Source organism: Carya illinoinensis, chromosome 9, assembly GCF_018687715.1.
Source record: "Carya illinoinensis cultivar Pawnee chromosome 9, C.illinoinensisPawnee_v1, whole genome shotgun sequence".
Lineage (NCBI taxonomy): Eukaryota > Viridiplantae > Streptophyta > Magnoliopsida > Fagales > Juglandaceae > Carya > Carya illinoinensis.
In genome coordinates, this window is record NC_056760.1 from 9,404,959 (window position 1) to 9,693,316 (window position 288,358).

At 36.3% G+C, this 288,358-nt stretch overlaps 17 protein-coding genes, 3 long non-coding RNA genes, 1 other non-coding gene and 3 pseudogenes across 30 annotated transcripts; 5 read left to right on the plus strand and 19 right to left on the minus strand.

The window, feature by feature from the left end:
• Positions 1–11,949: 11,949 nt before the first annotated feature.
• On the minus strand, positions 11,950–33,997 carry LOC122276571 (cysteine-rich receptor-like protein kinase 15). Its single transcript, XM_043086399.1, has 8 exons — positions 33,037–33,997; positions 32,553–32,663; positions 17,597–17,611; positions 13,253–13,443; positions 12,959–13,169; positions 12,644–12,878; positions 12,395–12,545; positions 11,950–12,249 (listed from the first exon to the last, which is right to left on the minus strand). The coding sequence occupies exons 1-8, from the start codon at positions 33,821–33,823 to the stop codon at positions 11,950–11,952; spliced, it is 2,001 nt and encodes a 666-aa protein (XP_042942333.1). The 5' UTR covers positions 33,824–33,997.
• Positions 33,998–40,815: 6,818 nt separating this feature from the next.
• Positions 40,816–47,736, minus strand: LOC122276764 (annotated as a pseudogene).
• An 8,142-nt stretch (positions 47,737–55,878) lies between these two features.
• On the minus strand, positions 55,879–95,449 carry LOC122276765 (G-type lectin S-receptor-like serine/threonine-protein kinase B120). Its single transcript, XM_043086670.1, has 7 exons — positions 95,441–95,449; positions 95,141–95,358; positions 94,141–94,147; positions 84,359–84,588; positions 84,114–84,264; positions 75,624–75,845; positions 55,879–55,968 (listed from the first exon to the last, which is right to left on the minus strand). Exons 1-7 carry the CDS (start codon positions 95,447–95,449, stop codon positions 55,879–55,881), a joined length of 927 nt encoding a protein of 308 aa, XP_042942604.1.
• Positions 95,023–96,986, minus strand: LOC122276578 (putative cysteine-rich receptor-like protein kinase 35). Of its 3 annotated transcripts, none has more exons than XM_043086408.1 (6): positions 96,847–96,986; positions 96,616–96,726; positions 96,208–96,407; positions 95,811–96,021; positions 95,467–95,721; positions 95,023–95,358 (listed from the first exon to the last, which is right to left on the minus strand). In XM_043086408.1, exons 1-5 carry the CDS (start codon positions 96,866–96,868, stop codon positions 95,525–95,527), a joined length of 741 nt encoding a protein of 246 aa, XP_042942342.1. In that variant the 5' UTR covers positions 96,869–96,986; the 3' UTR covers positions 95,023–95,358; positions 95,467–95,524. The 3 variants fall into 3 exon arrangements, with proteins under 3 accessions (XP_042942342.1, XP_042942344.1, XP_042942343.1); XM_043086409.1 differs by lacking the exon at positions 95,023–95,358 and adding an exon at positions 95,359–95,382; XM_043086410.1 differs by lacking the exon at positions 96,616–96,726 and having other exon boundaries at positions 96,847–96,970.
• Positions 96,930–97,697, minus strand: LOC122276576 (cysteine-rich repeat secretory protein 38-like). The gene has a single exon (XM_043086406.1). It carries the CDS (start codon positions 97,644–97,646, stop codon positions 96,930–96,932), a length of 717 nt encoding a protein of 238 aa, XP_042942340.1. The 5' UTR covers positions 97,647–97,697.
• A 687-nt stretch (positions 97,698–98,384) lies between these two features.
• On the plus strand, positions 98,385–105,525 carry LOC122276575 (probable UDP-3-O-acylglucosamine N-acyltransferase 2, mitochondrial). Of its 5 annotated transcripts, XR_006228895.1 has the most exons (11): positions 98,410–98,742; positions 99,235–99,442; positions 100,210–100,286; positions 100,682–100,731; positions 100,857–100,921; positions 101,056–101,107; positions 101,184–101,254; positions 101,397–101,463; positions 102,343–102,414; positions 102,581–102,767; positions 105,468–105,525. XR_006228895.1 is itself a non-coding variant. In XM_043086403.1 (10 exons), exons 1-10 carry the CDS (start codon positions 98,400–98,402, stop codon positions 102,641–102,643), a joined length of 780 nt encoding a protein of 259 aa, XP_042942337.1. In that variant the 5' UTR covers positions 98,385–98,399; the 3' UTR covers positions 102,644–105,088. The 5 variants fall into 5 exon arrangements, 4 of the variants coding, with proteins under 4 accessions (XP_042942337.1, XP_042942336.1, XP_042942339.1 ...); XM_043086403.1 differs by lacking the exon at positions 105,468–105,525 and having other exon boundaries at positions 98,385–98,449; positions 99,230–99,442; positions 102,581–105,088; XM_043086402.1 differs by lacking the exon at positions 105,468–105,525 and having other exon boundaries at positions 102,581–105,088.
• A 373-nt stretch (positions 105,526–105,898) lies between these two features.
• Positions 105,899–107,535, minus strand: LOC122276580 (protein NDR1-like). Its single transcript, XM_043086411.1, has 2 exons — positions 107,385–107,535; positions 105,899–107,309 (listed from the first exon to the last, which is right to left on the minus strand). Exon 2 carries the CDS (start codon positions 106,661–106,663, stop codon positions 106,052–106,054), a length of 612 nt encoding a protein of 203 aa, XP_042942345.1. The 5' UTR covers positions 106,664–107,309; positions 107,385–107,535; the 3' UTR covers positions 105,899–106,051.
• A 14,600-nt stretch (positions 107,536–122,135) lies between these two features.
• Positions 122,136–123,945, plus strand: LOC122276583. The gene is made up of 2 exons (XR_006228896.1): positions 122,136–122,707; positions 123,579–123,945. It is a non-coding gene; the product is annotated as an uncharacterized LOC122276583 (long non-coding RNA).
• Positions 123,946–124,631: 686 nt separating this feature from the next.
• On the minus strand, positions 124,632–136,128 carry LOC122276766 (annotated as a pseudogene).
• A 1,367-nt stretch (positions 136,129–137,495) lies between these two features.
• On the minus strand, positions 137,496–141,137 carry LOC122276570 (cysteine-rich receptor-like protein kinase 10). Its single transcript, XM_043086398.1, has 7 exons — positions 140,322–141,137; positions 139,941–140,054; positions 139,709–139,854; positions 139,327–139,537; positions 138,949–139,186; positions 138,200–138,350; positions 137,496–138,085 (listed from the first exon to the last, which is right to left on the minus strand). Exons 1-7 carry the CDS (start codon positions 141,109–141,111, stop codon positions 137,771–137,773), a joined length of 1,965 nt encoding a protein of 654 aa, XP_042942332.1. The 5' UTR covers positions 141,112–141,137; the 3' UTR covers positions 137,496–137,770.
• Positions 141,138–145,089: 3,952 nt separating this feature from the next.
• Positions 145,090–145,706, minus strand: LOC122276767 (cysteine-rich receptor-like protein kinase 10; the record flags this gene model as incomplete). The annotated part of the gene is made up of 2 exons (XM_043086672.1): positions 145,090–145,371; positions 145,542–145,706. Coding segments are annotated over 2 exons (447 nt in total), but the record flags the coding sequence as incomplete, so codon positions are not given.
• Positions 145,707–151,626: 5,920 nt separating this feature from the next.
• On the minus strand, positions 151,627–160,542 carry LOC122276574 (cysteine-rich receptor-like protein kinase 10). Its single transcript, XM_043086401.1, has 7 exons — positions 160,403–160,542; positions 159,925–160,040; positions 159,651–159,841; positions 159,357–159,567; positions 159,039–159,276; positions 158,793–158,943; positions 151,627–152,104 (listed from the first exon to the last, which is right to left on the minus strand). The coding sequence occupies exons 2-7, from the start codon at positions 160,031–160,033 to the stop codon at positions 151,805–151,807; spliced, it is 1,200 nt and encodes a 399-aa protein (XP_042942335.1). The 5' UTR covers positions 160,034–160,040; positions 160,403–160,542; the 3' UTR covers positions 151,627–151,804.
• Positions 160,543–164,864: 4,322 nt separating this feature from the next.
• On the minus strand, positions 164,865–165,326 carry LOC122276768 (cysteine-rich repeat secretory protein 57-like). The gene has a single exon (XM_043086673.1). It carries the CDS (start codon positions 165,324–165,326, stop codon positions 164,865–164,867), a length of 462 nt encoding a protein of 153 aa, XP_042942607.1.
• An 8,603-nt stretch (positions 165,327–173,929) lies between these two features.
• On the plus strand, positions 173,930–175,352 carry LOC122276584. The gene is made up of 2 exons (XR_006228897.1): positions 173,930–174,264; positions 174,851–175,352. It is a non-coding gene; the product is annotated as an uncharacterized LOC122276584 (long non-coding RNA).
• Positions 175,353–199,988: 24,636 nt separating this feature from the next.
• On the minus strand, positions 199,989–200,139 carry LOC122277840. Its single transcript, XR_006229148.1, has one exon. It is a non-coding gene; the product is annotated as a U4 spliceosomal RNA (small nuclear RNA).
• A 1,430-nt stretch (positions 200,140–201,569) lies between these two features.
• Positions 201,570–215,475, minus strand: LOC122276769 (annotated as a pseudogene).
• On the minus strand, positions 207,682–208,338 carry LOC122276585. The gene is made up of 2 exons (XR_006228898.1): positions 208,112–208,338; positions 207,682–207,963 (listed from the first exon to the last, which is right to left on the minus strand). It is a non-coding gene; the product is annotated as an uncharacterized LOC122276585 (long non-coding RNA).
• A 6,097-nt stretch (positions 215,476–221,572) lies between the features above and the next one.
• LOC122276770 (cysteine-rich receptor-like protein kinase 25) lies at positions 221,573–222,152 on the minus strand. Its single transcript, XM_043086674.1, has one exon. The coding sequence runs from the start codon at positions 222,092–222,094 to the stop codon at positions 221,573–221,575; it is 522 nt and encodes a 173-aa protein (XP_042942608.1). The 5' UTR covers positions 222,095–222,152.
• Positions 222,153–238,986: 16,834 nt separating this feature from the next.
• Positions 238,987–240,173, plus strand: LOC122276577 (cysteine-rich receptor-like protein kinase 25). The gene has a single exon (XM_043086407.1). The coding sequence runs from the start codon at positions 239,250–239,252 to the stop codon at positions 240,117–240,119; it is 870 nt and encodes a 289-aa protein (XP_042942341.1). The 5' UTR covers positions 238,987–239,249; the 3' UTR covers positions 240,120–240,173.
• Positions 239,971–256,486, minus strand: LOC122276772. Its single transcript, XM_043086675.1, has 14 exons — positions 255,643–256,486; positions 255,262–255,375; positions 255,031–255,176; positions 254,649–254,859; positions 254,283–254,520; positions 253,452–253,602; positions 253,019–253,325; positions 248,620–249,543; positions 243,276–243,395; positions 242,965–243,155; positions 242,646–242,856; positions 241,320–241,557; positions 241,075–241,225; positions 239,971–240,611 (listed from the first exon to the last, which is right to left on the minus strand). Exons 1-14 carry the CDS (start codon positions 256,439–256,441, stop codon positions 240,300–240,302), a joined length of 4,113 nt encoding a protein of 1,370 aa, XP_042942609.1. The 5' UTR covers positions 256,442–256,486; the 3' UTR covers positions 239,971–240,299.
• A 702-nt stretch (positions 256,487–257,188) lies between these two features.
• Positions 257,189–261,829, plus strand: LOC122276621 (probable UDP-3-O-acylglucosamine N-acyltransferase 2, mitochondrial). 4 transcript variants are annotated; one of them, XM_043086492.1, is made up of 11 exons: positions 257,189–257,289; positions 257,407–257,652; positions 258,073–258,285; positions 259,048–259,124; positions 259,521–259,570; positions 259,696–259,760; positions 259,895–259,946; positions 260,023–260,093; positions 260,233–260,299; positions 261,179–261,250; positions 261,416–261,829. In XM_043086492.1, the coding sequence occupies exons 2-11, from the start codon at positions 257,645–257,647 to the stop codon at positions 261,476–261,478; spliced, it is 738 nt and encodes a 245-aa protein (XP_042942426.1). In that variant the 5' UTR covers positions 257,189–257,289; positions 257,407–257,644; the 3' UTR covers positions 261,479–261,829. The 4 variants fall into 4 exon arrangements, 3 of the variants coding, with proteins under 3 accessions (XP_042942426.1, XP_042942425.1, XP_042942424.1); XM_043086491.1 differs by having other exon boundaries at positions 258,078–258,285; XR_006228913.1 differs by lacking the exon at positions 257,189–257,289 and having other exon boundaries at positions 257,296–257,586; positions 258,078–258,285; positions 261,184–261,250.
• A 184-nt stretch (positions 261,830–262,013) lies between these two features.
• LOC122276623 (protein NDR1-like) lies at positions 262,014–263,136 on the minus strand. Its single transcript, XM_043086493.1, has one exon. The coding sequence runs from the start codon at positions 262,776–262,778 to the stop codon at positions 262,167–262,169; it is 612 nt and encodes a 203-aa protein (XP_042942427.1). The 5' UTR covers positions 262,779–263,136; the 3' UTR covers positions 262,014–262,166.
• A 371-nt stretch (positions 263,137–263,507) lies between these two features.
• LOC122276773 (protein NDR1-like) lies at positions 263,508–264,119 on the minus strand. The gene has a single exon (XM_043086676.1). The coding sequence runs from the start codon at positions 264,117–264,119 to the stop codon at positions 263,508–263,510; it is 612 nt and encodes a 203-aa protein (XP_042942610.1).
• A 9,728-nt stretch (positions 264,120–273,847) lies between these two features.
• Positions 273,848–274,788, minus strand: LOC122277173 (NDR1/HIN1-like protein 26). Its single transcript, XM_043087070.1, has one exon. It carries the CDS (start codon positions 274,638–274,640, stop codon positions 273,987–273,989), a length of 654 nt encoding a protein of 217 aa, XP_042943004.1. The 5' UTR covers positions 274,641–274,788; the 3' UTR covers positions 273,848–273,986.
• Positions 274,789–288,358: the final 13,570 nt, after the last annotated feature.

The following is a 288,358-nucleotide window of genomic DNA, read 5'->3' on the forward strand; positions in this document are numbered from 1 at the left end:
TCACTCAGAGATCATTGCAATTCATGAAGCAAGTCGAGAATGTATTTGGGTAAGATCAATGATCCAACATATTCAAGAAAAGTGTGGCCTTCCATTGATTAATGATAGTCCAACAACTTTATACGAAGATAATGCTGCTTGTATTACTCAAATTAGAGGAGGATATATGAAAGGTGATAGAACCAAACATATTTCACCTAAATTCTTTTATACTCATGAACTTCAAGAGAAAGGTGAAATTAAAATCAAGCAGATACGATCAAGTGATAATCTGGCAGATTTATTCACAAAAGCATTACCAATTGCAAAATTTAAGAAGATTGTGCAGAACATTGGAATGTGGAGACTTGAAGACCTTTTATCATGCACTTTTCAGGGGGAGTAATGTCTTGAAGACTTATACTGATTGTACTCTTTTTCCTTCGCTAAGGTTTTATCCCACTGGGTTTTCCTTTGCAAGGTTTTAATGAGGCAATCTTAAAGCATTTTACGGTACACATGAATATTGTACTCTTTTTCCTTCGCCATTGATTTTTTTCCCACAGGGTTTTTCCTTGGCAAGGTTTTAACGAGGCATATTCATTATATATGGTCATCTAAAGGGGGAGTGTTGTAAAATAACATTATTGCAAAATAAATTGTATGACCACCTTGAGCTAGCCGTCAAATGCATAGTGCATAGTGCTAGCATAGTACTAGCATAGTGAGTTAGCCGACATATGCATAGTGCATAGTGCTAGCATAGTACTAGCATAGTGAGTTGGCCGACATATGCATAGTGCATAGTGCTAGCATAGTACTAGCATAGTGAATTGGCCGACATATGCATAGTGCATAGTGCTAGCATAGTGCAGCATAGTAAGCTAGCATAGTTCCCTTTGTACGCCTATATATATCGTTGAATTCTTTAAGAAATTCATAAGTTTCATAACTTCTCTGAACTCTATCTCTCTCTCTCTCTCTCTCATTTTGATAGTTTTATAATATTATTAAAATTATTATATAAAATAAAATAAAATAATAGGATGCATCCACCGACACTTTATTACTCAGTATGGAGAGAAGGGCCGTAAATATAGAATTCAGGCCGCCCAGCTTCACAATCACAACTCAGATTAGGCCCAATACAATTTTATATATTATTCCATATGTGATGATAATACCCTTAGATATATGTGATAATAACTGGAGTGTCCCTTTATAGCCAACCCGGGATCTATTTTAGACAGCTTCAGAAGCAGGCATCCGAGGTAAGCTTCACTCCCACTGCTCAAAGTGAAACCTTTTCCTACTCTTCTGAAGCCTAATGTCGCAATCATTCTTCTCTCTCTCTCTCTCTCTCTCTCTCTCTCTCTCTCTCACCATGGCACAGGTTGTTCAAAAACTATACAACTTGGGCTCCTCCTCCTCTCCAATATCTCACCGCATTTACAACAAGCACAAGGCGAATAGTCAAGGCCTATATACGTTATCTCTATGTGGAAAAAGTATACGTTAGCTCCATCATGGTGTGCACCCTTACACCCCTACCAACACAGTAGGATGACCTGTCTACATAGACCTGCCAAGACTTTCCCAAGGGTGCGATCAAAACTTCCTCCAAGAAGCTAGTGATTTCCATGACGAAGTCTGCCAATACTTGTCCTTTGATTGCGACATGAGGGCAGTATTCAATATCAAACTCGCTGAGTTCAATTGCCCACTTAGCAAGCCGGCCTAAGGTGTCTGGCTTCTGCAAAATTTTCTTGAGGAGGAGCTTGGTGAGTACCTTTAAGGGGTGGGCTTGGACTGAGGGGCCATAGCCTTCTTGCCGCGACAACCAGTGCGAACACCAACATTTCCATCTGTGGATACCTTGCTTCGGCTCCCTAGAAGGCCCAGCTCATATAGTAGATGGGTCTTTGCCCTTCCTCCCCGTCCTGGACCAGTACTATCGATACTAGTCTATGAACTCAGGAGCGAGGGATGGGCCAGGTACTTCTTGAGTTAGGAGAAGGCTTCTTCTTAGGTCGCATACCAGTCCTAGGCCTTCCTTAAGACTTTGAAGCACAGGTGGCATTGGTTAGTTGATCAAGTGGTTGCCACCCTGCCCGCCAGCCTCTAGACCTTGTGGTGGTTACAAGGGGAGAGCATCCCTCTAGACTTCTCCATCCCACTCGATCAGGTTCGGAGGTGATGGTGGTTTGGTGGCCTCTTCAACATTCGCAACTACCTTGACCTCGTGCCGCAATTCCCGAGCGTCGCACTCCCAGGCTAGAATCTGCTCGCCATAGACTTCCCCCCACACTCGAGTCGATGGGAAACTTCATTTTAAGGTGGTAGGTAGAGGTCACAGCCCTCAGACTGTTTAGGATCAGGCACCCGAGTATCGCATTGTATGAGGAAGGAGCTTTGACCACCAAGAAATCAGCCATGGTGGCCGCAGTCTTGGGCGCCCTCCTCGCTAGAATGGACAAGGTGATGACTCCCATTGGTTGCACATTGTCTCCCATGAAGACCTTGAGCGGCATGAGAGCCGGGTGTAACTGATTCAAGTCTGATCCCTAGTTGGACAAAGGCTTCCTAGAACAAGATGTTTGCCAAACTTCTGTTGTAGATTAGGATCCTTTGGGTAATGAAGTTCGCCACCTACATCGTTACCACCAATGCATCTTCATATGGGTGGAGAATTCCTTCTTCCACTGAAAGTTATCGCACCCCTCCAGCTAGGTGTCTGGTCCAAATAGATGCTCTTCCTGTGTTGAACACTTCTTCATAATGCGCCCTTCGCACATGTGCTCTCCTAGCTAACGAAGTAGTCTCTCCTTTGGTGTATCCTCCCGTAATCGTGCGGATCTCACCTACTGGGGGTCTCGACAAATGGGGCTCATCCTCCAGTCTTCTCCCCTCATCTTGTACCCTCTCAGGCTTATTTCTCGCCTAGGACCTTGATGCCCTTTCTCATGCCGCTCTTGCTGGTCCTTTGACAGATGCCCCTGGCCGCGCAATTCCTCATCTTGTCTTCTTTTCAATGTGTAGTAGTCAGCAGTGTTGTGCCAATCGGTCATCTGGTACTCACGATATTGGCGACTGGTGGTGCCTTGACCTACTTCCTTCTGTGGGCCTGGCCCTCTTTCCCCTTCAACAGCTAGATTGGAGTGAGCCCAAGGCCTGACGCACGGCCAGGTCAAGGCTTCTCTTTTCTTCTTTGTCTTCAGCGTTCCTTTCTTTTCTTCCTCACGCCTGTGGCTTCCTTTCTTTTTTCGGCCACTTTCATATATGCCTGCTCTATTTCTGTCCACTGCGGGGTGGTCAGGGCCTCAAGAGTGTCTTCCGCGTTAATCAACCCGTTTGCTCGATCCATGAACTCCCTCAAGGTGGTGGGGGTTCGGCATGCTATCTCTGCCATGAATGGATTCCTTGGCCAGACCCCTCGCAACAGGGCTATTAGTGTGATCTTCTCATCTTGACTGTCCGTGTACATGCGTTTCCTGTTGAAGCATGCCAGGTACAACTTCAGGCTTTTGCCGTCATTCTACTTCACTATCAGGAGGTACGCAGTCGGCCGCCTACTCTTCTAACTTGCCATGAACTATGTCATGAAAAGCCACGCTAGGTCGTCGAAACTCCCCATTGTCCTGAGCGACAGCGCCCCAAATTAGGTTCAAGCAGCTCCCTTCAGGGCCAAGGGGAAAGCTCGGTAAGCAACCTCCCTGGGGAAGCCATGTAAGGTCATGTGGGCCTTAAATGTGTCCAGGTGTTCCAAGGGATCTTTAAAACATTGTACACCTCCATCTGAGGCACTTTAAATTTTGGTGGGAAGGGCATTGCCATGACTCCGGCACTGTAGCTGGGTGCTGACGAGCAGTTGGTCCACCGTGGATGGCGCGCCTACTTGCTTGGCTATCTCTACGACTTATCTCCCTACTCTCGGAGCTCATTGTGCATCCTTCATCGCTCCTCGTCCACTGCGGCGCTAGTAGGGTCATGTCGCGAGTCAACGTGCTCATTGCTGCTAGGCTCGCCTCTTCCAACCAATTTTTCGTTGGTTCTCCATAGCGCCGCATTCTCTTGGTGTAGCCCTCCCATCTTTTCTGAGAGCCTCTTTATCGTCTCCTCCATCTCCTCAAATCTTTCCTTGATCGCTTCATTCCGATTCTCCTCCTGCCATGTATTTTGGGACCACGTTGCTGTTGGCATACGAAGTACAAACTTCTATAGAAAAGAAAATCTCACAGATGATGTCACTGTTGATGTCATGTTTCACGGCCTAAGCAGTTTCGAGGTGGCCCAAGCTATCACCTACAAGAGGAAGAGAAATGTGGGCTCCTGAGGAGTCCGTGAATCCTTCTATGTCTAAGTCAGTTGGGAACTCTCTTGATGAAGCAAGTAAATATGGGAGAAATAAAAGATCAGACCTCTCTCCATGGACAAGATCGGGGTATTTATACCCGGCTTGGGCTCAGCTAGTGAGGGTGTCAAGTCGTACCATGGGTCAGACCTGCTGCACTCTTGCTGCCGCGACGAAGTGTTAGGCCGAGATCGTGTCGTCCCCTGAGTGCACTGTTGCGCCTTTGTGCCCCTGCCCTGTCAGGCATTAAATGTCGCATGTCTATGGCCTGGTGTGCCCGCAACTGAGCATGCCCCACTGCTTGGGCCCTGCGGTAGTTACCTATCAGTGTACTCCCATGGCAAGATTCGATTCCTTCCCAAGCTCTTCAGGGAACTCCTTGCGTGCCACGAGCTTCTCAACCACCCTAGGCTCCTTTAGAAGGGCAGGTGTGCTTCAGTGGCCCTAGTCCTTTCCCACTTTGGGGCACCCACCTTCCATCTGTGGGTCTTGATCTCGGGCCGTGGGTCCCTTAGCGTCCTTGGCTCTGGAGTTCTTGGATCCTGGGTTCGGGCCACTGGGCTCGGGCTTTTTTCCCGTAACATATCTCATTTTATTTAATTATTATAACTTTTTAAAATTTTCATATAAAATATAATAGACAATTCAATTTTTTTAAATTTTAAAATAAAAATTTAAAAAAAGATATTCTAATAATATTTCATTCAATTTTTAACTTTAATCTCAACTCAATTTATCTCATCTGCAAAAACAAACTAAGCTAATTGTTTGAGAGTTTCAAATCACCTAACGGAGCTTACTTGTTTGACAATTCTACTTGAAGATACATATACTTCATCGAAAGATTCGAAGAAAACTAGCATTGCAAACCAATGTTAAATAAATGGGCGTGAACTAATGTTATATGTCATATTTGTTTTATAGTCAAGTGTATGAAACTAGAATTTGTCGGTATGTAAGTTCTTTTGTGTTAAATATATTAATGGATGAAGCAGTTCTTAAGTTTTTTATATAGATGTGGAAGACACGTTATCTACACTATTTACGAGATTTAAATTTGAGTGATTTTACTTGCAACCAAGTTAACCATTTGGATGGCGTGTCTATGGTACATCTCAAACTTTGACAATTTCCAAACTTTTTTGTGCAGTCTTTTTTGTAGACTAAAATTTATCAAGATTTTTATATTAGTGTGGAGAATATACTATCCATGCCGTCACACCTTTTACACTATTTACATAGGATATTTAATTTGTTATTTTTTTAAAATTAAATTATATCATATTAGTGGCGTGAAAGACTTCTATACTTATTAGAAAATAACATTTTAAAAAAAGCTTACAAATCAAATTATACTATATTAATAATAAAAAAGTATATCATCCGTATATAAATAAAACTTTTTTTAATAATATTTTTTAATATTGAAATAGATAGACCCATCCAAATCCAAGTGAAACCAACCAATAGGAAAGATTTTGAGAGGAAGGTCAACCAAACCGGCCGTTGGGTAGGAGGAATACCAGTGATGCATCGCCAGAGAGAGAGAGAGAGAGAGAGAGAGAGAGAGAGAGAGAGAGAGAGAAGAAGATGGGAGAGGGAAGAAGATGGGCTCAAATCGAAATTCACCTATGTTTTTTTAATATGTTACGTATAAAATAAACCTTTTGATTTAATGTTTAGCTTATATTCTTTTATATACATTAGGTCTGAAATGACGTCGTTTCATTTAAATTTAAGTAAAACAATATCGTTTTATTTAAGATATATAAAAAATATATATATTTATTTAATTGGCCAATTCAATGGTTTGAACCAAGTTCAAAAAACCGGTACTAAATCTGTCGATATCAATTTTAAGAAATTTTTATTGCTGTCTAACTGGTTCTCTATCAATTTCGACCAATTTTGTGCTCCGACAACCTATTCATGTCAATGCCGGCCAATTTCGCCGGTTGATGTTGTACAGCCATAAAGAAAACGATGATTCATTCATTAAGAATGAATGAAATGGCAATATTTCTTTGTTCATTTTTGCCGAGATGGAATGTTGCACCTTGTGAACGACCTGGATCACATGTATATTTTATTTCCCAAAACCAGCCCAACGAAGCATGAAGGAATTAACAACATTAGTACTAAGCCCAGAGGTATTATTTCTAAATTATCATAATCAGTACTTATCTGGGAATTAAGAGGATAAATCTAGTACGCAAATTATTCTTTTTTTTACTTAATAATTAGAATTTTCTTATTGGTCATCACTCGGTCAATTTCAATGGATTAAATTTCAAAGTTATCAGTTAACACTACCTAACCACTAGTTCCCTTCTGACATATTTTTCTTAGATCATACGTATCAAAATGCAAGAGGATTATATTTTAATTATTCATTAAACTAATAATGAAGTAGCTGTCATGACTGATGCCGATAGTGATAAATAAAACAATGCTATTCAATGAACATGATTAGTTGACTTCTTTCTTGTTTTACATGATGACCAAATCTTCTTCTTTTTTCTATTTGTGAAATTCTTTTTTATTGATTTTCGTACTGATTTGCGCTCCCTGGTTATGATTTTGGAAAACGATATGCATCCTATAAAAGCTGCTTATTCTTATTTTATTTTATTTAATTTTTTCAAAAAAAAAAATTTAAAATACAAAATAAAAAAATAATTTTTATACTTTTCCATAGAAATTATCATATCACTGTAGTCCTAGTAGGAGCCTGATTTTTATACAGAGTGATGTTTTACAGCACTTTGTTTCTGACGGATCAGATTTTATTTTCACCTAACTTCTACTATTTTCCCATTTCCTTAGATTCTCATTTCTTTATTTTTGAAGCTCTCCATGTCTCTCTCTCTCGAATTGCACATGGTGGGAGTGGAAAATGGAGGAAAGCAACCGGCGGGATAGTGCAAAAGAGTTTTGTTGCATATAAATACAGTTGTATATTAATCTATGTATCAATATTGATTTATTCATATTTAAAATTTAAATTAATACTGTTTTTAATAAAATCTACTTTTTAACCAATCATATCATATTTGTGAATTATGCTTGTAACTATATTTTTTCTAGTGCAGAATTAACTGATTGAGAGAACTTATCTTCAGACCGGTTTTGCCACATCAGTAGGTGTGCGGCTCGAGACTGGAGTAGGTGAAAAAGCATTGGTTCTACCCAACACTACACCTAGAGGGGGGTGAATAGGTGTAATTCAATTTTTATAGCCTTTTGAAAATTAGACAAACAAGCAGTTAATAAATGAATCAAATAACACAAATAATCAACACATGATTTTGATCACGGAGTGGAAACTCATTTGAAGAATATCTTCAAAATCTAAAACCACTCCGGGTGTAAGACACCACCTCAAATCCACTATAGAAATTTTAGTTTATTACAATCAATTTAGAGACACTCACAAAACCTTTGTAGTAGCTTAACTTGGCTTGCAACACCACGAGTGACCCACTCGATCTCTACACGCATGTAGTGTCGAAACTCCGACCTTCGTATAGTTTCCCACGAGAACCTCTCGATCTCTGCATCAACGGCAGCTCCAGACTCTCCTGGCCAACAAAAATGTCCACTTCAATGGACTCAATTAAGAGTTGATTTTGAATGTGTTGTGGTGGAGAAATGTTTATCCAAGAGAGAATCAACCAAATGGGGGAGAGTTTGATCTAAGAAGTTCTTGGAGGCCCTTAGGGTTTTCGCTCTGATTCTCCACACCAAAAACAGAAGTTAAGTTGTTCTATTTATAGTTCCCATCAAATGAGGCACTTCAAAACCCTACATTGTAAGTGATCTGGAACATTGGCTCGAGCGAAGTATCGAGCGAAGGTCGAGCGCCACAATCTGCCTAAGTTCGCTCGAGCGCCCTGTCGAGCAAGTATCGAACGGTTGACTCTGTTTGAGTTCGCTTGAGCTTACTGTCGAGCGAGGGTCGAGCGACACACTCTGCCTGGGTTCGCTCGAGCTCAGTGTCAAGCGTTGAATCTGCCTGAGTTTGCTCGAGCTGTATGTCGAGCGAGGGTCGAGCGGTGCAATCTGCCCAAGTTCGCTCGAGTGCCCTGTTAAGCGAGTATCGAGCGGTTCAATCTGCCTGAGTTCGCTCGAGCGCTCTGTCGAGCGAGGATTGAGCGAAGTCACATTCTTTTGACCAATAATGAGCACACTTCAAGCCTTTCCGCAACAACACTATTTTACACAGATTTTCATAAGAATATGTCAATACGCTCATTTTTCCCTCAACACTAGGAATACAATTTTCCTTTTACCTAGATAGCTGGAGTGGTTTCTCAACTTTGCCATTTCAATTAACAGTTGCTTTCATATTTTCTATCATTTGAAATTTCTTAAAAACAATAAGGGATTAATTAAGTCTATGATCACCTGTTCTAATTAGGACCTAGGATATTCTTTTCCTGTGTACTTGGTCTTCAATCGGAGTTACTTAATTACTGAAATGGACAGTTAAAAATGGATATATAGAGAATCTTCTTATGCAATTCGAGGTGAATATAAAATCATAAATATTTAAGAATAGGGCATGGCAAATGAAACATTTGCCACATTTTACATTGAAGAGTCAATTAGAAGAAGCTATACTATTATTATGATCCCTAACTATATAAATATTAAATAACAGTATACATTTTTAGTGGTTTATTAAAATAGGAGAACACAATGTTTAATTTATTGCCATGCACTACACAATGTACACTCTTATTTGGAAATAGTTTTCAACCAGCAATAGACACAATAAACATGCCGCTAATATTATAGAAGAGTTTTGCTATAAACAAGCACAGTCGTGCACTAATCTGTGTACCAATACTGATTTATTTATACTTAAAATTTAAATTAATACTGTTTTCAATAAAATCTATTTTTTGACCAATCACATCACATTGGTGCACAGATTAGTACACAATTGTGCTTGCAACTATATTTTTCCATTATAGAAACCTGCCGCATAATAATATTTATATTTCAGCTTTTTCTATACGTGTAAGTGATGGATTCGCACATTAATATTTCAAGTAGAAGAAATGTCCTTTGGACGTTTGCCTAGTGGGGGCATAATATCAATATATATATGTATTATTTTTTATATTTTTATTATATACAAAACAAAATATAATATGAATATTTATTATATATAAAAATGGAAATATTGGAGAATTAAATAAGATTGTAAATTTTAGAATAAAACAAATGTATTAAAAGAAATTAATATAATGAGAAAAACAAATATTCACACAACAAAAATATAATATTAACAATTAATCTTAATTACAAGTGCATTTATATGAATATGGAAAAATTGAAAAATATTTTTTCAAATAAGATAGAAAAGAACATATCAGGAAGTAGAAGAGAAACAGAAGAATAGTGCAAATATGGGAAATGGATAACAACCAGATTGATTAACAGTAAAGTAAAAGCAAAAGTGACAAATCTATTAAAAAAATTACATAAGAAATATTTTTTTAACAATAATAAGAAATGATATAAATAAATTAAGTATTTATAAAAAAAATTATTAATTAGTTTCTTTAATCTCAGTAAATACGATTGATTAGTTTCTTTGCTCTCAATGAAAGAGTGATTGATAGAGTGCATGAGACTTATGACATTAAGTTAGCAGGTGAAAAACCTATGATGCAAAAAAGAATTAATTAACTGCCCGACAACATACTTGAATTTACTATTGTACTTCAGCATATTTAATCAAACAAATTTGTAATAATTATTAAATTTTTTATAAACATTATTATTAAATTTGCAATAATTATTAATGAATAAATTAAAACAAAGAAAATTTTACAACATTTCAAATTTTATCTTTTTATATTTTAAATTCTTAATAAAATTTTATTTACAATTTATATGTTAAGTGAACAAATTTAAATAAACTTCGTGCTAATATCTAACTAAACAAACACGTAACAATGTTTGTTTTTTCTTATTTGGAGAAAAGGAAGGCCCATTAGTGATTTTTTCCCCCCTTTCGTCTTATCTCACGCCTAACCCTGGCTGATGTATCATTTTTTATATTTCTCCATAGAACATTAACAAATTCAAATTTTTTTTAAACATTATTAGTAATTTTGGTATAAATATTAGGGCATAAATTAAAAAATAATAATCAAGTTTTAGAATAATGTAAATTTTATTTTTTCAATATTTTAAATTCTTAATATAACTTTATGTAAAATTCAAATGCTAACTAAAAAGATTTAAAGAAACCATATGTTATGTAAAATTCAAATACTAAGTAACACAATTTAAAAAAAGTATATGTTAGTAGTTAAATTTACAAACATGTAACATTTGATCTTTTTCTTATTCGAAAAAAAACCCGGCCCAACTCTAGACCCGAAATCAGAAACAAAAACCAACCCAGCCAGCAACCCAAAACACCAAAACGGTGCCATTTTTAGCATAGAAACCCTCAACCACCCAATCCCAATCCGAAAACAGCGTCGTTTTCACACCCAAAAAACCCTAACCCTACCCCCATCGATATAAAACCATCCATATGCCTTAAGCACTCCATTCGGCCTCCTTCTGCATTTTGCATCTCAGCCTCTCTCTCTCTCATCCTTACGGCTTCAGACTTCATCTCCACATTCCGCCTGCCACTTTCTTCTCCTCTCTCTCTCTCTCTCACTCTCTCTGTTCGGTTTTTTTTTTTTTGTTGCATCTATATGCGCATGATGTGATTATAGTGTAAGAAATTCACTCATGCAACACTGAGAGAATGGAGGAAGAAGAAACATACCAAGACTGCCGAGATTCACGAGGAGATTCAGGAGGAGGAACAATTCGAAAACACTTTTTTTTTTTTTTGCAAGCAAGTGAGAGTACACAGAAATAGAAAACAAACGAAAGGAAAATATTAAGAGATTGACAGAGAAAGTGATAAGATTCAATTGTAAAATGACAATGATGGGAAGGCGGTGAAGGAAAACAAGAAATAAAAGTGACCGAATTTGGATGCAAAATCAGGATAAAAGTGGAAAGAGATCAGCAATTCAGAAATGTAAAATCACGGAATAACAATTTCGCAAAAAGACAAAATTAATAATTAGCCAAAGAAGAATAGAAACACTGAAGACGTAATTTAAGAATATAACGAAAGATAAAATGGTAAATGAAAAAGTTATACGAAAATATTATAGATAGTGGATTCGCACTTTATGTATAAGTATAGATAGCTTAGATTTCGAAGTCTAGGAATCAAATTCTTGAAAGTCGACATAGGCTCAAAAAATACAGTGGGCTGTTGTTATTGGGCCCGTGTCCTTGTTCTTTTGTTAAAAGGTGTCACAGTTCATCAATGGGCTCTATATGTTTGAACGAACAGCCCAGCTTCAAAGGGGAACGGGCCTACAGAAAACTAATAAAATAAATAGCAGCAGAATTGAGCCCTATAATGTGGATTTTCATTCATCGTTCAATTACAGCTCGTTGTAATTTCCTCCTTGTGGAGTAGAAAGCATAAGATGTCCCACTTCCTATGATATAAAAATTATAACATATTTTCAGCTTGCAAACGTGTTAATAGCAGGGAATGTTACAAGAAACGCTGCCAGTATTCATCTTGGTGAAAGAATGGAACAAGTAAGATCATTTACAGAAGGATTTGTTATGAGAAAACGATCAGTCTGAATGACTCTACCCACAGAAAGTGGAGATTGTTTTGGATTAGGAAGAGGTATTGATTCCTTCCCCAATAGAACTACCACCTTTGATATGGTGGGTCTATCTGCGGGATCCTCCTGCACACACAAAAGCCCGATATGCATGCATTTCAATATTTGTGTAATCATGCAGGACTCCATCAACAAAGGGTCCACAAATTCCATTTCTTTCCCTTCATTCCAAAGTTTCCAGGCCTGTCAATACAGACATAAACTTGATTATGTGCATAATTACTATCTCCAATCAATCCTAACAAAATGATAATGATGAAGCATCCATTTTTAACTAACTAAACTAAACTATATTCTGTTTTAGTAGACAAAAAAAAAAAAAACATACGTGTGGAAGGAGTGTCTGGGCCTGCCCTGTCAGGTAGAAGCCGCTATTTTTCCTCCCGCTAATAATCTCAAGCAAGATGACGCCGAAACTGAAAACATCAGATTTTACAGAAAACAGCCCCTCCATTGCATACTCAAGAGCCATGTATCCGCTGTGTTCAAGCATATCATTACCGTGTTTTCTTCTCAATTGAATACTAGAAAGAACTAGGGAAATATATTGCAGAAGAAAGAAAAGAAGTACACTCACTATGTTCCAACGACTCTCCTAGTGTTAGCAGTGTTTTGATCCTCACCAAAGATCCTCGCGCCAAAATCTGATATTTTAACAACCATTTCATGGTCCAATAATACGTTGTTGGGCTTTAGATCCCTGTGAATGATTTTAAGCCGGGAGTCCTCGTGAAGATAAAGAAGTCCTCTCGCAATACCAACAATAATATCGTAGCATGTCTTCCAGTCAAGCTGACTGTGTTTTTTCGAATCTGAAAACACGTTTGAAGGCCATTTGTTCATATATCTTAGATGAATTCGGAATATAACCATGAAGTTTGAAGGAAAAAACCAAATATAAATAAATCAAGGCTTCTATTGGGCATGAATTCATAAACAAGCAGCTTTTCATGGCCCTCTATTGCACATCCCAAGAGCTTCACCAGGTTTCTGTACTGAAGTTTTGCAATAACTATGATCTCATTTTTAAATTCCTCCAAGCCTTGCCATGACTTCCCTGACAACCTTTTAACTGCTACTGTCTTACCATCTGCAAGCACACCCTAAGAAGTTATCCAGAACCAGGCATAAATTCGGGACGGTGAAGCAACACTGGAGCCACTTTGAACAGAGAAGTTGATGTTACCTTGTATACAGTCCCAAATCCACCAATTCCCAGCTTATTTGAATCTGAAAAGTTATCTGTAGCTGCCATTAGTGTCGATAGTTTCATGAAGGGCAGTTCTTCAGAACTAACCAATTCACCCTCTTCTGTAATGTCGACTCCCGTGGGCCAAGCCAACTCATGTACCAGTGCATTTTGGCTTCTGTCATCGTCTGCAAAGAAACATTAAATTAATCTCCTTCTCGGGATGCATATTGAACTAATTTTACGATGGTTAGTCATTTACATAATTTACCTCTTTCGGTTCTGTTAATTGGAGGGGCGCCCACGTGGGGCAAACCACTCCTTTACTCTGCCTAACGCATGGCGTTATTTGCTTGTAACGCATGGCTTAAAACCATGCGTTTTTGCCAAATAAATGGCAGATTAAGGCTGGCCTTTAAGGTATATAGCCCCCCTCTTTTGATTCTTGTGTGAATCAGTAATTAAAAAAAAAAAGGCTCTCTCTCTTTTATTCTCTCTTAAAATAGTATTTAGGCTGTGGATTTGTTAAAGTATTACTCTAGTTTTACACTACGTAGTACGCTTTACTACTAAGTAAAAACTCTTGAGATTTGTCAATCTGGAGAAACTTGTGGAGCAACTTTATAAGCTGAGCTTGAGGTATTTTCCACTGTGCTTTCTTACATTGGTATCAGAGCTTTTATAATTGCTTCCAGTTTCTTTTTGGCATATGCATGTAAACTATGATTGTGTTTTTTTATGTGATTTGCGCACATGTGGTGCTGCATTTTCTTATTAAAAAATAAAATTGATAGGCTGCTGTGCGATGGACAAAAAGCACCGCGTCCACCACCTGTGCGTGGAGGAGCAGTGCGCACCAAATGGTGCTGCGCTCACCACTCACGCACGGTGGTGCAGCGCACACCACCCCTGCACTCGGTGGTGCAGCGCGCACCACCTGATGGTGGAGGTGCAGCATGCACCAAGGGTGCCGCACGACACCCCTGTAATGGTGCTGCGCGCACCACGGTACCCCGAGCACCACGGTGTCACGCGCACCAACAGGTGCCCACGGTGCTTCGTGCACCGTGGGGGCACCATGTAGCACCGCCTCGGTGCTGTGCGCACCAAAGGGGTGCTGCGAGCATTGCCCAGCTTCCTCTAGAAGCAGTTTTCGGCGATCGGCGGCGTCAGTGACGTCCATAAACGGCAGCTGAAATTTTTTTTTTTCTCAAGTTACTGTTCACGTGAACAGTAACTTGCGGGAGGAAGAAGATGACTTGAGTCATCTACCCTCTGATGGGCCGGGTTGGGCTTGGGCTTTTCGGCCCACTACGTTTTGGGTTTAAGAAGAAAGAAAAAAAAGGGGCTGGGCTTTTAAGCCCAGTGTTTTTTTCTATAAGTTTGTTTTTAAGAACCGAAAAAAAAAAAAGTGGCACAATGGGTTTTGAACCCAAGACCTACTACTGGGCTGCAAATATTCTTTTGGTTTAGGTGGGGGTTTTAAATGTTTATAAAAAAAAATTTTTGGCATGATTTAATATATGCTTAGATATATTGTTATATTACATGTGATCTTTTATTTAATGTTATAGATTAAATGTGATAACATGTGAATATTTGTTTATTTTCATACTATTTTTTTCCATAATGTTATATTACATGTGATCTTTTATTTAATTTTTAGATTAAATGTGATAACATGTATGTGTGTATTGAACATATGGAAATATGATTATTTTATCATCTATGAATGTTAGATTTGAATGTTTAGACATTAGTCTTTATTTCTTTTAGTGATAAAATAGAAAATCCCACTAAATAGTCTTAGTTAGAATTTTCAGTATGAATGATAGGCTGAAAGAATTGCAGTGACCCTAGTAAGAACTGTAAATGTATTGTATAGCCAAAAGACCATGGTGACCCTAGTAAGAACTGTAAATGCACTGCATAGCCAAAAAGACTATAGTGGCCTCAGTAAGAACTGTAAATGCACTGATGGAACAAGAAAAATGAACTATAATGGTCTCATATGAACCATCTTTGTAGACTGGCCCAACAGGTTGCTGTAGTCTGGCTGTCTTTGTAGAATGACCCAACTGGTTGCTATGGTCTGGGTAGTTGTCCTTGTAGACTGTCCCAAAAGGTTAATGCGGTTTTAGTAGGTTGTGTCTTTACATGTGACTAGGTCTAGATGACTATTTAAGATAGTGGGAGTATGGTTGAGATTTATGATGATAAATTCTCCCATATTTGTTTTTTTAAAATTTGCGCGGGAATTGAGCTAGAAATCTAATAATTGGATATTGTAGCGCAAGAGATGATTCTGAAACCTAGAGATTTTTCGATCTTGCGACATGTCTAAATCATTCTTTTTCTAACTTGAAAGGAGGAGGCAGATTTCTTAGGTATGTGAGTAATATCCCTTCTTTGCGTATTGTAGTGAAATGGCATCCAAGAATATTGTTGCCGACTTAAACAAAGGGGAGAAATTAGATGGGAAAAACTATGACATATGGCATCGCAAGATCCAATATGTCTTAGATGAGCAAGAGGTCTTGGAGGCCTTATCTCATATCCTTACTATGCCCGAGGAATGGAACTCGGAACAACACAAGATAGATCAACAAGCCTATACCCAATGGGCTAAGAAAAATCGGTGCGCACGCATAATTATGTTAAGCAGCATGCACAATGATCTAATGTGTGAGTTCAAGGTCTATGACACTGCCCAAAGCATGTGGGAGGCTTTGAAGTTGAAGTTTGGTGGAACTTTAGCCACTAGGTTGCGTGGATTAACCATGAGGTTCGACTCCTGTAAGACGCGCTCTGACCACACGATGAAGCAGCATCTTAGGGCTATGTCAACTATGATCTGTGAACTTAGACCGGCAGGAAACAACCTAACAGATGAATAGCAAGTACAGGCAGTGATAAGATCACTACAGAATTTTTGGGAGAATATGAGTCAGAACCTGACGCATAACGAGAATATCAAAGACTTTGATGATGTCTCGCGTCACTTGGAATTGGAGGCTAAGCACCTAGAGGCTGCTAAGCCCAATCATACGGCCTATATGGCTAATGCTGGTCCGTGCAAGGCATCAAGGCCTAAGTGCAAGAAGTCCAAGAATGGAGTAGCTGCTGGACATATTAAAAAAGTGTCTGGAACTTCTCAGCGCACCAAGAGGGGCAAGCGCGGGAAAAACAAGTCAAAATTAGAGTGCTTCAACTGTGGAAAGATTGGCCACTTTGCTCGTGATTGCACTAAGCCGAAGAAGGTACACTCTGACTTTTCTTGCATTGTTTTTGTAACTAGCTATGTGATGGTTGCTGACTCCTATCCTTTGTGGACTGTTGATTCAGGAGCGACTGAGCACATAGCGTGAGATAGAGTCAGATTTGTGGAGTATCGCCGGATTCCAACTGGAAGCCATGATATCAAGGTGGAGAATAGAGCTAGTGTGGAGGTACTAAGACTTGGTACCTATAAGCTGGACTTGCGGGGTGGCCGCACTCTTTTCCTCCACAATGTGCTATACGCTCCCGAGATCCGACGAAAGTTATTTTCAGTTGTTACTATATTAAAACTTGGTTTTCAGATTGTTTTTGAAAACAATCATGTTTCCTTTCATTTGGGCCATGTGTTTTATGACAATGCTTTTCTTCAAGACGGTTTTATGATATTGGATTTGGTTTATTCTAATATAAATGAATCTATTGCTTTTCTTTCTTCATCTATTGATAATTTGGATTCATATACATGGCATGCTAGGCTTGGCCATATAGGGCAAGATAGAATGATTCAATTAGCTAGAAAAGGGCCTAATAGGCAATCTCGCTAAGGTCATCTTGCCCACGTGTAAACATTGTCTAATAGGAAAAGCTAAGAGAAAACCATTTGGAAAAGCCACTAGGGCATCTTTTTCACTACAATTAGTCCACTCAGACATCTGTGGTCCAATGAGTGTGAGGGCAAGACACGGAGGTGTCTACTTCATCACTTTTATAGATGATTTTTCATGTTACGGTCATGTCTACTTAATCTTCCATAAGTCTGAAGCATTGGAATGTTTTAGGCGATATCTAAGAATGGTCGAGAATCAGTTAGATAAGAGTTTAAAAACTCTAAGAACTGACCAAGGAAGAGAATATCTCTCTGAACAATTTAAAAGGTTCTGTGATGAAAAAGGAATCAAAAGACAGTTAACGATACCGAGTACGCCATAGCAAAATGGCGTGGCGGAAAGGAGAAATCAAACACTACTTGAGATGGTTAGGTCAATGATGGCGTAAGCAAACCTACCAATTTCTTTTTGGGGGATGCACTTTTGACTGCTGCCTAGATTCTTACCCGAGTGCCCTCCAAATCAGAAACTTCCACCCCATATGAACTATGGACCGGTGAGAAACCCAATTTGAGTAACTTGCAGCCATGAGGTTCAACGGGTTTTGTTCATGATCTTTCTCATAAGTATGGGAAATTAGGCCCTAGAGGGAAGAAGTGTATCTTTATAAGGTACTCAGAACACTCTAAAGGGTATGTGTTAATAGGTGAACAAACTGATGGAAGTGTAACTAAGATTGAATCACGAGATGTGGACTTCATTGAAAATGAATTTCCAAGTAGAGGTGAGGTTGATAGGAGTTTAGAACTTCATGAGATTGTGGAACAAGAGGAAAGTGCTCCAAGGAATTTAGTTAAGAATGGGAAGAAATTCTTCAAACTCCTACAAATGATAAAAGGGACTTAAATTCGAGTGGGAGCACACCACTTGTCAATCAATCACAACAATCTCAGCCGCGTAAAAGCACACGTGAAAGTATTCCCCGTTGTCATCTTGAGATTGGAGGGGAAGCTTTTATGGTAGCTCCGCATGATGATGATGAGCCTAGGACAATTCATGAGGCTCTCTCATCTTCTACTAAAGATGAGTAGATGAAAGCTCTTAATGATGAAATTGAGTCTATGAAGACAAACCAGGTTTGGGATCTGGTTGATCTACCGACAGGGCGTAAGACTATTGGGAACAAATGGGTTCTTAAAGTCAAACGCAAGTCGGATGGATCGATAGATAAGGACAAAGCTCATTTAGTGGCGAAAGGATATACCCAGCAGGAGGGTATAGACTATGAGGAAACTTTTTCACCAGTGGTGAGGTTTGCTTCAATTCGCCTAATTCTAGCTATAGTAGCAAATATGGATTTGGAACTCTACCAAATGGATGTTAAGACAACATTTTTCAATGGAGAGCTAGATGAGGAGATCTATATGGATGAACCAACGGGTTTTGTGGTCAAAGGTCAAGAGCGCAAAGTGTGCAAGCTCAAACGATCAATATATGGCCTAAAACAATCATCTAGGCAATGGTACCTCAGATTCCATCGAGCCGTTCTTTCGAATGGGTTTACGATGATCACAGAGGACCATTGTGTCTATTTCAAAAGGACCAAGAAGAGTTTCATTATGTTGTCATTATATGTTGACGACATACTACTAGCTGGAAATGATAAAGGGTTGAAAGTCACCACAAAAGAGTGGTTATCCTTTAATTTTGAGATGAAGGATATGGATGAAGCAGAATACATTCTGGGAGTTAAGATCTACAGAGATCACTCAAAGAGACTTTTGTGTTTGTCCCAACAGACTTACATAAAGAAAGTCCTTGAGCGTTTCCTAATGAATGAATGTAAACCCATTGACACCCCTATTGCAAAAAGTGAGAACTTATCTAAAGAGTTGTGTCCTAAGACTCAAATAGAAAAGGAAAAGATAGCTCGTATCCCTTATGCTAATGCTGTGGGTAGTCTAATGTACGCAATGATGTGTACTCGGCCTGACATATGCTATGCAGTTGGCTTAGTGAGTAGATTCCAATCTAACCCTGGACTGGCTCACTGGAAAGTAGTCAATAGGATTATCCGATATCTCAAGGGAACTGCAAACTTTGTGCTGTGCTATCAAAGTTCAGATTTGCAGCTAAAAGGTTACAGCGATGCCGACTGGGGCAGTGACCTAGATGAGCGTAAATTAACCACTGGGTATGCCTTTCTGCTCGACAATGGCGCCATTACATGGAGCAGCAAGAAACAACCATGTATAGCTTTATCCAACATGGAGACCAAATACGTAGCTTGTTCTGCAGCGGTTCAAGAAGCTATTTGGTTACGAAGATTCCTCAAGCATTTAGACATTGGCACGGATTCTTCAGATCCGGTGACAATATTCTGTGATAACATGGCTACTCTCGCATATGCTAAGGACTCTAAGTACCATGGAAGAACTAAATACATAGATATCAGATACCACTACATCAGAGACACCTCTTTACAAGTCGCATGGTTGCTGATCCCTTAACGAAGCCCATAGCAAGAGATGTCTTTGAGGCTCATGTTAGGAATCTAGGATTGCGTAGACTATAAATGTTTTTTGTGTTTCAAATGACATTGAGATGTACCATTTCCTTTTGGATTTTAATACAATATGATTCAGTTATTGTCTTTATCGTATTGTCTTTCTAATTCACACACAAGATATGTCAACAGGCTTAGATCAGCTCACTCACACGAGTGATCGCCTTTAGCACTTAAGAAGCGAGTAGAGATGAGACATTGTGTTCTTAGATACTTGTCCAAATGGATAAGTTAGTTGACACAAAGATATGTCGTTTTAGTGGGAGCTAAGATCAGGTCCAATGAGAGGACTATGCATGGGTTGCCCCACAACCAATGTAGCCTGTGGTTAGCCAGATGTAAGGTCCTCTTTGACGCCTTGGAGGCAAGCAAATAGAGGAACTCGGGTTAGACGCTTAAGGAGCGGCTAAACTAAGATCTGTACGATGTTGATATAGACATATGCTCTTTAAGAAAGAGAAATCCACCGTAGCATGTGTTTCATACTACATGTGCTCATTTGACCGAATAAGTAAGTGAGTAAATGGTTCCCCTCTTTCTCACTGTGTGAGTCTCATTTTTTAAGTGTCCTTTACTTTTGACTATGTCACAAGATGAAGGTTATGATGTCTGCTACTTTGACATGTTGTCTATGGCCATGATCAAATACGGTCTAAAGAGGCATTGCTAGGAAAGCGGTTTGACCAAAATTGAATGATATAAGTGCAAAAGAAGATTTTTCGATATCGCATCTTCGATAGTGTTTGCTGACGTCAAACTATGACGCTACATACTGGTAGCGACTAAGGTTGTGAATATATTGAAATGATTTAGAGATAGTCAAGCATTGTTTTGAGTTTTCTGAAACTCAAGAGGGTTTCAAAAATGCTTGAAACTAATGCAATCGAATGAGTCTAGGACATAACCAGACACTTTAGGGATGTTACTATGCTAGTCTTCTCTGGGAGAGATTTAGTGTATGTACTCCCACCTTTCTATAGATATGCTTGGTGGTCGCACGACCTATTTACTTGTATGAATAAGATTGAGAATATTAGAGAGATGTTGACCTGTGGTCATGTCCACTGTGTGCGAGTGAGAGATGTTAATTGGAGGGGTGCCCACGTGGGGCAGACCCATCCTTTACTCTACCTAATGCATGGCTTAAAGCCATGCGTTTCTGCCAAATAAATGGCAGATTAAGGCTGGCCTTTAAGGCCAACCTTGTAGGGGGCTATATATAGCCCCCCTCTTTTGATTCTTGTGTGAATCGGTAACTAAAAAAAAAAAAGGCTCTCTCACTACAACAAACATGGCTTTTAGTGACAGATTATAAATAGTGATGTTTTCCAAACTGCAACTAAAACGTATTTATTGTGACGGTTTGTGAGAACTGTCACTAAATGTTGGGCAAGAATATTAAAACGTTCGGACGTTTCACATAATACGTCCGCACGTCACAATAACATTCGAATGTTATGTATATTGACGTGCGAATGTAAAAATATTAGCGCGAACGTTCGAACGTTTGTATAAATTACGTGCGAACGTTAATATATTAGCGCCAATGTCCGAACGTTAAAGTGATAAGGTTCGAACGTTATATGTTAATTTACATAAATTAACCATAATATATATTTTTTTAATAGTAAGGTTGAGTAACGGTATATTAAAATAAAATTAAGAGTAGAAATTAAGCTATACAATACATACATTAAATATTTGTGTCCATTACATATGTCGAAAATAAAAAATAAAATATGATAAATTTTTCAAATCACTTTCAGAACTGCTGGTTTACAAAAGATCGAAACTCCTCAGTCAATGTCTCAACCTTATTGTTTAGCACATCTACATGATGTGCAAGATGTGCAACAGCCTGATCTATATACGCAATCTGTCTATCGATCTGTCGGTCTATATGCGCCTTCATATCTGTCATCATTGCATCAACCCAAGCAGGTCGTACATCCCCAGCAAATGTAACTCCCGGCTGCTGACTAGTACTCGCCGACGGGCAAGCAACATTGGTCCCAGACTCAGTCGGGGGAACAAGATCTGGCGTAGGACCAGACTGACGCCGAGCTAAGCCTCTCCCTTGTCCAATGCTCCGGCGGTGTGTGGTTATGTCGATGGGGCTCATCTGGTTTATCACCATCTCCTCAGCCTGGAGTGACACTCCCCGGGCTAGTAATAAGCGGCTGATGATGACTCCGTACTGGAGATTATCCGTGGTAACGATGCTGGCCTCGTAACGGATCCGCTCAAATATAACAAGGGGCAAATCAATGGGCTCACCACGTGCCAAGCAAATCAGGAACTGTGCACGAGCTCGACTGAATGTGCTCTTATGTGCCACTTGGTCTACATTTGTTGCAACAAAAATATGCAACATGTGAAAGAAAGGCAGCAGCTGATTCTGGCTGAAGGAGTTCGGCCTATTGAGTTTCATGCGGCCCGTGCCAGTGAGGATATAGAAATCCTGGTCCTGCTCATCATCACCAACCTCAGCAGCAATAGGATTGCCCTCGGGTTGATCTTCTTCATGACTGGGCATAAACTCAACAGGGCCCGAAAATGAAGCAGAAGCGGCTGGATCTGCCTCAAATATGCCGAGGGAAAATGCAGCTACTATGTCACCAGCCTGAGCAGCTGTCAACTCAGGTAGTATATGCGGAATCTGGAGTAAATCGACGAGAACATCCGCTGAGAACTGAAACTGTACACCACGTACACTAAGAGTATGGGATGATACATCATTAGGCATGGTGGCCAACTCAATATAAAACTTTCGAAGCATTGAGGGGTAAATCTTTCCCCTCAATGTGCATATGGGGCCCCAGCCTCTGGTGATGAAGACATCTCTCAGCGTCTTCTGCTCCCAGCTGAGCTCATCAAACTCATTAATGAGGATTTCTTGTTCCCCATAACAGTTCGTGCCCCCAGTCGAGCGATGTCCGGATTGCCTCCATCCCTCCCTAGCTTCCTTGTCGTTATATACTGAGCCATATCCTGAAAATTTAAAAAAATATATAAGTTATAATATTTAAAAAAAAATGATTAGAATCACAGATACATTTACGTAAATTAAAATATCATCCTTATAAATTTACGTAATTTTGCCAGTAAAATTTTTAAATAATTTCACCTTTTCAATATCTAAAATAATAATAATAAAAAGAAACAATATAAAAATATTTTAATAGGAAACGTTCGAACGTTATTGAACGTACGTTCGCACATTAAAATTAAAATTGTCATGTGCGAATTTACAAAGATGATACGTTCGGACGCTCTTATCGAACATGTCATTCAAACGTTCGATAAAAACATACAAATGAGTTCATTACGTCCGAACGTATGATATAAACGTTAGGAAATAATGAATTTGAACCGTCATACGTTCAAACGTTCTTACTAACCGAAGAAGACCAACGATTTACATTCGAACGTTTTATCCAACGTTCTGTTAAAGAATACGTTCGCACGAATAAATAATACGTTCGCACGTTATCATTTAACATGCGAACGTAAAGAATACTAAAGGTCACACGTTCGGACGTTGTATCGTGACGTCCGAACGTTATGACACGGAATCGCTGAGTCGACTCAGCCATTATTGAAAGCTTCGAAATGCATGTTTTGAAGCCACAAACAACCAAAATACTAGTCTACTAACAGTGGGGAATATTTCTACGGTCCTATTTTATCAATTTAGTGCGAATGGTGGCCGGAAATGCAAGTGTTATAACCGACCTATGGTGGGTTTCAAATTTTTGAAACCCACAGATTAAAATGGTACTAAATAGAAGAGGGAGAGGCACATTACCTTTTAGTGACGGTTGCGGCAGCGGATGGCGACAGTTGCGGCGGCGTGCGTGGCGGAGAGGAAGAGAATTTTTGAGTTTTGGATGAATGTTATGGCCTGGAAACCGTCGGGCCTGGCTTTATATATAGTTATCGTTCGAACGTTCATTAATTAACGTTCGAACGTTTCCTCTACATGCGAACGTTATGCATTATACGTTCGGACTTAGAATCATACGTGCGAACGTATAACTTGTACATTCGGACGCTATGTTAACATGCGAACGTATAACGTATAAGTTCGGACGTTAATTAACACGTCCGAACGTTTTAATTATAACATTCGAACGTTTTTACACTATATATTATATTATATATATTATATAATATATTAATATAATATATATTATATTATCTATATATTACTGTATAATATGATATATTATATAATATATAATAATATTATATACGTATATTATATAGTATATAGTGTTAATAGTGTATATAGTGTTATATATAGTATATTACACTATATACTATATAGTGTATATAGTGTTATATATAGTATATAGTGTTAATACGTATATAACACTACGTATATAGTGTTATATACGTATTATATACTATATTATATAGTATATAGTATTATAGTATATACTATATTATATACATATATTATATATATATATATTAATATAAAGTAGTATATATAATTATATGTAATTATGATTTTTATCTTATTTATGTTAAACTATATTATTATAGTGAATAATATATATTTGTAGTATAACTAATATCAGTTATTTATATATATTATACTATAGTTAAAATTATATAGTATCTATATAATAACTATTGTATATACTATAGTGTTATATATGTGTTATATGTATAGTATACTATATATTACACTATAGTTAATATACTATTGTATCTATATAATAAGTATATTATATTTATTAGTTATTATATAATATAGTATATAATATAGTTATTAGATATAGTATAATATCTACTATAATACTAGTATAATATACAATTAGTACTATATAGTATATTACATATATACTTATTATAACTACAATATAAAATATAGTTATTATATTATATAGCTGTAATATAATAATATATTTTATATTATTAGTTAATATAATATTAACTAATATTATAATTTAATATTTAAATTATTTATATATTATACTAACTTCAGTTATGTAAAAATAACTGAAGTTATAATTATAAGTTCGAACGTTACAAAGTGAACGTTTGGTGGTTAAATTAACGTTCGCCATTAATGAGCGTCCGAACGTTAATTGTATAAGAAGCAGAATATAAAAGTTTCACGCACAGGAAAGCAGAGTCATTTCTGTTTTCTACCGTGCGTGAATTTGGAGAGAGAGAGAGAGAGTTTTAGAGAGAGGGAGAGAACGAGAGAGTGTATGTTTGTTAGTGTGAGAGAGATTAAACGTGTGAGAGAGAGTTTGCAAAGGAATTATAAGCATTAAGGTAATTTATGTTTTTTCTTTATTTTGTTTGTAATTTACATAATATTTGTCAATGTTTTTTTTATATATATTTAACTAACTAATATTGTGTATTTTTTGAAGGATCATTTGTTGTGAATTGTTGAGAATTTTTGATTTTTGAAGAGGAATTTATTTTGAGCACAAGGTATATACTAAACTCTATTTAGTTATATTTTTATTGTGGATTTAATTTGTGATATGGATTGTGTTGTTTGGATGAATTAAAAAGAAAAATTGTAGACTTTTTATATGTTTATTCTTAATGTGATAATGTTTTAGTATATTGTATGGTATTGAATAATAATTATTTGTGACTATAGTGTATGTTTTAGTTGTAGTTTTAGTAATATGTTGTAATTAAAGAATATATATAACAATTTCGAAATAAATAAATAGTGTGATTATTTGTTGTGCATGGTAGATATTAATGTTTTAGGTGTATTGTATGGTATTGAATAATAATTATTTGTGAATTTTTGTGTATGTTTTAGTGTATGTTTTAGTAATATGTTGTAATTAAAGAATATATAACAATTTCGAAATAAATAAATAGTGTGATTATTTGTTGTGCATAGTAGATATTATTTACTAATTGGAGGACTATATGCAATATATATAATATATTTGAATAGTTACCATAATTATAAGTTATAATATTATTTACAACTATTATCTATATAATTAGTTAAATAACTAATATAATAAATATTTTATATTACTAAGTGTCAATTATAAGGCATAATTATATTATATATTATATAATTTATATAGTAAGAATTAAAATTCGTATTAGTAAAATTATCAATAACATATAAGTATCTATATTATATATATAACAATTATTAAAAATTGTAATTATAAAATAATAATTCCCAAAAATCTAATAGCTCAATAATAACAAATATTTTATCTAATAATATATTGTATAGAGTTATTAGTATCAATCCCTAATCCCTAGTATTAGCAATAATAGTAATAATTATATAATAACTGATAACAATTAAGTGTTATCAATATATAGTATAACTAATAATTATAATCTAATTTACTATATATTATATTAAATAAGAAATAAATAAGTCTCTTATATGTTATTTTATGCTATATAATAACATATAAAATTTATAAGTATTATCAAGAATTTATAATAGTAATTATAAATTATTTTATAGTAGTGTTATATATTATATAGTTGATAATAAATATAATTTGTTATTAGGAATTATATAAGTCTAATAATAATTTCTAAGTGTTATCAATCATTAATAATATAAATGTTATTAGTACATAATGTTAATTCAAACAATGTGTACTAATTTATTTGTAGACTTTTTTGTTAGATATTGTATAACATTGCATAAATAACCTTAGACCCGTTTGGGAAGTAGTGTACATTTGTGTGCGATAGGATTGGATGAAGCTGAAAGTCATATATTTGTGAACGGTATGGATTTGGGGTATACTCGATGGGTACTGCATGGTGAGCTGTATGCAGAATCAGCGGATGACTTATTCAGTCAGCGGGAAAATTTGCGGCCCGTGGATGATGATTATGAGCGAGATGAGATGGAGGAGATGTTGAGTGACATTGGAGCTGGGATGTTTATGGATGAGGTTGACGACAATGGCTTAAGTGGGCGACGGAATGATTCAGATAATTTTCTAGAAATGTGGGAAGATGCAAAGCGCGAGCTTTATTCAGGCTGTACAAAACATTCTAAAATGTCGTTTATTGTGCGGTTGCTTCACATAAAGTCATTGTGTGGAATGTCAACCAAACCAATTAACATGGTATTAGACTTATTTAACGAAGTGCTTCCCGAAAGATCTGCATTGCCGAAGAACTTTTATGAAACGAAACAGTTGAGTAAGGGATTAGGGTTTGAGTATAAGTCCATACATGCGTGCAAGAATGATTGTGTTTTATTTTGGAATGAGAACGAGGAGAAACAAGCATGACTTGTATGCGGAGAGTCGAGGTGGAAGGATAAGAAAAGCATGCCGGTTAAAGTATTGCGATATTTCCCATTGAAACCCCGGTTGCAAAGATTATACATGTGTAAGACAATAGCTCACGATATGAAGTGGCATAAAGAGAAAAGAGTTCAAAATGATGGATTTATGAGGCACCCTGCTGACTCACTTGCGTGGCAATCTTTCGATAATCAGTATCCAGAGTTTGGGATAGAAGCAAGGAACGTGCGCCTCGGACTCACAACTGATAGATTCAACCCTTTTGGAAATATGAGTACAAGTTATAGCATTTGCCTGTAGTATTGATTCCGTACAATCTTCCACCATGGAGGTGAATGAAGGCGCTCAACTTTTTGTTAACTTTGCTTATCCCCGGCCCGAGATCACCTGGGAATGACATTGACGTATATTTGCAGCCGTTGATTGAAGAGTTAAAAGAGTTATGGGAAGCAGGCGTCAGAACTTATGATGCATCCACATCAACAACTTTTCAGATGCATGTTGTGGTAATGTGGACGATAAATGACTTTCCGGCATATGGGAATCTTTCCGGCTGGAGTACTAAAGGAAAGTTAGCATGTCCAACGTGTAATAAAAAAACTACTAGTGAGTGGTTAAAATATTCTCAAAAGTTGTGTTTCATGGGTCATCGACATTATCTACCAACAAATCATGCATGGAGAACAGAATCCGCTAAGTTTGATGGACGAGTAGAAGATAGAATTGCGCCAAATGAATTGTCTGGGGAAGAGATCCTGGAACAATTGGTACATGTGGCAGCGAACAATTTTGGCAAAGGTCGGGGAAAGAACAAGAGAAAACGAGGTGTAGCAGAATTGAATTGGATAAAGCGTAGTATTTTTTTTGAGTTGCCGTATTGGTCGTCTTGCATGTTGCGACATAGTTTGGATGTAATGCATATTGAGAAGAATATTTGTGATAATATACTCAGTACATTGATGAGCATCAATAAAAAGACGAAAGATACGATTAAGACAAGGAAATTTCTTGAGAGAATGGGAATTAAACATAATTTGCATTTATGAGTGGAAGGTGAGAGGGTGGTCATGCCGCATACATGTTTTACAATGACAAGGGAGGAAAGGATGGATTTCTGCAAATAGTTGCAAGGTGTGAAGTTACTAGATGGTTATGCTTCAAATATCAGTAGATGCGTAAGCCATGATGACTGGAAAATTGGTGGATTGAAAAGTCATGACTGTCACGTATTTTTGCAGAAGTTATTACCGGTGGGAATTCGTGGGAAGCTAACATTTGCTGTACGTGTTGCTATAACTAAACTGTGTATGTTTTTTAAGGATTTGTGTGGTCGGGTAGTGAATCGAGATATGCTGCATAAACCAAAAGAAGACATTGCTACTATACTATGTAAATTTGAGCAAATCTTTCCACCGTCATTTTTTGATGTCATAGTCCATTTAGCAATACATTTACCCCGGGAGATCATGTTGGATAGACCGGTACAGTTCCATTAGATGTATCCAGTTGAAAGATATTTAGGTCGACTGAAGCGCACTGTTAGGAATAAAGCCAGAGCTGAGGGTTCAATAGCAGAGGCCTATATACACGATGAATGGTTAACATTTTGCTCTTTATATCTTCGTGGTGTTGAGACACGATTTATTCGTCAAGAACGAAATGCTGATCTTGCTGCTTCGCCTCCTCGTGAGCTATCAGTGTTTTCTCAGAATGCACGACCTTTGAGTGCACAAACGGGTTACGATTTACTTGATACAGAGTTGGGTAAAGTTCGGTGGTATGTGCTAAATAATTGTCAGGAGATTGATCACTATCTCAGGTATGTCGTTGTACAAGGTTTAAATAATTCTAAAGATAATGAGGAATTTATTTAACTATTGTTATGTAAAATAATATGATAAATTATATTATACAGTGAGCAGATGGACAAACTTAAGATGGAAGGCGCCGAGGATATAGTGGCAAGACACGAGTGAGAATTTTCTGGATGGTTTGAACAACGTGTATGAACTAAACTCTATAATATATGTTACATGATGAAAGTTTTAACTCTAGCTAATATTTAATAAATGACATTATTTAAATTGTTAGATATTGGAATAACGTGCTCGTGATCCCGGATCAGTCTCTTTTGAATTGAATGCATTGACCTGTGGTCCATCAAACAGAGCACTTCGATACACTGCATGCACAGTTCGAGGTTATAGATTCCATACTCTGGACCGTGAATGTAATAGAAAAACTCAAAACTGTGGTGTCTTGGTCGAGGGGAGTCATGGAACAGATGATATTGATTATTATGGTGTCATTCGTGATATTATCAGATTGAAATATCTGGGTGGGTCTATAACATATGTCTTTAAATGTGATTGGTGGGATCTAGGCGGTGGTCAGGATTCGATATATAGGGATAATCATTTTACGAGTGTCAATACTGCATCTAAATGGTACGAAGATGATCCATTCGTACTGGCTTGTCAAGCTACTGAAATCTATTACTTGATTGATCCAATGAAAAGTGCTGATGAAGATAGTGGAAAGAAAACTTGGCGAGTTATTTAAAAATTTGTCCCTCGAAATATATATGAAGTAGGAACGAGTCCAGATTACGATAATAGTGGAGATGAAGATGACACTCTAAATGTAGAAGCCTACCAGGAAGATGGAGGAGGGGGTATTAACTTATTTGTTGACCTCGGTGCACTCGAGTTGCTCCCCTTATGTAGAGATGACGTCCCACTCATCCATCTCGACCCATCTTCATTAAATTATCATTCAATTGAAGAAAGTGAGAAAAGTACAGAAGAAGAGTCAGAAGAAGAAGACGAACAAGAATCCGAGGGGGAAGTGGATAAGGATGACGAAGAAGAGCTTGATGATGATGACGAAGATGTTATATAGAGAGATTCTGAAACAAACATGGAAAATACATCCGAAGATGAAGACTAAAAGTACTAAAAAGTTTATTCATATACAGCCATTATAGAATTTTATAATAAATATAAATTTATTCTAATAATATTTTTTTGTTATATATAATCATTTCCAAGTATGCCGCCAAAAAGACAAAGGAGAAATGTGCCTCCTCCACCGAGTCCAAGTCCTAAACCCATTGAGGACTCCCCACCTGAGGAGTCCGTTCCCGAAGATGAAGTTAAGATTACAGAGAACGATGCACAGTCGACATCTACCAGTAAGGAATGTTTACGTTAATACTATATATAATCAAGAGGTTTGTTTCAATAAATAATATATATAACCTTCAAAATTATACTATCATCTATTAGTTGATGCATCTGCTCGTCGCGGTCATGGTTATACACGCGGCATCTCACTTGAGAAAAATCGAAGGCATGGTAAATTGAAAATCACAATTCCTGATAATTCCACTGGAGGAGTGAATGATAGTGCAGCAGCGCTTTCCTCCTATATTGGCAAAGTAGTTCGAGCTTACGCTCCATTTTATGTGCGCTCCTGGAGAGATGTGCCGAATGAGATTAAGGAACACATTCGGAGTCGTGCGCTTTCCTCCTTTAACGTAATTAATTTATAATTAGGATGAATTTGACCTTGACTTTGGTCGTAGCGAGGATTTGAGAACTGTGAATGAGTTAATGGCTACACTATTCCGACGTCACAAGGGATGATGTCACGACCAGTTTAAGAAATTTGAGACGTTTGAAGAGGCTGCACAGTGCCCTTTCCAACAGATGAAATTAGACGACTGGATAAAGTGTTGTGATCTTTTTGCCTCTCCAGAATATCAGGTATTCTAGATTTATTTTCTATAATTATTTATATTTATATTTGTTATTTATATTATATGTATGTACATATATTACAATTAACGGTGGGAATTATTTTTGTAGCACTTAAGTTCTACAAATGTAAATAATAGATCTGCTCTGACTATTCACCATCGTGCTGGTTCAAGATCATTCCATCGTTTTGCTGAAAAAATGGTAATTAATAAACTCAATAATTCATATTTTTTCTTATTATTCTTTTACAGAAGTACTAACACTATCTTTTTCAAATTGCTAATGTCATTTTCTTAGAAACGTGATGATCCTAAAAACTTTTCCCTCATTCATGTCTATGCTGCTGCTCACACTAATGAGCATAGTGAGTGGATGGATCCTGCAGCTGCAATTAATTATGTAAGCGGTGTTCCTTTTGTTAAATAAATTATGTAACATGTGATTAAATTATTTTTTATTTGTATTTCTTTTAATATGTTACTTATTGTGTGTTTTGATCTTTCAAACTGCAGGGAAAAATTATGGAGATGCAGTCAGCTTCTGGGCCCAACTCTAGTATGGCACGAGGTTTGAGACGATCTTTCAAGCATTCCAGTTCATCTTCCTCAACCTCATCGACATCACAAATTAATAATCTTACCAAAGATTTAGAAGCTGCACAACGCGAGAATGAGTATATGAGGTATAGACAACAAGAATTGGAGTCCCTCTTAGAGTGACAGTCTCATTTAGAGACGCGTTTGCAGGACCAACAAAGAGACCAGGAAGAAAGAATCCGTAGTGAGGTCCAAGAGCAAGTGCAGCGGGAGATGATGCTGCAAATGGAGCGTGTTATGTCATTACAACATAATCGTGCTGGGCGAGGAAAGAAAAAGAAATGAATTTTATTTTTGTATTACGTTTTTAACATCTAATTTGAAAACAGTTTCAAACAATGTTGATTGCGAAATATGTACTGTAATATGAAACAATTGGTTTGTTTATTAAGTGGATGAGTTTAGCATTTCTGATATGTACGTTTGAATGTAAATAAAATACGTTTCAACAGTATTACACATTCGAAAATACGTTCGAACGTAACCATACGAAATAGTAACAAAACGTTCGAACGTTTAAACGCAAGTTAAAAATACGTTCGAATGTCAAAAAAGTATAACGTTCCAAACATCCGAACGTACACTTTACGTTCGAACTCTACTCTCTTAACATTCGAATTAAAGTCCGAACGTTATGATACAAACGTTCGGACATTATTTCATTTTCGTTGGATTCGAGATTTGAACGTAACGTTCGCACGTACAAACGTTCGAACGTTTACATTATACATCCGAGCTATAATCAACAAACGTTACCTTTTATCGTTCGGATGTCAGCTCGTCTTTTTTACATTCGAACGTAATATTTTACTTTCGAACGTAATTTTCTATGACAGATTCTAATCGTCACAGAAAATGATACGTTCGAACGTTATTTCAAACGGCACTTCCCCAACCGTCACTAAAAATATTTTTAGTGATGCTTGTACAGTAAACTGTCATCAAATGTAATCCGTGACGTACATTACGTGATAGTGGTGGTGACGGTCAGAAACCGTCACCAAATATATTTCGTGACGTTTTTTCCATTTCTTGTGACAGTTTCATCTGTCACTAAAACCTATTTTTGTTGTAGTGTCTCTCTCTTATTCTCTCTTAAAATAGTATTTTGACTGTGGATTTATTAAAGCGTTACTCTAGTTGTACATTATGTAGTACGCTTTACCACTAAGTAAAAACTCTTGAGATTTGTCGATCTGAAAAAATTTGTGGAGCAACTTTATAGATTGAGCTTGAGGTACTTTCCGCTGTTCTTTCTTACATGTTCTCTTCTTCCGCCCATGATAAGAAGCCCAAAACCCAACGATTATTGCTAGTACTGAGAGTGGTATACACGAAACGATCACAACCATCCAAATCTTCCATTTATCCTCTGTTTTTGGACAAAAAGAACTGCCTTCAAATTCGATTTACCACGATTACTTTTTTGGGTTTTAGAATTTTGACAGCTTTTTGATAACTGTATATTTCTGGGTGAAGTTCACTGTGAGACCAGGTTATATGGTTGAATTACATCTGCAAACTTTACGTTGAATTTAGCCTTTCCTCACAAACTATAGTAATAAAAGCAAGCGGTGTATAATTATATAGGTAGGCCTAGCCCTATAATAATAAGAAGAATAATAATAATAATGAAATGAGGAGAAGAAAAGACCATCATTATCTTATATTTATGCCCGGGTGGAACCAATCTATCCTAAAGCATATATGGACAGAAAAATTAATCAAAGATCTTATGTGCTTACCGTTGGAAGTTGGGTAGGTTAACACCAAACCTGAGACGTTGTAGAAATGGTACAGCTGAAACCTCACATTACAGTTCCTAGAAACGATAATACCACCTTGGCGAGAAAAGCAGCATGCCTGAAGATCTCCTAAGGCAAAGTGCAAACAATCATAACAGTCTTGTTGTGCCATGTCCCTAGTACATTGTACAAGACCATAGATTGTTTTGTTCCTCGAGAATTTAATTTCAACAGTTGCAAACATGCGTGTAGAGGGATCAAACGCAGTCTCGTTTGTGATATTTTTCATCAAGTACATTAAAACTTGAACAAAATGAACAGGATTCGATACGTTCTTTTCCAGTTGGTTCTGATTTGGATACTTTCCGGTATAAACCATCAAGTAAGAGAAATTCTGGAAGTAGTAGCGAACTTGATAGAGGTCAAACCATATAATCGCAGCTTCTGTTTTGCATTGCTTCAAGATTTCCTGGCTTGCATTCTCTATACAAATCCGACAAACTGTGGAGTTGACGTCCACTCTACAAAGCGCTTGTCCATAGACTCTGTCTCGGCCCTCTCCAACAAAGGTGTTGTTGAAACCTGTCGCCCAAGTACTGGCGGAAGCTGGCAAAGACTTGAGAAGGAGCTTGAGGTTGTTTTCAAATGGGCTGTTAAGTGCGTAGTTTTCGAAATCACCCTCACAAAAGGTTGAGAGAAGGGAATCTCCACCAGCAAGGATATGAGGACGCATCAAAAGTGGTACAATCAAAAAAGCCAGGAATGAGTGTACATATTCTCTCTCCATCTTCCGAATATGATGGCAGCACACAGGATAGGATGAATAGTTTAGCTAAAAAAAGGCAGTGGAGATTAAAGCACATATCAAGGTATCAGAATACTTCACGTCTGCATGCTCGACATTTCTTCCATTGAGAACATCATGATATAATAGCCTCATTACACAGAAACTTCCGCCCTCACGTTGGATATTGAGGACACAAATTTTAGGACTGACTTTTCCCGATGGTGATGGTGACAGATCGAAGACCATTACTTTTCTGGGTGTTGAGTACGACCAGCACTTTCATCGATTATCTTATCTAACATTAATGGTTTTACGAGAGTTGGCATATTTGACCGAGCTTAGCGTCTTTGACCGTTCCGATCGAGTGAAGATATAACACATCCAGAACATTCCGCGAATATTCTTTCTAATTTAAGTACGTATGATGTTGATGGAACAGCATCAGTATTATTGTTTTTTTTTTTTAAATTTGTCAGGGAAAGTACTTGTTTTAAGATATTTTCATACTATTTTATTTTGTTATTATTTATAAATAAATCATTATTAATATATTATTTATAAACTACTTTTTTATTATTTATAAATGATATAAAATACTCTTAATATCTAAGTAGAGTCTCAATTATTATAGTCTGAAAGATTATTAGTACCATATTATGTAGAAAAAATATAGTTATAAGTATAATTGTGTACTAATTTGTGTATCAATATAATGTGATTAGTTAAAAAGTAAATTTGATTGAAAACAGTATTAATTTAAATTTTAAGTATAAATAAATCGATATTAATACACAGATTCATACGTGACTGTACTTATATATAGCAAAACTTATTCGATAGAATAATGTTAGAAACTACCCAATATTATTTTATTGCGTTGATATGATTATGCTTGATAATAGAAAATAAAAAAGATTAAATCATTGTTAATCACCATAACTAGAATATATTAGCAGGAAAATAATATACCTAATAAACAATTTTTAGTATTTTTCGTATCCACACAATCTTGCGGCCTCATATCTTTTGCGTGTGAATTTGGAGAAAGGCGACTAACAGGTAACTGACATTTTATGTAAAACAGTTCAATATTTTTTTGATATTAAATAAAAAAAAAAATGTCTTGACAATTAATTAGGGGTGGAACCCGCTACTCTGCCCCGATCGTCCTGCCCCCTCATATGCGGGGCGGGAGACAGAAACAGCCTCCCCCAATCTATTTTTCCCCCGCTTAGCTCGTTTACGTATATATATAATATATTATATATATTATATATGTATATAATAAATAAGTCTTCTTATATGAAACAGCGTCGTTTCATTTATAAGGTTTATTATTAACCCACTAAATGAAATGGCACTGTTTTATCCATCATCGCTGTTTCATTTAGTTTTCACCCTAAGTTTAAACCCCCCCCCGCGTCGTCCCCTCCCTTCGGCCTTCGCACACTGCCGAATCTTCTCTAATCTCTCTCTCATCGCACCCGCATTCCCTCCTTCCTCTCTTAACCAGTCGCTCTCATTCTCTCCTCTCTCTCGCACGACGCCGGATGCATGCCGCACGCCTTACGAACACGGTAAGTTAGCTCGTTCTCTCATCTCTCTCTCCTTTCTCCGTTGATTTTTATTTTTTTTGAGTTTTGATCGAAGATTGGAGGAAGGATGGGTTGAATTGGAGATGGAGGATGAGATTTGTGACTTGTGTGCTGTGGATTCATGATCATCAAACATGTGTATTCAGTGTTAGGGTTTTCTATTTCTTTCTGTGATTGTTTAATTTGTTTCGGATATCAATTAATGGATTGTTTTTTTTTTTTTTGTAAATTTCATTGGAACCCTAAATTAAATTAGGGTTCCAATCCGAAACCCTAATTTTTTTTAGGGGTTTCCATCCAAAACCCTAATTTTTTTTTGGAGTTTCATGGATTAAAAATTTGGGGTTTCAATCCGAAATCCTAATTTGATTTAAGGGTTTCAATCCATTGAAACCCCTATTGAAACCCCTAAATTGATTTGGGGTTTTGGATTAGAACCCCAATTTTACCCCAATTTAATTTGGAGTTCTAATCCGAAACCCTAATTTTGTTTTTGGGTTTCATTAATTAAAACCCCAAATCAATTTAGGGGTTTCAAATCATTGAAACTCTTAAATTGATTTAGGGTTTTGGATTGGAACCCCAATTGGGTTTCATGGAAACTCTTAAATTGATTTAGGGTTTTGGATTGGAACCCCAATTGGGTTTCATAGATTGAAACCCCTAAATCAATTTAGGGTTTCGGATTGGAATCCCAATTTAATTTGGGGTTCCAATCCGAAACCCTAATTTTGTTTGGGGTTTTATTGATTGAAACCCCCAAATCAATTTAGGGGTTTCAATGAAACTCCTAAATTGATTTACGGTTTCAGATTGGAACCCTAAATTATTTGGGTTCCAATCCGAAACCCAATTATTTTTTTTTTTTGGAGTTTCATTGATTGAAACCACTAAGATGAAATGGTTACTAACTTACTATCAACCCTAAATTATTTATTTATTTATTATTTTATATTTTATGCTCTTTTATACATGATATTAAATACTTGAATGACATTATAATATTATATATGATTTTTAATAATTTTATGCATATATGTTAATTGAGGGGTTTTATTGATTGAAACCCCTAAAGGCCTTTTGGGGTTTTAATCAATGAAACCCCTAAAAAAAATATCCAAAAGATATGTGGGTTTACTATTTGTATGCAGTTTTTGATGATTGTGTTGAATTGCACTTTGATTTTGTTTTTTTTTTTTTTTTTTTTTTTTTTTTTTTTTTTTTTTTTGGTGTTGGAGAATCAGGAATATCTTCGGATTTCAATGATAGCTCGCCTGCCCCAGCCAACACCCCTACCCCAGAACCTAACCCTACTCCTACTCCTATAACGAGTACACCTTGCCCTGCCCCGAAGCCCACACAGGGCAAGAAACCTGTATCCATAGTTTGGTAACACTTTACCAAACTGGAGGGTGGTGACCCCAACAACCCACAAGCTAAATGTAATTACTGTGGAAAAATGTATGGATGTCACTATAGGAAACATGGTACATCCCAGCTGAAGGTCCATTTAGAGGAATAATGCAAGAAGAGTCCAATTTTAAAATCCTTAGTAGAGAAGGGTCAATTTAGACTAGATTTTAAAATGGCGGATGAGAGTAGTGGGGCCGAGGTGCCAACATTGAAGGGGTATACGAAGTATAACCCCGATGAGTGTAGAAGGAAGTTAGCCCGTATGATTGTCATGGACAAGCTGCCTTTTCAGTTTGTGGAGGGTAAAGGGTTCCAAGAATTTGTCCAAGAGTTGGAACCAAGATTTGTACTTCCTTCTCGTCACACTGTGGCAAATGATATTAAGAAGATATACATCCATAATAAGGATGTTTTGAGAGGCCAATTGGCGGGTTTGGTAGTTTGCCCCACTCCGATACTTGGACTTCTATCCAAAATATGAATTACATATCGTTGACTGTGCATTTTATTGATACTGATTGGGTTCTGCACAAAAAGATTATTAAATTTTGTCAAATAACTGATCATAAGGGTGAGACGATTGGGAAGGCCTTGGAGGCCGCAATAAAGGAGTAAGGGTTGGAAAATATTTTGTCTGTGTCAGTTCATAATGCATCGTCTAATGATGTCGCATTGGGATATCTAAATAATTATCTTAAAGATGCAAATAAGACATTCTTGGGTGGTGAATATTTGCATGTTAGATGTGCTGCACATATTTTGAATTTAATTGTGACTGAGGGGTTGAAAGATGTTGATGACTCGGTTGTACGAGTTAGAATGACTGTGAAATGGATGAGGTCTTCTCCTTCTAGATTGGAGAAATTCTAATTTGCTGCAAAGGCTGGGGCATAATATCGAAGAAGGGTCTTTGTACTGATGTTCCTACCAGATGGAACTAAACCTTCTTGATGTTAGAGGCGGCCCAAGAATATAAGGCAGCCTTTCAATTATTGGGTGATGAAGACATCTAATATGTCAAATACTTTGATGAGCATGGGGGATCACGAAAGCCAAATGATGATGATTGGGTGGTAGTTTCTACTTTCGTTGATTTTCTTGGATTATTTTATGATGTCAGATTGAATATATTTGATTCTTTGTACCCTACATCCCATGCGTTTTGTCAACAAATATGTAGGGTAAAAGAAGAATTAAAAGATATGCGTAGGGGTTCCAATAAAAGGATGAGGGGGATGACAGTGACCATGATGCTAAAATATGACAAGTATTGGGGAGATTTGACTAGTATGAATATTTTCTTATATGTGGCTGTTATTCTTGATCCCCATCTGAAAGTTTCAGGCTTGTTATATGAGTTGAGACTTGTTCACGATTAGATATGGACTGAACTTATTGGTGAATTGGCCGGAGATACCCTGAAAAAATTGTATGATGAGTTTAATGCAATTAAGGGTGGTACTACATCGAAGACACATACACCGACCCCAACGCCTTCTACAGACACCATGACCAGGCCTCCTACGAAAAAGTGCAGAATGCCGTGGACTAAGATCCTCGCACAGAATCCCACACAAGTCCATCAATCTACAGAGGTCATTTCTGAGTTAGACAACTATTTGTCAGGGGATATGGTCCAAGATGATGATGATAATTTCGATATATTAGGATGGTGAAAGAATGCCTCAAAAAAATATTCCATCATTTTTAAGATTGCCTGCTATATTTTGGCCATCCCTATTAGCACCGTTGCCTCAGAGTCAGCCTTTAGTACCGGAGGTCCTATATTGGATCCTTTCCGTAGTTCATTATCTCTTACAACTGTAGAGGCATTGATATGCACACAGAGTTGGACGATAGGAAAGGATATTCATGTTCCAAATAGTTTAGATTTTAAGGAGACCGATGAGAGTGGTGATCAGTCTGAATTTGGACCACCTGGTAATTGTTTTTTATGTTATTATTTTAATTTATTTATATTCATTTCCATTTCATCGTTATTAATTTTAGTATTAATTTTTGTAGTAACACATGAGACGTCTAACACCTCTGCAACATAAAAATGTGCTTAAGCTCGGGTCGCCCCAACTGTCACACCCCTTGACTCAAAGACAAGCCACAGCTGACAAGCCTCTTTAGAATATTTAATTTTTAATTATTTGTTCATATTTTATATTCAATGATTTGTAATGTTGATACAATGTCCATTAGACACTTTTATGTTTGTAATTTTGTAATTGTTTAACCTTTCAATTTTGTAATAGCTTAGTTATTATTATTAATTTATTATGTATTAAACTCTTAGACTAGTAACTTTTATTAGACATAAAATCAATTACCATCCATAACACTTTTTTTTTTTTTTTAATCTGGTTTTTAAATTTTTTTTCTTTTTACTTATAATTTTATGGGTTGAAAAATGAAAATGGCCAATAAGCTTTTTTTGAGCCAAAAATACAACCTAGTGGGCCATTTTTGACCCATTGCTGAGGTTTTCTGGGCCCAAAATGACCTAAAAATTGTTTTTAGGTCATTTTCGGCCCAAAAATTGCTTCTAGACCAAGGCCCAGAAGGGGGTGCCGGGGGGGAGGGGGGGATTGTCCCCTACATCGTACCCCACACACCGGGGGCGGGGGACGGGGAAAAATTTCCCCATCCGCCCCATGCGGGGGCCGGGGGGGGGGGGGGGGGTTGGTGGTCTACACCCCTACAATTAATTGTTTGATAAAATCATCAAATAAAGTTTTTTCTTTTTTCATTTCTTTTCTTTTATACAAGCAAGCATTTCATAGATAGTTTACACACTTATAAAATACAAGATTCAATAGGGTGTATAGGAGCCCCCAACAGTCATTCTAAAACCAACACATATAATACAAGAGAAATAAAACAGAGAGCTTTGAAACCAAAGACTTGGCTCCCACCCATTTTCCATAAAAGGAAAGTCATTTAAAGTGATTTTTACATAATTTGATAAATAAACTATAAAACTACAACTAGAAATCACAGTGGATTGTATGCTGTGTGCTGCATTTTACTAGTCTGAAGTGGCTAAATGAGACTTTTGCAATCACTTTATATGGATCATTAGTTAGAAAAAGTAGAAACATAGAAAATTAGCAATCGGAAGATGGGTTGATTTTCAGGCAAATGACCAACACTAGCTGTGGAGGCGCATGTAGGTCACTCTAGGAGAAAAGGTGAAAGTCAAATCTAAGATATCCAAAACTGCAGACTCATCATGAAATTGCAATTCGTGAGATTCAAGTGCAATGTGAGCTGTGCGTGAGAAATATGCATTGCTCTTTTGGTCGGTTTTCTTTTGTCATTCAATAGATCGATGGTTGGAGAATCTGGTAATGGGGCACATTGTCATTGTAGGGGGTCAAAAGGCAACAAATTGATGCATCTTGGTGCTATGGATGAAAAAAAAAAAAAATCGATGGACACGTTGCCGGAAAAGGGGCGTGAGAGGGTTATACCAAGTGGAGAGACAAAAAAAGCACCCTAGAAGAGAGGAAAGGTTTTCAAATCAAGTGTTTTAAATAGGGATGAAAGTTTAAATTAGAAAACAAGCCCGGACCTTTGGATCGGTTCGGCTCAGGATTAGTTCCATGATTCCACAAATCGAATATAATCGGTCCAGTTCTAGTTTTAAGATTTACGAGACTAGACCGAACCGAAACTGAATTATGTTTATACATATAATTAATTTTTAATATTATATAAAATATTATATATATATCATTTTTATATATAATATATATAATTATATATGAAATAATTTTATATTATAATTAATTTATAACATAAAATTATAATATTAAATATAAACATTTGTTTGATGATATGTTTTTAATATAAAATACATATATTAATTACATTTTTAAGCTTAATAAATTTTCAACATATTTCTTTGAATCAATTTGATAAATACATAACATTAGTATAGTAATTACATTTGAACACGGTAAGATCTATACCGTGTTCAAATTTACCCATTAGCACTAAAATTGACAATTGAATTGGAAATACAGAGAATCCTATCCGAAAATTCGTGGAAAGTACAATGGAATAAAGTTGAAATTAATCACTATGTTGACAAGTTACAACTAGGAGCAGACAAAATCACGCGCATAGTGATATAGGCCGTGAATTACTGGGAAATAGTCAAATACATGGTTGCATTGCTGTCTAGTTCATCTACACCAATTAAAGAAAGAGACATGAAGTTTCAGAGGATCCACTCAGTGCTCCATCGATCACCGTGGCCCAATATTGGAAATCGACAAGCCATTGAAAGAGAGATTGTCGGGATCTGCTTCGTCGAATCAATGAATCTGCCCACACAAAAGGCAGGTCGCTCAGGTTGGCAAAGAGTTCCAGGTTCACTCTTCAACATCGCAACAGAAGATGACATGGTTGGCCTTTAATTTGCATCTTCTTGCACATATAGCAATCCGACATGAATATATCTTAAAAAATCATCTGCACAGCATGAGTCAATCAATAAAGGATCTAGCAATACCATCGCTTTTCCTTCATTCCATAGTTGTCATGCCTGCACCATCATGTAGTCTGCTTAGAATTTTTTTTTTTTTTTTTTTACCACAATATAATAATTAACTCCGTCATGTAGTCTTTACTAATCATATATCCATAGAAGGAAAAAAAAAAAAAAAAAAAACAACAACAACGTACATATGCTAGGAGGCTAGGAGCACGTTTTGGTCGATGGAAGCCAGCATTTCTTATCCCAGACATGATCTCAATCAAGAGTATACCAAAGCTAAACACATCGGACTTAATGGAATATAGTCCATCCATTGCATACTCCGGAGCCATGTACCCGCTAATGAAAAATAATATATAAAAACAAAAAAATAAAAGGGACGTTAATACACGCAATAATTATAAATAACTTAAGTAAGGTTCCCAAAACATGATTTGGTAAGCATGCAGAATTTATAAGAATGCAATTTGTAAGAGACCAAAAGAGATTCTACCACATTTTTGCATAAATAATGTAATCAGAATGCATGTATTTCATGGGATGAAATATTTTCTGAAAGAGAAATCATTATAAAATTTCCATTAATTATCTGAGGGAATGGAATCAAAAATAAAGAAAAGTACAGTACTGTACTCACTAGGTCCCAGCAATTTTAGCAATATTATTAGCTTCGCCCTCGCTTCCTTCAAAGATCCTTGCCATTCCACAGTTTGAGATCTTGGGATTCATGTCTTAGTCCAGTAAGACATTACTAGGTTTTAGGTGTTGCACACTCCGATCTGTCCAAAAATCATACAGAACAATAGAGAGATAATATTTAAGTGATTCGACAACTTGCCTACGTTCACTGAAGCGGAAAATCAATAATTTCAATATGTTTGTACAGTTTTACAAATACTTATAAACAACTCTCTATCTCTCAAATGGTCTCTATTATGGATTTTCCCAGAACCTATTTTAGCCCTCAACTCTCTGCTTGATCGCTCATCGCAGTGAGGATGACCTTAACCTTCAACAAATGACCTCCTTTTATAGGAGAAGTCATGGGGGACAAAATACCCACATTTCTTGACTAAGATGAAGTCTTCTTTTGGTGCAGCCATCTTGGTCAACATTTGCTGCCAACGAATTTCGGTGGATGGGTGGGTGACTGCAAGCTCAAGTGACCTTTCACACTTGGGGGGTTTCCAACAATCACCCCTCCACCCAAGTGTGTCATACTAAGATGCTACAAACAATTGCATCCTTCAAATGATTGCACTCTTTCATTGAAATGCTTATTAGCCATGAGAGATTTCTGCTATCAAATGCATCTGCAGGTACATCTTCAAATGGATGTCTAGATGCTTCTCCAAATGCATCTTCAAATGCTTCAGCATCGTCTACATCCATGGAGCTTGTAAGGGATTTTCTTCAGATAAGATTTACTAGTGCTTTACTGTACAATCTCAACTCTCTAGGATTTTTCTTTTGCTCTAGTCCATGAATCCGCACTCATGTACACCTCGAGCAAACTGAGTTTCGCTCGAGCCACATCCAAGCGAACAATCTGCCTGGTGCCTTTACAGCTTTCAAACCAGGTTCCATAATCCTACAATCACACCAATCTCCAACTTAGAGACTGGTTCTCAACATGCTAGCTTCTATCTCTAGCATGATCCTTTATCATCTTTGCAACTTTACAGCTCATGTCTTCAAATTAGAAGACTAACTAAAGTGATGCATAACTTTAGTTCATCACGTACAATGCCCTTAATCAACATATCTATATAGGGCAGCACATCTCCCACTGCATTGGGAATCAATGGTCTCGTATGGACCTTGACACAAATCAGAGAACCAGTTACTGAGGTCTCCATCTCTGATCTGGGCGACTGACCCCTCATCCTGCTGCTAACATATCCTGTCTTCAGTCGATGTGCCCATCTTGTGTGCAGTCTCTGCTAACTTTGACTTGAATAATTTCCATTCTTGCAAGATTTTCTTCATACCGTAGTCAATACCTTCATTTAGCAAGATATAGTTTAAGGTAGTAACCACCATAGAGGTCTGATCTTCTTGGCAGTTATGTGATCACCAACTTTAAGTGTAGATATCCCTGGAACATCTGACGTTTTGTTCCCATCTCTCACACCTTTATTTCATGTCGTGGTCTAGGGAGATTTCTTTAGGTTTAGATGAGGAAAAGTAAAACTGAATTCCTTTTACTTCCTCATCTAATTCACACGACCATTACCACGAGCCAAGACTAATGAATTATTCGTGACCTTCCATGTCTTTTTGAGAAAACACTACTGAATGACTGTTGTCTTCAAGCTGTCTTTAACAGCATTGTGCACTGCAAGAAATGCAACACCATGTATTTCTTCAGTCACCATATTCACAGCATCATTCTCAATTTTCTCCTGATTTTAGCAGTCTCTTGTGGCCTGTCTTGCCACAATTTCTAGCGAGTCATCTGTTGTCCAGATCTTGACTTGCCTCTGTCCTTACTATCAACACTCAGGACCAACAATTAAAGATCTTGCCAGAATCTCTTCTGCACACCTCCTCATCTAGGATAAGATCTCTTACATTAAGAAACCTCAACTTCGTTTTCTTCGCAGAATTACTCATAGTCATTTTCATGACCTCTCAATTTTTTGACCACAATGCCAAATACTATTAGGCAACAATAGTACCTTCTATCTTTTCTGAAGTTGAACTGTTTCTTCATCTGCACTTTATTATTTGCAACTGGCTTTTTAAAGAAAGCCACAATGAGATCTGTTGCGGTTCTTTTCTTAATAACATTATGCTCCATGCTGATATAACAAGCTAATCAGCATCGTCTAATGATCTGAAGTTTGCTCCTCAAACTTCACGATCCAAACTGGCTACTGAGTCCGGCAACATTGGACTCCAACTGGCTGACATCAAGCCCCAAAACTAATGAGTCTAGCACGACTCCAACTAGCTGAGATCAAGCCCAAAACAAATGAGTCCGTCATGACTCCAACTGGCTGCGATCAAGTCCAAAACAAATGAGTCCGTCATGAATCTAACTGGCTATGATCAAGCCCAAAACAAATGAGTCCTTCACGACTCCAACTAGCTACGATGAAGCCAAAAACAAATAAGTCCGTCACGACTCCAAATCATTGAGATCAAGCCCAAAACAAATGAGTCCATCACGACTCCAACTGGCGTAGATCTAACCCAAAATGATCTGCAACTATCGACGATTCAGATCGAAAGTACCAATGACGAATCTCAACATTCCCACGGTATGGATGAGTTCGAAATGATCCAAATAGTTTGTCATCACTATTTGATCATCGCAATTGAACTCCAACTGACATAGATCTAGCCCAAAATGATCTGCAACACGTGGACGGTTCAGATCAAATGTACCGATGGCGAATCTCAACATTCCCACCGTATGGCTGAGTCCGGAATGATCCAAATAGTTTGTCAACACTATTTGATCATCGCAATGGAACTCCAACTGGCATAGATCTAGCCCAAAATGATCTGCAACACGTGGACGACTCAGATCGAATGTACTATGGTGAATCTCAACATTTCTACCTTACAGATGAGTCCGGAATAATCCAAATAGTTAGAAATCACTATTTGATCATTGAAATCGGACTCTGAATGGCTTAGATCTAGCCCAACAAAGATCTAAAAAACGGACGGTTCAGATCATCTGGCGCGTGAGATGCACTCGTGGCAGCAGGGAGGCTGAGGCGCGCGGGGCGAGTGGCCTACATGCACCAGTGTCCTCTAGGGAGCGTGGGGGCGCGTGGACGCGTGTCGCCCATGCGTCTTCTTCCTCCAGCCGCAAGTAGGGCGCGTGGGCACGTGTTTCCCACTCGTTTTCTTCCTCTGATACGACTGAGGCACGTCTGTGCACTCTCCAACTTCTAGGGGCGCGTACGGGCTCCTCCGGCATCCATTTTTGATGTCGTTTGTGGCAACGGATTCGTCTTGACACGAGGAACACCCTGGACTTGTCAAAAATTGATTTTGACTAACTTGAATTTTCGAACAGCTCGAACTAGAGCTCTGATACCAATTGTTGCGCACTCCGACCTGTCCAAAAATCACACAAAACGATAGAGAGACAATATTTAAGTGGTTTGGCAACTTGCCTATGTCCATTGAAGCGGAAAATTAATATTTTTAATATGTTTGTACACTTTTACAAACACTCATAAATAACTCTCTATCTCTCTCAAATGGTCTCTGTTCTGGGTTTCTCAAGAACCTATTTTCGCCCTCAACCCTCTGCTTGATCGCTCACCACAGTGAGGATAACCTTAACTTTCAATAAATGACTTCCTTTTATAGGAGAAGTCATGGGAGACAAAATACCTACATTTCTTGACCAAGATGAAGTCTTCTTTTGGTACAGCCATCTTGGTCAACATTTGCTTTCAGGGAATTTCGGTGGATGGGTGGGTGACTGCAAGCTCAAGTGACCTTTCACACTTGGGGAGTTTCCAACATTAGGTCCCTATGAATTATTCTAAGTCGTGAATCCTGGTGAAGGTAAAGAATTCCCCTTGCAATTCCATCTATTATATTAAGTCGTTTGCTCCAACTGAGTTGTGCACATCTACTTCGATCTGTATATTATATACGTACAAAGTTGATTCGAGCACCCATTAAAGAAAGACAAAAAAAAAAAAAAGAGAAAAGAATGCATGGGGATTCGGGAAATTAACTAACCAAAGAGAAAGACATCTAGGCTGTTGTTGGGCATGAATTCATAAACAAGCAGCCTTTCGTCTCCCTCTACGCAAAAACCAAGAAGCTTGACAAGATTTTTGTGTTGAAGCTTCATTATAAGTGTAACCTCATTTATAAATTCCTCTGAACCCTGCTCGATGTTGGGAGCTGGTCGGAGACAGAGATGATTCTAAATAAAAGAGGGACGAAATTTAACGTGGTTCGGCAATTACCTACGTCCACAGCTGCTGTAATTTCACTATGAAATAATTTTTACAAAAACTCTCTCTTGTAAACTCTCTCTGCTCACCCACTCTCTCCTGTATCTTCTCTGCATAGCGCTACACGCAGCACACACTCTCTGTTTTCTCTCTACACTTCTCTGTTGCACACACTATCTCCTCATCACAGCACTTCTATTTATAATACTGATTGGGAGTCGTCGATGAGAAGGTGCAGTTGAGAGAAGGTGCAGCCGCACCTTTTGAATTCAGTGCCTTTCGGTGCATTAAACGAGCACATGTAATGCATGACCCACCACTCTTGTCTCCATTCGCAACACTCGGAACCGAAGGATAGCCTCTTAACCGCTACTTCCTTTCCATCACTTAATAAACCCTACAGCAGATAATTTGCTTAATTTTTCCGTGTTAAAAATTTAGACCTCTCAAATTTATCCCTTAAGATTTATTCTTTATAAAAATAATAAGAAAAATAGAGAAATAATAACAACACAAAAAATTTATATGGAAACTTCAAAATAGGAGGAAAATCACCAGACTTAGAAAAGAAAATTCACTATTTGAAATATTGTTACAATCACACAATTTTTCTCCTCACCACACCCACAAAGCTATCCCACTAGTAAAATTTTAACTTTACACTTCTTTTCCTTTTACAAAAGGCTAATAGAAAAATTTAACTAAAATCAAAAGTTACTAGACAAATTTTCAACTGATGCACTTAAACTAAAAGGCTAAACCTCTTATTTATAACTTAGCCTAATGCTTATTTGTTTACATCCCACTGGTGTGAGACTAAAAAGTAACAATTAGTCAACATTTCGATCAACATATATTTAAATTAAAAAAAATATATATAATAAAAAAGAAAAAAAGAAAAAGAAAAAAAGGCAAATGCTTAATTTGAGACGATCGTACTCCTCACCGTCTTCATTCCTATTCTTCCTGTTACTTCCTGTAACGACTTTTATTACCTTCACAGGACCAAAACCACCCTCCCCAAGCTTATTTGAATCGGAGAAGTTATCAGTCGCTGCTTGTATTGATGACAACTCAATATGGGGAAAATCTTGAGCTTGGGGGTCATATCTTCCTTGAAAATTGCGGTGATGAAAGCGTGAGACACTTGGATTACTATTATTTGCTCGCTGACAAACAAATTCTTTCTTCCCTGAATAAAAAAGAACCGGTGACGAATTAAAGAAAATTAATGTTTGGTTTATAAAGAGATTTTGTAGGAACAAATTCACCAAATAATATTGTAAAGTTTCGTTTTAAATAAATTTAATGCCTAATATTTAACCCATCAATTCCTGAATTTTACTTTTATAAAATTGAATGTAGAATTTGTAAAGTAAGCTCGGTGATACGCATCTTACGTTTCCGAGCCTTTTTGTTCGCAAGACAATACATGCCAGAAGCAAAAAGTACCATAGCCAAGCATGCTGATACAACTATAATGATCATCCATATTTTCCTTCCGCCGCCTGCGTTTAATTGAAGGCAATCGCTTCCGATTCTTTATAATTGACTACATATATATCACGTTGAATAGTAAAAAATAGAAGAAATTATCTGTATAGGTGTACGTGTTGACGAATACTTACTTCCTGATACTTGGGCATTCATTGAAGATGTCGCGCCATATGTAATATCTATGTAATTTCCTGGATGTTTGATATCTGATTATCCTTGAAAGCAAATTCAAGGATATATCTCAATTTTCTTGGACGGCTTGCGGTCCATAACGCCCAACACCTACTCTTACGTGGAATATCACAATAATCAATTTTAAATTTTGACATTTAGGTTTAGTCAATTTGTCGTAAGTGACATAGCTCATATCGTATATTACTACATTTTTATGATTTATAGCCCTATAAGGAGGCCCAAATCACATGTAGACATATATTTGAAAATGATTAATAAATAATATAATTAAAATCCATTAAAATCATTATATAAAAGAAAAAAAAATAAAATAATATGAGACATCCCCTGCACTTTATTACTCAGTAGGGAGAGAAGGGCCGTAAATATAGAATTTAGGCTGCCCAACTTCACGATCACTACTCAGATTAGGCACAACAAAATTTTTTGTATTATTTCGTATGTGACGATAATGCCCTTCGATATATGTGACAATAACTGGAGTGTCCCTTTATGCCCAACCCGAGATCTATTCTAAACAGCTTCAGAAGCAAGCATCCGAGGTAAGCTTCACTCCCACCACTCAAAGTGAAGCCTTTTCCTACTGTTCTGAAGCCTAATGCAGTCATTCTTCTCTCTGTCTCTCTCTCTCCCCATGGCACAAGCTGTTTGAAAACTATACAACTTGGGCTGCTCCTCCTCTCCAATATCTCACCGCATTTACAACAAGCACAAGGCGAATAGTCAAGGCCTATATGCATTATCTCCATGGGGAAAAAAGTATTTGTTGTCATTTCTCAATGAGAAATTGCCAAACCAGGTCTATTGCTTCATTTTATACGTCTAGTGCGTTATGCTGACAGATGAAGTTTGAAGTTGTTTTGCAGTATTATTGTTTGTGGAAATGTCTGGGAGGGTAGATCCAGTTACAAAGCTTGCAATATCATGCTCTATATTTGTGGTTTTTGTTTCATTGATAGAGCTTGTAACTGTTGGAAATCAAGGTGAAAAGCTTGGTAAAAATGTGTTTAGGCAGTATCCTAAACATGCACTAGCCGTGTAGTATGGTATTGCTTAGCCGAAGGAGTATTATAAATGGTGATATTTTTTCTGAAATTCAACAGTATAGAAGATCAAGTGATTTCAAATGAAATCACTGCTGAAGATTAGGAACATGATCCTGCCGAAACTCAAGCAGATTGATCTTGCTGTAACATATTCGCTGCCATCTATCAATACCGAAATTCAAGCTGAAAGTTAGGAATAAGGAAGATATGATTTTGAGGCCTTGATATTGTATAGTTGTACATATTTAAATTACAAATTTAAATGTTGCTAATTTTTAGCAATTAGTTTCAAATGCACTTATATATATACTGCATGTATACCACAAGTAAAATAAACAAAACAAAAGAATTCTTTCAAACATCTTTACCTTCTATTTCTTTACATGGTCTCAGATTAGCCGTAAAAGACCAACGTCTAGCCACGTCTTCCTCCTCTCCAGTTTCTTCTACTAATACCAATAACCAAACTCCCAATCTCTCTCTGTTATCAACATGTCAAATTTGGTAACTGTCAAATTAAGCCTTGGAAATTACATCATTTGGAAGACACAAATGGTGCCTGCCAAGATTTGTTTGGATATCTTGATGGTACCATCCCTAAACCTCCCAACACCATCTCTGTCTCTCACCCTAAAAGCAGTGTTATCTCTAAAATACCAAACCTTGCACACTCTCTTTGGATGCGCCAAGATAACATTATTCTTAGTACACTAATGTCTTCCCTCACTGAAGGGGTTCTTGCTCAAGTAGTGAATCACACTACTTCCTTTTATTAAGAAACTCACTAATGAGCTTGCTGTTGCAAGACAACCACTGAGTTGTGAAGATGTTATCACCTATGTACTTGCAGGATTAGGCCACAAATATGATAGTTTTGTTGCCTCAATCCCAGCTCGACCTGACACAGTCACCATTGAAGAAATTTATTCTCTTTTGCTCACAACAAAGGCTTGTCTCTCCCGCCATCAACTCTTATCTCTAGTGCAACCAACTTCTGTCAACATTGCACAAAGGCAGTATCAACAACTTGCCAGAGGAAGAGGTGGTCCTCGAGGAAGGTGGCGTGGAAATCGTGGTGGCTACAACAACAGTTCTTGCGCCAATGATCAAAACTCTTTAATATGTTAGGTTTGTAATTAACCTGGCCATTTGGCTCACAAATGCTATCACTGTTTTGATCTTTCTTATCAGGATTCCAAACCAGAAAATAAGCAAGCAATGGTTGCTATCTCGACTGGAAATTGAGAAACTAAATGGCATGTTGATACTGGTGCAACACACCATGTGACTAATGATCTCAACAATCTTAATCTTTGGACTGATGATTATCAGGGTACTGATCATTTTCAAGTAGGAAATGGGCAAGGTTTGCAAATCTCTAAAACTAGTTCCTTTAAACTTACCACTTTCAACTCTACCTTTTTTCTTAACCAAATTCTTCTTGTTCCCCAAATTCAAAAAAGCTTGTTATCCATTCAAAAGTTTTGTATTGATAACAATGTTTATTTTGAATTTCATGATAATTTCTTTCTTGTGAAGGATTACTTGGGGAAGGTTCGTCATCAAGGCCACCTCAATAATGGACTCTATCAGTTTACCTCTTCATCTCACTGTCCTCAAGCTCTCTCAACAGTTCGCACAACCCTTCGTGATTAGCATCGTCGTCTTGGACATGCATCCACTCCAGTTGTCAACAAAGTTCTCTCCTCCATTCATTTTCCAATACCACACCATAAACATAGTACTATGTGCTCCGAATGTCAGTTGGCTAGAAGTCATGACTTGCTATTTTAGCCCTCCAATCATGTTTCTTCTTCTCCTTTAGATTTAATTTTCATTGATGTATAGGCCCAGCTTCAATGGTCTCTACGACTAGTGTTAAGTATTATATCAGTTTCCTTGACGATTTCTCTAAATTTGTTTGGTTGTTTCCAATAAAACTCAAGTCTGATGTTGAATCCATATTTCTTTAGTTTCAAGCTTACGTTGAAAAACGCTTTGAACGCAAAATTAAATCTGTCCAATCAGACTGGGGTGGTGAGTTTCAACATGTAAAGAACTATTTTAAGCAATCTGGAATCAATGACATACTTGCTTGTCCATACACTCATCAACAGAATGGTTCAATTAAGAGAAAACATGGACAAATAGTTGAAGTTGGTTTAAGCATGCTTGCTCACTCTAACTTACCACCACTTTATTGGGAAGAAGCTTTTCAAATAGCAACATTTATCGTTAACAAACTCCCAACAGCCGTATTGAAGCAAAAGTCTCCATATAAAGTTCTATATAATTGTATGCCTCACTTCTCATTTTTGGGTGTCTTTGGTTGTGCTTGTTGGCCTAACCTACGATCTTATAATTCAAACAGACTCAACTTTCGATCTAAAACATGTATCTTCATTGGCTATAGTCTTTCTCATCATGGTTACAAGTGCCTTGATCTTTCCACTAGCAAAATTTACTTCTCCAGGCATGTCATTTTTTATGAAAACTTCTTTCCCTACATCAAACCATATTCTTCTCCTTCATCTAATCTGCAATCTGTCTCTCTTCCTTCTAATATATGTGTCTCACCTCCAACTAGTTTTACTGAGTTGCAATCTCACCATGCTTCTACTTGAACTGTTGCACCTTGTTTATCTCCTTCTACAGGTTCAGATAATGATACCATTGATCTTGCTACTATTGATCAGCCCCAAGTATCAGCACTACCTTCGGCTTTGCCTACAAATGCTATTGCTTCAACTCACGTGTCAAACACTCTTGCAATGACAACAAGGTCCAAGAATAATATTCACAAGTCTTGCAAGCAATATGATGATTATGTTAGGCACCCCCTGCCTCGTGCCTTAGATTCTCATTTCTTCAATTCTTAGAGGTCTGGAAGTAACATAAGATATAAGATTTTTATCTCATCTTATCTTATCATTAAGATTTTTTTTAATTCTCATTTAAAATATAATAAACAATTCAACTTTTTCAAATCTCAAAATAATAATAATACTAAAAAATAATATTTTAAACTTTTATCTAAAATTAAAAATTCTCATCTCATCGTCCAAACTTACCCGAAGCTCTCCACATATCTCTCTTCTCAAGCTCTCTACTCTGTGAAGAGCTATCTCTTTCCTCGAGAATTGCACAAGGTGGGGGTGGAAAAAGAACTCAACTAAGGGTGTAAAAAAAAATTCAGAAAATCTGAAAATCGGTTCGAACCGGTCGAACTGCGGTTCGAACTGATTTGGTCTGGAACCGATTTCCATAATGGGAAAACTGGCCAAAATCGGTCCAAAATCTGTTCTAAGCTTTTTAGGACCGGACCAGGCCAATTCCATTTAATATGCATTTTAAATTATTTTTTAAAATATTATATATCATATTTTTTGATTTTTGATTTTTGATTTATTTTTTGATAGCAACAAAACCATATCATTGAATAGAATCAATTACAGACAATTATCAAGCCATAAGGCTTGAGAAAGAAAGTCTGGAAAACTATCCCACCACATCGCCATATCCATCACTCTCCAAGCATGTCTAGCAAGAGAGTGAGCTGCCATGTTACCTTCTCTATACACATGAGTAAAAGAAACAGTTTGAAAAAGACTAGAGAGACGCTGCACTTCAGAGAACAGATTGCCAAGCAAGGAGTTAAGCATGGTGTGTTGTTGTAAAGCTTCTACCAAAAGCAGACAGTCACTCTCCACTACAAGATGTGGGATACCCAATGTAGAACACAGCTGTAAGCCACGGAAAACAGCTAACAACTCCACAGCTTCCGGATCAAGCACATCTAATTCCAGTTTAGAAGCAGCCATAAGGGTCTTACCAGCAGAATCCCGAAGAATAACGCCAATACCAGCCTTGTGAAGGTCAGAAAACAAGGCACCATCAGTGTTCAGTTTAAAAACCCTAGAAGGAGGTGGCTGCCAACATAAATGGGTTCGGATTTGAGGCTGAGATTTAAGAGCCACTGACTTATAACTCTGCAACATGCCCATAGAATGTGAAATAACATGACCGGGATGCAAACACACATGGTCAAACTCCCATTTATTGCGCCTAAACCAGAAAGCCCAAGCAATGCAAAAAAATCCAGCCAGAGAATGAATATATGGATCCTCAATAAAAGATAAAGCCAAATCAGTAAAGCTAGTTGGTGAAAAGGAAGCCATAAAAGGAAAAAACTGGAACCACTCAAACCGGATCTGAGGACAACCAAAAACAGCATGCAATAAATCCTCATCAGAATGGAGACAGAAAGAACAAGATGCAGAAGGGAGCACATGTTTTTTCTGCAAATTAGTCTTTGAAGGTAAGTTGTCCCTACAAGCCCTCCATGCAAAAATCTTAATTTTATTAGGGACCGGAAGCCTCCACAAAGCTTTCCATAAACGCGTATACCGACCCATTGAGGAGCATTCAGCAGTAGTATCACTAGATTTGGACATAATCAATTTATAGCAACTTCTAACAGTAAAAAGACCACATCGCTCTTGGCCCCAAATCATCTTATCAGCAGTACTCGGAGGAAAAATCATGACCTTCAGAATTTCAGCCACAACCATTGGATTGAAGAGAGCTCTAAGCTTAGACAAGTCCCACCCCCTAGAATTGTTGAGAAACAGAGAAGCCACAACTTCAGAAGACATATGCATAGCAGGACCCAACTCCTCACCCAAGGACCTATGACCCGGGACCCAAGGGTCCTTCCACACCTTAATATTCTGCCCATCACCAAGCCGCCAAAAACAACCCTCCCTTAACCACCGTTTTGCCTCCCAAATACCCCTCCATGTATAGGAATGACAATGCCCCAAACTAGAGTCCAAAAAGGAAGATTGAGAAAAATAACGGGCTTTAAGAAGTTTGTACAGCACCGAGGTCTCATTTTGCATCAGTCGCCACCCTTGCTTAGCGAGAAGAGCAAGATTAAAACTTCTAAGATCCTTAAACCCCATGCCACCGCTACTCTTTCCCGCACACATATGTTGCCAACTAATTACTATATACTAATTACTAGTACTAATATTAAAATATGTTAATATATATATATATAAAGTATACTATATAAATATCATAGTATAATATTATAGTATATATTATGTATGTATATATAATATATTTAGTAATATATGTATGACAGACTGCATTCCTCATTACTAGAAATCATCAAATTATCATATTATTTTGACCATAAAAAAGAGAACTCTAAACAGAAGACAATGATGTATGCATTGTTTTTCATATATATATATATATATATAAGCTCAAGAAAAAAAATCTGATAGCTTAGCTTAATTGCATGATCTAATCAATACATGTGGATTAAATATAATTGGCTCCAATTATTGCTATAGTTAGCTAGCTACCTTACTGTTCTAATTCCACCCAATGCATAGTCAAGATAATAGACCAGTTGTAAAATAAGAAAAAAAAAAAAACTCGAGCTTAATTCAAATGAGAAATAAATCATCTTAAGATAAATTTCCAACAAGAAATCACTCCTTAATAAAACGAAAAGATGTCAAACATGTACATGCAATGAATTATACATACCACCAGAAAATTCAAGCGAATATATATACACATGTTTCCACATGTACAACAGAATGCACTTTTCCTGGCGATTAAAGTCAAAAAATCCTCGCCAAATAGCAATGCCGACGATTTTAAACTCGCTGCATGTTCGCCGGTACTATTCCTCCACTTCTGATATACTGCAGCAGAAGTTAAAAATCGTCTTTAAAAGCAAAGGATTTCCCAACGATTTATTCATCGCCTCAATTGAGTTTAAAAATTGAAAACACCATTCCCAGCGATTAAAAAATTGCTGGCAAATCTTTTCCCAATGATTTCCTAACTGCTGGGAAATGTGTTTATGGCTCTTAAACTCAATCACGGGGATTAACAAATCACTGGTAAATCCTTTTCCATTGATTTTCTAATCGCTGGTAAAGGTGTTTATGGTTCTTAAACTCAATCGTGGAGATTAAAAAATCACTAGTAAATCCTTTCCCAGCGATTTCCTAATTGCTGGGAAAGGTGTTTATGGTTCTTAAACTCAATCGCAGCGATTAAAAAATAGTATTCGTTGTCATTTCTCAGTGAGAAATTGCCAAACCAGTCTCAGCAATACCAATTAAATCCCACACCATTTGACTCCACACCATTGAATAAAAGTTGCTTTAAAATATATCTTGGCATGGTGCATATCTGAATATAAAAGAAATAAGATTCAAGTAATAGCGCTATATGTTGAAAAATTCCCCAAAAAAGTAGGTCTGATTTGATAAAAATATAAGAGAATTAAAAAAAAGTAGCATAATGTGGGATAAATTTCTATCAAAGGTTCCAGAAGAAGATTTAAGGGTATGGAAGAGAGATGTAGTGAAGGAGCATGTCAGTATTGGGGTAGTTTACCTATCAACTTAGGCGGGTTTTTGGGTTGGGGGGGGGGGGGTGAAGATAAGCTAATCTAGAATTGCAGTGAGACTGAGAAGTTCTCAGTTTGAAGTGCTTATTACTTGGCTAAAGAGAGGAAAAGGAAGCAAATGGGAGAATGCTCTAAAATAGGAAAAAATGAAGGGGGGGGGGGGGGGGGGGAAGTGATGGAATTTAAATGTTCCAAATGTCATAAAAAATTTCCAATTAAGGGCGAATAATGATTCCTTATATTATAAAGTATACATAAGAAAAGAATGCTAGTAAAAACCCTTACTATCCAATCTCTGGTTGAGAAGAAAAGACAATTATACATGTACTATGGACATGTATAGTTGCAAATTATATTTGGGCAATTGCAAGTAGTAAGTTGCACAAGTGGAAGTTAATGTTGCAAATTTTGTCCTCTTCATCATGGCAACTTGTGTCCTTGACATTGCTCCGGGAAATCAGAGCTTCCAAAATCTATACATGGTGTAGGAGTGTCCTTCAGATATCCAACCTGCCAAATATAGATGATACATGATCATGAACATCCTTAGCATAATTTACAGTAAACAAAACAGCAAATGTTGATGCGCCACCCACCAAATAGAACTTGGATTCAGGTAGGTTAAGGATAATAAAATTATTCTGGATTTGGTTTTAAGTACGGACTAACTAAATAATATGAGATGATACTTTTTCTGAGACAAAATAATGTAAAGAGAAAGATGGCATACCAAAGTATAGAATGCACTATTGACTTTTGAGATTAGTGGGATGGTGGCCATTACTTTGGTTTTTTTAAAAACTAGGGAAGATCATGGGTGTCCAAATTAATCAGGAAAAAAAGTATTAGGATAAACTAAGGGAGTTGCAGTGAGACTGGGAAGATAAGCTAATCTAGAATTGCAGTGAGACTGGGAAGTTCTCAGTTGGAAGTGCTTATTACTTGACTAAAGAGAGGAAAAGGAAGCAAATGGGAGAATGCTTTAAAATAGGAAAAAAATGAAGGAAAAAAGGGGGGGGGGGTGAAGTCATGGAATTTAAATGTTCCAAATGTCATAAAAAATTTCCAATGGAGGGCAAATAATGATTCCTTATATTAAAGTATACATTTGAAAAGAATGCTACTAAAAACCCTTACTGTCTAATCTCTGGTTGAGAAGAAAAGACAATTATACATGTACTATGGACATGTATAGTTGCAAATTATATTTGGGCAATTGCAAGTAGTAAGTTGCAAAAGTGGAAGTTAATGTTGGAAATTTTGTCCTCTTCATCATGGCAGCTTTTGTCCTTGACATTGCTCCGGGAAATCAGTGCTCCCAAAATCTATACATGGTGCAGGAGTGTCCTTCGGATATCCAACATGCCAAATATAGATGATACATGATCATGAACATCCCTAGCATAATTTACAGTAAACAAAACAACAAATGTCGATGCTCCATCCACCAAATAGAACTTGGATTCAGGTAGGTTAAGGATAATATAATTATTCTGGATTTGGTTTTAAGTACAGACTAACTAAATAATATGAGATGATACTTTTTCTGAGACAAAATAATGTAAAGAGAAAGATGGCATACCAAAGTACAAAATGCACTGTTGACTTTTGAGATTAGTGGGATGCTGGCCATTACTTTGGTTTTTTTAGAAACTAGGGAAGATCATGGGTGTCCAAATTAATCAGGAAAAAAAGTATTAGGATAAACTAAGGGAGTTGGTAGCTTGGCACAGGTCACATGCGAAAATGAGGTAGCACAACAAGTGGAAAGGTCAACTATAATTAGGTGAAAATAGCACATCAAGTTTTCCAATCTTGACAAATTCGTACTTCTATTTTTTATTAGAATTCCAAGTGGATTTGTGACCCCCCCAAATCTCCGCGCACGGACACGGGAAAATCGAGACGTCCGGATGATGACATCACGGGTCATCACCCTATCGACGTGTGCCAAGTGTGTGTATAAGCGACGAATGTGCACGAGAAATACGCAGCGAAAAGCAAGTCAATATAACTAAGTACTAGAATTTTTCTTGTTTAATACAAAGCTGTTCAAAACATACATAAATAAATATTACAAGACACAAACATAATTTTAAACTAAATACAAAACATAACATCAACATCCCGGCGGAGCTGCATCCTCGGGCTCAGCCTCCTCCTCCTCATCCTCGATCTCTGCACCAAAATCTACGGTATCAAAAATGGTGCCGCAAGTAAGTAAAATCCAATCACCACCAGATAAAAATATATAGAACTCACACAATATGTATGAAGTGATGCCAATGCACAAAACCCATAAAATCACATTTTTCCACACACGCCAAAAATTCCATTTGGCCCAAAAACAAATCCTTTCCAAATATCATGCCCAAAGTCACATTTGGCCCATATCAAACTCAAACTGTTTACCAATTAAACCGTATGTACCATGACATCCCCTAGGGGTCATCCGCACACCCTGGCTCCAGTGCTACACCGCAGGTAACGACCACGCATGTGACACCTAAAGTAGCGATGCCCAGTTCCGCACCCCGCAAATTCATAGCCAAGCATCTTCTAACCCTCGTCAGCGAAGGGTCACGGAGTCGGTGCGTAGAGCAATGCCCGGTTCCGCGCCCCCGCTCCCGTCATCTCCCATCATCTCCCAGCGACAACTCAAGGGACGTCACTCAGTTTATTACACTCCCGAGTAACCAGAGGAGCTCCACCGAGATAATACCTCATCCCGGCTTTGGGTTGTGATACACACGCACCAGAAAATCCACTTACGCTAAAAAAACAGAATTTTCTCAATAAAATTAAAATGCACGTGCATGCACCATGTAAATGCAATATCAATGCACAAAATAATCAACCATCCATAAATCAACAAGCAAGCACTCCGTCCTCAAACCATCCGACCCCTGAACTCCTCGGACTCAGTCCAGAATCAGCCAACCAACAACAATTAATTATTGAATGAGCAAAATATATTTAAATCTAAAAGTAGGGTTTGGAAAATACTTACAACGCTATATGATATTTTTAGAAAACACGCGGCGTCGCAAACGGTGGAAGGAAAACAACGTTACAGTGAAATTTCACTGTGGCCGTGGGTTGTAAAATACCCACTTTTGAATGGGGACAAACCAAAGCTTGGGATTGATAGGGAAGGGTCTAAGGATGTTTATGAAACTAGTGGAAGTGAAGTTTGGCTGTGGGTGGTGGAGGAAACGGCGGTTGAAGGCCTGATTTCCTAAAACGGAAACTAGCTCGTGGGAGCTGTTCTGGTGACTATTAGAGGCCGGAAATGGGTGTGTTAGGACGGCAAGGAGTCGGTGATGAAGTGGTGAAGAGGTGGTGGCCGGAGGTGGAGCGACGGCGGCAGATCGGAGCAAAATCCGTGTGGGTTAAAGGGCTATTTCCGACTAAACGGCGGCACGGCTGGGGCTGGGATTCGGTGGGGTGGTGCGCCGGCTGGAGAGGAGTCGACCGGTAGGGGTGGTGTCGACCACGGTGGCCGGACTGCAGTGGGTCAGGGCTGATGGTCGAACGGCGTGAAGGAGAGGAGAGAGAGAGAGAGGGTTGACGCACGGGGGCTCGGGGGAGAAAGAAAAAAGGGAGAAAAAGAAAGAAGAAAAAAGAAAAAAAAAGAGAAAAAAAGAAAAAGGAAAAAGGGAAAAGAAAAGATGTAGGAAAGAAATGAGGTCCAATCCTCACTCCAGAACACAAAACAGATCCGTCGAAAACGACAATAAAAACCGTAAAACGACTAATTAAAATAAACACCGCATCAAATAAATAAAACCAATTAAAATACATTAATTTAAAATAAATAAACTAATATATTAATTAAATTAAAAACAACACTTCAGTGAAAATACACGTAAAAGCGGGTCATCACATCCTTCCCCCCTTAAAAACAAATTTCGTCCTCGAAATTTGCAAGATCAACCACCAACTTAAAACAAACCACATAAAAACACATAAACCACCTGTGACCAAGATCAAGTTACGTACCTTCATTACTCAAACAAGTAAGGGTACTGCTACCTCATGTCCGCTACTCGCTCCCAAGAGAAGTCTTGAGCTAACGGATCTCCCCATGCCACCTTAACCAAAGGTATCGTCTTGGACCTCAACTGTTGCTCCTTCCAATTCATGATATGCGACGGAACAACCTCATAAGTGAGATCTGGTTGCAACTGAATACTCTCTAGGTTGACAAAGCGTGGCTCTTGTTGTCCAAAGCTCTTCTTCAAGGATGATACGTGGAAGACATCATGGATATCTCCAAAATACTCTGGTAAAGCAACTCTATAGGCGACAGACCCTACCTTCTCCAGAATCTGAAAAGGGCCGACATACCTCGGATCCAGTTTCCTCTTCTTACCAAAACGCTTAACACCTCTCATGGGAAAGACTTTGAGGTAAACCCAATCACCTTCTTCAAAAGATAACTCTCTCCTCCTGGTATCAGCGTAGCTTTTCTGGCGACTCTGAGCTGCCGCCATTTTATCTCTGATGATCCGAACTTGGCTTTGCATCTCTTGAATTATTTCGGGTCTAATTATCCTACTCTCCCCGACTTCATCCCAACACAAGGGCGATCTGCACTTCCTCCCGTAAAGAGCTTCATAGGGAGCCATCTGAATGGTCGCATGGAAGCTGTTATTATATGCAAACTCTATGAGCGGCAAATGGTTTTTCCAACTCCCTTGAAATTCCATGACATATGCTCGCAACATGTCTTCAAGTGTCTGAATGGTGCACTCCGATTGGCCGTCTGTCTGTGGGTGGTAAGCAGTACTGAACTTCAACTTAGTACCCAAAGCTGCCTGCAAACTCTTCCAGAACTGCGACGTGAACCTTGGGTCTCGATTCGACACTATACTCTTTGGTATGCCATGCAGCCGCACTATTTCTTTCACATATAAGCGCGTCAACTTACCCAAGGAATCGGTGTTATTAACAGGCAAGAATTGAGCACTCTTCGTTAACCGGTCAACAATCACCCAAACAGAATTTTTCCCACTAGGCGTTCTCGGCAAACCCACTACAAAGTCCATCGTGATGTCATCCCATTTCCACTCAGGAATAGGGAGGGGTTGGAGCATACCTGCGGGTCTTTGATGCTCGGCCTTCACTTGACGGCATGTGTGGCATTTCTCAACATACAAGGCAATATCCCTCTTCATTCCATCTCACCAATAATTTTTCTTCAAGTCCTGGTACATCTTCGTACTGCCAGGATGAACTGAATAAGAGGCCGCATGAGCTTCTGCCATGATTCGCTCCTTGAATTCTGAATCTTTGGGGACCACTCTGCGATCTCGGAACCAAAGTATTCCATCTTTATCCATACTATAGTGCAACGGCCCTCGAGATTTTCTGACTCTTTTTCTGATATTCAGCAGCTTCGGATCTTTCCTCTGAAGAGTTTCCAATTCCTAAAAATCAGTTACCCGAATATCAAGGACTGAAGATAAAATCTCTTCTTGCTGTGAACTTTCAATAAGGAGCCTTCTCATCCCACAAAGCAAAAAATCCAATTCTGATGGCTCGGCTTCATCTTCCAAGTGCGATTTTTGGCTCAAAGCATCAGCAACTATATTAGCCTTCCCCGAATGATACTTGATCTCACACTGGTAGTCACTGATTAGCTCTAGCCATCGCCTCTGCCTCATGCTCAGATTTTTCTGGGAAAACAAGTGCTTCAGGCTCTTGTGATCGGTGTATACCTCACATGCTTCCCCATACAAAAAGTGCCGCCAGATCTTGAGAGCAAAAACAATCACAGCCAATTCCAAATCGTGCGTCGGATAATTCTTCTCATGGTCCTTTAGCTGACGAGATGCATAGGTAACAACCCGTCCTTCCTGCATAAGGACACAACCCAAACCAAACTTAGACGCATCACTGAAGACTACGAATGGCTTATGCGGTTCTGGAAGCGCTAACACTGGTGCCGTCGTCAACCTGTTCTTTAATTCTTGGAAGCTTCTCTCACACTTATCTAACCAAACAAATTCTGCATTCTTCCGAGTCAAAGCTGTGAGCGGTCCGGATAGGTGAGCAAATCCCTCCACAAATCTTCGGTAATATCCGGCAAGTCCCAAGAAACTCCGGATCTCGCGCACTGTAGTCGGACGCTGCCATGACAAAATGGCTTCCACCTTACTAGGATAACAGCCACTCCGTCTCAGGAAATCACATGCCCAAGAAATCTGACTTCCTCCAACCAGAATTCACACTTGCTGAGCTTGGCGTACAACTGGTGTTCTCTCAATTTCCCAAGTACCAGACGAAGATGATACACATGCTCTTCAACATCTCGGGAATAAATCAGAATATCATCAATGAATACTACCACAAAGAAATCCAGATAAGGTTGAAATACTCGATTCATTAAATCCATAAAAGCAGCAGGGGCATTAGCTAACCCAAACGGCATCACCTTAAACTCATAATGCCCATATCTCGACCTGAAATCAGTTTTGGGCACATCCTTGTTTCTGATCCTCAGCTGGTAGTATCCTGACCTCAAATCAATCTTTGAGAACACGGCTGCTCCTTGAAGCTGATCAAATAAATCATCTATCCGCGTGAGAGGATATTTATTTTTTATGGTCACCTTATTTAATTCCCGATAATCGATGCACATACGGAGGGTTCCATCTTTCTTTTTAATGAACAACATTGGTGCACCCCACGGCGAAGTACTAGGCTGAATAAACCCCTTATCTACCAGCTCTTGCAACTAAGTCTTCAACTCTTTTAATTCAACCAGTGCCATGCGATAAGGAGCTTTATGTACAGGAGCCGCACCAGGTTCCAAGTCTATAACAAACTCCATTTCTCGAACAGGGGGTAGTCCAGGCAAGTCATCCACAAACACATCGGGGAATTCTTCCACAACTGGAATGTCTACCAAAAACTTCTTCTCAGATGGCGCAGACACCATCTGAACTAAGAATGCATCCGCTCCCCCTGCAATCTCTCTTCTTGCTTGAATTGTCGATATAATTACCGGCTTTTCTTTTAACTTACTCCCCGCAAATTCCAGACAATCCCCATTTGGAAGCTAAAAGGTAATTACCCAACTTTTGCAATTAATACTCGCAGAATATCGGTATAGCCAATCCATCCCGAGAATGATATCAAAACCCAACAGCTTAAACACCACCAAATCAGCATCCAAGAACCTTCCATCAAAATTTAATGGGCATCCCAAAGCAACCTTGGAACACCACACCATTTCACCATTGGGTAAAGCCACTACCAATGACTTTGGTAAAGGTTCTGTGACTAAATTACACATCCGCGCAAATGTGGAAGATACAAATGACTGTGAAGCACCCGAATCAAACAAAGTGCAAGCATAAAACTCATATAAACAGACTCTCCCTGAACCAAACACATTAACCCATGAAATCCAAAAAAAAACAAAGGAGAAACCAAATGCACCAAAAATTAAATCCAACATAAAATTAAATTAAATCCATACATGTAATTACTCCAGCATCATGGGTCGCTGGCGCCTCATCATCCACATCTCCAGGTGTGACAGCATAAACCCGGGCTTGCACTGATTGTCTTGGATTTGTTCTTCCTCCGTGTCTACTTCCACGGCTTCCTTGAACTCTGACGGGGCACTCACGAGCAATATGGCCCAATTGGCCGCATCGGTAACACTGGGGTCCACCACTCAGCCGATGCTCGCCCTCATGAGCTCTATTACATGCTCCACAAATTGGCACCCGTCCTCCCATACGAACACCTGAGGATGCTTGAGGTCGAGTTCCAGTTCGCTTAATAAATTTCTGAGGCGAACCTGAGTTGCTTCTTTCACCAGAAAAACTTCGCCTCTTTATGACCCTGAAGGGAGCCCATACCAAATTATTCTCTCGCTCTATAAGGGTGGCGACATCCACTAAGTCCTGAAAAGTGAATATCCGGTGACTGACCACCATACGGCGTATATCAGGGCGTAGTCCCTCCTGGAAACGCTCAGCTCGCATCTCCTTTGTGGTGATGAGGTGGGGAGCAAACTGCCCAAGTTCTATAAATCTTCGGGCGTACTGTTCCACTATCGTGCTCCCTTGAATCAAATTTGAGAACTCTCTTACCTTTTGCTTCCTTACAGATGCGGGAAAGAAGCGGTCGTTAAATTCTTTCTTGAAGCGCTGCCAGGTCACAGCGGCGAAGGATCCCAATTCTGATTCCAGCATCACCCTCTTGGTATCCCACCAATCAAAAGCAGTGCCTTGCAATAGATAGCTGGCGTAGAGTACTTGTTGCGCCTCGGTGCAACCACACACCTCAAAAGTTCTTTCCAAGCCCTTGATCCACTTTCTAGCCTGAAGTGGATTCTCTTCTCCAGTGAAGTGTAGAGTCCTATGCGCCAAAAAGTGCTCATAGGTGCATCCGGCTTGCACCATGCTACTTGATCCTCCCGGGTATAGCCAAGGCCCTCCCTGATGTGGCCAAGGACCTCTTGGTTGCGGCCAAAGTCCTCCTTGTTGCAGACAATGCCCTCCTTGTGGCGGCCAGGGACCCCCTTGTTGTGGCCAAGGTCCTCTTGGTTGTGGCCAAGGCCCTGTCTGCTGTGGTCTAAAATTTTGCTGCATAAACTCCATCATCTGCCGTATTGCTTGGGCTATGGAGTCATCTCTTGATGTATTGTCCCGTAGCTCCTGAGTAGATTTCCTTGGTCTCTCCATTTTCCTGCCACCACAACTTTTAACCCCCTTTAAGAAAACAAAAACAAAAAGAAACCAGCTTGCAAAAACCTAACTAAATAAATAAAAACAAGCAAACAAACTCAAACAAATAAAACAAATCAAATAACAACTTTACTTAATATAATTTTTAACACACAACCTTAAAAACATTCTGGTACTACCTACAGGACATGTGGTTTTACCTAGAGCCAAACCTGGCACTAATACCACCTGTGACGGCCCCAAATCCCAGCGCACGGACACGGGGAAATCGAGACGTCCGGATGATGACATCACGGGTCATCACCCTATCGACGTGTGCCAAGTGTGTGTATAAGTGACGAATGTGCACGAGAAATACGCAGCGAAAAGCAAGTCAATATAACTAAGTACCAGAATTTTTCTTGTTTAATACAAAGCTGTTCAAAACATACATAAATAAATATTACAAGACGCAAACATAATTTTAAACTAAATACAAAACATAACATCAACATCCCGGCGGAGCCGCATCCTCGGGCTCAGCCTCCTCCTACTCATCCTCGATCTTTACACCAAAATTTACGGTATCAAAAATGGTGCCGCAGGTAAGTAAAATCCAAACACCACCAGATAAAAACATATAGAACTCACACAATATGCATGAAGTGATGCCAATGCACAAAACCCATAAAATCACATTTTTCCACACACGCCAAAAATCCCATTTGGCCCAAAAACAAATCCTTTCCAAATATCACGCCAAAAGTCACATTTGACCCATATCAAACTCAAACCATTTAACAATTAAACCGTATGCACCATGACCTCCCCTAGGGGTCATCCGCACACCCTGGCTCCAGTGCCACACCGCAAGTAACGACCACGCATGTGACACCTAAACGAGCGATGCCCAGTTCCGCGCCCCGCGCGTTCGTAGCCAAGCATCCTCTAGCCCTCGCCAGCGAAGGGCCACGGAGTCGGTGCGTAGAGCGATGCCCGGTTCCGCGCCCGGCGCGTTCGTAGCCAAGCATCCCCTAGCCCCCGCTCCCATCGTCGCCCAGCGACAACTCAGTTTATTACGCTCCCGAGTGACCAAAGGAGCTCCACCGAGATAATACCCCATCCCGGCTTGGGGTCGTGATACACACGCACCCGAAAATTCACTTACGCCAAAAAAATAGGATTTTCTCAATAAAATTAAAATGCACGTGCATGCACCATGTAAATGCAATATCAATGCACAAAATAATCAACCATCCATAAATCAACAAAATCAAGCACTCCGTCCTCAAACCATCCGACCCCCGAACTCCTCGGACTTAGTCCAGAATCAGCCAACCAACAACAATTAATTATTGAATGAGCAAAATATATTTAAATCTAAAAGTAGGATTTGGAAAATACTTATAGCGCTATATGGTATTTTTAGAAAACACGCGGCGTTACAAATGGCGGAAGGAAAGCAACGTAACAGTAAAATTTCACTATGGCCTGGGTTGTAAAATATCCACTTTTGAACGAGGACAAACCAAAGCTCGGGATTGATAGGGAATGGTCTAAGGATGTTTATGAAGCTAGTGGAAGTGAAGTTTGGCCGTGGGTGGCGGCGGAAACGGCGGTTGAAGGCCAGATTTCCCAAAACGGAAACTAGCTCGTGGGAGCTGTTCCGGTGACTATTAGAGGGCAGAAATGGGTGGGTTAGGACGGTAAGGAGTCGGTGATGAAGTGGTGAAGAGGTGGTGGCCAGAGGTGGAGCGACGGCGGCAGATCGGAGCAAAATCAGTGTGGCTTAAAGGGCTATTTTCGGCTAAACGGCGGCACGGCTGGGGCTGGGATTCGGTGGGGTGGTGCACCGGCTGGAGGGGAGTCGACCGGCAGGGGTGGTGTCGACCACGGTGGCCGGACGGCAGTGGGTCAGGGTTGATGGTCGAACAGCGTGAAGGAGAGGAGAGAGAGAGGGTCGACGCACGGGGGCTCGGGGGAGAAAGAAAAAAGGGAGAAAAAGAAAGAAGAAAAAAGAAAAAGAAAAAAAAGAGAAAAGAAGAAAAGGAAAAAGGGAAAAAAAAGATGTACGAAAGAAATGAGGTACAATCCTCACTCCAGAAACCAAAACAGATCCGCCGAAAACGACATTAAAAACCGTAAAACGACTAATTAAAATAAACACCGCATCAAATAAATAAAACCAATTAAAATACATTAATTTAAAATAAATAAACTAATATATTAATTAAATTAAAAGCAACACTTCAGTGAAAATGCACGTAAAAGCAGGTCATCACAAACATGATTAGGTAAATGTTTGTGAAATCCTATTCCCTACTAAATAACTTTTGCACGAATTTCATTACCAAAGCTGCTATTATGCACTGGAACCACAACTCAGAACCACAATTCCATGGCATGGTAGTAGTGTATTTTCAATAACACCAAAATAATTGACAAACCAACCCAGAACCACAACTCATTTGCACAAAAAAGATGCACAGAAAAGAACCACAACTTTGATGCACAAAACAGAACCGCAACTGTCATGTGCACCAAAATGCCATTGCACTAAAATAGAACCACATAACAAATGAAATTTGTAGTTCAAGCAGTCTCAAAGGCTAGTAGAATGCAGAAAACACAAGTTGAAGGCCACTTATCTTTCTTTCTTTCTTTTTTTGATAAGTAGGCCTCTTCTCTTTCTTTTATATTTTCTTTATAAGTTTTAGTAATTTGAAATATAAAATAGATGTTAAACACATGTAGAACATCTGAAGGCATGAACCTTATTGTTAAAAAAACAGAGCAATGCACTAAAAATTTGTAAAAATATCGATGGGTGAAAGCTCTTCTAATATTCTAATGGGATGCACTAACTTATGTAGTCTTTAGTAATATTATTTGAACCTGAATGTCGCAGCTTACTGCATGGGAGTTTTAAGTGATATGCATATTCAATATTTACCATATACTGGCTTTGTTTTTCTTCCCTTTAACTCATTCATTGGACTTAATTCTGCTTCAAGTTTAAGTCCCCACCCTAATATCATTATAAATTAACAGGCATGAAAAGAGATTAAATCAGAAAAAAAAAAAAAAAAAAAAAAAAAAAAAAAAAAAAGTAATCTTGGCAACTGGCAAATACCTTATGATTCATGCCAAACAGAGAGTATATCACTAGAAGATATAAAACGACATTGACTCCAAAAAATCAATAAATAAATCTATTAGTAAATTCCACTCTCAATCTACATTAAAACCAAAGTGCTAATCTGAAACTAAACAAGAAAAAAAAAAAGTTGTAAAACTCATGCTTTTCACCGTCAAAACTCACTACCCAGCTGATAAAAAGAACAGAAAAATAAAACATATATTTTCCCCAACTATTCAACATCCAGCTGAAAGGTCAAATCTTGTTGATAAACAAAAACCAAAATATTATAAAGATAAAATCTTCCATACGAAGTTTGTTGCCAATGTACTCCGAGAGCAAACCATGATCAAAGACTGGAAATTTGAGAAGTCTATATTATACGAGAGAGAGAGAGAGAGAGAGAGAGAGAGAGAGAGAGAGAGAGAGAGAGAGAGAGAGAGAGAGAGAGAGAGGTGGTATCGAAGGAAGTGGGATGAAAACAGAGGTGCTTGCGACGGGGTGCTAGCCAAGGGCTGCTACAACGAAACCACAAAAGATGAAATCCAGAACCTAGCTTCCCAAAGAGAGACAATCGAGCGGAGAGAAGGCCGTGTGCAAACTGGGGTAGCCGATTGTAGGATTTGCAAGTTGCCGAAATTGGTGAACTAAGAATGGAAGGGCAGAGAAGGGTGTGGGAAAATGGTCCAGATGGTCAAGATAGAGGAGTTGATGAGAGAGTGGTGGTACCGAAGGAAGTGGGATGAAAACAGAGGTGGAAGGCCGTGTGCAAACTGGGGTAGCCGATTGTAGGATTTGCAGGTTGCTGAAATTGGTGAACTAAGAATGGAAGGGTGTGGGAAAATGGTCCAGAAGGTCAAGATAGAGGAGTTGATGCCGGGAGAAAACACTGGGAAGGGTGGATTTGCAGGGTTTGAAAATGGAGGTTTTGGGTGAAAATTCATTGAGTAGCAGAAGGGAGTTCGCGTGGGGGAAATATCACGTTGGGGGGAAATAAAAGGGGTTTCATCATTTTGGCACCCCCAAAAGTGAAATGCCAACGAAAAAAATATTTTTTTTTCGTTTTGCGATGCAACAAGTCGCTGTAAAAGTATCTTAAATAGCAGCAAAAAATATTTTAATGAAGATCCCACATCCAAGTGCATATGTGATTTTAAACACCTGCAACGATTTCAAAATTGACGCAAAAAGCAACTTGTTGCAACGATTTTATTTGCAGCGATTTTAAAATCGCTGCAAAAACCCTTATTTCTTTTGATGTCAAATTAATTGATAAGCATAAGACTCAAATAACATGAAAACCCACTAGCCATACTGGCTAGATTTTTCTTTTTATTTTGGATTTTTATTTTTCAGTTTTTGTAGTAGTTATATTTATAGGTTGTAGCAGAATTTTTTGAGTAAAACAGATTTTTATAAGTAGTTTTTAATAAAGCATATTTTAGAAATCAGATTTTTTTTAGTAAGTCCTGTTTTTCTAAACAAAGAAGATTTTTGTAGTAGTAATAGATTTTGGAATAAAAGTATAAAACATATTTTTTTAAAGCAGTTTTTTTTTAATAAATAATTTTTTTTTTTACAAATTTACATTTTATTAAAACTGAAAAGTCAAACTGGAATTGATCAAACCGGACATACCGGTTAAGGGAAGTAATCAATGCGTAATCGATTTTTAAAAATGCAAAACCGGTACATATCGGTTCAATCATAAATTTTATCTAAAACTTGACCGGACTAGACTTGTTAGACCCCAAAAAACAACCAGATGGGTACTAGTGCAAAATTAACTCATAGAGCGGACTTATCTTCCGACCGATTTGCCACGTTAGTAGGTGTGCGGCTTCAGACCGGACTACGAATATAACTTTCCTTTTAGATAGCCGATGTGGTTTCTTAGCTGGCCATTTCAGTTAACTATTGCTTTCATATTTCCTATCATTTGAAATTTCTCAAAAATAATTAGGTTTGATAACTCAAAATTCACATATCAAATACAAAATTCTCATATCATCATTATAACTAGGGCTATGCATAAAAAGTTTGGGCCCGATCCATCCGACATACTCGACATGGGCCCACCAAACTAAAGTCAGGTTCATCAGATCAATCCCAATCCCTGTTAATTACAAACAATTATCGGTCAAAACCGATGACCCGATCAATCCCGCTCTCAAAGAACTTCTCCTCAAACCCTAATAGCCATTCATCGTCGCCGTTCACCACCCTGAATCGTTTTCTCGAGAAACTGAGGAACTAGATTCATGTAGTACCAATAGCAGGCAGTGAGTTTGGATGTAAAGAATTAACAATTGTGGCTGCAGCTTGCTATAACTACTGACCTTGAGATCAAATGCTTGACAAGAAGTAGCATAAGACTTTTCAAGGGAAGAACTTAACCCAGCAATATACAAATCTAACTCAGAGAACTTCCCATGACCCAAACGCTACCTTGAACTATTTTCTCGAAACCTTTCGATATGGGTTCTCCTTCGAGATCTCAAAGACTGATACGAGATTCAACCCAAAGCCTCTGCTTCCTCCTAAGGTGAAGCTTGTTGATGAGATGAAAATAAAATAGATCATAAGCTTTATCACCGATGAGGCATCCGACAAGTGCTGGAAGGAGAAGCAATGATCAACGGTGACGATCTACTGTGGGCCATGACCACCCTCGACTTTGAGGACTATGTGGAGCCCCTCAAGGTGTACCTGCAGAGGGAGGGTGAGTTTGGGAGGGGAGGAGTAGGAGGAAGAGGAAAAGGAGGGACGGATGATGTGCGAGAGGCAGAGTTTACAAAGGAGCAACAGAGGGGCGGCATGGGTCTGCAAATCAAATTATGAAGGTGAAACGATCGAAAGCAAGAAGAACGGGCTCGACCTGATCTGAAATTCACGGGTCGGGTCGGGTCAAATTGATGCTGCCTTGCCTGCGGGTTGGGTCAGACCAAGCCCAAATATGATCGGACCGAGTCACTGTGCAGGCCTAATTATAACTTTCTCAAATTCTCATACAAAATATAATAAATAATTCAACTCTTTCAAATCTCAATTTAATTTTTTCAAATCTCAAAATAATAATATATTAAAATTTAATATTTTAAACTTTCATATAAAATCAAAAATTCTAATCCCACTTTTCAAATCCCAATTAGTCTACGATCCCCTGTTCTAATTAGGACCTAGCTTGGATATTTTTTTTTCCTGTGTACTTGGTCTTCGATCGGAGATACTTATTTATTGAAATGGACAGTTAGAAATGGATATTTAGAGAATCTTATTATGCAACTTGAGGTGAATATAAAATAATAAATTTTTAAGAATAGGCCATGGCCTGGCAAATGTAACATCTGCCACATTTACATTGAAGAGTCAATTACAAGAAGCATTACTATTATTATGATCCCTATCTATATAAATATTAAATAATATTATACATTTTAAGTGTTTATTTTTATTATTATTATTTATTGTTGTGCACTACACATGCACAAGACAAGGCATTAATGAAGTTCAAATCCACTTGTAGCGCTTCATCGATCAACATACGTGGTCCAATATTGGAAATCGACAAGCCATTGATGGAGAGAAAGCTTGTGTAACAGTCTGCTCGAAATTCAATGGTGAAATTTCTATAGACTTCAAGAATCTTGTGAAAACTCCATAAGTTTTCACGAATCAACTAGTCGCAAAGGTTTTAGTCTGTCAACATAGTCAGTGTTATCACTCACTATGGTGCCAGAAATTTTATTTTATTTTTTGTTTGAGATATTTAAAAGTGTCAGAATACGTTATAGTCTACATGACTAGACTCAGTTGAATATTTAAAATTTTATGACACAATAACTCATTTTCATAATTTCAGATGAAATGTCTGTTCGAAACTGTGAAATCTTTTTTAGGTTAATATGAATATTTAAGATTTTTCAATACTAAGTTTATAATGCTTTTTTTGGAGTGAATAGTAACCTCGATAAGTGTATTAAGTACAGTGTTGTCAAAATCACAATGTGAAATGTCCAAATTAGATTAGAGAAGTTTTATTTAGACACTTGGCAAGATCTTAGCCACACATAGTGAATAGTATTAGAAACTTGACACAAAGAGGAACCATTAGATGGATTTGTGAAGGAAATCAAGGTGTGAGGTCATGCCACCTAAGCAAAACCTTTTTTTCATCTGATCAACAAGATTGAGCCAGATCAAAGAGGGTTTCAACCCTAGTGAAACCCTAACTGGTTGGAATTCAATTGAAAAACCCTAAAAGCTTGGTTGAAACTGAAACCCTAAACGGTTTCCCCAAACCCTAAAGTTGGCCTTCAAACCCTCTTTGATCCAAGTTCTAGCATTGTATTTAATTACTTGATTAAATCACTTCCACATGCTATTAATTTTTCAAATTCTTGTTATGACATCATTATCCAACCTTTTAAACTTTGGAAATTTTTTTGGGTCAAAAAAAATTGAATTTGGACTTGATAGCATCTCAAACCCTAATCAAACCCACTTTAAACCCCAAATTGAAGCCCACTTGGTTGAGGCTCACCAAGGCCCACAAATTTGGCCACCTTGGCAAGGCTTCTTGAAGAAGTTTCCTGCCCCACATGGCAGACCATTCACTACCCTTGGATGCACCCAATAGTGCCTTGATGAGATGGAGAAACCCACCCCCATCAACCTCCATACCTCATAGCTTTTGTAGGCTGTCTTTTGCCCCTCACTATTCTCCACTTTATGTCACATAGCCACCTCCAATCAAGGTCATTCAGGTCCATATCTTCCCCCTATAGAATTCTTGAGTCGTACAAGACACACTTCCTTCCCTTTCATCACTTCTTCACCCCGTTCTTAGAGAGAAACCCAAAAGAGCTCTCTCGGACAGATTTTTGGATCTTTTTGCGTGGAGATTTTCAACCCTTTGTAAGTATTTTCACACAATGAATCCTTCATAATAGTTGTTCTTCTTTGAGTCTAGTTTTCATATATATATTATTTGCATCATTCCATGGTCATTTGGTTGGTCGAAGTATTTTTAACCATGGAAAGGTCATTCTAAGAGTGAAATTGGAGAGTATGTTATGTTTTGAAATTTTTGACCAAGCTAATGGACATATCTTGGTCCGAACCTTTTATGGAGTGTTGTTAGCATGTGTTTAAGAGTGTTCATTGAATTTTTCTTGCATGACTAAAGCTTTTGATGATAGATTTTCTTATATCTAGAAACTTGAAAACTAGAAGTGGAAAAACAGTTTTTATTTGGAGAAAGTTTGAATATTTCGTGGTTTGATCTTACTCTAATGGCTTTGATATTATTTATATGATGATCCTAAGTCTCTTATTTTCATGTTAGGATATTATTTTGGAGATATGATTTTTCTATGCAAGAGGATTTTGGTTACGCCTAAGATTTAATGTTTTTGGATTAGATCCATGTTTTATTGATTTTTAGCCATGTGATTTTAATTTTGATGGTTTGATATTATTTAGGACACATTTTTAAACCATGTGATGCTCTATTTCTAAGATCTCACTTTCTTAAACCATTGATCAAGAGATTTATCAAAGCTAGTTGAGGAAAAAGTTTCTGTTTTTGGGCTAAGTGTAAAACCAAAAACTCCAAGTGTTATTTTGTGATTTTCGTGACTTTAGTTTGATGATTTAAAACATGGTTGATCTTAGGATGATGCTATGAATATGTTAGAACTAAGATTTGATTTTTTTTTTTTTTTTGAAATTCTTAGAGATGTTTTGATTTAGGGACAAATCTTGTGATTCAAGTGTTTAGATCTTTTTACAAAGAAGTTTGGTGTTGATTATTAGCTTTTTTAAATGGATGTTTTAAGTATGGTTTTAAATTTAGGACAGGAAGATATTTGTTACAAAATTTTGGTTTAAGCATGAGTTTTGAAGTTGAAAGGAATTGCAACAAAAATCAAGAGAAATGACCTATGAATGTTTCGGCCATAGTATGTTTTCCTTAGTTGTGATTTGTTTTATTTTTTTATGAGTTGATATTTGAGTTTAGGATAAAATTTACATGAGAAATGTAAATTTTAGAAATTTTTGGAATTAGGATGTGAAATCCTTAAGTTAGGGGTAAAATGGTAATTTACTCTAAGTTGTCTCTTTTGCACATTTCTAATTGTTAGTAATTAAATTTATAACTTTTAGAATATCTTCTTTCAATTTCTTGTGTTTTGCACTTTGTTTTTCTAGAACGCCACAAACGAGGTAAGTTAGCTTCTAACTTATTATCAGTTTACTACGTATGTATAATGGGTAAGGGAACTACAATTTATGTATGCATGTTATCATATATGCCATGTCATGTCACATCATTACATGTTTATCTGTTATGCATAATTTATTCTGTAACGAATATTTATCTGTTACACAATCTATTCTATCACGTGTTGCTATATGTTATAAGTATGCCATGTTAAGTATGCCATATGTTACATATATGTCATATCATGTAATATCCACTATTGCAAGTATGTCATGCTAAGTAAAGAAGTCAGATCAAGTTTATATTAAGTCAAGTTTCAGATCACGTTCATATTATGTTATTCATGTCAATCACGACCCTAAGTGCTAGGATGGGGTAATATCTTAGTGGAACTCCTTTTTTCACGCTGGAGTGTCTAAATAGGTGTGAAATTCTCTGGGTTGACGAAGTACAGTCAACAGGTTGCGAATAGGGCCTAATTAACTGGTCATCGAAGCGTGTCAGGCACTAACGCCGATGGTTCCATATTTTATTTTATGTGTGTTCACAGCAAGTGTGGCATAAACAATTCATAGGGTCACAACAACTGTAGAGCATGAAGTATGGGTCCACAACAACTGTGGAACATATACTACGTGAGACATAGTAATTGTGACACGTATAATACGTGGGGCCACAACAACTGTGGACTCACAGTTGGTGTAGATACTTATGTTGTGATGCGATAATCAGCAGAGACACACGGCTCAAGGGGACCCATGTAGCACCCATATGGTCACGTTATTACTTAAGTCAATGAACAAGAGTCCAAGTTTATGTCAAGGAGTTGAGAATAAGCAATATATTATGGTCAAGGATAATACGAGCTGCCTGGTGCTGCCAAGTACTATGGTGAATGAGTATAATCTGCCGTACTACAAAAGATGATACGCGTTGTCTTGTACTGCAGTCAAGACTATGCGCTGCCGATTACTACGGTGAAGGAGTAAAATCTGCTGTCATGTTATGTTCAAGTTCACGTTTAAGTTATGTTATATCCATATTCACGTTCACATTAAGTTTTAAGTTCATATTTATGTTATGTTCAAGCTCACGTTCATGCTATGTTATGTTCATGTTCACGTTATGTTTCAAGTTCACGTTCATGTCATGTTATGTTCACGTACAAGTTATGATCATGTTCACATCATATCTCAAGTTCATGTTTATGTCATGTTATGCTTAGGTTTATGTTAAGTTCAAGTTTATGTTTATGTTATGTATGTTCACGTTCATGCTATGTTTCAAGTCCATGTTATGTTTCAAGTTTACGTTCTTGTTATGTTGCTAGTCCATATTATGTTTTAAGTTTAAGTTCATATCATGTCAAGTCAAATTCGGTTCATATTTCAGTTCAGGCTATGTTAGTTATGCCATGCTATATATCAAGTTATGGTATGCTTACGTACGACTTTAATTATGCATTCATACTTTTACTGCCATGCATGCATCATTAGCCTGTGTGGGAATTTCCTGTTAACTTACTGAGATTTATAATCAAATCTCACCGTGATAGTCCCAACTACCATTCCCCCCCGAATGGTAGACGATTTGTCAAGATTAGAGCAGGGAGCTGACGTTGGTAGATTGAAGGAGATTGACTAGACGCCGCAGACACGACGCGGAGCTTACAACTTCCATAGTTAGTTTTTGGATAGTATTCTGGTCTCGTTAGTCAAGTTACACGAGTTACTCAACGAACTTCCTCAATAGTGTATTTTGGTAATGTAAATATGGAGTCTAGTCTCTCATGTTTTAAGATTACAGCTTCCTGAGACTCGTACTAAATTTGTGGATGTTTATTTTGTTAAGTATGCTTGGATTACAATTTAACTATTTGAGATTTTATAAATTTGGTGCATAGTATTGCTAAAAAAAATATTATCCGCTGCGAATATTTCATAATGCTAAAAGCATGTTAGGAACATAACATCTTATATGTCATGAACGGGGGCAGGTAACCTTGTATTGCATGTCCCGACGCTTCAGATGTTCGTCCGATCCTAAACGGAAATCTGGGGGCATCACAGCTTGGACTACTTGTTTCGCAGTGATCAGTAGTGAATCTGCCCACAGAAAATGCAGGTCGTTGAGGTTGGCCAAGAGACGTTGTAGTACTGTCACTTTTCAACATTACAACGACAGATAACATGGTTGGCCTTTCATTTGCATCTTCTTGAACACACAATAATCCAATATGCAAATATCTTAGAAATTCGTCCACGCTGTGCGACTCCTTCAACAAAGGATCCATTAACTCCAAAATAGGATTTCCTTCGTTCCACAGTGTCCATGCCTGCACCATTAATATTTAATGCATATGTTTAGAACTTTAGACATATTTTGACGTCCATATAATTAGCTTCCAAATTAAGTATAATCTAATTAATTATCCTTGTCCAGCAAAAAGAAAAATACTTACAAATGCAACGAGGCTAGGAGCACGTTTTGTTCTATGGAAGCCAGCATTTCTTCTCCCAGTTACAATCTCAATTATCAGTATTCCAAAGCTAAACACATCAGACTTAATGGAATATATTCCTTCCATGGCATACTTCAGAGCCACATGTACCCACTGCCAATTTGTATTTAAAAAAAAAAAAAAAAGGAATGACAGTCTCAAGTTTAGAAGCATATATATAAATAAAGGAAATAAATAATCCAATTCTCTCATTTTTATCTCTAAATCGACCCGTTAGTTTATAGATTACTTCTATTGTATTCTAGTACATCGGTCACACTGTTTTTTGTCACCATTTGAAATAAACTTCTCTACATGCAGCTCCATGGATGTGTAAGCAATTAAATAAATCTTGTGTGGTGTAGATTGATTCTATTTTTATTTTCTTCTCCTATTGTTCCTAAAAGTGCATACTTCATAGAATCCATAGATGCTCTCGTAGATATTTTACGTGGAACAACACTAAATTGTGCTATTGTTATTCTGATTAATTATGACTGTTGTTTTGGTTATAGAAGAAAATTTAATAAGATTATTTAGTTTATTTTTTAATGATTTTAAAAAATATTCGAATTAAAAATGAAAAATATTTTTACATGGCATGCGTGCTATGTAATAAGTCATCCAATTTATAAGAGAAATTCTAAAGGCAACCAGCCTGCATCCCCACTGCAGCCTCGTGGCTGACGTGGTAGTCAAATTATTTAAAAAATAAAAAAAAATAAAAGACAAAAACAACAAAAGCTGCTCAGTATAAAACTCTTCGTCTTCGAAGCCCTTCATCTATAAAGCTGTTTGGGATGAAAGAATGAAGATGGAATAAAGCTTACAACTTCATTCATTAAAACATAAGGATGACGACTTCTATCACCATTAAAGAATGTTGGCAAGTATTTCCTAGTTATTAACTTATTCCATAAATATAGAAAATACTTGCAAAAAGCTAGTTGTATTCAACAAATAAACTCAAAGAACAAATACAATACAATAATGGAGACAAATAATTCTAAACAGAACTGAAAGAATACTTTTAAAAAAAATATTATTTGCACACTTTCCGTGGCAGAGACTTTTTTGTTTTTGAGTTTGGGAGAACATTAAAAAAAAATATTATCAGTGAAATACAGGAGAGTCTTGTGTTCAATTTAGTACTTTAGATCTCTTACATGCTTGAAATCTCTTATTTCTATTCTCTACTACAGATGTTCTAATTATACCTTCTATAATTAGGCAATCAAATTTAAATTAATATAAGAAAGAAAATCAAAGAAGAAATAGAACGAAACTAGACATTTGATGCCGAGGACGAGTGAACGACCTTGTTCTATTTTCCAGTGAGCCAAAGCAATGTCCGCCTTGCAAAAGATGGTACCTTTGCTTGATAATCCAAATTGTTACAGCTTTACCTTTCCTCGTCACAACAAAATTCATTCCCTCCATTCTCGCACGTCTCAATTTTAATCTCAGAAATACTCCTCCTTGCACCCCCATCTCCATTCTTGGCCTTCAAATCTTCTTCAGCTACAACACTCCGGTGCACCAGAAACCGGAACGAGACCACCAACCTCGATGCATTTGCTGATCCATTCGGTTTCTCCTTCTTCCCTCTGAGCCAAATCTTTGAAATAGAGAAGCTCTCTCTTTTGCTCCTTCCAATAGCACTTGGCAACAACCTGAGTTTATCTTCAGGCTCAGATTCACAGAGGTAGACAGCGCAGTCAAAGGGGTTCTTCAACCCTATAATAACTTTGTAATGGAAGATAGGGAAGAACCGGTTCTTCAACACTTGGAAAATATTTGGGTTTCTGTCCTTTTTTTTTATTCTTTAAATATTCAGTTGCCACATTAGCAACGAGGCCACGGTGGGGACGCAGGCCGGTTGCTTGTAGAATTTCTCAATTTATAAATCCAAGAAATGGAATTGATTCGACAAAAAGGAAAGGAAAGTGTGTTTTCCCATCATTTTATAACTCCCATCCATCTATCAACGATATTTTATCTACTATCCCACTCCCATCCATCCATCAACAATATTACGATATCTTATCTTATATGCCATGAGGATGTCCTTCTTTATCTTATTTTTATTGAAATTTAATTTTTCAGATAAATAAATTTGTTTTTAATTTCTGATTCCACCTGATCTCCTTTGCTACGGAAGAGTGATTTATTAAAGGATGTTTAGAAATATGTTTCAATATCTTATATAGTCGTCTAATTTTATTTTATTTTTGTAAATATCATTTAAATATGAATAATTTCAAATTAATTATTATAATTTTTTAATTAATCATTACAATTTGTATAAAATTTTAAATAAAAAATAAAAATAATTCAATTTTTTTAAATCTTAAAATAAAAATAAAAATAAAAATAATAAATTATATTATAATAATATTTTAATTTCATAACTTTTTTATTCTAACTTTTTTCTATTTTTTAAAAACTAAAAAAATACTTAATTAAAATGATCTCATTTCTATTTATAAATTATTTTATTATTTATAAAATTCTATTATCTTATCGAAAAGGTTGGCTTGCCCTATGCCGACTTGGTTGACTGGCTCAAGACGACTCGTCTTCTCGAAGGCAAATGTCTTGTCTTGCGTTTTCAGCTGTCAAGTCCAGGCTAGGCTTGGCTTAAATTTATTATGTTTTCACAAATTGGATCTGCAAAACTTGAACAATTTCAAAGTGGGAGCGGCTGGCAGCAGGATTTGGTGTATTTATACCTTTTACACCATTCAATCAGGAGATGACACATAAGAATTTATCTAAAAGTGAAATAGAATTGGTTTCAAGGGATCAGTAGAGACAGTAGAGACTTTTGGTGGAACCTTCTCTCTCCTGATACACCTTTGCCCCCTCTCCTCACCCATTTCGCCCTCTCTCTCTCTCTCTCCTCAAAATAGGAATGGATAATATAAGAAGAAAAAATAAAACAAGACAAAGCCCTTGTCTTGTTTCTCTTCTTCTTGGCTCTTTCTCTACAAACCCATCTTCATTAGACAAGTTCAAGAGTTTGTCCACAGAAAAACTATCGCAACCCATACCATTTTGTCCATTCTCAGGCGACAAATCCTTAAAAACTACTTGGGGGATTTGATTTTTTAGTCATTTCCAACTGAAAATTAGTCTTCAACGCCAGTTCCACTACTTGTGAGAACGTTAATCAGGGAGATGGGTTCCAGAAACCAAATCAAGTCTTCAGAAAACGTCAAAGTGTATTAAAATTAACTGTAACTGAGTATTAAACCACTTATAGAGATTAATTAGGGAGATGGGTTCCAAATTGAGAAGAGGGAAATTAACTGAGTTCACAACCGGTTGAGAAGAACGTTGAGAATCATCAACCCATATTTGACGATTTCTATTTCAAAGAGGGAAATCAACGAATCATCTTGAAAAGTCACTCCAATTTCATCTGCAGGTGGTAGAGTCTTGACTTGCGACCTGTTGAGAAGAGATCTTTGCTGCTACTTCCATTGGATAGAGAGAGAGTGCGAGACAAGTCTGCAAGAATGAAAAAGAGAGTCTGCAAGAGACTCATGACCTCATCGGAACAAAGTCAAAGAGAGAAAGAGGGGAAAAGGAACTAGATCTGTTTGGATAGATAGAGAGTGCAAGAGATGGACTGGATTCGTGATGATGAGAGAGAGACCAAGATTGATAGGGAAGTATTCTGGAGAAGGAGAAAGAATAAGGAGAAATGCTTTCAGTGCGCACCTATGGTAAATTATGTGATTCTCTGTCCAAATCTTATTGGTCAGTGAAAATTAAAAGTTTTACAGCAGTTCCTGCTTGAAGCTTTTCTCTTTCAAAGTGGAAGAGATTCTTTCATCAAAATGCTTTCCTTCAATACTTTCTTTCTTCCTGTCGTGTTACTTCTCATGCTTGGCTCCCTCAGCCTAACAACTTACGCCGTCGATCCAGTTCCACTCTCCCACTTCTATGCAAACAGTACCTTCTCCCAAAATAACCTATACAATTCCAGTCTCAACTCCCTCCTCTCTTCCCTCTCCGACCCGTCTACGGCCTCTTCCTCTGTCGCGGCAACGTCACTTCCTTAATGTGCCGAACATGCGTGGCTGCCGCGACCAAAGAGCTCGCTGCTAAATGTTCAAGGGAAAAGGTTGCTGTTATTTGTTATGATGAGTGCATGATTCGCTACTCCAACAAGTTCTTTTCCACCGTGGCCTTAAGGCCCAGGATTCATCTGGGGAACACGCAGAACATCACGGAGCAGGACCGCTTTAACGGGCTGGTGCACACGACGATGGCTGACTTGGCAAGTAGGGCCTCGAACTTTCCAATCGGAGTCAAAAAATGTTGCCCAGATGACTAACACAAGAAGGGGGGTGAATTGAGTTGTATTAAAAAAAATAACAATTATAAATCAAATATATAATATAAAATATAAACAAAATATAAAATAACAATAAATATAAAGAGTAAGGGTAAGAGAGAAGCAAACTCAGTATGTTAACGAGGTTCGGCCCCACTGCCTACGTCCTCGCCTCAAGCTACCCCTCGAGGATTCCCAAATTCACTATTCAACCTCCTTCAGGTGGAGATAGAAACCTATTACACCTTTGAACAACACCGCTACAAAGGATCCGTGTAGAACACCCTCTACACTTGCAATCACCTTACACGTGGTGATTCAACTATTCCCCGTGTAGAATACTTTCTACACACACAAGGGTTATACACACCCTTTTTCTGATACAAAAGCTAATAGTGGGTAGGTTATCAGAAAACACTCCTCAACGAGTGAAATAAGAACAATACAGCGCAAACTATATCTCTCAAAATGAACAAGGATTAAGGCTCAATGTTTAGAGAAGAGAGAATGAAAGCTTTGAATGAATGTTGTATGCTCTTGGTGTTGTAAATGTGAAGCTCTCAAATGATCTATTTATAGGCATATGAGACTTCATATTCAAATTTAAAAAGATTCACATGTCAAAGACAACATCATTCACTTTTTCAAAAAATTCAAATAAAAGGTTATTCTTTTTCAATTGTCAAAGACAACATCATTCACTTTTTCAAAGAATTCAAATAAAAGGTTCTTCTTTTTCAATTGTCAAAGACAACATCATTCACTTTTTCAAAAAAATCAAACCTAATCTTTTACTTTTTGTATAAGTCTAAAAAAGCATCAATCACTTTTGAAAAAATTCAAATAAAACATGCACATGTGAAAGATGATAATCAATCATCTTTAATATTTTCAAAATTCAACCCTTTAATCAAGGCATGCACATGCAAAAGATGACAATCAATCATTTTTAATATTTTCAAAGTTCAACCCTTTAATCAAGACATGCACATGCAAAAGATGACAATCAATCATCTTTCAAAATTTTCAAATTTAATTTTCAAAAATATTCATGCACATGTGGAAAATGTATTTTAATGTTTTATGATAAAATATTAATTTTGAGCATTAATCCTAATTTCGAATTTTGAAGAGATTTACAACATTACTCTATAATTTTAATGTGAACTTGTTCCCTTCTTGCTCATGCTTGTTTCCTTGATGTGCTTGACTCCATTGTGTAGACAACTTGAGCTTGAGACTTCTTTATTCTTTGAATTCATTTGTTATCATCAAAATCCATGTGTAAATATATAATTACACAAAATTTAAAATCTTGGGTTCAACAAAAAATTTGGAACCAATCAAACGAAATTTTCCGAGTTTCAAAATCTGTACAGCTTTGTACAGTGCACGGCGGGCCTGTCTAGCGTCGATTGCAACTGGTGTCTCCAGACAGCTATCAACCGTTTTCCGATATGTTGTGGTGGGAAGCAAGGGGGAAGGGTTCTGTTTCCTAGTTGTAATGTTAGGTACGAATTGTTCCCATTTTACAGTGAATCTATGTGTAAAATTATTCAACGAATGCAGGTACTGAATGTTCCTTTTCTTTCTCTCTTCCTATGTATTATTTTTTGGCATCATGCTGATGATCAAAGTCTCATTTCTATTCGAGAACACCAGCTTTATTTTGAATAAAAACTACCATTGACGTTTATCCTACACATATACGATATCATTAATGTAGGAATTAATTCCTCCACATGATACGCAAACTTTTGCACCCATTTCCTATTTGCAGAAATTATGAAAACTTTCTCAGTTACAAACATGAGATCGATTGCACGGGAAAAGGAAATCTTGCCGGTGTTCAACGAGGAGAAAGACTGGAAACGGTAAGCCCATTTACAGAAGGATTTGTGACGGGAAAAGGATCTGCAATCTGCTGAACGATTCTACCCATAGCAAGTGCAGGCTGTTTTGGTTTAGGAAGTGGTAATATTGATTCGTCTCCCAACAGAACTACGACAGATGACATTGTGGGTCTATCTGCTGGATCCTCTTGTACACACAATAGCCCGATATGCATGCATTTCTTAATTTGTTGTGTAGTCAAGCAGGACTCCATCAACACAGGCTCCACAAACTTCATTTCTTTCCCTTCATTCCAAAGTCTCCATGCCTGTCATCCATATACATACAGTCAAATTTGTTTAATCATTTCGTTATGAACTGAGTACTTTAATTTTCATATCCTCCCCGATATGAGACGCCCGTTAATGAGTGTGAGATTGTACGTACGTAGGTGCAAGAGCTAGGGTCCACTAATTACCCAAATAAAATAATATATAAAAATACAAACATATATATATCTAAGCCATATATATTATGTCCTGACAGATCTGGTATTTACAAACATTTGCTAGGTACAACCACCAGGCGGAACCGTTGTATAATTGTGTGTGGAACGGTTGTATAATTGTGTGTGACGTGGCAGCATCTGACAAAAATTAAAAAAAGAAGTAAAAACGAAAACTGCATTTCAGAAAGAAAGAAGAAAACCATCTGAATGAAAAAGGTGTGGTCCAAACCCAAAACCTGGTAACAAAGGAAAACCAGAAGTCGACTTCTTTCATGGGTAACTGGTATTCTCATGCTTTAGAGCCAGTTTTTAATTTCGATTTGGAAAAGAAGAGAAAATGAAGACTCCATAAGAATTATACATCTTCCTATTTCTTGCCGCTTTTGTTTTTGCAAGCTTTTGCTATACAGCTCTCATAATTTCTTCATAGATAAATTCAATACTGGGTATTTTTCTTCACGTCTCTCTTTGCTTTTAACAAAGGCAACACTCAGCATCCACTTCTATTGTCCTTTTTAATCAAACCACACGAGAATATTCTTTCTAAAACTCTGACTTTTCTTTCTTTTCCTTTTATTTTACAACTATGTTGTTGGGTTTTTGTGGGAATAAGAGAAAGAGGAACGCTAATGCTCCCATTCATCACAAGTTGTTAGGTAGTGTTTGTATGTGTTTGAGAAAGAAAGTTTACTTGTAGAGAGAGAGAGAGAGAGAGAGAGAGAGAGAGAGAGAGAGAGAGAGAGAGAGAGAGAGAGAGAGAGAGAGAGAGCACTTCGCTTTCTCAAACCAAAGAAACAATAAGAACCAAACTTGGGGAAGGGTCGGTTGCTTTGGTGTGTGAAATTCTAGCACCAACCTATTTTCACCCATGAATAGTTACGAGGGTTAGGATTATGTAGAGAGGGTCGTCGAAGGAGAAGGGAGAAGGGTGGCAATGGCAAACTCACGAAGACGAATCTGCGAAGATGAAAGACTTTATTTGGGATTCTTGCCGTCGATTCCTATTTCAAATTTGGGAAGAGAAAGAGGAAAGAGAAAACAAAATGGAGAGAAAGAGGTCCGAAGGAGATGGACGGAGGGAGGGAGGGAGGGAGAAATGAAATTTAGAAGGATAGAAAGGGGGGAACGAAACGGGAGGGAGAGGAAGAGGGAAATAAAAAAATAAAAAAGGAGACTCCGATTGCACGCCCGTTACACCAGGCGGTTGTGTATATCATTTTTCTTACAAACATGGAGGCATATATCACACACAATTTGTTACAAGACTCGTTACATATGTATATATAAAAACTAAAACATCAGTATATTTTTTTTATTTTAATGTGTCTAGTATGTTGATAATTATATATATTTGCAAATATTTTTTTTTTAAAAAAATTATTTGCTATAAAAGAATAAATAATGGAAAGAAACATACGTATGCAAGGAGTGTATGGGCATACTCGGTCAAGTAGAAGCTGCTATTTTTCTTGCCACTAATAATCTCAAGCAAGATGACGCCAAAGCTGAAAACATCAGATTTTACAGAAAATAGTCCCTCCATTGCATACTCAGGAGCCATGTATCCGCTGGTTTGAGCATATATATAGCAATACAATGTACATAACTTTATTCTCAATTGAACACTAAAAATTAAGGAAAATAAAAGAAAAGTATACTCACTATGTTCCGACGACTCTCCTAGTGTTTGCAGTGTTCTGGTTCTCAACAAAGATCCTTGCCATGCCAAAATCTGATATTTTGGCGACCATTTCATGGTCCAGTAATACATTACTTGGCTTTAGATCCCTGTGAATTATTTTAAGTCGAGAGTCCTCGTGAAGATAAAGGAGTCCTTTCGCAATACCAACAATAATGTTACCGTATGTCTTCCAGTCAAGCTGACTGCGTTTCTCCGGATCTGGAATTCAGTAGTACTAGAACAAAGTCAATGCATGGAAACATGTTTATTTTAGAGATACAAGGAACATGCCGATCGAGTACCATAACACACCTATATAAATCTAAGTCCCAGAAAATACTATTAAAGTATAGTTCTTTAAGCAATATATATCATGAGAAAATGCTAATAAAGTCATCTCATTAGTTACTCCTAAATACTTTTTCACAAAGAGACTATACGAAATTTGAATATTTAAAGTTTATACAAATCAATACTCATTTTCTATCAGTTTGGGTGTACAAAACACAGCAAAATTATAATTATTTATTTATTTCTTTGGGTGTATTATAAAAATAACTAATTATGACGGATTATATACGAAGAGTATGATTATTTACTATTAAAACAAACTCATTTTAACAGAAAATAATCATTTTTATAAAAAAATAACTTACCACAACTTATAAGTTATACCATAATTATATATATATATATATATGATTAATTTATGCATATAACCTATATGTTGAACTCAAGATTTCAAGTTTCATGTGATTATAAATCTACACATGGATTTTGATGATAACAAATGAATTCAAAGAATAACGGAGTTTCAAGCTCAAGTTGTTCACACAATGGAATCAAGCACATCAAAGAACCAAGCATGAGCAAGAAGGAAACAAGTTCACATTAAAATTATAGAGTAATGTTGTAAATCTCTTAAAATTCGAAATTAGGATTAATGCTCAAAATTAATATTTTATCATAAAGTATTAAAATACATTTTTCACATGTGCATGAATATTTTTGAAAATTAAATTTGAAAATTCTGAAAGATGATTGATTGTCATCTTTTGCATGTGCATGCCTTGATTAAAGGGTTGAATTTTGAAAATATTAAAGATGATTGATTGTCATCTTTCACATGTACATGTTTTATTTGAATATTTTCAAAAGTGATTGATGTTTTTTTAGACTTATACAAAAAGTAAAAGATTAGGTTTGAATTTTTTTGAAAAGGAAAGTGTGCTCCTTTTGTCATATGCAAAAAGTAAAACATTAGGTTTGAATTTTTTGAAAAGGAAAGTGTGCTCATTTTGTCATATGTCAAAAGTAAAAGATTAGGTTTGATTTTTTTTGAAAAAGTGAATGATGTTGTTTTTGACAATTGAAAAAGAAGAACCTTTTATTTGAATTTTTTGAAAAAGTGAATGATGTTGTCTTTGACATGTGAATCTTTTTAAATTTGAATATGAAGTCTCATATGCCTATAAATAGATCATTTGAGAGCTTCGCATTCACAACACCAAGAGCATACAACATTCATTCAAAGCTTTCATTCTCTGTTCTCTAAGCATTGAGCCTTAATCCTTATTCATTTTGAGAGATAGAGTTTGCACTGTATTGTTCTTATTTCACTCATTGAGGAGTGTTTTCTGATAACCTACCCACTATCAGCTTTGTATCAGAAAAAGTGTGTGTATAACCCTTGTGCGTGTAGAAAGTATTCTACACGGGGAATAGTTGAATCACCACGTGTAAGGTGATTGCAAGTGTAGAGGGTGTTCTACACGGATCCTTTGTAGCGGTGTTGTTCAAAGGTGTAATAAGTTTCTATCTCCACCTGAAAGAGGTTGAATAGTGAATTTGGGAATCCTCAAGGGGTAGCTTGAGGCGAGGACGTAGGCAGTGAGGCCGAACCTCGTTAACATACTGAGTTTGCTTCTCTCTTACCCTTACTCTTTATATTTATTGTTATTTCATATTTTGTTTATATTTTATATTATATATTTGATTTATAATTGTTATTTTTTTTAATACAACTCAATTCACCCCCCTTCTTGTGTTAATCATCTGGGCAACAATTGGTATCAGAGCTAAGAGCTCTATTATAAGATTAACTATCTTTTGAGTTAAGATCTTATGGCTAACATTGCAACTTTATTTGGTGAAGGTCAATCTAGCAGTCGGCCTCCACTCTTTTGTGGAGATAATTACTCATTCTGGAAAGTTAGAATGAGAATATTTCTTCAAGCTCAAGGTAGAGAAATCTGGAAATGTATTGTTAATGGACCTTATATTCCAACAAAAGTGGTTGATGGAGTAAAGGTCAAAAAGGAAGAAAAAGAGTTTGATCGTGAAGACGATAGACTTTATACTTTAAATTTAACTGCTATGAATTTATTATATAATGCTCTTAATGGAAATGAATTTAATAGAATAATGAATTGCGATACGGCAAAAGAAATTTGGGATAATTTAGAAGTTACTTATGAAGGAACTTCGCAAGTCAAGGAATCAAAAATTTATATTCTTACTCATGAATATGAAATGTTTAAAATGAATGATAATGAATCTATTTCTAGTATGCACACTCGTTTTACTAACATCATAAACAGCTTGATAGCTCTTGGCAAAGTTTATTTCAAGGTGGAGATAGTAAGAAAAATTCTCAACTTTTTACCAAAACGTTGGGAATCAAAAGTTATAGCGATTCTTGAGGCTGGAGACCTCAAGAAGCTCGAAGTCAATGAACTCATTGGGTCACTTATCACCCATGAGTACACATTAAAAAGATGAGAAGAAGAAGGAAAGCCAAAAAAGAGCTTAGCACTTAAAGTTGTTCCTCATGAAAGTGAAAGTGATGAAGATGAGGAAAATGACGATAAAGATGAAGAAGTTGCGATGATAACAAAAAGAATTCAGAGGTTCTTGAAGAAAGATAGAACTCCTCCGAGGAAATCCTTCAAAAAGTTTTCCAAGAAAGATTCAGGTAAAAATGACACTTTAATTTGTTATAAATGCAATAAACCTGGTCATATCAAGCCAGATTGTCCTCTGCTAAAGAAAGATCGAAAGAAGGGCAAGAAAGCAATGAAAGCTACATGGGATGATGATTCAAGTAGCTCAGATAGTGAAGCAAGTAATGAAGAATCAGCAAATCTTTGTCTTATGGCTAAAGATGACATTGAGGTAACAAATCTTGATAATATTGAAAATCCTTAATATGAAGAATTGCAAAATGTTTTAGAAGAGATTTATGAGGAATTTGAAAAATTGGGTATCAAATATACTGCTTTGAAAAAGAAAAATTTTTCTTTAACAAATGAAATTGAAATTTTAAGAAAAGAAAGTATTATTTTGAAAGATGAAAATCTTGAATTGATTAAGAAGAAAACCAATTTAGAAAATATTGTTGAAAACTTTACGAATGGAAAAAAAAATTTTGAAAAACTTCTTGGTAGTCAAAAATGTGTTTTTGACAAAGCAGGTTTGGGATATATGCCAAAACAAAAATACAAACCTTATAAAAATTTCTTTGATAATCATTCTACATCAAAGACTAATATTCAAAATTCTTTTCATAAAAATAATTTTGTCAAAAAATGATATTATTATAATCATTCAAGTTTTTCATATATGTCACATGCTATTTGCAATTTTTGTAATAGAAATGGTCATAATTATCATACTTGTCCTATTAGAAGAAATCATACAATGACTATTAGGGCCATATGGGTACCTAAAAATCTTGTTTCTTCTAATACTAATAAATAAAGGACCCAAAGAACTTGGATACCAAGAAAAATCATTTTAATTATTTTTATAAGTATGCATGAAGTCTTCCACAAGCAAAAACAAATGGTTTTTAGATAGTGGATGTTCAAGACACATGACGGGAGACAAGATTAAGTTCTTTGATCTTAGATCTAAAGAAGAATGACACGTGACATTTGGAGACAACTCGAAAGGGAAGATCGTGGGAATAGGTAAAATTGGTAATGAATCTTCTCTCATAATTGAAGATGTTCTACTTGTTGAAGATCTAAAACATAATCTTTTGAGCATAAGTCAATTATGTGATAAAGGATTTACAGTTACTTTCAAAATGGATAAATGCATTATTTTGAATGATCATGATTGTAATATTTGTTTTATTGCTACTAGAAGTAACAATGTTTATACAATCGATTTTGAAGAAATTATCCCACAAGATGCAATTTGTTTTTCAATTCAAAATGAAACTAGTTGGTTATGGCATAGAAGACTAGGTCATGCAAACATGGAACTTATTTCCAAACTTTCAAAAAATGATCTTGTGAGAGGTTTACCAAAAACATATTTTTTTAAAGACAAAATTTGTGATGCATGTCAATTTGGTAAACAAACAAAAACTTCTTTTAAAACTAAGAAACATATTTCCACTACTAGACCATTGCAACTGATACAATTGGATCTTTTTGGACCAAATAGAGTTGCAAGTCTAGGAGGAAAATATTATGCATTTGTTATTGTTGATGATTTCTCTAGATATACTTGGGTCATCTTTCTTGCTCATAAAGATGAGGCACATAATGTTTTTACCAAGTTATGCAAGAGAATTCAAAATGAAAAGGGCTATACTATTTCAAGTATCCGAAGTGATAGGGGAAAAGAGTTTGTTAATAAAAATATTGAAACATTTTGTGATGAAAACGGTTTTGTGCATAATTTTTCTGCTCCTCGAACACCTCAACAAAATGGGGTAGTAGAGAGGAAAAATAGATCTCTTCAAGAGATGGCAAGAACAATACTCAATGAGAACAACTTGCCTAGTTATTTTTGGGCCGAAGCGGTAAGTACTGCATGTTATGTTATAAATAGAGTTATGCTAAGGTCTAAATTAGATAAAACCCCCTATGAGCTTTGGAATGAGAAAAAGCCCAACATTGGTTACTTTCATGTATTTGGATGCAAATGTTTTATTTTGAATAACAGGGATAATTTAGGCAAATTTGATGCAAAATCTGATGAAAGTATCTTTCTCGGATATTCTACTAATAGTAAAGCTTATAGAGTATTCAATAAAAAGACTTTGATTGTACAAGAATCTATGCATGTAGTATTTGATGAATCTAATTCTTCACTCTCCAAGAAATCTATTGATGAAGAAACAGGAGGTATAAATAATACGGAAAGTCTTAATCTCAACAAAGAGAAAACAATAGAGGAAGTTCAACATGGAGCCATCAGGAAAGATCATCAAAATTTAGTACAAGACGCAACCAAACAGTAGAAATTTGTGAAAGATCATCCAGTGGAATAAATTTTGGGAAAACCTTCACAAGGTGTAAGTACTCGATCATCTCTTAGCAATATTGCAATCATACTGCTTTTCTATCTCAAATTGAACCCAAAAATATTGATGACGCACTTCTTGATGAATCTTGGATTCTAACTATGCAAGAAGAATTGAATCAATTTGAAAGAAATGATGTTTGGACACTTGTTCCTAAACCCAAAAATCATACTATTATTGGAACAAAATGGGTTTTTAGAAACAAGAAAGATGAGTCCGGAGTCATTACTAGAAATAAGGCTCGACTTATAGCTTAAGGTTTTAATCAAGAAGAAGGAATCGATTATGATGAGACATATGCACCTGTCGCAAGATTAGAAGCTATTCGAATGCTACTTGCATATGCTTGTTATAAAGATTTCAAACTTTTTCAAATGGATGTTAAAAGTACTTTCTTAAATGGTTTTATAAATGAAGATGTATATGTTGAGCAACCTCTAGGTCTTGAAAATCATATTTCCCCAAATCATGTTTTCAAACTCACAAAAGCACTATATGGACTTAAACAAGCTCTTAGAGTTTGGTACGAAAGACTTAGTGGTTTCTTGATTGAAAAAGGTTTTTCAAGAGGAAAAATCGACACAACTCTTTTCATTAAATATGAAAATGATGATATTCTTTTGATTCAGATTTATGTTGATGATATAATATTCGGTGCTACTAATGAAAATATGTGTCAAGTTTTTGCTAAGACTATGCAGGAAGAATTTGAGATGAGCATGATGGGAGAACTTACATTCTTTTTCGGATTGCAAATTAAGCAAGCAAAAAATGAGACATTCATTAATCAATCAAAATATATTAAAGAATTACTGAAAAAGTTTGGGATGGAAAATGCTAAGGAAATTGGAACACCAATGAGCCCATCAACTAAACTTGATAAAGATGAATCCGGTAAGCCAGTTGACTCGAAGATATATCGAGGTATGATTGGTAGCTTATTATATTTAACAGTCAGTAGACCAGATATTATGTTTAGTGTGTGCTTATGTGTACGCTTTCAATCATCTCCAAAAGAATCACATTTAATTGCAGTTAAGCGCATTCTTAGATATCTTAACCTAGGGTTATGGTACCCTAAGCACACATCTTTCGATCTAATCAGCTACACAGATGCAGATTATGCTGGCTGTAAAATAGATCGAAAAAGCACTAGTGGAGCATGTCATTTCTTAGGTCATGCACTAGTTTCCTGGTTTAGTAAAAAACAAAATTCTGTTGCACTATCTACTGCTGAGGCAGAATATGTTGCTGCGGGTAGTTGTTGTGCTCAAGTTCTCTACATGAAGCAACAACTTGAAGATTTTAAACTCCTGTATAATCACATTCCAATCAAATGTGATAATACAAGTGTTATAAATCTTTCAAAGAACCCAATACAACATTCTAGAACTAAGCATATTGAAATAAGATATCATTTTCTTCGAGATCATGTGTAGAAAGGCGATATAGTACTAGAATTCACAAACACACACGATCAGTTAGCAGATATTTTTACAAAGCCTTTACCAGAAGATAGATTATGCATGATCAGAAGAGAAATAGGTATGATGCATGCTATGAATATCTCTTAAAAGATAGACTAGAGTCAATAAAAATAGAGATAGATTTTTTAAATACTTTTACATAAACTTGAGATTCTTAGCCTCATGTTTGAGACGCTTATTCTATTCATACAATATCATGTCATTCTTATCCATGGGAACCGACAAGCGGAATGAAGAATCTAATAAAGATTTCAACTGTTTATTCTTCTGCTGAATGATTCATTCCCTTGTGTGAGACTCTTGAACAATTCGTTGAAGTACAACAATTTGTTCTTTGAGCTTTTCAACTTCATGATTTTTGGCTTGTAGCCGCTGATAAAAAGCAACAATAGAGGAAGAGTAGCGAGTCTCAAGACTCACCAAGTCATAAATAGCATCAGAATCTGACTTATTAGTCAAATTATTATTTTCCTACTGCAACATGGCACCAATGGCAGCTGCAGAAAGGACAGAAGGTTGAGATGCAAAATGCCTCATAGATGGATCTAGAGAAATGTTAGAAGAATGAGCTATTGAGAAAAGAATAGAAGGCTTAAAACGAGAATGTTGAAGGAATGCAGATGAATTATAGATATAAGAAGAAAACTTGATGCGAATTAGATGAACTTCAAGACTGATTTTATAGAGATAGCATAAAGAATAAGACAAACTATTGTCTCTTCAAATCTTATTTAGTCAAAAGAAATACAAGATATGCTGGACACACATTGTCAAAAGTTTTCTTACTAACCCAGCGAGATTAACAGTAGATTGTCCCTATTTTTCTAGTAAACGATGAACCTCTGCTGTTATCTGCCGATGTTGACCTTGTATCTGAACCCTTTCTCGTTCCAGCTCCTCTATTTGTGGTTGCAGATCATGAGCATACCAATCTGCAAATTTTTTCAACTCTTGGTTTTCTTGCTTTAGCCTTTTATTCTCACTATCCTTATTAACAAGTTTCTGTCGTAACTCAGATATTTGCATGTTAAGATGATCAATCTCACTCACCCTCGCCATTAACCTTCGAGACAAGATCGTAATAGAGGCAGCATATTGAATACTGAGCATTCTTGATTCTGCAATAATCTCAGAATCAGCCTTACTAGAAAAACGGTTCACTGCTCCTATCATGGTATTGACGGACTCAGGAGAGAAGATTGATGATTGATGCATCAAGAGTTCCTGATTCAAGTCTGGAACATTAGTGGAAGAGAATTGCTCAGCCATTCTATCGTTGTGGTAAAACAGAACTCAGGTCAAGAAGCAATTATTTTTTTGGCATCCGATAGATGAAAATGATCATTTTTTTATAGCAACTCAGAGCCTTCAATCACGTTTGTCAACAACATCAGGCGATTGTTTAAATCTCTAGCCGCACTAAATTCATAGAGTTAGGCCTCGAGTCTTTGCAGCATTTGTCGGGTCACGGACGGCTCCTTTTTCAACTATCTACAGTGACTATTAAACACATCGTTTTCTTTAGTCCATTTATTTGCTGCCGATCCTTTTTAATGATGCCAAAAGGGGGAGAAGTTTTAGACTAGAACATTAACATTGTTTAAATTGCTAAACTTATTATATATGCTTGGAATTATATTTATACTTTTGCTTGAAAAACTAACGCATATTTTCAGGGGGAGCTTAAGTATTAATATAGGTTTCAAGTTCTATCAAGTATTTGTCATCATCAACAAGGAGGAGATTGTTGAACTCAAGGTTTCAAGTTTCATATGATTATAAATCTACACATGGATTTTGATGATAACAAATGAATTCAAATAATAAAGGAGTTTCAAGTTCAAGTTGTTCACATAATGGAATCAAGCACATCAAAGAACCAAGCATGAGCAAGAAGGAAACAAGTTCACATTAAAATTATAGAGTAATGTTGTAAATCTCTTAAAATTCAAAATTAGGATTAATGCTCAAAATTAATATTTTATCATAAAGCATTAAAATACATTTTTCACATGTGCATGAATATTTTTGAAAATTAAATTTGAAAATTTTGAAAGATGATTGATTGTCATCTTTTGTATGTGCATGCCTTGATTAAAGGGTTGAATTTTGAAAATATTAAAGATGATTGATTGTCATCTTTCACATGTGCATGTTTTATTTGAATATTTTCAAAAGTAATTGATGATTTTTTAGACTTATACAAAAAGTAAAATATTAGGTTTGAATTTTTTTGAAAAGGAAAGTGTGCTCATTTTGTCATATGCAAAAAGTAAAAGATTAGGTTTGAATTTTTTGAAAAGGAAAGTGTGCTCATTTTGTCATATGCCAAAAGTAAAAGATTAGGTTTGATTTTTTTTGAAAAAGTGAATGATGTTGTCTTTGACAATTGAAAAAGAAGAACCTTTTATTTGAATTTTTTGAAAAAGTGAATGATGTTGTCTTTGACATGTGAATCTTTTTAAATTTGAATATGAAGTCTCATATGCCTATAAATAGATCATTTGAGAGCTTCGCATTCACAACACCAAGAGCATACAACATTCATTCAAAACTTTCATTCTCTCTTCTCTAAGCATTGAGCCTTAATCCTTATTCATTTTTAGAGATATAGTTTGCGCTGTATTGTTCTTATTTCAGTCATTGAGGAGTGTTTTCTGATAACCTACCCACTATCAGCTTTTGTATCAGAAAAATGGCGTGTATAACCCTTGTGCGTGTAAAAAGTATTCTACACGGGGAATAGTTGAATCACCACGTGTAAGGTGATTGCAAGTGTAGAGGGTGTTCTACACGGATCCTTTGTAGCGGTGTTGTTCAAAGGTGTAATAGGTTTCTATCTCCACCTGAAGGAGGTTGAATAATGAATTTGGGAATCCTCAAGGGGTAGCTTGAGGCGAGGACGTAGGCAGTGGGGCCAAACCTCGTTAACATACTGAGTTTGCTTCTCTCTTACCCTTACTCTTTATATTTATTGTTATTTCATATTTTGTTTATATTTTATATTATATATTTGATTTATAATTGTTATTTTTTTTAATACAACTCAATTCACCCCCCCTCTTATGTTAGTCATCTGGGCAACACTATATATATGTTCGGCCAGTTTAATTTCAAAAAAACAAAACTTACAATCAATACTGGAAGACCATCGTCATAAATATATATATATATATATATATATATAAATATATAGATATTAGGCCCATGATCAACGTATAAAGTATGTTTGTCTAATTGGGTGAAATGATTATATTTAAGAAAATGATATATCTTCATTTTTAATTAATAACATAGTAGATAATTATATCAAATTTTATTAAAATATACTGTAAAAATCTTGTTTAACAAAATAAACTAATCTATTCAAACAATTTTTAATTTCTTATTATCATTATTAATGAATTTAGTTGTAGTAGAATAATAGTTAATAATATAACTTAAATAAAACTATTATTTATGCAAATACAAATACTGAGGCTTAGGACAAGGCCGACAAAGGAATAAAACTAACTTAAAACAGTCCAATAAAAATACAGCTCACATGAGTCCGATTCCAACATAAAATAACTTATTAATTTTGTAAAAACTTAAGCTCATCAAAGAAATCAAACCCACTATGTAAACCATTAGTCCAAAAACAATTCAGCCATGTCTTAAACACTGAGGGGTATATATATGTAATATATAATAGCAAAATAATCCTTTATTAAATTTTACAAGAGAGCTACACTTCAAATGGTTAAGGGTTTTAAGGACTTTTTGATCAAACAAGACTTAATGGACTGTCTTAATTGTAAAATAAGAAAAGTTAACGAAAAGATAATAAAAATTACTATTTACAGTTAAATAACCACTTATTATAATAGAATAGAGATATATGTATGTATTGTAACGTATAATTAGTGGCTAATTATAACGCTTATCACGTCAATGAGCGGAAAGGTTGAAGTAACAAATTACCAAATATAAAGAAATCAAGGCTTCTGTTGAGCATGAATTCGTACACAAGAAGCTTTTCCTGGCCCTCAATGGCACATCCCAAGAGCTTCACAAGGTTTCTATGTTGAAGTCGTGCAATGAGTATGACCTCATTTTTAAATTCCTCTAAGCCTTGCCATGACTTCCTTGATAGCCTTTTAACCGCTACTCCCTTCCCATCTTCTAGCACTCCCTGATGATCATCGAGTAGAACATTCTAACAATATCAGGCATATATAAATTCAGGCCGATGAAGCAATATATAATACTCAGGCCGGCCGCATGATATTGCATCGATTACCTTGTAGATATAGGTCCCAGCAATTTGAGCAGTATTATTAGCCTCGCCCTCGCTTCCTTCAAAGATCGATCCTTGCCATTCCAAAGTCTGAGATCTTGGGATTCATGTCATAGTCCAGTAAGACATTACTAGGTTTTAGGTCCCTATGAATTATTCTAAGTCGTGAATCCTGGTGAAGATAAAGAATTCCCCTTGCAATTCCATCTATTATATTAAGTCGTCTGCTCCAACTGAGTTGTGCACATCTGCTTCGATCTGTATATTATATACGTACAAAGTTGATTCGAGCACCCATAAAGAAAGAAAAAAAAAAGAATGCATGGGGATTCGGGAAATTAACTTACCAAAGAGAAAGACATCTAGGCTGTTGTTGGGCATGAATTCATAAACAAGCAGCCTTTCGTCTCCCTCTACGCAAAAACCAAGAAGCTTGACAAGATTTTTGCGTTGAAGCTTCATTATAAGTAGAACCTCATTTATGAATTCCTCTGAACCCTGCTCGGAACCGAAGGATAGCCTCTTAACCGCTACTTCCTTTCCATCACTTAGTAAACCCTACAAAAGATAATTTGCTTAATTTTTCCGATCAACGTATATTTAAATTAAAAAATAAATAAATAAATATATTTAAAAAAAGAAAAAAAGAAAAAGAAAAAGGCAAATGCTTAATTTGAGACGATCGTACTCCTCACCGTCTTCATTCCTATTCTTTCTATTACTTCCTATAACGACTTTTATTACCTTGTAGACAGGACCAAAACCACCCTCCCCAAGCTTATTTGAATCGGAGAAGTTATCAGTAGCTGCTTGTATTGATGACAACTTAATATAGGGAAAATCTTGAGCTTGGGGGTCATATCTTCCTTGAAAATTGCAGTGATGAAAGCGTGAGACACTTGGATTACTATTATTTGCTCGCTGACAAACAAATTCTTTCTTCCCTGAATAAAAAAGAACCGGTAACGAATTAAAGAAAATTAATGTTTGGTATATAAAGAGATTTTGTAGAAACAAATTCACCAAATAATATTGTAAAGTTTCATTTTAAATAAATGTAATGCCTAATATTTAACCCATCAATTCCTGAATTTTACTTTTATAAAATTGAATGTAGAATTTGTAAAGTAAGCTCGGTGATAGGCATCTTACGTTTCCGAGCCTTTTTGTTCGCAAGACAAGACATGCCGGAAGCAAAAAGTACCATCGCCAAGCATGCTGATACAACTATATTAATGATCATCCATATTTTCCTTCCGCCGCCTGCGTTTAATTGAAGGCAATCGCTTCCGATTCTTTATAATTGACTACATATATATCACGTTGAATAGTAAAAAATAGAAGAAATTATCTGTAGAGGTGTACGTGTTGACGAATACTTACTTCCTGATACTTGGGCATTCATTGAAGATGTCGCGTCATATTTATAGAAGTCGTAGAACTCATACCTCAAGAAGCAACTACTACTAAAAAGCCTTGCACCGATGGAGAAGTAGCAGCGCGCAGTTTAATACATCTGCAATGGCCCTCTCAAGGCATGAATGACAGCCATCACCGGATAAGTCTCTTGTGCACTGCACAAGAGCATATATTGTTTTGTCCTCAAAGTCTACTTCTCCGGTAGCATACCGTAATTTAGCTGAAAGATTGAAAGCTGCTGCCTCCGTCGTAAGGTTATTCAAAGTCTCCTTAACAACAGATCGATATTTGAACTGTAGTGGTTGGGAAAGATTCATCGGGTTATATTGGTGCTTGTTTCCTGTGAGATTCACTTGGCCAAAGAAATTTTGGTTGGAGTAGCGCAGCTGGCATAGCTCCTCCCATACAACTGCTTCCCTTGTGTATGGACAGAGCTTCAAAATGTCTTTTGTAGCGGTTGCTATGCACTTCCCGCAGTTTTCATTTGTGACATAGTCGAGGCACATGTGTACACCATAAACTCTATACGTATCATTTCCTGTGGAGGTATTATAGAATTTGGAAGAAGAAGCTTTTGAGGATAAAGAGATCAGGAGTTCGTCAAGGTTATTTTTAAATGGACTGCCGTCTATATAGTCAGCACTTGTGTTAGGACAAGAGCTATAAGGAGGGTCGGCATAGGCCAGCTCCCATAGGAGAAGGGCAAGAAAAGCAGAAAACATAAGCAATCGAATGAATCTTGGACTGATATGGGGACGATTCATGCTCCACCTCCTAAGTTCTCTACTAGGATCAATAATGGGAAAATCTCTCTTTGGAGTAGCTGTTAAACATAAGGCCGAAGTCAAGTGAACAATTGTAGTACTATTCCACGTCAAACCACTTTGTGGAAAATATGCATTACCACGTACATGCATGGGAAAAAATGCGTTAGACTACAATTGCATTAATTACAAGGGGACCATGCATTCTGTCTTTTATAAGCTAATTCAACGGTACGCCTTTCTGTATTATATATATATATATATGTAATTTCCTGGATGTTTGATATCTCATTATTCTTGAAGGCAAGTTCAAGGATATATCTCATTTTTCTTGACGGCTTGCGGTCAATATAGAATACTGGCTGCTTATAAAGCCCAACACCTACTCTTACGTGGAATATCACAATAATCAATTTTAAATTTCGACATCTACGTTTAGTTAGCTTGTCGTAAGTGACATGACTCAGATTATATATTTTTGCATTGATATTATTTATAACCCTTTAATGAGGCCCAAATCACATATAGACATATATTTTAAAAGAATTAATAAATGATACAATTAAAATCCATTAAAATCATTATATAAAATAAAATAAAATAATATGAGGCATCCACCTACACTGTAATATTACTCAGGCCGCCCAGCTTCACATTCATGACTCAGATTAGGCCCAATACAATTTTATATATTATTCCATATGTGACGATAATACCCTTAGATATTTGTGATAATAACCGGAGTGTCCCTTTATGCCCAACCCGAGATCCATTCTAAACAGCTTCAGAAGCAGACATCCGAGGTAAGCTTCACTCCCACTTCTCAAAGTGAAACCTTTTCCTACTCTTCTGAAGCCTAAGGTCGCATTCATTCTTCTCTCTCTCTCTCTCTCTCTCTCTCTCGCCATGGCACAAGCTGTTCGAAAACTATACAACTTGGGCTCCTCCTTCTCTCCAATATCTCACCGCATTTACAACAAACACAAGGCGAATAGTCAAGGCCTATATGCGTTATCTCCATGGGGAAAAAGTATTCGTTGTCATTTCTCAGTGGGAAATTGCCAAGCCGGGCCTAGTGCTTCATCTGATACGTCTGGTGCGTCATGCTGACAGATGAAGTTTGAAGTTGTTTTGCAGTATTATTGTTTGTGGAAATGTCTGGGAGGGTAGATCCAGTTACAAAGCTTGCAATATCATGTTCTATATGTGTGGTTTGTGTTTCATTGATAGAGCTTGTAACTGTTGGAAAATCAAGGTGAAAGGCTTGGTAAAAATGAGTTTAGGCAGTATCCTAAACACTAACCGTGTAGTATAGTATTGCTTAGCTTAAGGTGTATTATAAATGATGATATATTTTTCTGAAATTCAACAGAAATTTATTATTTTGATGCGTCTTCGACATGCATTATGAAGCCGAATTGCATTTGTTTTGTTTTAGTTGATTGTTAGGTTTCCATTTGTAATTTCACTTGTCTTTCTGGGCTTAGCATTTCTCTTCAAACATAAAAACTGTTGAATTTCTTATGGACTTTCGCTTCACTCATGCACTAATTGGAAACTTGTAACATGCATTGAATTTCAAGATTAGAGGATGGTGCTGGACTAAGCCACCAAGAATTCCAGAGATGGCAAAATGGAGGTGGGCAATTCCACAAGTCAGCTTGCATTGATCCGACAGCACTCATAGAGACTGGTGCTATAGTTCATCCAAAATCCGTTGTAGGTGCATATGTTCATATCGGATCGGGAACTGTAATCGGACCTTCTGTTACAATTGGCCAATTGACAAAAATAGGGTGAAACTTCTTCTTTAAACAGCAATACGAAAATTTAATTCTGTGTATTATTGTTCGACGTAGTGACACTGCTCTGGCGATCTTATGGTAGCCATCTCTCCTCATTTCTTTACGCTGTTCCACTGAAGCCTTTGTGCAATAATATATTTACTTTGAAGAAAACTCTTGAGCATATTATGGGAAAACACATTGCTCTGTACTGTACTTTGTGGCTGAGGAGTGGGGAGGGTAGGATTTGTTGGATTCCATCAAAGCATGGGGGTTTTGGACATGCAAGTTTGCCTGCCCTGGGCGGCATAAATTATGGAAGCTTATACCATCTAGCTTATTGTGGTGCATATATAGGGAAAGGAATAACTTGAATTTTGAGGATCCTTAGAAGATGATGATATACGTAAAGGATATTTTCTTTAGAACCCTATATCATTGGCTGGCAGCCTGGCTCCCAGGATTTTCCAAGACATCGTGAAAAGTTATGTAGATTTCTTTTAGTGATCTGGAAATATTGAGCAACAGGGTTTAATTTATATTAAAAATGGTAAAAAGTTAGAAAACTAAAAACATAGCTTACATATAAAGTTTCTTATTGGCAATCTTGAGCCTGATCAGTTATTCCTGCACTTTTTGGATGGGTGCATGTGTGAATGCAAGACCATATGATTTGTGGGAGCGAATAATGCAAATATATATACAGGTCTATTTATCAAATTAATGTTTATATATGCATGTATACTGATTTGATTTGAACAAAACTACTATTTTGCCAGATATAATGTCGCACTCAGTAATTGCAGCATAGGTGATTCATGTGTAATCCACAATGGAGTTTGCATTGGTCAAGATGGTAAGATTTGATAACCATCAGCTTGGTTGATTTGTACGTAATGGATAGCTGGACTCTCAACTTATTTAGAGATTAATTCCATGTACAATTCGTGTTTTCTATTGACTTACCTCACTTGTCCCTTGCATATAATGAAGACCTGATATGTATAAAGTGATTTACTTTTAATGCATGATTTTCATCTATATACTGCCTATGCTTCTTATGATGTTCCTTGCTTGTAGACCTTCACCTTCAATTTTAATAGTGATCCATCATTAAATTTTCAACAGACAGAGATTCCCCCCTCCCCCTACTTTCCACTTCCTTTTTTATAGGTGTTATCCAGAAATATAATTATAAGTACAAGTCCATTGTTGTCTTCTGATATTAGATGCCAAATTGTTTACATGCAGGATTTGGTTTTCTTGTGGATGAAAAGGGGGACATCGTTAAGAGGCCTCAAGTTGGTGATATTATATTTGTTGACTCAAAGTCAACTTTATGTTGTCGTCTGCTACATGCCTGTGTTGCTTTGAATCAGCAATGAAGCACTTTATTTTATAGATGTCTTTTGTTTTTCCTCTGCAGTTGCTGGATGCTAGGGTGGGGAACCATGTGGAGATTGGTGCAAATACATGTATTGATAGGGGGAGGTGAGACGTGTAATGGCTTTTGAGTAGCTATTATAGATATTGTTTCATGAGTAGTTACAAAATTTTCTGTATCGGTTTGTACTTGAAGCTGTCCAACCTGGAGGCTTAATTATGCCACTTATTTGTTTATGCAGTTGGAGAGATACAGTTATAGGGGATCATTCAAAGATAGATAATTTAGTTCAGGTTGGTTTCTGCTTTCTTGATTGGTTGTCAACTTTTTTCTGTAAATTGATGATTGCCAGTATGGTTGGCTTTGCAGGTTGGTCATAATGTAGTTGTTGGGAAAAGTTGCATGCTTTGTGGACAAGTTGGGATTGCGGGTTCAGTGACGTATGTTATTTCTGATTAGCTTTTTTTTTTTTTTCAATTCTTTATATCTTTGTCAAGTTTTGAGTCACAATTTTCGAGCTTTCTGTTTACAATTACTTGATGAAGCTTAGCGTTACTTCTATGTCTTGCATGTTCTTTACAGGATAGGAGACTATGTTACTTTTGGGGGAAGGGTAGCAGTCCGGGATCACGTTTCCATTGTTTCAAAGGTATTGACTTGGTAATGTAAAAAGGCTGTCAAGATGTAGCATATTTTCTGGAAAGCCCAACAACCTTGTATTTGCTTGTCAGTTTGAACTTGTTAGACCCACTTATCAAATATGCTAGTGGAAACATATTTGGTATAATTAGCAGCATATAATGTTAGCTGTTGGAAAAACCCTTTTAATTGAGTTTATATGTTGAATATGGACTTGTATTTTTTACTATATGTTTATATGTTAGCAGCATATATTTTTTACTATATTTCCTTTACTTATCATAAAATAAAAAATGGAATTGTATTTCTCCTGTGAGGATTCATCTTGTGAGGCGTTATATAAAATGCTGATGGCCCATTAAAGGCATAAACTAAATTTTTGGTGACTGATCATTTGGTGAAAAAGTAGAATTTTCTCTGTACGAGGCAGATATAGATTTTCATCAGGCATAAACTCTTTAATGTTTAAGTTCGCATATATTCAGTAATATATCTTCCATGTTTTTCCCGTATCATTTCAGTTTGAACTCTTATCAGAGTTTTAACGACTTTACTTGTTCTATAGATGAGTATCCTTGGCTCCTTTCATGTATTAGAGATGCAATTTATTGGGTTTTAAGATTTTGAGTCACTCGGAAAATAAATTGAAATAAAAAATCAGACATTCTTGCTCTCTTTTCTACACTTGTCTGAAGTGGATTCACATGATCATCAAATATACATATTTTGCCTGGCATACTTGAATGTCTCCATACTCTTATTATTTGGTCATACAGAATGCACATAGCCTTATATACACGTAGGTAGGATTACCATTGTACTGCTTCCATTGGCTAGAGAGTAAGAGTACTGGGTTGAGAACAAGATATCTAATCCCATGGAGTTGCAGGTCAGGCTTGCGGCTACTAGCTGTGTCACCAAGGATATCAAAGAACCTGGGGATTATGGCGGCTTCCCTGCTGTGAGGATTGCCTTATTACGTTTTTTTTTTCCCTTTTAATTTTGTTTCTTGCCTTAGTGTTCCCGAGATGGTAATGGATCAGCCAAACTTGTTGCTGCTAACTGATTGTTGGAAATTTGTTACCAAATATAATATGGATATGACTTAAATCTCGGTTGCTTTGTAGGTTCCAATTCATGAGTGGCGAAGACAAGTTGCTTCACAATCTTGGGCATCAAAGAAAAATTAAGAGTTGTGAGATGATTTAATGGTGGGCTTGTTTGGGTTCTGTCTGAGTGCTGACTAGAGGAGTCAAATGATGTGCCAACTCTAGGAGATTGCTTACCTAGAGAAGTACTGCACTTGCCACTGTGGTAGGGCTGTTCATACGAAATCCGGCCCGGCCCGGAACCCGCCTAAACCGGATTCCGGTTAAGGGTTTCGGCCCGGATCAAATCCGGGCCGGTACCCGTATCTTTGAATCCGGGCTCATCCGGCCCGGATGCGGTTTTATAACACCCGGGTAACGGTTTAAACCCGTTATCCGGGTTTAATAAAAAGCTTCGCCTAAGCATTGTTGCCCTAGCCGCCCCACCCCCCTTCTTCTCTCTCGAATTCAGTCTCTTCTCTCTCTCTACCCCCGATTCACTTTCTCTGTTATCCTCTCTCACTTTCTCTCATCTACTCTATCTCTTGCTATGCTCTCTACTCTGTCTGTCTCTCTCTCTCTCTCGCGCGTGTGCGCCGACAGTGAAGCCCTAAGTTTCTGCGGCCGTCTCTCTTACCGCTGGAATTTTGTTAAGCCACTCTCTCTCTCAATGTCGACTTGGGTATTTTAGAATATTTGTTCATGTATATTTTTTCCTATTTCCAGATTTGGGTAAAAGTTCGTGTTAATTTTGTATTCTTCTCTCTGTTAGTTTTGTTCTCTCTTTGGTGATTTTGAATTTGTTTTAATGAGCATGTTTTAATGTTTGAAGAGTATTTTTATGGGTTAGATCCTCGTGCCGTCGTCTTCATCCATGGGTATGTTTTATTCTCTGTTTTTTTATTCTCTTTGGTGATTTTGAGTTTGTTTTGAAGAGAAGCTTTGAATGTTTGAGGAGTATTCGGTTGTTATAGGTGTTAGAGTTTGGGTGGAAGTCGAATCGTGGGATTATAGTAAGATCCTGTTTCAATAATTTTTTTATATCAAAGTTGGATCTGTTCTGAACGAATGATCCCACTGAAATTTGAGCAATGACAAATGTAACTTGGATGAAAGTTTTAGAGTTGATGTATAATGGTTTTTTCCCTTACACTTATAAAAAAACCACACATTTATTTTTTTAGTTGATGTTTATACGGCACCATCAATGTAAAAACAGAGTTTTTACATTTTGAGGAGTATTCGATTGTATTATATCAGGTTCCTATTCTTTTACATATGACCATTAGTATCTGCAAGTGAATTTCTGATGTTCTAGATCTGAAGTAGGGATTAACTTGGTTCAAAATGGGTCTGGGAGAAGCTGGCCATAATTTGGATTTTTTAAAAGAAAAAAAAAAGGAAACCTACACTTCAAAACTTTTTTTCCTAGTATGGTCAGCAAAATAATAAAGTTGTAACCTTCAAACTACCACTGCTTTGCAACCCACCCCTTCCTTTAAAATCCAGTTTTAAGTTTATGTCATGTTACAAATTTTTATCAATTTTAGTGTCTTGATCTCAATGAGCGATAGATTGCAAAGGGAGTTGTAGTTTAGGTGGGGTAAACTGCATATGATTTTACCTAAAATAATACAATCGAATACCTTCTGCTGGCCTCTTCTTCTAATCACAACTAATTACGTACAGGTCTTGCATGCCATTTAATTCCATAGTTTTTGTTTGCATGGCTTGAGTTATATGGAAACCTTGAGTTGTGCTTTTTAGGTTAATTAGTTGTTTATAGCATTAGCTGATATGTATGTGTTAATTATAATTAGTTGATATGTATGTGGACGTTGGGGAGCTGCGCTTAAGTACACCTTTTTCATAACCTGGTTTTTGCGTTTTTGGTTTTGATTTTGGTACATTTATGCTGCTAATTATTCTGCTGGTTTTGACATACTTTCTTTGTAAAGCAAAATTTACAGAACCAATGCAACCTGTCACCTGTCCTAGAGGGTTCTTCTTTTTACTTACAAATCTAATCTTCATACCATATGTTTTCATCGTTTTGGAAGAAATTGGTTCTATTGTCCTTGAAACGTTTAGCCTCACAAATGGCAGTAACATGCTCCAATACATGACAAGAGTAGATTCAATTGTGTAACAAGGCTGTCCAATTGATTGGCTTGATAATCTATTCTGTTGGAGTTGTCATATTTTTAGTTTTATCTCTCTCCTTTTTTATTCACCCAGTTATGTAAATGGAGAATTTAGTGTTCCTTTCCATGGTTGTGTTTTTCTCTGTTGAAATACATTCTTACTCTTCAGTTTGGGTGGCTGCAGAGGATATACTAGGAAGTCACTGTGGCGGTTGTCTTCCGTTTGGGTGGCTTCAACGAATATACTGAAGTTTTATTTGGTGTGATTAAATCACATGGAAGACTATGTTATTGATATGTAACTCATATCTTGTAATTTTATATTTTGTAATGTAATGTAATATGAAGTGGATTGTATGTATTTTAGTTTTTCATTTTTTATAGATTTTATTATTCTGGACAATGTTATGTTTAACATTACCCCTCTTAGAAAAATTCTCACAAAATATAGGCTTTTAAAAAAATAAGTATGATTTTAAACATTTTTCTTAAAATTTCTATAATAAATATAGGCTTTTACATAAAAGAGAATTATGCTTTTCAACATTGATTTTTAAAAAAAAAATTAATCCTCAGCGTTAAAAAAAAAAAAAAAAAAAAAACGGGGTTTAATCCGGAACCCGGAATCCGGGTTTTGCAAAACCCGGGTTCATCCGGGTGCCGGCCCGGATCTGATCCGGGTTAATCCGGTCCGGGTTCCGGCCCGGATTTCAAATCCGGGTTCCGGTTTAGGTATACCCGGATTTCCGGGTTGAAACCCGGATGAACAGCCCTACACTGTGGTGTAGTAGAGGCGTGGCATAATTTCTTCTTTGGTATCTTTTTTTGATTGGGGGGGGGGGGGTGTTTTCTACCATGTGCCAGCCTTCAAACCTGGTGCCCTCGATCTTTGTACTCTGTAAACATTCTATTATTCTTTTCTTATTGTCCTTCGAAAGGGCTGGTGAGCCAATTGGACCTAATCCTTTCTTCTCTCGTTGTTTAGATATGTAGTAATTTTAAAGTCTGATTGGAGCTACCTTCTTTTGTCTTCTTTTTCCCCTCTTTTTCCCCGTGGCAGAGGATCTTGTCTTATATTTCATTGCTTGCCAACGGAATGATATCTGGGTAAACTTTGTCGATGTTAAATAAGCCATTAGGGTCACAACTAAGAGCTTTTTTCCAACTCATCATGATGTGATTTCTGTTCGCTTAATAATTAGGGGGAATTCACTTACAGTCAAGAAATAATTTGCTGAGAGGTAATTGTGATATATATGCTAAAACTGTACATAAATACAAGTAATTACAATCATTCTTCTATCTCTAGATATACAAAAGCACCAAAGTTATAATCATGTAATTACTAATTCTCAACCACAGTTGGTCAAGCTTTATACCTCCTCCATTTCTTTGAAGCATGGTGTAGCTTAATCTTCTTCTTCTTGCCTGAAATCTTCCCATCCGAGCCAACTTTTAGTTGACCCTCCAATTCTAATTTATGATGCTTACTCTTCTTTCCCAACGTCTTATATCGAAACTTAGTTAATAACCCAACCTTCACATCGGCTGTTGCATTTGATATTGCATTGAGAAGAGACTTCCACACTCGTGGATTGACATCCACACGATCAATTACTTGACGAGTTTTACCTATCCCCTGATGGAAAGAAGGTATGGTTCTCTCCCCTACAGTATCCTGCCCAAAATAAAATGCGAACAAAATGTCATCATAGTATATACTGGAGTCTTCGTTTGGATTTTCAATTTCAAGGTTATACAATATGGTGCCGTTTTGTCCATCCTTGACTAACGAGGACTGGGGGATGGAGAAGTCGACAATGGTGTACTTTGGGGATCGGGGACGCAAGATTAGCCATAGAGCAAGGGCTAGAATACCCAAGAGTGCTACAACTTGGAGAAGCCAGACGTAGAAGTTATTGGCTATACAGGTGTCATCATCAAGAAGGTTTGAACTTTCAAAGGACTCGCATTTCATTTTGGATTAAATATTGGCAAGCTGGGAGGCGCTAATTTTTGAATGAGAAGAAAGAAGGATATTAAAGGTACTTGAGACTTTGAAATATCGAGGGGTGTGGATTAGTTAAGGGGAATGATATAATAAGAGGGAAGGCTTCATGTTGTTCATGTTTAAAGGACATGGGGATTTATTCTTTTCTTCTGGCCCGGTGCTCGCTTTCTTGCCTTCTCCTACGCGTAATGAATGAGCCTTGAAGGCCTCTCATACTTGGCATTATGAGAAATTAAGACTCTATCAAGAAGCTTCCTTCTCTGTACCTTGAGTATACGACACCGAAGGAATTAATTAAAGAATCTGTGGGGCAAGGGGACATCTCTCGAGCTTCTTGTTTATTTTAATATTGGAGACTGCAGTCTTTGCAATACACTGGCCTGAGATGCTTTTTGTGAAACATGGGCCGAGGGTTACTGGGAAAATACACGTTGAGCCTTATAGGGAGTGTGTCGAATGTTAATCGAAATGATTCAATTTACTACTTTTCATTAACTTGAATTTCCCAACACTTCAAAATTGAGGGAAGGTGTCAAGTATGGGGGGCACATGCAGGCTTTGTTGATGTGAACAGATCACTGGCTTGCACTGATCATAATTTGCAGCAGACGGCCTGCAAGTTGGGAGGAAAACTAACAGAAAAATAAAAAGAAGAAGAAAAGAAAGACAGAAAATCCTACAAACCAACCTTTAATCTCAATTTTTTGTCAGCTTTGACTTGTGGTGCATTAGCTTTATATTCTTCTCTCCTGACATCCTCCCATTTGAACCGATACGCAAATTAGCTTCATTAAATAACCGGTGATGCTTTGTCTTGGATCTGAATATCTTATATCTGACAACACTCCCTGATGATCATCGAGTAGAACATTCTAACAATATCAGGCATATATAAATTCAGGCCGATGAAGCAATATATAATACTCAGGCCGGCCGCATGATATTGCATGGTGTAAGCAATTATATAAACATACACAGCGGAAGAAATACCTCAAGAATAGTCTGTGTAGTTGTTCCACGAGTGAATCCAGTGTTCAAATAGTTTTCTCCACTCAGTGCGGTGAATGTGCTACGTAGATGAATCTAGAGACACATTCAAAATGCCCACAGCCTAAGTATTTTCACTCACAGACAGAGAGAGACTTTTCCAAGAGAGAGTTACCTCTGCCAAGGTATGGAAGGAGGCATTTATCAGTCGTCCGCGCCCCTTCATATGGTAACCGTTGTGGCCAGCCAAAGTTACGGCCCTTGACTCCAGGCATAACGCTTGGAGTAATGCCAGCATCTCAAAAAAGGTAAGAGGCAGGGGCATGCCCACTAAGGGCCCCCCTGCTTTATTACATCTCCCACTCGCACATAGTGGGCATCCCCAGGCATATATGTCTCAACATGTTCTCTATCTCGTTCATACAAAATAAATAGGCCGTGCGACCACCGAGTACACCTGAAAAAAAAATAAAATTGGGAGTACTATACCAAATCTCTCCTCGAGAAGACCAGCATAGCATCATCCTTAAAGTGTCTCGTATGCCCTAGACTCATTCGATCGCATCTAATCAAGCATATTCGATCCCTTTTTGAGTTTAAAAATAAACCCATAACTATGCTTTAATTGCTTCTTAGTTTTCATGATGTGTTCACAAAAATTGTCACTACCAAATTGTAGCGCCAAAGTTTGACGTCAGCAAACACAATCTAAATGCGTTGTCGAATAGTCTTCCCTTCGCCCTCATGTCACTCAATGTTAGTCTAACTGCTTTCCCAACAATACCTCTTTAGACCGTATCAATCATGATCATAGAGAATATGCTAGAGTAGCAAACATCAGAACCTTCATCTTATGATATTGTCAAAAGTCATAAAAAGGGCATCATTTTAAAATATGAAGTATAGGACTCACACAGTGAAGAAACAGGGAACTATTCATTCACTTCCATATTTGGTCGCAAGAGCACATGTAGTATGAAATACATGCTACAGTGAATCTCTCTTTATCAAAGAGCGTATGTCCATATCAAACACCGTACAGATCTTAGTTTAGACACATGTCTAACCTGATTTTCTCAATTTGCTCACCCCCAAGGTGCCAAAGAGAATCTCACATCTGGCTTACTACAGGCTACATGGATTGTGGAGTGTCCATGCACGGTTCTTTTAAATTTAATGAACCTCATCTTAGTTCTTACTAAGGCAACATATCTCTTATGTCATATTTATCTCTCTCAGGACAAGTAACAAGTGACATAATGTCTCATCTTTGCTCGCTATCTCTTTACAGCGCCAAAGGTGATCACTCGTGTGAGTGAGTCGATCTAAGCCTGTTAACATACATTGTGTGTGTGTACAATTCATGCAATATGATCAAAAGAAAAGAAACACACTGCATTAATTTCTCCAAAGAAAGTTTACATAACTGTGTCAACTGAATCACAATCTACGCAGTCCTAAACTCCTAACATGAGTCATAAAAGCGACTTTCGCTATGGGCTTTGTCAAGGGATCAGCAACCATGCGATTCGTAGATAAATGTTTCAGGACCACTTCCTTTTGTGCCACCATATCTCTTATGTAGTGATATCGGATATCAATGTGTTTGGTTCTTCCATGATATTTTGGGTCCTTAGCATACGCGAGAGCAGCCATGCTGTCGCAAAAAATCGTCACTGGATCAGAATAATCTGCGCCGATATCTAAGTGCTGAAGGAACCTCCTCAACCAAACAGCCTCCTGAACTGCTGCTGAACATGCTATGTATTCTGCCTCCATAGTGGATAAAGCTATACAGGGTTGTTTCTTGCTACTCCATGTGATGGCGCCATTATTCAGCAAGAAAACATATCCAGTTGTCGATTTGCGCTCATCTAGGTCACTGCCCCAATCAGCATCACTGTAACCATTTAGCTGCAAATTTGAACCCTGATAGCACAATGTATAGTCTGCAGTTCCCTTGAGGTATCTGAAAATCCTCTTGACTGCTTTCCAATGAGCCAGTCCAGGATTAGATTGGAATCTACTGACCAAGCCAACTGCATAGCATATATCCGGTCGAGTACACATCATTGCGTACATCAGACTACCAATAGCGCTAGCATAGGGAACACGAGTCATTTTCTCTTTCTCTTTTGGAGTTTTAGGACACATTTCTTGACATAAGGTCTCGCCTTTAGCAATGGGATTGTCAATGGGTTTACAATTACTCATTTGGAAGCGTTCAAGGACCTTCTTTATGTAAGTCTGTTGAGACAAACACAGAAGCTTCTTTGAACGATCTCTATAGATCTTAACCCCCAAAATATATTCAGCCTCACCCATGTCCTTCATCTCAAAATTGAGGGACAACCACTCTTTAGTGGCGACAATCATCCCCTTATCATTTCCAGCCATTAAAATATCATCAACATATAATGATAATAACACAAAACTCGTTTTGGACCGTTTTATATAAACACAGTGGTCTTCTGCGATCATCGTAAACTCATTCAAAAGAATGGCTTGATGGAATCGGAGGTACCACTGTCTAGATGATTGCTTTAGGCCATATATAGATCGTTTGAGCTTGCACACTTTGCGCTCTTGACCTTTGACCACAAAACCCGTGGGTTGATCCATATAGATCTCTTCATCTAGTTCTCCATTGAGAAAAGCTGTCTTAACGTCCATTTGATAGAGTTCTAAGTCCAATTGTGCTACAATGGCTAGAATCAAGCGAATTGAGGCAAACCTTACTACTGGAGAAAAGGTTTCCTCATAGTCTATACCCTCTTGTTGGGTATATCCTTTCGCTACTAGGCGAGCTTTATGCCTTTCTATTGACCCATCCGCTTTACGTTTGACCTTTAGAACCCATTTGTTCCCAATGGCCTTTCGTCCTGGCGGTAGGTCTACCAGATCCCAGACCTGATTAGTCCTCATAGACTCCATCTCATCGTTTAGTGCTTTTATCCACTCATCTTTAGTAGAAGATGAGAAAGCCTCTTGGATGGTTCTAGGCTCATCATCATCTTGCAGTCCCACCATGAAAATCTCCCCTTCAATCTCAAATCGACGACGGGGAATATTTCCGCGTGAGCTTCTACGTGGTTGAAACTGTTGTGAATAATCAACAAGTGGTGTTTCGTTGCTCAGAGCTAAATCACTCCCACTGTTTCTAAGAGCTTGAGAAATTTCATCATTCTCAACTACGACATTTGGAGTGATTTCCTCTTGATCCACAAGTTCTTGGAGTTCCAAACTCCTATCAACCTCGCCTCTAATTGGAAATTCATCCTCGATGAAATTCACATCTCGTGACTCAATTTCAGATACCGTCCCATCAGGTTGTTCACCGATTAATACATATCCCTTAGAGTGATCAGGGTACCTTATAAAGATACACTTCTTTCCTCTAGGACCCAACTTTTCATATTTATGGAAAGAATCATGAACGAAGCCCGTTGAACCCCATGGCCGCAAGTTATTCAAGTTGGGTTTCTCACCGGTCCAAAGTTCATACGGGGTGGACGGCACCGATTTGGAGGGCACTCGGTTAAGGATATAGGCTGCAGTCAAAAGTGCATCCCCCCAATATGATATTGGTAGGTTTGCTTGCGCCATCATCGATCTAACCATCTCAAGCAGTGTCCGATTTCTTCTTTCTGCCACGCCATTTTGTTGTGGCGTATATGGCATTGTCAACTGCCTTTTAATTCCCTTTTCATCACAGAGCCTTTTAAATTGCTCAGATAAATATTCACATCCACGGTCTGTTCTTAGAGCTTTTATACTCCTGTCTAATTGATTCTCAACCAAACTCATGTATCGTCTAAAGCAATCCAATGCTTCAGACTTATGGGAGATCAAATAAACATGACCATATCGTGAATAATCATCTATGAATGTGATGAAATATAAAGCCCCGTGTCTTGCCCTCACACTCATTGGGCCACAAATATCTGAGTGGATTAATTGCAACAGAGAAGATGCTCTTGCTGCTTTTCCAAACGGTTTTCTTTTTGATTTTCCCATCAAACAATGTTCACAAGTGGGCAACGTGACTTTAGCGAGATTGCCTATTAGGCCTTCTCTAGCCAACCGTGTCATCCTCTCTTGCCCAACATGGCCAAGTCTAGCATGCCATGTATTCGAATCTAAATTATCAGATTCAGTGATAAAAATAGTAGATTCATTCACATTTGAATAATCCAAATCCATTATCATAAAACCGTCTGAAAGAAAAGCAGAACCATAAAAAACATTACCCAAAAATAGGGAAACACCATTGTTTTCAAATAAAATGTGGAAACCAAGTCTGATTAAAGTAACTACGGAAAGTAAATTTCGTCGTATTCCGGGAGCGTATAACACATGATGGAGTAATAGAATGCGACCGCCTCGCAATACTAGCTTGTAGGTACCAACTCCAAGCACCTCGACACTAGCTCCATTCCCCACCTTGATATCACGACTCCCAACTGGAATTCGACGATACTCGACAAATCCGACTCTGTCTCTTGCTATGTGCTCGGTCGCTCCTGAATCAACAGTCCACATAGGATATGAGTGAGCAACCATCACATGACTTGTTACATAAATAGAAAGAGAATAGTCAGATTGTACCTTCTTCGGCTCAGTACAGTCACGAGCGAAGTGGCCTTTCTTTCCACAGTTAAAACAATCCATATTGGACTTGTTCTTTCCACGCTTCCCTCTCTTGGTGCGTTTGAAAGTTCCTGACTCTTTTTGCACACGTCCAGTGGATACCCCAAGCTTATTATTCTTGCGTTTAGGCCTAATTGCCTTACGCGAGCCAGATTCAGCCACATAGGATGAATGTTTAGGCTTAATAGCCTCTAGGCGCTCTGCCTCAAGCTCCAAATGACGCGACACATCATCAAAAGTTTTGATGTTCTCATTGTGCGTCAAATTTTGGCACATGGCTTCCCATGAATTGGGTAGTGAGCGTATAACCGCTTGGACTTGCTGCTCATCCGTCAGATTGTTTCCAGCCACTTTGAGTTCACGGATCATTGATGACATCGTTCTAAGATGCTGCTTTATCGTGTGTTCAAAGCGCATCTTATAAGAGTCAAACTTCATAGTCAGTCCGTGCAATCTCGTGGCAGAAGTTCCCCCGAACTTCACTTTCAGTGCTTCCCACATACTTTGAGCAGTGTTATACTCCTCGAACTCACCGATAAGGTCATTGTGCATGCTGCTTAACATAGTAAAGCGCGCGCACCGATCCTTTTTGAGCCAATTCTCAAAAACCTCATGATCCTTTCGGTGTTGTTCAGAGTTCCCTTTTTCAGGCTCAGTTAGGGAGTGAGTTAAGGTCTCCAAGACCTCTTGCTCATTCAGGACATACTGGATCTTACGATGCCAAATGTCGTAATTTTCCCCATCTAGTTTTTCTCCTTTGTTCAAATCGGCAACAATACTTTTCGATGCCATTTCACTACAAAAATGCACAAATTAGATATATACACACACCAAAAAAAATGCCGCGTTTATCTAAGTTAAAGAGAAAATAATCTAGACATGTCACAAGATCGAAAATTCGCTAAGCTTCCTAATCATCTCTTGCGCCACAATGCCCAATTATTAACTTATTAACTCAATTTTCGCGCAATTTTAAATTGCATGGGAAATTTCAAAAAAAAATTCAACCATACATCCACTAATTATCACAAAAAAAACTTACTAATTTAGTGATAATATAATAACTAATCATGTATTTAAAGAAATAATCATGCCCAAAAAAAATAAAACAGAAAGGTTTTTTTTTTTTTAGCACAATTAGATCATAAAAAAAATAGAACCCCCACCTATCACCAGGAGAAGCAGCAGCCCAATGGTGTGCTTTCATCTTAACTCCCACTTGGTCATGGGTTCTAAACACAAGAAAAACAATTTCTGCCATTTTAGTGAAAAAACCTCCGGGTTGGGCCAGAAAACAATTGGGCTGGAGATAAAAAAAATAAAACAATTGGGCCAAGTTCAAGCTTTGAACAGCCCATTAGTTTTAAATCCTCAGCCCGTAAGTTTTTTTTTTTTTTTTTTTTTTTTTTAAAACCTTCTTCAACCTCCGGAATGGGTACTGTTCATGTGAACAGTATCAGAAAAAAAACAGTGGCTTAAAGCCACCATTTTAGGCAGCCTCCGCCGGTGGGCTTGGTGGCAGAGCACTCACCGGAGCGCTCTGAACACCACGGGCTGCAGCAGCCGGAGTGGGCTGCTCCCATTGTGCAGCACCACTCCTTGGCATGCGGCAGCCGTGGTGTATGCTGCCCATCTCGGTTGGGCAGCACCACTCGGTGCCAGCATCACCACGTGGTGCCAGCGACACCACGGTGCGAGCCCGCAGCACCATGGTGCGATAGGCACCACGGTGTGGGCTGCAGCACTGTGTGCGCTCAGCACCAAAAAAATGGTGCTCGGTGCACCAGTGGGTGCTTGCCACCCATGGAGGTGTCCTCGGCACCATGTGGTGCGAGGACCACCCGTGTGGTGCTAGCAGCAACCATGTGGTTGCCCAGCCACCACCATGGTGCGCTCCGTGCCTCTGCGCATGGCAAATACACTGCCATGCGCAGTATCACACAGTGCTCAACATATATATATATATATATATATATATATATTGTATTTAAAAAAAAACAATATAATACATATTCTCAATGCATAAAAAGAAAACTGTTAAAACACATCTAGCAATATAGCGTGATGCTCATGTAAACAGAGATCATATATAAAAACTTACGATAATAGATCATGGCATTTCTAACAGTCTCATACATGTTTTAATAAACAGAGACTAAACCCAATATTTATAAACATGATCATATTCACAGAACGTAAGAAAAAAATATATATATACATTACATGAACAAGAAACAGAGACATATTTCACTGGGAACAACTAACGTAATGCTCTGATACCAATGTAAGCAATTATATAAACATACACAGCGGAAGAAATACCTTAAGAATAGTCTGTGTAGTTGTTCCACGAGTGAATCCAGTGTTCAAATAGTTTTCTCCACTCAGTGCGGTGAATGTGCTACGTAGATGAATCTAGAGACACATTCAAAATGCCCACAGCCTAAGTATTTTCACTCACAGACAGAGAGAGACTTTTCCAAGAGAGAGTTACCTCTGCCAAGGTATGGAAGGAGGCATTTATCAGTCGTCCGCGCCCCTTCATATGGTAACCGTTGGCTAGCCATTTATGGCCAGCCAAAGTTACGGCCCTTGACTCCAGGCATAACGCCTGGAGTAATGCCAGCATCTCAAAAAAGGTAAGAGGCAGGGGCATGCCCACTAAGGGCGCCCCTGCTTTATTACACATGGATTACCTTGAAGACAGTGCCAAAGCCACCTTGGCCGAGCTTATTTGACTCAGAAAAGTCATCCGTAGCTGTCATTATTGTTGATAGACTCATGAAATGTAGGTCTTCCGAGCTCACCAATTCACCCTCTTGTGTAATGGCAACGCCGGTGGGGCTTGCCAGCTCGTGTAACAGTGCTTTCTGGTTTTTATCGTCATCTGCATATATTTAATAAACATGATGAAAGAAATTAACCTTGTTGGTACGTAATTTTTGCTATAAACTTAATTAAAGATGCGCCATAAATAGGCATGCATTTAGATACATGCACTCACTCACCTATTTGCCTTCTCTTCTTCCGCAAATGATAATTAACCTCACATGATCCAATAAGAACAGCTAAAACTGAGAGTGGTATGCACGTAACCACCAAAAGCATCCAACTCTTCCATCTAGCCCCTGGTTTAGGACAAAAAGAACTGCCTGAAACCTTCATTTAGTTTAATCATTAAATTCTATGGATTTTTTTAGAAATTTTTACAGCTCTCATGATTATATATATATATATATATATATATATATATATGTATAACCTAGCTCTCAAGTCAAATTCTCTGTGCATGGTTATATGGTAACCGACAAAATTTAGGTTAGAATATATATGAATTATTCAAGCTGTCTCCCGTCCCGTCTGGTTAATTAGTAATCAGTCATAATTAAAGTGACCGATCGATTGATATAACAATATAATTCGATCGGCCTATATATACTATAAAGATTTATATTTAATCTTGGATTAGTGTCATGTATTGAACTATACAGACAACTGAAAAAATTAGAAATGATATACACAAACTATTTTTACACTTCTATTTTAAACGAATAGTATATTTTAGGTAAAATTTAAAATTCAAATTAGATGAAAAATTAAAAAAAAAAAAAAAGTAGTGATTTTGATAAGATGATGCTATCAAACTGGTTGATTATAAAATATAGTACTGAAAAGGAATTTTATTTAAAAAAAAAAAATAGTGTTAAGTTAAGGCGACAATATCTCGTGACAATATATAGTTTGTAAAGCACATTAATTACAAATAGTACTCATCAACGTTGAATCCTGAATTAGCAAATTAAACGACAAGAAAGTAAGTACGTTTTATTTTTATTTTATTTTTTTATATCATTTTTAATTATTTGATCAGCATCGGCAGAAAATTAATTAATTGATCATGATCTAGTCACATCCTTACCTTGAGAAGCTGGGAGGGTCAAGTGAAAACTTGAGGCGTTGTAGAATCGGTACAGTTCAAACCTCATATTACAATTCCTGCTAACAATAATTCCACCTTGCCGATAAAAACAGCATTCCTGAAGCTCTCCAAAGGCAGACTGCAAACAGTTAGAACAGGACTCATCTGAGATGTCCCTAGTACATTGTACAAGACCATAGATTGTTTTCTTCCTTGAGAATTTGATTTCACCAGTTGCGAACATGCGTGTAGAGGGATCAAACGCAGTCTCGTTCGAGATGTTATTCATTAAGTACGTTAAAACTTGCTCTAAATGAACTGGATTTGATATATTCTTCTGCATTTGATTCTGCTGTGGATACTTCCCAGTATAAACCATCAAGGAAAAGAAGTTCTGGAAGGAGTAGCGAACTTGACAGAGTTCAAACCATATCATAGCATCTTTACTTTTGCACTGCTTTAAGATTTCCTTGGTTGCAGTCTGTATACAATTCTGACAAACAGTGGAGTTGACATCTCCTCTACAAAGCACCTGTCCATAGACTCTGTCTGAGTCCTGATCTCCAGTGGAGGTGCTGTAGAAACCTGTCAATGAAGTATTGGAAGGCAGAGACCCGAGTAGGAGCTTGAGGTTGTTTTCAAATGGGCTGTTTGTTGACTATTTTGCTCCTTTAACTTAAATCCCACATGGGTGGGAAGCGAAGGAGGAGCAAATCCTCAAGTCTATAAAAATGAGGTTTAGCCTCATGGTTAAGTGCACCAGTCAAATGCTTAACTAGTAACTTTTAACTCTAGTTAAATTCCTCTGTTGTCCATTTTGTAAAATGGGAAGAGGTGTGAGTTAGAGTTTTTCTAGTGGTGAAAGCTTTGTGGGTGTGTTTGGGGTGAGGAGAGAAATTATGTGATTGTAATAATTTTTCACATAGTGTATTTTCTTCTCTGGGTCTGGTGGTTTTTCTCCTGTTTTGGAGTTTCCACGTAAATTTCTTGTGTTGTTATTATTTCTCTATTTTTCTTATTACTCCTGCAAATGGTAGATCCTAGGGGGGTGAATTTGGGAGGTCCAAATTCCCAACAATTGGTATCAGAGCCACTAGGTTCTTTTTGTGGGGTGGAGCTTTGGTGTGGTAGTGTGGATATGTACAGTCTAAGGAGGTTCTGTTTAGGAGATTGGAAATTTTAAGTGTGTCCATTGTGACCCTCCAATCTTTCCTGGGAACTGACTTAGTGAGGTACTATTCATTTCTACGGTAAATTCATCAAAACAATATCAGGAAGTAGGGCTTCAAATCTTGTCAGATTTGAGGTGGAGAAATTGGTTTACACAAGGTGTGGAAGGGCAGATCAACCCCTGAAGTCAGTAGTGATTCTAGCGACTGGTGAAACGGCTAGTACAAGGAGCGGATTCGGCAAGTGGCTCCAAGTCAGTAAATGGAGATACTGGTATTGATGCTAATGTTGTGTCTCTCTCCATGAAAAATGAGACATGTACATCCTTATGGCATGCTGCTTATTTCCAAAATTGCCATGATAGAGGATGTGTTAATATTAGCAGGTCCACAAGTTTGCACACGGGCATTGGTTTGGCATTAATGCAGGGTGTGTGGTGGAAATTCATGTCGATGGCTGATGAACTTCCAGGAAAGCCAAACGTGGAAGTTACACCATAATTTTCAGCAAGGTTGTTTTCGACATGGGCCGAAGTGAAATGCTTGGAATTAGTTTATTCTAAGTGGGTATGCTTTTATGGTGAAGCGTGATAGCGGAAGCTATGAAGATCTTCATTGAGGTGGAGCTTGGCTGTGGGATCAGTCAAAGTCGCAAGGTGGAGATTGTTGACTATTTTGCTCCTTTAACTTAAATCCCATATGGGTGGGAAGTGAAGGAGGAGCAAATCCTCAAGTCTATAAAAATGAGGTTTAGCCTCATGGTTAAGTGCACCAGTCAAATGCTTAGCTAGTAACTTTTGACTCTAGTTAAATTCCTCTGTTGTCCATTTTGTAAAATGGGAAGAGGTGTGAGTTAGAGTTTTTCTAGTGGTGAAAGCTTTGTGGGTGTGTTTGGGGTGAGGAGAGAAATTATGTGATTGTAATAATTTTTCACATAGTGTATTTTCTTCTCTGGGTCTGGTGGTTTTTCTCCTGTTTTGGAGTTTCCACGTAAATTTCTTGTGTTGTTATTATTTCTCTATTTTTCTTGTTACTCCTGCAAATGGTAGATCCTAGGGGGGTGAATTTGGGAGGTCCAAATTTCCAACACTGTTGAGTTCGTAGTTTTTGATCGAGAACTCTGTGTTACAAAAGGTATAGAGAGGATCCCCACTGGCCGGCGTGGCCGAAAGCCTAGGGCGCATCAAAAGTGAAATAATCAACAAAAGCATAGCCAATAATGCATCTTTCTTATCCATCTTCCAAATATGGTTGAACATGATCATAGGATGATTACGTTGGCCCAAAGGTAGTGGAGAAGGAAGGTAATTAACCTGACATCTGATCAAGCACAACTTGTGTCGGTCAGAATACTCTCTTCAAGACATACATTTCATCCTCAACACGATTTACCCTTAAACCTGTATGATACATTAGATAGAAACTTCCGCCCAAAAAGATGTTGGTCCGACTCTTTCTGATAGAACTGTTGAGCATTCCTCTGAAACTTTCCCGCTGGACGTTGATACTGAGTCGAAATATTTAGGACTGCTTCTCCGAATGGTGAAGATGGGGACAAGTTTTCCCTTTCAAAAAATAGTGTTCTAAGCTTAAAATATTTGTTATTTACTGCTATTATTTGAAGCATGCACGTATAAATTAACATCATTAATTAGATTCCATTCTTTACGATGGAAACCGATAGTCGATACGTGCCTTCTAAGGACGAGCTAAGCAAGCAGCTCATTGGAAAAATTCTAAACAAAAGTTTATATATTATACACTATATTTTTTTTTTTTTAATTTTACTTTTTACTAAATATTTGATATATAGATAAGAGTAGAAAAATTTAATTAGTTTAAAAAAATTTTAAAAATAAAAATAATAAATATATATAATATGTGAGGTGTGAAAATAATAAATAACAAACCTAATTGAAAGTTTCAAATCACATAACGGAGCTTACTTGTTTGACAATTCTACTTGAAGATAAAAGATTAGACGAAAACGATGACTCATTCATTACGAATGAATGAAATGGCAATATTTCTTTGATCTTTTTAGCAGAGATGAATGGCAAAGACTCTAACGCACCTTGTTGATTTTTTTCCCCAAAACCAGCCTAACGAAGCATAAAGGAACAGCATGAGTACTAAGCCAAGAGGTATTATTAATTCTAAATTATTATAATCAGTACGTACTCCACACGGAACATTAGGACTTTCTTATTGGTCATCATTCTGGACAATTCCAATGGATTAAATTTCAAAATCATTAATTAATTAAACTATTTTTCTTAGATCATACATATCAAATTAATGCAAGAGGATTATATTTTAATTATTCATTAAACTAATAATGAAGTAGCTGTCACGACTGATGCCGATAGTGATAAACAAAACAATGCTATTCAATGAACATGATTAGTTGACTTCTTTCTTGTTTTACATGATGACCCTGATCTTCTATTTTGTTATATTTGTCAAATTCTTTTTTTATTGATTTTCTTACTGATTTGCGCTCCCTGGATATGATCATTTTAAAGAGAATAATACTATATATTATATTTTTTTATATGATTTTGTTAAATGATTATTTAATAGTAATAAATATGTCACATTTTATTTAATAAAATAAAAATAAGATGGTAATATAATATATAGAATTTTCCTTTTGAAAAATAATATGCACTCATTCGATAAAAGTTGCTAATTCTTATTTTATTTTATTTTTTATATATTTTTACTTAATTATTAAGAAATTATTTTTAAATGAGTTTTGTGAAATTTTTTTTAATATTTAAAAGATTTAAAACATAATTACAAAATATAAAATATAAAATATTTTATACCTTTCATAGAAATTCTCAGATCACTCTGCCTTGGCCCTAATAGGATCCTATTTTAAGACAGGGTAGCGGTTCTCTACCGTAAATTCTGACATATCAGATTTTATTTTTTTCTAACCTCAGCTATTTTCTCATTTCCTTATATTCTCATTTATTCAAATCTTAGAGGTTTGGAAGTAAGATAAGATATAAGATTTTTATCTCATCTTATCTTTTAATTACAATTTTTTTAAATTCTCATTTAAAATATAATAAGCAATTCAACTTTTTCAAATTTCAAAACAATAATAATACTAAAAAATAATATTTTAAACTTTTATTTAAAATTAAAAATTCTCTTCTCACCATCCAAACTTACACGAAGCTCTCCATGTATCTCTCTTCTCAAGCTCTTTGCTCTGTGAAGAGCTCTCTCTCTCCTCGAGAATTGCCTAAGGTGAGGGTGGAAACATAACTCAACTAGGGGTGTAAAAAAAATTCAAAAAATCGTTCTAAACCAGTCAAACCGATCCGGTCTAAAACCGATTTTCATAATGGGAAAACTAGTTAGAATCGGTCTAAAATCTGTTCTAGGCTTTTTAGAACCGGACTGAGTCAATTCCATTTAATATGTATTTTAAATTATTTTTTAAAATATTATATATAATATTTTTTATTATATACTAATAGTATTACTATATACTAATTACTAGTACTAATATTTAAATATATTAATATATATAAAGTATACTAAATAAACATCATAGTAGAATATATATATATATATATATATATATATATTTAGTAATATATGAATGACAGAGTGTATTCCTCATAATTACTAGAAATCATCAAATTATCAGATTATTTCGACCATAAAAAGGAGAACTCTAAACAGAAGACAATGATGTATGCATTGTTTTTCATATATATATATATATATATATATAAGCTAAAGAAAAAATATCTGATTGCTTAGCTTAATTGCACGATCTAATTAATACATGTAGATTAAGTATAATTGGCTCCAATTATTCCTATAGTTAGCTAGCTACCTTACTGTTCTAATTCCACCCAACGCATAGTCAAGATAATAGACCAGTTGTAAAATAAGGGGGAAAAAAAAAAAAAAACTCGAGCTTAATTCAAACGAGAAAAAAAAAAAAAAAAAAAAATCATCTTAAGACAAATTTCCAACTGAGAATCACTCCTTAATATAACAAAAAAATGTCAAACATGTACATGCAATGAATTATACGTACCACAAGAAAATTCAAGCAAATATACACATGTTTCCACGTCAGATCACGTCAAATTAATTGATAAGCGTAAGACTCAAATAACATGAAAACCCATTAGCTTTAGTACTGGCAGATTTTTCTTTTTATTTCAGATTTTTTTTTTCAATTTTTGTAGCAGTTATATTTATAGGTTTGTAGCAGATGTTTTTAGTAAAGCAGGTTTTTTTTAGTAAAGCAAATTCTTGTAACAGTAACAGATTTTGGAATAAAAGTATAAAACAATTTTTTTTTTATATAAATAGATTTTTTTTTCTTTTCTACAAATTTACATTTTATTAAAACAAAAAAGCTGGATTGAACCAGATTGGAAGTAATAAAACTAAACGTACCGGTTCATGAAGGTATTTAGTATGTAATCAGTTTTTGAAAATACAAATTGATACATATCGATTCGATTCTAAATTTTATCTAAAACCGAACCGAACCAAACTAGTTAAAACCCTAAAAACAACCGGAGGGGTAGTGCAAAATTAACGGATGGAGCAGACTTATCTTCCGACTGGTTTTGCCACGTTAGTAGGTGTGCAGTTTCGTTAGTAGATGTGCGGTTTCAAACCGGATTAGGAATACAATTTTCCTTTTAGATAGCCGGTGCGGTTTCTCAGCTGGCCATTTCAGTTAACTGTTGTTTTCATATTTCTTATCGTTTGAAATTTCTCAAAAACGAAAAGAGAATTAGTCTATGATCACTTGTTCTAATTAGCTAGGACCTAGCTAGGAGTTTTTATTTTGAGAAATGCCACTCCCACCGCTTTATCCTCCCGCTCCTCCCTCCCGCTTGACATGGCAAGCCCACGTGGCCTGATTTTTAAATAATAAAAACACAAGTTTGAATCCAGTTTTCTTCACTCCCTTCATCGATTTTTCTTCCTCTCTCCCAACCCAACGTTTGCAAGCCAAACCCATCGATTATTCTTCGAATCTCATCGTTTGCCAGCCAAACTCATCAAGTTTTCTTCGAATCCCAGCAAGCCAAACCCATTTACGTTTTTGTTGGAATCTCATCGTCCGCGACTCCGCAAGCCATCACAGTTCCTTCTAAGAATCCACATCGTCTTTCTTTGACATCGTAGAAGCCTTCCTGTCATTCTCTCCTCCACATCATTACCCTTATACACAGAAAATGCTCATAGATGGAGTCGCCCGCTACTGAGCCTCATAGACGGAGTACCCACAAGGTGATTTTTTAAAATATTTTACAGTTTCATATTTTTGGGGTTGTGATTTCTGAATGTCTTTCTGTTGGGTTTATTTTTCTGAGTTATATGAACACTCGCATATTATTCAAGCTGGTTGTTGCTAAGGAGAGAATGCATGAACATTTGCAATCTTTAGGCTTCTATTTGCATTATGAGCACACCCTGTTTGACGAAATGTCTCTGTTTTGCACATTGTGATTTTGGGGCTGGCCTTTGAGAGGGTTTGTGCCAATTTTGAGTTTGAGAGGGTTTGGCATTTTCGTTCAAGTCAATCTGGCCGATTCTTTGAAGGCATTTATTGATTTATTCATCGCAATTAGTGGTTTGAATTTGTTGTATTACTATATAAAGTTACTGTTGGATTTCAGCCATACCAATTCCCATGTACTATACTCTTCTTGCTTGCTATAAAACTTGTGCGATTGTCTAGCTTAAATATTTATTTGTAATCAAGGTTTTGGTTGGTTGATATTGGAGGAATAGGTTTTATTGCTCTGGTAAAGGTGCCAGGGGCCTAATATTTTTCTGAGATAATCTGCAAAAAATGAAACCAGGGGTTAATTCCTGCATTACTATTTTTTTTTTATATCTATGATATTGAAAATTTTGATCTTGCTATCCATGCTAATTTAAGGCATTCATTTGCCTCTCTTGTGGATATTAAGGCTTACAATTTAAGTACCATCATATGCATTGTTTGATTGATATTTTGCTGTTGACAGTTTAGAAATTATTTTATCTTTGTAATTGAATGGAATTAATCATGAGTAAACTTTCTTTTGGCATTAGTGTTTTTGTTGGGCATCTATATATAGAATCCCGAGTTTTCACCCTTTGCTTTTCTTTTCAGTGAATTGTTCAATTCTGAAGCTCATATTGGTCATCATTTTCAATTTGGGATCAGCTTATGCTACTTCTGGTATAAATAATTTCTTTTGGCTGCTACTGGAATCTGAGGTGAAAGCTGCCAATCTATGCAGATCACGTGCTTGTAAATTGTCAAGAATTCATTTTTCTGTAAAGCAAATTGTTTTCATTTGTTACTCGTATGTAGAATAAACCATGGAGCATTTATATGCTGTAAGCACAAATGTTGCTTGGATATCGGGGCACACTTTAAATGCCAACCCCAGTTTGTGACAGGATTCGATATTGCTTAATAGAAATCTCTCATCCAGTAGCCTGTATGGATGGTATTATCTTTTTTCCCCTTCTAAGTTTTCCTTGTTGATTTTGTTAATTGATCAGGTGCTGGTTGAATGAGGTGGTTTTATGTTTTGGTTATATGCATGTTTTCCGTAGTTGTTAAAAAATCCCAAAAAATGCATGGATGGTATAATTGGAGCTTGTGCATGGTAAAAACAAAGTCAAGTGGAATTGAGAAAACCATATATAAGCTGGTTTGTCTTCATCGAAGTAGACATATTTCCTGGTCAAATGCATGTAGCGAGCCAGCGAAGGTTTGTTCTAAACTGGGAAAACAATTGTGTCGTTGTAAAAAAGGCCTTATACACGGGATGGATGTGCAAGGCGCAAAATATTTTATCTTTGTAGGCATGGAAAATCTGGAAGGAAGGGACACCTTTGCATGAAAAAATAAAAAAAGACCAAGAGAATTTTTTCAGTCCAACGTGATATGAATTAATACTATCGCAAAATCACTAATAATTTACGGAACAAAAGTAGAAAAAGTGATTGTCATTACAAAAAGTTATCATAATTTACAGAAAAAGCTAATGTCATTAAAAAAAAATGATCATCTTCAATTAAGATATATTCATCTCCACCAAAAAATTGATATCTCCGCCAACAATGAAGACCTCAAAATAATAGTAGTCATCACAAAAAATTACTTTAGCAATTTCCACAAAAACAATATCTAGTTCCATCAAAACTGCATCATTTATAATTGAACATCTACATCATCGTCTTGGTCCACTAGACGAAATCGAGAAGGCTGCATGAAAGAACATTGAGACAGTAGTAAGATTAAATGCAAAATTATAAGCATTGGAATGGCAAAAGAAATTGTTAAAAGAACCAACATTTTAAGATATGTTATACCAAAAAAATGTAGTTTGGATTACCTGTGCAGGAGGAGCGGTCGGGGCAATACCAAAATAAGCCATAGTGTGGCCAGGTGCATACTATGGGCATAAAATGAAAAATAAATCAATTTCTCAAAACCCCCCAATGTAGTTGTCTAGGTGTAGTTTGATTACCTGTGATGAAGGCATAATTGGTCCAATACCAAAATAAGTTGGGCCAGGTGTATATTGTGGGTATACTGGGCAAGGTGTGTACTGGACATAAAATGAAAAAATAAATGTTAAAAGAACCAATGCTTAAGACATTTTATACCGTAATGTAGTTTAAATTACCTGTGAGGAAGGACCAGTCAAGGGAGTCGAAAAGAAAGTCGGCATATGTGTCCAAGTGTGACTTTGTTGATCCTATAACCATTTAACCCGGACATTGATGAATCTTTTTTTTAGGTAACAACATACAAAATCTGACAACTATAAACAATGAGAAGTACTTGAGTTTGAGAAGGCTCATGTTGGGTGTCATTGACGTTGCATTCATTTGATAGGTGAATATGCTGCTATGCATTGGAAGGAATATAATAAGAAGACTTAATTTGAATAATATTATAAGAACTTTGTTTTCAAAAATATGACAAATGAACCTCAGATTCACCTCATTGCAGTCTCCTTCTCGTACTAGGTTTCTTAAGAGTCTTCTCGGAGGGTGTACTTTTCTCCTTGTTGAACCCAAGGTTTCAAGTTTCATGTGATTATAAATCTACACATGGATTTTGATGATAACAAATGAATTCAAAGAATAAAAGAGTTTCAAACTCAAGTTGTTCACACAATGGAATCAAGCACATCAAAAAACCAAGCATGAGCAAGAAGGAAACAAGTTCACATTAAAGTCATAGAGTAATATTGTAAATCTCTTAAAATTCGAAATTAGGATTAATGCTCAAAATTAATATTTTATCATAAAGCATTAAAATACATTTTCCACATGTGCATGAATATTTTTAAAAATTAAATTTGAAAATTTTGAAAGATGATTGATTGTCATCTTTTGCATGTGCATGCCTTGATTAAAGGGTTAAACTTTGAAAATATTAAAGATGATTGATTGTCATTTTTCACAAGTGCATGTTTTATTTGAATATTTTCAAAAGTGATTGATGCTTTTTTAGACTTATACAAAAGGTAGATGATTTAGTTTGAAAAATTTGAAAAGTAAAGTGTGCTCATTTTGTCATATACAAAAAGTAAAAGATTAGGTTTGAATTTTTTGAAAAGGAAAGTGTGCTCATTTTGTCATATGCCAAAAGTAAAAGATTAGGTTTGATTTTTTTGAACAAGTGAATGATGTTGTCTTTGACAATTGAAAAAGAAGAACCTTTTATTTGAATTTTTTGAAAAAGTGAATGATGTTGTCTTTGACATGTGAATCTTTTTAAATTTGAATATGAAGTCTCATATGCCTATAAATAGATTATTTGAGAGCTTGACATTCACAACATCCAGAGCATACAACATTCATTCAAAGCTTTCATTTTCTCTTCTCTAAGCATTGAGTCTTAATCCTTGTTCATTTTGAGAGATATAGTTTGCGTTGTATTGTTCTTATTTCACTCATTGAGGAGTGTTTTCTGATAACCTACCCACTATTAGCTCTTGTATCAGAAAAAGGGTGTGTATAACCCTTGTGTGTGTAGAAAGTATTCTACACGGGGAATAGTTGAATCACCATGTGTAAGGTGATTGCAAGTGTAGAGGGTGTTCTACACGGATCCTTTGTAGCGATATTGTTCAAAGGTGTAATAGGTTTCTATCTCCACCTGAAGGAGGTTGAATAGTGAATTTGAGAATCCTCAAGGGGTAGCTTGAGGCGAGGATGTAGGCAGTGGGGCCGAACCTCGTTAACATACTGAATTTGCTTCTCTCTTACCATTACTTTTTATATTTATTGTTATCTTATATTTTGTTTATATTTTATATTATATATTTGATTTATAATTGTTATTTTTTAAGACAACTTAATTCACCCCCTCTCTTGTGTTAGTCATCTGGGCAACAATTGGTATTAGAGCTAAGAGCTCTATTATAAAACTAACTATCTTTTGAGTTAAGATCTTATGGCTAACATTTCAGCTTCATTTGGTGAAAGTCAATCTAGCAGTCGGCCTCCACTCTTTTGTGGAGATAATTACTCATTCTGGAAAGTTAGAATGAGAATATTCCTTCAGGCTCAAGGTCGAGAAATCTGGAAATGTATTGTAAATGGACCTTATATTCCAACAAAAGTGGTTGATGGAGTAAAGGTCAAAAAGGAAGAAGAAGAGTTTGATCGTGAAGACGATAGACTTTATACTTTGAATTTAACTGCTATGAATTTATTATTTAATGCTCTCAATGGAAATGAGTTTAATATAATAATGACTTGTGCTACGGCAAAAGAAATTTGGGATAACTTGGAAGTTACTTATGAAAGAACTTCACAAGTCAAAGAATCAAAAATTTATATTCTTACTCATGAATATGAAATGTTTAAGATGAATGATGATGAATCTATTTCTAGTATGCACACTCGTTTTACTAACATCATAAACAGCTTGACAGCTCTTGGCAAAGTTTATTCCAAGGTGGAGATAGTAAGAAAAATTCTCAACTCTCTACCAAAACGCTGGGAATCAAAAGTGACAGCGATTCTTGAAGCTAGAGACCTCAAGAAGATCGAAATCAATGAACTAATCGGGTCACTTATCACCCATGAGTACACATTGAAAAGAAGAGAAGAAGAAGGAAAGCCAAAGAAGAGCTTAGCACTTAAAGCTGTTCCTCATGAAAGTGAAAGTGATGAAGAAGTTGCGATGATAACAAGAAGAATTCAGAGGTTCTTGAAGAAAAATAGAACTCCTCCAAGGAAATCTTTCAAAAAGTTTTCCAAGAAAGATTCAGGTAAAAATAACACTTTAATTTGTTATAAATGCAATAAACCTGGTCATATCAAACCAGATTGTCCTCTGCTAAAGAAAGATCGAAACAAGGGCAAGAAAGCAATGAAAGCTACATGGGATGATGATTCAAGTAGCTCAGATAGTGAAGCAAGCAATGAAGAATCAGCAAATTTTTGTCTTATGGCTAAAGATGACATTGAGGTAACAAATCTTGATAATATTGAAAATCTTTCATATAAAGAATTGCAAAATGTTTTAGAAGAGGTTTATGAGGAATTTGAAAAATTGGGTATCAAATATACTGCTTTGAAAAAGAAAAATTTTTCTTTAACAAATGAAATTGATATTTTAAGAAAAAAAAATATCATTTTGAAAGATGAAAATCTTGAATTGAATAAGAAAAAAACCGATTTAGAAAATATTGTTGAAAACTTTACGAATGGAAAAAGAAATTTTGAAAAACTTCTTGGTAGTCAAAGATGTGTTTTTGACAAGGCAGGCTTGGGATATATGTCAAAACAAAAATACAAACCTTATAAAAATTTCTTTGATAATCCTTCTATATCAAAGACCAATAATCAAAATTTTTTTCATAAAAATAATTTTGTCAAAAAAAGATATTATTATAATCATTCAAGTTCTTCATATATGTCACATGCTATTTGCAATTTCTGTAATAGAAATGGTTATAATTATCATACTTGTTCTATTAGAAGAAATCATACAATGACTGTTAGGGCCATATGGGTACCTAAAAATCTTATTTCTTCTAATACTAATAAATAAAGGATCCAAAGAACTTGGGTATTAAGAAAAATCATTTTAATTGTTTTTATAGGTATGCATGAAGTCATCCACAAGCAAAAACAAGTGGTTTTTAGATAGTGGATGTTCAAGACACATGACAGGAGACAAGACTAAGTTTTTTGATCTTAGATCTAAAGAAGAAGGACACGTGACATTTTGAGACAACTCGAAATGGAAGATCGTGGGAATAGGTAAAATTGATAATGAATCTTCTCTCATAATTGAAGATGTTCTACTTGTTGAAGGTTTAAAACATAATATTTTGAGCATAAATCAATTATGTGATAAAGGATTTACAGTTACTTTCAAAATGGATAAATGCATTATTTTGAATGATTATGATTGTAATATTTGTTTTATTGCTTTAAGAAACAATAACGTTTATACAATCGATTTTGAAGAAATTACCTCACAAAATGCTATTTGCTTTTCAGTTCAAAATGAAACTAGTTGGCTATAGCATAGAAGATTAGGTCATGCCAATATGGAACTTATTTCCAAACTTTCAAAAACTGATCTTGTGAGAAGTTTACCAAAAATAAATTTTCTTAAAGACAAAATTTGTGATGCATGTCAATTTGGTAAACAAACAAAAACTTCGTTTAAAACTAAGAAACATATTTCCACTACTAGACCATTGCAACTGATACACATGGATCTTTTTGGACCAAATAGAGTTGCAAGTCTAGGAGAAAAATATTATGCATTTGTTATTGTTGATGATTTCTCTAGATATACTTGGGTCATCTTTCTTGTTCATAAAGATGAGGCACATAATGCCTTTACCAAGTTATGCAAGAGAATTCAAAATGAAAATGGTTATACTATTTCAAGTATCCGAAGTGATAGGGGAAAAGAGTTTGTTAATAAAAATATTAAAACATTTTGTGATGAAAACGGTTTTGTGCATAATTTTTCTGCTCCTCAAACTCCTCAACAAAATGGGGTAGTAGAGAGAAAAAATAGATCTCTTCAAGAGATGGCAAGAACAATGCTCAATGAGAACAACTTGCCTAGTTATTTTTGGGCGAAACGGTAAGTACTGCATGTTATGTTATAAATAAAGTTATGCTAAGGTCTAAGTTAGATAAAACCCCCTATGAGCTTTGGAATGAGAAAAAGCTCAACATTGGTTACTTTCATGTGTTTGGATGCAAATGTTTTATTTTGAATGACAGGGATAATTTAGGCAAATTTGATGCAAAATCTGATGAAGGTATCTTTCTCGGGTATTCTACTAATAGTAAAACTTATAGAGTATTCAATAAAAAGACTTTGACTATACAAGAATCTATGCATGTAGTATTTGCTGAATCTAATTCTTCACTCTCCAAGAAATCTATTGATGAAGAAACAGGAGGTATAAATAATACGGAAAGTCTCAATCTCAACAAAGAGGAAACAATATAGGAAGTTCAACATGGAGCCATCAGGAAAGATCATCAAAATTTAATACAAGATGCAACCAAACAGTGGAAATTTGTGAAAGATCATCCAGTGGAACAAATCTTGGGAGAACCTTCACAAGGTGTAAGTACTCGATCATCTCTTAGAAATATTTGCAATCATACTGCTTTTCTATTTCAAATTGAACCCAAAAATATTGATGACGCACTTCTTGATGAATATTGGATTCTAGCTATGCAAGAAGAGTTGAATCAATTTGAAAGAAATGATGTTTGGACACTTGTTCCTAGACCCAAAAATCATACTATTATTGGAACAAAATGGATTTTTAGAAACAAGAAAGATGAGTCCGGAGTCATTACTAGAAATAAGGCTCGACTTGTAGCCCAAGGTTTTAATCAAGAAGAAGGAATCGATTATGATGAGACATATGCACCTGTCGCAAGATTAGAAGCTATTCGAATGCTACTTGCATATGCTTGTTATAAAGATTTCAAACTTTTTCAAATGGATGTTAAAAGTGTTTTCTTAAATGATTTTATAAATGAAGAGGTATATGTTGAGCAACCTCCAGGTTTTGAAAATCATATTTCCCCAAATCATGTTTTCAAACTCACAAAAGCACTATATGGACTTAAACAAGCTCCTAGAGCTTGGTACGAAAGACTTAGTGGTTTCTTGATTGAAAAAGGTTTTTCAAGAGGAAAAATCGACACAACTCTTTTCATTAAATATGAAAATGATGATATTCTTTTGATTCAGATTTATGTTGATAATATAATATTCGGTGCTACTAATGAAAATATGTGTCAAGTTTTTGCTAAGACTATGCAGGAAGAATTTGAGATGAGCATGATGGGAGAACTTACATTCTTTCTCGGATTGCAAATTAAGCAAACAAAAAGTGGGACATTCATCAATCAATCAAAATATATTAAGGAATTACTGAAGAAGTTTGGGATGGAAAATGCTAAGGAAATTGGAACACCAATGAGCCAATCAACTAAACTTGATAAAGATGAATCCGGTAAGCCAGTTGACTCGAAAATATATCGAGGTATGATTGGTAGCTTATTATATTTAACAGCCAGTAGACCAGATATTATATTTAGTGTGTGCTTATGTGCACGCTTTCAATCATCTCCAAAAAAATCACATTTAATTGCAGTTAAGCGCATTCTTAGATATCTTAACCTAGGGTTATGGTATCCTAAGCACACATCTTTCGATCTAATCAGCTACACAGATGCAGATTATGCTGACTGTAAAATAGATCGAAAAAGCACTAGTGGAGCATGCCATTTCTTAGGTCATGCATTAGTTTCCTGGTTTAGTAAAAAATAAAATTCTGTTGCACTATTTACTGCTGAGGCAGAATATGTTGCTGCGGGTAGTTGTTGTGCTCAAGTTCTCTAAATGAAGCAACAACTTGAAGATTTTAAACTCAAGTATAATCACATTCCAATCAAATGTGATAATACAAGTGTTATAAATCTTTCAAAGAACCCAATACAACATTCTAGAACTAAGCATATTGAAATAAGATATCATTTTTTTCGAGATCATGTGCAGAAAGGCGATATAGTATTAGAATTCACAAACACACACGATCAGTTAGCAGATATTTTCACAAAGCTTTTACCAGAAGATAGATTATGTATAATCAGAAGAGAAATAGGTATGATGCATGCTATGAATATCTTTTAAAAGATAGACTAGAGTCAATAAAAATAGAGATAGATTTTTTAAATACTTTTACATAAACTTGAGATTCTTAGCCTCATGTTTGAGACGCTCATTTTCTTCATACAATATCATATCATTCTTATCCATGGGAACCGGCAAGCGGAATGAAGAATCTAATAAAGATTTCAACTGTTTATTCTTCTGCCGAATGATTCCTTCCCTTGTGTGAGACTCTTGAACAATTCGTTGAAGTACAACAATTTGTTCTTTGAGCTTTTCAACTTCATGAGTTTTGGCTTGTAGCCGTTGAGAAAAAGCAACAATAGAGGAAGAGTAGCGAGTCCCAAGACTCACCAAGTCATAAATAACATCAGAATCTGACTTATTAGTCAGATTATTATTTTCTTGCTGCAACATGGCACCAATGGCAGCTGCAGAAAGGACAGGAGGTTGAGATGCAAAATGCCTCATGGATGGATCTAGAGAAATGTTAGAAGAATGAGCCATTGAGAAAAGAATAGAAGACTTAAAACGAGAATGCTGAAGGAATGCAGATGAGTTATAGAGATGAGATGAAAACTTGATGCGGATTGGATGAACTTCAGGACTGATTTTATAGAGATAGCATAAAGAACAAGACAAGTTATTATCCAAGTCAAAGAGCAATGTATTTTTTCCCGATCGGTGAAAATTACATTTTTTAGAAACTCGAAACCTTCAATCTCGTTTGTCAACAACATCAGGCGATTTTTTCAAATCTCCAGCCGCACTTGTTGGGTCACGGACGGATGAAATTTATTTATTTATTTTTAACTATCTACAATGTTTACTAACGCATCGTTTTCTTCAATCCATTTACTTGTTGCCGATCCTTTTTAATGATGCCAAAAGGGGGAGAAGTTTTAGACTAGAATATTAACATTATTTAAATTACTAAACTTGTTATATATGCTTGGAATTATATTTATACTTTTGCTTGAAAAACTAACGCATATTTTCAGGGAGAGCTTAAGTATTAATACAGGTTTTAAGTTCTATTAAGTATTTGTCATCATCAAAAAGGGGGAGATTGTTGAACCCAAGGTTTCAAGTTTCATGTGATTATAAATCTACACATAGATTTTGATGATAACAAATGAATTCAAAGAATAAAGGAGTTTCAAACTCAAGTTGTTCATACAATGGAATCAAGCACATCAAAGAACCAAGCATGAGCAAGAAGGAAACAAGTTCACATTAAAGTCATAGAGTAATGTTATAAATCTCTTAAAATTCGAAATTAGGATTAATGCTCAAAATTAATATTTTATCATAAAGCATTAAAATACATTTTCCACATGTGCATAAATATTTTTAAAAATTAAATTTGAAAATTTTGAAAGATGATTGATTGTCATCTTTTGCATGTGCATGCCTTGATTAAAGAGTTGAACTTTGAAAATATTAAAGATGATTGATTGTCATCTTTCACATGTGCATGTTTTATTTGAATATTTTCAAAAGTGATTGATGCTTTTTTAGACTTATACAAAAGGTAGATGAGTTTGTTTGAAAATTTTGAAAAGTAAAGTGTGCTCATTTTGTCATATACAAAAAGTAAAAGATTAGGTTTGAATTTTTTGAAAAGGAAAGTGTGCTCATTTTGTCATATCCCAAAAGTAAAAGATTAGGTTTGATTTTTTTGAAAAAGTGAATGATGTTGTTTTTGACAATTGAAAAAGAAGAACCTTTTATTTGAATTTTTTGAAAAAGTGAATGATGTTGTCTTTGACATGTGAATCTTTTTAAATTTGAATATGAAGTCTCATATGCCTATAAATAGATTATTTGAGAGCTTGACATTCACAACATCCAGAGCATACAACATTCATTCAAAGCTTTCATTTTCTCTTCTCTAAGCATTGAGCCTTAATCCTTGTTCATTTTGAGAGATATAGTTTGCGTTGTATTGTTCTTATTTCACTCATTGAGGAGTGTTTTCTAATAACCTACCCACTATCAGCTCTTGTATCAGAAAAAGGGTGTGTATAACCCTTGTGTGTGTAGAAAGTATTCTACACGGAGAATAGTTGAATCAATGTAAGGTGATTGCAAGTGTAGAGGGTGTTCTACACGGATCCTTTGTAGCGGTATTGTTCAAAGGTGTAATAGGTCTCTATCTCCACCTGAAAGAGGTTGAATAGTGAATTTGGGAATCCTCAAGGGGTAGCTTGAGGCGAGGATGTAGGCAGTGGGGCCGAACCTCGTTAACATACTGAGTTTGCTTCTCTCTTACCCTTACTCTTTATATTTATTGTTATCTTATATTTTGTTTATATTTTATATTATATATTTGATTTATAATTGTTATTTTTTAATACAACTCAATTCACCCCCCTCTTGTGTTAGTCATCTGGGCAACACTCCTAGATGGCGGTCTTCCCTTACTTCGAACTACTAATGGACTAAGAAGTTTTCCTGTCGTTCCCTCCATGGTAGTAGCTGGATCAACAGTGTTGCTATTATCATGATCAATGATGCTCGGGTATTCTACCTTCAACTGCTCTAGTTGGCTAATCAATTTCTTAGTGCTACTCTCGGCCTTTGAAGCATTAGAACATAGTTCATAGAAACAATTTTGTATCATATCATACCTCCGAGCATCGTGGTTGCTACTCATGTCATAATTGCTTTTGATGAATGTGTATTTTCGTTTTACATCCTTCCTCCACCGATCCAAGATGTATTTTGATGGAACTGTACTCTTGCCTAGCTGCGTCAAGATACGAAGAATGTGTCTACATAATATGCCCCTAAATTCAAACAACTAGCAACTGTATTTAACCTCAAGGGGATCTTCATCAACCTTAACAATATAGTTTCCACGTTTTAATAAGTCATCATGCACTGGGACCTCATCGGCAACTACAAATGTATATCTACTACCCTCGCAACCCAATAACGAGGTAGACAAATATAGAAATCCTCGAAATTCCTCTTGTACTTCTTTAAATTTTGCAATTGTGTATGTCTTCTGAAATTGCTTCTCAAGAGGATAAAGACTAATGCAAGGAATCTCAGTATTAAATGAATTAAAGTCAGCAATTGCTTCATTTTCAACCTTTCTCCTTAGGGCTGAATCGTACTGATCAACGAATTGTTTCAGAGTTGTCTTAGAATTAACGTAATCATCAAAGAATGCATTCATACTTTCACTCCGTTGTGTCGTTGACATTCCTGCCCAAAAGGTGTCTTTGACGTAGGCTGGCACCCAAGAACACCGGTCACTATATAGTGATCCCAACCATGCATTCTCATGAAGACCATATGTATCGAGCATATAACACCAACGTTCTTCAAATTTATGCTCACTTAAAGAGTCATATACGTACTTCTGTAGAGTACTCTTGATCTCCTCATATTGAGAATGTGATCCAAATTTCTCAGGAAGTTTCTTCATTATATGCCACAAGCAGAAGTGATGCCTAGATATCAGAAATACCCTTGAAATTGCAATTTGCATTGCCTTGTCTTGGTCTGTGATGATTGCATTTGGTGGTTGGTCATGCATACACTTCAACCATGCCTCAAATAACCACTCAAAGGTACGTGCGTCCTCATTGGATATCAATCCGCACCCGAATAAGATTGATTGACCATGGTGGTTCACACCAACAAACGGTGCAAATGGCATCTTGTATGCATTAGTCAGGTATGTTGTGTCAAATGTAATCACATCTCCGAATGATTCATATGCAGCTCTACTTCAGGCGTCTGCCTAAAACACATTCCTTAACCGCAACTCATGATCTACGTCTATCTGATAGTAAAAATTTGGATTTTTTCTCTGCATATCTTGGAAATAGTTACATAGAACTTCAACACCTCCAACCCCGAGGCGAAGTTGACGTGCTTTGTCAATGTAGTTCCGACACTCCTCCCCAAATGGCACATTCTCGTAACCCCCCGCCTCAACAACCACAGCTTTGAAATTTTTTGACACTCGTATACCTGCCTTGTCATTTATTTCAAGTCTTTTAGCCACACGAGCATCAACCTTCTTAAAGCATCTAAAATGTCTTGCCTTTCCCGGACTACAAACATGTGTGTGATCCAATTTTACTTTAGTCAGGGTATACCCACCTTCATTATTCAGAGATGCATTAATCTTAGCCATGCACCCTACCTTTTCTGTTCCTCTTGGCTTCAGTATATTCGCAGCCTTGCTCTTGGATGTGCCTTCTCGCGCACATACAAAGCAAAGCCATCTGACATTCCCATCATCATCTGGTCTAGAATTCCTTTTACACACTCCAAATCCCTTCTGCTTACCATACTTCATATAGTAAGACCAAACTTTTTCAACAGAAGAAAATGTCATTCCAAGCTTAGGAGATTCAATGGTTTTATCACAATCATTATCTGCATGTCTTACCTCATCACACTCATTATTTGCAGGTCCTACCTCATCATACTCATAATCTGCATGACCTACTTCATCATACTCATATTCTGCACCTCCCAGGCCAGACTCCATGCATAACTATCAAATCTGCATAAGAATCATGTTTAGAATGATATGTATTAATACATGATCACATCTTCATAAATTATACTCTCTTCAGGATTTTGTTTTAATATGAAAGTTATTATTCATTGCTTTTATCATTTGAAAGTCCATCTCAGATTCTCAATAGTTATCAAGTGAAAAAGATCCGTAAAAATTCATCTCAATAAAGTTTAATTTATAAATAGAGAAAAAAAAAACATGATAATAATGCTATTATATAATATCTATCTTCATTCATTTTATAGTATGCATTATTTTCTTTAAACTCATTTTCATTTCCTTTTAAATGATCGACTGAAGAAATGACCTATGAGAAATTAAATACCTTTTATATTAATTTTTATTTCTTTCTCTTTTCTGGTGGTATCTTTTTATGTTTCCTAAACCTGAGGCTAAGACGGCAATAGACATAGACATATTTTCTGGTCAAATGAACATAGAGAGGTTTGTTTTAAACTTGAAAAACAAATGAAATGAATAAAAAGTGCCTTACACATGGGATGTGCAAGATGCAAAATATTTTATCTCTATAGGCAAGATCAAAGTTTCAGTTTTTTTAACCCCAATCATTATATCCCATCTCCCTCGCCCTCTCTCTCTCTCTCTAATCTCCATGTGAATGCCATGGTATTTTCTCTCTCCCCAATCCCTCCATAACCCCCTTTTGCTTTCTCTCTCTAAGAATTCCTCCATTTCTCAATCTCTCTCTCTCATTAACATCTCTCTGTACAATGCCCAAAGTTTTTTCCTAAATACCAGCAAATTATTAAATCGAAACCCAATATCCAACAAGATAATCACATCCACAAAACCCTAATGTAAGAGAAAATGATGGAATGTTAACAGAAATACCTGGAGGTCGAAGTCGCTGGAAACACACAGAAATAAAAAAAAAAAAATACAATGAAAAGTTTTGAAACCAATTGGTGGAGCTCACCCAAAACTGAGAAACCAGCAATCCATTTACGTTTCAATTCTTTCTTCATTTCCTTTCTTTTTATTTTCGTTGGTTTTAATATAATACCACGTGGCAAGCCACATCAAGCGGGAGGGAGAAGCAGGAGAAAGGAGCGGTGACTGTAGAAGTACTCTTTTATTTTTTCGTGTGTACTTGGTGATCTTCGATCAGAGTTACTTATTTACTGAAGAGCAATGCTACATGCAGTCGTGGAATTGCAAACGCCGCGCAATCGCTTTGAAAAAGAGTGGGGTCCACGATTAAAAAGTTAGTTTTTTTTCATGTGGGTCCTATATTAATTCAGTTTTTTAAAGCGACTGCACGCCGCTTGCACAACCACGACTGCAAATATCATTTCTCTTTATTGAAATGGACAGTCAAAATTGGATATTTAGAGAATCTTATTACGCAACTCGAGGTGAATATAAAATCATAAGTTTTTAAGAATAGGACATGGCTTGGCAAATGTAACATCTGCCACATTTACATTGAAGAGTCAATTACAAGAAGCATTACTATTGATCCCTATCTATATAAATATTAAATAATATTATACATTTTAAGTGTTTTTTTTATTATTATTATTGTGCACTACACATCCACAAGACAAGGCATTAATGAAGTTTAAATCCATTTGTAGCGCTTCATCGATCACCGTGGCCCAACATTGGAAATCGACAAGTCATTGACGGAGAGAAAGCCTGGACTACTCGTTTCATAGTGATCAGTGAATCTGCCCACAGAAAAGGCAGGTTGTTGAGGTTGGCAAAGAGACGTTGTAGTACTGTCACTTTTCAACATTACAACGACTGATGACATTGTTGGCCTTTCATTTGCATCTTCTTGAACACACAATAAGCCAATATGCAAGTATCTTAGAAATTCGTCCGGGCTGCACGACTCCTCCTTCAACATAGGATCCATCAACTCCAAAACATGATTTCCTTCATTCCATAGTGTCCATGCCTGCACAGTTAATATTTAATGCATATGTTTAGACAAATTTTGGCGTCCATATAATTAGCTTCCAAAGTATAATCTAATTAATTATCCTTGTCCAGCAAAAAGAAAAATACTTACAAATGCAACGAGACTAGGAGCACGTTTTGTTCTATGGAAGCCAACATTTCTTCGCCCAGTTATAATCTCAATCAAGAGCACTCCAAAGCTAAACACATCAGACTTAATAGAATACGTTCCTTGCATAGCATATTCTGGAGCCATGTACCCACTGCCAAATTATATATAAAAGAATGACAATATATTTCGAAGCATATATATAAATAAAAGAAATCAATAATCCAAATTCTCTCATTTTTATCTCAAGATCTGATCTGTTGTATTAGGGATTATTTGTATTGAATTCACAATTCAGCAATGTGCTTATATCCACAAAAAGGAACTTGTCGAACCATATAAATCTTATGTCATGTACGATTGATTCTATTTTTGTTTTTTTTTCCCCTCCTATTGTTCCTAAAAGTGCTTATTTCCTAGAATACATAGATGCATAGATATTTTTGTGTGGAAAGGCACTAATTAAATAGTGATATCGTTATTTTGATTAACTTTCGTTGTTCTGGTTATAGAAGAAAAGTTTGACTATTTAGACTCTTTTTTTTTTTATGGTTTTTAAGTATTAAATTTAATTTGTTTGATTGTAATGATCATTTGTAAAATCTGTAATATAGAAGTGAGGAGTTGTTTTTATACACACAATAAATTTATATTATATATGTGTGCATGGCATGCGTGCTATGTAATAAGACATCCAATTTATAAATTCAAGGAATTAATGGAATCGACAAATAAGAAAAAATTGTACTCACAAAGTCCCTGCAATTTTGGCGGTATTAGCTTCACCTTCGGTCCCCGCAAAGATTCTTGCCATTCCAAAGTCTGCGATTTTGGGGTTCAAGTCGTAGTCCAATAACACATTGCTGGCTTTTAGGTCCCTATGAATGATTCTAAGTCGAGAATCCTCGTGAAGATAAAGAACTCCTCTTGCAATTCCACCTATTATATTAACTCGTTTATTCCAATCCATTTGTGCGCGTCTACTTCGATCTAACCATCAAAACCCCAAAGAAAATTAGTTTATATTTTTAAAATGATCGAAACTCATTTATCATTATTTCAAGCTTGTCCACTGAGGGAGGACAAAATAAAAAGAAGAAGAAGACAAGCCGGGGAAGAAATTAACGAACCAAAGAGAAAGACATCTAGGCTTCTGTTGGGCATGAATTCATAAACAAGCAGCTTTTCCTCTCCGTCTATGCAGAAACCAAGAAGCTTGACGAGGTTTTTGTGTTGAAGCCTCATTATTAGTAGAACCTCATTTGTGAATTCCTCTGAACCCTGCTCGGAACAGCAGGAGAGCCTCTTTACCGCTACTTCCTTTCCATCACTTAGGATACCCTGCAAAATACATATATAATTTGCTTGAGAATACCTTAGCTGCTTTTATCGATCAATAAACATAGAAGGTCAAAGGATACTTTGGGGTGTTCCAGACTTAAGCAATCAAGAAATCTCGACCGTCTTCATTAGTACTAATAGTCTCCTATTTTGTAGAAAGCTAAATGTTACCTTGTAAACAGGACCAAAACCACCTTCACCAAGCTTATTTGAATCAGAGAAGTTGTCAGTAGCTGCTTGTATTGATGCCAAATCAATACGTGGAAAACCTGCATCGCTTCTAGTATTTGCTTGTCGACTGATACCTTCTCTCACCCCTGTACAGAAAAAAGAAGGGAGGTATCACTGGTGAAAAAAAGGAAGTACAAAATTGTAAAGCAAACCCAGTGATATTTGTCTTTACGTTTTATAGCCTTTTTCTTCACAAGGCAATAAATGAAGGAAGCAAAAAGCACTAGCGCAAAGCAGGCTGATACAACCATGAGGGTAATGATGGTCCTCATTTTCTTTCCACCGCCTGCATTTGAAGGCAATCATTTGTCAGGCAGCCAAAATGATCATTTTTTTATTTGAATGATTTATTAGTTTGTTTTCTTGCCACAGTTTCAAATTCACGTGGCTTATACAGTTCTATTGTTCTTTTGAGCCCTAAAAGTTCGAGCGAAGTCCCATTAAAACAGGCGCAATCATTGGTGTTAGACGTTGTTAGTGTGATAAAACTAATCTGTAATAGCAGAGGGTGTTGTGGACAAATATATATATATATATATATATATATACTTACTTGCCCCTTGATCATTAGTTGAACTTGGAGATTTAGATGCGTCCCCATAAAAGCTGTATAACTCGTACCTCAAGTAGCAACTACGACTAAGAAGTCTTGCTCCAATAGAGAAATAGCAGCAATTTAATACATCAGTTATGGCCGTCTGAAGGCATGAATTACAGCCATCACCGGACAAGTCTCTTGTGCACTGCACGAGAGCATATATTGTTTTATCCTCAAAGGCTGCCTCTCCGGTAGCATACATTAATTTTGCTGAAAGATTGAAAGCTGATGCCTCCGTCGTAAGGTTATTCAAAGTCTCCTTAACAACAGATTTGAACTGTTCTGGTTGGGAAATATTCTGCTGGTTATCTAAGCCAATGTTTCCTGTAACATTCACTTGGCCAAAGAAATTTTGGTTGGAATAGCGCAGCTGGCATACCTCCTCCCATACAACTGCTTCCCTTGTGTTTGGGCAAACTTGCAAAATGTCTTGTGCAGCGGTTGCTATGCAGTCCCGGCAGGTTTCATTTGTGATATAATTGAGGCACATGTGGGCACCATAAACATGATCTGTGCCATTTCCTGTAGAGGAATCGTAGAATTTGGAAGCAGAAGCATTTGAGGTTAGAAAATGGAGGACATCGTTTAGATTCTTTTGAAATTGATCACCATCAGTATAGTTACTTGTGTTAGGACAAAAGCTATAAGGAGGGTCGGCATAGGCCAGATCCCATGGGAGGAGGGCGAGAAAAGCAGAAAACGTAAGCAATTGAATGAATTTTGGACTGATGTGGGGATGATTCATACTTTGCTGAGTACTTCAACTCTGATATATAGTGGCTAAATCTCTCTCTATGTAGTGGCTGAAGGTGCTTTTGCTTCTGTTATACCTTAGCGGCCACAACCAAAAAACTCCATTCTTGGAGCAAGTATTTAATCAACGGCTAATTGCTTCGAAGGATTCTTAGGCTAAAATTAAGTCAACCCTTCTTCTAAGGTTAAAAATCAAACCACGTTGTGGAAATTGAAAATAATATATATTGCCCATGAAAGTAGAAATTCATTAATGACTTTTTGGTCATCATTTGGGCAATTCCAAAGGATTAAATTTCAAAGTCATTAATTAAATATTAATACTACCAAACCACTAGCTAGCACCCTTCTGACATATTTTTCTTAGATCATACTTATCAAAATGCAAGAGGATTATATTTTAATTATTCATTAAACTAATAATTAATGAAGTAGCTGTCATGACTGATGCCGATAGTGATAAACAAAACGATGTTATTCAATGAACCATGATTAGTTGACTTCTTTATTGTTTTTCATGATGACCCTGATCTTCTTTGTTAGATTTGTCAACTTTTTTTTTTTTTTTTATTGATTTTCTTACTGATTTCCGCTCCTTGGATATGATCATTTTAAAAAGAGTAGTACTGTACATTACATTTTTTTATATAATTTTTTTAAATAATTATTTAATGGTAATAAATATATCACATTTTATTTAATAGAATAAAAATAAGATAGTAGTATAATGTATAGAATTTTCCTTTTGGAAAACAATATGCGCGCATTCGATAAAAGTTGCTAATTCTTATTTTATTTTATTTTATTTTTTATATATTTTTACTTAATTATTAAGAAATTATTTTTAAATGAGTTTTGTGAAAAAAATTTTAATATTATATAAAATATATATTTTATACTTTTCATAGAAATTCTCAAATCACTCTGGCCTTAGCTCTAGTAGGACCATGACTTTTAGACAAAGTAGCAGCTCTCTATCGTAAATTTTGACATATCAGATTTTATTTTCTTCTAACCTCTGCTATTTTCTCATTTCTCTCATTTCTTTATTTCTTAGAGGTCTATAATTTTCATCTCATCTTATTTTATCATTATAATTTTTTCAAATTCTCATTAAAAATATAATAAACAATTCTACTTTTTTAAATCTCAAACAATAATAATACGAAAAAATAATATTTTAAACTCTTATCTAAAATTAAAAATTATCATCTCACCATCCAAACTTACACATATTAGTAATATATGTATGACATCCCCGTATCAAAATATATATATATATATATATGTGTGTGTGTGTGTATGACAGAGCGCATTCCTCATTACTAGAAATCATCAAATTATCAGATTATTTCGACCATAAAAAAGAGAACTCTAAACAAAAGACAATGATGTATTTATTGTTTTCCATATATATATATATATAAAGCTCGAGAAAAAAAAAATCTGATAGCTAATTGGCTTAATTGCATGATCTAATTAATACATGTAGATTAAGTATAATTGGCTCCAATTATTCCTATAGTTACCTAGCTATCGTTCTAATTCCACCCAACGCATAGTCAAGATAATGGACCAGATTTTTCTTTTTATTTCAGTTTTTTTTTTTTCAATTTTTGTAGTAGTTATATTTATAGGTTTGTAGCATATTTTTTCAGTAAAGCAGGTTTCTTTTTAGTAAAGCAAATTTTTGCAATAGTAACATATTTTGGAATAAAAGTATAAAACAGATTTTTTTTTATATAAATAGATTTTTTTTTTTTTTTACAAATTTGTATTTTATTAAAACCGAAAAGCTGAATTGAACCAAGTTGGAACTAGTAAAATTAGATGTACTGGTTCAGGAAAGTAATAAAACTGATACATACCGGTTCAATTTTAAATTTTATCCAAAACTGGACCGAACCGGTTAGACCTCTAAAACCAATTGGAGAGGTAGTGCAAAATTAGCTGATGGAGAGAACTTATCTTCTGACCGGTTTTACCACGTTAGTAGGCGTGCGGGTTCAAACCGGATTAGGAATACAATTTTCCTTTTAGATAGCTGGTTTGGTTTCTCAATTGGCCATTTCAGTTAACTGTTGCTTTCATATTTCTTATCATTTGAAATTTCTCAAAAACGAAAAGAGAAGTCTATGATCACCTATTCTAATTAGGACGTAGCTAGGATATTTTTTTCCTGTGTACTTGGTCTTCAAAATGGAGTTACTTATTTATATTTAGAGAATCTTCTTACGCAACTCGAGGTGAATATAAAATCATAAGTTTTTAAGAATAGGCCATGGGCAAATGTAACATCTGCCACATTTACATTGAAGAGTCAATTACAAAAAGCATTACTATTATTATGATCCCTATCTATATAAATATTAAATAATATTATACATTTTAAGTGTTTATTATTGTTATTATTATTTATTGTTGTGCACTACACATGCACAAGACAAGGCATTAATGAAGTTCAAATCCACTTGTAGCTCTTCATCGATCAACATGCCCAATATTGGAAATCGACAAGCCATTGACAGAGAGAGAGCTTGGACTACTTGTTTCGCAGTGACCAGTGAATCTGCCCACAGAAAATGCAGGTCGTTGAGGTTGGCAAAGAGACGTTGTAGTACTGTCACTTTTCAACATTACAACGACAGATGACATGGTTGGCCTTTCATTTGCATCTTCTTGAACACACAATAATCCAATATGCAAGTATCTTAGAAATTCGTCCGAGCTGCACGACTCCTTCAACATAGGATCCATTAACTCCAAAACATGATTTCCTTCGTTCCATAGTGTCCATGCTTGCACCATTAATATTTAATGCATATGTTTAGACAAATTTTGGCGTCCATATAATTTGCTTCCAAATTAAGTATAATCTAATTAATTATCCTTGTCCAGCAAAAAGAAAAATCCTTACAAATGCAACGAGGCTAGGAGCACGTTTTGTTCTATGGAAGCCAACATTTCTTCTTCCAGTTATAATCTCAATCAAGAGCACTCCAAAGCTAAACACATCAGACTTAATAGAATACATTCCTTGCATAGCATATTCTGGAGCCATTTACCCACTGTCACATTATATATAAATGCATGACAATCTATTTCGAAGCACATATATAAATAAAGGAAATCAATAATTTAGATTCTCCCATTTTTATCTCTAAATCTGACCTGTTATATTAGGAATTATTTATATTGAATTCACGATTCAGCAATGTGCTTATATCCATGAAAAACACATTGATTTTATTTATTTATTTATTTTTTCCCTCTATTGTTCCTAAAAGTGCTTACTTCCTAGAATACATGGATGCATAGATATTTTTGTGTGGAAAGGCACTAAATAGTGCTATCGTTATTCTGATTAACTTTCGTTGTTATGGTTATAGAAGAAAAGTTTGACTATTTAGACTCTTTTTTTTTTTATGGTTTTTAAGTATTAATTTTAATTTGTTTGATTGTAATGATCATTTGTAAAATCTGTAATATAGAAGTGAGGAGTTGTTTTTATACACGCAATAAATTTATATTATATATATATGTATGCATTATCGAGTTAAAAATGAAAAATATGTACATGGCATGCGTGCTCTGTGATAAGACATCCAATTTATAAATCCAAGGAATTAATGGAATCGACAAATAAGAAAAAAGTGTACTCACAAAGTCCCTGCAATTTTGGCGGTATTAGCTTCACCTTCGGTCCCCGCAAAGATTCTTGCCATTCCAAAGTCTGAGATTTTGGGGTTCAAGTCGTAGTCCAACAACACATTGCTTGCTTTTAGGTCCCTATGAATGATTCTGAGTCGAGGATCCTCGTGAAGATAAAGAACTCCTCTTGCAATTCCACCTATTATATTAACTCGTTCATTCCAATCCATTTGTGCGCGTCTACTTCGATCTAACCATCAAAACCTCAAAGAAAATCAATTTATATTTTTAAAATTATCGAAACTCATTTATCATTATTTCAAGCTTGTCCACTGAGGGAGGACAAAATAAAAAGAAGAAGAAGACAAGCCGGGGAAGAAATTAACGAACCAAAGAGAGAGACATCTAGGCTTCTGTTGGGCATGAATTCATAAACAAGCAGCTTTTCCTCTCCGTCTATGCAGAAACCAAGAAGCTTGACGAGGTTTTTGTGTTGAAGCCTCATTATTAGTAGAACCTCATTTGTGAATTCCTCTGAACCCTGCTCGGAACAGCAGGAGAGCCTCTTTACCGCTACTTCCTTTCCATCACTTAGGATACCCTGCAAAATACATATATAATTTGCTTGAGAATACCTTAGCTGCTTTTATCGATCAATAAACATAGAAGGTCAAAGGATACTTTGGGGTGATCCAGACTTAAGCAATCAAGAACCCTCGATCGTCTTCATTAGTACTAATAGTCTCCTATTTTATAGAAAACTAAGTGCACCTTGTAAACAGAATCAAAACTACCTTCACCGAGCTTATTTGAGTCAGAGAAGTTGTCGGTAGCTGCTTGTATTGATGCCAAATCAATACGTGGAAAATCTGCATCGATGCTAGTATTTGCTCGTCGACTGATACCTTTTCTCACCCCTGTACAGAGAAAAGACGGGAGGTATCACTGGTGAAAAAAAGAAGTACAAAATTGTAAAGCGAACCCAGTGATATTCGTCTTTACGTTTTATAGCCTTTTTCTTCACAAGGCAATAAATGAAGGTAGCAAAAAGCACTAGCGCAAAGCAGACTGATACAACCATGAGGGTAATGATGATCCTCATTTTCTTTCCACCGCCTGCATTTGAAGGCAATCATTTGTCAGGCAGCCAAAATGATCCCTTTTTTTTTCTGAATGATTTATTAGTTTGTTTTCTTGCCACAGTTTCAAATTCACGAGGCTTACACAGTTCTATTGTTTTGTTGATCCATAAAATTTAGAGCAAAGTCCCATTAAAAGAGGCGCAATCATTGGTGTTAGATGTTAATTAGTGTGATAAAACTAATCTGTAATAGAAGAGGGTGTTGTGGACAAATATATATATATATATATATATTTTTAATATGTTACGTGTGAAATAAAGCTTTTGATTTAATGTTTTGCTTATATTCTTTTATATACGTTAGGTTTGAAATGACGTCGTTTCATTTAAATTTAAGTAAAATAATATCGTTTTATCTAAGATATATAAAAAATACATATATTTATTTAATTGGCGGATTTAATAGTTTGAACCAAGTTCAAGAAACCCGTACTAAATCTACCGATGTCAGTTTTAAGAAATTTTTATTGCCGTCTGACTATTTCTCTATCAATTTCGACCAATTTTGTGCTCCGACAACCTATTCATGTCAATGCCGGCCAATTTCGCCGGTTGATGTTGTACAGCCATAAAGAAAACGATGACTCATTCATTAAGAATGAATGAAATGGCAATATTTCTTTGTTCATCTTTGCCGAGATGGAATGTTGCACCTTGTGAACAACCTGGATCACATGTATATTTTATTTCCCAAAACCAGCCCAACGAAGCATGAAGGAATTAACAACATTAGTACTAAGCCAAGAGGTATTATTTCTAAATTATCATAATCAGTACTTATCTGGGAATTAAGAGGATAAATCTAGTACGCAAATTATTCTTTTTTTTACTTAATAATTAGAATTTTCTTATTGGTCAGCACTCGGTCAATTTCAATGGATTAAATTTCAAAGTCATCAGTTAACACTACCTAACCACTAGTTCCCTTCTGACACATTTTTCTTAGATCATACGTATCAAAATGCAAGAGGATTATATTTTAATTATTCATTAAACTAATAATGAAGTAGCTGTCATGCCGATAGTGATAAATAAAACAATGCTATTCAATGAACATGATTAGTTGACTTCTTTCTTGTTTTACATGATGACCAAATCTTCTTCTTTTTTATATTTGTGAAATTCTTTTTTATTGATTTTCGTACTGATTTGCGCTCCCTGGTTATGATTTTGGAAAACGATCTGCATCGTATAAAAGCTGCTTATTCTTATTTTATTTTATTTAGTTTTTTCATATTTTTTACTTAAGTATTAAGAAATATTTAAATGAGTTTTTGGGAAATTTTTTAATACTTAAAAAGATTTAAAAAAATACAAAATAAAAAAATAATTTTTATACTTTTTCATAGAAATTATCATATCACTGTAGCCCTGGTAGGAGCCTGATTTTTAGACAGAGTGATGTTATACAGCAACTTTGTTTCTGACAGATCAGATTTTATTTTCATCTAACCTCTACCATTTTCCCATTTCCTTACATTCTCATTTCTTCATTTTTGAAGCTCTCTCTCGAATTGCACAAGGTGGGGGTGGAAAATGGAAAGCAACCGGAGGGACAGTAAAAAAGAGTTTTACTGCGTACAAATATAATCGCGCACTAATCTGTGTATCAATACTAATTTATTCATACTTAAAATTTAAATTAATATTATTTTTAATAAAATCTACTTTTTGATCAATCACATCACATTGATGTACAGATTAGTACATAATTATACTTGTAATTATATTTTTTCTAATGTAAAATTAACTGATTGAGAGAACTTACCTTCAGACCGGTTTTGCCACGTTAATAGGTGTGCGGCTCGAGACCGGACTAGGAATACAATTTTCCTTCTACCTAGATAGCCGGAGTGGTTTCTCAACTTTGTCATTTCCATTAACAGTTGCTTTCATATTTTCTATCATTTGAAATTTCTTAAAAACAATAAGGGATTAATTAAGTCTGATCACCTGTTCTTATTAGGACCTAGGATATTCTTTTCCTGTGTACTTGGTCTTCAATTGGAGTTACTTAATTACTGAAATGGACAGTTAAAAATGGATATTTAGAGAATCTTCTTATGCAATTCGAGGTGAATATAAAATCATAAATATTTAAGAATAGGGCATGGAAAATGAAACATTTGCCACATTTTACATTGAAGAGTCAATTACAAGAAGCTATACTATTATGATGATCCCTAACTATAAATATTAAATAATAGTATACATTTTAAGTGGTTTATTAAAATAGCATAACGCAATGTTTAATTTATCAGTTCTGCTACGGTAGTCAACTTCGCGTACAACCTGTGCACCCTTGCTGACCTGGAGGGGAAATTTTGTAAATTTGGAAAAAAAAAAAAAAAAAACAAGCTGAATGAAGGAAAGGAAGAGATCCTTTATCAGAACTGAAACTTCATCTTTCTTTCCCGCTCAGTGCTCACGAACTAAGAACCAATCGATAGCTGAACCAGCGGAACCACCCCTTCTCGTCTCCACCACCGGCACCTCTGGGCACGACTCTCTCGCCACCCGCACTGACCTCAGATCCAGGTTTTGCAGTCATCAAAATGAGGACTTTGACGATCTCTTGTGCAACATCCCCCAGTAACTATCTCTTGCTCCCCCTAATATTTAACTTCTTCAGTTCAATTATTTGATCAATTATAAGAAAGGAATTATGGATATAAATATACCATACTGAAGCTAAATTCCAACCCAAACCCATATACGACAATACTACATTCGATAAGCCACGATTCTACTTCAATCGAATAATGCATAAACCTTGGTCATTGACAATTGTTAAATGCAAATTTAGACCCAATGATGAAAGCTTTATGCAAGTGAAAGTTGTATCACAAGGAAAGTAATGATAAGTGACACCAGTTCTGAAGGTGAAGAGGGAAAATTGAAAAAAAAATATAGACAGAGCATAGGACTACGTATGTATGAGGTCAGAAAGAGATAGGGACCTGAATTGGAGATAGGAGCAAAATAGAAGAAGGACGAGAAGTCGGAGTGGCATTTGGGTGGTGAGCTTCTGGGCTTTTGAGAATAATAATATGGTAGGTTATCATTGTGGGTTATCTGTTTCAATCAATTTCGGAGAGCACAGTTTCTAATGGAAGAGAAGTTTCAGTAGACGATTTCGGAGAGCACATTTTCGAATGGAAGAGAAGCTTCAGTACACGATTTCACAGAGCACTGCTCACATGGAAGAGAAGCTTCAGTTTCGAACGGAAGAGGTGCTGCAAGCTGCTCTCCCAAATCGACCACATTCTTCCATTCGAAACTGGACACATCTGCGAAGAGAAAAAAAAAAGTCCAAATGAGTCGATACGCACCGTTTCAAACTGCTGAAAGCTTCTCTTCCGTGCGCACCGTTTTATTTATCCCATGGGCCGTGGCTGCCATATGGATTTCGTGCGCAGGGGGTGCACGAAATGGTCTACCTTCAACATTTTCCTATATATATTGATATTATGCCCCGACTAGGCAAACGTCCAAAGGACGTTTCTTGTACTTGAAATATTAATGTGCGAATCCATCACTCACACGTATAGAAAAAGCTGAAATATAAATATTATTATGTGGCAGGTTTCTATAATATCAGCGGCATGTTTATTGTGTCTATTGCTGGTTGAAAACTATTTCCAAATAGGAAAAATATAGTTGTAAGCACAATTGTGCACTAATCTGTGCACCAATGTGATATGATTGGTCAAAAAGTAAATTTTATTGAAAACGTTAATTTAAACTTTAAGTATGAATAAATCAGTATTGGTACACAGATTAGTGCGCAACTATGCTTGTATGTACCAAAACTCATATATATATATGTATTGTTTTTTATATTTTTATTATATACAAAACAAAATATAATATGAATATTTATTATATATACAAATGCAAATATTGGAGAATTAAATAAGATTGTAAATTTTAGAATAAAACAAATGTATTAAAAGAAATTAATATAATGAGAAAAACAAATATTCGCACAACAAAAATATAATATCAACAATTAATCTTAATTACAAGTGCATTTATATGAATATGAAAAAATTAAAAAATATTTTTTCAATTCAATTTTTTCAAATAAGATAGAAAAGAACATATCAGGAAGTAGAAGAGAAATAGAAAAACAGTGCAAATACTGGAAATAGATAACAACCAAATTAATAATTAATAAAATTATTAATTAGTTTCTTTAATCTCAGTAAATACGATTGATTAGTTTCTTTGCTCTCAATGAAAGAGCGATTGATAGAGTGCAGGAGACTTATGACATTAAGTTAGCAGGGGAAAAACCTATGATGCAAAAAAGAATTAATTAACTGCCCGACAACATACTTGAATTTACTATTGTACTTTAGCATATTTAATCAAACAAATTTGTAATAATTATTAAAATTTTTATAAACGTTATTATTAAATTTGCAATAATTATTAATGAATAAATTAAAATTTTATCTTTTTATATTTTAAATTCTTAATAAAATTTTATTTAAAATTTATATGTTAAGTGAAAAAATTTAAATAAACTTCGTGCTAATATCTAACTAAACAAACACGTAACAATATTTGTTTTTTCTTATTTAGAAAAAAAGAAGGCCCATTAGTGATTTTTCCCCCCATTTCGTCCTATCTCGCGCCTAACCCTAGTTGATGTATCATCTTTTATATTTCTCCACAGAACATTAACAAATTCAAAATTCTTTTAAACATTATTAGTAATTTTGGTATAAATATTAGAGCATAAATTAAAAAATAATAATAAAGTTTTAGAATAATGTAAATTTATTTTTTCAATATTTTAAATTCTTAATATAACTTTATGTAAAATTCAAATACTAACTAAAAAGATTTAAAGAAACCATATGTTATGTAAAATTCAAATACTAAGTAACATAATTTAAAAAAAGTATATGTTAGTAGTTAGATTTACAAACATATAACATTTGATCCTTTTCTTATTTGAAAAAAAACCCGGCCCCAACTCTAGAACCGAAATTAGAAATAAAACCCAACCCACCCAGCAGCCCAAAACACCAAAACAGTGCCATTTTTAGCACAAAAACATACCAAGATTGCCGAGATTCACGAGGAGATTCAGGAGGAGGAACAATTCGAAAACACTTTTTTTTTTTTTGCAAGCAAGCGAGAGTAGACAAAAATAGAAAACAAATGGAAGGAAAATATTAAGAGATTGACAGAGAAAGTGATAAGATTCAATTGTAAAATGACAATGATGGGAAGGCGGTGAAGGAAAACAAGAAATAAAAGTGACCGAATTTAGATGCAAAATCAGGATAAAAGTGAAAAGAGATCGGTAATTTAGAAATGTAAAATGATGGAATAACAATTTCGCAAAAAGACAAAATTAATAATTAGCCAAAGAAGAACAGAAACACTGAAGACGTAATTTAAGAATATAACTAAGGGTAAAATGGTAAATGAAAAAGTTATACGAAAATATTATAGATAGTGGATTCGCACTTTATGTATCAGTATAGATAGTTCAGATTTCGATGTCCAGGAATCAAAATCTTGAAAGTCGACATAGGCTCAAAAAATACAGTGGGCTGTTGTTATTGGGCCCGTGTCCCTTGTTCTTTTGTTAGAAGGTGTCACAGTTCATCAATGGGCTCTATATGTTTGAACGAACAGCCCAGCTTCAAAGGGGAACGGGCCTACAGAAAACTAATAAAATAAATAGCAGCAGAATTGAGCCCTGTAATGTGGATTTTCATTCATCGTACAATTACAGCTCGTTGTAATTTCTTCCTCCGTGTGGAGTAGAAAGCATAAGATGTCCCACTTCCTATGATATAAAAATTATAACATATTTTCAGCTTGCAAACGTGTTAATAGTAGGGAATGTTACTAGAAACGCTGCCAGTATTCATCTTGGTGAAAGAATGGAACGAGTAAGATCATTTACAGAAGGATTTGCTATGAGAAAACGATCAGTCTGAATGACTCTACCCACAGAAAGTGCAGGTTGTTTTGGATTAGGAAGAGGTATTGATTCCTTCCACAATAGAACTACCACCTTTGATATGGTGGGTCTATCTGTGGGTTCCTCCTGCACACACAAAAGCCCGATATGCATGCATTTCAATATTTGTGTAATCATGCAGGACTCCATCAACAAAGGGTCCACAAATTCCATTTCTCTCCCTTCATTCCAAAGTTTCCAGGCCTGTCAATACAGACATAAACTTGATTATGTGCATAAATACTATCTCCAGTCAATCCTAACAAAATGATAATGATGAAGTCAATCCTAACAAAATGATAATGATGAAGCTGTAAGAGTTTTTATTAAAACTCTATGTCCCACATACCTATTTTAATAAAATTTAAAATAGCTCAAACTTATCAGATAAAAGATGAGTGATAACGAGATAAGATAACTCTTAAGAAATAAGATTAAAATTCTATATCTCTAATTATAGTCAGATACAAACTCTAAGATTTCTTGATGGTCAGAAATCTATAAATAGCACTGAGGAGTTAAAAGGTTCTCACCTACAACATTAGAGTGCCTTTTACCATCGTGAGACACTTGTGAGACAAAGTTACTAGGGTGATTCTTTCCTCATAATCAGATCTATTTCTTCATCGAACTGATGGAGAAAGGTACGTATTATTCATTACTATTTATTATTATATATCATATAAAATCGAAGATCTGTTTATTAATGTTCATGTTAAATATCTAACATGTGGTATCAGAGCATGGTTTTAGATTTTTATGATCTCAAAATATAAAGTGAATTTGTATTTACATATAAGTGTGATTTTATCACATGAATAAAAAGACAATTTTTATCTGAAAGAAAAATTAATGATAAAATTCTCTTTTATTTATTTTATTCTTCACGATGATCAAACGCAGTACAATATGTATATATTTTGGGTTTGCATTTTCTATTTTCTTCCTTGACCCGTGCATATGTTTCTGCATGCTATTTCATGTCTAAACAATGAACAGCCTTATTAGATATTTCCTCTTATATTTACTCTTATATTTATATACTGTGTTACTGATGGAGAAAATTGAGAGTCACTGTACGTGGTGGCCTTAAAGGTGGCGTAAGGATTTTTTTTTTTTTTTTAAATGGAGTTTGGTGCGGCGAGGAGGCTGAGAAACTCCTCGCCGGAGTTCCTGTAACAGCGGCAGAGGGCTCAAAAGCCCACTGCTGTAGAGGTTCCATGGATTATTAAAAAAAAAAAAATGGAGAGGGTGGACCTCGGCGGTGGATGGTGGCTGGGGATGCCTTGCCGTTCTCCCGTTCTCCTCCTCGCCGGCAAAGACCACCATGAGTTACCTGAGATGAAGGTGCTGCGTATTTGTTGAGGCCTGAGGGAAGGCACTGGTGCGGCGCTGTGAAATCTGGAGGAAGAAGATGTTTTTCATTCTTTAGGGTTTTATGTTACAAGACTAAAGGCTGTGGGCTGTGGGCTTCGGCCCAGTGCATTACATTAAATTGTCTTATACTAACCCAGTCCAGGAAACAAATGTGCCAATGGGCCACTGATGTGGCCCAGCCCAATGAAAAGAATTACAAAAATTAAAAATGAACCGGGCCTGTACAGTATACCTGCCCAAGTCAACAAATCCAGTTGACTTGGGTCTCAGTCCGGTTATATATTAAAATATTATTTTATTATTTTAATATTATTTATATTTAAAAAAATAAAAATAAAAATAAATCTGAGATTTTATTTTCTTTTATGTGCATGTCCTCACTGTTAAATACATATACTAATTGTTTAATTTTATGGTTCTTATTTAAATTATTGTTATATACATGTTATTATTGTCATCTACATGTATGAAAATTTTATTAAATACATGTTATTATAAATTTTTTATTAAATCTTATATACATGTTATTATTGTTATCTACATGTATAGAATTATTAAATTTATATGCATGTTATTATTGTTAAATGCATGTATTAAATGTCATATGCATGCTATTATTTTTATATATATATATATATATATATATATTATCCAATATGGAACAAATGATTCACATTAAAATTAAAGAAAAGATTGGTTGCCCAAAGGTACAAGACTTTCTTAAATTTTGATGAAAAATCATTAAATTTCATAATAAGGTAGATATGATGGAGTGAATAATTTTGTGTGTTAAGATCTACTCCCAAAGGAGGGTCTTGATGACACTAGTAGTTCATCCATCAAATTAAGGTTGGAGTGAATAATTTTTTGTATTAAGATCTACTCCCAAAGTATGATTTTAATGACACTACTAGTTCATCCATTAAAGAAAGATTTGAGGGAACACTTTATATGTCAGAGTTTACTTCTAAAGGAGAATTCTGATGACACAACTAGTTTATCCACAGAATTTAATAATGGAGGGAACACTTTGTATGTCAGAGTTTACTCCTAAAGGAGAATTCTGATGACACAACTAGTTCATCCACATAATTTAATAATGGAGGGAACACTTTGTGTGTCAGAGTTTACTCCAAAATGAGAATTTTAATGATATAACTAGTTCATCCACAAAATTTAATATTGGAGGGAATACTTTGTGTGTCAGAGTTTACTCCCAAAGGAGAATTCTGATGATACAACTAGTTCATCTACAGAATTTAATATTAGAGGGAACACTTTATGTGTTAAAGTTTACTCCCAAAGGAGAATTCTGATGATACAGCTAGTTCATCCACAGAATTTAAAATTAGAGGGAACACTTTGTATGTTGGGGCTCAGTCCTAAAGGAATGACCTCAATGACACTACTAGTTCATTCATAATAGTTTAAATTCTTGATAATGCATGATTTAAATTCTGAAATTAAGACTGGAGGACATTCTGTGCATTGGGATTCACTCCCAAAGGAGGGAATGGATCTCGATGACACTATTAGTTCATCCATAATTATTGTTTATGAGTGTCGAACTCAAAGTATTAAAGTGATCAAAATGTTTTTCTTGCAGTAAGCATATGAATATCATTATAAGTTTCATGTATAGAATGGGCTCTAATATAGAAAAACATGAGCATATCAAATTTACACTAAGAGCTTTTTATGTTTAAACATCAATTATCATTGAAAATAATGATAAAGGCCAGAAAAGTACAATGTTTAACTACTTCCATATTAAACTATATGAATTTTTTGTACATGATTGTTTACTTTAAAGGTATTATTATTTTATTAAAATAATAAGATATGAACATGTTAGTAGCATGGTTGTTAGCTAGATACAAATTTATTTTGCTCATTTGTATGAAAAATCATTTGTATCATTTGGGAAAGGGAGGAAATGATTGTAATGAAAATATAAAAATTGTGTCAATTGAAGTTTAAAAGAAATAGTGACACATGAAGGTTTACGTGCCCTAAGCATAAGACATGATTCGAAAAGAAGGATAAACCAAATAAGTTTCGAATCAGATCTTATACATGTTTATGCATTCTTTTAGATTAAATTGAGTACAAATGTTAAAATTTCAATTTGTTTCAATATGTTACTTATGTTGATTCCTTTTTTCTTTCCAATAAAGCTTTATTTGTCATGCCTTCACAATAATGTTTTTGTTAAAAGTTTTTTCACTAATGAGCTATTGTACAAGAGCCAAGGGGAAAAATGATTTATGAAAACTTTTACAATTTATGACATATAATTTGAAATATAATTTGTGGTATAAAAGTTTAGAGAATATCTTCAAGAAAAGTTAAAGAGATTAGTAAATCAAATATTTTCCGCACTTAGGTTTTGTAATCTCAGGATGTGTGTTGATTTATATAAAAGGAAAATAAATCAAACATATCAATAAAAGATGCCACAAGAAATGGAGTTTTTCTTGAGATAATGCATATAGACGCATGTAAATCTTTTTTCCTATAATACTTGATATAAGTATTTCATTACTTTTATAGATGTTTTTCATGATATGAATGTATCTATCTCTACATGAGAAGTCTCAAACCATTAGTAATTCTTGTAGTACTTCTCATGGGGAGGAATTGCAGTTAGATAGAAATGTGAAAATCATTAAATTGGATTGAAATAGTGTCATGAAAAATATTAAGAGTTGAGCTATAATGGTTTAAAACTTATATCAAAATGCTTTAGAATTTATATTGTGTTTTTAACCTTAATGATTTATTTTTAAAGTATGAATTGTTTTAAGGCATATTCATGTATGGGTGGTCAAATTAAAGTAATAGTTTATAACCCAAATGAAAGATTGTTGAATCTTATAATAGTTATTGGGTACATTATTAATAATTACTTAAGGAGATTTAAATAATCTAGACTGTATTGTTTCTACTTATGGTTGGCAAAATCAGTGGGAGTATGAAAACTAGAAATGTGATTATTGTGAAGTGAATTCTCGTACTTTTGAAAATTTTTGTAGTTTCCTTTAATGATTATCTTAATGATAATATGGAACAACAAGCAAATGATCATTCACCTCATCAGAGAAACACCACTGAAGAATTGGCCATAAAGACATCAGAACAGGTAACCTTATGCAATCTCCTTGATTTGTTATTTGGTTAAGTTATGTTGTGTATCTTCAAAATTTGAATTTGATATAGAAATAAATAAAAGTTTATATCTGTTTTCACAAATGATAGAAATAAGTAATTCTATAAAAGATTGATGTATAAAAAAAAGTGATTAAAATCCATGAATCAATGTAAAGTCTGCAATTTTATTTAAATTGTCTGAAATGTATGAAAAGTCGAATAGAAATGGATTTTGGAGACAAAATCTTGACTTCAATGGCAATATTGAACGATATAAAGTTAGAGTTATAATTAAGGATTTCACTCAAAAATGAGCATTAATTAGAGATTTTTTTTTCTATTAAATTTGAAAGAACTCATTGAAGATCACTATGACATTCGTAACTCATTATATTCTAGAGTTACATTAAATGAATGTGAAAATAATTGTAGAGTAAAGTCTGAAGTCTACAAGAAACGAATAAAAGGATTATCTAGAAGAGGTAACAGTTTTTAAAAATTGGTATATGAAATTTGATAATACCAATATTGTTTTGAGATTAAGAAAAATATTTATTGATAATGTATATACTCATAAGTCAGTGGGAGTATATTTGCATTTTGGTCATGCATGTATATGACTTTTTGGTAAGTATGAGTCATCGTTAGTAGTTTGACATTAAAGTTACGTCTCTAAATGAAATTTATGAATGAGACATCATTCGTAATTGAGATTGAATTTTAATATCAAGACAATAACTGTTAAGATTGTTTTAGTATCGTTGCATAAAGTTTTGAAAGACTTTGCATGAAAAATAGAATGTGACATGCTCAGTATTTTATGGTATTCTCGAATTGATTAGGTTATCAAAGACATTATGTAAAGGTGAATATCAGTTTTTCAGTTGGCACATTTGGTTGTTGCCAAAGTAACATAAGGTTGTTTGACTAAAAAGCTATGAAAAGAGTGCAAGGTTATTTGCAAGAAATTAAAGACTATATTATTGTTTTAAAAAGAACCGATACTCTTAAGGTAACTGGATATTCAAACCCTATTTTACAAGATTACTCTAATGATGGAAAATACAGTTATGGTTATGTATTTTGCTATCTAGTAGAGTTATCTATGGAAAAATATGAGGCAAATCTTTTACTGCTTCATGTGCAATAGGGACTGAGTTTGTACTATGTTTTGAGGCCACAGTTTATAGTATTTAACCAAGAAAATTTATCATAGGATTTGGAATTGTCTACTTACAGCCAAGACGCTAAGAATGTATGGCAAGAATTCCTCAAAGTATTTTTCTCCGAATGATGAGTATTTAATAAAATTTTAGATACCACGTGTTAAGGAAAAAATACATAAACAAATATGTCCATATCAATAGTGTGTTAATGATTATAATTCAAAAACATGTTGAAAATATGGGTCAAATGCTTATGCCCATAATGTGAACATGTTATATAGATCATTGATATGCTGAGTATTTTGTTAATAGACATTAAAAGATATCTATTATGGTTATTTCTGTTTTCTTGTCTTTTCACTTATTTGTACATTGCATGGTTTGGAAGAATGATGACAAGATAATGTCTGCAACATACATGAATTGGAACCCAAGGCATCACGATATTAGCCTTAATTATCCCAATTAAAGTCATGTAAAATTAGTTGCTGGTGTTGTCGTATATGGAAGGGAATTTGTTGATTATATAACAGAGGACCGTCATGACTCGCATTAGTAGTTGATTTAACATTGATATTACGAAACTCATGAAAAGTATTTTGACCTATAAAAGTTTCAGGAAATAAATTTGCGCAGTATGGTTAATTTTCTATAATAAACCCATGAACGAAAAATATTATTTTATGGGCGTATGAGCCAAGTGGGAGAATGTAAGAGTTTTTATTAAAATTCTATGTCCCACACACCCATTTTAATAAAGTTTGAAATAGCTTAAACTTATCAGATAAAATATGAGTGATAACGAGATAAGATAAGTCTTAAGAGATAAGATTAAAACTCTATATCTCTAATTATAGTCAGATACAAATTCTAAGATTTCTTGATGGTCAGAAATCTATAAATAGTACTGAAGAGTTAAAGGGTTATCATCTATACATTAGAGTGCCTTTTACCATCGTAAGACACTTGTGAGACAAAGTTGTTAGGGTGATCCTTTCCTCATAATCAGATCTATTTCTTCATCGAACTGATGGAGAAAGATACATATTATTTGTCACTATTTATTATTGTAGATCATATAAAATCGAAGATCCGTTTACTAATGTTTTTCTTAAATATCTAACAGAAGCATCCATTTTTAACTAACTAAACTAAACTATATTCTGTTTTAGCAGACCAAAAAAACAAAAAAAACATACGTATGCAAGGAGTGTCTGGGCCTGCCCTGTCAGGTAGAAGCCGCTATTTTTCCTCCCGCTAATAATCTCAAGCAAGATGACGCCGAAACTGAAAACATCAGATTTTACAGAAAACAGCCCCTCCATTGCATACTCAGGAGCCATGTATCCGCTGTGTTCAAGCATATCATTACCGTGTTTTCTTCTCAATTGAATACTAGAAAGAACTAGGGAAATATATTGCAGAAGAAAGAAAAGAAGACTCACTATGTTCCAACGACTCTCCTAGTGTTAGCAGTGTTTTGATCCTCACCAAAGATCCTCGCCATGCCAAAATCTGATATTTTAACAACCATTTCATGGTCCAATAATACGTTGTTGGGCTTTAGATCCCTGTGAATGATTTTAAGCCTGGAGTCCTCGTGAAGATAAAGAAGTCCTCTCGCAATACCAAGAATAATATCGTGGCATGTCTTCCAGTCAAGCTGACTGCGTTTTTTCGAATCTGAAAACAAGTTTGAAGGCCATTTGTTCATATATCTTAGATGAATTCGGAATATAACCATGAAGTTTGAAGGAACAAACCAAATATAAATAAATCAAGGCTTCTATTGGGCATGAATTCGTAAACAAGCAGCTTTTCATGGCCCTCTATTGCACATCCCAAGAGCTTCACCAGGTTTCTGTGCTGAAGTTTTGCAATAACTATGATCTCATTTTTAAATTCCTCCAAGCCTTGCCATGACTTCCTTGACAACCTTTTAACTGCTACTGTCTTACCATCTGCAAGCACACCCTAAGAAATTATCCAGAATCAGCCATAAATTCAGGACGGTGAAGCAACACTGGAGCCACTTTGAACAGAGAAGTTGATGTTACCTTGTATACAGTGCCAAATCCACCAATTCCCAGCTTATTTGAATCTGAAAAGTTATCTGTAGCTGCCATTAGTGTCAATAGTTTCATGAAGGGCAGTTCTTCAGAACTAACCAATTCACCCTCTTCTGTAATGTCGACTCCCGTGGGCCAAGCCAACTCATGTACCAGTGCGTTCTGGCTTCTGTCATCATCTGCAAAGAAACATTAAATTAATCTCCTTCTCGGGATGCATATTGAACTAATTTTACGATGGTTAGTCATTTACATAATTTACCTCTTTCGGTTCTCTTCTTCTGCCCATGATAAGAAGCCCAAACCCAACGATTATTGCTAGTACTGAGAGTGGTATACACGAAACGATCACAACCATCCAAATCTTCCATTTATCCTCTGTTTTTGGACAAAAAGAACTGCCTTCAAATTCGATTTACCACGATTACTTTTTTGGGTTTTAGAATTTTGACAGCTTTTTGCTAACTGTATATTTTTCTGGGTGAAGTTCACTGTGAGACCAGGTTATATGGTTTAATTACATCTGCAAACTTTAGGTTGAATTTAGCCTTTCCTCACAAACTATAGTAATAAAAGCAAGCGGTGTATAATTATATTGTTATACAATAATAATAATAATAATAATAATGAAATTAGGAGAAGAAAAGACCATCATTAACTTATATTTATGCCCCGGTGGAACCAATCTATACTAAAGCATATATGGACAGAAAAATTAATCAAAGATCTTATGTGCTTACCGTTGGAAGTTGGGTAGGTTAACACCAAACCTGAGACGTTGTAGAAACGGTACAGCTGAAACCTCACATCACAATTACTAGAAACGATAAAACCACCTTCGCAAGAAGAGCAGCATGCCTGAAGATCTTGTAAGGCAGAGTGCAAACAACTATAACAGTCTTGTTGTGTCATGTCCCTAGTACATTGTACAAGACCATAGATTGTTTTTTTCCTCGAGAATTTAATTTCACCAGTTGCGAACATGCGTGTAGAGGGATCAAACGCAGTTTCGTTTGTGATGTTTTCCATCAAGTACGTCAAAACTCGAACAAAATGAACAGGATTTGATACTTTCTTCCCCAGCTGGTTTGTTAGGGTTCCCAATAAGATCACTGGAAACCTAAGAGAAGGGAAGCAATGGGGGGATACGGAGGAGCACGAAGTGAACTGACCAGGTGCTCAAAACTCAAAACAGTGCGCATGGGAGAAGTTTCTAGAGGCTGCGTGGCAGCTCTCTCTTTTAATTTCTTGTTAATTTACTGTTCTGTCCTTGTAGTTTAATTTAAATACTGTTGAGTCCTTTGAATGTAAAAGGATGCGTTTCATGGGAATGAAACGCTGCGTTGGTTGTCTGCCATTTTATTTCAATCCTTGCTCCTGTGAAGGTTGTTACTCTACTGTCAGAGGTAGTGGGATAAATAGAGAGGGGGTGGAGCAGAAGATGCAGGCTTTATCATCTTATGTTTGGAATTATTTGGAGGTTGGGTCCCTCGAAGAACCCTTGCTATTTTAACGAACGTATGACAGTGTTTTTCCTTCCTTCCATGTTACTTTCATTTACATCCATTCCCGAATCTCAAATACCCATATACTACTACAAGCTACTCTGCATTTCGGTAGCTAACACTTGGTATCAAGAGCCACCCATCCTGATGGCTGAAGGCACACGTTCGAGGGAGGCACTCCAAAGACAGGTCGACTCCCTGGAAGAAAGCAGCAAAACAGTGAATGAAAGGTTAGACCAACTTACTGATATGGTGAGAACATTAATTACTAATCACAATAATATGGTGAATAGAGAAGTACCACTAGGACATGAGGGTGGAGAACCACATAGGGGGGGTTTTAACAAAACTGTTAGGCTGGAGTTCCCTCATTTCAATGGGGATAACCCAGCTGGATGGACTTTCAAAGCAAACCAGTATTTTGAAATCCACCAAACAAACCCAGCCCAAAGATTATTAATAGCTTCTTACCATATGGAGGAGGAAGCCTTGGTCTGGTACCAAGATGCTTATGAATCCGGATAGCTTACTAGTTGGGACACATTTGTAAGAGCCTTGCTGCTGCGTTTTGGGCCAACGGCTTACAATGACCCAATGGAAGCTCTTACGCGTCTGAAAAAAACCACCACTGTTTCAGCTTATAAAGCTAAGTTTGAATCGTTGTCCAATCGTTTAAGAGGTCTTTCAGCTCCTCATAAATTAAGTGTTTTCCTGAGTGGGCTAAAAGATAAAATCTGCTTGCCAGTTAAGATGTTAAATCCTATTAACTTGGGAGCGGCTTTCGAACTAGCAAAAGTACAGGAGGAATACCTCCTAACTTCCAAGAAGCCTTTCACTAGACCTCATTCGGATAGGTCAATGTCATCTTGGGGAACCAATCCTAACCCCACTGGCCAGTACAGTGAAGGAAGCAGCAGTAGTAAGGGGGGGAGATATGTTACTCCTAACAGGAAGTTGTTCTCAACCTCAATGGATGAGAAGCGCCGCAAGGGACTATGCTACCATTGTGAGGAGAAGTGGAACCCCACGCACCAGTGCAAAGCACCAAAAGCTTACCTGTAAAGCACCAAAAGCTTACCTGTTGCAGACCCTTGAAGAACCATTGGAAGCAGGATAGACTGAACTAGCAGAAAATGAGGACAATGACCCCGAGATGGAGCCCAACCTGAAGCAGGGATTTCGTTGAATGCTATGAGTGGGACCCCTAATGCTCAAACAATGAGACTTCTGGGCAATTTGTGTGGAGTACAAGTGGTGGTTCTGATCGATTCAGGCACTATGGAACCATTGCAGCACCTCTTACCACGCTGTTGGGAAAAAATTCCTTTGCTTGGAACCAGGAAGCAGAGGAGGCTTTCAAGGAACTCAAGAAGGCTGTTACTCAACCACCAGTTCTTAGACTACCAGATTTCTCCCAGCCTTTTATTGTGGAGTGCGATGCTAGTGGAAGAGGAGTAGGGGCAGTATTGATCAGGGACAACAGCCCATTGCATTCATGAGTAAGGCATTAAAAGGGAGAGCACTTTCCCTTTCCACCTATGAAAAGGAATTGTTTGCACTAGTTACAGCGGTGCAAAAGTGGAGGCCTTACTTGTTGGGGAGGTTTTTTACAGTAAAAACAGACCAGCAAGCTCTAAAGTTTCTATTAGAGCAAAGGGTGGGCACAACAGCACAACAAAAATGGCTGACCAAACTACTTGGTTATGATTTCGTGATCGCTTATAAAAAAGGGAAGGAAAACAAGGTTGCCAATGCCTTATCGAGGCAAATGGAAAGTGAAGGCAATATGGAGGCTGCCTTGGCTATGATCTCATTCCCAACTCCAGAGTGGGTGGAAGAATTAAAGGGCAGCTACCAAGATTCAACGGAAGCTCAACAAATACTTTCAAGGCTAAATGACAATACAGAACCTTTAAAGGGGTACAGCTTGCAGCAAGGATTAATTCTGGAAAAGGGTAGAATGTTCATAATTCCGGGATCAGCTTTCAAATCAAAAGTACTCCACTATATCCATGATGATCCAGTGGGGGGCCATGCGGGGTACTTAAAAACTTATCAAAGGGCAAAGAAGGATTTCATTTGGAAAGGCATGAAGGCTGATATCAAAAGAATGGTTAGAGAATGCTCCATTTGTCAGCAGGTCAAATACGAGACCTCACTGCCAGCAGGCTTGTTACAGCCTCTTCCCATTCCCCAATAGGCTTGGGCTAACCTTTCTATGGACTTCATAGAGGGTTTACCTAAGTCTAAAGGTTTTGACGTGGTAATGGTGGTAGTGGACAGGTTCATGAAATTTACTCACTTCATTCCCCTAGCCCATCCCTACACGGCCAGCACAGTAGCTGGACTTTTCATGGACAACATCTTTAAACTTCATGGATTGCCAAAATCCATTGTGTCTAACAGAGACCCAATTTTTGTAAGCTCATTCTGGAAAACCTTGTTCACATTAATGGGGTTGACCTTACAATTTAGTTCAGCCTATCACCCTCAAAGTGATGGCCAAACAGAAGCAATCAACAGATGCCTCGAGTCATATCTCAGGTGTTATACTAGCAGTAAACCCCAGCAATGGACACAGTGGTTAACACTGGCTGAGTACTGGTACAATACTTCCTACCATTCAGCCACCAAACTCACACCCTTCCAAGCACTATATGGCTACCCCCCACCCACACTGATATCTTATATCCCGGGGACCTCAGCCAATCATGCAGTTGATATTGTATTGAAAGACAGACAACAGATCATAGAGCTACTAAAGGAAAACTTAAACTCAGCACAACACCGCATGAAAATGTATGCAGACAAAAATCATTGGCCCCTCGCAAAAATCTCAAGCTCTCTCCTCGTTATTTCGGGCCATTCAAACTGTTGCAAAGAGTGGGATCCGTGGCTAACCGCCTAGATCTACCCACTTCTGCAAGACTCCACCCCACTTTTCATGTATCTACACTGAAAAAGAAAATCGGCACCCAAGTTCAGCCATTAGCAACACTACCACTAGTAGATGTGCATGGGGAAATCTTACCTGAACCGGAGGCCATCGTTGACAGGAGGATGAAACGCCAAGGCGATCGGGCTGTTACGGAAGTGCTCGTGAAGTGGACCGGAGCCGCCGAGGAAGACAATAGCTGGGAACTTTTATGGCGCCTCCGGGAACTATACCCCCACCTTGTGGACGAGGTGGTTTAACGGGGGGAGTTTGTTAGGGTTCCCAATAAGATCACTGGAAACCTAAGAGAAGGAAAGCAATAGGGGGATATGGAGGAGCATGAAGTGAACTAACGGTGCGCATGGGAGAAGTTTCTGGAGGCTGCGTGGCAGCTTTCTCTTTTAATTTCTTGTTAATTTACTGTTCTGTCCTTGTAGTTTAATTTAAATACTGTTGAGTCCTTTGAATGTAAAACGCTGCGTTTCATGGGAATGAAACGCTGCGTTGGTTGTCTGCCATTTTATTTCAGTCCTTGCTCCTGTGAAGGTCATTACTCTAATGTCAGAGGTAGTGGGATAACTAGAGAGGGGGTGGAGCAGAAGATGCAGGCTTTATCATCTTATGTTTGGAATTATCTGGAGGTTGGGTCCCTCGAAGAACCCTTGCTATTTTAATGAACGTGTGACAGTGTTTTTCCTTCCTTCCATGTTACTTTCATTTACATCCATTCCCGAATCTCAAATACCCATATACTACTCCAAGCTACTCTGCATTTCGGTAGCTAACATGGTTGTTATTTGGATACTTTCCGGCATAGACCATCAAGGAAAAAAAATTCTGGAAGGAGTAGTGAACTTGACAGAGGTCAAACCATATAATCGCATCTTCTCTTTTGCACTGCTTCAAGATTTCCTTGCTTGCATTCTCTATACAGATCCGACAAACTGTGGAGTTGACATCCCCTCTACAAAGCGCTTGTCCATAGACTCTGTCTCGGCCCTCTCCAACGAAGGTGTTATTGAAACCTGTTGCCCAAGTACTGGAAGACAGAGACTCAAGAAGGAGCTTGAGGTTGTTTTCAAATGGAATGTTAAGTACGTAGTTTTCGAAATTATCCTCACAGAAGGTTGAGAGAAGGGAATCTCCAGCAGCAAGGATATGAGGACGCATCAAAAGTGGTATAATCAAGAAAGCCAGAACTGAGTGTATGTATTCTTTCTTCATCTTCCCGAATATGATGGCAGCACATAGGATAGGATGAATAGTTCAGCAGAAAAAGGCAGTGGAGATCAAAGCACAGATCATGGTATCAGAATACTTCATGTCTGCATGTGTGACATTTCTTCCAATGACAACATGATATAATAGCCTTAGACTTTGTATAAGGTTAAACTGTTGAACATTACACAGGGAAAACAGTTGAACATTGAAATGATGAGGGACTTGCAGAGGTAGGAAGAGAAGACCGAACACAGGGGAAGAAAGAGAGAGAGATCAAGGTATACCTTGGCGGCGAAAGACGCATGTTGACTCTGGTGGCATCTGTCGGTCGCAGCCTAAAATCTAGAGAGGGCGTCTACAGATGTGGGAGACCGAGCAGTTAGAGAGAGAGGACAAGAGAGGGACGGGTGGGGTACTTTAGGACTGGTTTGATCTAAACTGAAACTATTTCATCTTATTTTATATATCATCAATATAATTTTTATATAAAATATAATAAATAATTTAATTTTTTTAAATTTTAAAATAAAATTAATATAAAATAATTATATTATAATAATATTTTATTTAAATTTTAACAAAATATCTCATTTTTTTTCTTATTCAAACTGCGTAATAAAACAAAGCATAGTGGCGTCAGACCATGCGCGTGAGGCAGAGGCACTTGGTAACTCATGGGGGAGAGAAAAGAGGGACTATCAGAGGAGGAGAGAGAAGATTGAGGTCGCATGTAAGGTTCTTGCAAGAACCTTCAGCACTATACAGAACACACGCAGGGAACTATCAAGAATCACTCACACACACAGAGGAAACTCAAGAATTGATGAGCAAGATTCAATGATGAATCATGCAGAGAATCTTCGAGGGATTCTCAACCTCCAAGAAATTTACTTCACTGAAAAATCCAAGATACAAACTACCAGCTTACTACTGCTTATATACTGCAGTCGTGAAGCACTGAATCAGTATTTGATTCTACACAAAACGCAGGTTACAAGGAATAAAACGCCAACTAAACACACGGGTAGTTAAACTCCCCGTTTCATTAACACAAAACGCAGCCCACTAAACACTAAACGACACCTCCCTTATTAAGTCTCAAAACACATCGTTTTATTAACACCATTCTTTCTGTTAAAACAGTTATTTGCAATCTCCTGCACTTCTCTGCACTGCACCTTCCTTACCATAACATCTTCTTCCTTAAAGCTTCCCCAAGGCACTTGTAACAATCTCCCCTTCTTCAAGGCCTTGCCCCCAAGGCACCCGTAACAATCACAAGACAGTGCCCACTAAATGAGGGTACACGGATCTCAGTTTGTATAAGTATTCCCAAGAATTATCCTCAACTGCAGCTCCTAGCCACTTCACCAATACCTCAGTAACAGCCCGGTTGCCCAACTTCTTCATCCTCCTTTCTAAAATCATTTCAGGCTCAGGCTGAACACTTCCTTCATCATCAACTGAGGGAAGAGTGGACAAGGGAGAAATTTGGTCTCCTAACTTTTTCTTGAGGCAAGAAACATGAAAAACTGGATGGATTTTCGATGTAGGAGACAAGTTCAACTTGTAAGCCACTGAACCAATCTTTTGAATCACCTGAAAGGGACCATAGAAGCGAGGGGCAAACTTCATGTTATGCCTCATAGCTATTGATTTCTGTCTATAGGGTTGTAGTCTAAGAAAAACCCAATCTCCTTGCTCAAAACTCCTCTCTGACCTCTTCCTATCAGCAAAGAACTTCATCCTCTCTTATGCCTTCTGTAAATTCTCTTTTAAAAAAGACAAAGTCTGTTCTCTAGACTTCAAGTGTTGATCAACTGCAACATTAGCAATAGTGCCTGCCACATAAGAGAGTAACCTTGGTGGTGGCAGCCCATATAAGGCCTGAAATGGAGAGATTCTTGTGGAAGAATGTACAGTTGTGTTATAATGCCACTCAGCCACAGGCAACCAAGGACTCCAGCTTCTTGGTTTAGAACCAGTATATGCTCTTAGATAAGCTTCTACAGCTTTGTTTAGTGCCTCAGCTTGACCATCAGATTGAGGATGGTAAGCTAAGCTCATATTCAAGATGGTACCTGGCATTTTAAAAAGCTCTTGCCAAAACCTGCTTGTAAAGACCACATCACGATCTGAAACAATGGTCCTAGGTAGACCATGAAGTTTGAAGACTCCCAAAAAAAATACTTCAACCACTGTAGCTGCTGTATATGGATGAGACATAGGAAAGAAATGACCAAACTTAGTCAATCTATCCACCACAGTTAGGATGACTGTCATGCCATTTGAACTAGGAAGCCCTTCAATGAAGTCCATAGAAATATCTAACCAAGGACTCTGAGGAATAGGTAAAGGCTGAAGAAAACCTGCTGGCAACACATTTTCAGATTTATTAACCTGACAGACTTGACATTCTTTCACCACTCTTCTGATATCCTTTCTCATACCAGGCCAATAAAAGTCAAGCTTGGCCTTTTGCAATGTCTTATGATACCCACGGTGACCTGCTTCTGGACTGTAACTCACATGCTGCAATACTTTCTTCTGAAACCAAGATCCAGGAACTATAGCCAGTTTCCTCTTCCTTAAAATCAAGCCTTGTTGCACAGAGAAATCCTTATGAACCTGTCCACCCTTTTGTAGTTCATCAAGTAAATGAATGAACTCAGAGGACTCCTTATAGCTCTCTTTAAGTTCATCTATCCATAAAGGATTTGGAAATGAAATCATAGCCAATGTAGCTGAATCCTCTTCCATCTTTCTTGAAAGTGCATCAGCTACTTTGTTGTCCCTCCCCCTTTTGTACTCTACTTTAAAGTCATAACCCATAAGCTTGGACATCCATTTATGTTGTGCTTCTGTAGCCACTTTCTGTTCCAACAAATGTTTTAAGGCTTGTTGGTCAGTTTTGATTTTAAATGGCTGACCCAACAAGTATGGTCTCCACTTCCCCACTGCACTTACAAGTGCCAGAAATTCTTTCTCATAAGTTGATAAGAGTAATGCTTTACCCTTAAGAGCCTTACTGAAAAAAGCTATAGGCTGATTTTTTTGCATCAACACAGCCCCCAACCCAACTCCTGAAGCATCACATTCAATCGTAAATTCATGGCAAAAGTCTGGTGACCTCAAAATAGGAGGCTGAGCCATGGCATTCTTGAGTTGTAAAAAAGCTTTTTCAGCTTCTTCAGACCAAGAAAAAGAATTCTTTTTTAATAAGATGGTCAATGGGGTAATAATTGAACCATAGTTCTTGATAAACTTCCTATAATAGCCAGTTAAGCCAAGAAATCCTCTTAAAGCCTTAACTGTTTTAGGAAGAGGCCACTCTATCATTGCTGAAATCTTAGAAGGATCAGCTTTCACCCCTTCTCCAGATATAATATGGCCTAAATAATCAACTTCCATGACACCAAATCTACACTTAGACTTTTTAGCAAACAAAGAATGTTGCTATAAAACAGATAAGACTGTCTTTAGATGCACTAAGTGTTGTTCTAAATCTTGACTATAAACCAAGATATCATCGAAAAAAACCAATACAAACTTTCAAAGAAAAGGTTTAAAAACATGATTCATTAAACCTTGAAAAGTGGCAGGTGCATTAGTAAGCCCAAAAGGCATTACTAAGAACTCATAATGGCCCTCATGAGTTCTAAATGCTGTTTTAGGAATGTCTTCTTCCTTTACTCTGATTTGATGATAACCTGACCTCAAATCAAGTTTAGAGAAATACCTTGCTCCATACAACTCATCAAGGAGCTCATCAATCACAGGAATTGGAAATTTGTCCTTGACAGTTTCCTGATTTAGAGCTCTATAGTCCATGCACATCCTCCATGTGCCATCAGCTTTCTTTACAAGAAGGACAGGTGAAGAAAATGGACTTTGACTTGGTCTAATCACACCATTAGTCAACAAATTTTGAACAATCTTTTCAATTTCTGTTTTCTGATAGTGGGGGGTATCTATAGGGTCTTACAGAAATTGGAGCAACTCCCTCATTCAAGACAATTTGATGATCAAAAATTCGAGGTGGTGGCAACCCCACTGGTTCTTCAAAAACAGATTGAAACTGTTGCAAAAATTCTTCAACTTCAGGTAAATGCTGCACCTTCTCTTTATCATTCTGTAGTGCTACAAGTTGCAGGAACCACCCTTGCTAGCCAATGAAAGAAGATTTCATCATATGAACTCTAGCTTCTACATGCACCTTGTTAGACAACAACCCTTGCAAGAGCAGCTGCTTAGCACCAATCTAAACTGCATTGACATTCTTGTAAAATCCCACTGAATAGGACCCAATGTTTTGAGCCATTGGACTCCCAAAACAATGTCACAACCCCCAGGAGTTAGAACATGGAAAGGGACCAAAAACTTAGTTCCTTGAATGCTTATCATCTTCTTACATGTACCTTGACTAACTATGGTAGTCCCATTAGCCACTTTAACTTGAAGCCCCCCATCATCAATCACCTTCATTTTAGTTGCCTTTATCACCAAAGGATCCAAGAAGTTGTGAGTACTTCCTGAATCCACCAAGATTTCACAAGAAAAAGAACCAATCTTGCCTAGCAACCTCATTGCATTACTATTTACAAATCCAGAGATAGCATGAATAGAAACCTCAAGTACATCGGATTCCTTCCTCACTAACTCTATGGATTCTTGCATCAGTTGTGGTTCAACTTCTGTCACACTGTCAATAACCTCCTGTTCTTCAGCATCTTCTTCATGTAAGAAATACACCTTAGGATTCTTGCACACATGACCTGGATTCCACTTCTCATCACAGTGAAAGCACAATCCATTCTTCCTTTTTTCATCCATTAGAGAGGCATTAACCTTTCCTAAAGGAAACATACCCTTTGACGCCTTATTCAGCAACTCAGGAGAACCTGTGTTATCACCAGAATGCTTTTTTGAGTACTGACCATACTGCCTCCAAGACCTTCTCGAAGCTAAGACATATTCTTCTTGCAATTTTGCTAAGCCAAAGGCAGCCCCAAGATTCAATGGATTGAACATTTTAACAGGTATTCTAATCTCATCTCTCAAGCCACTGATGAAACAACTCATCTTATGCCTCTCGGATAAACCTTTCAGCCTATTTGATAAAGATTCAAATTGTGAAGTATACAAACTAATAGAAGTAGTTTGTCTCAACCTGGTTAAAGCTTCCATTGGATCATCAAACATTGATGGTCCAAATATCCCTTGCAAAGAAACCACTAATGATTCCCATGAATTAAACTGCACTGAGTCCAATGCATTTTGATACCACACCAATGCCTCTCCTTGCATATGGTGCGAGGCCATCATCAACTTTTGGTGGAAAGGTATTTGAAAGCAATCAAAGTACTGATTGGCTTTAAAGACCCACCCCAAAGGATCATTTCCACTGAATTGTGGAAATTCCAACCTAATACTTCTCTAAAACACAACCCTATCCTCATGATTTCTAGGCTCACCAGATACCTCTCTGTCTCTAAACGAGTTTACATTTATAGATTCAACCAAGGAACTCAAAACATTCGAAAACTGATCTAACCTTTATGTTATAGCAGCAATTACCTAGTGATGCCCTTCCAATTGCTTCTGAATCAAATCTTGTTGCTTCTGAGATACTTCTTTCAACGTTGCACGTGTACCATCTGCCATCAGAACCTCTTCTCCAAGAATCACCCACTGCTGATACCACTTGTAAGGTTCTTGTAAGAACCTTCAGCACTATACAGAACACACACAGGGGAACTATCAAGAATCACTCACACACACAGAGGAAACTCAAGAATTGATGAGCAAGATTCAATGATGAATCATGCAGAGAATCTTCGAGGGATTCTCAACCTCCAAGAAATTTACTTCACTGAAAAATCCAAGATACAAACTACCAGCTTACTACTGCTTATATACTGCAGTCGTGAAGCACTGAATCAGTATTTGATTCTACACAAAACGCAGGTTACAAGGAATAAAACGCCAACTAAACACAAGGGTAGTTAAACTCCCCGTTTCATTAACACAAAACGCAGCCCACTAAACACTAAACGACACCTTCCTTATTAAGTCTCAAAACACATCGTTTTATCAACACTATTCTTTCTGTTAAAACAGTTATTTGCAATCTCCTGCACTTCTCTGCACTGCACCTTCCTTACCATAACATCTTCTTCCTCAAAGCTTCCCCAAAGCTTCCCCAAGGCACTCGTAACACCGCGACAGAGAGAGAGAGATGTGGGGGTCTTTGCCCAGGGAAGAAAGGAAAGAGGCGAAGAGTCCTTGTACTCTGATAATGGCCAAATCTCTATATATAATTATAGGAAAGAGGCGGAGAGTCCTTGTACTCTGATAATGGCCAAATCTCTGTATATAATTATAGTGGCGGAATGTGCTTTTGCTTCTGTTATACTAGCGGCCATAAGCAAAAACCTTCATTCTTTAATTAGGTATTAAGGTGGGAAAATGCCAGTTGAATCGGTAAAGTTAACGGATAAAAATAGTTGATTGAATTTTTTATTTTATTTTTATTTTTTAATTTTATTTAATAATTAAGAAAGTAAATATTAGTGAATTAATATTTTTTTATTATTTTTTAAAATATTTAAAATTATGTAAAAATGATTAAAAGGATTGAAGAAAAAAATTAAAAAAAAAAAATTCATTTACACTGCATCAGCTCATTTAATGGCTATCCTCCAGTACTAACAGCATTGTCCATTAAGGTGATCGCCGGGAATGAGATGACAAAGATTTTATGACTAATAGTGAGAGCATTGGTTTTCTATAAATTTTCATTAAATTTGGCTAAAAAACATAATTTCTAAAAAAAAAATTAAATTTTATTCATTTTTAAAAATCTCTTACGTCTCATTCCCTATCATTTCTCTATTATATTAAAATAATATTTTTCTATTATTTTTTTATTATTTTTTTCTCTCACTTTCGTTTACAAACTTAACTATTCACAATTTTAAGTTTTTTTCTTATATTTTGAACTATTACTTTCTAGTAGATATTTTAAATAAAAATTAAAATTTTTTTTTGTGAGTACAATAATATTTTTAAAATTAGTTTCTTAGATTTTCGTGATTATTTGAATTATTTTTAAAATTATTACTTAAAATTATAATAAATATAAGCATGAAAGAAAGTGTAGATAATTGGAATAATAATTTATTTTATTTGTTAGAATAGAATATTTATATATAAAAAAATGATTTAGAGATGATAGTGGCTTTCAATATTTAGGGAGCCACTGTTACATCCCAAAACCTTTTTCTAAAATTGGGAACCGAATAGAGAGGGGCTTTTGTCAAAAAGTTAAATTTTTTTGCTTTATTTATGGAATTAGGGCTTTTGGCATCCATATGAGTATGTTATAAGATGATTTATGAATAGTACATAGTGAGATATTTTGAGTTAAGTATATATTGGGTTTTAAATAATGAAAGAGAAATAGTTGAATAAACAATATTATAAAGTTAAATATTGTTATAATATTATTTTTTTTAATATAATTTTTGTGAATTTAAAAAAAGTTGAATTATTTTTTATTTTTCCTTTAAAAGCTTTGTAAAGTTGTAATGATTAGTTTGAAAATATTTATTTTTTAATGATGTTTGAGAAAGAAATTGGATATGATGAGATAAAATAGAAATTGTTCCAAATGTCCCCTAAATCAACGGGTAATTGCTTCAAATGATTCTTAGGCCAAAATTAAGTGACTCGTTTGGTTACACATATTAGATGAGATAAAAGTTAAAATTAAATAAAATATTATTAGAATATAATTTTTTAATATTATTTTTATTTTGAAATTTGAAAAAGTTAGATTGTTTATTATATTTTGTATGAGAGTTTACAAAAATTATAGTAATTATATAAGATAAGATGGTCTGATTTGTGTAATCAAACAAGGCACTGAGAGTGATAAACATGTACCCACCACAAACATCAAAATCTTCCCTCTAGCCCCTGGTTTTGGACAAAAAGAACTACCTTAAAACTTCATTTAGTTTAATCATTAATTTTTTAGATGAGCTTTGATAGATTATAACCTACGAAGAAATTCTAGCGCCTAATTTATCTTATAAAACGAGTTCAATATGAAAGATTTGTTCATTGCTTATAAACATACTCAAGATTTTGTCTACATGCAATGTAGAATTTATTCTTCAACATCCTCTCTCACGTGCATGCGAGTATATTTTCTAGTCCTTTGGCTCCCATTCAGTTTATGGCAGAGTCTAATATTATGAAAAAACTCATAAACCTAACTCATCTTATAAAACTGATTCAACAAGAGATATTTACCCATTACTTATAAATATACCCAAAATTAACCTTATCCACATGCAACATTTATTCCTCAACAAGCTAGCTAGCTCTCAAGTCAAGTTCTTTGTGAGACTAACCATGGTTACCGACAAAATTTCAATTAGAATATGAATTATTCAAGTCTCCCCTCTGGTCATATAATAATTAGTTACTAATAATTAAAGTGATGCGTTGATATAATTAACATAATTCAGACTATATTATAAGATTAAGGGTTTGCATCTGAATTGGATTTTTTTTCCAGTCCGATTAAAAATCTGGAATCTGGATAAATCCAGGCAGATATAAAACTATAATATCCATCCGGATTGGTTACGGATCCTGTTATTTAACCGGATCTTATTCGTAACCGGCTTTAAGATTTCAAATTCAAAAAGCGTTGTCACGTTGTCCACTTGCCCGTAGGATGATTCCCCTTCCCCCAAGAAAACAAAAGCTAAATTGTAAAAACTAAAAAGTAAAAATTTCCTCACTTCTCGATTTTCTCTCTCTCTCTCTCTCTTCCTCGGCGAAACCGAAGCATCCTTAAATCAAATCCATCGCCGCCGGTGACTGTAGTGGCCGAGGTCTGTTAACGTCAGTTTCTTCTCTCTACTCGGTATCTCTCTCTCTCTCTCTCTCTCTCCCCCCCCCCCCCCCCCCTTCCTTCCCTCCCTCTCTCACACACACACATAGTTTGTATATCACTTCATCTGTCGTGGCCCACTTTGACTAGATCTGAGTTTTGGTGTTTGGATTTCACTTTCATCTTTCCTTGGTTTGTTGCTCACTTTAACTAGATTTAAGTTTCTGTTTTGTAAACCCAAGTTTCTATATTTTTATATCTAAGGTTTTGTGTTTGTAGATCTGAATGTCTGTGTTTGTATATCTAAGTTTGTGTTTGTAGATCTGAGTTTCTTTGCTTGTAGATTTGCTTTTTTGGTTTTATAGATCTGCTTTTGGGTTTCTTTAACAGGTTACAGTATAGTCATCTCTCTCTCAACTTGAACTCTCCATTTTTACCCATCTCTATAGCTTCGTTCCTTCCTAAAAAACACTACAGAAATATGTAACGACCCCCTGAATTGGAGATATGCTTGCTTTAAGTTTTTCGATGACATCAACCAACTAGACAATTTGTTAGTTGGGTATTCTTGATATATTGTCAATGGCCTATATTATTGTTGATTATTTTTTGTGTGAAGCGTTCTTATGTAGTGTATCTCCCTGAGGGTCCAAGGCCTCCATTGCCAGAGGAGCTAAGGGAGATGGCCCGTGAACTAGCTCGCAAAAAAAAAAAAAAAGAAAAAAAAAAAACTACTGATCAATGTTCTTTGGGTTTGTAAGTGACCATTTGTATCTGTTCATTTGTATTACTAGTGCCTCTTAAAAAGTCATAATACATGTAATATGCGGAAACAAACCCAGTGGAGTTCATTTTTGAAGTGGAATAATTTTTATGGTTTTCATATTGTTTATAAATCACTTTCGTTTATATTTTTATTGGCTTAAGAGTTGCGTGTTTTCTTTCATGGGCAAAGCTGAGGGACTTGGAGAAAAAATTCTTGCATAATGGAACCCACCCTTGAAATCTGTATACCTTAAAGATCTACATAATTTCACAGCAATCTCATGCTGAAGCTACATGAAATAGGGAGCTTTCTGTAACTAGCTTGAAACTGGTGGGCTTGTAAGTCAATTGTGGAACTTCAGAAACAAAAACTTTGTGTGACTAGTTTTTTTTTTTTTTTAAGTAACTTTGTGTGACTAATTGTGAATGAGATGTGGTAAACTTTTAAGTTATACTTGTTTATGTTGGGAAGCTAAAAAACATTTTGATGTGATATTCAGTTGCCCCGTATATATTTTACTACCATTGCAACTGAGTCCATCTCTAATTTTTTTCTTATTAAATCAGATTTTACTCAAATTCTTATATATGCAAGCTCGCTAGATGATTCACTTGTATCAATCTGAGTAAGTGGATTGGTCTTTGTGAGTTTATTATATTGGGTTGTGTAAGAATTAAACGTGTTTGTAATACACTTGCTGCTAGCAATTATGAAAAGATGTCATGAGATTTCTTGGATTGGGAATAGTTTGCTTCTTCTGTACCTCTAGCATGAATACTAATTTTCATCTAAGTTCAGGTTGGCCCTTGGGCCTCCATCACTAACCACTATCCCAGGTTTAGATAGCCATGCAGCATACAATCTTGTATCATCAGTTTAATGGCTATGTTTCTTGTAATTTGGTTGCTGGAGGATGCCGGTCTGCCCCTTGTGCTGGTCAATGTCTCTTGTGCAGCTTTCTCAATTCCATATTCAACTTTCAAGATGTGAAGAGTAGTAGCATTGTATTTTTTTTTTTTTTTTTGACAAAGTAGAAGCATTGTATTAGTTTAATTAGTTGTGATGTATTATTATTTATTTTGTTTTTTGTAAATTTATGTTTTGCATTGTGATGTAAACAACAGTATTATCTATTTTTCATTTTTATTTATTTTGTTATTTAATTTATTTTCTTAAAAAAGGAACTTTTTAAAAGTGTTTAAATTATTTTTTAAAAAAAATTTGGGCAATCGAAATATGATATCATAATTTTTTTTTAAAAAAAAAAATTGCTATATTTGGTTTTTTAAGTTTTAAAGCCTTTAAAAATAAAAAATAAAAAACCTGGTTATAATCCGGATATTTGGGTTTAAAGGTAAAATTTGCTAAAAATCGGATATTCGGATTGAATTTGGTTATCCGTCCGGATTGGAATCTGAATTAATTCGGGTGGATAACAACCTAGTTTTTAGAATTTGAATCCAGATCCGGTTATGGCTGAATATCCGAATCTGGTTTAATGCCTCTAATAAGATTTAGTTTTGGATTCATGTGGTGTCCTCAACTATACAAACAACTGAAAAACATTAGAAATGATAGATACATATTAACTAATTTTACAATTAAATTTTAAATGAATAGTATTTAGGTAATATTTAAAATTTAAATCGGATGAAAATTTTAGAAAATAGTGATCTTGATATGACAATATATCAAATTGGTTGATTATAAGATATATGAAAGGGTACTATATTTTTCTTTTAAAATAGTCGCGTTAAGGTAACATCTCAACAGTCAACAAGGCCAGCCTTATACCAAGGTGTTTAATTTGGATGCGAGTATGGCCTTAAGTCATGGTTTGAGGTAGGGGAGAGTATCGGCCGGTCCGAATCGGCCAATTTGGACCGGATCGAGAGTAGGTCTGGTCGGTCTCGGTCTAAATTTTAGTAGACCGATTAGTTTTGGTCCGGTTCCGGTCTAAGGGTTTTTTATACCGGACCGGATCGAATAATAATAATATATATAATATATTTTATTATTTATATAATATTTATAATTGTATATAATTAATTATAATTTTTATAATTTTTTATCTAACCTAATAGGTTAGTATTTATAATTTTATACTAATATTAATATTTATACTAAGACTAAATTACTAATAGTCTAAATTAATACTAATATATTATTATATAGTTATACAGTATACTAATCATAAATTCATAATAACTAAATCATCATAAGTTTACAACTATATCTAATAGTATTAGTATTAGTATTAGTTTACTTAATATCTAATATGCTATTATTAGTAATAAAATTATAAGACTATAAGAGTATTACTCTTATTTAATAAATGAATGTAGTATTACATAGAGTATTAGTAAATGTGTTGGGTTTGAAGACAATGAAGAGATATAGTAAATTAGTAATACTAGTTATTAGTTATTATCTATTAGTACTAGTGTTATTACATATTATTATTTATTATTTATTACATCTAGTTATTAGTTATAATATTAGTACTAGAGTATTATTAATTATAATAAATAAGTTAATAACTATTACTAATTTACTATATACTAATAGACTAATATTATTAGTATTAGTGTATTACTAATATATATAATATATATTAGTAACTTAGTTATAGTGATATTACTAATACTCTATGTAGTTATAGTGATTTAATACTAACATATTACATATTAAGTTAACTATACTAATACTATTATAAATTTATACATATATGATATATTATAATTTATACCATAACTCTGATAATATGTTAATATATTGATATATTCTAGTACTATATATTATAGTTAATAGTTATACATTAAAGAGTATAATAATACATTGATACTAAATATGTATAGTTATAGACTTATAATGATTTAGTTATTATAAATTTATGATTAGTATAACTATATAATAGTATTAGTACTAGTGTATTATTAGTTATAGAAAATAAGTTAATAACTATTACTAATTTACTTTATACTAATAGACTAATAGTATTAGCGTATTACTAATATATATATATATATATATAATAGTATACCATATGTATATATATTAAATCTATCATAATATAATTACATCAGTATTAAACAAAATGCTATTGGATTAGGGAAAAAAAAAAAGTCAAGGGTGGACCGACGGGACCGGATCGGACCTTCCCAGTCCTTATAGAGTTTAGTCCGGTCGAGGGTGGAAAAATCCTGGACTGAATAGGTTTGGTCCGGTCTGCAAAATCTTCACGGACCGGACCGGAACAAACCAGACCAAACTCCCCCCTAGTTTGAGGGCTATACTAAGCCCACTCGTGAATGGTGACGATGGGGACAATTTTTCACATTAAAAAAATAGTATAGTTTTTATTCTAAGCTTAAAATACTTGGAAATTACTTCTATTGTTTGAAGCATGCACGTATCGATTAACATCATTAATTTGATTCCATTCTTTAACATAATAATCGATAGTTGATGCGTGCTTAGAACTAAACTTGTTTGTTTTTACAACTTCTATCAACTCATCTAGTTGATGTTGTGTTTCGCGGCCTGAGCAGTATCGAGGTGGCCCAAGTTATCACCTACAAGAGGAAGAGAAATGTGGCTCCTAAAGAGTTTGTGAATCCTTCGATATCTAAGTCAGTTGAGAACTCTCTTGATGAAGCAAGCAAATAGGGAAGAAATCTCTCTTCATGGACAAGATTAGGGTATTTATACCCTGCCTGGGCTCCACTGGTGACGGAGATCGTGGGTGTCAAGTCGTACCATGGGTCAGACCTGCTGCATTTCTGCTGCTGCGGCAAAGTGTCATGCCTAGATCATGTCGTCCCCTGAGTGCACTGTTGAGTGTCCGCACCCTTGCCCTGTCAGGCATTAAATGTGGCGTGTCTATGGTTTGGTGCACCAGCAACCGAGCACGCCTCGCCGACTAGGCCATGCGGCAGTTACTTATTAGTGTACTCCCGTGGTAGGCTTCAGTTCCTTCCTAGGCTCTTCAAGGAACTCCCTGTGTTGCCGTGAGCTTCTCAACCACCCCAGGCTCCAGGCCAGGGGCCCTTAGGAAGGGCAGGTGTGCTACGAGGGAGGTGGCCCTAGTCCTTTCCCCCTTTAAGCAGCCCACCTTCCATGTGTGGGCCTTGATCTCAGGCCGAGGGTCCCTCCGCATCATTGGGTTTGGGGTTTCTTGGATGTTGGGTTCGAGCACAGGGCTCGACCCTTTTCCCTTCACATTACCCCACAAATTCCCACTACAATGTGCGGTGGGAATTAAAAACGTCTCTTGCCCAAGCAAACATTTAGACGCGTGTCTCGTCGTGAACTGGCGCCTCAGGTGGAAGGGCAGGGGGTGCGTCCCTTGAGCTCTTGACTCCCCTGGCAGGTTGGTGACGACACAGCTTCCTTCTTTCGCACCGACTCCTTAACTAGGCTTCTTGTGCCACTTGTCCCTCGTAGAACGTGCGTGTCCTTGGTTCCTGAGGCCCTTCTGCCTACCGATAGCTAATGGGATAGGTCGTCCATTCTTTTGCTTGCGTCCCCGAAGGCTCATTGGCCTATACTTACCACGTGCCTAACAGAGCCATCATAACTTGAGTCGATTGGGATCTGCTAACCGTTTCACTAACGTCACCATCGTCAGTGTCGCTCCCTCCACCTTCTTCTTTTCTGCCACCTTCCTCTGCTCCCATGGCCCAGAAAGCTACCCCCGCAGTTGTTCCTCCTTACTTTGGAGGCAGGCATTAGACCTCGTCGGTCATCGGCGAGGGCCTTCAAGCCTTTTGAACTAGATACGACATCCCTCGTTCGGCTATTCTGGAGATTTCTCACTCGGGGGAACCCACCTTGGCTCCTGACGGCACAACACCTCGAGTAGCTTTCTACCTCGTTTTGTCGCACTTTACGGGATGTTCTCCACTACCTGGGGTTAGTGGTAGCAATTTGTGATACAACCCGTTAACCCAACATGAACACGACATGATAAAAGTAGGTTTGAGTTTAGTCTTATCGGGTTCAGGTCAAAACGGGTTGACCCGTTAAGACACGATTGCTTAACGTGTCACTAACGGGTCAACTCATTTTGGCCTATTAAAAAAATAAATTTACACTTCTACCCTTAGGTCCCTTCTATCTAAAAAAAAAAAAAACCCCTAAATCCTAATACCTCAGTCCTGTGCTGCACAGACCTTACACGATCATTCTGTCATGCCCTTTTCGTTTTCCCTCTTTAGCTCTTCAGTCTGAGTTCAGTCTTCGTCTTCCCCCATTTTTATTTTATTTTTGGCTTCTCATTTTTTGGAACCAGTTCACATTTCACACATGGTTGTCCCTGCACTTCTATTTAATTTTTCTCATTTCAGCTGAATCAATGATTGTGAATCACGCCATCATGGAATTAGATCAGCCCCTCTTCTCAGTCTAATTATTTCCGGTTTCTCTCTCAGACTCTCCTTCTCAATGAGCCATCGAGGATCTCATTTTCTCATGTTCTTTATTTTCTAGTGGAATTAGTGTTGAAATTACTTGAGATCTCTTATGCTGGTTTAAATTTTTTTGTTTATCTCTTAGTGTTTGACTCTAAATCTCTGATAGCTTCTGAAATTATTGTGTGAAATTTTTGAATGATAGTTGTTAGATTTGTGAGTGAAATTTTTGAATGATAGTTGTTAGATGATCTGTGAGTGAAATTTGTGAATTATTGTTACCTATTTTATATATATTAATTATTTGATAAATGGATGAAGATCACGTCCAACTTAGCATCACGACAATATTCATGGTGTCCTAATAACTTCTCTGAGCGTAAAGGAGAATCATGTCTGATTACTATTTTGAGATCATATGAAACAAAGAAAATGCATATATTTCTCAAGCATCGACCTCAAATAATTAACACATGAATGTATCTTTTTTCTGAATTCAAGAATGCAAAAGTGAACTTTACATGAAAAAATAATGTGAACTTTACCTTCTTCTTTTTTTATTTATAAAGAGAGTACTGAATCAGAATTAGGTCAATTATAAAAGGAAGTTAGCTATTAGCCCATGAATGCATTTGGTGGAGTTATTGGAAATAGAAAAATTCATTGATTGAGGGAACAAAATGCTGCATGCCCAAATAACCCCTAGTGATTAGACCTTGCATAACCTATAGAGTATATAGCTTGAGATGTAATTTTTAATTGAAGTTGGATAGGAAAGTAATAAAACATGATCTATGTGTAAAATACCTATGTAATTTTAGCAAAATAGTCGCCGCAAACTTAGGCACTTAATTTATGCCATCTTTGAGAGAGTTTGTCTGATGAGTTTGTGCACGTGAAAGAGATCCAGTGTGATCTCTATATTTGGGCTTTATTTGTGAGCATGTCTATACACAATCTAGCATTTTTCTTGAATTATATTGAGCAAATTAGCTAAATCTTATAATTTTTTTTTAATTTTCTATATTTAGTACATAAGTGCATTTTCTTACTTCAAGGAAAAGTTGGAATTAATTTTTATTTAGTACATATGTGCAAGTGACCCTTTTTTGGGGTTTTTTTTTTTTTTTTTCCTTTTTAAGTTTTGAGTAAATAGTAAATACTAACTACAATAATTGTTCTTTTTATTTGTTGTTGTCAAATGAGTAAGGTAGAAGAACAAAATGAAGATTTTGTTGATTTAGACCCGTTGGACGCATACAATTTTCAAAATGAGGAGGCTAAAGCAAAACGAAGGAGACGGTCAAACGTGTGGAGTTTTTTTTTTAAATGGTTTCTGATTCTGAGAAAAAGGATGGCAAGCCACGAGCCAGGTGCAAGTAGTGTGGAGTCTGCGAGCAAATATGGAACTGGAAATATGAAGCGTCACATTGACACATGCCCTAGGAGAAGTTCATGAGATATTGGTCAGTGTTTATTACCACAAAATAGTGGATCCAGATCTATTTCAGTAGGTAATCTTAAATTTGATACTAATGAATATAGATAATTGTTGGTAGCCGCTATTGTGAAGCATGAACTGCCTTTTCAATTTGTTGAATATTCGGGGGTGATATCTTTATCATAATATTTGCATCTAGATGTTCCAATTATTTCTAGGAATACTGTCAAGGTTGATTTGGTTAAGATGTATCATCGAGAAAAAAAAAAGAATTAAATGTTTCTTAAATGATTCTCTTGGTAGAATTAGTTTGACATCTGACTTGTGGACTTATATAACCATTGATGGTTATATGTGTATTGTAACACATTTTTTGGATAAGAAATCGGTTTTATGAAAAAGGGCTTTGAACTTTTCTTTCATGCCACCACCAAATAATGACATCTTTTTGTTTGAAAAAATTTATAACTTGCTATGTGAGTGGGGAATTCAACACAAGATTTTTGTATTGACTTTAGACAATGCTTCTTCTAATGATGTTTCAGTAGAATTGTTAAGAATCAGTTGAACATTAAGAAAGCTCTTGTTTGTGATGGTGAGTTCTTCCATTTTCGTTATTGTGCTCATATTCTTAATTTGGTAGTACAAGATAGATTAAACGAGATTGATCATGCTATCCAAAAAGTTCGTGAAAGTATCAAGTATGTCAAAAGATCACAAATAAGGAAAGTAAAATTTTTGGATTCAACAAGTCAAATGACTTTGGTTAGCAAGAAAGGGTTGAGACGGATGTCCCCACTAGACGGAATTCTACTTATCTTATGCTTGAGAGTGCTATTTTTTATTGCCGTGCCTTTAGCCATTTGTAGTTGATTGATTTCAATTTTAAGCATTGTCCATCAAATTCTGAGTAGGAAAAAGTGGAGAAGATTAAAGGCTTCTAAGTGTTTTTTATGAAGCCACTTATGACTTTTCTGGGATGAAATACCCTACATCCAATCTATACTTTCCAGCAGTGTTTTTGATTTATTTTACATTTAAGTGACACTCTGAGGGTGAAGATGACTACATGAAGATACTGTTTTGTCAAATGCTTACTAAGTTTGAGAAATATTGGTCTGAGTTCAATATATTGTTGGCTATAGTAGTTATATTGGATCCTCGATACAAGCTTCATTTTATTGATTTTTCTTATACAAAGCTTTATGGAGATTGTTCTATTGAGTTTATGAATGTTCTGATCAAAATGGCATCTCCTTTCATGGAATATAGTTTTTCTAGTGTTCCTGCATGTTCTACCATGACTTCTGAAAGCAATGTCAGTGGAGTGGAAAGTGAGTCCTCAGTTGATAAACAAGTATTTCAGGTAATAGCAAATAATATTTTTTGTTTAATGATTTATAGTATATTGTTGTTTCATATCACATATCATTAACAAACATTTTTATTTATTTTTTGTGTACAGAAATTTGATTCATTTAGACATGCTAATCTTAGTATCCATTTGCAAAAAAAGTCAATTGGATCTTTACTTGGATAAACCTAGGGCAGATAGAAATGCAAAGGTTGACATTCTTTCCTTTTGGAAAGGAAATGAATTTCGTTATCCTGATCTTGCTTGTATGGCTCGTGACATTTTGAGTGTTCCAATTTCTACAGTTGCTTCTGAATCTACTTTTAGTGTTGGTGGATGTATCATTGATCAGTTTAGGAGTGCACTAAAATCAGATATTGTTAAAGCATTAGTCTGCACAAGAAATTAGTTATATGGCGATGAGCAAGGTAATATTATTTTTATTTTATTGAATAAATGATTGTAATTTTTCAATACAATAATATTATTTGATATAAAACTTTACTGATGTTTTTTTTTAATAGAAACACAAGAAGTTAAATTGGACGAGTTAACTGAAGATTTAATGGAGTTGGAGACCAATAAGGGCAAAGAGTATGCTCCACTTCATTCTTCAAATTATTGATTTGTTTAGATTCGTGTTTTTATCATATTTGGGATTGTATCATTAATATGTTTATAATGCGTGTTTTGTTTATTATATTTGAGATGTAATTTTAATATTATTACAATATGTGTGGAATGTAGATCATATTTGTGTATCATATTTGGTAATTGGTACTAGATCATTATTAGGATTTTAATGTTAGTATTTTTATTATTTAGATTGTAATTTTAGGCTTGTTGTTAGTATATCAATCAGGTCAAACAGGTCACTAACGGGTTTGTTCAACCCATTAACATAAACGGGTTTAAATGGATCAGATCGTGTTGTGTTGTGTCGTGTCATGTTAATTTAATTTATTTTTATTAACAGGTCATGTCATGTCATGTCGTATCGTGTCAATTTAATTTATATTTGCTAACGGTTCATATCGTGTCATGTCATGTTGACCTGTTATCTTAACATGTCGTGTTCGTGTTGAAGATTTTGACACAAAATCCTTAACGGGTCGTGTTCGTGTTGACCCATTAACTGTAATGTGCTTGCCTTGACATGATACGAATACGACCCATTAACATGATTTGACACGCCTACCTGGGGTTGGCCTTGGCTAAGCTCAACCCTAGCGGCTTACTGTTTCTGGTGTCTAGCTGCATTATTGCTTGGAAAGCCTTGACCACAATAGGTGAGGAATACCCTGACTTAACAGCTCAAGAGTTCTTGTCAGTTTACCGCCTTAATTGTCACCAGGGAACATTTGTGGCTTCTAGGCCTGGGTCGCCTGCCAAAGAATCATCACACTCGAGTTGTGCCACTCGAGCGTCAAGGACTACACCCATAAATTCTTCTTCATATCGAGCTCGGGTTGGGAGTTTCCCAAAGGGGAGTTGGCTCAACAGGATTTCCCTATCTGGGCTACTTGGGGACTCCTCCCTTTTTCGCAGGATCTGGAGATCAGTTTGTCTAGGGAAGAAGAGGCGCAGATTGCCCTAGTGATGGCCTGGGTGAAGAAGAATGAAGCGAAGTTGCACACCAACTTGGCTATTTCTAACAGGAATGTCTATGAGTTCTCTCTTTCTCTTGACGGTTCTCCTCGAACTAGTCGAGGGCCTTCTCCTCATGGGTGGAAGTCAACGGCAGATCCCTCTATGGGTGAAGGAAAATAGCCAAAGATGCAACATGAGTCTCCCAGCGAGACTTCCAAAAGTGAAGGCTCTCGAGACCAAGCCTTCCGCAGTCATAGACAACAAGAGCCCATGCACACTAAAACTCCTTCTTGCCCAATGTGGGAGAGTACGACGTCGTATCCTCGACGACCCCCCTCACAACCTTTGTAGACCTGTCGGTTACCAGGCCTTTCTTACCAGGCAGACTTCCATACCGCTTCCGACGAGCCACCAGCCTATGTGCCTTCTTCTTTGAGAGGCCATTGCCGGGTCTTCGTTGAGACGTCAGTTCCCTTGCTAGAAGAAGAGGATGACTCTATCTTCAAGTTCGCATTTTTAAGTTCCTTCAATCACCCTCCTCCTCACGGGGCCAGCCAATTTGAGGTGTTCGAGTCCTTCAAGGACACTCTAAGAGATGAAGCTGCCCACAAGGCCATGGAGACGGCTCAGTGGGCCGAACCCTAGGACAAAAGGTGAGACATCTCCTCCAAGGCTTCTTCGATTGCGGCCGACGAAGAAGAAGAAGAACAAAAAGAGAATGTGGAGGAAGAGAAGGATGTGGCCACAAGGCAAAGGGAAGAATTCGAGACCACCTTTATCACTCCCTCGACAGCTCTTAGGGTAGGTGATTACGGAGAGGGGCAAGGGGTTCCTCCCCACATCATTCCTTCTAATAACGAAGCAACAGGCTAAGAGGAAGTGGCCGAGATCATTCCTCCCATCCTCCCCTCGATTCCGTGCACCAAACCTAAAGTCGATGCGGAGTTGGTTCTCGAAGCCCTCATCTCATCATGTTGCTGAGCGATCACGACAACCGATCCCAAGAGTCGAAGTCAGAGTCCTGCAGTGGTCTTTATGGAAGGTTACCCCTGCAAGCGTCATCGGTAGATAGCCCTAACCTTTCAGGAGGAGTTCTTGAAGATGCAAGACTCGAGTCAGATCCCTTCCTACCTTTGGGCATTACCGACCCCTTTTAGTCCACCGGGCCCGAGGGGAGCAAGGCCAATGTTTCGAACCTCGATACGGCACGTGCTGAGGCAATCGAATGGGTGGCCGAGAGGCTGTGACCCACTTTTGCTCAGGTACGTCTTCCCCACTCCCTACTCACTCCTTCAAGTCCTGACTCCCTTAGCGTATGACACCTTTCCCTCTTCCTTTTTTGCAGGCCGTCAAACCAGTTGCGATGTCAATAGGCGAGGAGCTTGGGGAGCTAATGGAGAATAATCAACAGCTCACCACGTTGGTCCACTACGAGCACTATAAGCTAATGCAAGCAGTCTGGCAGAACGAGCACCTTGATGCTGAGCGTTAGGGATGGTCAAGGAGATAGGAGTCTTACGAGTGCGCATCCGAGGCACAAACAAAAGAAGAGAGTGCTAAGGGAGGCACTCAAGGAGGTTGTGAAAGACAACCACGACATGGTCTCCCACTACAGATGCCTAGAGGAGACCCGTGCTGCAGTCGAGAAAGATCTAGCTGCTCAGGGAATGGAGCTGGACCGAACCAAGGTGAAGTTGAAGAAGCTCCAGCGGGACCATGCCAAGGCTTGCAGACAGCGTTCGAGACTATTGTCCTTGAGCTTCAAAACTATCATGGAGGCCCAGCATCTCAAGGGGCTACTGCAGAGGTCCCAGGATTGGGTTGACAAGTTGTCACAACAGATATTCGAGAAGAACAACGAACTCTGGGCCCAAGACCTTAGGATCAGAGGTCTGAGGTTGAACCTTGAAAGCATCGGTCAGAACCCCATGGAGATCAGGGCCCAAATTACAAACTCAAATGTTATCAAGGACACGACTTGGACATACGACTACTGAGAGGGCCTTGAGTGGCTACAAGAATAGCTGCTAGCACACCCTAAGGTGGATTTGTGCAACCTTTACTTGCACTCCCTTAAGCCTAATTCCAAGGCTTAGGCGTATGTCAAGGATTTCAGAAAGCCGGGGCTACCCCCTATATCTGTCAGAAGATCCTACTCCGCCTCCCCATGATAGGCTCGAGCCCTTCCCCCTTCCTTTCTTTGATTTGTACTGCTCTTGCTTTGTAAAGAACGCGCATTGTGCGCATACTTAATGAGAATCTCCTTTCTTTGCTATTCGTGTCTTACTTTTGTTTCCTCTGTTTTAAGCGAGCATTGGGAGGTCGGAAAATCTAGGGACTTAACTTTGATGGACCACGGGGGGCAAGTCCTACAGACATGGCCTCACCTCACAGTGAGTCTAAAGACTCGACTCGGCATGTCCATCAGCAAGCCTAGAGTTATGGCCTCGGCAAGTCCTGGGATTTGGCCTTACCCTATAACGAGTTTAGGGAGTCAATTTTATTGGATAGGGGGTTGGCGAGTCCAATCAACTTGACCTTAACCCACAAAGATGCAAGTCTAGGGACTCGGTTTTGTTGGATAAGGGGTCAGCATGACTTGGCCTTAACCTGTAGTGAGTCTAGGGTCTTGACTTCGATGCGCATCTAGGGATTCAGTTTTGTTGGATGAGGGTCGACATGTCCATCGGCAAGCCTAGAGACTTGGTCTCGGCAAGTCCTGGGACTTGGCCTTACCCTGCAGTGAGTCTAGAGACTCGTCTTCGATGCTAGTCTAGGAACTCCACTTTGTTGGATGGGTGGTCGGCATGTCTGTCGGCAAGCCTAGAGACTTGGCCTCGGCAAGTTCCAGGACTTGGCTTTACCCCACAGCGAGTCTAGGAACTTAATTTCGATGAAAGCCTTGGGACTCAACCTTGTTAGACAGGGGATCGATGAATCTCGTTGACTTGGCCTTACCCCGTAGCGAGTCTAGGGACTCAACTTTGATGCGAGCTTAGGGACTCGGCTTTGTTGGACAGAGGATCGGCAAATTCTGTGGACTTGGCCTTACCCTACAGTAAGTCTAGGGACTTGACTTCGATGCAAGTCTAGAGATTTGGCTTCGTTGGACGGGAAGTCGGCATGTTCGTCGGCAAGTCTTTGGACTTGATCTTACCCCACAGTGAGTTTAGAGACCCGATTTTGATGCGAGTCTAAGGACTTAGTTTTGTATCTGAGCTTGAGGAGATAAAGAGATTAGGAAAATTGCTCAAAGATTCTCATTCATAAACTTAGTTGTTGCATAAAAGGTGTTGTTTCTTGCCCTTACACAAAGTATCTTTTCAAATGCTCAACATTCCATGAGTGGGGGAGCTCGAGTCCCTTGTTGCTCTTGAGGTGGTAGGAGTCGGGTCTGTTGCTCGCTGTCACCACATATGACCCTTCTCATCACGGCCCCAGCTAGGGCTGGTCATCCGGGTTTCAGACCGGATATCCAGGTATATCCGGCCTGGAACCCAGATTGCAAATCTGGGCCGGATTTCGGCCTGGATATACAGGGGTTATAACACGGGCCGGAACCTAGATATATCCGGATTTTTTACAACCCGGAATCCGGGTTCCGGGCTGTACCTGGGTTTTTTTTCTAAGTCTTTATTATTAAAAAAAATTTAATTGTAATTTAAAAACATATTTTTTTTATATATAAAACAACTATTTATCTTTCAACTAAATGCAACTAAAAAAATAAAAGAATATTACATTACAGAACACAAAATTACAAGCCATTACAAAACACAAAATTACATGCAACACATAATGCAACTCACTGCTACATATATATTACATTATTTGATATTTTATACATTACATTACAAAAAAATTACATTACAAAATACAAAATTACAAGCCATTGTCATGATTGATGATCATCAGTTTAGGAAGAGCTTCTGGACTACTTGGTGCCAGATCTCCTTCACTGCTCCCCTTGCACGTCGAGCTTCTATTACATGCCACGGCATCCCCTTGCACATTAATATATATAAAGCAAAACACATGGAAATCAGTTAAATACATATGGTGGGCATGTGATTATTTTGAGTGTTAGAAAGCCACTATGGTAACAGCTAAAAGAAACCTCAAAACAATCACTAAACCAATGTGTCCCACATGCAGCAGGGTAAAGATTTTTTTTTATAGGTTATGCAGCTGGGTGAAGATGACGGTCAATAGAACCAGCAAATTATCTTACTTCTTAATTAGTAAATATCATCTTATAAATAATCATAAATAAGGTATACAGGCTGCATACGAATGTATTCTATTGATGGAAACTCTTGCCCTTAAAAATCTGCCTATTTCATTCCCTCATATAGTCTACATGAGATAAACACTTATTATAACTCCAAAGCAAGTAAGGACTGAAGCAAACAAATCATCTACATTATAACCATTTATGTTAAACATACAACGCCAGTCCATATTATTCTCTTCCTCGTCATAGGTGCAACAATACTTAGTAATTACACGTACTCAAATCTGTTTGCATAGCCAATAAGGAGTACCTGACATCCAAAATTTTACATTAGGCATACCTGATAATTCACCCTGAAACGTCCAAGAAGACGACAATACTCATGGTAATTGTCATGATCAACAAGACCTGATACCACATCCAATAAAGATATTGTAAGTGCACATCCAAAAGAATAAAGAATTAAAAAAAATACACACAATCAAACTTTTAAAAATAAACTAATTATTGGTAGTTGTGCATAGTGCTATGAAATAATTCAGAAAAACAGTTGAATGCTAATCCACATTGTAGAACAGCAAACCTATAGGAGTTAATTTAAGCTTTTTAAAACCAACCACATACACCTGACTTACTAAAAAGTTCATTAGTAGTCGACTACAATAAATGCATGCATTTGCAACAAGCTCAAACACATACACCATGGCAGAAGCAATCAACTCATCTATTTTTTATTTATAAGAATCCACTCATCTACAAGCTTTTCATAATCATATTTTAGCTTTAAATCATATAACATCTCCTAATGGATGATAGATTAGTCCTAACGTCAATTTGGTACATACATAAACTCTGATCAGATATATAGATCACTGGTCCAACTCTGTCAATACAAGTTCCAATATAATTTTTTATATAAAACCAAATAACCAATATATAAGTGAAACCCAAATTATATTTTTTCTAATTTTTTACAAGAACAGAAAGCCTACTTCTTAAAATATGAATCCCAAGTTCACATGCTGTGTACTCAAACATTATACATACTCATTTTCAACACCAAACCACCAAACATATTCCAATTTTCCATCTCCCCAATGGAGTTCACAAGAAAAACCTACAAAAATAGACTCCATATTGTTAGCAAGGTGCAGATAAATCTACACAAAACAGTATATTAAATAGACTTTTAAACTCCATGACGATATTCACCAGATCTACACAAAACATAACAAAACTAGCACACCCATAAAAACCACATCCGACAGGTTCCAAACCAAAACAAAACAAGCAAACCCATAAAAATTTTAACACCATTATAGAGAGAACAAACGCACTCATAAAACCATTACAAATCTAACCCATAAAATACTCCCCAAACATTCAAACATTCTCATCAAAACAAACCCAAAATCAACAAAGAGAGAACAAAGCAAACAAAGAGAACAAGACATACCCGTGGATGGAAACGACGCTTTGATCGATAGAGGAGGCTAGGGTTTTGAGGAGAGAGAGAGAGAGAGAGAGAGAGAGAGAGAGAGAGAGAGAGAGAGAGAGAGAGAGAGAGAGAGAGAGAGAGAGAGAGAGAGAGAGAGAGAGAGAGAGAGAGAGAGAGGACGACGAAGACAGAGCCACAAAACAGAGACGACAGCACAAGGAGGAAGGGGCACGAGGATGAAGGTGACACTTTGATTGGTAGAGGAAACTAGGTTTCAGCACGAGAGAGAGAGAGAGAGAGAGAGAGAGAGAGAGAGAGAGAGAGAGAGAGAGAGAGATGAAACGAAAGTGGGGGGGAGCGGCGGAAGCTAATTGAAACATGAAAGTGATGAAACCCTATTAGAAACTGGGTGGTAAACAAACCCGGGTATCAGATTTTAAAACCGGTACCCGGGTTAGACAACCCGTATCTGGATCAGATAGGTCCAGATTTTGCAATACGGGTTCCGAATCTGGGCCAAAATCTGGAACCGAAATCCGGTTATCTGAGTTCCGGACCAGGTCGGATTTGAACAGTCCTAGCCCTAACTTCCCTTCCTAGTGAGCAGTGACTCCCGTTTGTTTCAACACCATGTCACCCACTCTAAAGAAGCATGGTTTGACCCGTTTGTTAAAATATTGTTTTGTCTTTCGCTTGTTGCTTGCCATCCATATGGTAGCCACTTCCCTCATTTCTTCCAAGAAGTTCAACTCCTTTACTAATCTCTCTGGTAGGGGTCCGGACAATCATTCGGTATGCCCATAACACACTTGGAAGCTCCTCATCCCACGTTCCCTTATGTGTTCCAAGCTCCTCGGCCTAGCCATTGGCTTACGAGTGTCCCGAGGAGGAGTACTTCACCCTAATACTTAGCTCCATGCACCATTTTCAATAGTGCGAACAGTCAAACTATTTTCTATTATCTGATATGAAAGCTTGAGGTATACCGAATCTACACACCACCAACCTCCATAGGAATTTTGTGATGGTCTGGGTGGTGATGCTTGCAAGAGCCTTCGATTCGACCCACTTTGTGAAGTAGTCGACTACTTCCATCATGAATTTGGCTCCTCCTTTGGCCATTGGGAATGGGCCGATCAAGTCATGACCCCATTGAACGAAAGGCCACGGGGCAGTGATCGATGTTAATTCTTCCGGGGGACAGTGCGACACCGAACCGTGCTCTTGAGGGAATGGGGCCAGTAATACCCAACTCGGGTGACCTTTGCTGCTAGTGCTCTTCCTCTTGTGTGGCTCCTGCAAACTCCGTCATGAATCTCTACTAGCATATATTGTGCCTAAGGATAGGCTTGAAGAAGTCTCTTTTGTACAGTATTCCTTCGAGAAGGGTGAACCGACCCGCCCTATTCTTGATCTTTCATGCCTCCTTTGCACCGCTAAGCAGCTTACCCGCCTACAGGTAGTCCATGATCTCTACCGCCCATTCGGGAGATGCGTCTCAGTGACAAGTTGCTCGATTTCAATGGACGGGGCATCGATTGTCCTGACCATGGTTTGTTCTGGGACGGGGAGCTCTTCCTACCCCGATGTGGCTTTCGCCAACCGATCTGGCTTTTGATTTTCTCCTCTCAGGACCTGTTGGATGTAGAAGAAATGGAAGCGATTGTGCTCGTTGCAGACGAGATGGAGATATTTTTTCAATCTTTCTGCTTTCATGGTGAACTATCCTTGTACCTGGCTGACGACTACTTGGGAGTTGGCCCTTATTTCCACCTCCTCTGTTCCCAGTAGCCGAGCCACCGTCATCCCTGTCAGGAGAGCCTTATACTCAGCCTCGTTGTTGGTGGCTATAATGGTGAGTTTGACTGCGTAATTATGCTTCTCCCCTTACTTCGTCACGATGTGCACCCTTACACCCATGCTACCTGGGCAGGATGACCCGTCTACATAGACGCCAGGGCTTTCCCAGGGGTGCGGTCGGAACTTCCTCCCAAGAAGCTAGTGAATTCCATGACAAATTCTGCCAATACTTGTCCTTTGATTGCAACACGAGGGCAGTATTTGATGTCAAACTCGCTGAGTTTGATTGCCCACTTAGCAAGCCAGCCTAAGGTGTCTGGCTTCTACAAAATTTTCTTGAGGAGGAGCTCGGTGAGTACCTTTAAAGGGTGGGCTTGGACGTAGGGGCATCAGCCTTCTCACCATGCAACCAGTGTGAACACCAACATTTCCATCCTTGGATGCCTCGCTTCGGCTCTCCAAAAGGCCTAGCTCATATAGTAGACGGGTCTCTGCCCTTCCTCTCCGTCCTAGACTAGTACTGCCGATACTGGTCCATGAACTCAAGAGCGGGGAATGGGCCAGGTACTTCTTGAGTTAGGAGAAGGCTTCTTCGTAGGTTGCATCCTAGTCCTAGGCCTTCCTTAAGACTTTGAAGAACATAAGGCATTGGTTAGTTGATCGAGTGATAAAGCAGTTCAGGGTTGCCACCCTGCTGGCCAGCCTTTAAACCTAGTGGTGGTCACAGGGGGAGAGCATCTCTATTATTGTTTTGACCTTTTTAGGGTTTGCCTCAATTCCCCTTTCTAAAACTATGAGTCCTAGTAACTTTTTGGAGTCCAATCCGAATGCGCACTTTGTAGAGTTGAGCTTCATCTGGTATCACCATAGGACTAAAAAGGCCTCCCGAAGATCTGCTAGATGCAGCTTGACATTCTTACACTTCACCAGCAGGTCATCCACGTATACTTCTATGTTCTGACTGATCTATTGTTAAACATTCAATTGACCAGCTGTTGATAGGTGGCTCCGACGTTCTCGAGGCCGAACGACATGGTCGTGTAGCAGTATAGCCCCCGATCTGTCACTAACGTCATTTTCTCCTCGTCAGCTAGGTTCATCCTAATCTGGTTGTACCTAGAATAGGGGTCCATAAAGCTGAGGAGGGGGTGCCTCGCAGTCTAATCCACAATCAAGTTGATGGGTGGCAGGGGGAAGCTATCATTCGGGTAAGCTTTGTTCAGATTCGTGAAGTTTACACACATTCACCACATCCCACTAGCTTTCTTCACCAAGACTACGTTGGAGAGCCATTTTAGATAGTGCACCTCTCAGTTGAACCCAATTACTAGGAGGCAATCTACTTCTTCGGCTATTGCCCCATACTTCTTAGCGCTGAAGCTTTGCTGCTTCTGATTGATAGTCTGCGCTGCAGGGTCGATACAGAGTTAGTGCTCGATGATGCAATTGTCTATCCTGAGCATCTCATCGTGGCTCTATGCGAAGACATCTTGGTGTTCAATGAGGAGGCGTTTTAGGGCTTGTCTCAAACCAGGGTCTAGCTTCGTTCCGACTCGAACTATTCGCTTTGGTCTCTGACAGTCAACTGAGATGAGCACCAAGGGTTCGTTGGACTTGGCCTATCATAGAGCCTTTTCATCACAGACTTCTCCATCCCACTCAGTCAGGTTCAAAGGTGAGGGTGGTTTGGCGGCCTCTTCAATGTTCTTGACTACCTTGATCTCATGTCACAATTCCTGAGCGTCACACTCCCGAGCTAGAACGTGCTCGCCACAGACTTCCCCCACACTCGAGTCGGTGGAAAACTTCATTTTAAGGTGGTAGGTAGAGGTCACTGCCCTCAGACTTTTCAGGGTCTGGCACCCGAGTAGCGCGTTGTATGAGGAAAGAGCTTTGACCACCAAGAAATCGACCATGGTGGCCGCGGTCCTGGGCACCCTCCCCGCTAGGATGGATAGGGTGATGACTCCCATTGGTTGCACAATGTCTCTCATGAAACCCTTGAGTGGCACGGGAGCCGAGTGTAACCAATCAAAGCTTATCCCCATTCAGATAAATGATTCCTAGAATAGGATGTTTGCCGAACTTTTGTTGTAGATTAGGATTCTTCGAGTAGTGAAATTCGCTACCTGCATCATTACCACCAATGCATCTTCGTGTGGGTGGAGAATTCCTTCTTCATCCTTCTCACTGAAAGTTATCGCGCCCCTTCAGCTAGGCATCCGGTCCCAATAGGAGCTCTTCTTGTGTTGAACACTTCTTCATAATGCACCCTTTGCACATGTGCTCTCCTAGCTGATGAAGTAGTCCCTCATTCGGCATATCCTCCCACAATCATGTGGATCTCATCAATCGGTCCCTCTACTTGCTGGTTTTCTCCCCTCATCCCATACCTTCTCAGGCCTATTTCTCGCCAGGGACCTTGATGCCCTTCCTCATGCCGCTCTTGTCGGTCCTCCGACCGATGCTCTTGGCCCCGCAATTCCTCATCTTGTCTTCTTTTCAATGTGTAGCAGTCCGAGACGTTGTGCCGATCGGTCATGTGCTACTCATAATATTGGCAACTAGCGGTGCCTTGGCCTACTTCCCTCTGTGGACCTAGCTCTCTTTCCCCTTCGACAACTAGATTAGAGTGAGCCCGGGGCCTGACGTGAGGCCGGGTCAAGGCTTCTCCTTTCTTCTTTGTCTTCGGTGTTCCTTTCTTTCCTTCCTTGCAATTGTGGCTTCCTTTTTTTTTCGGCCACGCTCAGATCTGCCACAGGGTGGTCAAGGCCTTAAAAGTGTCTTTTGCGTTAATGAACCCGTCTGCCTGATCCATGAACTCCCTCAAGGTGGTGGGAGTTCGGTGTGCTATCTCCTCCAAGAACAGATTTCTTGGCCAGACCCCTCCCAGTAGGGCCACTAGTGTGATCTTTTCATCTTGATTGTCCGTGGACATGCATTCCTTGTTGAAGCATGCCGAGTACAACTTCAAGCTTTTGCCATCATTCTACTTCACTATCCATAGGTAATTGGTCGGTTGCCTCCTTTCCAGCTTGCCATGAATCGTGTCATGAAAAGCCATGCCAAGTCGTCGAAACTCCCCACTGTCCTGAGTGGTAGCGTCCCGAACCAGGTTCAAGAGGCTCCCTTCAGGGTCAAGAGGAAAGCTCGGCAGGCAACCTCCCCAGGGAGCCATGTTAGTTCATGTGGGCCTTAAATGTGTCCAGGTTTTCCAAGGGGTCTTTAACCCACTGTACAACTCCATCTAAGCACTTTAAATTTTGGTGGGAGGGGTACCGCCATGACTCCTGCACTATATGGTAGATGGGTGCTGACGAGTAGTTGGTCCACTGTGGATGGCACGCCTACTTACTTGGCTATCTCTACGTACTTATCTCCTTACTCTTGGAGCTCGTCATGCATCCATTGTCTCTCCTCATCTGCTGCGGTGCTAATAGGGTCATGTCGTGAGTCAATGTGCTCGTTGCTACTGGGCTCACCTCCTCCAACCAATTTTTCGTTGGTTCTCCATAGTGCCTCATTCTCCTAGCGTAGCGCTCCCATCTCTTCTGAGAACCTCTTTATCGTCTCTTCCATCTCCACAAATCTTGCCTCCATCGCTTCGTTCCGGTTCTCCTCCTACCATGTTGTCTGGGACCACATTGCTACTGGCATACGAAGTACACACTTCTATGGAAAAGAAAATCCCATAGACGGCACCACTGTTGATATCGTGTTTCCCGGCCTGAGCAGTTCTGGGGTGGCCCAAGCTATCACCTGCAAGAGGAAGAGAAATGTGGGCTCCCGAGGAGTCCGTGAATCCTCCTATGTCTAAGTTAGTTGGGAACTCTCTTGATGAAGCAAGTAAATAGGGGAGAAATAAATTATCAGACCTCTCTCCATGGACAAGATCAGGGTATTTATACCCAACCTGGGCTCAGCTGGCGAGGGTGTCAAGTCGTACCATGGGTCAGACCTGTTGCACCCCTGCTGTCCCAATGAAGTGTTAGGACGAGATCGTGTTGTCCCCTGAGTGCACTGTTGTGCCGCTGCCCTGTTAGGCATTAAATGTGGTGTGTCTATGGCCTGGTGCACTCACAACCGAGCATGCCCCGCCACCACCTGGGCTCTGTGGTAGTTACCTGTCAATGTACTCCCGTGGTAGGATTCAGTTCCTTCCTAAGCTCTTCGGGGAACTCCCTGTGTGCCGCAAGCTTCTCAACCACCCTAGGCTCTGGCCCGGGGGCCCCTTGAAAGGGCGGGTGTGCTATGGTGGCCATAGTCCCTTCCCCCTTTGGGCCGCCCACCTTCCATCTGTGGGCCTTGATCTTGGGCTGCAGGTCCCTTAGCATCCTTGGCTCTGGGGTTCTTGGATCCTGGGTTCGGGCCACTGGGCTCGAGCTCTTTTTCCCTAACATATTTTATTTCATTTAATCATTATAATTTTTTTAAATTTTCACATAAAATAAAATAAACAATTCAATTTTTTTCAAATTTTAAAACAAAAATAATATTAAAAAAAGATATTCTAATAATATTTTACTCAATTTTTTAATTTTAATCTCAACTCAATTCATCTCATTTGCAAAAACAAATTAAGCTAATTGTTTGAGAGTTTCAAATCACCTAACGGAGCTTACTTTTTTGACAATTCTACTTGAAGATACATGTACTTCGTCAAAAGATTCGAAGAAAACTAGCATTGCAAACCGATGTTAAATAAATGGGCGTGAACTAATGTTATATGTCATATTTGTTTTATAGTCAAATGTATGAAACTAGACTTTGTCGGTTTGTAAGTTCTTTTGTGTTAAATATCTTAATAGATGAATCAGTTCTTAAGTTTTTTATATAGATGTGGAAGATACGTTGTCTATACTATTTACAAGATTTAAATTTGAGTCATTTTACTTGCAAGCAAGTTGACCATATCAAACGTTGACAATTTCCAAACCTTTTTGTGCAGTATTTTTTGTAGAATAAAATCTATCAAGACTTTTATACTTATGCGGAGGATACACTATCCATACCGTCACACCTTTTACACCATTTGCATGGGATATTTAATTTGTAATTTTTTTAAAAAATTAAATTATGTCATATTAGTGGCGTGAAAGACCTTTATACCTATTAGAAAATAACAATTTTAAAAAAATCTTACAAATCAAAATATGCTATATTAATAATAAAAAATATATCATCTGCATGAAAATAAAACTTTTTTTAATAATATTTTTTAATATTGAAATAGATAGACCCATCCAAATCCAAGTGAAACCAACCAATAGGAAAGATTTTGGGAGGAAGGTCAACCAAACCAGCCGTTGGATAGGAGGAATACCAACCGTACCGATCCTGATGGTTTCTCGATCAACAGTGGAGTGATGCTTCGCTAGAGAGAGAGAGAGAGAGATCAAACTGGAGAAGAAGACGGGAGGAGTAAGAAGACGGGTTCAAATTGAAATTCGCCTTTGTTTTTTTTAATATGTTACATATAAAATAAAGATTTTGGTTTAATGTTTCTTTTATATTTTTTTATATACGTTAGGTTTAAAACGGCATCGTTTTATTTAAATTTAAGTAAAACAACGTCTTTTTATTTAAGCTATATATAAAAAAATATATATTTATTTAATTGGCCGATTCAGCAGTTTGAACCAGGTTTAACAAACCAGTACTAAATTAGCCGATGTCGATTTTAAGAAATTTTTACTGGCGTCCAACTAGTTCTCTATCGATTTCGACCAATTTTGTGCTCCAACGCCCTATTCATGCTAATGCTGGCCGATTTCGTCGGTTGATATTGTACAGCCCTAATGAAAACGATGATTCATTCATTAAGAATGAATGAAATGGCAATATTTCTTTGTTCATTTTTGCCGAGATGGAATGGCAAAGACCGGCATGCACCTTGTGAACAACCTGGATCACATGTATATATATATATATATATATTTTCGAAAACCAGCCTAACGAAGCAAGAAGGAATTAACAACATTAGTACTAAGCCAAGAGGTATTATTTCTAAATTATCATAATCAGTACTTATCTGGGAAGAGGATAAATCTAGTATGCAAATTATTCTTTTATTTAATTAATAATTAGAATTTTCTTATTGGTCATCTCAATCGGTCAATTTCAATGGATTAAATTTCAAAGTCATCAGTTAACACTACATAACCACTAGTAGCCTTCTGACATATTTTTCTTAAATCCAATGGATTAAATTTCAAAGTCATTAATTAACACTACCAAACCACTAGCTAGTACCCTACTGACATATTTCTCTTAGATCATACATATCAAAATGCAAGAAGATTATAATTTAATTATTCATTAAACCAATAATGTAGCAGCTGTCATGACTGATGCCGATAGTGATAAACAAAACAATGCTATTCAATGAACATGATTAGTTGGCTGATCTTTTTCTTTGTTATATTTGTCAATTTATTTTTTTTTTTATTGATTTTCGTACTGATTTGCGCTCCCTGGACATGATTTTGGAAAACGATATGCATCCTATAAAAGCTGCTTATTCTTAGTCTTATTTTATTTAATTTTTTTTCATATTTTTAACTTAAGTATTAAGAAATTATTTTTAAATTAGTTTATGGGAAAATTTTTTAATACTTAAAAAGATTTAAAAAATAATATAAAAAAATACAAAATAAAAATATATATTTTATACTTTTCCATTGAAATTCTCATATCACTCTAGCCCTAGTATGAGCCTGATTTTTAGACAGAGTCATGTTACACAGCAGCTTTATTTCTAGCAGATCAGATTTTATTTTCATCTAACCTCTACTATTTTCCCATTTCCTTAGATTCTCATTTCTTCATTTTTTAAGCTCTCCACGTCTCTCTCTTCTCAATCTCTCTCCTATCTGAAGAGCTCTCTCTCTCTCTCCTCAAGAATTGCACACAGTGGGGGTGGAAAATGGAAACCAACCGGAGGGGTAGTGTAAAATCAAAAATTCTATGTGCAGTCCTTTTTGTGCACTCTTTTGTGCACTCCAGTGATATGATTGGTTGGATATTAAAAAAAAATTAATCCAGCTAATCATATCAGTGGAGTGCGCAGGGAATACGCAAAAGTGACTGTATGTAGCATTGCTCTAATTTAATGATGGAGACAACTTATCTTTAGACCGGTTTTGCCACGTCAGTAGGTGTACAGTTCGAGACCGGACTAGGAATACAATTTTCCTTTTATCTAGATAGCCGGAGTGGTTTCTCAACTGACCATTTCAATTAACCGTTGCTTTCATATTTTCTATCATTTGAAATTTCTCAAAAACATAAGGGATTAATTAAGTCTATGATCACCTGTTCTAATTAGGACCTAGCTAGGATATTTTTTTCCTGTGTACTTGGTCTTCGATCGGAGTTACTTATTTAATGAAATGGGCAGTTAAAAATGGATATTTTGATAATCTTCTTATGCAATTCGAGGTGAATATAAAATCATAAATTTTTAAGAATAGGGCATGGCAAATGAAACATCCGCCACATTTTACATTGAAGAGTCAATTACGAGAAGCATTACTATTATTATGATCCCTAACTATATAAATATTAAATAATAGTATACATTTTAAGTGGTTATTAAAATCGGAGAACACAATGTTTAATTTATTGTTGTGCACTACACAATGTACCCTTTCTTTTTTTCTTTTTCTTTTTTTCTTTTTTATTTCTTTTTTTTTTTTATTTTTATTTTTTTTTTTATGTGTAGAGCTTTATCCCAAGGGGAGCCCTTCCAGAAATTCTCGACGGCCAATGTTGAACCCAGGCCGAAGAGGGGGTTTGGAAATAGTTTTCAACCAGTAATAGACGCGTCTCGGTTAGAACCTTACTCGTTGCGTCATTGCCCCAAGCGCAAAGACAAGGCATTAATGAAGTTCCAAATCCACTTGTAGCGCTTCATCAATCAACGTGGCCCAATATTGGAAATCGACAAGCCATTGATGGAGAGAAAGCTTGGACTACTTGTTTCGTAGTGATCAGTAAATCTGCCCAGTGAAAATGCAGGTCGTTGAGGTTTGGAAAGAGACATTGTAGTGTCACTTTTCAACATTACAACGACAGATGACATGGTTGGCCTTTCATTTGCATCTTCTTGAACACACAATAATCCAATATGCAAGTGTCTTATAAATTCGTCCAGGTTGCACGACTCGTGCAACAAAGGATCCATCAACTCCAAAATATGATTTCCTTCATTCTAAAGTGTCCATGCCTGCACCGTTAATATTTAATGCATAAGTTTAGACAAGTTTTAACGTCCATATAATAACTGGCAAAAAGAAAATCACTTGCAAATGCAACGAGGCTAGGAGCACGTTTTGTTCTATGGAAGCCATCATTTATTATCCCAGTTACATTCTCAATTAAGAGTACTCTAAAGCTAAATACGTCAGACTTAATGGAATACATTCGTTCCATAGCATACTATGGAGCCATGTAACTACAGCCAAATTGTGTATATATATATATAAAATGACAGTCTCATGTTTAGAAGCATATATATATATATAAATAAAGGAAATATCCAGATTCTCTCATTTTTATCTCTTTCCATGACTCGTTGGATTTGGGATTACTTGTATTGTATTTGTATTCTTGTACATCTGCCACACTTTTTTTTGTCACCATTTGAAATAAATTTATCCAATCTCATGGATGCAAGCACATTACTGAATTTTAAATAGAAAAAAATTATTTATCATTTATTTTCTCATCATCTTGTAATGTGATATTAGATGATATATTTATAAGTAAAATATAATAAATAGTCTCCAATCATCTAATACCACATCATGAGATGATGTCTCATATGTGGTATTAGATGATATTAATCATTCATTTTCTGGTATTAGATTATATGTTCACAAGTGAAATAAAATAAATAATCTCCAATCATCTAATACAACATTATGAGATGATGAAAATTGAGATGACGAGTAGCATTACACTTTTACATAAGTCTTGTATCGTGTAGATTGATTCTATTTATATTTACTTCTCCTATTGTTCCTAAAATTGCATACTGCCTAGAATACATAGATCGATGTGTTCGTACATATTTAATTTATGTGTATTGGAAATGCGAATATCAATGATGAAGTAGTTAAATGGACTTCGGCAAAAAATAAAAAATAAACAAATAAGTAGTTAAATGGACGGGCTTAAATTATAGACGCAATAAACATACCGCTGATATTATAGAAACCTACCGCATAATAATATTTCTATTTCAGCTTTTTCTATACGTGTAAGTGATGGATTCGCGCATTAATCTTCAACTAACAGAACTCTAAACTTCAGATTTACCCTATATTTATTATTTATAGCTCAGATTTCGAAGTCCAGAGAATCAAAATCTTGATAATCGACATAGGCTCAAAAAATACAGTGGGCTGTTTGTTATTGGGCCCGCCTCCCTTGTTCTTTTGTTAGAAGGTGCCACAATTCATCAATGGGCTCCATATGTTTGAACGAACAGCCCAGCTTCAAAAGGGAACGGGCCTACAGAAAACTAATAATATAAATAGCAGCAGAATTGAGCCCTGTAATATAAATAGCAGCCCTGTAAGCTCGTTGTAATATCTTTCTCCGTGTGGAGTAGAAAGCACAAGATGTCCCACTTCCTATGATATAAAAATTATGACAGATTTTCAGCTTGCAAACGTGTTAGAAGAAACGTTGCCAGTATTCATCTTGGTGCAAGAATGGAACCCGTAAGATCATTTACAGAAGGATTTGCTATGAGAAAACGATCAGTCTGAATGACTCTACCCACAGAAAGTGCAGGTTGTTTTGGTTTGGGAAGAGGTATTGATTCCTTCCCCAGTAGAACTACCACCTTTGATATGGTGGGTCTATCTGCTGGATCCTCCTGCACACACAATAGCCCGATATGCATGCATTTCAATATTTGTGTAATCATGCAGGACTCTATCAACAAAGGGTCCACAAATTCCATTTCTTTCCCTTCATTCCAAAGTTTCCAAGCCTGTCAATACAAACATAAACTTGATTATGTGCATAAATACTATCTCCAGTCAATCCTAACAAAACTGATAATGATGTAAGCATCCATTTTTAACTAACTAAACTAAACTATATTCTGTTTTAGCAGACAATAAAAAAAAAACTTACGTATGCAAGGAGTGTCTGGGCCTGCCCTGTCAGGTAGAAGCCGCTATTTTTCCTCCCGCTAATAATCTCAAGCAAGATGACGCCGAAACTGAAAACATCAGATTTTACAGAAAACAGCCCCTCCATTGCATACTCAGGAGCCATGTATCCGCTGTGTTCAAGCATAGCATTACCGTGTTTTCTTCTGAATTGAATACTAAAAAGAACTTGGGAAATATATTCCAGAAGAAAGAAAAGAAGTAGACTCACTATGTTCCAACGACTCTCCTAGTGTTAGCAGTGTTCTGATCCTCACCAAAGATCCTCGCCATGCCAAAATCTGATATTTTAACAACCATTTCATGGTCCAATAATACGTTGTTGGGCTTTAGATCCCTGTGAATGATTTTAAGCCTGGACTCCTCGTGAAGATAAAGAAGTCCTCTCGCAATACCAACAATAATATCGTAGCATGTCTTCCAGTCAAGCTGACTGCGTTTTATCGAATCTGAAAACACGTTTGAAGGCCATTTGTTCATATATCTTAGATGAATTCGGAATATAACCAAGCTAATGAGCCGAAGTTTGAAGGAACAAACCAAATATAAATAAATCAAGGCTTCTATTGGGCATGAATTCGTAAACAAGCAGCTTTTCATGGCCCTCCATTGCACATCCCAAGAGCTTCACCAGGTTTCTGTGCTGAAGTTTTGCAATAACCATGAGCTCATTTTTAAATTCCTCCAAGCCTTGCCATGACTTCCTCGACAACCTTTTAACTGCTACTGTGTTACCATCTGCAAGCACACCCTAAGAAATTATCCAGAATCAGGAATAAATTCGGGACGGTGAAGCAACACTGGAGCCACTTTAAACAGAGAAGTTGATGTTACCTTGTATACAGTGCCAAATCCACCAATTCCCAGCTTATTTGAATCTGAAAAGTTATCTGTAGCTGCCATTAGTGTCGATAGTTTCATGAAGGGCAGTTCTTCAGAGCTAACCAATTCACCCTCTTCTGTAATGTCGACTCCCGTGGGCCAAGCCAACTCATGTACCAGTGCGTTCTGGCTTCTGTCATCGTCTGCAAAGAAACATTAAATTAATCTCCTTCTCGGGATGCAAATTGAACAAACTTTGCGATGGTTAGTCATTTACATAATTTACCTCTTTCGGTTCTCTTCTTCCGCCCATGATAAGAAGCCCAAAACCCAACGATTATTGCTAATACTGAGAGTGGTATACACGAAACGATCACAACCATCCAAATCTTCCATTTATCCTCTGTTTTTGGACAAAAAGAACTGCCTTCAAGTTCTATTTACCACGATTACTTTTTTGGTTTTAGAATTTTGACAGCTTTTTTATGACTACATATTTTTCTGGGTGAAGTTCACTGTGAGACCAGGTTATATGGTTTAATTACATCTGCAAACTTTAGGTTGAATTTAGCCTTTCCTCACGAACTATAGTAATAAAAGCAAGCGGTGTATAATTATATAGTTAGGCCTAGCCCTATAATAAGAAGAATAATAATAATAATGAAACGAGGAGAAGAAAAGACCATCATTATCTTATATTTATGCCCGGGTGGAACCAATCTATCCTAAAGCATATATGGACAGAAAAACTAATCAAAGATCTTATGTGCTTACCGTTGGAAGCTGGGTAGGTTAACACCAACCTGAGACGTTGTAGAAACGGTACAGCTGAAACCTCACATTACAATTCCTAGAAACGACAAAACCACCTTCTCTAGAAGAGCAGCATGCCTGAAGATCTTTAAAGGCATAATCAAAACAACTATAACAGTCTTGTTGTGCCATGTCCCTAGTACATTGGACAAGACCATAGATTGTTTTCTTCCTCGAGAATTTAATTTCACCAGTTGCGAACATGCGTGTAGAGGGATCAAACGCAGTCTCGTTTGCGATGTTTTTCATCAAGTACGTTAAAACTTGAACAAAATGAACAGGATTTGATACGTTCTTCTCCAGTTTGGTCTGATTTGGATACTTTCCGGTATAAACCATGAAGAAAGAGAAATTCTGGAAGGAGTAGCGAACTTGACAGCGGTCAAACCATATAATCGCAGCTTCTGTTTTGCATTGCTTCAAGATTTCCTGGCTTGCATTCTCTATACAAATCCGACACACTGTAGAGTTGACGTCCCCTCTACAAAGCGCTTGTCCATAGACTCTGTCTCGGCCCTCTCCAACAAAGGTGTTGTTGAAACCTGTCGCCCAAGTACTGGCCGAAGCTGGCAAAGACTTGAGAAGTAGCTTGAGGTTGTTTTCAAATGGGCTGTTAAGTGCGTAGTTTTCGATATTATCCTCACAAAAGGTTGAGAGAAGGGAATCTCCACCAGCAAGGATATGAGGACGCATCAAAAGTGGTACAATAAAAAAAGCCATGAATGAGTGTACATATTCTTTCTCCATCTTCCGAATATGATGGCAGCACACTGGATAGGATGAATAGTTTAGCAAAAAAAGGCAGTGGAGATTAAAGCACATATCAGGGTATCAGAATACTTCACGTCTGCATGCTCGACGTTTCTTCCATTGAGAACACCATGATATAATAGCCTCATTACACAGAAACTTCCGCCCTCAAGTTGGATATTGAGGACACAAATTTTAGGACTGACTTTTCCCGATGGTGATGGTGACAGATCGAAGACCATTAGTTTTCTGGGTGTTGAGTACGACCAGCACTTTCATCGATTATCTTAGCTAACATTAATGGCTTTACGAGAATTGGCATATTTGACCGAGCTTAGCGTCTTTGACCGTTCCGATCGAGTGAAGATATCACATCCAGAACATTCCGTGAATATTCTTGCTAATTGAAGAATGTATGATGTTGATGGAACAGCATCAGTATTACTGTTTTTTTTTTTTATGAATTTGTCAGGGAGAATAATTGTTTTAAGATATTTTCATATTATTTTGTTATTATTTATAAATAAATCACTATTAATATATTATTTATAAACTACTTTTTTATTATTTACAAATGATATAAAATACTCTTAATATCTAAATGGAGTCTGAATTATTATAGTCCGAAAGATTATTAGTACCATATCAGGTAGAGTAATTTTAGAAACTACCCAATATTATTTTATTGCGTTGATATGATTATGCTTGATAATAGAAAATAAAAAAGATTAAATCATTGTTAATCACCATAACTAGAATAATGGCGGGAAAATAATATACCTAATAAACAATTTTTAGTATTTTTCGTATCCACACAATCTTGCGGCCTCATATCTTTTGCGTTTTGCGTGTGAATTTGGAGAAAGGCGACTAAAAGCATTTTCATCCGAATCCTTATCTTTATTCTTATAATTTAACTCAAAATTATATTTTTTTAAATATATTTTTAAATTTTATTCATCTTCTAAAAATTTCCTACATCTCATTCTCTATCCCTATCTCTATTCTATTAAATAATATTTCTCTATTCTTTTTTTATTATCTTTTTCTCTCTCTTCTATTTATAATCTTAATTACTAATTCTTTTGTCTTATTATCTTTTTTTCAAATATCACTTTCTATTAAATATTTATACGATTTTGACTATCCAATATAGTATTTTTTTTAAACCAAAAATCGTATTATAAAAATAGTAATTTTTTTTTTAATTAGTGCATTTTCTAACGTGATGGCCAAATTTTTTTATTTAGTACTCTTTATCCGTTTTTCTAATGTTAATACCTAGTCACGTATTGAATATTAAATTTCCACTCATTTAATATTAACGGTAATATTCTTTGTCATTTCTACAACGGTAATATTTTTTGTCTTTTCTCTAGCGGTAACATTTTTTGTCTTTTCTTCAATGGTAACTTTTTTTGTCTTCTCTCAAACAGTAACATTTTTTGCCCTATATGTAACGATAATTTTTTCCTCTATAAATACGCATATTGCTAACATTCACATTCTTACAAACTCTTCTTTTATTTGATCTATAGAAGCGAAATTCAATAGTCTCCCCTAATCTCCCACTTCTTTCATCAAATGGCTCGTACCTTCTTTCGCAAAATGTTGACATACGTATCCTCTAAAGATGATAGCGATGTTGTTCTTAATGAGGAGGCCAATAGACAGTCATTGAGGCATCGTGACAATCGCCAACGTCGCAAGTTTATTCGGCGTGATCATATTCAAGGGCACGAGCGCCTATTTCGTGATTATTTTGCAGAAAATTCAGTATATCCCTCGAATCTATTTTGAATAAGATTTCGGATGAGTCGTTCCCTATTTCTCTGTATTCTAAATGAGGTAGAGTCTTACAAGCCGTACTTCGTCCAGAGAATAAATGATACCGGAAGACTCGGTTTATCTTCTATGCAAAAGATAATGGCAAGTGGCAGGTAACTGCATAATCATGGTTATGTGTTAATAAAAGAGAAGAGATATTTACTTTTTTATTTTTCCTGAATTAATTTGTCCTCTTTAATTGATTCAAGACATGAGATATATCATTTTTAATAATCAAGTCTATTAGCTTGGTTACAATTAATATAAACACTAGGATTTCGACAATATGATTTCAATTATTCCTTTCAAATAGATTCCATAAAAAATACCTGAAATAAATGATGAGTTATAGTATGCTACAACTGTAATTTTCACATTGAAATAGAACAAGGCATAAAGCAGGGGCAACGAATTTAGCCAACAACTTCTCCAAACAAGATCTACTTAATTTATGGAATCAAAGTCTCAGCTAGATAATATGATTGTTAAAGGGGGTTCTCAAATTAGTGGTCTAATGAAAACATGTGTGTATATATATATATATATATAACCCAAATGCCTTTCGGTTTATTAATACAAAACTCAATAGATATAAACATTGAAAAGTACAGTCCCGGATTCTTTGTATTTACATGGAATAGAGTTGAGATAAAAAATGATACTAGAGTTAACACATGATAGATCTAGAGAAAATACTAGAGAAACAAAATTAGAAGTCGAAAAGGCATAAAAGGAATTAATCAAGGAGTTATCAATACTCAGATTACTTTGTAAGAAAAAAAAAGTTCAATGAACTCCATCAAGTAATGAAAGAATAAAGTATCTATAGCACATACCAAAGCACAGATGCCTAAAAAAAAAAAAGGTAAAGATTGAGATAGCACAACAGATGTCACGAGGCAAAGAAAAATCATCATGGAAATGGCTGACATTTCCATCTCTCCAAATAATAAACAGATTCCTCTGAACTAGAAAAGCAAAGCACAATAATTCGAGCACTAGGATTTCATTTCCATAGGTAGAAACTTAAGTAGTTCAATGTCAGCCAACCAATGCTAAAAGGTTACAATTAACCTCATTTCAATGTCTGATGCAAAGTTTCAAGAGGAGCACCACAAGCTTAAACTAACCCCAAGCTATTACAAAATGACACAAAATGTAGGAGAAAACCCACCAATAACCAAAATCAGCAGTGACCAAACATCACACAAAAGCAATGGAGAAATCCCCAAATCGGCAGTTACCCAAATGACAATTTATAGCATCCTCAAATCCCCAAATCCCAACATCGGCACAGACCTAAAATCACAGCAATAATATGATAAATTCTTACATTTCCAGGACTGTACATTTGAAACTCACAGCACAAGAAAATTTATGGAAGTGGAAAATAACAAAAAGGAATGTGTGTGTGATCATGAGAAGCAGAGAAGGAGAAAGCCCTTACCACCGTTCTTCATCCTTAAACTCCACGGACGATAGGAAAAACAACAGAGCACATTTATATACACATTGAGTCTAAAAATCTGCAAGAAAATTATACAGGTGCCTTTCGGATTTTGAAGCCAAAATGCTCGGTTATAGAGACAAGAAACACTCACATGGTATGCCGATAGAAACATTCCCATCAGAAAAACACAACAGGAACGCCGATAGAAACACAGGAGGCACAAAACCATAACACCAACGCCGAAATCAACACAGGAACCAACCGAGAGGGAAAAAAAATTTCAAATACATGCAACAATGGGAAACCAAAGATCCAAATGCAAAAACCACAAATCGGGGCAATATTTGTGGAGATTCACCTTCGATTTAGGCAAGGAGGGGTGCAGGTGCTGCGTTCCGGGGAGGGGAGGGAGAAGAAGTCGCAGGTCGAGCTCCAAAACCGTTGGGGTGAAGATGGGATGCGGATGTACAGTTGATCCCCATATATGGGGATTTACTGTAGCGCCCCTAAAATTGGACCGCAATTTGGGGATCTGGATGGAGAAGGGTTTTATGTAAAAACCCTAAAAATTACCTCAAAATATAGAGATACGGGACTAATGCGGGGCCGGATGGGGATGCTCTAACAAGTAACTGACATTTCATGTAAAATAGTTCAATATTTTTTTTTATATTAAATAAAAAAATGTCTTGACAATTAATTGTTTAATAAAATCATCAAATAATTTTTTTTTTCTTTTATACAAGCAAGCATTTCATAGATAGATTAAGCACTTATAAAATACAAGATTCAATAGGCTATATGGGAGCCCCTAACAATCATCCTAAAACCAACACATATAATACAAGAGAAATAAAACAGAGAGCTTCGAAGCCAAAGACTTGGCTCCCACCCATTTCCCATAAAAGGAAAGTCGTTTAAAGTGATTTTTACATAATTTGATAAATAAACCATAAAACTACAACTAGAAATCACAGTGGATTGTACGCTGTGTGCTGCATTTTACTAGTCTAAACTGGCTAAATGAGGCTTTTGCAATCACTTTATCTGGATCATTGGTTAGGAAAAGCAGAAACATAAAAAATTAGCAACCGGAAGATGAGTCGATTTTCAGGCAAATGACCAACACTAGCTCTAGAGGCGTATGTAGGTCACGCGTCACTCTAGAAGAAAAGGTGAAAGTCAGATCTAAGATATCCAAAATTGCAGACTCATCATGAAACTGCAATTCGTGAGACTCAATTGCAATGTGAGCTGTGCGTGAGACATACGCACTGCTCTTTTGGTCGGTTTTCTTTTGTCAATCAATAGATCGGTGGTTGGAGAATTTGGTAGTGGGACACATTGAATTTGTAGGGGGTCGAAAGGCAACAAATTGATGCATCTCGGTGCTATGGACGAAAAAAAAAAAAAAAAACCGATGGACACGTTGCCGGACAAGGGGCATGAGAGGGTTATACCAAGTGGAGAGACAAAAAAAGCACCCTAGAAGAGAGGAAAGGTTTTCAAATCCAGTGTTTTAAATAGGGATGAAAGTTTAAATTAGAAAACAGCCCAGACCTTTGGATTGGTTCGGCTCGGGATCAGTTCCATGATTCCACAAACCAAATATAATCGGTCCGGTTCTAGTTTTAAGATTTACGAGACTAGACCGAATCGAAACTGGTTTATGTTTATACATATAATTAATTTTTAATATTATATAAAATATTATATATATCATTTTTATATATAGTATATATAATTATATATGAAATAATTTTATATTATAATTTATAACATAAAATTATAATATTAAACATAAACATTTGTTTGATCATATGTTATTAATATAAAATATATATATTAATTACATTTTTAGGCTTAATAAATTCTCAACATATTTCTTTGAATCATTTTGATAAATACATAATACATTAGTAATACTAATATATATTAGTATAATAATTACATTTCGCTTTAATTAATTGGTAATGTATATTGATACTAATATTATATTAAATCACTATAACTTATTAATATTAAATTACTTTTATATAGTAATATTAATACTATATTAAATCATTATAAATTATAATAATATAGTTATACTAAAACTAGGAATATCGGTTTAAAAGGGTAATCGATACAAAATTAAATTTTAAAAATACAAAACCGATATAACTAATTCGGTTTAAAAAATTGTGCAAAACTAGATCCAACCATATGAAATATCCCCTAATTTTAAGTATTAAATTTCTTTCGGATATCAGCATCTTGTTATTGGCGAGTACAGGCCGGTCAATTCCGTGGAGGAAAGTTATCAATATTTACCCAACCAGGCAACCGCAAACCAAATTCGCAATAATCATCTTATACTTTGATCAAACTACAAAAGATTCAGTTTTAAAACTTAAAATTTTAGCAATGATCATACAAAAATATACAGATTTTGTATGAACACTAAATAAATTGTGTCAAAACCCACTGATGGAAATATAGGCCGCAAAGGCACACAATTTGTATTAACCCAGACAAATCAGGCTCAACGACACTCCCATAATCACGGATTCCATCGCAGATACGCCTACTGATCTATACATGGGAAGCATATTGCCTGTATGATTTTCAACACTTCAATACAACTTGTAATTGTATTTGAATGTTGTAACATACTTTATAAATGTCAAAGAGAGGACTCTCAGTTAGAGTTGAACAAAAATTTAAAAATTCGGCTCTGAATGCTTCTTCAACAAAATGGAATCAAAGTCAGATTTTTTGTTTTTTAATTCTTCAGTCCAAGTTGGAGTCAGAAGTGTTGTTAGACTAACTCTGACTTCGACTTTATACTCCGATTCCGAATCCAACTGGTTTTTCAGTCAGAGTTGGAGTTCATTGGATTTAGGGAAATCCAATTTCGACTGAGACCACTACTCTTGGCACTCTCACAGTGACTGAGTAATTTTATCAAACACTTTGCATCCACCTTCAATTTGGACCAAGTATTAATGGCGAAGAGATGAGGGAAAAAGTAGGCCTAGCCTATAGGCTGATGAACCAGCAAGATACCAAAGCTCAACGATAGTTGATAGATGAACAAAGGATTGAAAATGTGACCACAATGAGCAAGTGGCAATGTTCAGGCTTGCCCAGAAGAAGAGAGGGAAACCTCGAAGGCAGGATACAAATGGCGGACAAAGCATCATCTGACTTTAAACTATGGTGGCAAGCGGTAAGGGCCTTCAAGAACTGAGACTTTAATTTATAGTTTGGGTGTTGAGAAGTGTTGGAATATGTTGTGAATAGTAATGAAAAAGTAAATAAATAATAATAATAAGATATTGAATAGTAGTAAAAGGTAATAAATAGTAATAAAAAGTAAGTGAAAAGTAATAATAAATTAATAAATAATAGTGAAAAATATTGAAAAGTGTTGAATATGTGTCAACACCCAAACCTGGAAGACAAATGTACTAATTATTATATAGGAAAACACTATTGCTTCAGAAATTTTGTACCGAATTTCTTTTGAAAATTTTTTAAAATTTTAAATTTTTTATTTTTTCAATTTAGTGATTAAGTAAATGTTTTTAAATGAATATGTGATTTTTTTATTTTTTAAAAATATTTTAATAAAAATGGTAAAAGAAAAACTGAATAATAAAAAGAAATGAACTATCGGTGGAAGATTTCTACCCATCTTCTGTGACGTAGCAACGTCCGGCACAAACATACAGCTTTAAACAGTAAGGTCCTGAGAATCCTCGCCATAAATGAAGATAGAACAGAAGTTCGGCTCTGTACAGACAGAAATATCAAGTTGAAATATTCTATCCTTTGAGTTTGAGATATGGAGTTGAAATACCGGCAATTGCACTGCTTTGAGATATTGATCTATCCTTTGAAATCTCAAGTTGTGGAAAACAAAAGAAATTGAAGTCAGTCAATCATATGTCCAAATCATTTTCTGAAATTGACAAAATCGATTTAATTAAGATCTATACCGTGTTCAAATTTACCCACTGGCACTAAAATTGACAATTGAATTGGAAATACAGAGAATCCTATCCGGAAATCCATGGAAAATACAATGGAACAAGGTTGAAATTAATCACTATGTTGACAAGTTACAACTAGGAGCAGACAAAAATCACGTGCATACAGATATAGGCCGTGAATTACTAGGAAATAGTCAAATACATGGTTGCATTGCTGTCTAGTTCATCTACACCAATTAAAGAAAGAGACATGAAGTTTCAGAGGATCCACTCAGTGCTCCATCGATCACCGTGGCCCAATATTGGAAATCGACAAGCCATTGAAAGAGAGATTGTCGGGATCTGCTTCGTCGAGATCAATGAATCTGCCCACACAAAAGGCAGGTCGCTCAGGTTGGCAAAGAGTTCCAGGTTCACTCTTCAACGTCGCAACAACAGATGACATGGTTGGCCTATAATTTGCATCTTCTTCAACACATAGCAATCCGACATGAATGTATCTTAAAAATTCATCTGCACAGCATGAGTCAATCAATAAAGGATCCAGCAATTCCATCGCTTTTCCTTCATTCCATAGTTGCCATGCCTGCACCATCATGTAGTCCGCTTAGAATTTTTTTTTTACCCCAATATAATAATTAACTTCGTCATGCAGTCTTTACTAATTATATATCCATAGAAAAAAAAAAACAACTTACATATGCTAGGAGGCTAGGAGCACGTTTTGATCGATGGAAGCCAGCATTTCTTATCCCAGACATGATCTCAATCAAGAGTACACCAAAGCTAAACACATCGGACTTAATGGAATATAGTCCATCCATTGCATACTCCGGAGCCATGTACCCGCTGATGAAAAATAATACATAAAAACAAAAAAAATAAAATAAAAGCGACGTTAATACACGCAATAATTATAAATAACTAAATTAAGGTTCCCAAAACATGATTTGGTAAGCATGCAGAATTTATAAGAATGCAATTTGTAAGAGACCAAAAGAGATTCTACCACATTTCTGCATAAATAATGTAATCAGAATGCATGTATTTCATGGGATGAAATAATTTCTGAAAGAGAAATCATTATAAAATTTCCATTAATTATCTGAGGGAATGGAATCGAAAATAAAGAAAAGTACAGTACTGTACTCACTAGGTCCCAGCAATTTGAGCAGTACTATTATTAGCTTCGCCTTCGCTTCCTTCAAAGATCCTTGCCATTCCAAAGTCTGAGATCTTGGGATTCATGTCATAGTCCAGTAAGACATTACTAGGTTTTAGGTCCCTATGAATTATTCTAAGTCGTGAATCCTGGTGAAGATAAAGAATTCCCCTTGCAATTCCATCTATTATATTAAGTCGTCTGCTCCAACTGAGTTGTGCACATCTGCTTCGATCTGTATTATTATATACGTACAAAGCTGATTCGAGCACCCATTAAAGAAAGAAAAAAAAAAAGAATGCATGGGGATTCGGGAAATTAACTTACCAAAGAGAAAGACATCTAGGCTGTTGTTGGGCATGAATTCATAAACAAGCAGCCTTTCGTCTCCCTCTACGCAAAAACCAAGAAGCTTGACAAGATTTTTGTGTTGAAGCTTCATTATAAGTAGAACCTCATTTATAAATTCCTCTGAACCCTGCTCGGAACCGAAGGATAGCCTCTTAACCGCTACTTCCTTTCCATCACTTAGTAAACCCTACAAAAGATAATTTGCTTAATTTTTCCGATCAACATATATTTAAATTAAAAAATAAATAAATAAATATATTTAAAAAAAGAAAAAGAAAAAGAAAAAGAAAAAGGCCAATGCTTAATTTGAGACGGTCGTACTCCTCACCATCTTCATTCCTATTCTTTCTTTTACTTCCTATAACGACTTTTATTACCTTGTAGACAGGACCAAAACCACCCTCCCCAAGCTTATTTGAATCGGAGAAGTTATCAGTAGCAGCTTGTATTGATGACAACTCAATATAGGGAAAATCTTGAGCTTGGGGGTCATATCTTTCTTGAAAATTGCGGTGATGAAAGCGTGAGACACTTGGATTACTATTATTTGCTCGCTGACAAACAAATTCTTCCTTCCCTGAATAAAAAAGAACCGGTAACGAATTAAAGAAAATTAATGTTTGGTATATAAAGAGATTTTGTAGAAACAAATTCACCAAATAATATTGTAAAGTTTCATTTTAAATAAATGTAATGCCTAACATTTAACCCATCAATTCCTGAATTTTACTTTTATAAAATTGAATGTAGAATTTGTAAAGTAAGCTCAGTGATACGCATCTTACGTTTCCAAGCCTTTTTGTTCGCAAGACAATAAATGCCGGAAGCAAAAAGTACCATCGCCAAGCATGCTGATACAACCATAATGATCATCCATATTTTCCTTCCGCCGCCTGCGTTTAATTGAAGGCAATCGCTTCCGATTCTTTATAATTGACTACATATATATCACGTTGAATAGTAAAAAATAGAAGAAATTATCTGTAGAGGCGTACGTGTTGACGAATACTTACTTCCTGATCCTTGGGCATTCATTGAAGATGTCGCGCCATATTTATAGAAGTTGTAGAACTCATACCTCAAGAAGCAACTACTACTAAAAAGCCTTGCACCGATGGAGAAGTAGCAGCAGTTTAATACATCTGCAATTGCCCTCTCAAGGCATGAATTACAGCCATCACCGGATAAGTCTCTTGTGCACTCCACAAGAGCATATATTGTTTTGTCCTCAAAGTCTACTTCTCCGGTAGCATACCGTAATTTAGCTGAAAGATTGAAAGCTGCTGCCTCCGTCGTAAGGTTATTCAAAGTCTCCTTAACAACAGATCGATATTTGAACTGTAGTGGTTGGGAAAGATTCATCGGGTTATATTGGTGCTTGTTTCCTGTGAGATTCACTTGGCCAAAGAAATTTTGGTTGGAGTAGCGCAGCTGGCATAGCTCCTCCCATACAACTGCTTCCCTTGTGTATGGACAGAGCTTCAAAATGTCTTTTGTAGCGGTTGCTATGCATTTCCCGCAGTTTTCATTTGTGACATAGTCGAGGCACATGTGTACACCATAAACTCTATCCGTATCATTTCCTGTGGAGGTATTATAGAATTTGGAAGAAGAAGCTTTTGAGGATAAAGAGATCAGGAGTTCGTCAAGGTTATTTTTAAATGGACTGTCGTCTATATAGTCAGCACTTGTGTTAGGGCAAAAGCTATAAGGAGGATCGGCATAGGCCAGCTCCCATAGGAGAAGGGTAAGAAAAGCAGAAAACGTAAGCAATCGAATGAATCTTGGACTGATATGGGGACGATTCATGCTCCACCTCCTAAGTTCTCTACTAGGATCAATAATGGGAAAATCTCTCTTTGGAGTAGCTGTTAAACATATAAGGCCGAAGTCAAGTCAACAATTGTAGTACTATTCCACATCAAACCAGTTTGTGGAAAGCATGCATTGCCACGTACATGGGAAAAAATGCGTTAGACTACAATTGCATTAATTACAAGGGGACCATGCATTCTGTCTTTAAGCTTATTCAACGGTACGTCTTTTTGTATTATATATGTAATTTCCTGGATGTTTGATATCTGATTATCCTTGAAAGCAAATTCAAGGATATATCTCATTTTTCTTGGACGGCTTGCGGTCTATAAGGCCCAACACCTACTCTTATGTGGAATATCACAATAATTAATTTTAAATTTTAACATTTACGTTTAGTCAATTTTGTCGTAGGTAACATAACTCAAATCGTATATTTCTGCATTGTTATCATTTATAGCCCTCTAATGAGGCCCAAATCACATGTAGACATATATTTGAAAATGATTAATAAATGATACAGTTAAAATCCATTAAAATTATTATATAAAATAAAATAAAATAATATGAGGCATCCACTTGCACTTTATTACTCAGTAGGGAGAGAAGGGCCGTAAATATAGAATTCAGGCCGCCCAGCTTCACGATCACGACTCAGATTAGGCTCAATAAAATTTTTTTGTATTATTCCATATGTGACGATAATACCCTTAGATATATGTGACAATAACTAGAGTGTCCATTTATGCCCAACCCGAGATCTATTCTAAACAGCTTCAGAAGCAGACATCCGAGGTAAGCTTCACTCTCACTACTCAAAGTGAAACCTTTTCCTACTCTTCTGAAACCTAACACAATCATTCTTCTCTCTGTCTCTCTCTCGCCATGGCACAAGCTGTTCGAAAACTATACAACTTGGGCTGCTCCTCCTCTCCAATATCTCACTGCATTTACAACAAGCACAAGGCGAATAGTCAAAGCCTATATGCATTATCTCCATGGGGAAAAAGTATTCGTTGTCATTTCTTAGTGAGAAATTGCCAAACCAGGTCTAGTGCTTCATTTTATACGTCTAGTACGTCATGCTGACAGATGAAGTTTGAAGTTGTTTTGTAGTATTATTGTTTGTGGAAATGTCTGGGAGGGTAGATCCAATTACAAAGCTTGCAATCTCATGTTCTATATGTGTGGTTTTTGTTTCATTGATAGAACTTGTAACTGTTGGAAAATCAAGGTGAAAGGCTTGGTAAAAATGTGTTTAGGCAGTATCCTAAACACTAGCCATGTAGAATGGTATTGCTTAGCCTAACGAGTATTATAAATGGTGATATTTTTTCTGAAATTCAACATATTGCCCAGATGACTAACACAAGAGGGGGGGTGAATTGAGTTGTATTAAAAAAAAAATAACAATTATAAATCAAATATATAATATAAAATATAAACAAAATATGAAATAACAATAAATATAAAGAGTAAGGGTAAGAGAGAAGCAAACTCAGTATGTTAACGAGGTTCGGCCCCACTGCCTACGTCCTCGCCTCAAGCTACCCCTTGAGGATTCCCAAATTCACTATTCAACCTCCTTCAGGTGGAGATAGAAACCTATTACACCTTTGAACAACACCGCTACAAAGGATCCGTGTAGAACACCCTCTACACTTGCAATCACCTTACAAGTGGTTATTCAACTATTCCATGTATAGAATACTTTCTACACGTACAAGGGTTATACACACCCTTTTTCTGATACAAAAACTGATAGTGGGTAGGTTATCAGAAAACACTCCTCAATGAGTGAAATAAGAACAATACAGCACAAACTATATCTCTCAAAATGAATAAGAATTAAGGCTCAATACTTAGAGAAGAGAGAATGAAAGATTTGAATGAATGTTGTATGCTCTGGATGTTGTAAATGTGAAGCTCTCAAATGATCTATTTATAGGCATATGAGACTTCATATTTAAATTTTAAAAGATTCACATGTCAAAGACAACATCATTCATTTTTTCAAAAAATTCAAATAAAAGGTTCTTCTTTTTCAATTGTCAAAGACAACATCATTCATTTTTTCAAAAAAATCAAACCTAATCTTTTACTTTTGGCATATGACAAAATGAGCACACTTTCATTTTCAAAAAATTCAAACCTAATCTTTTACTTTTTGCATATGACAAAAGGAGCGCACTTTCCTTTTCAAAAAATTCAAACCTAATCTTTTACTTTTTGTATAAGTCTAAAAAAGCATCAATCACTTTTGAAAATATTCAAATAAAACATGCACATGTGAAAGATGACAATCAATCATCTTTAATATTTTCAAAGTTCAACCCTTTAATCAAGGCATGCACATGCAAAAGATGACAAAATTTAATTTTCAAAAATATTCATGCATATGTGGAAAATGTATTTTAATGCTTTATGATAAAATATTAATTTTGAGCATTAATCCTAATTTTGAATTTTGAAGAGATTTACAACATTACTCTATAATTTTAATGTGAACTTGTTCCCTTCTTGCTCATGCTTGTTTCCTTGATGTGCTTGATTCTATTGTGTAGACAACTTGAGCTTGAGACTTCTTTATTCTTTGAATTCATTTGTTATCATCAAAATCTATGTGTAAATATATAATTACACAAAATTTGAAATCTTGGGTTCAACACAACAGTATAGAAGATCAAGTGATTTCAAATGAAATCACTGCTGAAGATTCTGAACATGATCCTGCCGAAACTCAAGTAGATTGATCCTGCTGTAACATATTTGCTACCATCCATCAATATCGAAATTCAAGCTGAAAGTTAGGAATAAGAACGATATGATTTTGAGGCCTTGATATTGTATAGTTGTACATATTTAAATTACAAATTTAAATGTTGCTGATTTTTAGCAATTAGTTTCAAATGCACTTATAAATATACTGCATGTATACCACAAGTAAAATAAACAAAACAAAAGAATTCTTTCAAACATCTTTACCTTCTATTTCTTTACATGGTCTCAGATTAGCCGTAAAAGGCCAACGTCTAGCCACGTCTTCCTCCTCTCCAGTTTCTTCTACTACTACCAATAACCAAAACTCCCAATCTCCCTCTCTTATTAACATGTCAAATTTGGTAACTGTCAAATTAAGCCTTGGAAATTACATCATTTGGAAGGCACAAATGGTGCCTGCCAAGATCTATTTGGATATCTTGATGGTACCATCCCTAAACCTCCCAACACCATCTTTGTCTCTCACCCTGAAAGCAGTGTTATCTCTGAAATACCAAACCTTGCACACTCTCTTTGGATGCGCCAAGATAACATTATTCTTGGTACACTAATGTCTTCCCTCACTGAAGGGGTTCTTGCTCAAGTAGTGAATCACACTACTTCCTTTTTATTAAGAAACTCACTAATGAGTCGTGAAGATGTTATCACCTATGTACTTGCAGGATTAGGCCACAAATATGATAGTTTCGTTACCTCAATCTCAGCTCGAACTGACACAGTCACCATTGAAGAAATTTATTCTCTTTTGCTCACAACAAAGGCTTGTCTCTCCCGCCATCAACTCTCATCTCCAGTGCAACCAACTTCTGTCAACATTGCACAAAGGCATTATCAACAACTTGCCAGAGGAAGAGGTGGTCCTCGAGGAAGGTGGCGTGGAAATCGTGGTGGCTACAACAACAGTTCTTGCACCAATGATCAAAACTCTTTAATATGTCAGGTTTGTAATAAACCTGGCCATTTGGCTCACAAATGCTATCACCATTTTGATCTTTCTTATCAAGATTCCAAACCAAAAAATAAGCAAGCAATGGTTGCTACCCTGACTGGAAATTGAGAAACTAAATGGCATGTTGATACTGGTGCAACACACCATGTGACTAATGATCTCAACAATCTTAATCTTTGGACTGATGATTATCAGGGTACTGATCATGTTCAAGTAGGAAATGGGCAAGGTTTGCAAATCTCTAAAACTTGTTCCTTTAAACTTACCACTTCCAACTCTACCTTTTTTCTTAACCAAATTCTCCATGTTCCCCAAATTCAAAAAAACTTGTTATCCATTCAAAAATTTTGTATTGATAACAATGTTTATTTTGAATTTCATGATAATTTCTTTCTTGTGAAGGATTACTTGGGGAAGGTCCGTCATCAAGGCCACCTGAATAATGGACTCTATTGGTTTACCTCTTCATCTCACTGTCCTCAAGCTCTCTCAACAGTTCGCACATCCCTTCGTGATTAGCATCGTCGTCTTGGACATGCATCCACTCCAGTTGTCAACAGAGTTCTCTCCTCCATTCATTTTCCAATACCACACCATAAACACAGTACTATGTGCTCCGAATGTTAGTTGGCTAAAAGTCATGACTTGCCATTTTAGCCCTCCAATCATGTTTCTTCTTCTCCTTTAGATTTAGTTTTCACTTATGTATAGGGCCCAACTTCAATGGTCTCTACTACTAGTGCTAAGTATTATATCAGTTTCCTTGATGATTTCTCTAAATTTGTTTGGTTGTTTCCAATAAAACTCAAGTCTGATGTTGAATCCATATTTCTTTAGTTTCAAGCTTACGTTGAAAAACACTTTGAACGCAAAATTAAATATGTCCAATCAGACTGGGGTGGTGAGTTTCAACATGTAAAGAACTATTTTAAGCAATCTGGAATCAATGACATACTTGCTTGTCCATACACTCATCAACAGAATGGTTCAATTAAGAGAAAACATCGACAAATAGTTGAAGTTGGTTTAAGCATGCTTGCTCACTCTAACTTACCTCCACTTTATTGGGAAGAAGCTTTTCAAACAGCAACATTTATCATTAACAAACTCCCAACAGCCGTATTGAAGCAAAAGTCTCCATATAAAGTTCTATATGATCGTATGCCTCACTTCTCATTTTTGGGTGTCTTTGGTTGTGCTTGTTGGCCTAACCTATGATCTTATAATTCAAACAAACTCAACTTCTGCTCTAAAACATGTATCTTCATTGGCTATAGTCTTTCTCATCATGTTTACAAGTGCCTTGATCTTTCCACTGGCAACATTTACGTCTCCAGGCATGTCATTTTTTATGAAAACTTCCTTCCCTACATCAAACCACATTCTTCTCCTTCATCTAATCTACAATTTGTCTCTCTTCCTTCTAATATATGTGTCTCACCTCCAACCAGTTTTACTGAGTTGCAATCTCACCATGCTTCTACTTGAACTGCTGCACCTTGTTTATCTCCTTCTACAGGTTCAGATAATGATATCATTGATCTTGCTACTATTGATCAGCCCCAAGTATCAGCATTGCCTTCAGCTTTGCCTACAAATGCTACTGCTTCAACTCACGTGTCAAACACTCATGCAATGACAACAAGGTCCAAGAATAATATTCACAAGTCTTGCAAGCAATCTGATGATTATGTTAGGCATCCCCTGCCTAGTGCCTTAGATTCTCATTTCTTCAATTCTTAGAGGTCTGGAAGTAACATAAGATATAAGATTTTTATCTCATCTTATCTTATCATTACGATTTTTTTAAATTCTCATTTAAAATATAATAAACAATTCAACTTTTTCAAATTTCAAAACAATAATAATACCAAAAAATAATATTTTAAATTTTATCTAAAATTAAAAATTCTCATCTCACCGTCCAAACTTACCCGAAGCTCTCCACGTATCTCTCTTCTCAAGCTCTCTACTCTGTGAAGAGCTCTCTCTCTCTCCTCGAGAATTGCACAAGGTGGGGGTGGAAACAGAACTCAACTAGGGGTGTAAAAAAAAATTCAGAAAATCTGAAAATTTGTCCGAACCGGTTGAACTGATTCTGTCTGGAACCGATTTCCATAGTGGGAAAATTGGCCAGAATCAGTCCAAAATTTGTTCTAGGCTTTTTAGGACCGGACCGGGCCAATTCCATTTAATATGCATTTTAAATTATTTTTTTAAATATTATATATCATATTTTTTATTATATAATAATAGTATTACTATATACTAATTACTAGTACTAATATTTAAATATGTTAATATATATATAAAGTATACTATATAAATATCATAGTATAATATTATAGTATATATTATGTATGTATATATAATATATTTAGTAATATATGTATGACGGACTGCATTCCTCATTACTAGAATCATCAAATTATCAGATTATTCAAAGTCTCCTTAACAACAGATCGATATTTGAACTGTAGTGGTTGGGAAATATTCATCAGGTTATATTGCTGCTTGTTTCCTGTGACATTCACTTGGCCAAAGAAATTTTGGTTGGAGTAGCGCAGCTGGCATAGCTCCTCCCATACAACTGCTTCCCTTGTGTATGGACAGAGCTTCAAAATGTCTTTTGTAGCGGTTGCTATGCACTTCCCGCAGTTTTCATTTGTGACATAGTCGAGGCACATGTGTACACCATAAACTCTATCTGTATCATTTCCTGTGGAGGTATTATAGAATTTGGAAGAAGAAGCATTTGAGGATAAAGAGATCAGGAGTTGTTCAAGGTTATTTTTAAATGGACTGTCGTCTCTATAGTCAGCACTTGTGTTAGGACAAAAGCTATAAGGAGGATCGGCATAGGCCAGCTCCCATAGGAGAAGGGTAAGAAAAGCAGAAAACGTAAGCAATCGAATGAATATTGGACTGATATGGGGACGATTCATGCTTCACCTCCTAAGTTCTCTACTAGGATCAATAATGGGAAAATCTCTCTTTGGATTAGCTGTTAAACATAAGGCCGAAGTCAAGTCAACAATTGTAGTACTATTCCACATCAAACCAGTTTGTGGAAAATATGTATTACCACGTACATGGGAAAAAATGCGTTAGACTACAATTGCATTAATTACAAGGGGACCATGCATTCTGTCTTTAAGCTTATTCAACGGTACGCCTTTTTGTATTATATATGTAATTTCCTGGATGTTTGATATCTGATTATCCTTGGATATATCTCATTTTTCTTGGACGGCTTGCGGTCTATAACGCCCAACACCTACTCTTATGTGGAATATCACAATAATCAATTTTAAATTTTGACATTTACGTTTAGGCAATTTGTCGTAGGTGACATGACTCAAATCGTATATTTCTACGTTGTTATCATTTATTTTATAGCAGTGTTTTTGGTACCGTACCATACCGGCCGGTATGGCCGGTACATTCCGTACCGATCACCCGACCGGTACAGGTAAGGTACCTATTTTGTACCGGCTGAAATACCGGCCGTACCGGCCTGTACCGGCCGGTATTTCGGTATTTCGGCCTTTGTTTTTTTTTTTTTTTTTTTTTTAAGTTATAATCTCATTTTTTGACCCCAATTCATATGAGACTATTTATAATTTATATATACATATGTATTCATGTATAATTTATTCATATATAAATTATTATTTTGAAATATAATTTATATATATATTTATATATATAATTTATTTATATATCGATTATCCCGAAACGGTACACGAAACAGTACCGGTACCGAAATATTTCCTTCCAGTGCCTTGACCGGTACGCCATCCGGTACGGTATTCAAAACATTGATTTATAGCCCTCTAATGAGTAGGCATGTTCACCCGACCCGACCCGGCCCGAAAAGGTACTATCACGACCCGAACCGAAAATGCAACCTTCCGATAAGAGGACTTCCGTACCGATGAGATTAACCGTTTAATCGAACCGAAAACTTTCGGAAGTTAACCGATTAACCAGAAAAAACTCAGAAATAGAAGAAGAAGGCAACACAATGAGGTGTAAAAAAAAACTCAGAAATTGAGGAAGAAGAAAGCAAGACAACGAGGTAAAAAAAAAAAAACTCACCGGCGACAGCGAGCACCGCTTCAGCGGCTCCAATGGGTTCGACCTAACCTCTTCGCCCACGACAAGTTCTTCTCCAATGGGTTCGACCTATCTTGGGCCCAAGCCGCCAGATCCTCCTCCGGCGCCCGCGAGCGGCTCCACCACATGGTTGAGTCCTTCAGACCGGTCGCCTCTGCGCTTCTCTTGCTCCCTATGCACACCATAGCCGCCATAAATGGCCACGCTGCCGTCGCCGGATTCCTCTTCGCGCTCAGCCACAACTACGTCTTCATGCGGCACGACAGAGGCGTGTTGTACATGCCCGAGGTTGACCTCGAGCTGACCTTCCCCGATTACTTCACGGCCATGATGAGGTCAAAGATCGGCTCGGTTTCATTTGAGATTCATTTTGCCGATTAAATCGAAGATGGGAGAGTGCAAAAAATAAAGGATTCATTTGAGAAACGGGTATCGGGTAATTCCCGATTAAATCGAATACGGGTACAGCCATTTATGCTTTTCGAAAAATATTGAAACGGTTCGGGTATTTTGCTACGGGTCGGGTTGGTTGAATAGGCCGGGTTGGGAAACTGGCTTATTTGTACACCCCTACTAATGAGACCCAAATCACATGTAGACATATATTTAAAAATGATTAATAAATGATACAATTAAAATCCATCAAAATCATTATATAAAATAAAATAAAATAAAATAATATGAGGCATCCACCTGCACTTTATTACTCAGTATGGAGAGAAGGGCCGTAAGTATAGAATTCAGGCCGCCCAGCTTCACGATCACGACTCAGATTAGGCCCAATAAAATTTTTTGTATTATTCCATATGTGATGATAATACCCTTAGATATGTGACAATAACTAGAGTGTCCCTTTATGCCTAACCCGAGATCTATTCTAAACAACTTCAGAAGCAGACATCCGAGGTAAGCTTCACTCCCACTACTCAAAGTGAAACTTTTCCTACTCTTCTGAAGCCTAACGCAGTCATTCTTCTATTTGTCTCTCTCTCGCCATGGCACAAGCTCTTTGAAAACTATAGAACTTGGGCTGCTCCTCCTCTCCAATATCTCACCGCATTTACAACAAGCACAAGGCGAATAGTCAAGGCCTTTTGTAATCTGATACTTCTACTTCAAGAGCATCCAAAGATTATTCATGATTTTAACTTATAAGTGTGAAATAAAAAAAAAAATTATAAATTGCTAACATATATGGGTGCCTTGAGCTTTTGGACTAGGTTGGTACCTTCCGATAACAGAAACATCACATAACCTCTTATAGAAATCCATGCCAGTATACACAGACCCTGTATATCATAAAGTAATTTCTCATAAATTTAGGACATAAGCTTGACTTCCCATTAAAATAACATTACGAAGTAAAAGTTGGAGCTGACAAGTTACTTTAAATTTATGTAGTCTACAAGAGATTAGAGCATGGCATACATTAAAAAGGATACAAGTTCACGAAAACAGAAACAGAAAGTTCATACAGGAATATATGAACTGCATAGCTTATATCATGTACCCAGCTTAGAAAAGAAGTCTATTACATAAAGAAATGCCATAAGTTTGGGAATATAAAACATTGATAAATACAATCATCCAACAACTTGGGGTTGTATGAACCAATATCAAAGAGGTAATAAGCTCCATCTACATTTCGTATTCAAGCATATGATTGACCATCATGATATTCAAGGAATATATCTCAACACGTTTTGGGAAAAACCATTTACATCATTATTCCCTGCTAGAGCATCAGAGAAATCAAATTCTAATTGAACTTTCAACTACTGCAGCCTCCTACAAAGTTCAAGCCCATCCAAGATAATGAAAATCATTTATTTTTTCTTGTAAATTAATACACACTCAGAGCATTAGCATTGGATAATGAACAAACACTATAATCACTACAATAAATACTATAATCTCAACAAGGAAACAAGCAAATCAGACCAATGAAACAAATGAGTGAGAGAGGAATATATCTAGCACAAGCTATTCCACATTAACCTAAACCAAACTGAATTTTAAGAGCATCTAGGGTCAAATCTTTAAATCATGCTTCCTTATTGGATCTCCAAAATTAAAAGCAGATTTTGACATCCTGCAAAATGTGTAGCCCATGCATTTGAATCATACATGCAGATTCTTTTACATTTTCATCTTTCTTTCTTAATGACATGGTCTATGACAATCATCATGACTTAACATACCTCTGTAGCTGTCAGAGGTGCACCAGAAGAATTGCAGTTTTGCTCCAAAACTTGTTGTTGCATTATATGTTTCAACAGCCAGGATTTAGGATATATTATAAAGATCAGGGCTTCAAATGAGGTGGCACGGCAAGTGGAAAGGTAAACTATAATTAGGTGAAAATAGCACAGCAAGTTTTCCAATCTTGATAGATTCATACATCTATTTTTTATTAGAATACTAAGTGGATTGATTGGTTAACTTGCTGCATGATCAGGTAAATGTTTGTGAAATCCTATTCCCTACTAAATAACTTTTGTACAAATTTCATTACCAAAGCTACTATTATGCACTGGAGCCACAACTTAAAACCACAATTCCATGGCATGGTAGTAGTGTATTTTAAACAACACCAAAATAATTGACAAACCAACCCAGAACCACAACTCATATCCACAAAAAAGATGCACAACACAGATGCACAGAAAAGAACCACAAATTTGATGCACAAAACAGAACCACAACTGTCATGTGCACTAAAATGCCACTGCACTAAAACAGAATCACATGACAGATGAAATTTGTAGTTCAAGCAGTCTCAAAGGCTAGTAGAATGCAAAAAATACAAGTTGAAGGCCACTTATCTTTCTTTCTTTCTTTTTTTGATAAGTAGGCCTCTTCTCTTTCTTTTATATTTTCTTTATAAGTTTTAGTAATTTGAAATATAGAATAGATGCTAAATACATGTAGAACATCTGAAGGCATGAACCTTATTGTTAAAAAAATAGAGCAATGCACTAAAAATTTGTAAAAATATCGATGGGTGGAAGCTCTTCCAATATTCTAATGGGATACACTAACTTATGTAGTCTTTAGTAATATTATTTGAACCTGAATGTCGCAGCTTCTCACTACATGGGAGTTTTAAGTGATCTGCATATTCAATATTTACCATATACTGGCTTTGTTTTTCTTGCCTTTAACTCATTCATTGGACTTAATTCTGCTTTAAGTTTGAGTCCCCACCCTAATAACATTATAAATTAACAGGCATGAAAAGAGATTAAATCAGAAAAAAAAAATGTAATCTTGGCAACTGGCAAATACCTTATGATTCGTGCCAAACATAGAGTATATCACTAGAAGATATAAAACGACATTGACTCCAACAAATCAATAAATAAATCTATTAGTAAATTCCACTCTCAATCTACATTAAAACCAAAGTACTAATATGAAACTAAACAAGAAAAAAAAAAGTTGTAAAACTCATGCTTTTCATCGTCAAAACTCACTACCCAGCTGATAAAAAGAACAGAAAAATAAAACATATATTTTCCCCAACTATTCAACATCCAACCGAAAGGTCAAATCTTGTTCATAAACAAAAACCAAAATATTATAAAGACAAAATCTTCCATACGAAGTTTGTTGCCAGTGTACTTCGAGAGCAAACCATGATCAAAGACTGGGGATTTGAGAAGTCTATATTATACGTGAGAGAGAGAGAGAGAGAGAGAGAGAGAGAGAGAGAGAGAGAGAGAGAGAGAGAGAGAGAGAGAGAGAGAGAGAGAGAGAGAGAGGTGGTACCGAAGGAAGTGAGATGAAAACAGAGGTGCTTGCGACGGGGTGCTAGCCAAGGCTGCTGCGACGGAACCACAGAAGATGAAATCCAGAACCCAGCTTCCCAAAGAGAGACAATCGAGTGGAGAGAAGGCCGTGTGCAAACTGGGGTAGCCAATTGTAGGATTTGCAGGTTGCCGAAATTGGTGAACTAAAAATGGAAGGGCAGAGAAGGGTGTGGGAAAATGGTCCAGAAGGTCAAGATAGAGGAGTTGACGCCGGGAGAAAACACTGGGAAGGGTGGATTTGCAAGGTTTGAAAATGGAGGTTTTGGGTGAAAATTCATCGAGTAGCAGAAGGGGGTTCGCGTGGGGGAAATATCACGTTGGGGGGAAATAAAAGGGGTTCCGTCATTTTGACGCCCCTAAAAGTGAAATCCTGACGAAAAAAATATTTTTTTCATTTTGTGACGCAATAAGTCGCTGTAAAAGTAACTTAAATCGCTGCAAAAAACATTTTAATGAAGCTCCCGCGTCTAAGTGCATATGTGATTTTAAACACCCGCAGCGATTTCAAAATTGACGCAAAAAGTAACTTGTTGCGTCGATTTTATTTGCAGCGATTTTAAAATCGCTACAAAAACCCTTATTTCTTTTGATGCCAGATTAATTAATAAGCATAAGACTCAAATAACATGAAAACCCACTAGCCATACTGGCTAGATTTTTCTTTTTATTTCAGATTTTTATTTTTCAGTTTTTGTAGTAGTTATATTTATAGGTTGTAGTAGAATTTTTTTAGTAAAACAGATTTTTAGAAGTAGTTTTTAATAAAGCATATTTTAGAAATCAGATTATTTTTTTAGTAAGTCCTGTTTTTCTAAACAAAGAAGATTTTTGTAATAGTAATAGATTTTGGAATAAAAGTATAAAACATATTTTTTTAAGCAGTTTTTTTTAATAAATAATCATTTTTTTTACAAATTTACATTTTATTAAAACTGAAAAGCCGAACTGGAATTGATAAAACCGGATGTATTGGTTGAGGGAAGTAATCAGTGCGTAATCGATTTTTAAAAATGCAAGACCGGTACATATCGATTCAGTCCTAAATTTTATCTAAAACCTGACCGGACTGGACTTGTTAGACCCCAAAAAACAACCAGATGGGTACTAGTGCAAAATTAACTGATAGAGTGGACTTATCTTCCGACCGGTTTTGCCACGTTAGTAGGTGTGCGGTTTCAGACCAGACTACGAATGTAATTTTCCTTTTAGATAGCCGATGTGGTTTCTTAGCTGGCCATTTCAGTTAACTGTTGCTTTCATATTTCCTATCATTTGAAAATTTCTCAAAAACAATTAGGTTTGATAACTCAAAATTCACATCTCAAATACAAAATTCTCATATCATCATTATAACTAGGGCTGTGCATAAAAAGCGTGGGACCAATCCATCCGACACACCTGACATGGACCCACCAGACTAAAGTCGGGTTCATCGGATCAATCCCAATCCCTGTTAATTATAAACAATTATCGATCAAAACCGATGACCCGATCAATCTCACTCTCAGAGAACTTCTCCTCAAACCCTAACAGGCTAACAGCCATTCACCGTTGCCATTCACCACCTTGAACCCATTTTCTCGAGAAACTGAGAAACTAGATTCATGCAGTACTACTAGCAGACAACGAGTTTGGATGTAAAGAATTAACAACGGTGGCTACAGCTTGCTATAACTACTAACCTTGAGATCAAATGCTTGAAGAGACGTAGCATAAGACTTTTCAAGGGAAAAACTTAACCCAGCAATATACAAATCTAACTTAGAGAACTTCCCATGACCCAAACGCTACCTTGAACCATTTTCTCGAAACCTTCCGATATGGGTATCTCCTTCAAGGTCTCAAAGACTAATACGAGGTTCCATCCAAAGCCTCTGCTTCCTCCTAAGGTGAAGGTCGTCGATGATCTCAAAGAAAATGAAATAGATCATAAGCTTTATCACTGGTGAGGCATCCGACAAGTGCTGGAGGGAGAAGCAACGATCAACGGTGGCGATGTGATGTGGGTCATGACCACCCTCGACTTCGAGGACTATGTGGAGCCCTTCAAGGTGTACCTACAGAGGGAGAGTGAGTTTGGGAGGGGAGGAGTAGGAGGAAGAGGAAAAGGAGGGACGGATGATGTGCGAGAGACAGAGTTTACAAAGGAGCAAGAGAGTGGCGACGTGGGTCTGCAAATCAAATTATGAAGGTGAAACGATTGAAAGCAAGAAGAACGGGCTCGACCTGATCTGAAATTCACGGGCGGGGTCAGGTCGAGTTGATGCTTCCTTGCCTATGGGTTGGGTCGGACCAGGCCTAAATATGATCGGACCGGGTCACTGTACAGACTTAATTATAACTTTCTCAAATTCTCATACAAAATATAATAAATAATTCAATTTTTTCAAATTTCAATTTAATTTTTTCAATTCTTAAAATAATAATAATATTAAAATTTAATATTTTAAACTTTCATATAAAATCAAAAATTCTGATCCCACTTTTCAAATCCCAATTAGTCTACGATCCCCTATTCTAATTAGGACCTAGCTTGGATATTTTTTTTCCTGTGTAGTTGGTCTTCGATTGGAGATACTTATTTACTGAAATGGACAGTTAGAAATGGATATTTAGAGAATCTTATTACGCAACTCGAGGTGAATATAAAATCATAAGTTTTTAAGAATAGGCCATGGCCTGGCAAATGTAACATCTGCCACATTTACATTGAAGAGTCAATTACAAGAAGCATTACTATTATTATGATCCCTATCTATATAAATATTAAATAATATTATACATTTTAAGTGTTTATTATTGTTATTATTATTTATTGTTGTGCACTACACATGCACAAGACAAGGCATTCATGAAGTTCAAATCCACTTGTAGCGCTTCATCGATCGACGTACGTGGTCCAATATTGGAAATCGACAAGCCATTGACGGAAAGAAAGCTTGGACTACTTGTTTCGCAGTGATCAGTAGTGAATCTGCCCACAGAAAATGCAGGTCGTTGAGGTTGGCAAAGAGACGTTGTAGTACTGTCACTTTTCAACATTACAACGACAGATAACATGGTTGGCCTTTCATTTGCATCTTCTTGAACAAACAATAATCCAATATGCAAATATCTTAGAAATTCGTCCGGGCTGCACGACTCCTTCAACAAAGGATCCATTAACTCCAAAACATCATTTCCTTCGTTCCATAGTGTCCATGCCTGCACCATTAATATTTAATACATATGTTTAAACAAATTTTGGCGTCCATATGATTAGCTTCCAAATTAAGTATAATCTAATTAATTATCCTTGTCCAGCAAAAAGAAAAATACTTACAAATGCAACGAGGCTAGGAGCGCGTTTTGTTCTATGGAAGCCAACATTTCTTCTCCCAGTTATAATCTCAATCAAGAGCACTCCAAAGCTAAACACATTAGACTTAATAGAAGGGAAAATCTTCAAACCGGTGCCTCCTATAACGTGAGATTATCGGAACCTAGTAATAAATTGCCACGTAAGAGATGTATCTTAAAGGAAGTAAACCGCGCTGCAGGGAATCCTTCCATTTTGCAGACCCATCTCTCCTCCCGTTTCACAACTCTCCCTCCCGTATCCCAACTCTCCCTCCCGTATCCCATTTTGCAGACCCATGTATCTTAAAGCAACTCTTCCCTCTGCAGACGAAAATCAAAACCGAAGTTCACCCTTAACGAAGATCAAAATCAGACTTCACGAAATCACCCTTAACGAAAAAACAAAATCTCTCCAAGCATAAAAATTAAATTTTACCTTGTATATCGGACAGTTTCAAACCGGAATATAATTAAATTAAATTATAATAATTGTTCCAGAAGTGGGTTCCAGTTGCAGGAGAGGGAGGGAGGGGGAGACAACGGGAGAAGTGGGTTTCGGCTTGCAGGAGAGGGAGGGAGGGGGAGACGAAGTGGGTTTCGGCTTGCAGGAGAGGAGAGGGAGGGAGGGGGAGACGAAGTGGGTTTCGGCTTGCAGGATAGGGAGGGAGGGAGGGGGAGACGGCGGGAGAAGTGGGTTTCGGCTTGCAGGAGAGGGAGGGAGGGGGAGACGGCGTGTGGTTGGGAAGGAGAGGGAGGGAGAGCAGAGTTCGGCTTCAGTTCGGAAGGGAGCTGATCCCCTGTTACGCGGCCAGTACCAATTTTTTATGTGCCTGTTACGTGTCAGCTCACAACTAGTTTCCGATGAACACAACTTATAGGTGCCACCGGCCCGAAGCGCCTCTCTTAATAGAATACATTCCTTGCATAGCATATTCTGGAGCCATGTAACCACTGCCAAATTATATTTAAAAAAAAGGAATGACAGTCTCAAGTTTAGAAGCATATATATAAATAAAGGAAATAAATAATCCAATTCTCTCGTATTGTTCCTAAAAGTGCATACTTCATAGAATCCATAGATGCTCTCGTAAATATTTTACGTGGAACAGCACTAAATTGTGATATCGTTATTCTGATTAATTCTGACTTACTACAAGAAAAACGAGTTTTTGTGACTAATTTATTGCAGCGAAATGATTATTTACAACCAATTTTGGTTGAGAATAGTCATTTCGCTGCAATAAATTGGTCACAAAAGTCCGTTTTTTTTAGGTACTGTTGTTTTGGTTATAGAAGAAAATTTAATAAGATTATTTAGTTTTTTTTTAATGATTTTAAAAAATATTCGAATTAAAAATGAAAAATATTTTATGTACATGGCATGCGTGCTATGTAATAAGTCATCCAATTTATAAATCCAAGAAATGGAATTGATCGACAAATAGGAAAGGAAAGTGTGTGGAGAAAAGTGTTTTCCGTCATTTTATAACTCCCATCCATCCATCAACGATATCTTATCTACTATCCCACTCCCATCCATCCATCAACAATATTACGATATCTTATCTTATATACCATGAGGATGTCCTTGTTTTTCTTATTTTTATTGAAATTTAATTTTTCGGATAAATAATTTTTTTTTTTAATTTCTGATTCCACCTGATCTCCTTTGCTACGGAAGAGTGATTTATTAAAGGATATTTAGAAATACGTTTCATCTTATATAGTCGTCTAATTTTATTTTATTTTTTTAAATATCATTTAAATATGAATAATTTGAAATTAATTATTATAATTTTTTTAATTAATCATTACAATTTGTATAAAATTTTAAATAAAAAATAAAAATAATTCAATTTTTTAAATCTTAAAATAAAAATAAAAATAATAAATTATATTATAATAATATTTTAATTTCATAACTTTTTTATTCTAACTTTTTTTCTATTTTTTAAAAACTAAAAAAATACTTAATTAAAATGATCTCATTTCTATTTATAAATTATTTTATTATTTATAAAATTCTATTATCTCATCGAAAAGGTTGGCTCGCCCTGCGCCGACTTGGTTGACTGGCTCAAGACGACTCGTCTTCTCGAAGATAAATGTCTTGCATTTTCAACTGTCAAGTCCAGGCTTGGCTTAAATCTATTCTGTTTTCACAAATTGGTTCTGCAAAACTTGAACAATTTCAAAGTGGGAGCGGCTGGCAGCAGGATTTGGTGTATTTGCACCTTTTACACCATTTAATCAGGAGATGACACATAAAAATTTCTCTAAAAGTGAAATAGAATTGGTTTCAGGGGATTAGCAGAGACTTCTGGTGGAACCTTCTCTCTCCTGATACATGTTTGTCTCCTCTCCTCACCCATTTCGCCCTCTCTCTCTCTTCTCAAAATTCAATTAAATTGAGTGACAAGACAACATAGAAGCCACCCTATAATCCTCAATTTACGGCACTCCAGTTCAGCCCCTTGGAAACATAACTGCCATATTTGGAAAGACAGTGCCCACATGCCACCTTCCTTGATTTGTTTTATGCTTCTTTTTGGATAACTTGTATAGGATTATTAGCTAGTTTATTTAGTCTTTCATGGCCTATATAAATGACCCTCTCGGGTTCCTCTGTACATGTACTTACCCACTGAATACTTGAATATATTGGAACTTTCCATCTCTTTGTTGTCTTGCTTCACGTTATTTTCCTCTCAACAGAATGATGGCAAATCTTCTTCATTCTTCACTCAATTCTAACATGGTATTAGAGAGCCAGGTTCTTTAACCTGTTCTTTTGCTCACCTTCCTCATTCTGATTTTCTTCCGCTACTATCAACTTTCATTCAAATTTCAACATGTCTACAGAGGAAATTGTTGTTAATCCTCCTGCCAGAAATCTCTCACCATCCGAAGACCCTAACAGCCCATATTTCCTTCATCATTCTGATGGCATCAATACTGTTGTCATCACTCCACCTCTATCTGGCCCCAACTACCTATCATGGAGCCGATCCTTCACTCTTGCTCTTTCTGTCAAAAATAAATTAGGCTTTCTTGATGGAAGCATCATCACTCCTGCTGGAACCAGCGATCTTTATGGACCATGGGTTAGATGTAATAATCTCATCCTCTCTTGGATCCTTCACTCCATATCCCAGGAGATATCATCAAATGTCTGCTTCATAGGTGATGCTAAGAAAGTATGGGACAAACTCAAAGACAGGTTTGCACAACCTGACAATGCTCGGATTTATCAACTTCAACATCAACTTGGGACCATCATACAAGGAACTCAGTCTGTAAATGAGTATTTTACCCAACTGAATGCAGTATGGGAAGAGATACACAACTATCGACCATCACCAAACTGCTCATGTGGTCTATGCACTTGTGATGCACTCATTTCTGTTGAAAAAAGGGAACAAATAGACTATGTTTTTAAGTTCCTTATGGGCTTAAACGAGACATATGATGGCATTCGAGGTCAAATCATCATCATGAGCCCCATGCCTCCACTTGACAAGGCCTTCTCATTGGTGCTTCAAGAGGAGAGACAGAGGCAAGCTCAGGTTGCCATTCTCCCTGCTGCAGAATCTTGTGCTTTGGCAGCATCTCACCATCAAACCAAGAAGAGAGATAAGTTTGACCTCACTTGTTACAATTGTGGGAAAACTGGACACACTAAGGATAAGTGTTATCGGTTGATTGGATTCCCTCCTGACTTCAAGTTTACAAAGACCAAACAAGGAAACAATCACTTGGCAAATCAAACCACCAGTCAACCCTCTAATGGCAATGCAGTAGAACCTGCCCAACTAGCTTTGAGTCAAACTCAGATTCGGCAACTCATGCTCTTGGCAAACTCACAAACATCACAGCTCAGCATAGAGGACTTGGGCAAAGGAAAGAATGCCTCACAGCCTAACCCTACCACTCATGGCTCTCACATGGCAGGTATGATGACTTACCATTCACCCTTCATTTTTTCCTCTGAACATGATCACCATCTTGCATCCATGACTACCTGCATTTCACACAAACCAAAACACATCACATGGATAGTGGATACTAGAGCCACAGACCACATGGTCTGTTCCACCAACCTTCTCTCCTCCATCACTTCAACTTCTCAAGCTTATGTACAAATGCCAAATGGAGAAAAAGCACAAGTCACTCATATAGGCACTATTCAGATCAGTAACACCTTAACCCTCCATGGAGTATTATGCATACCATCTTTTTCTTTTAATCTTCTCTCAGTCAGCAAGTTAACTCAAAACTCTTCTCTATGTCTTATTTTCTCTCAAAAACAGTGTCTCATTCGGGACCTAACTACATGGACAGTGATTGGAGTTGCTAGAGTACGAGAGGGACTCTACTTTCTTGATTCCAATTCACTAGGAAGTTTTTTTGATCAAAGTCTAGCAACAACCAATTCTGATCCCAGCCATTTATCTCGAGTCCAACAAGCTTCAACAAGTCAAGATTTTCATTTATGGCATTTTAGACTAGGGCATGTATCAAATCAGAGGTTAAATTTGATTTCTTCTCATGCCTCAGATGTAAAATGTACTGATTTCAATCAATGTAATATTTGTCATTTTGCAAAACAGAAAAGAAATCCCTTTCCCAGCAGTGTTTCTTTCACTTCTTCTCCTTTTGAGTTAATCCATTGTGACATTTGGGGACCATATTCACAAGCCACACCTCAAGGACATCAATATTTCCTCACTATAGTAGATGATTATAGCCGAATGACATGGATTTTTTTGATGAAGTTTAAATCTGAAACTCGAAGTCTCTTGCAGTCTTTCATCCAAATGACACAAACTCAATACAATCTTAAGGTGAAACAAATTAGATCTGATAATGGAGCAGAGTTTCTAATGCAAGAGTTTTATAATAAACATGGAATCCTTCATCAAAAGACATGCATTTATACCCCTCAGCAAAATGAGGTAGTTGAAAGGAAGCATCAGCACCTCCTTTCCACTACTCGGGCTTTGCTCTTCCAAGGCTCTCTTCCCACCAAGTTTTGGGGAGATGTTGTTCTAACAGCAGTTCACTTAATAAATAGGATCCCCACTCCTGTACTTAACAATCGGTCACCTTATGAGCTTTTCTTTTCAGCTCCTCCTTCATATTCACATTTAAGAGTCTTTGGTTGCTTATGTTTTGTCTCCACTCTCAAACACAACCGAACCAAGCTAGATCCAAGAGCAAGGAGGTGTATGTTCATAGGATATCCACCAGGGGTTTAGGGATACAAGGTTTATGATCTGGACAGTCACAAGTATAGCATCTCAAGAGACATCATTTTCCATGAAACTCATTTTCCTTTCCAACATCATCACTACAATTCCACACTTGCTCCATCTCCAGACTCCATTTTACCTCCCATCCCTTCGAATGTAGACTTCCAAGATCCCCTTCCAACCGACCCTTCTTCTGTCAATGACATAAATACACCCTCACCTCATTCCCCTTCAACCGACCCTCCTTCCCCTCCTTCCCTTCCTTCTAGTCCTATTCCTTCCACCACTTTACCCTCACCATCTCCTGCACCTCTAAGAAGATCGGATAGGGTCAAAAACCCACCTAAATACCTCCTTGATTATCACTGCAACTCAGCATCTTCACCATCATCTCATCACTCCACTGCTCATCCACTTGAGCATTACCTTTCCTACACTCATTTCTCCCCCTCTCACAAGGCCTATACACTCTCCCTTTCCTCTACCCGAGATCCTACCACTTATGCTGAGGCTGTTCTCTCTGAGCATTGGATCAAAGCCATGGCAGATGAGTTGAATGCATTGAAGGCCAACAACACTTGGACAGTCACTACTCTTCCAAAAGGAAAGAAAGCAATTGGCTGTAGATATGTCTACAAGACCAAATCGCACTCTGATGGTTCTATAGAAAGGCACAAGGCCCGATTGGTAGCCAAAGGCTACACTCAAAGAGATGGATTCGACTTCCATGAAACCTTTAGCCCGGTTGCAAAGATCACTACTGTTCGTGTCTTCCTTACTTTGGCAGCAATTCACAATTGGTATTTGAACCAATTGGATGTTCACAATGCTTTTCTTCATGGGAATTTAGAAGAAGAGATCTACATGGATTTGCCTCCGGGATTTCAGCCAAAAGGGGAGTCGATCACAGATCAAAATTTAGTTTGTAGGCTGCACAAATCCCTTTATGGCCTTAAGCAAGCCTCAAGGCAATGGCATTCAAAATTTTCCACATCCCTCATTGCCATTGGTTTCCAAAAATCCAAGTCAGATTACTCTTTGTTCACAAAGATTCATGATGGCCAGTTTATTGCATTATTAGTGTATGTTGATGACATTCTCATTGGAAGCAATGATCTCAAAACCATTGACTCCATCAAGACATATCTGCACGACCAATTTAAAATCAAAGATCTTAGCAATCTAAAGTATTTCCTTGGCTTAGAAATAGCAAGATCAGAAAAAGGAATTCATTTGAATCAAAGGAAATACACTCTTGGGATTTTAGAGGATGCTGGTATGCTCGGATGCAAGCCTATCAGCACACCAATGGAATTGAATCATAAACTTTCTCATTTGGCAGCAAATCCTATCATTGACATTACAAGTTATAGGAGGCTGTTGGAAGGTTAATTTATTTATCCATTACAAGACCGGACATCACTTATTCTGTTAACATCTTGAGTCAATTTATGGATCGGCCTTCACAAATCCATCAGCAAGCTGCACACCGAGTCTTGAGATATCTCAAAGGATCCATAGGCCAAGGTCTCCTATATTCTTCCAAATCTGAACTACTTCTCAGAGCATTTAGTGACTCAGATTGGGCTGCTTGTCCTGAGACCCGAAGATCTACCACTGGTTTTTGCATTTTCTTGGGAGATTCTTTGATTAGTTGGAAATCAAAGAAGCAAACCACTATATCTAGGTCCTCTGCTGAAGCTGAATATCGTGCATTGGCCAACACCAGCTGTGAAATTGTATGGTTGATGAACCTGCTGCAAGATTTTAACACAAGCCATTCGAGACCTGCCCTCCTATATTGTGATAACCAAGCAGCCCTACACCTCACCAAAAATCCAATGTTCCATGAAAGAACAAAGCACATTGAGCTGGACTGTCATTTTGTTAGAGAGAAAGTGCTTGCTGGAATCATTACACCAATACATGTGAGTTCAAAGTTACAGATTGCAGATATTCTAACAAAGGCTCTACCTACTGCTACATTCCTTTTTCTACTGTCCAAGATGAACACACTTAATTCGTGCGTCCACCTTGAAGGGGAGTCTCAAGATTCAATTAAATTGAGTGACAAGACAACATAGAAGCCACCCTATAATTCTTAATTTACGGCACTCCAGTTCAGCCCCTTGGAAACATAACTGCCATATTTGGAAAGACAGTGCCCACATGCCACCTTCCTTGATTTGTTTTATGCTTCTTTTTGGATAACTTGTATAGGAGTATTAGCTAGTTTATTTAGTCTTTCATGGCCTATATAAATGACCCTCTCGGGTTCCTCTGTACATGTACTTACCCACTGAATATTTGAATATACTGAAACTTTCCATCTCTTTGTTGTCTTGCTTCACGTTATTTTCCTCTCAACAGAATGATGGCAAATCTTCTTCATTCTTCACTCAATTCTAACATCTCTCTCTCTCTCTCTCTCTCTCTCTCTCTCAAAATAGGAATGGATAATATGAGAAGAAAAAATAAAACAAGGCTTTACCGGCTTCGATTTCGGCCCTTCGTTCTTAGACCTTTTTTGTTAAATTTTCGAATGGGTAAGGAGTGCAGAGTTCAAGAAAAGGAAAGTTGGATTGTTGAGTTTGGAGCTATACTTGTCTTTGGTAGAGAAAGTGATGCTGGTATTGGGATTTTGGTGAATCTGCCAACGGGAAACAGAGACAAAGACCTTGTCTTCTTTCTCTTCTTCTTGGCTCTTTCTCTACAAACTCATCTTCATTAGACAAGTCCAGGAGTTTGTCCATAGAAAAACTATCACAACCCATGCCATTTTGTCCATTCTCAGGCGACAAATCCTTAAAAACTACTCGGGGGATTTGATTTTTTAGTCATTTCCAATTGAAAATTAGTCTTCAAAGCCGGTTCCACTACTTGTGAGAACGTTAATCAGGGAGATGGGTTCCAGAAACCAAATCAAGTTTTCAGAAAAAGTCAAAGTGTATTAAAATTAACTGTAACTGAGTATTAAACCACTTATAAAGATTAATTAGGGAGATGGGTTCCAAATTGAGAAGAGGGAAATTAACTGAGTTCGCAACCTGTTGAGAAGAACGTTGAGAATCATCAACCCATATTTGATGATTTCTATTTCAAAGAGGGAAATCAACGATTCATCTTGAAAAGTCACTCCAATTTCATCTGCAGGTGGTAGAGTCTTGACTTGTGACCTGTTGAGAAAAGATCTTTGCTGCTGCTTCCATTGGATAGAGAGAGAGTGCGAGACAAGTCTACAAGAATGAAAAAGAGAGAATCTGCAAGAGACTCATGACCTCATCAGAACAAAGTCAGAGAGAGAGAGAGAGAGAGGAAAAGGAACTAGATTTGTTTGGATAGATAGAGAGTGCAAGAGATGGACTGGATTCGTGATGATGAGAGAGAGACCAAGATTGACAGGGAAGTCTTATGAAGAATGAGAAAGAATAAGGAGAAATGCTCTTAGTGCGCACCTATAGTAAATTATGTGAGTCTCTTACGTGTCCACATTTTATTGGTAGGTGAAAATTAAAAGTTTACAGCAATTCTGGCTTGAAGCTTTTCTCTTTCAAAGTGAAGGAGATTCTTTCATCAAAATGCTTTCCTTCAATACTTTCTTTCTTCCCATCGTGTTACTTCTCATGCTTGGCTCCCTCAGCCTGACCACTCATGCCGCTGATCTAGTTCCACTCTCCCACTTCTGTGCAAACAGTACCTTCTCCCAAAATAGCCTATACAATTCCAGTCTCAACTCCCTCCTCTCTTCCCTCTCTGACCCCGTCTACGGCCTCTTCCTCTGCCGCGGTGACGTCACTTCCTTAATGTGCCGAACATGCGTGGCTGCCGCGACCAAAGAGTTTGCCGCTAAATGTTCAAGGGAAAAGGTTGCTGTTATTTGGTATGACGAGTGCATGATTCGCTACTCCAACGAGTTCTTTTCCACCATGGCCTTAAGGCCCAAGATTCATCTGGGGAACACGCAGAACATCACGGAGCAGGACCGCTTTAACGGGCTGGTGCACACGACGATGACTGACTTGGCAAATAGGGCCTCGAACTTTCCAATCGGAGTCAAAAAATTTGGAACCAATCAAACGAATTTTTCCGAGTTTCAAAATCTGTACAGCTTTGTACAGTGCACGCCGGACCTGTCTAGCGTCGATTGCAACTGGTGTCTCCAGAGAGCTATCAACCGTTTTCCGATATGTTGTGGTGGGAAGCAAGGGGGAAGGGTTCTGTTTCCTAGTTGTAACGTTAGGTACGAATTGTTCCCATTTTACAGTGAATCTATGTGTAAAATTATTCAACGAATGCAGGTACTGAAAGTTCCTTTTCTTTCTCTCTTCCCATGTATTACTTTTTGGCATCATGCTGATCAAAGCCTCAATTCTATTCGAGAACACCAGCTTTATTTTGAAATAAAAACTACCATTGACGTTTATCCTACACATATACGATATCATTAATGTAGGAATTAATTCCTCCACATGATACGCAAACTTTTGCACCCATTTCCTATTTGCAGAAATTATGAAAACTTTCTCAGTTACAAACATGTCTCTTTTTTTTTCTTTTTTTTTTCTTTTTGAGTTAGTTTACAAATTACATGAGATCGATTGCACGGAAAAAGGAAATCTTGCCGGTGTTCAACGAGGAGAAAGACTGGAAACGGTAAGCCCATTTACAGAAGGATTTGTGACGGGAAAAGGATCTGCAATCTGCTGAACGATTCTACCCATAGCAAGTGCAGGCTGTTTTGGTTTAGGAAGTGGTAATATTGATTCGTCTCCCAACAGAACTACGACAGATGACATTGTGGGTCTATCTGCTGGATCCTCTTGTACACACAATAGCCCGATATGCATGCATTTCTTAATTTGTTGTGTAGTCAAGCAGGACTCCATCAACACAGGCTCCACAAACTTCATTTCTTTCCCTTCATTCCAAAGTCTCCATGCCTGTCATCCATATACATACACTCAAATTAATTTGTTTAATCATTTCGTTATGAACTCAGTACTTTAATTTTCATATCCTCCCCGATATGAGATCAACTTGCCCGTTAATGAGTGTGAGATTGTACGTAAGTAGGTGCAAGAGCTAGGGTCCACTGGGTACCCAAATAAAATAATATATAAAAATACAAACATTTAAATATATATATATATATATATATCTAAGCCATATATATTATGTCCTGACAGATCTGGTATTTACAAACATGGAGGCATATATCACACAATTTGTTACAAGACTCGTTACGTACATATGTATATATAAAAACTAAAACATCAGTATATATATATATTTTTTTTAATGTGTCTAGTATGTTGATAATTATATATATTTGCAAATATATATATATATATATATTTTAAAAAGTATTTGCTATAAAAGAATAAATAATGGAAAGAAACATACGTATGCAAGGAGTGTCTGGGCATGCTCGGTCAAGTAGAAGCTGCTATTTTTCTTGCCACTAATAATCTCAAGCAAGATGACTCCAAAGCTGAAAACATCAGATTTAACAGAAAATAGTCCCTCCATTGCATACTCAGGAGCCATGTATCCGCTGGTTTGAGCATATATATAGCAATACAATGTACATAACTTTATTCTCAATTGAACACTAAAAATTAAGGAAAATAAAAGAAAAGTATACTCACTATGTTCCGACGACTCTCCTAGTGTTTGCAGTGTTCTGGTTCTCAACAAAGATCCTTGCCATGCCAAAATCTGATATTTTGGCGACCATTTCATGGTCCAGTAATACATTACTTGGCTTTAGATCCCTGTGAATTATTTTAAGTCGAGAGTCCTCGTGAAGATAAAGGAGTCCTTTCGCAATACCAACAATAATGTTACCGTATGTCTTCCAGTCAAGCTGACTGCGTTTCTCCGGATCTGGAATTCAGTAGTACTAGAACAAAGTCAATGCATGGAAATATGTTTATTTTAGAGATACAAGGAACATGCCGATCGAGTACCATATATAACACACCTATATAAATCTAAGTCCCAGAAAATACTAATAAATTAAAGTCATCTCATTAGTTACTCCTAAATACTTTTTCACAAAGAGACTATACGAAATTTGAATATTTAAAGTTTATACAAATCAATACTCATTTGCATATAACCTATATATATGTCCAGCCCGTTTCAGAAAAACAAAGCTCATAATCAATACTGGAAGCCCATCCAACGTCATATATATATATATATATATATTAGGACATGATCAACGTGCAAAGTTTGCCTAATTAGGTGAAATGATTATATTTAAGAAAATAATATATCTTCATTTTCAATTAATAATATAGTAAATAATTATATCAAATTCCATTAAAGTATACAGTAAAGATCTCATTTAACAAAATAGACTAATTTATTAAAACAATTTTTAATTTCTTATGATCATTATTACTAATTTAGTTATAGTAGAATAATGGTTAATAATATAACTTAAATAAAACTATTATTTATGCACATACAAATATTGAGGCTTAGGACATGAAGGCCTACAAAGGAATAAAACTAACTTAAAACAAGTCCAATAAAAATAAAACTCACATGAGTCCGATTCCAACATAAAATAACTTATTAATTTTGTAAAAACTTAAGCTCATCAAAGAAATCAAACCCACTATGTAAATCATTAGTCTAAAAACAATTCAGCCATGTCTTAAACACTAAGGGGTATATATATGTAATATATAATAGCAAAATAATCCTTCATTAAATTTTACAAGGGAGCTACACTTAAAATGATTAAGGATCTTAAGGACTTTTTAATAAAACAAGACTTAATGGACTGTCTTAATTGCAAAATAAGAAAAGTTAACGAAAAAATAATAAAAATTATTATTCACAGTTAGATAACCACTTATTATAATAGAATAGATATATATGTATGTATTGTAACGTATAATTAGTGGCTAATTATAACGCTTATCATGTCAATGAGCGGAAAGGTTGAAGTAACAAATTACCAAATATAAAGAAATCAAGGCTTCTGTTGGGCATGAATTCGTACACAAGAAGCTTTTCCTGTCCCTCAATGGCACATCCCAAGAGCTTCACAAGGTTTCTATGTTGAAGTCGTGCAATGAGTATGACCTCATTTTTAAATTCCTCTAAGCCTTGCCATGACTTCCTTGATAGCCTTTTAACCGCTACTCCCTTCCCATCTTCTAGCACTCCCTGATGATCATCGAGTAGAATATTATTCTAACATCAGGCATATATAAATTCAGGCCGATGAAGCAATATATAATATTCAGGCCGGCCACATGATATTCCATCGATTACCTTGTAGACAGTGCCAAAGCCACCTTGGCCGAGCTTATTTGACTCAGAAAAGTCATCCGTAGCTGCCATTATTGTTGACAGACTCATGAAATGTAGGTCTTCCGAGCTTACCAATTCACCCTCTTGTGTAATGGCAACGCCGGTGGGGCTTGCCAGCTCATGTAACAGTGCTTTCTGGCTTTTATCGTCATCTGCATATATTTAATAAACATGATGAAAGAAATTAACCTTCTTGGTACGTAATTTTTGCTATAAACTTAATTAAGATGCGCCATAATTAGGCATGCATTTAGATACATGCACTCACTCACCTATTTGCCTTCTCTTCTTCCGCAAATGATAATTAACCGCACATGATCCAATAAGAACAGCTAAAACTGCGAGTGGTATGCACGTAACCACCACAAGCATCCAACTCTTCCATCTAGCCCCTGGTTTAGGACAAAAAGAACTGCCTGAAACCCTCATTTAGTTTAATCATTAAATTCTATGGATTTTTTTAGAAATTTTTACAGCTCTCATTGATAAGGTTCTGTAAAAACCACCGTTAATGCTTCGGGTGGTGTACGTGAATATTTATAGTGTAAGTTTACATGCATATGATGATAAATACAGATTATAGCCGTTGCCTACAAAGAAAAGAATTTAATCTTGATCTTGATCTTTATCTTGATCTTCCGTAATACCCCCCCGCAAGCCTAGCGTTTGAGAGTCCCGAACGCAAAGCTTGGAACGAAAGAATATAAATGCAGGACGACCAAGGCTCTTGGTAAGTATGTCAGCAAGCTGAAGATTAGTAGGGACATATTGAAGCCGAAGTTCTCCGGAAGCCACCAATTCACGCACAAAATGATAGTCAAGCTCAATATGTTTGGAGCGATTGTGGGAGACTGGATTTGTGGCAAGAAAGATGGAGCTTTTATTATCACAAAGGAGAATCGGAGAAGATGAAGATGTCACTTTGAGATCACGAAGAAGATGACCAAGCCACTTTACTTCGGCAGCGGTGCTAGCAAGCGCTCGGTATTCAGATTCACAGCTTGAACGAGACACAGTAGGTTGTTTCTTGGAACGCCAAGAGACAAGGTTATCACCAAGGTAAATAGCATAGCCAGAGATAGATCGGCGTGTATCAGGGCAGCCGGCCCAATCAGCATCTGAGTAAGCAAGAATATTGCAGGAAGAAGATGGAGTAAAAGATAGGCCATATCGTAAGGTGCCCTTGATGTAACGGAGGATTCGTTTAACAGCTTGAAAGTGGCAAAGAGAAGGCTTGTGCATATATTGACTTACGGCAGAGACAGCATGAGCAAGGTCTGGCTGAGTGATAGTAAGATATTGAAGAGCACCAACAAGGGACCGATAGAGTGAGGGGTCATCAAAGTCAGGACCATCAGTAGACAGATGACGTGCAACAACCATGGGAGTGCTCACAGGCTTGCTATCAATTAGTTTGGCACGCTGCAAAATTTCATGAGCATATTTTGCCTGACTGAGAAAAAGGCTAGAGGAAGTTCGATGTGCTTCAAGGCCTAAAAAATAACTCAATGAGCCCATATCCTTGGTGGAAAATTCATTGGATAATTGGCCAATAAAAGCATCAAGAAGAGTGGAGTTATTGCTGGTTACGACAATATCATCAACGTACAATAGTAGATAAATTAGGTCAGCACCCTTGGAAAACACAAACAAGGATGAGTCAGCCCGACTGCAAGAAAACCCAGTAGCAAGAAGAAAAGTACTGAACCGATGAAACCAGGCCCGTGGAGCTTGTTTGAGCCCATATAAAGCTCGACGTAACCGGCAAACATGAGAGGGATATCTCGAATCAACATAACCCGGAGGTTGCTCCATATAAACTTCCTCCTGAAGAATGCCATTCAAGAAAGCATTTTTCACATCAAGTTGACGAAGTGGCCAGTGATTAGAGACTGCCAAGGAAAGAACAACTCGAACAGTGGAGGCTTTGACGACTGGGCTGAAAGTATCATTGAAATCAAGACCTGGTTGTTGGGTGTAGCCTTTAGCAACAAGCCGGGCCTTAAGACGATCAACAGAACCATTTGCAAGATACTTGATGCGAAAGACCCATTTGGATCCCACAATATTTGTATTTGAAGGTCGGGGCACTAAATCCCAAGTGTGATTATGATGCAAGGCTTGAAGCTCCTCATCCATGGCAGCAATCCATTCGGGATGCTTGGCAGCGGACTTGAAGCCTTTGGGCTCGCGCATGGTGAGTAAAGAGTGAATGAGTTTGGAATTTGGAGCTGTGCATGTATAAAGGGCCCGAGTAGATGGCTTAAAAATCCCAGATTTGGCCCGTGTTTGCATCGGGTGAGTGCCAAGGACAGGTGCTGGAGCCGGAGCAGGAGATGGAGCGCTAGAGATGGGTGCAAAGGAGGAGCTTGGCCCATCAACAGTGGATTCCTGCAAAACTGAAGGTGACACAGAACTACAAGATGGATCAGTTAAACATGGGCCACACAAATTCGGGAAAGGACCGGGCTGAGAAGGTAAAGAAGCTTCTGATGGGACCGGTGGTGAAGAGGGGGGTGCAGTGGGCTCTAGAAAGGTAGAAATTGGGGTAGAAGGTAAAGGCCCAGAGCAATTGTTATTTTTGTACGGGTAGCCATGATCATCAAAGACAACATGTCGAGAAATAAATATTTGATTTGTAAGGCGATCAAGACAGCGAAAACCATGATGAGACATACTATAGCCAAGAAAAACACAAGAACGACTACGGGGAGCTAATTTGTGAGGGGCATAATCACGTAAATAGGGAAAAACAAGACAACCAAAAGGATGAAAATGAGAGTAAGAAGGAGGCTTACCGAAGAGAATCTCAAAAGGAGAGCGACGATCAAGAAGAGGTGTGGGCAAGCGGTTAATAATGAAAGTGGCAGTGCTGAACGCGTCAACCCAAAATTTAAGAGGGACATGAGAGTGAAAAAGCATAGCAAGACCGGTTTCAGTTATATGTCTATGTTTACGTTCGGCACGACCATTTTGAGAGGGAGTGTATGGACATGACATTTGATGATGGATGCCTGAGGAAATTAAGTGATTTTGAAATTGATGATTAGTAAATTCAGTTCCTCCACCACTTTGGAAAATCTTGATTTTAGTCGAAAATTGATTTTCAACAAATTTCTGAAATTGGAGAAAAATGCGAAAGAAGTCAGATTTATGTTTCAGAGGATAGAGCCAAGTAAACCTGGAATAATCGTCAATAAAGATAACATAATATCGAAATCCAAGATTGGAAGTGATAGGTGATGGTCCCCACAAATCACAATGCACAAGATCCAAAACATGCGAAGCACGTTTGGTATTTAGAGAAAAAGGAAGTCTTTTACTTTTGGCAAGTTGACAACTAGAGCATACAGTAGGATTTGGAAGTAAAGAAGTGACACATAGTTGACGATTTTTATTCAAAAGAGAAATGATATTATGAGAAACGTGACCCAAACGAGCATGCCAGTCATCAAAGGATGCACGTGGACAATTATTAGGAAAAACAGAAAGAAAGGATTTATGGCCACGTTCAAGCACATAGAGGCCATTTTCACGTCGACCGGTTGCCACCACTCTTCTTGTGTCGCGAGTCTGCACAGTAAAGCGATCATTAGTAAAAGTAATAGAGAAGGGAAAATCAGAAGTGAGTTTACTAATGGAGATGAGATTTTTAGTGAGGCCCGGCACAACTAAAACATCTTTTAAATGAAGAGAGGATGTGGGAGAGAAGGTACCAGTGTGAGAAATTGGAAGAGAGGCACCATTTCCAACTACAACACAGTCCTTACCAGAATATGTATTTGCGTTGTCCAACTGCGCAGCATCATGAGTCATATGGGCGGTAGCGCCGGTGTCCGTATACCAATCGGAATCTGGTACGTCATTAAGAGAACAAGAAGTGAAAGCCTCGGCTAAGTTGGCAGCAGGGGAAAACCGAGTATAACGATCTCGGCATGAGGAGGCATAGTGACCTTCTCCACGGCAAATTTGACACCGGATTTGTCGATTTCGATCTCTATGATTGCGGGCACCACGACCACGTCCTCCACGAAAGAAACGGCCTTCTCGTCGTCCACCGTTATGGGGAACAGTCTTGATGTTTTGAGAAGCAGTAAAGGCAGCAGCAGGGGGGCCCGAAGGAGAAGTTGACTCCAAGGAACGGACAAAAATCTCATAGCTCTCGGCTTTGGGCACAATATCATCAAAAGTAGGGAGAGGAGAGAGAGACAATTGAGTAGTTGAAAAGATTGAAAAAGATGAACCAAGACCACGTAAATACCAGTGGATTTTGTCAAGATCATCAACCGGACGCCCCATGGCAGCAAGCTGATCGCAGATGGCTTTGAAATCTCGGGAGAACTCAGGTACAGTTTTATCATGCTTTTTCATGGTCTGAAGATCATCTTTCAGCCGAAGTTCACGAGACTTCGATTGATGGCTGAATGTAGTTTCCAGCCGAGACCAAACAGCACGGGACGTGGGCAATCCAACGACAGTAGACATGGCTTCCTCGGTTAAAGTGGAGAGAAGGAGACTAAGCACAAGTTGATCGGTGCGTTGCCACTCAGCCAGCTTGGGATTCGGTAAAACAGAGGAATCGGAAACAATGGTTGCAGGGGGCTCGGCAAGTGTACCATCAATATAGCCGAGGAGAGTCTGAGATTGCAGCAGCGGCAGAACTTGACTGCGCCAAAGAAGATAGTTGGAGGATGATAACTTGATGGTGAGAAGATGAACCATGGTGGAGAAAGGCAGAGTGGGGTGGACGGAGGCCATGGGATCGAGGATGTTAATCCAAAAAGAGGCTCTGTGATACCATGATAAGGTTCTGTAAAAACCACCGTTAATGCTTCGGGTGGTGTACGTGAATATTTATAGTGTAAGTTTACATGCATATGATAATAAATACAGATTATAGCCGTTGCCTACAAAGAAAAGAATTTAATCTTGATCTTGATCTTTATCTTGATCTTGATCTTTATCTTGATCTTCCGTAATACTCATGATTATATATATATATATATATATAACCTAGCTCTCAAGTCAAATTCTTTGTGCATGGTTATATGGTTACCGACAAAATTTAGGTTAGAATATATATGAATTATTCAAGCTGTCTCCCGTCCCGTATGGTTAATTAGTAATTAGTCATAATTAAAGTGACCGATCGATTGATATAACAATATAATTCGATCGGCCCATATATACTATAAAGATTTATATTTAATCTTGGATTAGTGTCATGTCCTGAACTATACAGACAACTGAAAAATTAGAAATGATATACACAAACTATTTTTACAATTCTATTTTAAACGAATAGTATATTTAAAAATTAAATTAGATGAAAAATTAAAAAAAAAAAAATAGTGATTTTGATAAGATGATGCTATCAAACTGGTTGATTATAAAAATAGTGTTAAGTTAAGGCGACAATATCTCGTGACAATATATAGTTTGTAAAGCACATTAATTACAAATAGTACTCATCAAGGTTGAATCCTGAATTAACAAATTAAACGACAAGAAAGTAAGTACGTTTTATTTTTCTTTTTATTTTTATATCATTTTTAATTATTTGATCAGCATCGGCAGAAAATTAATTAATTGATCATGATCTAGTCACATCCTTACCTTGAGAAGCTGGGAGGGTCAAGTGAAAACTTGAGGCGTTGTAGAATCGGTACAGTTCAAACCTCATATTACAATTCCTGCTAACAATAATTCCACCTTGCCGATAAAAACAGCATTCCTGAAGCTCTCCAAAGGCAGACTGCAAACAGTTAGAACAGGACTCATTTGAGATGTTCCCAGTACATTGTACAAGACCATAGATTGTTTTCTTCCTTGAGAATTTAATTTCACCAGTTGCGAACATGCGTGTAGAGGGATCAAACGCAGTCTCGTTCGAGATGTTATTCATTAAGTACGTTAAAACTTGCTCTAAATGAACTGGATTTGATATATTCTTCTGCATTTGATTCTGCTGTGGATACTTCCCAGTATAAACCATCAAGGAAAAGAAGTTCTGGAAGGAGTAGCGAACTTGACAGAGTTCAAACCATATCATAGCATCTTTACTTCTGCACTGCTTTAAGATTTCCTTGGTTGCAGTCTGTATACAATTCCGACAAACTGTGGAGTTGACATCTCCTCTACAAAGCGCCTGTCCATAGACTCTGTCTGAGTCCTGATCTCCAGTGGAGGTGCTGTAGAAACCTGTCAATGAAGTTTTGGAAGGCAGAGACCCGAGGAGGAGCTTGAGGTTGTTTTCAAATGGGCTGTTGAGTTCGTAGTTTTTGATCGAGAACTCTGTGTTACAAAAGGTATAGAGAGGATCCCCACTGGCCGGCGTGGCCGAAAGCATAGGGCGCATCAAAAGCGGTATAACCAACAAAAGCATACCCAATAATGCATCTTTCTTATCCGTCTTCCAAATATGGTTGAACATGATCATAGGATGCATATGATTACAGTGGCCAAAAGGTAGTGGAGAAGGAAGGTAATTAACCTGACATCTGATCAAGCACAACTTGTGTCGGTCAGAATACTCTCTTCAAGACGTACATTTCAGCCTTTGACAACACGATTTACCCACAAACCTGTATGAGATTATACATTACATAGAAACTTCCGCCCAAAAATATTTAGGTCCGACTCTTTCTGATAGAACTGTTGAGCATTCCTCTGAAACTTCCCCGCTGGACGTTGATTCTGACTCGGAATATCTAGGTCTGACTTTTCCGAATGGTGTCGATGGGGACAAGTTTTCCTTTTTAAAAAATAGGTTATTTTTTTGTTCTAAGTTTAAAATATTTGAAGTTTACTGCTGTTGTTCGAAGCTTGCACGTGTAAGTTAACATCATTAATTTGATTCCATTCTTTACGATAGTAACCGATAGTTGATACGTGCTTTCTAAGAACGAGCTAAACAACTGGGAAATAATTCTAAATATAAATCTACATAATACATAATATATAAATCGTTGATTGGTAGTACATATAATTTTCACACATTAATTAATTGTTGAAGATACATCATGTACTTCTTCAAAAGATTCGATCGAAGAAAACGATGGCTCATTCATTTCTTTGTTCATTTATGCCGAGATGGAATGGCAAAGACCGGCATGCACCTTGTGAACGACCATGTAAGTATAATTATATATTAATATATGTATTAATTTATTATAATTAGTTAAAACGTAAATTTTATTAAAAATAATATTAATTTAAATTTTAAATATAAAAAAATCAATATTAATACGTAAATTAATACATAACTTTATTTATACGAAACAAAACTCATATTTTTTTTTTATTTCCCAAAACCAGCCCAACGAAGCATGAAGGAATAAACAACATTAGTAATAAGCCAAGAGGTATTATTTCTAAATTATCATAATCAGTACTTCCCTGGGAAGAGGATAAATCTACTATGTCGCTTGCAAATGACCCCTCTTAAATATATATAGATATATATATATATATATATTTCCTTTTTACTTAATAATTAAGATTTTCTTATTGGTCATCACTCGGTCAATTCCAATGGATAAAATTTCAAAGTCCTCAATAAATACCTAACCACTAGTACGCTTCTGACATATCTTCTCAAATCCAATGGAATAAATTTCATGATCAACATATGAGCTACATTTATATCTAGATGCTTTGAATCAGTCATGTGATAAGATCATATGGTCGCATCGGATTTAGCTGGTCCACGTAAAAAAAACACGTGCCGCTCATCTCAGTACTGCTTGAAATTTTCAACGTCGTGCACTTCGGGGCTTGAAATACTACTCAAGTCATGCAGAAACAAGTACGTACACTTTTCTCATTCATCTTTCTCTAATCAAAGTTAGATTAAAAAAAATAATAAGAGATGATCAGGATTGGAAGAGAAAATATTTTATGTTACTTAGAGCACCAGTACTCACCACCTCATTCGAGATCTTTAACGCTTCCATTCATTTTTAAAAAATATAAAGTTTATTATTAAAAAATTAATTAATATTTATATAAATTTAGTATTTATTAATTTTTTTTAAAAAAAAATTAGACAACACTTACATATTTATAACTTTAATTATTATTTCTCTAATATAAAAGTTTGAAAATTTTCAAGACTAAAAATCTCTAACTTGAAGCACGAAGCAAGCAAAACCGTGCAGGGTGCTTTGTACGTTGTCCAAAAATGGTAAATCAATATCACAAATCTAGTACAGGTCAGGATCTTAAAAGAGTTCGTTACTCATTACTATGTATGTATATATAATATATTTAGTAACATATGTATGGCAGACTGCATTCCTCATTACTAGAAATCATCAAATTATCAGATTATTTCGACCATAAAAGGAGAACTCTAAACAGAAGACAATGATGTATGCATTGTTTTTCATATATATATATATATATATATAAAGCTCAAGAAAAAAAAAAAAAAAAAACTGATAGCTTAGCTTAATTGCATGATCTAATCAATACATGTAGATTAAGTATAATTGGCTCCAATTATTCCTATAGTTACCTAGCTACCTTACTGTTCTAATTCCACCTAACGCATAGTCAAGATAATAGACCAGTTGTAAAATAAGAAAAAAAAAACTCGAGCTTAATTCAAACGAGAAATAAATCATCTTAAGACAAATTTCCAGCAGGAAATTACTCCTTAATAAAACGAAAAGATGTCAAACACATGCACATGCAATGAATTATACATATATACCACAAGAAAATTCAAGCGAATATATATACGCGTGTTTCCACAACAGATGTTAAACTAATTGATAAGCATAAGACTCAAATAACATGAAAACCCACTAGCTCCTATACTGGCTAGATTTTTCTTTTTATTTCAGATTTTTATTTTTCAGTTTCTGTAGTAGTTATATTTATAGGCTTGCAGCAGAATTGTTTTAGTAAAACAGATTTTTATAAGCAGTTTTTAATAAAGCATATTTTAGAAATCAGAATTTTTTTTTTTAGTAAGGCCTGTTTTTCTAAACAAAGAAAATTTTTGTAATAGTAACAGATTTTGGAATAAAAGTATAAAACATATTTTTTTAAAGCAGTTTTTTTTTTTAATAAATAATTTTTTTACAAATTTACATTTTATTAAAACTGAAAAGTCGAACCGAATCGGACTAAAACCAGTAAAACCGGACGTACCGGTTTATGAAGATAATCGATACGTAATCAGTTTTTAAAAATGTAAAACCGATACATACTGATTTAGTCTTAAATTTTATCCAAAACGGGACTAGATTAGACCCGTTAGACCCCTAAAAACAACCACATGGGTAGTGCAAAATTAACTGATGGAACGGACTTATCTTCCGACCGGTTTTGCCACGTCAGTAGGTGTGCGGTTTCAAACCAGACTAGGAATACAATTTTCATTTTAGATAGCCGGTGTGGTTTATCAGCTAGCCATTTCAGTTAACTATTGCTTTCATATTTCCTATCATTTGAAATTTCTCAAAAACAATTAGGATTGGTAATTCAAAATTCTCATATCATTATTATAACTTTTTTAAATTTCTATATAAAATATAATAAACAATTCACCTTTTTCAAATCTCAATTTAACTTTTTCAATTCTCAAAATAATAATAATATAAAATATAATATTTTAAATTTTTATCTAAAATTAAAAATTATCATCTCACTTTTCAAATCCCAATTAGCCTATGATCACCTGTTCTAATTAGGACCTAGCTAGGATATTTTTTTCGTAAGTACTTGGTCTTCGATCGGAGTTACTTATTTACTGAAATGGACAGTCAGAAATGGATATCTAGAGAATCTTCTTACGCAACTTAAGGTCAATATAAAATCATAAGTTTTCAAGAATAGGACATGGCCTGGCAAATGAAACATCTGCCACATTTACATTGAAGAGTCAATTACGAGAAGCATATTACACATTTTACGTGTTTTTATTTTTTTATTGCTGTGCACTACAATTGCACAAGACAAGGCATTCATGAAGTTCAAATCCACTTGTAGTGCTTCATCGATCAACGTGGCCCAATATTGGAAATCGACAAGCCATTGACGGAGAGAGAGCTTGGACAACTTGTTTTGCAGTGACCAGTGAATCTGCCCACAGAAAAGGCAGGTCGTTGAGGTTGGCAAAGAGACGTTGTAGTACTGTCACTTTTCAACATTACAACGACAGATGACATGGTTGGCCTTTCATTTGCATCTTCTTGAACACACAATAATCCAATATGCAAATATCTTAGAAATTCGTCCGGGCTGCACGACTCCTTCAACAAAGGATCCATTAACTCCAAAACAGGATTTCCTTCGTTCCATAGTGTCCATGCCTGCACCATTAATATTTAATGCATATGTTTAGAACTTTAGACAAATTTTGACGTCCATATAATTAGCTTCCAAATTAAGTATAATCTAATTAATTATCCTTGTCCAGCAAAAAGAAAAATACTTACAAATGCAACGAGGCTAGGAGCACGTTTTGTTCTATGGAAGCCAGCATTTCTTCTCCCAGTTATAATCTCAATCAAGAGCACTCCAAAGCTAAATACATCTGACTTAATAGAATACATTCCTTGCATAGCATATTCTGGAGCCATGTACCCACTGCCAAATTATATATAAAAGAATGACAATCTGTTTCGAAGCACATATATAAATAAAGGAAATCAATAATCTAGATTTTCTCATTTTTATCTCTAGATCCGATCTGCTGTATTAGAGATTATTTGTATTGTATTCATGTACATCAGTCACACCTTTTTTAGTCACCATCTGAAATAAACTTCTCTGCAACGTCATGGATGTGCTTTTCGTGGATATAAGCACATTGCCAAATCGTATAAATTATCTTTTGTCAAGTATGATTGATTCTTTTTTTTTTTTTTTTTTTTTCCTCCTATTGTTCCTAAAAGTGCTTACTTCCTAGAACACATAGATGCATAGATATTTTTGTGTGGAAAGGCACTAAATAGTGCCATCGTTATTCTGATTAACTTTCGTTGTTTTGGTTATAGAAGAAAAGTTTGAGTATTTAGACTTTTTTATGGTTTTTAAGTATTAATTTTAATTTGTTTGATTGTAATGATCATTTGTAAAATCTGTAATATAGAAGTGAGGAGTTGTTTCTATATACACACAATAAATTTATATTATATATATATGTATGCATTATCGAGTAAAAAATGAAAAATATGTACATGGCATGCGTGCTATGTAATAAGACATCCAATTTATAAATCCAAGGAATTAATTGAATTCGACAAATAAGAAAAAAGTGAACTCACTAAGTCCCTGCAATTTGGGCGGTATTAGCTTCACCTTCGGTTCCCGCAAAGATTCTTGCCATTCCAAAGTCTGAGATTTTGGGGTTCAATTCGTAGTCCAATAACACATTGCTTGCTTTTAGGTCCCTATGAATGATTCTGAGTCGAGAATCCTCGTGAAGATAAAGAACTCCTCTTGCAATTCCACCTATTATATTAACTCGTTTATTCCAATCAATTTGTGCGCGTCTACTTCGATCTAACCATCAAAACCCCAAAAAAAATAAATTTATTTTTAAAATTATCAAAAATCATTTATCATTATTTCAAGCTTGTCCACAAAAAATAAATAAATAAAAGACTAGCCGGGGGAAGAAATTAACGAACCAAAGAGAAAGACATCTAGGCTTCTGTTGGGCATGAATTCATAAACAAGCAGCTTTTCCTCTCCGTCTATGCAGAAACCAAGAAGCTTGACGAGGTTTTTGTGTTGAAGCCTCATTATTAGTAGAACCTCATTTGTGAATTCCTCTGAACCCTGCTCGGAACAGCAGGAGAGCCTCTTTACCGCTACTTCCTTTCCATCACTTAGGATACCCTGCAAAATATATATATAATTTGCTTGAGAATACCTTAGCTGCTTTTATCGATCAATAAACATAGAAGGTCAAAGGATACTTTGGGGTGTTCCAGACTTAAGCAATCAAGAAACCTCGAACGTCTTCATTAGTACTAATAGTCTCCTATTTTGTAGAAAACTAAATGTTACCTTGTAAACAGGACCAAAACCACCTTCACCAAGCTTATTTGAATCAGAGAAGTTGTCAGTAGCTGCTTGTATTGACGCAAAATCAATACGTGGAAAATCTGCATCGATTCTAGTATTTGCTTGTCGACTGATACCTTTTCTCACCCCTGTACAGAAAAAAGAAGGGAGGTATCACTGGTGAAAAAAAGAAGTACAAAATTGTAAAGCAAACCCAGTGATATTCGTCTTTACGTTTTATAGCCTTTTTGTTCACAAGGCAATAAATGAAGCAAGCAAAAAGCACTAGCGCAAAGCAGGCTGATACAACCATGAGGGTAATGATGATCCTCATTTTCTTTCCACCGCCTGCATTTGGAGGCAATCATTTGTCAGGCAGCCAAAATGATCCTTGTTGTTTTTTTTTTTTAATGATTTATTAGTTTGTTTTATTAACACAGTTTCAAATTCACGTGGCTTATACAGTTCTATTGTTCTTTTGATCCATAAAAGTTCGAGCAAAGTCCCATTAAAAGAGGAGCAATCATTGGTGTTAGACGTTGTTAATTAGTGTGATAAAACTAATCAGTAATAGAAGAGGGTGTTGTGGACAAAAATATATATATATATACTTACTTGCCCCTTGATCATTAGTTGAACTTGGAGATTTAGATGTGTCCCCATAAAAGCTGTATAACTCATACCTCAAGTAGCAACTACGACTAAGAAGTCTTGCTCCAATAGAGAAATAGCAGCAATTTAATACATCAGTTATGGCCGTCTGAAGGCATGAATTACAGCCATCACCGGACAAGTCTCTTGTGCACTGCACGAGAGCATATATTGTTTTATCCTCAAAGGCTGCCTCTCCGGTAGCATACATTAATTTTGCTGAAAGATTGAAAGCTGCTGCCTCCGTCGTAAGGTTATTCAAAGTCTCCTTAACAACAGATTTGAACTGTTCTGGTTGGGAAATATTCTGTTCGTTATCTAGGCCGAGGATGTTTCCTGTAACATTCACTTGGCCAAAGAAATTTTGGTTGGAGTAGCGCAGCTGGCATAGCTCCTCCCATACAACTGCTTCCCTTGTGTATGGACAAAGCGTCAAAATGTCTTTTGTAGCGGTTGCTATGCAGTCCCGGCAGGTTTCATTTGTGATATAATTGAGGCACATGTGGGCACCATAAACTCTATCTGTATCATTTCCTGTGGAGGTATTATAGAATTTGGAAGAAGAAGCATTTGAGGATAAAGAGATCAGGAGTTGTTCAAGGTTATTTTTAAATGGACTGTCGTCTCTATAGTTAGCACTTGTGTTAGGACAAAACCTATAAGGAGGATCAGCATAGGCCAGCTCCCATAGGATCAGAAGGGTAAGAAAAGCAGAAAACGTAAGCAATCGAATGAATCTTGGACTGATATGGGGACGATTCATGCTTCACCTCCTAAGTTCTACAATAGGATCAATAATGGGAAAATCTCTCTTTGGAGTAGCTGTTAAACATATAAGGCCGAAGTCAAGTCAACAATTGTAGTACTATTCCACATCAAACCACTATGTGGAAAATATGTATCACCACGTACATGGGAAAAAATGCGTTAGACTACAATTGCATTAATTACAAGGGGACCATGCATTCTGTCTTTAAGCTTATTCAACGGTACGTCTTTTTGTATTATATATGTAATTTCCTGGATGTTTGATATCTGATTATCCTTGAATTTGCATTCAAGGATATATCTCATTTTTCTCGGACGGCTTGCGGTCTATAAGGCCCAACACCTACTCTTATGTGGAATATCACAATAATCAATTTTAAATTTTAACATTTACGTTAAGTCAATTTATCGTAGATAACATGGCTCAAATCGTATATTTTTGCGTTATTATCATTTATAGCCCTCTAATGAGGTCCAATCGTATATTTCTGCATTGTTATCATTTATAGCCCTCTAATGAGGCCCAAATCACATGTAGACATATATTTAAAAATGATTAATAAATGATACAATTAAAATTCATTAAAATCATTATATAAAATAAAATAAAATAATATGAGGCATCCACCTACACTTTATTACTCGGTATGGAGAGAAGGGCCGTAAATATAGAATTCAGGCCGCCCAGCTTCACGATCACGACTCAGATTAGGCCCAATAAAATTTTTTGTATTATTCCATATGTGACGATAATACCCTTAGATATATGTGAGAATAACTAGTGTGTCCCTTTATGCCCAACCCGAGATCCATTCTAAACAACTTCAGAGGCGGACATCCGAGGTAAGCTTCACTCCCACTTCTCAAAGTGAAACCTTTTCCTACTCTTCTGAAGCCTAACGTCGCAGTCATTCTCCTCTCTCTCTCTCTCTCTCTCTCTCTCTCTCGCCATGGCACAAGCTGTTCGAAAACTATACAACTTGGGCTCCTCCTTCTCTCCAATATCTCACCGCATTTACAACAAGCACAAGGCGAATAGTCAAGGCCTATATGCGTTATCTCCATGGGGAAAAAGTATTCGTTGTCATTTCTCAGTGGGAAATTGCCAAGCCGGGTCTAGTGCTTCATCTGATACGTCTGGTGCGTCATGCTGACAGATGAAGTTTGAAGTTGTTTTGCAGTATTATTGTTTGTGGAAATGTCTGGGAGGGTAGATCCAGTTACAAAGCTTGCAATATCATGTTCTATATGTGTGGTTTTTGTTTCATTGATAGAGCTTGTAATTGTTGGAAAATCAAGGTGAAAGGAGTGGTAAAAATGTGTTTAGGCAGTATCCTAAACACTAGCCGTGTAGTATAGTATTGCTTAGCCTAAGGAGTATTATAAATGGTCATATTTTTTCTGAAATTCAACAGAAATTTATTATTTTGATGCGTCTTCGACATGCATTATGAAGCCGAATTGCATTTGTTTTGTTTTAGTTGATTGTTACGTTTCCATATGTAATTTCACTTGTCTTTCTGGGCTTAGCATTTCTCTTCAAACATAAAAACTGTTGAATTTCTTATGGACTTTCGCTTCACTCATGCACTAATTGGAAATTTGTAACATGCATTGAATTTCAAGATTAGAGGATGGTGCTGGACTAAGCCACCAAGAATTCCAGAGATGGCAAAATGGAGGTGGGCAATTCCACAAGTCAGCTTGCATTGATCCGACAGCACTCATAGAGACTGGTGCTATAGTTCATCCAAAATCCGTTGTAGGTGCATATGTTCATATCGGATCGGGAACTGTAATCGGACCTTCTGTTACAATTGGCCAATTGACAAAAATAGGGTGAAACTTCTTCTTTAAACAGCAATACGAAAATTTAATTCTGTGTATTATTGTTCGACGTAGTGACACTGCTCTGGCGATCTTATGGTAGCCATCTCTCCTCATTTTTTTACGCTGTTCCACTGAAGCCTTTGTGCAATAATATATTTACTTTGAAGAAAACTCTTGAGCATATTATGGGAAAACACATTGCTCTGTACTGTACTTTGTGGCTGAGGAGTGGGGAGGGTAGGATTTGTTGGATTCCATCAAAGCATGGGGGTTTTGGACATGCAAGTTTGCCTGCCCTGGGGGCATAAATTATGGAAGCTTATACCATCTAGCTTATTGTGGTGCATATATAGGGAAAGGAATAACTTGAATTTTGAGGATCCTTAGAAGATGATGATATACGTAAAGGATATTTTCTTTAGAACCCTATATCATTGGCTGGCAGCCTGGCTCCCAGGATTTTCCAAGACATCGTGAAAAGTTATGTAGATTTCTTTTAGTGATCTGGAAATATCGAGCAACAGGGTTTAATTTATATTAAAAATGGTAAAAAAATTAGAAAACTAAAAACATAGCTTACATATAAAGTTTCTTATTGGCAATCTTGAGCCTGATCTCCCTGCACTTTTTGGATGGGTGCATGTGTGAATGCAAGACCATATGATTTGTGGGAGCGAATAATGCAAATATATATACAGGTCTATTTATCAAATTAATGTTTATATATGCATGTATACTGATTTGATTTGAACAAAACTACTATTTTGCCAGATATAATGTCGCACTCAGTAATTGCAGCATAGGCGATTCATGTGTAATCCACAATGGAGTTTGCATTGGTCAAGATGGTAAGATTTGATAACTATCAGCTTGGTTGATTTGTACGTAATGGATAGCTGGACTCTCAACTCATTTAGAGATTAATTCCATGTACAATACATGTGTTCTATTGACTTACCTCGCTTGTCCCTTGCATATAATGAAGACCTGATATGTATAAAGTGATTTGCTTTTAATGCATGATTTTCAATCTATATACTGCCTATGCTTCTTATGATGTTCCTTGCTTGTAGACCTTCACCTTCAATTTTAATAGTGATCCATCATTAAATTTTCAACAGACAAAGATTCCCCCCTCCCCCTACTTTCCACTTCCTTTTTTATAGGTGTTATCCAGAAATATAATTATAAGTACAAGTCCATTGCTGTCTTCTGATATTAGATGCCAAATTGTTTACATGCAGGATTTGGTTTTCTTGTGGATGAAAAGGGGGACATCGTTAAGAAGACTCAAGTTGGTGATATTATATTTGTTGACTCAAAGTCAACTTTATGTTGTCGTCTGCTACATGCCTGTGTTGCTTTGAATCAGCAATGAAGCACTTTATTTTATAGATGTCTTTTGTTTTTCCTCTGCAGTTGCTGGATGCTAGGGTGGGGAACCATGTGGAGATTGGTGCAAATACATGTATTGATAGGGGGAGGTGAGACGTGTAATGGCTTTTGAGTAGCTATTATAGATATTGTTTCATGAGTAGTTACAAAATTTTCTGTATCAGTTTGTACTTGAAGCTGTCCAACCTGGAGGCTTAATTATGCCACTTATTTGTTTATGCAGTTGGAGAGATACAGTTATAGGGGATCATTCAAAGATAGATAATTTAGTTCAGGTTGGTTTCTGCTTTCTTGATTGGTTGTCAACTTTTTTCTGTAAATTGGTGATTGCCAGTATGGTTGGCTTTGCAGGTTGGTCATAATGTAGTTGTTGGGAAAAGTTGCATGCTTTGTGGACAAGTTGGGATTGCGGGTTCAGTGACGTATGTTATTTCTGATTAGCTTTATTTTTTTCAATTCTTTATACCTTTGTCAAGTTTTGAGTCACCATTTTCGAGCTTTCTGTTTACAATTACTTGATGAAGCTTAGCGTTACTTCTATGTCTTGCATGTTCTTTACAGGATAGGAGACTATGTTACTTTTGGGGGAAGGGTAGCAGTCCGGGATCACGTTTCCATTGTTTCAAAGGTATTGACTTGGCAATGTAAAAAGGCTGTCAAGATGTAGCATATTTTCTGGAAAGCCCAAAAACCTTGTATTTGCTTGTCGGTTTGAACTTGTTAGACCCACTTATCAAATATGCTAGTGGAAACATATTTGGTATAATTAGCAGCATATAATGGTAGCTGTTGGAAAAACCCTTTTAATTGAGTTTATATGTTGAATATGGACTTGTATTTTTTACTATATGTTTATATGTTAGCAGCATATATTTTTTACTATATTTCCTTTACTTATCATAAAATAAAAAATGGAATTGTATTTCTCCTGTGAGGATTCATCTTGTGAGGCGTTATATAAAATGCTGATGGCCCATTAAAGGCATAAACTAAATTTTTGGTGACTAATCATTTGGTGAAAAAGTAGAATTTTCTCTGTACGAGGCAGATATAGATTTTCATCAGGCATGAACTCTTTAATGTTTAAGTTCGCATATATTCAGTAATATATCTTCCATGTTTTTCCCGTATCATTTCGGTTTGAACTCTTATCAGAGTTTTAACGACTTTACTTGTTCTATAGATGAGTATCCTTGGCTCCTTTCATGTATTAGAGATGCAATTTATTTGGTTTTAAGATTTTGAGTCACTCGGAAAATAAATTGAAATAAAAAATCAGACATTCTTGCTCTCTTTTCTACACTTGTCTGAAGTGGATTCACATGATCATCAAATATGCATATTTTGCCTGGCATACTTGAATGTCTCCATGCTCTTATTATTTGGTCATACAGAATGCACACAGCCTTATATACACGTAGGTAGGATTACCATTGTACTGCTTCCATTGGCTAGAGAGTAAGAGTACTGGGTTGAGAACAAGATATCTAATCCCATGGAGTTGCAGGTCAGGCTTGCTGCTACTAGCTGTGTCACCAAGGATATCAAAGAACCTGGGGATTATGGCGGCTTCCCTGCTGTGAGGATTGCCTTATTAGTTTTTTTTTTCCCTTTTAATTTTGTTTCTTGCCTTAGTGTTCCCGAGATGGTAACGGATCAGCCAAACTTGTTGCTGCTAACTGATTGTTGGAAATTTGTTACCAAATATGATATGGATACGACTTAAATCTCGGTTGCTTTGTAGGTTCCAATTCATGAGTGGCGAAGACAAGTTGCTTCACAATCTTGGGCATCAAAGAAAAATTAAGAGTTGTGAGATGATTTAATGGTGTGCTTGTTTGGGTTCTGTCTGAGTGCTGACTAGAGGAGTCAAATGATATGCCAACTCTAGGAGATTGCTTACCTAGAGAAGTACTGCACTTGCCACTGTGTTGTAGTAGAGGCGTGGCATAATTTCTTCTTTGGTATCTTTTTTTGATAGGGTGGGTTTCTTCCATGTGCCCGCCTTCAAACCTGGTGCCCTCGATCTTTGTACTCTCTAAACATTCTATTATTCTTTTCTTATTGTCCTTCGAAAGGGCTGGTGAGCCAATTGGACCTAATCCTTTCTTCTCTCTTTGTTTAGATATGTAGTAATTTTAAAGTCTGATTGGAGCTACCTTCTTTTGTCTTCTTTTTCCCCGCGGCAGAGGATCTTGTCTTATATTTCATTGCTTGCCAACGGAATGATATCTGGGTAAACTTTGTCGATGTTAAATAAGCCATTAGGGTCACAATTAAGTGCTTTTTTCCAACTCATCATGATGTGATTTCTGTTCGCTTAATAATTAGGGGGAATTCACTTACAGTCAAGAAATAATTTGCTGAGAGGTAATTGTGATATATATGCTAAAACTGTACATAAATACAAGTAATTACAATCATTCTTCTATCTCTAGATATACAAAAGCACCAAAGTTATAATCATGTAATTACTAATTCTCAACCACAGTGGGTCAAGCTTTATACCTCCTCCATTTCTTTGAAGCATGGTGTAGCTTAATCTTCTTCTTCTTGCCTGAAATCTTCCCATCCGAGCCAACTTTTAGTTGACCCTCCAATTCTAATTTATGATGCTTACTCTTCTTTCCCAACGTCTTATATCGAAACTTAGTTGATAACCCAACCTTCACATCGGCTGTTGCATTTGATATTGCACTGAGAAGAGACTTCCACACTCGTGGATTGACATCCACACGATCAATTACTTGACGAGTTTTACCTATCCCCTGATGGAAAGAAGGTATGGTTCTCTCCCCTACAGTATCCTGCCCAAAATAAAATGCGAACAAAATGTCATCATAGTATATACTGGAGTCTTCGTTTGGATTTTCAATTTCAAGGTCATACAAGATGGTCCCGTTTTGTCCATCCTTGACTAACGAGGACTGGGGGATGGAGAAGTCGACAATGGTGTACTTTGGGGATCGGGGACGGAAGATTAGCCATAGAGCAAGGGCTAGAATACCCAAGAGTGCTACAACTTGGAGAAGCCAGACGTAGAAGTTATTGGCTATACAGGTGTCATCATCAAGAGGGTTTGAACTTTCAAAGGACTCGCATTTCATTTTGGATTAAATATTGGCAAGCTGGGAGGCGCTAATTTTTGAATGAGAAGAAAGAAGGATATTGAAGGTACTTGAGACTTTGAAATATCGAGGGGTGTGGATTAGTTAAGGGGAATGATATAATAAGAGGGAAGGCTTCATGTTGTTCAAGTTTAAAGGACATGGGGATTTATTCTTTTCTTCTGGCCCGGTGCTCGCTTTCTTGCCTTCTCCTACGCGTAATGAATGAGCCTTGAAGGCCTCTCATACTTGGCATTATGAGAAATTAAGAATCTATCAAGAAGCTTCCTTCTCTGTACCTTGAGTATATGACACCGAAGGAATTAATTAAAGAATCTGTGGGGCAAGGGGACATCTCTCGAGCTTCTTGTTTATTTTAATATTGGGGACTGCAGTCTTTGCAATACACTGGCCTGAGATGCTTTTTGTGAAACATGGGCCGAGGGTTACTGGGAAAATACACGTTGAGCCTCATAGGGAGTGTGTCGAATGTTAATCGAAATGATTCAATTTACTACTTTTCATTAACTTGAATTTCCCAACACTTCAAAATTGAGGGAAGGTGTGAAGTATGGGGGGCACATGCAGGCTTTGTTGATGTGAACAGATCACTGGCTTGCACTGATCATAATTTGCAGCAGACGGCCTGCAAGTTGGGAGGAAAACTAACAGAAAAATAAAAAGAAGAAGAAAAGAAAGACAGAAAATCCTACAAACCAACCTTTAATCTCAATTTTTTGTCAGCTTTGACTTGTGGTGCATTAGCTTTATATTCTTCTCTCCTGACATCCTCCCATTTGAACCGATACGCAAATTAGCTTCATTAAATAACCGGTGATGCTTTGTCTTGGATCTGAATATCTTATATCTGACAACACTTCCCAAGCAAACCTTCAACCGTGCTGTCCCATTCGTAATTCCTTTACAGAATTGTAGATCAGCACTCACTGGCACTTCATAAGCTGTAGTCTTTTTGTAACCTTGATAGAAATCCGGCAAAGAGTTGGAGCCAATGACAGCATCACTGCAATACAATGTTATGCAGATGTCCTTGTAGTAGATTCCCATCCTTTTGTTGGGGTTTAAGAACTCGAAATTCAAGAGAATGGAGGTGTTGTGGGGACGATGAGAGGTAGAATTCCCACCGTCCAAGGCTGGAACGTAGGCGTGGGTGATGAAGCAAATGGGACTCTTTGGAGTTAGACATAGCCATATTACCACCGAGGAAAATATCAACACGGATACAAATTGGAGAATCCACACATATATTGAAGGTTCGGGTTCAGGGGCTTGTTGGAGAATGGGTTGAGATTGTGAGGGTTCTTCGAGATCATCAGCCATGTTTGGAGGAACTGATTGAAGTTACGTTCGCGGATGCGCGGATTACATATATAAAGATTAGAGGCTGCTTTACGAAGAGCATGCGCATCATGTATTGGCTCTTGAGCTCCACAGGACCACAACCACAAGTGCACTGGACCAATGATGGTGGGATTGATTGATTTCTTAGCCGAAACCAATTTTACTTTTGTTTTATGCAGGGACAGTTTCAAAAATGGTTCTTATATATAATTATCCCCATAAATGATAATATATATATATGTATATATTTATCTATTTTTAGTGACCAGCGGCAGCGTGGAAACATTAAAAGCATATGAAAGAATGATCAAAAGAAATTAAAAGTCGAAAAAGATAGAAATTGATTTCTCTTCATCCCTTTCAAATACCTTTTAGGTGCTCACTCTATTTGAGCAATATGAATAGCTTTTCTTCTCAAAGAAGTATTATTTAACTTTAACGATGTGTTTTTTCCGTGGTGTGCAGCACAGAAGACCACGCTTTTAACTAGATTACACACACACAGCTTTGTAGTCCGAGACAAACCATCACTTGTCCCTTCTATCTAAAGTTTAAAGTTATAAAAAAGAGAGAGAGTTAATTATTTAAATTTGTTGTGAAATTAATGAAAAGAGAGATAACGAAAGACAAAGAGAGAGAGAATGAAAGAGAGATGAAAGAATGTGTAGGATTTAATATTAAAAATCTTGAAGCATATCCATTTATATAGGAGTACAAATGAGGTCTTAACCTAATTGACGGTTAAGGACAGTCAATTATGACGACTACAGGCGGTCAATTATAACGACTACAGACAGTCATAATTGAGACTAAAGACGGTCAATTATGATGGTTACGGGCCGTCATAATTGACGGCTAAAGACGGTCAATTATGACGGCTATTATGATGGCTAAAGATGGTCATACAAGTCGGATTATAACACTCCACCTTTGGATGACCACATATAAAGAATACGCCTCTTTAAAACCTTACCAAAAAAAAATCTTGTAGGAAAAAAAAACCAATGGCGAAGAAAAAATAATACAGTATTTATGTGTACCACCAAGCGTTTTAGGATTGCCTCATTAAAACCTAAACCCAATAGGAAAAAAACCTTAGCGAAGAAAAAAGAGTACAATCAGCAATAGTCTTCAAAACATTTACTCATCCAGAAAAGTGCATTATGATAGATTTTGAAGTCTTCGCATTCCAATGTTCTGCACAATCTTCTTAAATGTTACAGTTGGTAATGCCTTAGTGAATAAATCTATCAAATTATAACTTGATCGTATCTACTTGATATTAATTTCACATTTCTTCTCATGTATTGCAATGATCTTTTTGTGTAGATCTGAAAGATAACCTGCATCCGTATATCCAACTAATTGTGGACTTGATCTATATTGATAAAATAATCTCATATCAATCGTACCTCAAAGGTAACGAATGACATGTTTAATAGCATTCCAATGTCTTCAAGTTAGCGCGAAACTATATCTTGCAAGTAAATTAACTGAAAATGCAATACCAGACCGAATGCAATTTTCAAGATATACCAAGGCTCCAATTGCACTGAGATAAGGTATTTCAGGACCAAAAATTTCTTCATTGTCTTCACAAGGACGAAATAGGTCTTTTTGCACATCAAATGATCGAACAACCATTGGAGTACTCAGATGATGAGTTTTGTCCATATAAAAGCTTTTCAAGATTTTATGGTGAAAGGTCTTTGGTTGATGCATCTCAATATTGTGTACCAACTCTTTAAATGATACAGTTGGTAATGTTTCGGTAAATAAATTCACCATATTGATTCAAGATCGTTTTAACATTAAATTCACTACTCTTCTAGAGTTGTGCTCTCTGGAGTTCTTGTAAATAATATAGTTAGTGGAGAAGTCATCAAAATTAAGCCGTCAGCCTCCATATTCAACAAAAACGATAGCCACCTTTTTAGACTAGACAAGTACCGTGAGATTTTACACCTCTTCTGTAGTTGTCAGGCGCCTCAGGGCTATGATGCTATATCTCTTGTCTCTTGTAAAGAGATGCTTCACGAGAGATGTTGTAAAGCAATAGATATGCTTTGTCCTTCCTTTTACTTACCTGATGATGTTATTCTTATAATAGGAGCAGATATTCATTTTTCTAGAAAGATTTATTCTGATGTCGTTTCATAATCAAGATTTCTTAGTGCTCAATATTTTGCTTCTGTTATGACCATGTCCCAGAGGTTATTAGTTAAAGTGAATGAGGCCAACCAACTCAATAATCAAATATCTTAATTGCGTTAGAAGCTCTCTGCGAAGAGTCGTAAGAACAAGAAACTGAATGAGGAGAATAACGCGCTAAAACAGTATGCCCGTGATCTTCAGGATCAGCAGCAACGTATATTTAAAGAAGTCAAAATACTTAAAGAATAAGGACAAGTTACATTTAATCTCGTCGTGAATATCTGAAAAAGTCCAATTTCAAAGAGAGTAGGGGTAAGCTGCTTTTAATTTCACGGCCTAGTAAATAACTGTAAGATATCTGTGTTTAGCATATCCCCTATCAATATATATAATTTTGTCTTACTTTCATAAATTTCTCTATAAAAGAAATATTCAACTCATCTTCATTCGCATCCCATCTTCTTCACTCTTCTGTAATTACTCTGCATTCTTACTCTGTAATATCTTTCTGCATTCTGACTCTGCAATAGCCCAACAATCTTCTCGTGACTAATATATGAGATATTCTACACCTCGTTCACCAGTTGTTTCTGCTTCTACCGTAGGTGCTATAATGCAATACAATAATGATCTGACTAATAATTCAGATAATGATGCTATCTATGAGTTTGTGAGTCTCGGTACCCAATACTCATCAACCATTGTCGCATTTTCTCGATGACTAGAATCCAAATCTTGTGAGGTTGACAAACTCAACGAGAAAATTTCTATCATTCAGCAACTTCTTCTGGAGTCCAACATGAAAATAGGAGTAATAAAGTAAGAGAATATGAATTTAAAATCCTTGCTTAACTCTTCTTTTTGATTGTCTATTCCTTTATATAGGGATGCCATGCAAATTTTTGAAAAGCAAGATCATTTAAAGAATGAGGCGAAGATTCTCAAATTTCTGTAATTTTGTTTTGAGACAATAAAATAATATTTCACAAATATTCATATTGTGTTTCTATCTTCTGGTAGATGTTCTGTATGCTCCATTTTATTTTTCTTTTAATAATGCACATTTCTTATAAAACCATAATATGAATCTAAAATACTAATTGCATTTAAGAGATGGTATTTCAGAACTAATAATTTCATTCATCTCCCTCTTAAACCGAAATAGTTTTTGAGTTATATTTCAAATATGTACAGTTTTCATGAGTTTCTGGAGTCTCAATGACATTTAAATCATCTATATAAACTGCAATAAAAGCTAATTTAGATACTAAAAATATATGGAAAATAACTTGTTCCACATGCGTTTAGATTGTTTTAGATCATATAAGGAATTTTGAAACTTGATAGAACAAGTATTTCAGGACTATATGCTTCATGCATTTCATATCTAGTGATTCATATAAATATGCAGTTAATCATGCATATCCAAAATCTCGATAACTATCAAACTAATAAAAACCTTAATATAATTTCATTAACTTCAAAAGCATATCAATATTATTTCTGCGAGAAATCGACTCGTGATTTATATATCACATTTTCATTTCCTTTATACAAATATTCACATATGTTCAACAAGTACCTCCTAAGTGTTTGGACTACGAGTCCATATGTATCACATTTTACTGGTGATATCAATTCTGCAGGAATTGTTTCTTTCTATCTTGACCAATATTTTTACGTCAGTATTTTTCGACGGTTCTTGACTCACTTTTTTTATTACTTCTGATAATGTCAAGTACTATCTTATATGAAAATATGTTGTCGACAACGTTTTATTTCTATTCAGAATTTCTCTAATACTCATGAAATGTATCGAGATCTCGTTATTTTTAGTTACATGTCTCTCTTCAATGGAAGACATTTTACGAAAAACTTCTTCAGGAGGTACTCTTCAGTAGTTTCCTCTTCAAGAGGATTATTCTTCAGGAGATACTCTTCAGGAATATTATACTCTTCAGAAGTTTATTCTTCAGGAGATACTCTTCAGGAGGATTATACTCTTCAAGAGTTTTTATTATGAGAGAATTTTGTACAAAAAGTTTAGATGGATCTTATTACTTATTTTGTGGGTACGGCCTCTTCAGGAGCACCAATTTATTTTCTTTGTGTTTTTTCTTTTGGGATGCTTTATCTTTTGTATCAATATGTCTCACATACTTTTAAACTGCTAAATTTCATAATTGTCCTACGAGAACTTCAATCCTCACTGGAATTTTAGCAGCTAGAATATGATACATTTTTATCTTATTGCATCCATAAATTAATTATCATCTGAACTTCCAGTTCACCTATGATAATACAGATAACATCGAATTATTTCATTTTATTTGCTTCTAACAAATTTTTTTTCCGCTCATGGTGGGAAGACTTTATAGAAGATTCTTTTATAGAAGTCCACATGAAAATTATTCGACTTATCGTAGTTGATTTTGGATGATCAAGATAATCATGAAAAGCACATAAATATTTTGAATCATATCACTTTTTCTGCATCATAATATTTGATTCAATAGTTGGATAATATCATCTCAAAGAGAAAGCTGGTAGTTTTTCGAATACGAGCTTCTGGCCCGAAATCATAAAAGTACTATAAAGATATTCATTATCACGTTCAATCTCTTAGTTTCTTTGAATAAAATGCACAATTCTTTTCTGAGAATGATATAAATCCAATATCATTCATTTCAGGGAATGATGTGGAACTAGTAGGATGTGACTAATGATTTCTTAACAAAAGTTCATTATTTTGCTCAGCCACTAGAAGACAAGAAATAAGTTTAGAATATCTTATAAACTTTCACACTCGATATTACTACTTCATGAACACATTTTAAGCATTCATTTTAAATAGATATTCTTTAGTGGCTTTTTTCGACACAATTTCAATTATGCAATTTCAGGTGCATTAATCATAACGAGCTTTTGGGAGGATCCTAATTTTTTTGGTACACGTATCACTCCTTTAAACTATCTCACTGAATTAATAGATCTTTTATCACGAGATACTCAATAAAATTATTGGTTTAGGGCGATCCTTTAGGGATGCTCCATTTCTATTCCAAGATGAATCTTATCATCAATAATTCATAACAAGTATAAAAAAATAAATAGAACTTGTATATAAATTATGTGAATAAAAATTGGTCAAAGATATAACTAAAATGTAAATTATGAAAATTTTAATTTATCATAGATATAACTGAGATGTAAACTATGTGAATAAATGTAAAATTTTATCAAGTAATAATAAGGAATATAATTTTTAATAATCACATTAGGAATTATAAATAATATATTGAAAAACTTACTTGAAATAGAAGACCACTAGCTTCAGAATTAACAAAATCTCGTGCTGATATTGTGTTATGAAACTTTGATGTTGTTGGTGTTGGCCGCACTAAGAGAAAATAGAGAGAGAGAGAGAGAGAGAGAGAGGGAGAGAGTTCTTGAACATGAGAGAGAGGTGCTTCTTATTCAATATTGAAAATCTTAAAGGATACTCATATATATATAAGTACAAATAAGGTCTTGGCCGTCATAATTGACCTCTTATTACGACTACGAGCGGTCAATTATGATGGTTATAAACAGTCATAATTGACGATTAAGGACGGTCAATTATAATGGTTACGGTCGTCATAATTGACGGCTAAACACGATCAATTATGATGGCTAAAAGTGGTTATACAAGTCAGTTTATAACAAAATTATATTTTTTTAATTATTTAATAATTATATTTAATAAATGAGTATAATATGTAAAATATTTAATTAAATAGAGTGGAATGTAAAATTAGAGTTTAAATTCAATATCTCTATTTTATTTTGGACTATAGCATGGTGGCTAGAAGCTTGCTGGCCACTTATAAGCAGTTCGATCTAGGTCGTCGACAGTGTCAGATTCCGCCAACTGCCCAACTTGGCCTGCCATTGGGAGCTAGAACAGTGACAACCACGAATGTCACCAAATTTAGAGTTTTGTTTTAAGAGAAATACTTTTTGCAGTCGGGAAATGCAGTCGGCGTGCAGTCGTGGAGAAAAAAGTAAATTAATATGGGACCTACATGAAAAAAAAAATTATTTTTATAACTTTTTTTATTCATGTAGGTCCCCCTGAATATAAAATAATTTTTTTATAATTTTTTTTTATTCATTCCGTACAGCCAACTGCACGCCGACTGCATTTGCCGACTGTATCTAGCAAACCCCTTGTTTTAAATAGTAATTTTAACTAATTTAAAATTATTTATTGTTAATGTTACTATTTATCAAAAATCTTAAAGACTAATTTCAAACTCATCTTTGATCAATTATTCACAAACATTTCTCACAGATTTTTATCTTATTTTCCATCCAAACATGGGCTAAACAGGGCTTCAATATCGATTGTTGGATTATACATCTCACAAGGAAAAAAATTCTGATAATATAAAATAAAAATTTTCATCTTACTTTGCTATTTTTTATATTATTTGTTCTTCTTCGATCACTAATCGTAACAAGCATCTTTAACTCCTTTTATAAAATTATGCTTGCTTTAAAAAAATACCTTTAGGTCTTAATGAGGAGAGTTGATCAGAAAGTAGCCAGTTACATATATTTTAGTTTATTTTGATTTTATCACAGCTATTTATGATAAAAAAATTTTTGTTTTTTTTTTTTTTATGGGATAACTTAGGGAGGTGGTCAAACCAAGTACCTCCCTTTTGGAAACTTAAATTTCTTTATTATCTTGTTTTTTTTTTTTTTTTAAGATAACTTAGAGGGGAGTCGAACCAAAGACCTCCATTTTGGAAACTTATATTTCTTTATTATTATTATTATTTTTTTATAGGATAACTTAGAGAGGAGGTCGAACCAAAGACCTCCATTTTGAAAACTTAGGTGTTATTTTTTTATGTTTGTTTTAGACTTAGATGTCGTGGCTTGTTATTATTATTATTATTATAAAAATATATATATAAATGGTCTCGTCTTGAGTTGTAAAGCTAAATTCTTTTTGCATGAGTTTAGATCAAAGAATAATGCTACATATAATTATAAAATGTATAAATACAATACAGTCATTTTAAAAAAGAGTGAGTTTTATTATTAAAATACTAATTTTTTTATGTGAATTTTATATTTATTTATTTTTTTAAAAATGATTATACAACACTTATATTCACAATTGTAACAATCATTTCTCTTAATAAGTGCACTCGGCAGATTTTCGTATGGGATTGAAACTTCTTTTCGTGCCATAAAACAAATCAAAAATATATGAAGAACAAAAGCAGCTGTGGTTTCTTGTTCATCACTCATATATCAAACAGACTATATTCTTTCGTGGAAAGCCAAGCCTCTAAGGCCCCGTGGATCAGTTCACAGATAGGCATGAATTAATTAATTCTGTTTCTTTGGGTTTTCATCATAAAGAACATACATACATACATATATATTATATATATATATATATATATATATCTATGGATAAAGATTTCTTGGTCCCGAAGTCGTTTAAGATACCTTTTCCGCGTGGATCTTACATGTAACCAACATCCACATAAAAATTAAAAGCATATGAAAAGAAAAGGATATAAAAAGTGTCTGAAATAAATAAGTAGAGAGTCAAAGATCACTATCACTAGCTTTTTATTTTTCTTTTTTATGGGTGAGTTGATCAAAAGCATGAAGTCTGTTTTGAGAACTAAAGCAATGCTCTTTCATAATCAAGTTTTGTGAGAATGAGTAATTGGTTCCATAATCCGTTTTTATATATTTCTGTACTTGCTGTAATAGAGCAATTGTTGAAGAACCTCACAATGTATGCCTAACTGCTTAAATTAACATATATAGTGCCTTGCTCTGGAAGGCAGCACACCCTTTCGTCCGACAACGGCTATGGCAAATTTAATTCTATGCAGACAAATAGCCTAATAGGTCATAATAAAAATAATGCTAAATACAATTTTAAATTATGCAAATCATTATAATTCTTTGAAAAAGGGGAAGGTCGGCCATTTATTAAAAAATAAAATAAAATAATTATTTCTCCATCGCCCACCAAAATTCCATTTATGAGAAGTGCTATTTACTATCATTTTAATTTTAGTTATGATTATATATTATATTACAATGTGACATTAAATAATATTTAAAACGTTATTTAATTACTGTCAAAAAAAAAAAAAAAAAAAACGTTATTTAATCATTATTATTTACTTATTTTTAATCTTTTGATATTACGTAGGAGATAAAGATGAAAGATAATGACAAATAGATGAAAAACTACTTGAAAATTCCAACGGCAACACAGCAGCTGTCCAACAAAATTACATCCAACAAGACCCCAAATGTTTAAGCTTTTCTGCAGCTCCACCTCCCTTCTTTCGCTATTCTCCGTGATTTCCCCCAAAATCTTGTCCTGAATCATTTCCCCCAAAATCCTTCACCTTCCCCTCTATTCATCCTCTTGACTAACGATCGATTATGCCCTAACTGCAAATGGGTGAAGACAGTTTTGATACTTTTTTGTTACCAAAAACAGAGAGAAGATGAAAATGAACTTAATTTTTAGCTCTGAAACAGAGTGATCCAAGGAGTTAAGTGGATCACCGAAGAACTGTAGGGATACAGGGTTCAAAGAAGTTTCAGATTCTCAAGAAAAGCTTAACAAAGGAACGGAGTTACCAGGAAAGAAAATAGAAGCATTAGAAGGTTTGGTAGTACGAGGCAGAGGACCCAATTGAGATTTCCCTTTCCGAAATCTCACAACAAATATTTTGAAGTACTGTGTTGAGAGTAGAAACCAAGTTTGGTCTCCTTCTTTTGTGGATGGAAAAATCTAGTTATAAGTATAATTATACATTAATATGTATATTAATGTAATGTGATTGGTCAAAAAATAGATTTTATTCAAAACAGTATTAATTTAAATTTTAAATGTAAAAAAATCAATATCAATACGTAAATTAATACACAAGTTTACTTGTACGTACTAAAACTCTTTGTGTATTATGGCTGAAGAGATCATCAGACATCAAGGCATAATAGCCCTCCACATTAATTTTTAACTCTCTCTCTCTCTCTCTCTCTCTGCATTCATAACAGTCAAAATCTCCATTAGTTTGAACTAGAGTTTTACAGAGTGGCCTCTTCACAAGATGACTTTGAGGCCCTTATAGCAGTGATTTGTTTCCATCTATGTTTGTGATTTAATTTGAGTATTACCAAGGAAAGGGGCGACGTGGGGCACTGGGCAGAGGAGAGGTGAACGCGGGGCTAGATGGAAAAAGTCATGTAAGACAAAAAAAAATAGAGAAATGATATTTACAGTCGTGATGCAAGCGACATGCAGTCGTTTTGAAAAAAATAAATTAATATGAGACTCACATAAAAAAAAATTAACTTTTTAATCGTGATTTCACTATTTTTCAAAACGATTGCATGGCCTTTACAATTTTACGACTGTATATAACGTTACCGGGACAAAAAAGAATCACATCATATATATGTGTGGATGAATGGTAACTAATGTATAGAAAGCTTCTATATATACATATGTAGTCTTATTATGGTTATGATAAAAGAATATTATATGCACGTGTGGTCAATGTCCGACTGAAATATGTGAGAAACTTAAAGTACTCAAACAGGGAAATAATGAGGGGAAAAAAAAAATTAGGGAAAATGGATTGATGCCTCTGATCAAGTGAAATAAACGGGGCATCTCTTGTCCCTAGAAGTTGGCAAGATCTCCCCGTCGGGTCCCACAGAAACTTCACAGTTGGCGTGGGCCCGATGGTGCCTGCTACTCCACCTGGAGATCTTAAATCGGATGATTGAGGTTATTTGCAGACGGAACACCACCATTCCCGCCGCACGATCATTCATGAACTCTGTCCAACGCTGGCTATTCACCGTCAATGCCTCCCCACTCAGTAGGTCTACCACCACTGTAGTATTCTTCGGCTCCTGGTAAAACGGGAACAACAACGGATTCGACCCGATTTTCTGATCCTTATAGTAAACTGACCCGTCCATAGAATCGTAGTAGATGCCGATGTGTTCGTTCGGGTTCCGGATCGTCACGTTGAAAGATATTTGTGCGTTCTCAAATGCGGTTGCTTGGCCCAGACCCGGAACTGAAAACTCTTCGACATGGAATCTCGGGCGGTGTGGACGCAGACTAAGCCATAGAATGAAAGCGATCAAACCGAGCACTAATAGAAACATCAAGAAAATGGCACATAACATCTTGGAGACACGGGTGGTGAGGCTTTCTCGGACTCGGTGGACTATTTCCCGTGGGGTGTGGTGGCGTTTTATCTGTCGGGACTGATTGGCCGGTTTGGGATGCATTTTCTTTTTCTATTTTTGTTCTCCGTTCAAGAAATCAGTGAAATAGAGGTCGTCTTTGTTGTTGGAGTGTTTATATGGAGGAAGGTGGCGGAGAATAGAAGGGTTTATACGTGGGAGAATTTTGGTTCTTTTGCATGGAGTAAGGAAGGAATAAACCGAGCAAATTATACTCTTTGAAACATTAACATATTATAAAGCTCAATAGATTTATCTTATTATATTTGACTGTCGCAGTTGCTGTCTTAGTCACTGATCACTAATATTATATGCATATTGTCACACTTTTAGGTTAAGCAGGAGAATCTGCAATAAGGTTTCCTTCAGCCTGTGGGAAGTATATATACGAATTCTAACTACTTTTAAGAGACTTCCAATGTTGGTTGTACTTTATTTATACGGTACTTTTCTTTTCATGTTATAAGTATCTTGTTCCGAAAAATGCTTTAATTATAAAGTAATTTCATAAAATTAAATTTTAAAACTTATATATGGATTGATCTATTTTATCAGATTGATTGTAAAATTACTTTTATTATAAAATAGATCTAATGTATCACATAAAATTATATCAGTTTGTAAATTTACTTTTATAAAATTTCATTATAGCTATAAGACTTCTCTTTGTCATTGAGAATGTTTGAAAACCACCACACTTTTTAAGTGGTGAGAGCATATCATATATATTCATGTACAGATCATATAATGACATAATAGCAAGATTCACCGGATGGCGAGTTTTGAAAATACTAGCTTTAGCTCGCGTAAGCATAGGATGAGAACCCATCGGAGTAGCCACAATAGGAGGCAGCTCAGTGGTGGGCCCAAGAGAGGCGGGGCTAGGATTTGAGGGCGGCAAAGATGGACCTGCAAGAGAATCATGGGCCTGCAAAGGCTCATCCATTGGATCATTACAAATACCACACGGGTTAAATCCGAATTATGCAAGATGCCAGAAATGTGGTGCAGGGGAAGATGGGAGCATTTCTAGGGGAGGAAGACTGGGTTCCAGAAAATTTGAAAATTGGAAGGAGGATATGGGTTGAGCCTAGGAGGTATCTAGGAAGGGAAAGCGAGTCTCATCAAATTGAGCATGGCGAGTAATATATAACCTAGAATTGGTGGGGTCAAGACAACAGAACCCTTTGTAAGAGGAGCTGTAATCCAAAAAATTGCAATAAATGCTATGGGGGAAAATGTGTTAGGCATATAATCACATAAACAAGGATAAACACGACAACCAAATTGATCAAAATTTTCATGATTTGGAGAGGCAAATTTCACGAGCCTTGGAGTGGTGGCTGAAGGTGTTTTCCAGAGCAATCCAGACCTCACGGGATGTAGACAGGCCGACGGCTTCAGCCGCCTTTGTGAGGGAGGAGAGGATAAGACTAAGGAGACACTAATCGGTGGCTTTCCACATCAAGTGTTTGGAATTTGGTGTTTGAGAGGTGGGAGGGTTGAATGGGGGTGGCGGCACAAGGGTACTGTGTGACGCCCCCAAATTCCGATTGGGATCGGACGGACATTTGAAGCGTCGAGACATGCAACACAAGGTTACCTGCCCCCGTTCATGACATATAAGATGCAATGTTCCTAACATGCATCTAACATTATGCAATATTCGCAACGGATAATTTTTTTCTTTAGCAATACTATACACCAAATTGAAAATATCTCAAATGCTTAAAACATACTTCATACATAAAGACCCATTGAATAGATCACAACACTAGTCCAAAATGGTTATGATCCAAAAAGTACTAAAGTTGCAACTTCATTGTACAAGTAGTAATTTACGTTAACTACTATATTAACATTGACGTCGCACCGTCGCTTAGTCAACTGTGTCTAGTTGATCAGCTCCTGATTCTCCTTCAGGTCCTGTAACAAGATCTACCATTCGGGGGGAATGGTAGTTGGGACTACCAAAGTGAGATTTGATTACAAATCTCAGTAAGTTAACAAAAAACTTCCACACAAGCTAATGATGCATGCATGACAGTAAAAGTATAAATGCATAATCAAATTCATAAGTAATTAAAGCATAACTTGGCGTACAACATAGCATAATTAACATAACTTAAATTGAAACATGAACTGAACTTGACTTGACATGAATTTGATCTGAAACTTGACTTAACATGAAAAATACATACTCCACAGTTCTTGTGACCCCATGTATTCTACGTGTAAATACATACTCCACAGTTGTTGTGGCCCCATGTATTCTACACAAACTTGACTTAACATGAAAAATACATACTCCACAGTTATTGTGGCCCCATGTATTCTACGTGTAAATACATACTCCACAGTTGTTGTAGCCCCATGTATTCTACACAAACTTGACTTAACATAAAAAATACATACTCCACAGTTGTTGTGGCCCCATGTATTCTACGGAAACTTATTCTTTAACTGCTTAAATACATACTCCACAGTTGTTGTGGCCCCATGTATTCTACGTGTCACAATTGCTGTGTCTCACGTAGTGTATGCGTCACAATTGTTGTGACCCCATACATAAGTAATCAAGATGAAACGTGACTGGAATACGAAATGACTGAAGCCCTGACGTAACATAACGTGACTTGAATATAACTTGAAATACATGACCAACTTGAGATAGAAATATTTCGTAACATTGCATAACATATAATAGACAACATATTTAACATGACATACTTGCAACATTGAATATTATATGACTTGACATACATGTAATAGATGGCATACTTAGCATGACGTACTTGTAAGGTACAGTAATACATGACAGAATATATTATGTAACAGATAAAAATTGACGACAGAATAAATTCTGTATAATAGACAATTACGTGATAACTTGGCATGGCATGACATATATGATAATACAGATACATACATTGTAGTTCCTTTACTTAGCACACATACACAGTAGACTGCTAGTAAGTTAAAAACTAACTTACCTCGATCTCCACTTTTCTTATAAAACTTCAAGTGCGACCATGAGGAACTGTAATTAGTGATTCTAAAAGTTAGAACTAAATCACTAATAATTTGAAATATGGAAAATACTAACTTAAAGAGTAAAATTTTCATTTTACTCTCTACATGTGGGAAAATGACCGTTTTACCCATAACTTAAGGATTTTGCATACTAATTCCAAAAGTTTCCAAAATTTACATTCCTTATGTAAATTTTGTCCTAAACTTAAATATCAACTCAGAGAAATTTAAAACAAAACACAACTATGAAGAACACACTATGGCCGAAACATCCATAGGTCATTTCCCTTGATTTTTGTTGCAATTCCTTCCAACTTCAAAACTCATGTTTAAACCAAAATTTTGCAACAAACATCTTCCAATCCTAAGTTCAAAACCATACTTAAAACATCCATTTAGAAAAAGCTAATAATTAACACCAAACTTTTTTGTAAAAAGATCCAAGCACTTGAATCACAAGTTTTGACCTTAAATCAAAACATCTCCAAGAATTTCAAAAATCAAATCTTACTTCTAACATATTCATAATATCATCATAACATCAACCATGCTTTAAATCATCAAACTAAAGTCACCAAAATCACAAAATAACATTTGGAGTTTTTGGTTTTACACTTAGTCCAAAAACAGAAACTTTTTCCTCAACTAGTTTTGATAAATCTCTTGATCTATGACTTATAAATATATGATCTTCAAACTAAACCATCACATGGTTTAAAAAGATGTCCTAAAATATATATAAGTTTCTAATTCAAGATCACATGGTTAGAAATTAATCAAAACATAAATTTAGCCAAGAATATCCACACTTTGGCTTATCTGAATATCTCTTTGCATAAAATTTCATATCTTTGAAACTAACAACAAATATCTTCAAAATAATAATATAACATGTATATAAGATGCTTAAGATCCTCAAATAAAATTATCAAAGTCATTGGAATAGGTTTAGACCACCAAAGAGTTAAACTTTCTCAAAACAGAAACTGTTTTTCCTCTTCCAGTTTCTAAGTTTCTAAATCTAAGAAAATCTTTCATCAAAACCTTTAATCATGCAAAAATCCTCAACCAATAATCATATACACATGTTAACAATACTCCATAAAAATTTCGGACCAATATCTATCCATTAGCTTGGTCAAAAACTCCAAACTATAACATATTCTCCAGTTTATCTCCCAGAATGACCTTTTTATAGTTTATACAATATTTGACTGACCAAATGATCTTCAAATGGGACAAATAAGATATCCACGTAAACTAGACTAAAAAAGGAACAACTTATATGAAGGAGACTTTATGATAAAATACTTACAAAAGTTTCGAAATGGGTGTGCAAAAGACCTCCTAAAAGCTGTCCGAGAGAGAGTGTTTGATATTCTTTTAATGGAAAGTGTAAATGAAGATAATTTCATGGGGAGAGGTGGCTGGAGATACTTATGGATGAGATATGGAAGAGATGAGGCTGGAGTTGAGAGTTGAGTGTAGTTTTCTCCTACCCAAAATATCTATAAAAGATTATCTCATAATATTTTATCCAATAGTATCTACAAAAAATCAACTTAAGATATTTTTATCTAATAATATCTATAAAAATCAACTCAAAATATTTTTACCCAATAATATTCATGAAAATTACCTCAAGATATTTCTTTTTATTCAATAATATTTACAGTTTTGAACAGACGTTTTGTCCGAAAATATGAAAAAATGTTATTGCGCCATAAGACATTAAATAACCCTCCGAGTCTAATGGCACAAACCATAATACATTTTGACACTTCTAACTATCTCCAATAATCAAAAACACACTTCTGATACCATAGTAAATAATAACACTAACTATGTAGTTAGACAAAAACCTATACGATTAATGGATTCGTGAAAACTTATGGGATTTTCACGAGGTTCCTAAAGTTAATAGAAATTTTATAATTAAATTTCTAGCGGGCTTTTACATACTGTCCACATGATCCAGCAAACCTTGGCTCTCAAAAAGTGGAAGAAGTTGGCTCTTCCTTAAGAGATATTTGGCGGAGGAAAGTTTGATGCTAACCATGTGAATCATGGTGTTGAAGGGAAGGGGGTGGGAGAGAAACCAGAGGCCATTGTGGATCATGGGATGTAATCTAGGTAGGCTCTTGATACTATGAGAATCTTTGAAAACCACCACACTTTTTGAGTGGTGAGAGCATATCATATAAATTCATGTACATATTGTATAATGACATAATTACACATAAATATTGATTACAAAATAAATGGAAAGAATTAACTACACAAGCTCCTATAATTGAGGGTCAATGAATGCACATATGGAAAGCCTTAGATTAAGGCAGAGGATCCTCAACATTCATTTCATGGCATACCCGTTAACAGTACAGAGTATACGATCTTAGCCCAAGAAACAGGTTTAGGAAAATGCCATATGGCTACAACTTTAATCGGTAACAATTTCATATAAAAATAATATAATCTATTTGCGTGCTTTTTAATTGACTAATAAGTATATTTATATTCTAACTATCACGTCAATAAATTAAAAATATTTTTATTTTTATATAATTAACGTAATCTCGTGCTAAATGGTGTCATGTTTACGCATTAGTAGCAGACTTTTTTTCTTAACGACAAGGTGATATTAATACTTGGAGCTTGGAGCTTGGAGCTAGCCAATTGATTTGGTTGTAGAGAAGAAAAATTGATCTGTTCATCATCTTCACACATCGTATATTATATTTATTTATTTATTTTTCTGTTACCAAATATATAGTATATGATTGATGAGTAAAAGAATCAATTAATTTAAAAATAATAAAACTAAAAAAATTTTAAAAAAATAAAAAAAAATTATAATATGCACCATATAGAGATGACGAGTGACTTAAAAACTCAACACGGAAAAACTAAAACAAAAAAGAATCATGTGCGTTGCACCAACCCAACAATTAACCTGACGTACATCTTGGTCCATAATTCATAGGAGCCGAAAGAACACGACTACGGCCCATTGAAGAACCTTGGGTTGCTTTGACCCAGCTACAGGCCGGGTAGATTTGATGGGGAATATTTTTTTTTGGTCGTTGTTCCCGATGTCTCCGAGTAAGGGGCGCGCAGGGGTTACAAAAGAACTCCAAAACTAAACTCTTAAGAAAAAAACCACATTAAACTATATTTTATAGTAATTACAACTCAGTGCCGAAAGTTGGGCAGTACTAAATATTCTAACTTATCAATAGATAAGATTCCAATCAAGTTAAGGGAAAGTTGATCTACCAAAGAAAAATAGACCTCGATTGTGTGGACCAGCTTTGACATAAGACGTAGCCAACCCATGATCAGTAAGTCTATTTGCTAGCTTCTCCGTAATGTCTTAACTCCATCGCATATGATCCGGCAATTATATATCTGTCTAGAGTTTGAAATATTGCCATCCAAGGGGGGTTGTTTTGATTCTCGAACCAAGTCACTACCAGCAAAGAGTCTGTGATCTCTACGATCAACTCAAAGATCTGAAGTCGGTAATTATATATATATATAACAAAGTAGCATCCCAATTTTTAGGGCAGACAACTTATCATAGACATTAGTTCCATTGCCCAACAAAGGTGGAGAAACCATAGATGAGAAGTCCATCTACCTCACGTATAGCTCCTCCACATCCAACTAGTACTCCTGGATACAGCTCTTTGGTGCACGAGAACCATAGCATGCAAGGCCATACAAGTTAGAACAGATTCCATGGACATGGTTAACTGTTAGACTGGATTTCTTCCCGCAACACATGCAGCTTAAATCACATAAGTCAACTTTACAACCTTTTGATAATTAACGTACTGGTAGTATGAACTGTAAATGAATAGCTAGGGTATAGTGTGGTCTCAAAACTCGGTGCCAAACAATATAAGTTTGGCCCATGCTTTTCTTGGGCGAAACTGACCGGTTCACTTAATAAGAAAGAGAAATAAATGAACCTTAAGTCAACTGTACGTACGTAATAGAAGCGCGCACAATATTTAATTCTCTTGGCAGAAGACCGCGGCCAGAGGAACCAAGTCTAAAGACTCTCTCTCTCTATTTACACAGAGTAAACCTTTTTCGGGGCGGGCGCACAAAACATACAGGGATATATGTGTATATTGTAAATATAAGATCTACATTTTCTAGCTTGGTTAAATTAGGAGAAAGCTGGGATTGTAGTGCGAAGGGTGACTAGACACGATTTATACAACACATGCTTGGTTTGTTTTTCATGAACATGTTCCTGTCAATGTCATTACAGATCGACTGAAAGGTCATTAAAATCCACAAGGGAGCTAGCTAGCCCATTCTAAGATTCTACCCTTTCTTTTTCGATGTGTGTTGGAAGTTTGTCTCACTCTCAATATTTTTGTCCTATATTCTGTCAGTATTTGTAACAATTTACTCGATCAGATCCTAGCCGGCCTTTGGCTCTCATGAGGTTTAGGTTGGATAACCTATGGCTGGTAAACGTACAAAGTAGCATGCATGGACCACCGAAGATTCTATTCTCCTCTGCCATTATTAAGATTTCGGTGTTTTTTTGTTTCTGTTTTTTTTTTTGTTTTTGGTTTTTTCCGTGATGGCCGGGCCGGGGGAGTTGAAGGAGATAGAATAATTGAGTGTAGCCACTGAGCGCCGTTAATTCCTTGTTGGAGAGGGCAAGAAAGGCAGGCCCGCCACAATATGATCTCCCATCGATCTCTTCTATGTGTGCTCGTTCTCTTTTTGGTGGATCGCGCTTTTAAATTCTCTTGATGGTTTCTCCTTGAAGCAAAAGCTATTTTGAGTACTATATTTTGGAATTACTACCCGTTCTAAAAGTTGAAGGAGTTAATAGAAAGACGTAAATTTAAATATGATAAGTGTCGAATCAAGATTCGATCTCAAAACTTATACTCTAATAATATAATATTATAAAATCATCACTTATCTTAAAAGTTTAACCCATAAAAAGAAATAAATTTAATTATTTTTATTATATATTAATCTTCTCATATATATATATATATATAGTCGGACTAGATCTACCTAAAAGTTGAAAACAAAAACATCATATAAATTACTATTAAGAAAATAATATAAATAATTAAATTTACTTGTTATTATTAGCTTAAATGTTTTTTTAAAAAAATAATATTTTTACCTAATATCAAAATTCGAATATTAACTCTATGCTGTATAATTAACGAGGAGAACCAGAATGTTCTACTTATAAATTCTGATCTATATCGATCTACTTTGCATGGCCGCCGCCCTATATATCAATCTGGTAGCGCGCCATGTACGTGCACGATTCTGTGACTTCCGTGCTAATGGGAACTGCAAAGTACATGAAAAGTTTGAACAGCTAGAAAAAGAGCCGTCCATTCTCATCCCAGCTCCCACTTTTAACTACATCCACAAAACAAGAAATTAAGCTATCATTATGAAATGGAAATCCCAGTTCTCTATATGTCAGCAAAAAACAAATGATTATAGCTAGAATAATGCTACGTGTCTCGATGAATGCTAGCTACATATTGTTGTTTCGATTCAATTTTTTTTTTTTTTTTTAGGGATTAAGGAAGTATTTTTTTTTTTTAATGATGTTAATTTTTTTTTCTAAATGTTTAAGGATATAAAAAAAATTAATGAAAAAAAATATTTAAAAAAAAAAACCACAAATAACCTTATCGGAATAATCTCTCGGGCTACACCCTTGACGGGTACTGTAGCATGATCCGTGATTATAAGAGACAAATCGTGTATGGTGGATGATTATGATAGCACAGTAGAAATATCGATATTTTTCATGTACACGATTTGTATCGATCCCACATATTCATGATAATTGCTTCTTGGTTATGCTATAACTTACACAGCTCCGGTCCCATTATATATGCAACCAACATCAACATGACCACGCCCATCTGGCCGACGGATGCGATAGACCGAGCAATTTATCCCTCTTTAATTCTCACATAATTTACCCTCTGCTTCACTCATAAATCATATCTAGTACCGTGTTGTGTTGTCTTTTAAGTTTGGTTTGAGTGGGGGAGGCCGTAATGATATCCCCAATCTCTTTCTCTTCAAAGAAACCTTGTGTGATTTAGAATTTACTGCCACCATATTCAAATTGAAGAAGAATATTATGTACGTACGACGTTGCAACTGAAATATATTATGCAGGTAATAAGGAGACAGTGACAGAGAGATCGAAGATCATTAATTTGGATGATCTGAATTATATTAAGGAGCTAGCTGTTGGTCATACGGGCTGTACTGTCAACTGTATATACAAAGAACAGATCGATTTATTCCCTATTTTTTTAATCATTTTTCAGATAAACAAATTAAATTCGGCCCAAGAAAATTTTACATTGGTTTCACAAAAAATCTTAAATCTGTGGTGGATAAATATATATATATATATATATAATGGACGTACGCCAAGCATATATATATAAGGCAGGCTAGCTGATACAAGGCAACATACATTGACGGTTTGGATGTTGAGTTAGTTGAGATAAAAATTGAATAAAATATTATTAAAATATTATATTTTAATATTATTATTATTTTTTATATTTAAAAAATTAAATTATTTATTATATTTTACGTTGAAAATTGAAAAAATTATAATGATGGATTGAAATGAATTGAGAGGAGTTAAGGAATTAAATGCAGCTTTAATTGATTAATTGAGAACCACAACGCCACACAATCCACGGCGTAAAACTATATTTATTTTTTTTCTTTTTCTTTTCTTTAGATAAACGAGAACTGTTATTGTATATGTAAAAAGATTACATTAAAATAAATTTATAATTTGTCATGATTTTATATGATCCTATTAAATTTACGTTATAATAAAATAATTTTACAATCTGATGTACCACGTAACCAAACTACATCATCTTGCATATTTATTTTTGTGTAATTTATTTATGACTAAATTATTTCTCTTGATACATTATAGCTTCCTCGAGATCTAGGAGTGAAAAATCTAACATCCCCTTTTATTTTCTGAAGTGATTCTACATTATTACCAGATATTTGTGATTAATTCATATCATGTATATATAATGATCAATGCTACATACAATCGTAGAATTGCAAACGCCGTGCAATCGTTTTGAAAAAGAGTGGGGTCCAAGATTAAAAAGTTAGTTTTTTTTCATATAAGTCCCATATTAATTTATTTTTTTCAAAACGACTACACGCTGCTTGCACAACCACGACTGCAAATATCATTTATATAGATGCATCGATCTCTACCATCTTTCGCGGCGTGCAAGAGTACTGCATTCATCTAGCCTCTTTGTCTATCATTTTTAGGGGTGTAACCGGTCCGGTTCGGTCCGGTTTTGTACAAAATCTAGGACCGAACCGGTAGGCACCGGTTTTGCATTTTTCAAAACCAATTACGCACCGATTTTCCTCCTAAACCGGTATTCCGGTTTTACCGGTTTCCGATCCAGTTTGGTCCGGTTTTCCGGTTTTAATAAAATACAAATTTTTTATAAAAATTCTGTTTAAAAGAAAAAACTGATTTAAAAAATTCTGTTTACCATTTACAAAAATCTACTTTGTAAAAAAAAATCTGCTATATAAAAAATTTCTGCTATCAAAAATCTGGTTTATAAAAAAATAAATCTGCTATGTAAAAAATTCTGATATAAAAAATCTGCTTTATAAAAAAAATCTATTATATAAACAAAATTCACTATATAAAAAACTGCTATAAAACAAAAACTAAAATAAGAAATCTAGTGTAAAAAAAAATCTGCTATAATCCAATATTAGACGATTAGTATTAGTATATATATATTAGTATTAGTTATAGCTATATAATATATTAGACAATATAATAGTATTAATACTAGACTATTAGTATAGCTATATGTTAGTGTTAGTTTTGATGATTTAGTATAACTATATTAGTATGAGTATAACTATAATCTATATTAGAATATTAGTATTAGTATATATGTGATTATTTTTTATGTGATTAAAAATTATATATAATATAAAATATATTATATATAATATTAATATATAAATAGTACCGGTCCGGTCCGGTTCGGTCCGGTCCAAAACTAACCGAAACCGAAACCGGACCGGTTCCAGCCGGTTTTTCATTTATGAAAACCGGTTTCGGATCGAACCGTTCCAAAACCGGCACAACCGGTCCGGTCCGGTTTGGTCTGGGCCGGTTTTCCGGTTTGCCGGTTTTTTCTTACACCCCTAATCATTTTTATGTCAAGTATGGCGCATTTCAATTAAAAAAAATAGAAAAAATTTATGACTCAAATGAAAAAATTAACCCCTTTTTTATAATGAAATTTACTTTTCTTATAAATAGATCGGTGTATATATATATATATTTATCTAGCAAGACATCATGGCTCATTAATTAGTACTAATAATGATCACAATTAGAAATTTACTTTTTAATCACAAATGCATAATTAATTGAAATAATGAATACAATAGGCGAGGATTGTACTTCTAACGACATTAAAACTCAATTACTTAACTAGTCGTCACGTACTTATCATGGTAAGGGTCCTGCTACTCCCATCGAGCAATATTGATATTCAAACGTGTATCAAATTGTATTTTGTATTTTTTTTCAAAGTATATTTATATGTATTTTATTAAAAAAAATACTAAAAAAACACACACACACAAACGTATAAGGAATTAAAAATAAAAAATACAAAACAGTACCATTCGATACACATTCTCAATACCTTTCTCGGTAAGAATAACATTTTCCCTAGTAGTAAAGGTCGGAGATGTTTTCTCCCTTATTGTTTTTCTTCTTTTTTTTGTTTGATTGAAAAGAGTTGCAATATATGTGATTCCAAAAACATGAAAGATGCATGGATACCACCGTGTATATATATAGACCTCAACATTAAGGCTGCAGGTTTTAATTTGGCAGATAGCTCGCAATTTGTTCATGTTACACGACATGGACTTGATGTTGTTATAAGAATATTAAGAAATGACATTGAATGTTAATGCATCATGACATTCTATCACGCTTCCGAATTTAATATCTACAGACAACAACTTGCTTTATTGGCAATGAGAGAATGGTGGACTTTAATTTTTAATTCTGATTTTAAAAATTGATCAATCAATCTGTATAATCAGGACAATATACTATAAAAATACATAATCCTAAAATATTTTATCTTAGCACCTGATCGAACTCCATAGATACCTCGATGTAACAAATTTGTATCTTTCTACACGTGCTCACATTAATTAAAATTAGGTGTCCAATTTAATGTAAAAAATAAAAAATCTGCCTGATCATGGTGTATAGTGATCACATTAAAGTACTTAATTAATTTGAAGTTTTTAATTCAGGATATCAAGTACGGAAAATGATGTTCTGTATATTTCTATACAAAATTATATATATAGCCGATGATGATCATGATCATGAGGAGATTAATTGTATTTTTATTTTTTTTTTCCTTGAATTTTAATAGGTGGAAGAAAGCGGCCGCCGGCCGGGGACCAAGAGAAGAAAAGAAATATAGAACAATTGCGATGGATGTTTGTCCGTTCATATTTAATTAATAGATGGTGACCATCAAAATGGTCAATTTTCCACCTTGCGTATGAAATTAATTCAATTACCCACCCAATAGCCAAAAGAGAAAATTGGAATCATGATCTCTTTTCCATTTTTTTTTTTGGTACCATTCTTGATACTTGATAGCGAAGCTAGATTTGTTCATTATTGTCCAAGTTGGAGAGAAACTTAATGGCATTAAATTTTAACATGAAGCAAGCGATCATCGTCCGGGCTGGATGCATCTGAATTAAAGCTGCATATAATTTTGGAAATATCATTGATTTTTTCATTTTGAAACTTAGCGATCGAGGATATCAAAGTTAACTTTCAGACTGCTGCGTTCATACAAGAGTACTGAAAGCAGCCTGCAATTAGCTCTCAACATCAATATTAATGTTCCACTTCATATTTACCATCGAGCCAATAATATATAGATCGAATAATTAGGATATATAGCGATATTCATATAATTATTTTACAATTTAAAAAATAATAAATTAATGTGATAATGTATTTAATTTCACAAAACTATTATAAATTTCTTTAATTTGAATTTTAGATTTTACATAACTGTTTTTTATTTAAAATTGGATTATAAAAAATGTTGCACGCATGTAATTACTCATCAAAATAATTTGTTTTTGTTATTTTATAGAGGTCCATTTTATATAAGTCAGATCAGGTTTCGCCCGCCAGGAACGGGTACACAAAGTCTAGGAAACGATTTTTTTTTTTTTTTAATTTATGTGAAGTAAAACACAATTAGGGATACTTATGGAATGAGATGAAATGGAAAATCTATAAATAATAGTAAAATTATTTGTGAATAGCAGTAAAATGGTTTAAGTTATGGTGCAGTTTGGATAGCGAGTTAAGATAAGATGAGTTGATATGAAAGTTGAAAGTTAAATATAATATTGTTAGAATATTATTTTTTGATATTATTATTATTTTGAAATTTGAAAATGTTAAATTTTTTATTATATTTTGTGCAAAATTTTGATAAAATTGAAATAATGAGACGAAACACTTCTTGTATCTAAACATGAAATTAATTTTTATGAAATTTTAGAAAATGAGAGATAAAAAAGTTGAATAAAGTTATTCTAAAGTTAAAATATTTTTA

Coding starts and splice junctions, on each gene's coding strand:
- LOC122276571 (XM_043086399.1), bottom strand. CDS start 33,823: ATGGAGAGAGAATATGTACACTCATTCCTGGCTTTTTTGATTGTACCA. Junction 32,664..33,036: donor AACCTACCCAACTTCCAACG/GTAAGCACATAA, acceptor GTCCAAAAACAG/AGGATAAATGGAAGATTTGG. Junction 12,250..12,394: donor CCCAGACACTCCTTCCACAC/GTATGTTTTTTT, acceptor CTGTATTGACAG/GCCTGGAAACTTTGGAATGA.
- LOC122276765 (XM_043086670.1), bottom strand. Junction 75,846..84,113: donor CCCATACACTCCTTGCATAC/GTATGTTTCTTT, acceptor TTAATGGTGCAG/GCATGGACACTGTGGAACGA. Junction 55,969..75,623: donor CTCAACGACCTGCATTTTCT/GTGGGCAGATTC, acceptor TATATTTGGCAG/GTTGGATATCTGAAGGACAC.
- LOC122276578 (XM_043086408.1), bottom strand. CDS start 96,868: ATGAATGCCCAAGTATCAGGAA. Junction 96,022..96,207: donor GTTTTGGTCCTGTCTACAAG/GTAATAAAAGTC, acceptor TATCTTTTGTAG/GGTTTACTAAGTGATGGAAA. Junction 95,722..95,810: donor CCTAGATGTCTTTCTCTTTG/GTAAGTTAATTT, acceptor TATAATATACAG/ATCGAAGCAGATGTGCACAA.
- LOC122276576 (XM_043086406.1), bottom strand. CDS start 97,646: ATGAATCGTCCCCATATCAGTCCAAGATTCATTCGATTGCTTATGTTT.
- LOC122276575 (XM_043086402.1), top strand. CDS start 98,553: ATGGCACAAGCTGTTCGAAAACTATACAACTTGGGCTCCTCCTTCTCT. Junction 99,443..100,209: donor GGCCAATTGACAAAAATAGG/GTGAAACTTCTT, acceptor CTATTTTGCCAG/ATATAATGTCGCACTCAGTA. Junction 100,922..101,055: donor ACATGTATTGATAGGGGGAG/GTGAGACGTGTA, acceptor TTGTTTATGCAG/TTGGAGAGATACAGTTATAG.
- LOC122276580 (XM_043086411.1), bottom strand. CDS start 106,663: ATGAAATGCGAGTCCTTTGAAAGTTCAAACCTTCTTGATGATGACACC.
- LOC122276570 (XM_043086398.1), bottom strand. CDS start 141,111: ATGAATCATCCCCACATCAGTCCAAAATTCATTCAATTGCTTACGTTT. Junction 139,187..139,326: donor CCTAGATGTCTTTCTCTTTG/GTTCGTTAATTT, acceptor TTTGATGGTTAG/ATCGAAGTAGACGCGCACAA. Junction 138,351..138,948: donor GCCAAAATTGCAGGGACTTT/GTGAGTACAATT, acceptor ATAATTTGGCAG/TGGGTACATGGCTCCAGAAT.
- LOC122276574 (XM_043086401.1), bottom strand. CDS start 160,033: ATGGAAGATTTGGATGGTTGTGATCGTTTCGTGTATACCACTCTCAGT. Junction 159,842..159,924: donor GAAGAAGAGAACCGAAAGAG/GTAAATTATGTA, acceptor GTTTCTTTGCAG/ATGATGACAGAAGCCAGAAC. Junction 159,568..159,650: donor GATTTGGCACTGTATACAAG/GTAACATCAACT, acceptor ATAATTTCTTAG/GGTGTGCTTGCAGATGGTAA.
- LOC122276768 (XM_043086673.1), bottom strand. CDS start 165,326: ATGAAGAAAGAATACATACACTCAGTTCTGGCTTTCTTGATTATACCA.
- LOC122276770 (XM_043086674.1), bottom strand. CDS start 222,094: ATGAATCGTCCCCATATCAGTCCAATATTCATTCGATTGCTTACGTTT.
- LOC122276577 (XM_043086407.1), top strand. CDS start 239,250: ATGCTTTCCTTCAATACTTTCTTTCTTCCCATCGTGTTACTTCTCATG.
- LOC122276772 (XM_043086675.1), bottom strand. CDS start 256,441: ATGAATCGTCCCCATATCAGTCCAAGATTCATTCGATTGCTTACGTTT. Junction 254,521..254,648: donor CCTAGATGTCTTTCTCTTTG/GTTCGTTAATTT, acceptor TTTGATGGTTAG/ATCGAAGTAGACGCGCACAA. Junction 249,544..253,018: donor GATTTCCAATATTGGGCCAC/GTTGATCGATGA, acceptor AATGTACGTCTT/GAAGAGAGTATTCTGACCGA.
- LOC122276621 (XM_043086490.1), top strand. CDS start 257,397: ATGGCACAAGCTGTTCGAAAACTATACAACTTGGGCTCCTCCTTCTCT. Junction 259,761..259,894: donor ACATGTATTGATAGGGGGAG/GTGAGACGTGTA, acceptor TTGTTTATGCAG/TTGGAGAGATACAGTTATAG. Junction 261,251..261,415: donor ATTATGGCGGCTTCCCTGCT/GTGAGGATTGCC, acceptor GTTGCTTTGTAG/GTTCCAATTCATGAGTGGCG.
- LOC122276623 (XM_043086493.1), bottom strand. CDS start 262,778: ATGAAATGCGAGTCCTTTGAAAGTTCAAACCCTCTTGATGATGACACC.
- LOC122276773 (XM_043086676.1), bottom strand. CDS start 264,119: ATGGCTGATGATCTCGAAGAACCCTCACAATCTCAACCCATTCTCCAA.
- LOC122277173 (XM_043087070.1), bottom strand. CDS start 274,640: ATGCATCCCAAACCGGCCAATCAGTCCCGACAGATAAAACGCCACCAC.